The 243,793-nt window shown below is 48.3% G+C and overlaps 1 protein-coding gene across 4 annotated transcripts; it reads right to left on the reverse strand.

The window, feature by feature from the left end:
* Positions 1 to 117,020: 117,020 nt before the first annotated feature.
* On the reverse strand, positions 117,021 to 224,324 carry TAFA3 (TAFA chemokine like family member 3). Of its 4 annotated transcripts, none has more exons than XM_075121850.1 (6): positions 224,130 to 224,229; positions 192,815 to 192,903; positions 191,784 to 191,899; positions 166,260 to 166,409; positions 159,888 to 160,012; positions 117,021 to 117,165 (listed from the first exon to the last, which is right to left on the reverse strand). In XM_075121850.1, exons 2-6 carry the CDS (start codon positions 192,847 to 192,849, stop codon positions 117,025 to 117,027), a joined length of 567 nt encoding a protein of 188 aa, XP_074977951.1. In that variant the 5' UTR covers positions 192,850 to 192,903; positions 224,130 to 224,229; the 3' UTR covers positions 117,021 to 117,024. The 4 variants fall into 4 exon arrangements, with proteins under 4 accessions (XP_074977951.1, XP_074977953.1, XP_074977952.1 ...); XM_048826825.2 differs by lacking the exon at positions 117,021 to 117,165 and adding an exon at positions 153,433 to 155,455 and having other exon boundaries at positions 224,130 to 224,228; XM_075121852.1 differs by lacking the exon at positions 166,260 to 166,409 and having other exon boundaries at positions 224,130 to 224,324.
* Between the last annotated feature and the right edge of the window lie 19,469 nt (positions 224,325 to 243,793).

A 243,793-nucleotide genomic window follows, 5' to 3' on the forward strand; every position in this document is an offset into this window, starting at 1 on the left:
GTTTAGAGCTGTGTTAATGGTTTCCAGTGGGAGCCACATCCAAACTGTCTCAGCCAAAATGTGGTTCAGAAACCAGGTTTAAACATGTCATTTTAAATAGAGAAATGGTAGTTTCAGCTGAGCCACGGAGCAGCTGGTTGGTCAGGCCTGCTGACCGAATGAGCATCTGGATCTGTGCAGCTAATCCAGTGTCAGAGCTTGGCCCTGCAAGGTGCTGCTGAGTGCAGTTATGTCCCTTTACCTGTACTTACAGACCCACTGGTGCCTCCTGAAAACCCGTTCAGTGGAAACGCCTCTAGGAGCAGGACAGGTCTGCTTTGCATGGCTGAGCAAGCTCCCCTATTGTGAAAAACCACATCCCAGGTGCCACGCTCAACATGCGGGGCGCAGCTTTCTTGGCCTGAGTGGGACTGTCTGGAAGACACTTGGAACACCCTGGGGAACAAGGCAGGATGATCCCCATCAATGTAAGACATCCCAGGCTGAGCTGGCAGCTGAGGCCAGGAGGAAAGGAGGGTGTCACACACAAATCCATAGCCCCTGGCCTGGCAGGAAGCTGCCTGCCTGCTGATTGCAAAAGGTGAAGCCAAAGTATAAGGGCACTTTCCAGGCAAATTGACTCTTGCTTCCCTACATCCTTTCAAAGTGCTCATCACTGAGGAGTGGTGATTTATGTGTTGTGCAGAGCACGAGCACATCTAATGCCGGGCTGGCCATGCAATAGCAGGAAAGCGTATCCTCACACTGGTGTCTTTCGTAAATCAAGTGCCAAGCTGGAACTGCCAGGGTATAACCCTAAAAGTCTGGAATGTTGTGTGTGCTTCAGAGCCTGTTTGCAGGGAGGCAGGAGATGTCTACTCTAAACTTTATAAAGGGCTGGGAGACTGTCGCTTTCTAAGGGTACATGCATTACTCATGGACAGATATTTTGGGGAGTAACTCCATCACTGATCTCAGGACATGCCGAAGAAAATGACCAAGTTGTATAAAAGATGGGAAGACAATTGGTGCCTAGATTGAGGGTCTAAATGACACCTCCTCAAAGACGCATACTGCGCATGCAGCTCACCTTCTGGGGAAACACTGCCATAGCCCACAGGAAGTGAAGACGGGACAATGGTACTACTTACTCCAGGATAACCACAAACAATAAGCAGTTTTTGATGTAAAATGGGAATGATACTTCCTTTCTCCAACCCTTTGTCTGTCCTGTCTACTTAGTCTATAGGCTCTTTTAGGCAGGGACTGTCTCTCATTATGTATGTATATATACAGCACCTAGCGTTTAGTCCTGATGTAATGAGCTACACAAAAGAAGCTGTTTACAGTGCATAACATTCAACAAACCTTATTGATCCTACAAAGCCCAGGAATTAGGCTAAATATTCTTGAGCACCATCTGCTGGCACTTTATCTATTGGGAAATGACTTATCTATTGGGAAATGACTGCGTAGGAAGGAGTACTGCGGAAAGGATCTGGGGGTCATAGTGGACCACAAGCTAAATATGAGTCAACAGTGTAACACTGTTGCAAAAAAACGAACATCTTTCTGGGACGTATTAGCAGGAGTGTTGTAAGCAAGACACGAGACACAATTCTTTTGCTCTACTCCACGCCGATTAGGCCTCAACTGGAGTATTGTGTCCAGTTCTGGGCGCCACATTTCAGGAAGGATGAGTCCAGAGAGAGTCCAGAGAAGAGCGACAAAAATGATTAAAGGTCTAGAAAACATGACCTATGAGGGAAGATTGATAAAATTGGGTTTGTTTAGTCTGAAAAAGAGAAGACTGAGAGGGGACATGATAACAGTTTTCAAGTACATAAAAGGTTGTTACAAGGAGGAGGAAGAAAAATTGTTTTTCTTAGCCTCCGAGAATAGGACAAGGAGCAATGGGCTTAAATTGCAGTAACGGAGGTTTAAGTTTGGACATTTAGGAAAAACTTCCTAACTTTCAGGGTGGTTAAGCACTGGAATAAATTGCCTAGGGAGGTGGTGGAGTCTCCATCATTGGGGATGTTTAAGAACAGGTTAGACAAACACCTGTCAGGGATGGTCTAGATAATACCTAGTCCTGCCATGGGTGCAGGGGATTGGACTAGATGACCTCTCGAGGTCCCTTCCAGCCCTATGATTCTATGATTTCTATGATTAACTATTTACAGCCCTGCAGACAACTTGCATTCAGACAGCACTCCTGTAACACCAAGTATAACAGAGTTCTGATTCTATTTGTCCTATCTGTGGTGGGCCTGGCTTATAATCACAATAATAGCCAGTGTGCTGTTAATTTTGAATTGTGTATTTGACACAATCTGCACTGTTTCAACTAGTGACCCATCAGGGAACCATATGACTTGAGGTAACTAGCCAACACAGTATGAATTACAAATTGCAAACACAAGTTACAGAATCCACTTGGAGGAAATATTATACGGTTCATTATAAATGTGGTTTTTGTGAGTATTTGCACCGGCAAAGCTTGGGAGTTACAAGTTTATGGAAAGCAAATAGGAAAGGACCATAAAGATAGTTGACTCAAAATACCCTTACAAATTCATGGAATATTAGTGGAAATGTTTCCTTCACTCTTTGCTCTTCTCCACCTATCTCTAGGATGGAAACACTTTCTTTTTGACCTGTTTCCCATTTAATTTGCAGGACGTTTGTTTTATTATTGATTTGCCTCATGTCTTGCTTACCTGCAGTCCATTCTGTGCATTAATGTTGGTGAGAGGAGCTATACATATAAATTTTACAATAATAATAATAATAATAATTAATAAACGTGTTTCCTGTTGAGTTGGTAGTTCATCTAATGGGCCTGCTTTTTCATGCTGGCAGTGGGTCCATCTCTTCTGTGTGATACTTCACTCTGAGCTTGCCTTTTAAATGCACCTGTGTACCCACCCTGCCAGAATTGCTCTGAAGGAGGGCTGGGAATGGGATACAGTGGCTATCTACAAGCTATCTGTCCTGGCACTTCTCTGGCCCTCCTCACCACAGCATCTGAGCAGTTCATGGGCACCCCTGGCTTTATCCTCACTACAACCCTGCGAGTGCTATTATGCCCATTTTACAGAGGGGGAACTGAGGCCCAGAGAGACTAAGCTATTTAGGTACTGCTGTGCTCAGGGTCACAACACCTAGCTGAGTTAGGAGCCTGAATATCATTTTCAAAAGGAATTTAGGCCCTTAGGAATCTAAATTCTATTGCTAACCAATGGGACTAAACTCCTAACTGGCTAAATCCCTTTAGAAAATTAGATTTAGGCTCCTAAATCAGTTAGGAATTGTAATGCTGGTCACAGCAACGCCTGAATGCCTTTAAAAATCTGGGCCTAAATGACTTGGCCAAGGTACCCAGGGAGTTAAACATAAGCCCCCGCGTGCCAGTGCGGTGCCCAATTAATTCACTAGACCCGTCTGCTCACACTCGCTCAAGGGAAACGGGATAGCATCTCAGTCCATTTCTGAGTGGGCAGGTGACCACAGCACAGAGATCACTGTTGGGCTGGGAAAGCCAGCTGATGTCCAGGACTGAATGGGCCATGGAGACTGCCCTTCAGTTTCACTCATCCTGGAGGGACCCCTCTGGTACAGAGCTGAGGTACGTTGGCAGAGGGATGGATGTAGGTCACGACTCCTTTGCAAGTTGCATTTCTTACATGGTTAAAGAGAGGACAGGACGTCAGTGTCCAGGGCTCTCAATCCAATGCCATTCAGCAGCAGTGAATCCATTTAAAAAAAAAAAATCTAAACCACCCCACTTTACAGCAGCTCTGCTATGCAGATTATCTTCTTCCTGCCAAACAGTCCTGCCAAGTAGAAAGGAGCCAGCAGAGCAGGCATTATTCAAAGAGACAAAGGAACGCAAAAAGAGGATAATAAAAACTCTCAAAGTCCATGCTCAAAGGAAAAACACAACTCTAAGGCTGCATCAGTTAACGTTGCTTAGAGCCCAGAACATTTGAGTCACATAAAATGCTGTCGGAAGAGAGATTGTTTGGTGAAGGACATTGTGGGTGTAAGGTTTAAGGATATATTTCATGCACATGATTGGTGGGATTGCTGTCTGGGTTTGAGGGTCAAGAATAGAACAGAGCTGCCAGACCTCACCGCAGCAGGGCAGTGCAAAAATGTAGCTTCACATCACAAAAAGAACTTGTTTCAGGTAGAAGCCTAGAATGAAAGAGGCTGGATTTCATTCAAAGTGGTTCAGGATCCCATGAGCATTGCTTGTGAACCTCACCCTAAAACATTGCTATTTTAGGACAGCAATGTGTTCATCAAGACTGAGATCCAGCTGAGATTTAAACACCTAAATCTCCTGGAGGATTTGGGCCTGAAAGCTTGTCTATACATAGCCTTGTGTTGGTTCAGTTAAACCAGTGGGAGCGTACGTGAGACACTCCTATTTTGGATGAAGAGGTTATTTGTTTTATTCCTAATCCTGTTAAAATCAGACTGTGAGCCATATTCTCTCTGCAGTCGCAGACATTTAATGTGAAGCGGGTGCAGAATGCTGCTAGGTTAGAATGCCACTGTTCTTGCACATGCTGAAAGTTCTTCAGAAATCCTTTCTTACACTACATGATTCAGGGCCAGTTTCTGAACTGGACACACTATTCACTCATATATATACAAGACTAATCCTTTTCTACCGCTAGGGTCAGTCACTCCCTCTGAATGCCAAAATGTTCCTGTGCATTGCTGTCGATTTTACAGGGGCTGCTCAGTTCAAAAGCAAGCCTAAGGTAGCAACTAGTAATCGTGCCAGAAAGGAAGATTAGACCCCTCTGAAGGCTCTAATGCCAGACCTGCTCTTGGTTAATTATATGTCTGAGGACTACATAACAAAGACATGTTATTCACAGCTTAGCGAGGGATTTAAAAAAATGCAAAAGAGAGAAGAACCAATGTAAAAGCCGGAAAGAGAATGAAATAGAAATACAAAAGATTTAATTACAAATGACATTATTTGCATTCTCAGCAGCTTAATTCAGCTTTATTTTCTTATTGCTTTAATCTTTGGGCATAATTCAGTGGAACGTAGTAAAAAAAACAGCTTATGAAATCCCTGCAAGGTTTATTAGGATGCGAGGAGGCACAAAGGACCCTGTGGGGACTGCCATGGTGGGCGATGGATGCTTTTGAATTAAGCCCTAAGCATTGTTTTCAAATGGGGTGAATATGTTTTTTCTTGATCCTGGAGGTTTAAATCTGAAAGGAAGATGATACAAATCCAAAATTCCCCCTTTGTGCTAATGTGAAATGTGACCTGAACAGCTCTGATTTTGATGATAGACCCCAGTGTTTTTTGACATTTAATCAAGGAAGGGAAAACAGAGATATTTTAAATTATCAGGAAAAAAATTGACATCGTGCTTGCATTGAAAAAAAATCTCACTTACGTATTACACAGCCCTAGCAGTTCAGAGCTGTGCTAATGATGCTAGGAGAGACATGAGCTCAGTGTTCCAGAGGGGGCTTGCAATGCAGTTGAGGTTTGCCTGGATTTTAATTAAATTATTAAGCAAAATGATGGTGCAAATCTCCAGGAGAATAATGCATGTAACATACTCCCTCCCAAAAAAATAGTTGAAATTGTGCTCACAGAGGGCTTACCCCTACAATGAGGTATTAATTAGTCTGAAACAAATTAAGTGATCCAAATAGCGAAAGCGACAAAATACGGGTAATGTTTCTAGCGGGAAATAATACACGTGACAACTAAAATAGTTTTTGCAATTCCACCTATTTTCTATGTAGGGAGAGTGCATCCCCCGCCAGGCAGAGGACTTGCCTTGAAGGCTGATTGCAGCATGGCATGGAAACCGGAAAAAGAATGGTCATAGTAATGGTGATGGTAACAGTTTATGTTTCTATGGCATGTGTCAGTCCTAAAGAAACCACACCATATAACAAGCCGTTGCTGTCAAGAAGCAAACATGGCAGTTGCTTCCAGGAGTGAGTCTGCAGATAGTGGAAGAAGGAAGGCTTGCGGTTAAGACATTGGACTGGGATTCAATTTCTGTCTGTGCCACAGACGGCCTGCAGGATCTTGGAGAAATCACATAATCTTGCCATGCCTCAGTTTCCCATTGTGATAACAACTCTTTCCTATTTCACCAGGGTGCTGAGAGGATCGGTCCATTGCTTGAGAGGCCCAGATATTATAGCCATGAAAGCAGGTGGAGGGAGAGACATATTTATTTTGTCCTTTTCCTCTTCCTTATCACACTCCACGTGCCAGACGCACTTCTCCAACCTTCCTTCTCTGATAGAAACCTAGAGTAGAGTGTACATTTAAACAAAACCAAACCAAATCCCACACAGCGGGCACAGTTCTCCTCCTGGGGAGAGGATGTGAGAAAGAATGACCCACACGTGATAACAACTGTTAGTCACGGTGCTGACTGCACTACTGGATGGCACTCAGATGCTATGATGATGAAGGGGGTATAGGAACCTAGACAAAACAGAACTGAGTTTTGTGTCATCATTAAACCCATGCATTCTCTTTATGGGACGAAGAACTGCATCAGAATAATATCACCCACCGATACAGCAACTCTTTACGCCATATCACTAGTCACTTTGTTATTTGTAAATCTGGTCTTCCTATGATGTGAAATTTGTATCCTGTTCTTTGCAAATGCCGAGCCAGTAACAACGGAGTTATGCACAACTGAGACCTCATTAACGTAATTGCATGCCAACATTACCCAGGCATATTAGAGCTAGAAGGTGGGTTAATAAAATACTGGAAGTCTGATGCTTTTCAGAGTCACTAGAGTTTAGGAGGGCCGCCTGTTATTCTTAATGCTTGGATTCCTTGCAAGAAGAAACTGGAAGGAAGTGGCTGTCTTTAAAGAATGAATGTAATATCAACAGTAGCTAATGAAACGTACCAGTTCCTCCATCCTCCAGATTAGGTGAGCAATACAGCTAACCAAGGAAGGAGGCCTCATGGCTGGAGAGATTCACTTGCTTATTACGTGACCACAGAATGTCAGCAGTGTATGGAAAACAGCATTTTTTAACAAGGCGGGTGATAGCACCGAGCCAACAGGGCCCTGGTCCGTGACTGGGACTCCTAGCGCTACTGCAATACAAATCAACGCTAAGAATAAGAATAGGTGCCTGTATTATCATTTGCCTACATTTTGGATTAAATGTGCCCCTGTGCAGAGGACCAGCGCCAGCTGATCCCCTTCAGCCCTCCAACAGAGGGTAAGTGGTAACTAAGCCTGGGGCGGGCCCTCTGGCCCTCCCATAGCCCTCGGTCTGTTGTCTGTTCCTCTTCACGCCTCATGGGATCCGCCAGGACTAAACCTGTGCAAAAAGGCCTCCTTGCTTGTGAACCAAGGGGAAAAGCCATCCTTCACCTCTGGTGGGTTTGCATTTCATGGCAATGGGGTGGGGCCTAGAAAACTGAAAGTGAGACACCAGGGACAAGCAGAAAGGCAAGAGGGTCCCCTCCACTGATCTAACTGGACCAACACGTCCCTGTCACAGGGGTGAGGCATAAGAGTGGGCTCCCCACCTGGAAACAAGCTGCACTAGCATGGGCCCTGCTGCTGAGAATTTGCCTTGGTGGTTTATTTCCACGCAGGCTCTGAGCTCGGGATTCTCTTTGCTCTCTGCCTGCATGTTCCAGTCTGTGGGCAGTAACTAAGCTCCAACGGGCTCTGCAGCCTGCACAAACTGTGATGCGATTTGGGGTGCAATCCTGACCAGCGAGGGGTTGTGTCACCACTTGCCCTGCAACCCTAGGTGCCTTACAGTTCTTTGCTACCGTAGCTCCCAGCCTGGGATGGTCCCAGCCTGCCTGCCAGCTCCCTGGCCACACCCTGAAATGTCAGTGTGCTCGACAGTCCTGGGTTAGCCGCTCTGACCCCAGTAGCCTGTCCACAGCCCCACAGCTCGACTCAGCCTGAGTTTCAACCAGCAAGGTGATCCCAACACAATCCCCCTCCTGAATTGTCTTGTAATGTGCAGCCTTCTCTTGGACAGTTCAGAGAAAAAAAAAGATTTGTTTGTTCTTCTAAGTACACAAAAGCACACCACAGCCTATGAACTTAACCGGGGTAAACACACCCTTTCAGGTAACACAACACTGAGTTGGCCTATAGTAAAAATAAAACAAATGTATTAACAATAGGACATACGTTAAGCCATGCCAAGTGACAGGAATAAAGTTACAAAGGGTTACAAGAAAATAAAAGTGAAAACATGCATCTTAAAGTCTAAAACTCAATCTAGCAAGGTACAGGCTTTGTTCAGGAAGGTTTCTCACCTATATTCAGTTTCCAAAGACTTCAACCCCCCTTGGTTGAAGGGCCCATCTTTCTCAGCTTTCAAGAACTCCGGTCCCTTGTGTCTGCCTAGTGATGGAAGACACCCTGTCTTTATAGACCAGTAAACCTAGGAAATGGATTCTTCCGAGGGTTACCCCTCAAAGTAAAGTTTACACGAGGAAAACGACCTGGAGTCTGGTGGTGAAGGAAGTTCCTTGTTCATTGTTCTCCCACTTGTTAGCTTAATATATAAAACAGGGCCTTCATTGTCTGGTCAGAGAATCAAATACACATTCCTTGTCACATCCCCCTGACAAGCCTGGTTTAAACACACTTTAGTCATAATTCTAGCATATATCTATGACTCTTAATACCCACCGTTTATGTACATCACTCAAGAGCATTAACCATCAGGGAGTTGTTAGTTTTCACATGATACCTCACAAGGTACATTCTATACAAAGATTATTACAATAGTGTGTAGGGTGTGAATACAGGGGTGCTTAGTGTCTCACAACCACAACCGCTCGGCAAATATCAGTTGCTTTGAGCCAGCAGTAAACAAACCTGAGCAGCGAGCCTGATCCTGTGAGGACCTGAGTACGCCAGCACCCCCTGCTACAGCTTGCCAAGAGGGGGCCGCTCCGTATGTTAGGCTTCCCGCTCTGGTTCTCATGTATCTTAAACTCCCTTTTTACATGGAGACTCCCACAGTCCCAATGGCTAGTTGGAATGAGGACACCCCTAGGACACCTCACCCTTTTCCCTTGGTTTGGCAGGGAGAGCTCCTACCTCTGAGGGTCTGATGGTAGTAAGTGCCATTAAAGTGGCTGTACATGTCATTTATGCCCACTGTAAGGCCTTTTAACTGAAGGTTTTCTGCTGCCCATCACTGTAGTGGAGCTGCCAGAGTAGCGAAAAGGGGCCTCGTTATGAATGAAACCCACCCATAGGTTCTGGTGTCCAGGCCAAGTATTTCCTCTACAGCCCAGGCACAGATACCATCTGGGAGAGTAACCAGCGGCAGAGAGCCCTCGGCCTTTGGTTTGCTAGGAGCTGCCTTTCTTTAAAAACAGGATTTTAAGACTGTTGAAAAATGTTTGTAAAACTATTTCAGTGCCTGACTTAAACAGAGCTTTAAAGCATTTATAAGGGGAAGGAAACAACCTACTGGCCATGGTGGGGGGAAATGTCTGATCTTCTTCCCTTGTTTGTCTTTTTCCATTCTGAGAATGAGGAGGGGAGTTTACGGTATGTGATTCCCAGGTCTTGTCCACTGCAAGAGGTGGATTGAATTCTGAATGTGGAATGTCTTTATATGCAAGGTAGGGTACTTGGAAACCTCACATAAAATCTTAGCATCTTACATATATGACAAATGGTTCAGAAAAGTTCAGGAGCCCTTGGGCAGTTTAGGTTGCAGTGTGTTAAGTTACACTGTGCAGTCTAATGCCACAAAATATGAGTCAATCAGCTGTGATGGATCACCTGGGGAATGGGTCATGTGGGTGAGAGAAACAGCAACTCTCCATGAAAAGACAATTAATCTTTGTGGGTGGAGAGGTGGGGGGGGTGGTAGTTTGCAGTCATCTAGTTCCAATGTTTGCATGCTGAGTCTTTTCACCAATCGTTCCCAGCTGGGCTGTCTAGGACAAAGACAGGGTTTTTGTGTGACAGGGAAGAATAAATGGAAAGGGTGTTTTAGGTGCGTAGGAAAGTAGTTACCAAAACTGTTTGCTGCCCTGGTCAAGTTCCAAAGAGAAAACCAGAACTGCTCCTTGGGGTCTCTGCAATTTGTCTTCCAAAATTAGCTTTAAGTAAGGGAGGCTCCACTTAGATTATCCTCCAAGCTCGTATTTGCCTGGAACCTGAGCATTTATTTATTTATTTCACTGAGAAAGCTGCTTGCTTAGCTTTCAGCATCCTGTTTTAAATCCTGCCAGGGTGCTTTTTATCACTGTAAGAACATTGCTCACATTTACTCATACCTGGATGACCCTGCTGCAACTAGTGTTCCGTGAGTCACACTTCTGCTTTCCCTAAATTGGATTATTACAATTCAGTGCTTCCTGGGCTGCCCAGCAACGATTATATCCTGAGTGCCAGCAGTACAGCATGCTGCAGTATCGGTGTTAACACGCACTCAGAACTGTAATCTCTATAATCCCTGTTCTGGTTAATCTTCATTAGCTTCCTGTTTGCCAGTGAACTGAACTAATACCCCCAAAGTTGTTTCACATTGTTTTCCTGGTATGATTCTTTCTTGTTTACAAGAGAAACTTGAAATCCACAAGCTCGGTGTGTGCTTCTTTCTATCGCTTGTCCCATCTTGGTTCAAAATCAGCGTTGCAGAGCCTGAGTATTTCCAGTTTATGCTCCTAGGGCCAAATTCTATTCTTATTTACAATGAAAAAACTGGCTGATGGAAGTGGGCACTTCGTTCCTGATGTGCAGCAACACTTCCTGTGCCAGTCTGGGCTCTGCTCCTGCCCGGGACCCTGGGCCACCCCACTTGTAGCCATGTCCCTATTCTTATTCCCCCACCCAGCTGTGCGGTGGCTCTGGAGTCCTGCACTGCTTCCGGGTCTCCCCAGAGCAGAGCGTGAACAAAGAAGAGAGCCAGGGGAAAACGGATTCACCACCAAAAACCCCAAGGAAAATCCCATTTTAAAAGCTATATCTGCAAAAATTTCATCATGCTTAGTGCGTAATGGGAGGCAATTTCTGTAGAACCAAAAATCCCATTTGGTGAGTATTAAGAGCAGTTTTATATTCTAGAGGGGGGGGGAAAGGCAAATGTACACCCAGAGAAGATCCAAAATAGCCCACTTCAGCTGGGGGATCCTGATGGCGGGTCTCTATTTCCACCACCGGACTAGTACGTGACTGGTGTAAATAGTGCAGCTTAGGAGTGGGGCCTATAAACTTCTATTTCAACAACTCCACTTGCCTCTGCTGTACCTGTTGCTCTGAGGACAGATCTAAGATTTGCAGCACACTGCTGCTTAGCTGACTCCTTCCAAAGGCATTAAATAATATCCTGGGTTTTGTGAGAGCCAGCCAGACCCTGGAATGTTATTTGAATGGTGTGCATGTCTGTGTGTTTGTTGGAGTAAATAGGCCATACGTGTTTCATTTGGGGGAATAAGAACCATGTTTTCCTTCCCTTCCCATTTTTAGGTAGTTGATTACCACTCCATCACTGGTAATTAACAGCAAAAATTACTGTGTATAATTCCTCAGTTTTATCACCCTCCTAAGCAGAGCAATTCCTGCAGGACCTGTGTCATGCTCTCCCATCAGCGAAAGGCTACATGGTATTCACTCAGTGAAGAACCATTAAAAGGGACACTTGAAGAGTCAATAAACTAATAGCTCCACTTCACTTGCTTTATCAGTATTGATTCCATTAATAATTATTTATCTGAATGCTGGGCTCTGGGAAGCTGCCCATTTAACCCTTGAAATAAACATCTTGCCCAGTGTTCTACCAGTCAGCTCACCTCTCAAACCCAGCGGGCTGAGAGGTTCTCTCCCAAATGATGTTGCTTAGCAATTTTATGCTTGTGCTAGCAGAGGTGGCTTCACCCGATGATCAATAGGGAGCAAAGATAAACGTCCGAGTAAGCAGCCTGTCGCTAGAACGGGGAGAGGATGGACTGCAGAGAGTTTTAAATGGGGAAAGAATATATTCTGTGTTTGTAATGATGCCTGTGGTAAAATCTAGTCACACACAGCGATCGTGTTCATAGACATCAAGGCTAGAAGTCATGTCAAGGGTCATCATTTCCAACCCACTCACCTCCTCGGGCACGTTCCCCCCACACCGTTCTTCTGAGTCGTGTGACTGAAGGCCTCCCTGCTGCCTCCTCTGAGCTCTGAGGGGATTTTCCCTTCCTCTCCAAGCTCCACGTTCCAGGCTGGAAGGGAGGCCAGGGCTGCATGGAACACAACCCTGCGCAGCTGCAAACCTTTCCCCCTCTTCATATCCTTTCCAGTGCCAAGCATGACGGTGGTGGCACAAAACATGCAGGCCAGAGCTCAATCCTTCTCATGCCATGATTGGCCCATTCCACAAACCAAGACTCTTGGGCTGGGAATCTGCCTGATGCAGAACTGGAAACCATGTATCAGCCTGATTGCAAGCCAACTGAAGTCAATGGGCAGACTGCCATTGGCTCCAATGGGCTTTGGCTCAGGCCCTAGAAATGAAGAGGCTGTATCATCCCTTATCCAGGTTGCTCACCCACAGGTATGGGAAACACTCACAAACTTTCCTTACCATTGGCTCCCTCAGCCCCTGGGGCTGCCCCTCAGGATGGAAGTAGCAGGCATTTCCACTATCCCAAAGCGGGACCCCCCAGTAACCATCTGGATATGCCAGGGATCTGCAGAGGCATAAGGACAATCGGCGCAATGTTCCCCCGTGGCTCTACTCTGGCCGTTAGTTCTCCTGGCACTGCAGGAGCATGACCCTGCAGGCTGCAGTGCTGGCAGGGAGCAGTGTCTGTGTTCCCTTTCCCAACAGGGCCCCTGCAACGGGGTTAGCACCGCTCCACCCGACATCTGCACGTGCACCTGTACAGGGCTGGGCACAATCTGGTGCGAAAGCTCTGAAAAGTAGAGAGAAATATGCAGTGTGGGAAGAATGATGCCCATGCCTCATCGTTATCTAGCATTTAATAAGGCAACCAGGAGGCTGGAGTGGAGCAAAAGTTGCATTATCCAATTACAGCCATTATTAAACAGGCAAAGTTAATGAGCCCCTGGGCCGTCTCAGAAACCCCACTGTCTGCCGAGACCAATTTATTGCTGGGCCAAAAGAAGCGGCTTGTAAGACAAAGGTTGAACTCGTCCTCTGGGGGTGTGTGTGTAGTGGGCAGGGGGAACCGGAGACTGGGCCCAGCACTTTAGAGTCACCCTCCACAGCTAGAAACCAGGGGCGAGCAAACTGCATATTGGTGACCGCAGGCACAAACAGACACCCCAGTGATGCTCCAGAGCCCACTCCATGCACGTCATAGCAACTTCCCAGAAGTCATGACTCCGCTCCGGTGGCTGAACCCACTGACAGTTCTCCTATCACCGTCATAGGTCTCCACACAACTAGCTGGAGTCCAGACGGCTACACGGTAGTCAGAGACAACATCCTGCACATGGAGAAACGTGACCAGAGGCAGCTGAAAACAGCTGTTCTTTGATTAAATAAAATGACTCTGCTAAATGTGCTGACTTGTCAGCCGAAGTCAAATGTTGTTGGTTTATTGGCAGACAGTCCCTAGCACACGTTGTCGGGTGTGGCCCAGTCTAAAATATGAATAGAGTCCTTAGCACAGTTCACTCATCAGCAAAATTCAAATGCAGGAGAGATTCAGGAAACCCCATGAGGAAACAGGGGAAAGGTAAGTGAGAAATGGGAACTGAACAGTGTCCGCAGCAAACGGGCTACCGGCTGCATCCTGATCCCACTGACTTCCACAGAAATTTTGCCAATGACTTGAGAGCAGCTTGGGGATTTTTTTTTCCTTCTGAAAAAAACATCAATGAAAACAATTTCGTTTTCTTCATTTTTTGTCAAACAAATGTGTTGCAGAAGCAAACGTCCAGAAATGGGCCAGTTTGCAGAAATGGGGGAAAAAGCTGCTTCTTTTTTTTTAAACAAAAACACAAAAATTTTAAGTACAAAATGGTGGAAAATGGCAACAATTTCTCTTTCGTCAAAAAGTCATTTTCCAATGAAAAATTGTTTTCACTTTTTTTTTTAACCAGATCTAACTGACCTCCATGGCAGCAGGGTCAGACCATTACAGAACGAACGAGTGAGATGTTTCCTTGACCCTCTTGCATTTTCCTGAATGAAAAAGCCAGTCGCAGAGCTGCTCAAAGCTCTCTGTACACGACACACTCAACACTGATGTCTGCTGAAAGTGCAGGTGATTCAGCTCCGTGGAGAAACATTCCCACTGGGAAAACGTAGATCTGAGATTAGATCTTTTCAAAAACTCAGACTGTTTTGGGAAACATTGTAGCAGTTTCAGGACTTTTTCCATGCCTGTAGCAATGCATTTACAATAAAACAACACAAGTTTGCTCCAGATAGTTGACACATATTACATATATATTATTTTACTATTATTGTAGTGCCTCTGGATCCAACCCATTGTACTAGGTACTGAGTGGGCAAATAACACAAAGGGGGTTCCTGCCCTAGGAAGCTTACAGCCTCTTTGCAGATTGTGTTTTAACAATGAAAAATGTCTTTAAAGCAGGAGGAGACAGAGACAATCCTGTGCAGCATGTGAAACAATATTCCTAGATATCGCCGTCCAAAACCAGAGACTCCTGCTGCGAGGCAGGGACTGGTCAAAGGGGACCTTTGGTTCTTTCAATCCAGAATATAACACAGACTGGCAGTAATCAGACTCCTCACAACAGACTGACATATGCCAGGCAGCTTCCTCTTCTCACTTACCAGCCTCCACCTTTCACTGCTGCAGATCAAAGAGCTCAGGGGAAACCTTCTCTGGCAAGGCTGTGCTAACTGCAAAGGGCTTCACTGGGTCAGTGCTCTGTCTCCTCTGGCCATTTCCCAGAAGCAGAGCAAAACCACAAGAATGAGGAGAAGGGAAATCCAAACTGCCACAGCATTCTCCTCCTTTACAGCTTGGGATACTGCGCTCACCATGCAGTTCTCTACGTTCACCTTCAGCCCAGGGTGAACTCCTGGCCCCACAGAAGCAAAAGTGAGTTTTACCATTGACTTCAGGGGGCTGGCCAGGAATTCTCCCCAGCTGTGCCATGGGTGGATCATGATCATCATCAAGACTCCTGCATTTCAGGACAAGCGAGACAGGAAGGGCCAGAACTCTTAGTGCAAAGAGCAGCAAGATGCTGAGGCCCGACTAGGGAAAGAAAAGAAAAGACTCTTAGCAGTGCCCATCCTCCATTCTCTGACTTGCAGCTGCAGCTGCGCACCGGCACTCAGCGTTAAGGTGCTGATGTGTGGTGCACACAGGGGCACAGTGGTTTTCTGTGCCTGCTGCTGCTCAGGTTGCTCTGATGGGAAAGAGCAGAGGAGCCTGGGCACCTCCGCAGTTGGACTTTCGGCGCTTCAGTTGGATTTCTCCACTGACTGAGTGGAGAAGGGAAAGGTCCTACCAGTGTGAGCTATTAGATGTTTCAGCGTCTATCCTTGACACACTTTTCCTCCTGCTCTTTTTCCTCCCCCCCACCCCTCCCTTTTTAAAATGTCAGACAAAACACAAAGCAGGTCTCGAAAGCAAAGCTGGCAAATGGGTTTCAAAAGCCCAGCTGAGGCCACTCAGAGACCGTGACAATGGGCCATTGAGAGTAGTGGCACGGGAATTATCTTAGTGGGTGAGAAAGGAGAAAGAGGCAGAGACAGGCTGAGAGTTTGCATTCCTCTGCCTCTGTAGCTGCTGGATCAGGTGCCCCAGTGACATCCCTGCACGCTGCTCCCATGCTGGGGAAGGCAGACATCTGGCATCAAGCAGAGTGGGGGTTATTTTTTTAATGGAGCATTAGACCCAAAGTGAGAATGTTTTCTAACCATTTTTATTGTGCAAATCTCTAATAAAGTCATTGGGGTGACCCAGTTCTGAAAGGCAGAACTCCCTGTGAAATGTGGCAGTTTTAACCCCTGAGACAGCAGGAACTTGTGGCAGGGAGGATTACAGCTCTCCTCAAATCTCTCCTCCTCCTGGCCCCGGGGCCTTTGTCCCCACCTCCCCCCACTATATTTCTCTCCTCATCGCAACGGATGTGTTTTCACTAGGAAGGCACCCACTGCACTCCATATGGGGAATTCTTACCCTGCTCTCTTTGAGCACTGTCAATCTTTCTGAAGACTTCATTTCTCTACGGGGTGGAACAAATTCATCCCATTGTAACTCTGGCCAGTGTGTCCAGATGCCAGCACTGTCTAATGGTTAAACACCCACTTGGTGACTGGAGTTCTTCACCCACAGTGCAGGTACTTTGTGGGCACTGACGGTGTAAGGGAACCATTGTGCTTTAAATATGGCCCAGGGAGATCAAGTCTCGACTTGAGAAGTTAGTCAGAGCTTAGACTGCCAGCAAGGTGGCTGTTTAGTTCCACTTCTAATGCACCATGACAGCTCTAACTGAGGGTAGCATTTCCAAAAGCTCCTCTGTCACTGAGGAGCCTAAGTCCTATTGACTGTCAATGAAAAAGTTGCCCTGGGAGCCACATGCTCATTTCACCCAGGCCATCCACCGGCCGTGACTCTGCACATGCAAAAATCCTTCCTCTTGTGACCTTCCAGTTGTTGTTATACTAACACCTCCTATTCCTCCCCATATTGCCACCAAAATGCCCTTCTGTTTTAACTCCTAATGGCTTTCCTAAAGCCATAACCTGCTTTGTCTGTTGTTTAATAGGAAATCAATATTGTTGTAATACAATGAAATTAACATTGATTTATCTCCTTGAAACCGGCAGCTAAACCAATAAGGTATTAGTCAATCCGTTCACTCTGGGAGGTCCAGCCTGCTTCTTCAAGCCTGATGTATTTCTCTTTGCTAATAATTAATTACAAAATCTGGCATGAGGTTTGCAGAAGAGATTAGACAGAATTACTGCTGCAGCAGTTTTCTGAATTAATACAAAAATAGAACCCATCAAACTGAGATGCATTTAAATGTATGCAGACGATATGTGCTGGCTTAACGGTTTCTGCACCAGGCAGAGTGAGTGTGCACACGTGAGAATGCACGCCGGAGTGCGGCGGGGTGGGGGGGGGGGCAAAGAGAACATGGATAACAAAAGAAATGCTGTTTAAGCACTTTCAAAATTTGTTGCCAAGAGGCCCACATTCAGTAGCACAGAACGCTGCATGGTGTAACATAACCTCGATTTGAGGGGCACTGAAGAAGCCACTGACTGAATCCAGACACTAGGATAAGGTAGCTCCATGTGCAGTCCAAGACAGCAGTGCAACTCACTGTGCTCGACACACAGTTCAGAACCATCCACAAGCTGAGGAACTCCAGATTTTTATTGCTGGGCGGAAGATACCAGCCCAAGCCAATGATGCAGTTATGCCCCTTTATTTTTTATTTATATACAGATTAAATCTGGCACTCAGTCCCATAGTGACTTATTATTATTTTATTATTTATATCGCACCGTGCAGGGCACTTTTTGCTTTTGCCTGTAAAGACGGGCTCCTGGTGTAAGGGGTTCACAGGGTAAAGACTTCAGGTTGCCAGTCTGGGATCTGGTAGGGGTAATGCTGGTGATCCCACCCTAGAGACAGGGGCTGCAACTCAGGCACCATATGAAACACTCACCTGCCATGTGGGTGTCCAGGCTGTCACTTACAAAACTTGTTTCATATTGAGATGATTCACAGAAGCAGGCAGAAACAAAGATGAAACCAGGGCCAGGTAGCTGTGGTCAGATCTGGCGGGCAGCTTGTACATTCCCTCCATACAGAATTTCAGTGAGCCTGTTTTTCAGGAGATGAACAAACCCAGCTCTCCTAATCCTGTCTCCAGTGCACTGGCCTTTCCCCTCACCAAAGCCCACACTGCAATGCAATGCGTAGGGAGCCCCAACGGTATGGGATTCTTATTATGTGCCCTTGTCAAAAGTTTCCCCAAAAGTGACCTACTTTGTACATGGTCAGATCTCATGCGTGGAAACTAGGGATGGTCATAATTCTCCCAGCAAAAGATGAGAAACTAATTGCCTGCAGCTCAGAAGGAAGGAAGATATTGATATGACTTGTGTATACCTGGTCAGTTATTAAAACAAACCCAGCCCTGGAGTCAAAAGACTGATAAGAGGGAAGAACTGGTGATTCCCATTTGACTCCCACAGCATGAGTAACAGTAGAGAAGATTAACTGACCCATCCGGACATTGCAAGGGTCAGTTAGGATTAGAGACCCAGAGTGTTCAATTTCTTTGACACTACAAGAATAAAATGAACAGGTGATGCACAACTCACGTTCACATGCACCCAGCCCAGGGAAGGGCCAGGCTTCGTGGGCCAACATGAGAGCACAATGCACGGATGATTTTGAGCAGTTCCATCCTCTTTGGTTTATCGACTGGCATTGGCAATCCTTTACCATAAACTAGACTGAGAAGTGGCAGATATAGAAAGCTACAAGATTGTAATCAGGGACTTCTACTAGAAATAGTTCCTGGGAGATCTACCCTGATAACATTGTTAATAAATTAAAAATAACCTAATCATCCAGGCCAAGGAAGGAGAACGTGATTAAAACTGAATCATTTGATGTATCTGAGAAATCAGAGCTGATTGCCAGCAGGGGATAATAGATGATTTCATTTCAGCCAATTTTTAAAAGCAGCAGAAGGAGAGAGTCAGAAATGTCAATGATTCAGTGCAGGTCACTCAGCAGGAATTGCCTAACTGAAAGTCTGGAGTTGTTGATGGCCTTTGACTAAAGGCATTTGAAGATTCTGTAGTGACATATGCCATTTAAGGCCCTGGTCCTGAGATTGGATCCATGGGGGCGGAACTTTGAACCTGCGTGGAGCTCCCTTGATGTCAATGGGTCTGATTGCAGGATCAGGCTATACATTTGGTTTCAGGGGCTGCATGCCCTCACACTATGAAAGGCTTGTCTCTAACCACTACTCCCAGCTAGCTTGCAGACCTAGCTTAACTTTCCCTCATCATGTACCAGTGGCATATTCCTCTGGGTTTGCTCTAGGTCCCTTTTCACTCTTTGTATTTCATTATATGCTCAGCCATTTGCCACACTATTCAGCTCTTATGGTCATAACTATCATTTATAGGCAGATGATGTACAGGTAGGTGAATTATATTCAGAGGCTCTTCATCTTCATGTCTCTCATTGTTTGAGTAATATCTCCAAATGGATCTGTGCTAATCTTTTAGTATTAAACAGACATGACGGTCAAATCATTTGGGACCCAATAGCTTATCTTTCTGTTGTTTGAATCTCTAACTTTTGAGATGAACTCACTTCACATTGCTTCTTTTTCTCTGATTTGTGAGTTACCTTTCACCCATTTATTGTTGCATTTACATATTGTATCTTGGGATATAACAATTCTAGATGAGGACTAGAATTCGAATGTGGGAACGCTGTACAGTATATTTTCCTTTAATACCTACCTACCTACCTATCTGAAGTGAGGGCAGAAAACACCCCACAAGAGTGGTATAAACCTGGAATAAAGCCATCGATTTAATTGAAGTTGCACTGATTCAAATCCAGATTACACTGATTCAAAATCCAAAAAGCAGAATTTGTCCTCCTTGGATATACACACATGCACACACTCATGTGTCCTTTGTGTTATATATCGACTTTGTTGAATCACTGCAGCAAGGGTTAAATGATGCATGAAAAGGAGACTTGCTGTCATAGCACAGAGAGAGAATATGGACAATAGTGATGCTGTGCTGCTTGATGTACTGTTCATCTCAGACACCTCCAGAAAAGCACACCCACCTGAGACGGCTCAGAAAGTAACACCTAACAAAAACCACTCCACAACAACAGACCAGATGGGGCAGCAAACAGCTAATTGTGTGGGAAAGACAGTAAGAAAAAAAGAGCTCCCCGAAAAAAGAAAGAAGCTCCCCGAGAGCCAATATGGGGGATTTCACACCAGCTACCAAGCATATTTGGCAAATGTCATGGTTGTTATAAGCTACTACAAGTAAATTAATTCAGAGCCCAAATATGAGAATACTAACCCTTATATTCAGGTTCTTTGACAATCACACACAGCAGGGATGCTAATGAGATAATGTGTAATAAAGTGTAATAAACTATGTGATCCAATGTTAACTCTCTAACCTCCTAGAGGTTGTATTTCTCTGATCATAATAAATATGCACCTTCAGGTTGCCTGTGCTTCCACCAGGAAATTTTGCTTGGGAGAAGGAAAGAAAGAATGAAAGATTACAATAGCGTGTAGGTGTAAATACAGGGGTGCTTAGTGTCACACAGTTATGCCAGTAAAAAATTACACTACTCCTCACTATCCTCTTCCTTTGGGGCATATGCTGATCACCAGTTAAGGTGGGCAATGACTTCTCTGCCACCCCACGGTCTTGTATGGAACAACTAAATGCTTTACACCTGGAATCATAAAGTACCAGATATCATTGCTACTCTCATAGAGCATTTCCTATGATCACTAACCACAGGTGACTCAAAAAACAAATCAAAGAGTAAAAAACATGGATTTATGACCAAGGGACAGGACATTTTGTCTTTCACTTGAAGTGCTAGGGAAGCAATTTCTCATGAAATTTTAATAATAACATGGTTAACTTTGAAACAGGAGGGAATACTCCTCCGAGAGAGGAATGCTCTTGACTGCCGCTTACACAAGATCTACAATAATTCTGTTGTATTAATATAATTACCAGGCAATCCATTTCAATAACATAATCACGGACCCATATTTCATTCCTCAATTACTGCACTGATTAGAGTAATTTCTAAATCATGACCTCCTCAAAAAACCCATTGCTAAAATGATTTTTAAAAAGAGAACAATCCAATAATTACTCATGCCATGTTAAGCTAATTAGCCCAGTGCTAACAGAGCAGAAAGGCTTTTGGCTTGTTGGACATTCACCAGTGGTAAGATGGTCCTATTTATTTTATTCTTTATCTAAAACTTTCATTGTCTTTAACATGGTAAAAGTGAAAGTACAAAGCCTTCTCAAACAAATTGCTAGTAAAAAGTAACATATTTCCACCGATTTTCATTGAAACAAGTTTATGGTATTTATTCAAAAACCTGTGTCCAGAAAGTTGGTTTCAGAGGAGCAGCTGTGTTAGTCTGTATTCGCAAAAAGAAAAGGAGGACTTGTGGCACCTTAGTCTCTAAGGTGCCACAAGTACTCCCTTTCTTTTTGTCCAGAAAGTGTCTCCATAAAAGCAAGACTTTGGTGCTTCCCTCAGTCTCTGTACTGAACGTCTCTCCTGTGGTATTTGTTTAATGTTTGTCTGATGCTAATGACATCGGTTGTAAGGGAAACAAAGATTGGAAAAAATTAGGTAATAATAAATAGGTACTAATATTCATCTTTGAACAGCACAGATATATTTTCAGGCCCCAATTCCGCAAACATATGCATGATTCAGCATGAGCACTGTCTCACTGACTTCAGTAGAATTACTGAAGTGAGTTATGTGTTTGCAGGACTGAGGATTATTTAGCCTTCTGTGCAGCTAAACAATCTGCAACCAAAAAAACGTTACAAGCGGAGCATTAACAGATCCAAAATGACCAGTACTGTTCATGCAATTTGTGACATGCTTACAAAACTTCATGGAAATATTTTTATGGACATTATTGGTTCCATAAACTTGCTTTTAATTTTCCCCTCATAAATTTAACTGAAATATTTTTGCTTTAGCAATGGCCATTTCTTCAATATCTTTCTTGGTGCTGTGGGAAAAAGACATCAACCTGCAACCTTTGCTGGACGTTCAAACTGTTATTTTTTCAGCCTGTAAACTTATTATTACAATTTAATGCTCCTTTGCTCTACCAGGTTCCATTGGTAGGTAGAGAGAGAAAAGACAGGTACTTAAATATCCCCGAAAAGGATATTTTTCCATACCTTTATTTATCTGTATGTCTGTCTGCTTTCATGGAAGACTCTCTGACATCACAATGCTGTGCTTTAAAAAATGTAGAAATGGCACTGTGCTCATCACTGCAGAGTCTGACTGGTTGTCTCAGAGTTCCAGCTTGGGTTACACCAGGGCATAGCAGAAATCTTGTTGCAAAGGCTGATATCTGAAGTTTTCTAGACAAAAATTTGGAAAATCACTCAGATTTTTTGTTTCTTATCAAAACTAAATCAATCTACCAATCTTTTGAGCCTGACCTCTCACTGTGTATTCTCTTTGTTATCCAGCCAGTGAGGAAGGAGTTAACAGTGCTGTAACCTGCAGGTCTTAGCATTGTCACAGCTCAGATCTCTGTGAGCCTTCAAAATACTCCATTCTCTAGAGCTGCACCAGAGACAGTCCTTTGAAATGTTCTAAATTCGAACAAATTACATTTCTGACTGTCCAGGAGATCTTGGCAATACACAATGAATGAATTCCACTCACTTCAGCGCTGAAATTAAATAGCAGAAATATGATTGTTTGTTATAAGAAAGCAGTTCAGAAATAGTTACATATTATACATTATCATGTTATACATGATGGTTTTGCACTGCAGTCCTCTGAGATTGTAATGAATAAAATCTTGACAACATTCTTTCCTGCATTAATCATTTTAAGCTGATCCTACAGGATACAAGGGCAAATTAAATTCTATTTGCAATTTCATGCATGACGCACAGGAGCGGACGATTCCTGAGCTAGCAGTTTTTCAGTAAGACAAGCGTGTAAGTTGCAATTATGCAGTTAGTTACTTTCTCCCATGTGCCAGCACTCTTATTACTGACAAATTTGTAAATGAAAATGTATGAATGGTATTAAATTCACCTTCAAGGATGTAGCAAATTCAAATGAATAACTCTTAAGACTGTATTTGAAGAAAAACACCACTTTTAATGTTTAAAATGACAAATGGAAACCCCATGCTACCCCACAGTTGCTTTCATAGACTGATTTCCCGGTGTGACCTTACTTACCCTGCAAAAAAAAACCTGACTTCATGTTTCACAGTACCTGCCACAAGCAGAGAATCTGCAGATGCAGTCACAATACAGCACGGTCTTTGGGCAGCCATTCTGCATGACTGACCATGATCCCCTGCTGTAGATGCCTTCCATTCACAGGCATGAACAGTGCAAACTTTCTCCAGTCCATAGTGAGGTGCAGTGCATGGCCACCTACCTGCACAATTTACAAAGGAAGTTTGCTCGACATCTGATTTCTTTCAGTAGCAGAGCTCCTGGCCCTGTTTATTCAGATGCAAGTTGTCAGGTAAGAAAGGAGAAGTAGCAAAAGCAGCAACATTAGGAACGAGTAGATTTTGTTTTGTTGGGATTGGATGGCTCGGAGGATTGGGTTTTGGGGGGAACGGATGCTCTAGGGATCAGTAATAGCTTAAAATGCTGTGGGATCCGTTCCCTAGAGACTTTCACAGCTAGGAGGTGCAATCAGAAGTCTATGGGCAGACCTCTTGGGCAAAAACTCATCCCCATTGAAGTCAGTGGGAGTTTTGCTATTGACCTCAGTGGAGCCAGGATTTTCCCCCCGGTGCTGATTGGGCTGAGCACAGACAGTGGGGTGCACCACTTCGATCCCATTGCAGGATTGGGGCCATGGGTAGTAGTACTTCTGGGCTTTTAAAAACATCACATACAATTAAACTGAGACTCATTAATGCAACTTAGACTAAACAGAAGAGCTCGGTCAGATTGTCAGTGCCCCACAGCTCATCAACTGCCAACAGCGTCCTACACAAAAGAAAACAAGAGCTCCCCCTCCGCTCCCCCAAAACACTTCTCAGAAAACACTTTTCTGACAGATTAACGGAAAGCACATGGTTCCTGGCCCCCAACTTCTCCCCCCCACACCTCTCCAGTAACCAGGGGACACTCCTGACATACAGTGAGAAGCAACATGAGACAGACAGACAGTGGCTTAGTCATCTTATTCAGATTTCCAGCAGATGAGGTTTGATTGTCTCTCAAAGCAAACTTTGTAGCCAGCCTAATTCACAGTAGCCTGAGTTGCCTTTTAGCTAGGCCCCAGAGTGTCTAGCCATGCCACACAGAAAGTCTGCTTTCCTGCAGAGATTTACAGTTACCATCTGACCTGTTAAGGCAACAATCTGTCACTTCTGCAAGATTAACTATATCTGTCTAGGCTGACAGAGGCTCATGCTGCTAATTTTGTGTGATCTACAGCCCTAATGGCTCTTTTCATTTTTGGAGAGATGTGAGAAGGATGGTGTATGTAAGCCGTGGTATTACAAAAAGGGTCTCTCTGAGCTGCATAATACAGATGTTTATTAAAGGTTTATCTGTGCTACACATCTCATAATATACCCTTGCTCTGGATCTGCCATATTTCCCACCCTGCATTTTTGAATTCTGTGCGGTCTTCTCCTGAGTGAAGGCATCTGGGTATTTTTCACAGAGAGAACAATACTGACTGAACAAACCGCTCATTTCTGGACTCTCTCTGCACTAATCAAACACATGAGCTTTCTTACAAGTAGCTAATCCCCAGTGGACTGGGCCACCTCCAATAGGGGAGGTCCTGAAAGGCACCAGCAATAAATGTGACTACAGTTGGGAAATGCGATGGCGGAGGAGAGTTAGGATTGTGATTTCTAGCCTCGTGCAATGGCAGACAGCCTGGTCTTCCTGAGGAAGAAAGCCTCAGGAACACTGGCTGCTCTCAACGGACTCTGAACATTGTCCTTCTGGTAGTTCAATGAGATCTGCAAAGGGGAAAACAATGGAGTTTGTGCCTTTTTTTGATCAATAAGTCTATATAATTAACTGGGGTTTTATTTGATTGTTTTATCCCCTTAAAAGTATAAAGAAATGTCAAGTCTGCTCTTCCCTTATTCTTCCAGGTGTCACTTGTTAGGCCTCTGGATTTTCAGACCCAGCCGGGACTATCCATAGGATGGGATACGCTCATGTCACTGGACATGAGGAGCGGCTGAGAGATAGCTGTTGTACAGTCTGAGATCTCTCGTCCTTTAAAGGAGGAGTGCTGAGAGCCTTTAACAAACAGCGCTTTTCTTCCAATGCCCCAAATACATGTTTGAGCCCTGCAGTGAGCCCTCATGAACACAGGGCTGCCCTGCCTTGACATTCCTGAAACAGCAAAAGCAAAAAAGCCAAACCCAGCCCCTTTTAAAATATACACAGGCCTTTTAAATATATATTAAAGCACCAATAATAACAACAAAAGGGGGAAGGCACAATCTCGGTTTTCCTCTTTAAAGAGCCGGCTTGAGGCGGAGAGTGCAGTCCCTGTGTTGAAGTCAGGTCTTGCTAAGGAAGGGATCCTCCAGCTGAAACATGGATACTTTTGTTTCCCTTTCTCTCCTGACCCTCCTGAAAGCTACAGATGAAGCAGAGACAGAACAGCTGCCTTTGAGCCAATTAAAGATGCCTTGGCAAGCTTCAGATACCAGCCCCTGCAGTCTGATATTGATTCATGGTTCTAAACAGAAGAGCTGTACTAGGGAATATCTGCTAAAAATAATAATAACAGCCATAATAACCCAAGAGTGCAGCTGGTTCGCCGGGTGTTTGTAGGGTCTGGAGTGCCCGGGATGTGCCAACAGCGTTGTGTTCAAATGAGATCTGATTAATCTCACAAATTCTCCAGCTCCTCTGCTGCGTGGGCTAATTTTTCAGGGGCTTCCCGACACCTTGCAATGTGGAAACCAGACACACTGCTAATGAATCGTCTAATTCTTTTTAGCATCGGTATCTCCAGTTCTCTGAGACGTGTGACACATTTTATGTCAGCCAGTTTTTCATTTCCAAATGGCTTTTTGACTTCCACTGCATAGCTTCTGCGGGATGCTTTCTCTGGGGTGGAAGAGAGCGTCAATAGAGCCCCTGAAGATCTGTCCATCACGTCACAACAAGGTTATCTCCTCTGGGACTCTGCAGTGTGGCCAACTCTCACAATTTTATCACAGTATCTGGTGTTCTTCTTAAAGCCCCAGTTCCTTGAGCACCCCCCCGGTAAACTTCTAGCCTTCTTGGTTGTGGAGAAAAGGTGGAAAATATAACCTGAAGGACCCTCCGGGGTCAAATCTTGGAAGGTAAAGAAGAAGAACCCAAATTGTATTACTCAGTTTGGAATCTCATCATTTTTTAGCTGGTCTCATGATTTTGGGGGGCCTGACTCATGATTTCTGAGTGCTTGGGGTTAGCAACGCTCTCTTTGTGTGAGCGATGGGATGAATCAGGGTGCTTTCCTGAAAGCTGCTTTAGTCAAGCACAAATTACTAGGCTCAATCCAGGAGTAACTGGCTGAAATATAATGGCCTGTGCACACAGGAGGCCAGAGGAGATGTTCTAACAGTCCCTTCTGGCCTCGAATTCATTCCTAGATTCATGGAGTCTAACAAGCAGTAGTTGTAGAAATAAGAGGCCAGATTTTCAGAAAATTCTGAGCACCCAGCGGCTACATATGGCCACATTTTACAGAAAAATCTCAGCCCCTGCAGTCAGAAAGTGCAGGGCCCCCTGCGTCTAGAACCTGGGTCTGCAGAGCTGCCCTGTAGGGAGCAGCTTTAGGCTCTCACCCCAGCTAACCTTGCACGCCACTGTCCATGACAATGGACGCAGACCATGTGAAGTCCCACCTCAAGGAGTCTGACGGGCAGCAGCCCCATGGCTCCCCACTCTGTATAAAGCCAAGGAGCATTCCATGAAGTGGCCTGGCACCAGTATGGCTGTCTTGTAGCTGCTGTGGCCATTCCTGCTCCTGGCTTTGACCTTGGCTTGATTTGGTCTTTCCCTCCTGACCTGGACCCTGAAATCTGACTGGGACTCTGGCTCTTGGTATTGACGTTGGCCTTGAACCTGACAATGAGCTTCTCTGCTGCTCCCTGCCTCGGGTTTGACCCGGTTCTGATCCTTGTCCTGACAGATCCTGACAGAAATGCATCCAGGCTAATGATTTAGGGTGTGCTCAAAAATCCGGGAAGAATGAAAGAATGCCAGGACTTCAGTGGCCTTTGGATTTGAGCCTTAAATGTTCCAGGTACAGTAGGAGGAGGAGAATGCTGCCTCTCCTGAAATGTGCATGGAAAACCAGGGAACAAGAGGCTGGGCTGGGTAAGAGAAGAGTTGTCCTGGAGCTTAGAAAGAGTTTGGGATGGCTGTGAGTTTCAGACTGAGCCGGGGTTGGTGACCCTTACTCTCAGTAAGCAGCACCTTCCTCTGCAACTAGCCCCTTTGAAATTGACAGGGGAAGATGCATCTCACCGTGGCACAACCAGGCTTGCTGAGGATACCCAGTGTCCCCTGCCTCTGTATGTATGGGTGAGATCCAGGACTGAACATCAAATGACAGTGAGAAAGGCTCCTCTCCTGGCCCAGGTGACAGCAGGCAATGCCAGCGTGATTCTGTTTGTCCTGGCGTTTGCTGTAGCCTCTGGGCACCAGGCACAGGAATAAGTCATTCCAGTCTTTCTGGAACAGGGCCTGGGCTCCCTTGCACACAAGGCTGCCCACTGTGCCTGTACCCTGCTCAGTGGACACAAGCCAGGGCAGAAAAAGTCTCCTTGCCTCCTCTCCTTCCCTTACCCCTGGGTGCAGTGATGGGGAAGGACCCTTTCTTTCCCACTTGTGCAAGCTGCCACGTGTCCGAGAGAAGCGCAGTTACTCACTGAGAGTGCCAGAGGGCCCAAAGGCGGTGGGCAGTGTGGGTGAGCACAGGAGCTTCTCACAGCACCAACAGAGCTAGCCAACTGCAAGGAGGATGGGACATGGGGAAGAAAGGTGCAACCCACAAAGTGATGTCATTTGTAGCCTCTGCGCACCTATGAGTGCGGCTCCTCTGTGCAGCCCTGCACCACCCCTAATCCAAGCCTGTGCCTGCATGGTACTAAGGGGTCCTGGAGACAGTCCGGTGGGAGAGACTCAGGTTTACAAACTCATGTCTTGGAGAAATGCTTTACACTTCCCTTTGGGGGAATTACATTATTTTTATATACTCACCAGCTTGAAATCTCAGTGACCTCATGTCCCTGAGTTGCGGCATGTGTGCAGATCAAGCTTCATGCAAAAGTTCAAAGCCATTTTCAAATGCATTTGTAAGGAGCCTCTGTGTTTCCCAGGTTATAACGTAATGTTCTTCTGAAACCTCGGGGGAGGAAATGTGCACTTTTCTTCAAAGCAGTTTTTCTCTGATCACTCATCGCCTCTTTTCTCCTTCTGTGCATTATTTCCCCACTGGGAGGAAGTGAGTTTTGTGGTGGCATCACGTACAATATCAGGCGCCATTCCCCTCCCCTTTCGTTAAGCCTTGACAGCTTTCTTTTTTCACTTGTGCAGTTTATTAGGTGAGACCCAGAGACACACCCAGACTAAAGCAATGGAGCAGGTGAAATGCATATGCCCCAATTTCTTATGAGTTCCAGCTCTCATGGCGTACCATTGCCTAAGTTCATACCTCGAGGGAAGAATATGCTGATATTGTTAGGGAAATGCTTTTTCACATAATGCAAAAATAAACTGTGGCTCACCTCTCTGCAAAGGTGCAAACAGAGACCTGTTGATCCTGTGTGCGTGGGAGCTAGTGCAGGCTGCTGTCCCTTTCGGAACTGCTGGCAGCCTTCATTCCTTGTCCTGTGCGAACACACCAGCAGTGAAATGGACGCAGTAGTAGCTAAGGTACAGCACCATTCCCCCAGAGCTGGAGTATTCTGTGCTGCTGAGGTTCTTCTCCCATGCCGATCACCTTGGTATCTGAGAAGAGGACTCTAACATTGTGGGGTCTTCTTAATGGTGCCCATTAAATGGTGCTTGCCTATGCACAGTAAGGGCTGGAGAACATTTCCAAGGTATTAACCACTCTCCTGCCAGTCATATCTTTATCTCATCAGGTTGATGAGAATTTAGAGGCATCCCTATGATGCTCATTTGCAATCTTTACATTTTTTTCCAGGAGATGTGGGTCTATTTAGGTAGCTCTGTTTTTCTGTGTAACCGTTCATTACCTTGACTGAAGTTGCCAGTGTTTACTGTCTGCACCATCACAACCCGGTCTGGGCTGTGAACAGGGAGGCAGAGACACTGAAAGGTTGCAGGATAGAGGCCATTACCGCCAGCAGCTTTTACATGGCTGTTTATCACACTATTAGCTCTGGCTGAATAAAGACAGATTACAAATTAAACATGGTCTAAAATGTGAAAAAGCGGGGTGTGGCTGCACTGAGATGCTCCTTTAAAGCTGCAGAGTTGGGTTTCACATTGGAAACAAGAACCGGGATGCTCACCAAGCATTCCGGGAACGGCGTTTCCTGGGATTCCCCTCGCTAATGTCACAGATGCGTGACCATGAAGCCTCTCCCTCCCCAAACCACTTTCTACTGCCCGATCCTGCAGGAAAGCAGGAATTAGGGAAGGGAGGAGCCTCCTAGAACCCAAGGGATTGTGACTCGCTCAGACTATTGTTGGGTTCACAAACTCACTTCCCCACTTTTCCCCTGGGGATATAAACTCAGGGTTTTCTTTCAAGGGAGATTCAATACTTTTAAAACTGTGTCTTTATAGCCAATGGGCTGTCTCTGCTCTGCATTAGGCACAGGGGAAACTGCTCCCCTGGCAGCAGGCCCAGGCCCTGGCCATGGTATAGGCTCCATCCTGTCTCTATTTTGGTTAGCAGAATTTTTCTGGCTTCCTCTCTGCTCCATCACTCACCCTCTCTGGGTTTGATTTTCATCCTGTCTCTATACTTACTCTTCCCCTCTGCCTTCACTCCCTTCCCTCCCCACCACCCACAAGTGGAAGAATAAACCCAGTCAGCGGGAGCTGAACTTCCAGAGGTCTGGATTCAAAACTAGGCAAGACTAGTTCACCTACCACTGATCTCAGACTTGTATCTATGACCTCACTGCTCTCATGACATACGCGATACAACTTTATGGAGGATGCAGAGGGTAGAGAGGCTGGGCTGGGCGTGAAGGGGTGAAAGCCCGTGTCTAACAGAACTAGCAGAGCCATAGCAGGGCAATTGCATGGATGAAAACAATATGAAAGAGCCACTGGCTCTCTGTACCTGCAGCCCCAAAAGTCACACTGGCCTTTTTTGCCCTCTTACATTGCAAACGCCTCTCTAATTTGCTCACCCCAGGAAATGTGTGTGTTTGTCTCTTACTCTCTCATTGGCTGTCTGTTTTAGATCCACTGTCTGACTTTAGCACATTTGTAATGCTTCCCTCCAGGAGTCTGTAGCTCTGATAAATGCCTTGTGGAGATAGAACCCCTATGTCTCAGATACTCCTTCTCAGTTTGCTATTGAAACAGGTGGTAATTAGCAAGCAACTAACTCTAAGGGGGAAAAAATAACCATGTTAATAGTTTGCAGAAGGCATTTGGCTCATTTCTGTGAGATAATGGTTTATTGCTATTACAGAAAGGGGATTTGATTAACATAGATGACAAAACAGCAGCAGGAAAAGGACATAGAAAGAGCCAGAAGACAATAACTACATGCAGAATATCACTTAACAGATTCACCCCTTGGAAATACAGCTGGCAGGTAATACAATGTGTCAGGTACTCAGCAGTGCTCAGACTGTTCACGAACATGGGCTAAGTACCTCGACAGACAGATGCACACACTGGTAACTGAATTACTACACTCATCACAGTGCTAGGGAGGGTTCTCAATGCAGTCTGGATTCTCGCTGGATGCCTTTCAGCCTGTCTATAGTCTGCAGTAGCTTTAAACCAGAGGAGAAAATGAAAAAAAAAAATGGCTCGCCAGTGGCAATAAGGGTTAACGCACTAACCTCTCCAGCTTCCATGCTTATAGCTATAAGGGGTTCAAATGTGGCTTGGTTCAAAAGCAAAATGATTTTGGAGTCTGTTTACTCCCTGGTTGTCCTGTGTGCACATCACTGTTCAAATTTCTACCTCCACAGCGCAAAGCAAGACAGTTAGGGCCTCTGCTCAGCACAAGGGCTTATGGCAGTCATGCCTGGCTGGCACTAAGGTGCATGGGAGAAAGTGCCCATGTTATACTAGATCTGGCCTGAGCTCTGTCTCGGGCCCACCAGCAGATTAACCTGATGGGTGGTGGGTGGGCCACAGGTTGCCCCGCACTGAGTTAGACCAACACCTATCAGGAATGGTCTAGTGATCATGTAGTCCTGCCTTGAGTGGAGGGGACTGAACTAGATGACCTGTTGAGGTCCCTTCCAGTCCTACACTTCTGCTTCCATTAAAAGGGCCCTAAACTGAGCTGTAGGAGCTGAAGTAGAAGTAACAGCCTGCACATTAAACCCTTATGTACAGACCCCCTGACAAGAACTTAGCAGCGCAGCAATCAGGCATGCAGGAAGAGTGACAATGACAGAGCTGAAGTTCACAGATTCCTGGGAGGCATGGAGAATCTGTGGACTCCAGTTCTGAGAGCAGGAAGGATGAGGCTGGCCGCACAAGAGGTGGTATTTAATTATTCACTGCCTTCCTCAGGAGGATTGGTCAATCAGATATTCATCTGGTGTGCCAGAGAGATGGAGTTTTCTCTAGGAATGGTTAGCTCAAGTACAGAGAGGGGTGGCCCTCAGAGAATCAGCTATCCCTCTTGGTGTTTAAAGTCTGTCTGAAGTGGCTATTTATCTATCCTGTTTGTAGGGCACCTCTTGCTAGTCATCGATGCCTCCTTCAATAAACATGGAAGTACAAAACAAATTAAATCAGTGAGACCCAACCAGGCAAATACTCAGCCCAAGTCACTTGTGTGTGCAAAGCGGGTTAGAGCTGCTTTGCTCACTGTATTTTGAGTGGGAGTAGAGTTGTCCACGCTTTTAAGAACCCAATAAAAGTTCCACTCTAGTTTGGTTGGAGTTTAGGGCTGAAGGTTTTGGGGCATTCTTATTTCTTCCTAAATAGATGCCCCATACCCTGAGGCATAGTTTTTACCCTAAGCATGATGAAGAGGGTTTGCCAACCCAGGAAGCTGGGTTTGGTCTAGGAGCTCTCTAAACTGAGCATATCTATCTGGAAGCGAGCATCGCAGCCCGGACAGACACTGAGCCTGTAGAAGGGAGCATGTTTGCGCCAGCCCCTCTGATACATGCCAGCTGGAGTGGTTGCAATGGGAGATGAGAGAGGCAAGGGATAACATGATAGGGCTGGATCAAATGGGTTGATTTCAATTCTATGCTTTGCTACAACTCTTTACCGCCCCATAATAATGTGATTCAGTTTATGCTCTCTTCCTTTATCAATGTCATTGGGATGAGTGTAAAATAAGTAATTCAATGATAACGTTAACTGGTTCAGTTTTCACTAATGGAGTCTCTAACTGGAGTCAGTAACTGAACATCTGTGGAAAGGAGAACCTTGAACAGGACTTGCTGTAAGAATATTGTTAGCAGCCGATCAACTCAGCCCCTGCATCAGAAACCGTTTGCTCTGCTGCTATCAAATGTAAGAGAAATATTACAGGAAGCATCAAAGGGATCTGGAAAGTATTGTTAACCCACATCAAAGATGGAGACCTTAGCAAGTAGGTTGGCAGTGGTAGTGAGATCAGTGTAATAAGATCAAAAGGAATAAAATAGAAAGATGTGCAATATTCCTTCGCCAGCTGTGGAGATAAATAAGAGAACTTCAAAGAACTTTCTATATTCATGACTGTCTAATAAATAAATAAATAAATAAATAAGACAGTTGGCTCCTTGAGAGTTTAGCATTAAGGGGATGGGGAGCAATGAAGTGGAGTCTGGCTGCCGGATTCTGCTCAGCTAGAATAATAAATCGGTGGGTTCCCTCCTCAGCATCCTTCTCCGAGTGATGGGGAGAGCGTGTGTTTGTGAGGGTAGGATGGGCAACTGCGTCTCGAAAATGTAAGCTGAGAAAATATAAATTGTCAGATGCCTCCAGAGTTCTTAAGGGATGCAGCAATAAGCCAGTAATGGACTGCAGAGAATTCACATATTAAAGTAATAAAGCTGAGCATCTTTTCATTATTCCCAGTAAGCTTCAGTGTGCGCCTGCCCATGCACATTGGGGCTGGGAAGTCATCGATCACGCTGAAATTCTCTGTTCCCTGCAAAGATTGAGAGTGCTTATCACCCATCACTTGTCAATGGAAGCTGCAGTGAGCTAGAAATGGGCCACAGAATGTGTGTTGGCTTGAAAATACTGAACAAGAACTATGCCTTTTTCATTGCCAGTGGTGGGGGGAGAGAGGAAGAAACTTAGAACCGGTGGCCAACCGGAATCCAACCAGAAACTGCCCTCCGCCCTGTCTGGGTGATCTCCCCCCGTGTGGGGAATGTGCAAGGTCTTTGTGATGCCTACGCATTCCAAGTAAGTCTTCAGTGAGACTTAGCTGGCACGTGGCCTGTACTAGTCCTGCTTAATGCAGATAGAATCATAGAATCATAGAATCATAGAATATCAGGGTTGGAAGGGACCCCAGAAGGTCATCTAGTCCAACCCCCTGCTCGAAGCAGGACCAATTCCCAGTTAAATCATCCCAGCCAGGGCTTTGTCAAGCCTGACCTTAAAAACCTCTAAGGAAGGAGATTCTACCACCTCCCTAGGTAACGCATTCCAGTGTTTCACCACCCTCATAGTGAAAAAGTTTTTCCTAATATCCAATCTAAACCTCCCCCACTGCAACTTGATGTCTGGGCTGTATCTGATAGCGTTCCTGGTGTGATGGGAGCATCCAGAAGAAAACACAATAGGACCAGTTGGCCCCTAGTTGGCAAAGAAGCCAAGGACTGGATGGGCCATGAAGATGGAACACCCCTCTCAGCTGTGCAGCTGGTGCCTCATGGGCACGGGTCAGTGTGCGGGGGCGGGAGAGCTGGGGGTCTGGCCATGGCCTGTACCTAGGCCACGATAATGGCATCTGTTAAAGTGTCTTCTCCCACTCTTACATCCTCTTGGAACAAATGCCTTGTCCCAACGCCCTCTGCCTCTCCTGTGCACTCAACCCTCCCCCAGACAGTACCTGGGAACCCTTCAGTGTCACCTGAGCGTTACCAAATCTAGATTCTGGCAGTTGCAAATACCCCATCCCATTTCAATCAAGGCCCCCAATACAGCTGATGCCTTCCGAGCTTTCAGACACAAATGCTGACACCCCTGAAGGGAAAGTTTCTCCTACGTCCATGCAGTTCTGCTCCCATCAACACCAAAAGCAATTCATCCTTTGTTTGCACTGGGAGAAGGTCAAACCTGCTGTCACCCTTCATGACCATGCTCCTCTGCCATGACAGGCCCCCAGTTCAGCAAGCTGCCAACACACACACCTAACTTTAAGCAGGTGGGTGGGTCCTGCTAACTTCAGTGGGGCTATTCATGAGCTTAAAAGTTCCAGACGTACCTTAGCACCTCACTGAGTCGGGGCCACAGTTGTTAGGGCTCTTCTAGCTCTCATTTCAGAGAGATTTTTCTTTTGCAAAGTTCGCTTCCTGTGGACCCATCTATTTATATTTTTCAGTAGATTCTCTTTGAAATCGCTGTGACGACTTGTCTAAATCCTTCTCCCAGGTGTCATATTAAAGGGACTATTAAAAGACTTTTTGAAAGTGTAAGTTTTCACACTTGTTACAGCTGACATCCATCTCTAACAGCACCTGGAGCTAATTAACAGGTGCTGTTATCAAAATATGAAATTCATTATTTGGAGAGTAACTTCTTTTTCTGTCCCCAAAACATTTCAGATGAAGTATCTGGCAAGTATGTTTCCACTCCATGAAATAGCCTTTTTTTTATGATTATTTTTGCACAGCAACCTGATTTGGAGCAGGATTGTCTCTCTGCAGCAGGTCCCTGTAAATCCCTGCAGGATTTACAGCACTGGCAAGCCCAAGAGCTACTCTACAAGCACTGTATTGAAGAATGACAGACACTCATTTTTATTTTCTTAACAGAAGTCCTGATTCTGCTCCCAGTGAAATCAACCGTCAAACTCCCACTGAGATCAATGGAAGCAAGTTCAGGCCCCCAATTATCAGCTTTTATTTAACAAATAAAAGGTCTTTGATGGCTGCCAGAGATCAGACCACCTGTCTTGCAATTTTGCAGGAAGCACTCTGCTTAGCAGCTCTTAGACTGTCCTGGTTATGTGAACCCAGGCTGAGGCTAACACATTTAGCTGCAACAAGGTATCATCTTTTGTCTGTTCCCATTCTCTTTTGGCCAGCAGATAATCAGCTGCTCACCTGGACTACAATTTAGCCCATGTACATGTGTTGTCATCTGTCTTCACTTGCGTGGGTCTACAGCAGGTGCTCCATTGAAGCCTGTGGAATCACTGGTGTAAACCTAGCACAACTCAGAAGAGAATCAGGTGGGGTAGTATACGTGCCTCTGTGCATGCTATGTGTTGTTCTTTCTTTCCATTATTTTCAAACTTCTTCTGTAGTATTTGCCTGGCATATGGCAACAGACAAGCAAACCTGACTGCAAGCCAGGGAGAGAACAGAAAGCCCAAAGCTGGACTTTTTAATAGGAAAGTCTCCATTGTTTTAACGTTACTTTTTCCATTTGTTATTTGTTTGTCTTTTGCAGCTGTCAGAAATGTAACCCAACCCCAGAAGCCCACAAATGCTGTTTGAACAAAGCAATCAGTTCTACTATCTAAATGGCACATTCCGGTAATAAGTAGGGAAACAGTGTGGCTTAAAATGTGAACAAACCCAAAATTATTCTCTGTGAAAGAAATTCGCTCGTTCTGAACTTTAAATTGGAAGGTTCAGTTTTGGCTCAGAGGATCAAAAGAGGTATTCCCTTAAAAGGCTGAAAGCCTGTAAACAGCAGAAGGAAGCAATTTCTAACCCTCACTGTCAACTCTCTAGCTCTGTCTCTGCTCATCCATCTGCAATACAGAATGGCGTGAGAGCAGGTAGCGCTGTGGTCCTTATTTGACTGGTGGTTTTAACGAGAGCTCACTGAGGTTTACCCTTGATCATTGGGTCTTTAAACTAGTAATATTTTAAAATAAAATAACACCACAGCAGAAAATGCACTAAACTCTCTCAACTCCAGCAAGCAAACCAAATGGCACTCTCTCAGCTGGGAGAGGAAAAGGCAGTTTATTAAACTAAACCAAACAGGAAGGAATCTATTATTGCATTCTGCAGCTTTTATTTGGGGACCTTCAGAGGAATCTTCATGTCAGCCATTCTGGCTATGCTTCTTATTCCTTTTTTATGAATAACAGGACAAGAGGCAGCTGAGATTCAGGCATGCAATAGGGTTCTGTTTACTAGAAAGTTTACCACCTGTAGAGAGCACAAATTACAGCAATTAGCCAGTACAATCTTCCAGCAAAAGAAGGCACATGTGCACATTCCAAAAATTCTATTTGATCCATGGAAAGGTTACACAGAGTTACTAGAGACCAAAAAGACCTAGGGGTTTTCTGGGACCATATACTCTTCAGTCATTACTTCCCACAGTCCTTTTACATCCTGATCCTGCAAACACTTGTACATGTGCTTAACTATAGACATAGATGTTGTTCCCAAAGGGAGCACTTTCCCGAGGAGCCTGTTGGACTCTCTGCCAGTTCTTACTGCTGGGAATTTTTTTCTTTTATCCATTTCCTCCCTCCTCCCACCCCAGCTGCTCCTAGTTACCCATAAGACTACTCAGGCATGTAAAATTAGACACATGCATAAGTGGTTGCGGAATCAGGCTCTTAGGTTGCAAGCCCTATGGGGCAAAGAGCACCTCTTTATCCAGGCTTGTACAGTGCCCATTGTAATGGGCCCCCCTTCCTGAATGGGGCTTTGGGCTTTACAGCGAGAATACTTTCTCCTAGTGCTTGACCCAGTTTGAAAGGACTCAAGTGATGCCACTTCTATCGCTTCACTGAGGAGCCCAGCTGTTCTCAGCGTTAGGAACTGGTCTCATGGGCGGCTAGTTACCACCTTGGAGGGCTTGTTTAGAAGGCTGCAGCCAGAAGCACATAATTCAAATAAGGCAAGAAGTGATTCATTCCCCATGGCTGCCATTTTTGTAGTGTTTCTAAAGAGACAGACAATCCTTCCCAACCGCCCATCTCCCTGGGGTTACATGCTATGTACGACAAGGAGCAGGTGAGGATTTTGAGAAGTTTTTTTTCTCATTCTGTCTCTCCCACACTCCCTCCTAGCCACAGAGAAATATGACAGTAGAACAATTCAGAGATGGCTTCTCTCTTACCTTTCTGCTTCTGTTTGAAATTTCAAGTGGCTTTTGTACAATTCAGTGTGGGGGGAAATTATCTACTGCCCCAGAATTCCACAAAAAAGGTGGGAATTTGGTCTCCCTGATATTTCAGGCTGGAGAAGATTTTTCAAAAGGGCCTAAGATAACTGGGAGACCAGTTCTCAGTGGCTTTCATTAGAGCTGGGTGTCCAACAGCTTAGCCTCATTTGAAATTCTCCACCTATTATTTCTAATAATAATTTCTAAATTATTTTATTACTGGATTTGATGTTACGGGAGGACTGGAGTTTTATTGTCACCTGAGTTACTTCACATCCTATTTTGGAACTAGCACCTGGTTCGTGATGTATAACTATCTCCTCCAGCAAAAGCTCAACATAGAAACTGGAGATATAGCAGGGATTTAAACAGTCAAAGAGGAGAAGGTTAAGGTGATGACCATAATAAGGAAGGACAGGGAGGCCAGAAAAGGTGGGGGAGGTGCACTGTATGTAAGGGAGCAGTATGACTGCTCAGAGCTCCGGTATGAAACTGCAGAAAAACCATGCGTGTCTCTGGATTAAGTTTAGAAGCATGAGCAACAAGGGTGATGTCGTGGTGGGAGTCTGCTATAGACCACCAGATCAGGGGGATGAGGTGGATGGGGCTTCCTTCCGGCAACTAACGGAAGTTACTAGATTGCAGGCCCTGGTTCTCATGGGAGACTTCAATCACTCTGATATCTGCTGGGAGAGCAATACAGCGGTACACAGACAATCCAGGAAGTTTTTGGAAAGTGTAGGGGACAATTTCCTGGTGCAAGTGCTGGAGGAACCAACTAGGGGCAGAGCTTTTCTTGACCTGCTGCTCACAAACTGGGAAGAATTAGCAGGGGAAGCAAGAGTGGATGGGAACCTGGGAGCAGTGACCGACCATGAGATGGTCGAGTTCAGGATCCTGACACAAGGAAGAAAGGAGAGCAGCAGAATACGGACCCTGGACTTCAGAAAAGCAGACTTTGACTCCCGCAGGGAACTGATGGGCAGGATCCCCTGGGATAATAACATGAGGGGGAAAGGAGTCCAGGAGAGCTGGCTGTATTTTAAAGAATCCTTATTGAGGTTACAGGGGCAAACCATCCCGATGTATAGAAAGAATAGTAAATATGGCAGGCGACCAGCTTGGCTTAACAGTGAAATCCTTGCTGATCTTAGACACAAAAAAGAAGCTTACAAGAAGTGGAAGATTGGACAAATGACCAGGGAGGAGTATAAAAATATTGCTCGGGAATGCAGGAGTGAAATCAGGAAGGCCAAATCACACCTGGAGTTGCAGCTAGCAAGAGATGTTAAGAGTAACAAGAAGGGTTTCTTCAGGTATGTTAGCAACAAGAAGAAAGTCAAGGAAAGTATGGGCCTCTTATTGAATGAGGGAGGCAAACTAGTGACAGAGGATGTGGAAAAAGCTAATGTACTCAGTGCTTTTTTGGCTCTGTCTTCACGAACAAGGTCAGCTCCCAGACTGCTGCACTGGGCAGCACAGCATGGGGAGGAGGTGACCAGCCCTCTGTGAAGAAAGAAGTGGTTCGGGACTATTTAGAAAAGCTGGACAAGCACAAGTCCATAGGGCCGGATGCGCTGCATCTGAGAGTGCTAAAGGAGTTGGCGGCTGTGATTGCAGAGCCATTGGCCATTATCTTTGAAAACTCATGGTGATCGGGGGAGGTCCCGGACGACTGGAAAAAGGCTAATGTAGTGCCCATCTTTAAAAAAGGGAAGTAAGAGGCCAGTTAGGAACAGTCCCTGGAACAGGCCAGTTAGCCTCACCTCAGTCCCTGGAAAAATCATGGAGCAGGTCCTCAAGGAATCAATTCTGAAGCACTTAGAGGAGAGGAAAGTGATCAGGAACGGTCAGCATGGATTCACCAAGGGCAAGTCGTGCCTGACTAATCTAATTGCCTTCTATGACGAGATAACTGGCTCTGTGGATGAGGGGAAAGCAGTAGACGTGTTGTTCCTTGACTTTAGCAAAGCTTTTGACATGGTCTCCCACAGTATTCTTGCCAGTAAGTTAAAGAAGTATGGGCTGGATGAATGGACGATAAGGTGGATAGAAAGCTGGCTAGATTGTCGGGCTCAACGGGTAGTGATCAATGGCTCCATGTCTAGTTGGCAGCCGGTATCAAGCGGAGTGCCCCAAGGTCGGTCCTTGGGCCGGTTTTGTTCAATATCTTCATTAATGATCTGGAGGATGGCGTGGATTGTACCTTCAGCAAGTTTGCATATGACACTAAACTGGGAGGAGAGGTAGATACGCTGGAGGGTAGGGATAGGATACAGAGGGCCCTAGACAAATTAGAGGATTGGGCCAAAAGAAATCTGATGAGGTTCAACAAGGACAAGTGCAGAGTCCTGCACTTAGGACGGAAGAATCCCATGCACCGCTACAGACTAGAGACCAAATGGCTAGGCAGCAGTTATCATAGAATCATAGAATCATAGAATATCAGGGTTGGAAGGGACCCCAGAAGGTCATCTAGTCCAACCCCTGCTCGAAGCAGGACCAATTCCCAGTTAAATCATCCCAGCCAGGGCTTTGTCAAGCCTGACCTTAAAAACCTCTAAGGAAGGAGATTCTACCACCTCCCTAAGTAACGCATTCCAGTGTTTCACCACCCTCTTAGTGAAAAAGTTTTTCCTAATATCCAATCTAAACCTCCCACACTGCAAATTGAGACCATTACTCCTCGTTCTGTCATCTGCTACCATTGAGAACAGTCTAGAGCCATCCTCTTTGGAACCCCCTTTCAGGTAGTTGAAAGCAGCTATCAAATCCCCCCTCATTCTTCTCTTCTGCAGGCTAAACAATCCCAGCTCCCTCAGCCTCTCCTCATAACTCATGTGTTCCAGACCCCTAATCATTTTTGTTGCCCTTCGCTGGACTCTCTCCAATTTATCCACATCCTTCTTGTAGTGTGGGGCCCAAAACTGGACACAGTACTCCAGATGAGGCCTCACCAATGTCGAATAGAGGGGAACGATCACGTCCCTCGATCTGCTCGCTATGCCCCTACTTATACATCCCAAAATGCCATTGGCCTTCTTGGCAACAAGGGCACACTGCTGACTCATATCCAGCTTCTCGTCCACTGTCACCCCTAGGTCCTTTTCCGCAGAACTGCTGCCTAGCCATTCGGTCCCTAGTCTGTAGCTGTGCATTGGGTTCTTCCGTCCTAAGTGCAGGACCCTGCACTTATCCTTATTGAACCTCATCAGATTTCTTTTGGCCCAATCCTCCAATTTGTCTAGGTCCTTTTGTATCCTATCCCTCCCCTCCAGCGTATCTACCACTCCTCCCAGTTTAGTATCATCTGCAAAACTGCTGAGAGTGCAATCCATACCATCCTCCAGATCATTTATGAAGATATTGAACAAAACCGGCCCCAGGACCGACCCTTGGGGCACTCCACTTGATACCGGCTGCCAACTAGACATGGAGCCATTGATCACTACCCGTTGAGCCCGACAATCTAGCCAGCTTTCTACCCACCTTATAGTGCATTCATCCAGCCCATACTTCCTTAACTTGCTGACAAGAATACTGTGGGAGACCGTGTCAAAAGCTTTGCTAAAGTCAAGAAACAATACATCCACTGCTTTCCCTTCATCCACAGAACCAGTAATCTCATCATAAAAGGCGATTAGATTAGTCAGGCATGACCTTCCCTTGGTGAATCCATGCTGGCTGTTCCTGATCACTTTCCTCTCATGCAAGTGCTTCAGGATTGATTCTTTGAGGACCTGCTCCATGATTTTTCCAGGGACTGAGGTGAGGCTGACTGGCCTGTAGTTCCCAGGATCCTCCTTCTTCCCTTTTTTAAAGATGGGCACTACATTAGCCTTTTTCCAGTCGTCCGGGACTTCCCCCGTTCACCACGAGTTTTCAAAGATAATGGCCAATGGCTCTGCAATCACAGCCGCCAATTCCTTCAGCACTCTCGGATGCAACTCGTCCGGCCCCATGGACTTGTGCACGTCCAGCTTTTCTAAATAGTCCCTAACCACCTCTATCTCCACAGAGGGCTGGCCATCTCTTCCCCATTTTGTGATGCCCAGCGCAGCAGTCTGGGAGCTGACCTTGTTAGTGAAAACAGAGGCAAAAAAAGCATTGAGTACATTAGCTTATGTTATGCAGAAAAGGACCTAGGGGTTACAGTGGATGAGAAGCTGGATATGAGTCAACAGTGTGCTGTGGTTGCCAAGAAGGCCAATGGCATTTTGGGCTGTATAAGTAGGGGCATTGCCAGCAGATCGAGGGACGTGATCGTTCCCCTCTATTCGACATTGGTGAGGCCTCATCTGGAATACTGTATCCAGTTTTGGGCCCTACACTACAAGAAGGATGTGAAAAAATTGGAAAACGTCCAGTGGAGGGCAACAAAAATGATTAGGGGTCTGGAACACATGACTCATGAGGAGAGGCTGAGGGAACTGGGGATGTTTAGTATGCGGAAGAGAAGAATGGGGGGGATTTGATAGCTGCTTTCAACTACCTGAAAGGGGGTTCCAAAGAGGATGGATCTAGACAGTTCTCAGTGGTAGCGGATAACAGAACGAGGAGTAATGGTCTCAAGTTGCAGTGGGGGAAGTTTAGGTTGGATATTAGGAAAAACTTTTTCACTAGGAGGGTGGTGAAACACTGGAATGGGTTACCTAGGGAGGTGGTGGAATCTCCTTCCTTAGAAGTTTTTAAAGTCAGGCTTGACAAAGCCCTGGCTGGGGTGATTTAGTTGGGGATTGGTCCTGCTTTGAGCAGGGGGTTGGACTAGATGACCTCCTGAGGTCCCTTCCAACCCTGATATTATATGATTCTATGATTCTAAGAGAACATGTCTGACAAGCATCCTATTCAGAGCACTGTAGGAACAAGCAAACTGCTGCTCACAGAGGCTGGAACGGGAACTGTAAGTGTTACCAAAACTACTAGGCTCTATGAAAGGAACTTTGGGTGAAGATTTCACTTCCAGGATTGGATCAAAAGAAACCACGTTACTAGGAGAGCCAGGCAGTTTTTGAAGTACTGTACATTTGCATTGCAAAGGCAGAGATCCAGGTTTAAATTATATATTTTGTTTCAAGAGAATCTTTAAAGATAAGTAAAAATTGTCCTTTGAAGATCTGATATCTGGGATAAAAGATCCATATTATATTTGCAAGAGATCCTAACCTTCTCTGGGCGGCCTGGAGCTCTGAAACTGCACAGCATTTAACCAGGATTCCGTTACTCATGGAAGCTGGTGGAGGATTGTCTAATGTTACCCAATACCCTAAATCAAAACTTCCACTATGACTTAAGGAGCAACTTACTTTCAGTGTCTTTGAGTATTCATCTGTTAGAAATCAGGGGATGTTTACTTTTCTCATGCAAACTTTGTGGTATAATAATATGCATAGATTCACACAGCCATACTGATTGTTGTGAGCGTATTTCTACTAAAGTCAGTGTAGCTACTCCAAATCTAAACTGGCCTAAGAACTACAAGGGGACTTTTCCACAAAACTTTGCCTTAGGTAGGTTTGTGAAATGAAAAGCACAAAAATATGTTCTTTTTTTTTTTATTCCCTTCCTCTACCAGTTCAGCTAAAGGTGAAGTCGATTCCTATACACAGGGGTGACACAATCTCATAAGCACTGCTGAAGACCTCAAACTAGCTTGTTGCTAATGCAACACTTCACATGGGTGAAAATTTCACTGTGACAGAAATCTGGGTTACGCAGATAATGAAGTGAAGGGAGTAGTGCCCAAATTTCCATGGTCTGGAGTTTGGGAGAAAAATCCCTGGAAATCTGTGCAGCAGTGAACTCACTGAATCTCAAATCTCTTCTTTTCCCACTGTGGGGAAAAAAAATCTTTGCTGTCACTGTCAGCCCAGGGAGTGCGTATTCAAGGCCAGAGCCGTGAACACTCAGTAAAATTCTCCTTTAATGAGATTGCCTAGTAATTTATCCATTACATCATTTTATTGACCTTATTTATGTCTCTTATACTTTACTGTTGCTCTCAGTGCCAGTAGAATTGCCAGTAAAATCAGACTCTGCCTTTCTGCAGGGCACCTTCACTCACTGCAGCCCTACGTAGTTGGGAGGAGACTGAAAACACGCAGGCCTGAGGTGACTGCATCTTCCATGGGGCACAGACAGCTCCAGCCAAACCCGCTGGAGACCTTCGTTAGAGGAGTACAAACTGAGTACATTTAGCCACATCCACGTGCTGAGTCTCACTCACTCTGCTCTTAAGTTATTCTCCCAGAGTAATCCTCTCTGCCGTTTAATTATTTCCCTGGTTTTAGCCCATGACAGGCAGGGGGATGATTCACTGTTGGCCTGTCACTATCAGAACAAAACAGGCTGTAGCCCTTTCTGCTTGTTAGGGGAGTAGATGTAAGGAGCCTGCATCTAAACATAGACGGTATGAATAAGAAATGGTAGGGCCTGATCGTCCCCCTTTAGCAGCACGTGCCCATGTGAGCCATTCCCATGGATTTGGATTGCCGAGGACGGTTCACACAGCCGTCACTGAGTACGCTCCGCCCCCTCCTGACTTGCAGGGGCCAGCTGTGCGGGAGACCGTGTCCACGGACCACTCAGTCAGCAGCCACTTTGCTGCTGCTGCCAACAGGGCTCCAAGCAAGGCAAGTTGGGATGGTGCTTTGGTGATGTGGATCCCCGTCCATTGGGAACTAGAAATTCTCCCCCTCATTCCACACAGGCTACCAAAGAGGGCCAGGCTGTGAGTGGCTCCAACAGGGGTGTAGGGGAAGGGTGGGGGCAGCATCTCTTCCTTTGCACAGCCTGTCTGGGGTCCTGAATGGTGCAGACCTGGGCTCAGGAAAGGCGCCAGAAGGTGCTCCCAAGAGATCGTGCTGCCCCTGCTGTGCAGCTGCACAGGCCCGGTGCTAGATGCCACAACGTGGCCCTGGCTCTCCAATGTTAGCAACAGGAAGAAGCTTTTCCTGTCAATCTCTGGGGCTTGGCAAGTGCCATCCGGAGGGGGGCGTTTTACAAACTGGCGAACACTCTGTGCCCAGCTCCACTGCAGGTGGGTCAGTGAGATCAAAGTGCAGGACAACACAGGGCATTGCTAACTGGTGATCAGGGGAAGGGCCTGCAGTTCAGCAAGGCATCTTGCCGGACCAGGACACACAGGTGACGACTCACTGAAATGGGGAGGCTGCTTCACTGGTTCAGTGAGGCCTTTTCTTATCTCGCAGTAAGAACCGTGTGCCCCCCCGGCAGCAGAGTGGCCCGCAGCGGCTGTCACGTCCCCCGGCTGGCAGGGGTGGTGTGTGTGCGATAGACGCAGCACGCTCGGGGGCAGGAGCGCTAGACACCCCTGAACTGGCTTGAGAGCACCATTCGGGCAGTGCACCCTGTGCACTACAGAGCAGGTACTGCGTCCTCCCACGCTCCATTGATATCAATGGCAGTGGAAGGTGCTCAGCATCTCCTGGGATTGGGCTCCTAGTGGGATGCAGCATCTTGCATTCTTCTGAACCGAGCTCCTCTGGCTAACGCCTGCAGGGGGCATTGATGGGCTCCAGGGGAAACCGCATCCAGCCTTTCCTAATGAGAGGGAAGTGTGTAGGGGAGGGCGAGGAATCCCACGTCAATCCCAGAGGTCCCTGGCCAAAACCAAGAGGAAATTCTGCATCATGAGTCAAGGGATGTGACTGGTGAGTTGGGCTGCTGAGCTCTGTCTTCCAGGGGATCATGTGGTGCCCTGCAGAGAGACTAGAAAGTGCTCTTGGCTTGGCTGTGCAGAAGCGCACCGAGACATTCATTCAGCCAACAAGCAGCTGCTTCTGCTGCAACAGGGGAAAAAACTGAATAAAGGATGTTCTGCACCAATATTACATTTGCAAACAGCATTTTTTGTGCCTGTGTGGATGGGGAAATGACGGGGTAGGTTACATATTAGGAGCTATCATCCGCTGTGTAACATAAGGATGTGTCTTGACTCCTGCAAATGTATTTAGCGAATAAGAGAAAGCTGGCATCATACAAATACAAATGCTATCAAGGGGGAAATGCATTTTTCAGTCTGGGCTGGCTGGAAACATGCAACCAAATGTGTATTAAAATCCTAGCTCAGTCCTTCATACAAAATGCCTTTCTTCTTGTTTTCCTGTAAGTGTAGCCATTATTTAGCCTTGTAATTATAATAAAAGGTTGCTAGAAGCTGCTGAATCAAGCTGACACAGTAAGTTACAGACAGTTAACCCACACCAATTGTCTTAGGAAATTTCACATTGGACCCCTTAATACATTCACTTCAAAATTATTCAGATAAGTCGGTGCATAGGCCATTGCTGCAGGGAAAAGACTGAACCTGGAACAAAGTGAAATGAGATTTGAAATAATAAAAATAAAGAAACACCCACAAGTTTCAGGTACACCTCAAAAATTCAAATGAGCTCATTTGCAGAGCTAAAAATTTCCCAGGGACTCACGCTGATTCAAAGAGAAATGTATTTAATTTAAAACAACTCACTTCAGGGAGCTCTGAACCAGGATGAAATGCATTGAATAATTGATCAACCAGGGACTAGAGAAGAAAGAAATCTGTATAGTGTAACTAGCTTAAGAGAAAACACACACATTTTAACATTCAGCACATAACATGTCATGCTATTCTGGAGTCACTTGCCTCAGGCAGGGGTTAATTAAATAATTAATTAGTGAGTGGCAAGGTAGAAGTCCCAGAGTGATTAGCTTTCCAGAATGTCCTACCAATAACCCGTCAAATTAGGCTAGGCTCAACAACAAGAAAAACTCAACACGAGCCCCCTGTCCTCTTCCCAGAACCCCCTCAGGCTTTGTGTTCTGGTACCTAGTTCTCTCTGCTTGTTTTTTATTTTATTCCTGTTTTCTATAAAAAAAGAACAGTGCATCTAGGAGCCAAGCAGGTTGCCACTGCTGGAAAAGCCTGTGTACTAAGGAAGAGATTTTTGCAGTAGACTTGTGAGTAAAAGCCATGCAAGACTGTACATTCTTTGGGAAGGAACCATTTTTCGTTTTGTGTTTGTACAGCCCCTAGCACAGTGGGGTCCTGGGCCATGATTGGGATTCCTAGACATTACTGACAGGTTTCAGAGGAACAGCCGTGTTAGTCTGTATTCGCAAAAAGAAAAGGAGTACTTGTGGCACCTTAGAGACTAACCAATTTATTTGAGCATGAGCTTTCGTGAGCCACAGCTCACCCTGTAGTGTTTCTCAGCAAAAAACTGTCTGAGAGGGAAAGCAACTGGTCAGTCACTGAAAAAGAATGTTATGCCATTGTCTACGCTCTGGAAAAGCTACGCCCATATGTTTGGGGACGGCTCACGAAAGCTCATGCTCAAATAAATTGGTTAGTCTCTAAGGTGCCACAAGTACTCCTTTTCTAGACATTACTGCAATCGAAGTCATAATAATACATTTCCTCCTGTTGCTTGCAAGCCTTACTTCTAAAGTAAGCCTTACTTCCAAAGTAAGTGCAGCAGCAGCAGAGTTCTTGGCAAGTTTCCCCTTTCCAAACAGCTCTGATCCCAAGGTCTCAGAGCACTTTACAAAGGATCATTAACCAACCTGCACAGCAGCTGCACCAGTCCAAATGAAAACAACCAGGTGAATTAACAATTGGTGACTAAAGTGGTGGCCCAAGCAGATACCCATGAGCAGGGCCCTACCAAATTCATGGCCATCATGGACCGTGAAATCTGGTCTCCTCCATGAAATCTGGTCTTTTGTGTGCTTTTACCCTGCACTACGCTGATTTCTCAGGGGAGACCAACGTTTCTCAGATTGGGAGTCCTGACCCAAAAGGGAGTTGCGGGAAAGGTTGCAAGGGTATTTTAGGCGGGTCACGGTATTGTCACCCTGACTTCTACGCTGCTGCCTTCGGAGCTGGGTGGCCGGAGCGCGGTGGCTGCTGGCCGGGAGCCCGGCACTGAAGGCAGAGCCCTGCCAGCAGCAGCGCAGAAGGAAGGGTGGCCTGGGATGGTAATCGCCATCCTTCCTTCTGTGCTGCTGCCTGCGGAGCTGGGCCCTCAGTCAGCAGCTGCCGCTCTCCAACTGCCCAGCTCTGCAGGCAGCAGCGCAGAAGGAAGGGTGGCCGTACCGCAACCCCCCGACAATAACCTTGTCCCCCCCACACCCCACAACTCCTTTATGGGTCAGGACCCCTCCTATTACACCACCGTGACATTGCAGATTTAAATAGCTGAAATCATGAGATTTACGATTTTTAAAATCCTATGACGGTGAAATTGACTAAAATGGACCATGAATTTGGCAGGGCCCTACCCATGAGGCCAAACTGTGTTTAGCCAGGTTTAAAAAAGCCCTGGTAGTGATCAGGAGAAGCACAGCCATAACGGGTTTGTGCACAGCTGTGTTTACCTGTTGTGCAACTCGCTTGTTTTGGTCATGTAGTAGGGTCTCAGGAAGGGAAGTAACGTTATCCCCATTTTACTGACCGGAAAGCCAGGACACAAAAGGTCAAGTGGCTTGGCTCTGGTCACAAAGAGTTCAAGAACCATGACTCCTGCGCCTATGTTGTTGCCACTAGATATCTCTGGCTCCAGAGGTGTAAAATTCATTTTGCAACCCTGGGAAAATGAACAGTTGCGAGGAGTTCAGGTACAGGCAGGAGTTAGAGCTGGATTCTGTGAGATGTACACAGAGAGCTAATGGCTCACTGGTGTTCTGTGGGTCCCAGTTTGGGATCTATGGGCTGGAAGCTTACCAGAGGTCACCGCAGCTCCAACATGGGGCTTTGGTAGGGGTCAATCCTTCAAACCCCACACCTAGGTTTTCCCCCTGGTTACACGTTCAGAATGGTCTCTGCTTCAGAACCATACCCGGACTGGGTTGATCAGCCTGTGTCTTCACACAGCTCAGGGCTTTGATCACCAACCTCCAGCATCAGGTAATCAGCAGACGATTACCCTCTCCTCCGGGTGCAGCTTCAAAAGGCTGAGTTTGTGCATAACTGGAGGTGGGGAATTTGCATTAACCTCTCCCTAGGTATTCCCAGGAAATCCTCTTCACTTATTGACCCAAAAGTCTATCCTTGTCTGGCACAATTTCAATATAGTTCTTTGAATGCCTCTCTCTCCCCCACAAAGAGGTTACATTCAATCCCGGCCCACAATAATACATAAACTTTGCATTTAATACACGCAACTTTTTCAAGGATATTTGAGGAAACTGCCTCAGCTGTCACATCGAAAACGGAGGCAAGTGTTTCATCCACATTTTTTCTTCTTTTTCGTAACAATTCAAAAAGCTGATGAAAGTTTTCAAAACTCAAATATTTTCAGCCAGCCTAGAACGTGAAGGCAAAGGGCACTGGGGTGAAGTGGCAGTGAGTTGGTGTGAAAATCCCAAAGCGTGTTCACAGACAACATCTCCCAGCTCTGCTTCCTGCACAGCGTCTGGCAGCTTCCCGGCGCAATTGTTTCTCTCGGGATAGTGGGAGGTGTGGATCCAGCACAGCCGTTGACCACAATAGCGTCAGAACAGCTTGTTAGAGACGATAGTGCCAGCTATCTAGTCTGCTTTTCCTCTGATAAAGTGTGTCTCTGGCTGCAGATTGCACTGAGTCACCTTACCCATGCCGGTGACTGGCAACCTATTTCATCCCCCTGACACAGACTGTGGAAAGAACAGAAAGTGGAATAAACTAACTCTTTGTAGCACCAGACACAGTGATAACAACCCGGACTTGCTTCCTTTCACAGCTTATCCTCAGCAAGCACCATGTTCCCCTTTGTGCGGTGGACCAAGGTCAACAGACATCGAGATGTTCTATGATAGCCAATTAAAAGAGGCAGGGATAAGATGAAACCCCTGTTGCCCACAATGGGATGATGTCTTTTAAGGATGGTGTAACGTAGCCACCCAACTGGCTCAGGAGAATCTCTTAGGGACTGTCCCCATCACAGCCCTGTGCATCACTATAGCTACAGAGGGGATTTTTTCACCTAACTGAGGTGAGAACCAGCCACTTGCAGCATAGAAATAAGCCAGACTATTGCATTCAACTGGCCCCACTTCCTCTGCTGACTCTGCACATTCACCCTGTGTCTGACATGTGCAGGGTGATGGGGAGAGAGTGCAGCCGACAGCTGGCTCTGTATGGCGGAGCCTAGGAATCATGACGTGAAAGGTAACCGATGGGATCATGGGACCCAATTAGATGCCAAAGCTAGATCCACTGAAACCTGACCCAGTGCTGAGGAAATGCTCTTCGGTCTGCCCCTCTAGTGGGTGTTTTTCCCAGCTGTCCTCCTTTGGCAATGGACCCAGCATGACTCCAGAAGCCTCCTGCTACCAGAATCCAGAGGAGGAGGAGACCCCTCAGCAAGGCGACTCTGCAAACCAAGTGTTGTGCATCAAGCAATTGGCTTGATTTACAGCAAACCCAGGAGAAGCCAATCAGTGTCATGCTTGGGAATTCAATGACCAGATCTTGACACTGGCAACAGTTTCCAGCCCTGGATGCCGACATATGGACTACACAAGTGTCTGATACCCAGGTGAATGCACCGGAACGTAGGATTGTCATTGCTGATTAGCCTGGGGCCTGTCTAGTCCAGTCTCCTGTCTCTGACAATGGTAAGCACCACCTGCTTCAGTGGAAGGTGGAAGAAAGTTGTAATGGAATAATTTGTCCCCAGGGAAGTTTCTTCCTGACCTCCATCAGAACTTGGGTTATGCCCTGATGCCTGAGGGTTTCTAGCCCTTATAAATGTTTTATCCTCTGAAGTGACTCGGGATTTTCTCATTAGCTATATGAATCCTTTCATAAATCCTAAACTTTGGCTTCAGCAATATCTCATGGCAGCGAGTTCCAACGGGCATTGTGTAAAAAAGTATTTTCCTATTTATTGATGCTCATTTACATTCTTGGTCTTGTATTGTGAAAGAGGAGAGATCTTCTCCAGAGCATTTATTATTTGGGGTACTTGAGTCATATCCCATCTTATTTGTCCCCATACTAAACCAAAAAGTCCCAATCTTTTCATTCTTTCCTCATCTGGAAGTCTTTCCAGGCCTCTGATTGCATATGACAGTTGGGGTGGGAGGTTATATATATCGTCAAGGGAGCATTTGTGACAATCTGCAGATAAGTTGAACGCACAGCTATTAAAGGTATTTATTTTAAATGACTAGATTTGGTTTATTAAGAACTAGAACATGTGCAAGATTGAATCAAAGGGGTTTTTTTAACAAAATTAAAACTGCATCTGAATCCCGGTTAGCACAATAGAAGACAACTCTAGTCCAACCAGCTAAGAGTTGAGGATTGGAATTTATCAGCACCATTTTTGGGTAATGAAGGAGAATTTATCACATCACGGTGTAATAATTATTTCCTTACATTCACTTCCACCCTTAGAGTCAAACAAAGCCCCTGTTACTTGTCTATCCTCAGATAGAAGCATTTTACATTTTGGTTCGCTTCTTGTATTGCTATATATTTTACAAAGTGTTTAAAGTAAAACAAATGTCTTTAGTTCCTTCTCTTCACTAACTCTAAATGCAGATTAAGATGTAGTTGGTATCAAACGCACATGGCAATAATTTTTCTGCAGAGGTTTAGATTTGGAAGTAAAATGGAAATGCATTTTTACTGCCTGGAAATAACACTGCTGTGTATGCAAACAGCAATTAATACCTGCAGCCAATATACATAAATCCACTGGTGACAGAATAACGGCAGATAAAGAGGGGGAAATGAAAAGAAACTACAGTTCATTTGCATCTTTTTGGTGTAATTTTATTCGGGCACAGCAGTTCTGAATGAAATGTAACTTCTAAGTACTGTTTGCCTGTATTGAGGCCACATTGTGAATACAGGAGGCTCTGAGTTGCAGCTGAGAGGTTCTGAAATGGTGATTAGCACAACACAGCATACATTAAGAGACTGATCTGAGTCAATTTCAGCCACAGCAAATCAAACATTCTTCCCCCTGGCAAACAGCACTGAAATCCTGAGTGTCCAACCGTCTCTCTCTAATCCCGCACGGACCATCTCTCAAACAATTGTGCATTTCACATTTTCGAAATATTATTTTTATTGAGTTTTATTTGAAACAATTCAAACATAGTAACCAAGCTGGGAGATTTCCCTAACTTTCCAGGCACTATTCTTGCTTCCAACAGAAATAGAGCGATTAGTAAATAATTCTCTCCTTTCTCTGGCTTGTTTTCTGAGTCAGACACAAGTTATTGGCTCAATACAGGGGTAACTGGGTGAACTCCTAGGGGTCCTGCATTATACAGGGGGTCAGGCAGATGACCACACCACACGATCCATCGTCTACAGCCAAGCTCTACGATACAACCGCATTTGCTCCAACCCCTCAGACAGAGACAAACACCTACAAGATCTCTACCAAGCATTCTTACAACTACAGTACCCACCTGTGGAAGTGAAGAAACAGATTGACAGAGCCAGAAGAGTTCCCAGAAGTCACCTACTACAGGACAGGCCCAACAAAGGAAATAACAGAACGCCACTAGCCATCACCTTCAGCCCCCAACTAAAACCTCTCCAATGCATCAACAAGGATCTACAACCTATCCTGAAGGACGACCCATCACTCTCACAGATCTTGGGAGACAGGCCAGCCCTTGCCTACAGACAGCCCCCCAACCTGAAGCGAATACTCACCCGCAACCACACACCACACAACAGAACCATTAACTCAGGAACCTATCCTTGCAACAAAGCCCGTTGCCAACTGTGCCCACATATCTATTCAGGGGACACCATCATAGGGCCTAATCACATCAGCCACACTATCAGAGGCTCGTTCACCTGCACATCTACCAATGTGATATATGCCATCATGTGCCAGCAATGCCCCTCTGCCATGTACATTGGCCAAACTGGACCGTCTCTAGGTAAAAGAATAAATGGACACAAATCAGATGTCAAGAATTATAACATTCATAAACCAGTCGGAGAACACTTCAGTCTCTCTGGTCACTCGATTACAGACCTAAAAGTCGCAATATTACAACAAAAAGACTTCAAAAACAGACTCCAACGAGAGACTGCTGAATTGGAATTAATTTGCAAACTGGATACAATTAACTTAGGCTTGAATAGAGACTGGGAGTGGATGGGTCCTTACACAAAGTAAAACTATTTCCCCATTGTTTATTTCCCCACCCCCACCCCCCACCGTTCCTCAGACGTTCTTGTTAACTGCTGGAAATGGCTCATCTTGATTATCAGTACAAAAGGTTTTCTCCCCCGCCCCCCCCACCGCCCCCGCTCTCCTGCTAGTAATAGCTCACCTTAAGTGATCACTCTCCTTACAGTGTGTATGGTAACACCCATTTTTTCTGTGTTCTGTGTGTATATAAATCTCCTCACTGTATTTTCCACTGAATGCATCCGATGAAGTGAGCTGTAGCTCATGAAATCTTATGCTCAAATAAACTGGTTAGTCTCTAAGGTGCCACAAGTACTCCTTTTCTTTTTTCTGGACTTGGACTCTCTGACAGTATGACTCTTTACGTCTGTTCTGTAGCGTACTGGCGATCATTGGTTTGGGCAATTGATTAAAGATTACTGTAGGGGCTGGATTATCTATTCTGCCCCACTTGCTGTACCTCTGGTGTAATTCTGTGATTTATCTGGCCCATCGCAGCCAGAGCACACAGCTGAAATCTCAGCTCTCAGGAATTGGCTATCGGTAGAGATCTGTTCATACACACTCCACAGATGTTAAAAGGCAACAGAAAAATTCTGCAGAGGAAAGTGAAACTAAATGCACCTGGAGAATGACTTGTGGTGATGCACTCACTCACCTCTTTAAAACTCGGTTTCTTTTCTAGTCACTTCTCAGTTACCATTTCTTGGGGTTTTTTTGCTAATACTGCGCAACACTTGTGAGTCTTATTTACCCAATATTTGGCTAGGTCTAGAGAAGCAATAACCCAGTAAACTCCCCCTGGTCTCTGATTGGGGCTGCTGGGAACTACTGCTGTACAATTAATAATAATAAGACCCCCCCCAGTCCTGCACACACTGATCCATGTGGGTAGCTGTACCCACCTAGGAGTCACATAGGACTATGCATACAAACCAAGTCACCTGATGCGTATGTATTGCTATTATTATTTACACTGAAGTGTCATACAGGAGCCCTAGGCAAGTACCTTTCCTCCAAGGTGCTAGGCGCTGTACAATCACAGCACAAAAAGATGGTCTCTGCCCCAAAGAGCATACAAACTAATTGTTTGTAGGATTGGGGTCTAAATCATGACTTCAGTGATCAGCATCTGCCGCCCACCACAGGTTAGTGCACAGATCTCTAAATACAGGCAAAACTGAGGAATTAAAAATACTTTGCCAAATAATCATGGCTTTTTAAAACATTTTAATTACTCACCAGCTCTAATGAACTATGTGATTATGATAATGGTCTCCAGAATAATTGACTGGCTTTTCACACTTTGGCATATCAGATCTCCAGTGTTCCAGTTTTAACACAGATGTTGCCATCACTGCAGAGAAATGTCTGAAGACATTCAGAGAACAGAAGGAGGCAATGAAGATACTGAGTTAGTGATGAGCGTGTATGTGCAACAGCCACTTTCATCACCTGTTGGGTAACAAAGCCATTTATTTCAATAGAATGTATTGTCTTTATAAGCCAGGATACCTGGCAGCGCCGGCATGGTGATATCAATGATCCTCCCTAGAGACAATGCAAAGAGGTCTAGGTAATGTCAGAGGATGTCTCTGGATGTGAGGAAAGGCAAAGCAAAGTCAATGCAGGCTGAGGGAGACAAAAGGACCCACAAGTCCTTTTCAGAGTCATGGCCTCCCAGGATAGTCCCCCATACTGCAAGCATGAGCTGCATGCTTTGTTCCTAGCTGTATGCATTTGCCTTTGGCCGTATTATCACAAGCTGCAGTAAGGATGGGTGAGCAGGAAGAAGAAGAGAGCAGGAGAATACCTTTTCCTGAGATCCTGCCCCTTCACCTTGTTACTGATACCTTGAGGGGCAGAATCATTTGAAAGCCAGTCTAAGGGCATTGCATGGTCTACCTCAGCCACAGTGTCTCCCAGGCACACTGCACAGGGCTAAGAGAGAGTGCCTTGGGTTGTGTGGATGGTTTGAAATGGGCAGGCAAGTGCCTTCCGCCTCCTGTTCCCAGATGGGCTGAAAGGAAGGGGTCAAAAATACAAGACCCTGCTGTTCATGGGCACCTTCCAGCAAGGACTATGGACCAGACCAAGAGCCCAGTGACGACAGGGGAGGGCCTTCCGTTGAGTTTGGTGGGCTTTGGATCTGGGCTGGGAAGCAGAGGTGCCAGGCATCTGAGGAGAGAGCCTGTTTGCACCAGAATTCCAGCCCGGCTTTGCAGATGCCAAGAGCTTTGGGGCGTTGAGGGATCCTGGGACATTACCTCAACTGAGCCTGTATGCAGTTGGTCTGTCTGCATTCACAATAACTCCCAGTGCCCCAGCTGGGGAGCAGCCCAAGCGGCTCTTGGGAGGTGTGGGGGGTAATCTGGATGTGCGTTTCACAACTCAGCATTGTTGGCGCATGATTCACTCAGGGGAAAAGATTCAGTTCTTTGACCAAGGGCTTAAATGGCACTCACTCTCCGTCTCACCACAGGCCCCTGCAGGTTCTCACGGGTATTGTCAGTAATTAGCACATGCCTGCACCTGTGAACAGTTAGGGTTTCTCAGCCGCGGGAGAGGAGAGGCAGCTCTTTGCCCTTATTAGCTGATAATTTAGTATGTGCTTTGGAAAAGTTAATTCTATCCCGAAAAGTGTAACTGCAACTGCACGGGTGACAGGGCTCCCTGTCACTTCTCAACGCCTTCACAATGCCCCGGGGTGGGGGGATTTTAATGAGCAGAGTATTTACACCATTCGAAATCTCCATGACTTGTGGTAAAACTTCTCCCCAAGGTGCGTGAATCCTGCCCCTCAGATCCCCGCATGCTGGCTGTAGGGTTAACCCTTTCCTCTCGGCAGGATGCTGAGTAAGGAAGCCTGAATCTTTGAAAACCACACCTCCTGAGGACATCTCCCCGGAGTGGGGCAGAGGAAGGTACGTAGCACTTTCTGAAATTCAGGCCCATTTTAAGGTGTCTCAGACTGGACTCCTAATCTGAGTGCTGGGGTAGTGTAGGGGGCTGACAATAGCCCCCTCTGGTGAGGAGGAAGACCGACACAACCCACAGACCCGATCTGGAAATCTGGTACTGATACTGAGCTGAATGAACTCCCAGGAGGCTGGGAGAGAACCTGCCAACTCTATCACCGGAAGCTGAGCTTGGAGGATCAAGTCCATGTGGTGATGATGGCTGATAGCAGCTGTGCTGATTTCATTCTAGCCGTGAGCTCCCCTCCAGGTTAAAATAACCAGCAAGAGCAGCCAGCCTGCTTTGTATTCTTGCACTCGGGGGTGTTTCTCAGCTTACATCTGGGGTTTGGCTCTGTGTGGTTCAGGCTATAGAAATGTCTACATTGGTTTCCTTTATCTCCTCCCTGCACTAGTCTAACTCCTTTCCTAGGCCAGACATTGGTTTCCTAGCTTGAGAGGCTGCCAGCAATTACTGCGGTCATCCTCCTGTTCCATTATTACTCAGATTCCTTTCTTTTTCATTGAATCCGATTCCAAGGCCAGAAGGGACCACTTTGATCCTCTAGTCTGACCTCCTTTGTCACAGACACTCTAGGGTTCCCCCAAATAATCCCTGTTTGAACTAGGGCAGATCTTTTAGAAAACAACCAAACTTGAGTGGAAAATTGCCAGTGAAGGCAAATTGTTCCAGTGGTTAATTACCCTTACTGATAAAAATTTGCATCTTATTTCCATGTTGAATTTGTCTAGCTTCAAGTTCCAGCCATTGGATTGTGTTACACCTTTGGCTGCTAGACTGAAGAGCCCATTATTAAATTTTTGTTCCCCATGTACGTACCTATAGGCTGTGATCAAGTCACCTCTTAACCTCCTCTTCGGTAAGATAGCTCCTTGAGTCTACACTATAAGGTAGGTTTAATCATTCTTGTGGCTCTTCCCTGAACCTTCTCCAATTTATCAGCTCCTCCTTGAACTGTGACCAGCAGAACCAGATGCGATATTCCAGCAGCGGTCCGAATAGTGCCAAACACAGAGGTAATATCTCCCTACTTCTACTTGCAATTCCCCTGCTTATGCTTCCAAGAGCTGCATTTGGCCTTTGGCCACATCATCGCACTCGGAGCTCATCTTCAGTTGATTATCCCCCATGACCCACAAGTCCTTTTCAGAGTCATGGCCTCCCAGGATAGTCCCCCATACTGCAAGCATGAGCTGCATGCTTTGTTCCTAGCTGTATGCATTTGCCTTTGGCCGTATTATCACAAGCTGCAGTAAGGATGGGTGAGCAGGAAGAAGAAGAGAGCAGGAGAATACCTTTTTCTGAGATCCTGCCCCTTCACCTTGTCAGTAATTGGGAAAATACAAAGCCCCTTGTTTCCCTGCTATCCTGCTGTCCCTAACATGAGCCTTCTGGGTTTATTGCTTTATAGACAAGATTGTAAAGGTTGAAACTTGTTTTAAATCTAATAACAGAACCAGTTTCAGGACAGGCACGCGTGCAGAATGATCGCAGGGAGTTCAGCAGGGAGAAGCAGCTAATAAGTATTCCAGGAAGCTGCCCTACGCCAACCTTCCATTTACTTTCTGTTAAATATGATGTAGAAGGTGAGAATATACCTGCAGGCTCTGTAAACGATTCTGCTGCAGCTGCCTTCACTAATCTCATGACACCCACTGTGAGGGGTAACAGGGGATGGAGCGGGGGAGCTGATATGGATTGATTGTAATTACACCCACAACACAACTCTATGGCACAGTATGATGGCTAACATTTCACGTTAGCAGAGAGGCTTCTTTGCACACAAATGCTGTACTAACCTGTGTTTATACAAGCCACCGGGCCGCAAAGGTTATTGAAGCTGCAGGGAGACAGTGTGGGCTGGTGGAGAGGGCACTGAGTCAGGAGACCAGCCAAGTACCTGGGTGACCTGGGGCAAATCACCTCACTTCACCTCTGTGTGCGCCCCAGTCAGGGACAGAATGGGGATAATGAGCCATAACCCCTTTTGCAAGACTCTTTGTGATCCTGAGATAGAAAGACACCTACGGGCACTAGTGCATCGATAGGTATTCGCTGGTCACATAAACATTACTTGACTCACACTAAGTAAGCCAAGCTCACTCCTGGCGTAACTCTGCTGAGGCCACTGGACTTGTGCTGCAAGTGAGTCTGCGCCTCCCTTCTCTCCTCCTTCGGAGGGGTGCCTGGCTTCCACCCTGCCCCACTCCAAAACCCCCACTCCAGGTTCCTCTCATGCGGGCAGCTGTGAATTTTTCATCTCAGAAATGCTGACTCATGGAGCTGGGCTCAGAGTGATTATTTATGCTAGAGACGTGAGTCCCATCTTGTTTGATGTCTCCGGCACTGTTAATTTTTTTTTCTTTGCGCATGGTAGGTTCCTTGCAGCCTGAGGTATGGCTTATCCATGAGGTAAAGTAAAAATAACGAGGCCTAGGACAATTATTGTCCCAAGATGCCCTGGGTATGCTCTGCATTCTGGTTTATTGCTCATGTCTATAGATCGCCTGTGATGTCTGGGTGCATATTTCACCGTTGAAAATGGGGTCCATAAACTTTCCTAGTAACAGCGAGAAATGCAGTTAAAGGGGCCTAGCCTCCTGTTTCCACACAATGCACACAGGTGAGGGGGGACCCTCCGTGTGCTGGCAGCTCCAAGAACTACAGCTCATTGTGAGCCCCCTAACCCTGCCAGCAGGGCAGAGGATGCAGTTAAGCCACAGCAGGTGTGGGGCAGACCTTGAGGATAATCATTGGCTGGCGGGAGAGGGCGGTGCAAGCAACAGCCTAGAGCACAGGGCTTGGGAAGTGCCATGTGCCAAGCTCATTATTTCTGCTATGAGATGAACATGTGAACAACCAAACTCATTGCTTTCTGCTGGCTCATCCCCTCTCTGCCTGCTCCCAGTACTGACCTTTCCCCATTGCCAACCAACACCCCTTAATCCCACAGCTGATTCTTATTCTGGAGTTGTTGTGCTGACCCCCCATTCCCCTCGCTCCCCCTGCCTTCAATCCGGTCCCTGCCCTTAAACTGTAACAAAGGCAACCTCAAAATGTGTCTGTACCAATGAGTGTCTCCTGCAATCTCGCCTCTGCTTGTTGCCATCCCTCGTGGTGCCGTGTCTCATGTAGGCCAAGCGTGGTATGGCCTTGTTCACCCAAGGAATGACAGTGCAAGGACTAACTAGATCCCAGGGCTGGGGGTGGAGCAGCTGGCATGGGGAGAGCCCCCTCTTCTTCCTGCACAGCTGCATGGAGCTTTGCCTCTGCCCTTCCAGCTCTGCTCTGCTGGCAGGGGTAGTAATATGCTGCTGGCCAGGAGCAATAGCGAATTCCAGCCCCCTGGAGCCAGGGAATGAGCTGTGATTCTCAGAGCCGCGGTTCGTTCTCTGGCACAGCTACACACCATCCCTCACTCAGGGCAGGTTGTAAGCCTGCAGTCTCACTCGAAGGCTGTGCAATCCACAGGTGAGAACTGACCTTTCTACTGCCGCCATTACTGATCAAGTACTTTGGTGGGGGCACTTTGGCCTTTGCCAGCCGTGTAAGGCCACATTGCCAACGTCCGTCTGTGTCAGTTCCCTAGGGTAGGACTCTCCACACAGGGGCATTTGTGTGGCCTGGTGGACGTGCATTTCTGACCCATCTGCTCTCAGAAAGGAACGAGGCCGATTTTCTAGAGCGTGTAGCTGCGTGAGGGAAGGGGTTCGGATGAAAAGCGTTAATGCATCAGCAGAGCTGCTGAGGTGCTGGCCGAGGGCACTATGTTTGGATGGAGAGAGGAAGCAGTTCCTCTTTTAGAGATGAGCGTATGTGTCTGTGTGTGGTGCATGAGAGCACGGGCTGTGTCAGTGTACCTGTGACAGTGTGTGTGTCCGTTGCGCGCTCAGGGAGGGAGGAAAGGCCCCCATGGCTAAGGAGCTAGGTTTTCCCCACAGTCTATGGAGAAGATGCATGCACAGCTGAATGCTGCAGGGCAGCGGGAAGTACTGCAGCTCCCTTGAGACGTGAGTATTTTTTCTATTTGAAGGTGTCAGGGTGGTAGCTGGGTCAGTATCACCATGGACACATGATATAAATAGCCCAAATGTCTGGCTCCCCTCCATAGAATTCAGGTCTGCACGATGCTCACAACGCCTGGAAAAATACCAGCCTCACAAGAGCACCTGCCTTCTTCGGTTTGCCAGATATTGAAGCTGGGATAGACACTCTATGGAAACCACCTTGTCTACAAATGTACCTCACAGCTGTAGCGTTATCACACCCGGCAGACTTGGAATCACACTGTGTTTTGTGAACCACTTAATTCCTCATCAGATAGTCTTACAACCAATCCATGCAACATGGTGGCTGCTGTATTGTCTGACCTTGACACGGCTACACAGACGGGAGACAGTGAACAAGCAGTTGAACCAGCCAGCCCATTTGCTGCCCATGACTAGCCAGTCCTGTGACTAGAGTCCTGCTCTCTGGAAGTTCTGCTAAGGCAAGGTCTGAACTGATCCGAGTGGCAAGTCTCATACAGCTATGCCCTTGTCTGACAACAGCAATTGCATCTATTGTAATGCGCTCTCCTGAGAAACTCTAACAAAGGGATATTATTTGATCACCACAGAGCAGGAAAAGTGCCTCTCCAAGGCACCGCTGAGAAAACAGCCAGGTGACTTTGGCACCTTCCAACAGCCAAACAAAGAGCACGTGGGAAGCACTGCGAAGGCCTTGTCGCAATGTGCACGTGTAAAACAGGTGCAACAGTAGAGATGGAGGCTGGAGCGTAACAAGGGCTCTCCCCGGCCTCATGTACCTCCAAGAGTAAGGAGAGGATGTGAGGGGCCCAATCCTCCCAGCTATGGAGCATCACTTGCAAGGAGCCGAGAACTCTATTTAGCTCTCCATACCACAGTTGGCATCTCCAAGGATCAGGCCCAAACCACCACCAGTATAAAATCCCCCTCAGTGTAAAGCCAGCATCTCTCTTCACTGCAGTGAAGGCCACACATCTCGCTCAGTTCAGGTACACTTTAGTGACGGGACAAGCTGGACGAGTGTCACAGAGACAGAGCCCTCAGGTCTCTACCAGAAGCAGGGGTGGGTGCAGTCTGTATTTATATTACAATAGGGCACAGAGGCTCCAGTTAGGGTCAGTGGCCCATTGTGCCAGGTGCTGTACAGACCCATAAGAATACAAAGCACCTCACTCAAAGAGCTCATCATCTGAGAAGATGAGCAACATGTGGAAATGGCAAAAGAGATACAATCTAATCTGCCTCTGCCCAATCAGAACTATCTATACAGTTGGTAAAGGTACAGGGAGAATTCTATTGTAGTGATACACAATTATATAAATGTAACAGAATGACATAATTAAAATCAGATGGAGTTATAATAAGTGCCATCTAATCCCATCTGCCCTGGGAGCCCTTAATTCTTGGTCCATTTCTTTGAGCCATTACAACAGCTGGGTCTTGATAGAAAGAGGAAATATAGAATCCTTCGGATATAATCTCATTTTTAGTTTCTAGATTGTAGCTCTCACTTCCCAGAAACAGGACTTTCCATATCGTGGGCAACATGACATCATTCATGACACAGGCCTAAATGTCTCTTGTGTACTGCCCTCTAACGGATTTTACCAGAGTTATTAACAATTACCTTTTAAAACAGGCTTCTGAGAACCATTTCAAAGTATTCTCTCTCTCTCTCTTTATCCCCTAGGAGAGTTTTGACTTCAAGGCAGCCCCAAACACACACCAACATTTGAGGAATGGATTCGCTGAACTGACAAGTGCCAAAAAATGCAGGTGACCAGAATTTAAAATGCTGAGAAAGCATCTATTTCACTGAGTTGAAACCGCATTTGAGTATGATGTGTAAGTATCAGTAAAGGTCTCCCAAGGAATTCATATTAGGAGCTGTCTGTCAAGGGCAAAGTGTGCTCATTATTTTCATATGTTTATTTTAGCATCTTCCTCTACACTGTCTGTCTGGCTCACTGTGCGAACAATAGACTGGGTCCTTTGTTCTATCCCTTCCTGAGCCATATACATGGAAGGAAACACAATGGCTGGTATATTGACAACCATCACAGTGCTGGAGATGCAGTATGACTCCCTTCCAGTCCTTTCTGGCATGTCAGATCTCCTCCTCCAGAATGAGGAACGGAGGCAGATTCCATCAACCGTGGCGGGCAGCCCCAGCCATGGGACACACCAGAAAGGGTGGGATGCACCCATACATGGTCATGTTCCAATGTGCCTCATTTTTCTTCCACTCTGGGGTGCAGGAGGACAATGGGAAACTATGCACAGCTCCCCCCATCACCCGGTTCTCAAAATATCGCCATCAGAATGACTGAGGAAGACGGCTATAAAAAGCTGCAGCATTGTTAAGAAAGTGACAGGAGGGTTTGGCGGGTATGACAAACATCACCAGGCGCTTCGCTGATCCTTACATCCGCTGTTAGCAGCACCTGTCTCAGAGTCTCATTAGAAGGCCATTGCAAGAGGAGAGACTGAGAATCTTATCTCAGAAGCATTGTAATCATTGGGGTCATCCCCCTCCCAGAAGGTTAAGCACACAGATTTCAGGCTGACAAGATTCCTAATTGATTATGTTCTTCCATAATTACACCCTGGGAGTATCTTTAAGAACAGCTTGCCTGTATGCAGCTGAAATGGAAATTGAGTGGAGCAAGCTAACATTTTTTCATCGGACAGACTAAAATCAGTCTGTTAGAGCAACAAAGGGCACCAAAACTATACCCTTCTCACGACTCTCTGTAGGATAATAAAACCCCACTCGTACACCAGCTTCCTGGTCCCCAGCAGCATTCAGGGCACTTGGCTCTGCTTCTGAAGGTACCGGTTAAATGGGTTTGTTAAATACGACCTAAGCAAGGCAGGGAGAAGAGAAACACTTTTTTCCGCTTTGTCATCTTGCCAGCATGTCACTGACCTTGTTCCAGATCCTTCGGGCCTAATAGGGCTGCAGAGCATTTCTCCTGCCACAGCCCAGGGCTACTGTCAGTTTGCTCAAGGCTCTCACTGCTCAGCCCCAGGTTCAGATGCCTGTGAACTCAGCCAGATCTGAATCAAGCGAAAATGGTGGCATTCCCCCAGAGAGCCCATTGAGCAATTACAAACAAATTCTACTCACGGTAGAAGAAGAGCATAAATTGTAGCTCGTCGTGATACCAACAGGCGGAGGAGGGGTTGGGGAGGAGCCAGAGACAGAAGGGGATATAGAATTGTATCAGTTTTGAGTCCAGATGGAGGAGGAGGTTTGTGCTCTAAACTAATCCTCTTTGTACATAGGGTTAAAAATGAGCTTGTAAAGGAACTGATAAGGCGACGGAATAGTTACTTTCCTTAAGTGAGATCCACGCCTGTGGACAAAACCAGCACAGGGCCCACTTTGAGGACCGCTGGTCATGGATGACTACGACCCTTCGAGAGAGTCCGGCAGCATTCTGACTGAAGAGTAATCAATGGTCATTAATGATGCCAAGCATCACTCGAAACTGACAGATAGAGACTGCTCAGACTGGCCAAAGAGAAACAGAAAGATGTTCCCTGCTGTTGGCAAAGTGTTGTGCATATGCAAGCCTGCATTACAACAGGCAGCAATGCTCTGGGGGCTCTTTTCGGAATGAAGTTTTTCTAAGTCAGGCTTAATGTAATTGCTGTTTAACTGGGTCAGAGTTAAACCAATAAACGCCCTGAATCCAAACAGGTGAGAAAATGTTATTCGGTCCTGGAAAGAAAAACAGCTGAGGACTGTAGTGACAGTATAAGGATGAATCACAGCCTCTTAGGGATCTGAGATCAGTCTCATAGTTTGGTCTTCATTGAGTCTACACCCTGTACAATATACATAGCTATGGACTGGCCAGAGAGCCTGTTCATATAACTTCCTTCTTTCCATCTCCAACTGGGGAAATGAACATCCTGCATCTACCCTTGCTCTGTGTAACGGGCTGAGAAGCCTCATGGATACTTTAAGGGCAGATTATCAGCAGGTTGGGTGCTGAGCATTTGAAAAGTTGGCCCTAGGTTTGGGAGTATTTTTCACGACATAGATTAGTTGGGGCTGGGTGACTCCATTCAGATAAAATCAACATTGGCACAAATCTTCTCCAGCACCACCCAAACGTCAATCCTTAAACCAAGCCTAACATCAAAAACATTGGGTTCCTTTTTAAAGTGTTTGTGTTTCTGTCCTTACCAGTTTCCTTTGGGATTGGAAAGATAGCGCAAGAAGGGCAATTTGTGCAATATCCAGAGCCCAGGTAAAGCCAGAAGCTCTGAGCAAATTTCCACCTCAGCCTTATCAGAGTGCATGGTCTGTGGATGCCATTTGACACTCACCCATCACTTCCCATCACACGCTGCAAAAGCTGTGGGTTTTTTTTTTAAAACCCAAAATATTTAATAATTCAACAGCTTTTGTTGTTTTAGTTACTATCTGCTAGGCACAAATTGTGGGATGGAGAGGAAACTGGCAAAGAAGTGGGCATTAGAGATGCTGTTCACAAGACAGATGAGAACAAAACAGACACGTGTCTAATAGTGACACTAAATATTTTATTTTGCTGGCAATGTGCTTTGTGTCTTTGAACTATACATCAAGCCTTGGCATGAAAACTGCAATGTTAGAAGTTTCCCATACTTATATTTGGAGTTGTGATAGCAAACAAGGAGTTTCCTGCTTTCAGTAAGTGATCAAGGACCTGTGTTTATAACTCTTTCTCCCTGTAATTGTGAGTCTGAAATGCAAAAAAGGGCCCTGATCCTGCCCCTTGAACCAAATGGGTGTTTGGTCACTAATTTTAATTCGATATCAAGCGCTATAATGCTGATCTCAGATGGTAGAATTAGGGGCTCTTGGAATATATCCACTTCTCTCTGTCTAGGTACATCCTCCATCATGGTAGTACCTAAACATCTCCCAGTATTTACAGATTTATCACAACACACCTATGAGCTAATTTGATAGCTGGGGAGCTGAGGTACACAGAGATATAGGGCACATCTACATTATACAATGAGCCTAGGCGCTGAGTCAGGATCGAGCCAGAGCCCCACTTCCACCTACACACAAATCAGTCTGGCTTGGGTCAGCAAGCACACCGGACCCGAGTCCTAGGACCCCTGCTGTGGGCAGGGAGAGTCAGAGCCTGAGTCCCCTGTCATTTTGCAGTGTGGATGCAGCTCAATCCACAGACCAGGGTCAGAGGTCTGCGTAATGTAGTAGGGATGTGTTAGCACAGCTGGGGCCAGTGACTGCAAACCCAGGTTTACAAGGCAGTGTGGACACTCAAACATGGGCTTGGAAACACTGAGTCCACAAACCTGAATCCCACAGACCTGGGTTTCCTATGCAGTCTGGACATAGTAGGACAAGTGATTTGCCTAAAGTCACACAAGGAGTCTGTGGCAAAACAGGGACTAAGCCCAGCTCTCCTGCCTATCAGTCCAGTGCCTTAACCTTAACCACCCTTCCTTCCTTGTGTGCGCATGCATGGAACAGGGTCCTCCATGGGAGTATGCTGAAACTCCTTGCTCGAATAGTTCCTTCTCTTCAGTGTGCTGAGAGACATGCTCACGGAGCCACCCATGCAGGGCCCAGAGTCGGAAGCTACTTAATGTTGTGCTGAGCACAGCACCCACAGACAGGGCTGCTGACTTCACTGGGAGGTTTGGGAGTTCATTAGCTTTGAAGATCTGACATGAGTGTGTGCAGAGCCAGAGAGCTTTGCTGGCTTCACTGTGGGGAAACAGCAGTGTTTGGTGACAGAAACGATCAAAGAAAGCTGACAGAGCTGGTGACACCCAGAAAAAGCAGAGACACCAATCACTGAAGAGGGAAGAAGCTGAAGCATTCTCATTTTGCACCACACACAGAAATCTTGATGGCCAGCTCTCTCTGAGGCCTCAAAAACCACCACAGAGGGATCTTGTATGAGGCAAGGGGAAATAGCAGATTGCAGAAGAGGACTAGAAGGGTAGCCACAGAAGTGCAGAGATGAACCAGAGGCAGGTGCTTAAAAGTGAACCTCTAGTTTCAGAACAACATGGTCATGGCTCTTGCAGTGGAACTGGGAACCTGTTTGTTCAGTGATCACAGCAGCAGAGAAATCCACAGCTTTCATTCATTCATTTAGTTATTTATTTTACAACAAGTGCCATCATGTCAGATTAAAGGGAAAGAAAATCGGAGAGGGAGGTGGGGAGATGAAAGAGTTGCAAAAAACAAAGCTGAACACTTATCTCACTTGAGCGTGTGTATGTGGGGGGGGGGGGGGGGGAACCTAGGGGAAATGATTTGTAAAACAGCAAAGTGAGATGCAGTGTCTGACACTTATACATTGTGAAAAAGCGATACAGTATACTAGAAGGAAGCAACTCTGCATCGCTAAAGCAAAGCAGCCAGAAAAAATATCCTGTAACAGAAAATCACAAACAATTATTTATAGGCAGCAAAGCCAGGAAAGTTATGCAGGATAATATAATCCAGCAGGGAAGAGATATATTTCTATCAGTGGACCAAAGACAGTTTCTATAGATTTAATTTGCAACAAATACCATTTATTTGATACTTTGTGTGACTGGACAGCTTTTCATGATCATCTGTTTAAAAGCACAGACAAGTTACACAGACATTGATCAGTGCTTATGATGACTCTACGTATTGTAAAACGGACTTCTCCAAAGGCCATTGGATCAGCCCCTAAATCTGTACCTCACATTTGCTTTCCTCTGTGGGAGGAATATCATCATCATCATCTGCAGGTTTCCATAATGGAGACATCTGGCACCTCTAAGGTTCCAGCACCTGGCACTGTCTTGGTAAATATCTCCTCGGGGTCTTGCAAAGCTCTGTTCACTGGGGAGAAGCATTGCAAGAAACTCTGTCTTTTTAAGAACAGCCAAATGCAGCTGTAACACATTCTGCACCCAGCCCACGCTGCAAGTGTGTGAAGCACCTCGCTGCCAAGGGGTGTTATTCTATAGCAGTTTCTGTTAGTTCTGCTGCTCAGAATAAATCCACGGCCGCCCAGGATACTCATGCTCTGCTACAGTGGAACCTGCTGGTCCGGAAACCTGCTGGGAAACTACTGCCAAGTACAGCTTCTCCAGCAGTGTGTTGGGTGATCATTAGCAACAAGTTACAGCCAGTACAGATCTGCTACCAAATGTGGCTAGGACCTTGCTGGCTGAGAGACTGCACCACCCTGATTGAAATGGAAATGGAGCCTCCAGCCGCCTGCCATGGTTATCAGTTCAGCAAACCTCTAACATAAACCCTCCTGTTACCTGTGTCTATTTGTACGACTGTAGTGCCTAGAGGCTCCCACTACCACTGAGTGCGTTGTGCTCAGTACTGCACAAATACATAGAGAGACTGTCCCTGCCTCAGCTTATAATCACGTCAGACAAAGGGTGCGAGGAGCAATAGAGATCCAGAGAGGGGAAATGACTCCCCAAGGCTACACAGCAAATCAGTGACAGAGCTGAAAACAGAACTCAGGTCTCCACCTACTAGGCCATGCTGCCTTCCCTCTCTCTGTATTTATATGATGCTCTTGACCACAGGATCTGAGCACCTGATACTATAATTCTCTCTCTCTCTTTTTATTCTTGTTTTCACCAAATAATATGTTGTGACCAATTGACTATAATGTGACTTATAGCTGCATAATTTGTAACCAATTTCCTGCATAGCACTGCATTTCAAACATGCATGTTATCAGATTAAAACAAACATAACAGGTACACTGTTTTCCTCACCTTGGGGTTTTGATCCCTGTATGTTATTATCAAACACTGATATAGATTTGTGCTAGTTGTATTCTGGAGTCTAAATAGGGGTTTCCGGGGTTCAGAATCACTCGAGCTGTCTTGTAGCTTAATTGGCAGTCTCTAAGTCAGTGAGAACTGGTCTTCATCTCTTCCTTTCTCCTCCTCTTTCCAAAGCACCTATCCCCGTGACATGGAAGCCCCTAGTTCTGTCTCAGCAAGAGACCTGCATCTCTGCCACAAAGAGAACCACAGCCAGAACCTTTCCACAACCCTCGACCTCCTGCCTGCAACCTGGAACAACCTGCTCCCCTCCCACTACCAGCCTGCAGTCCAGCACAGCGGGCAATGCCAGAGATCCTACCTCCCTGTTTGGAGACAGACTGGGCTCCAGGCCATTTCTGTCTTCTTTTGGCCTCAAGTCCCAATGTTATCTAGTTCCCCGTGCTGCTTTCTGGCTTGATGGAGGAGTCAGGAACCAACACACCACACAGACACTGTCAATACTTACTAGTGAATTGTGGATGGATGGAGATCAATTCCCTAGGAATCAGTCTTCCCTGCAGAGTGCTTAGCCCGATGCTAAAGTACCAGCCAGCCAGGCATTAGTGAATTTCCTAAGGGCTAAGAGCATCACTTAAACATTTTCTATTTATAAATGGTGACATTAAAAAGAGTTTAGGATTTAAACAGCCAATAAAGGCCAATATTTGCTAGGATAGCTGCTTTCTTCTTCGCTCTCACGTAGCCCTGTTCTAACTACCTCTCCCTTCATAATTATTACACTCCAATAGATTACTTTGGCATTTTTCTGTACTTTATTAAAATTAATAAAATATGTAACATTGTGAAGAGAGCAAATAATGGCTTTTCCTGCCAAGCTAATGACTTCTGGAGTTGAACTTGGAGTTTCCGGAAACATTTGTTTTTGTCTTATCCAACACAAACTGTGAACAGCACTGATTTTGGAGTTTTCACTATTTTCCTCCAAGCTATAAGAGTTTTCTAGCTCAGAAATGCTAGGGTTGGGGGACAAGGGAAGAAGGCTTTGGGCTTCTCCCTTGATTAAAAAAATCATATTCTCTTTAATTTCCATAAATATTTCTGCTGCCTTCAGTGGTTTCTTTATTTTCCAAGAGCTCTGAGGATTTTGCACTGAAAAAGTTAAAAGGATTTGCTAAAAAGTTAGAAAAATCAATAGTAAAAATTTAATGCTTTTTTTTTAATATATTTTCTGTAGCTCTCTAGTGGTTTAAAAATGATCAGATCAATAATTGTGCAGATTAAAATGTAAAGCCTCCATCCAGCTAATGTTTAAAGTTAAGCATGTGAAGAGCCTCAATAAGTGTCCATAAAGTGCAGGATCCTGGCCAAAGTTATGATGGCAGGGAGTTAATTCCTGTAATCATGATTGATTTTTTTTCTTTTTCTTTCCAAGAATGTTTGCATCTCCCTGCACACACATAATTCTCATAACAAACTAATTGTTATAATTACGGCCAATTGTTTCCATGTAAATTGTATTAAAAAAAACATTTTCAGTTGATTGTCAGTGTTTAATCAGATCATGAGACGTGTTAATCTTCAAGAACAATTGGCAATTATGAAGCATAGAAGTTATTTGCTGTGCATTGATTAATCTGAGCAGGAGGGCCCATATTTCAGACCCATATGTCAAGGAGAGGCAGACACAAATGCCTTAGAAACTTTCCTGCCATTGTTGCAGTGACACCCCAAGGCTCAGCGGAGATCAGCCCCGAGTTGTGCTAGGTGCTGGCAGAAACACACAGAGGGACAATACCAGACTGCTAAGAACTAGCCAGACCAAGAACAGATGAATTCCTCAATGGAGTATATGTAGGGAGACCCTCATGAAGAGGAGCAGTTATTAAGTGGGGACCAGGCATAGCCCATCATGGAAAAGCCAACCAGAGAGGGGAGGAAAGGCAGAAGAGCCAGTGGCTGGAAGCTGAGTCCAGACAAATGTGAATTAGACACATGTCCTCCAAAGGCAATGGTGGAGTCTCCAGCTTTTGAGGTCTTCAACTCAAGACTGGCTGTCTTTGTGGAGTGTGCTTGAGCCAACCCCAGGTTCTGGGGTGTAATTTAATGAGTGTAACGGCCTATGCTGTGCAGGAGGTCAGGCCTTACACTCTGTGAATCCATGACATCTGCGAGGAGACCGCATGGACATCCCCTCCCCCCCCAACAGAAAAATACCCCCCCGCAGTGTCTGCCCCAAACATGGTAACACCCCCTCCCCCACTTCCTGAAATAATTTGGGCCTCATTTTTGTATCTCTATAAGCAGTTTCCCCCTGAAATGCACTAGGTAGAATGATTCCAGGGTATCTGCACAGTGGTATTTAAGGGGGCCATAGAACACAAGACACAAATGAAGATATTTTCTTTTTAGCTGCACATTCCTGATGTAACGTACACTGACCTGTCTGCTGTCTGCTAGGAGAGATTTCCAGCTCCGAGCAATGGCCCAGCTTTATATGTATGTCTGAAAGGAAAATTTACTCTGGCCAAGGCATGAATATGAGCCCCAAAGAAAGGAGCCAATACAGACTAACACGGCAGCTACTCTGAAACCTCTCATTGTGCCCTTGGTAATTGTCATGCACCAGGATTCATAGTGAGAAGGAAACACAAAACTGAGAATTTAAGCTGCTTAACTCTATTAGGAGCCAGCACTTTTAGCATTGCTGTGGACTAGAGGTGTGTCCCATTGCTTTGGAAATCAAGTGCAAAGGGCCTGATCCAAAGCCAATTGAAATCAATGGGGATTTTCCCACGTTTTGAATCAGACCCTAACTGCAGAAATGAAAGGATCCAGAGAAAGTGATGATGAAAGATGAAAACTTTCCCCTGCTTTGTAGAATTGTGTTTCCTGTACCCAAAGCCTGCCGAAGTCAACTCCGTAAAAAATAAATCAAAAAACAAACTACCCAGCCACAAAGGACAAAACAGGGGCAGCCTCCTTCACTGTCCCCCCGCCCTCCTGGGAACATTAGCATGTGCTATCCTGGACTTTGCAGGCCTTGTGCCCTCTTACAGCTTCCTGCAACAAATATATTCCTGGGGGAAAGTATTGATTAAATGCATACAGACTCACGAGGTGCAAGCAGTAGTGATGAGAGCAGTTAATTGCTTATTGTGTTTTCCTTTGGCTGGTCCCAGGTGATTTTTTCACCAATGAATAATTCATCCTTCACTGGCACATAAATAATGTCTCCTTATTTGCATTTAAGCATCTTTCATTAGGAAAAAGCTAGAAAACAGCATCTATCCATTGGCTAATAGCAGGTCTATTCATACTCTCCAGGGCCAGGTTAGTCAATAAGAGGACCGCGGGCCAAATCCAGACTGCCAGACACTTTTGAACGGACCTGAAATCTTTTTGTTTACTTATTGTTATTATTTTTTGTTATTTTCTCTGGAGTCTGGACCTTGACAATCCCTTGACCAAGAAATTGAGACCGTAACAAATAATAATTGACTAACCCTGCTCCAGGGTTAGCTTCTCCCGATGACAGTGCGAGGCCTGAAAATGCGCTGATGGCATTTCACAAATTCTGTGGCAGCAGAGAAGAGAAGACTATCCTTCATCTTCCAGCTAAGCTTGGGGTGTATTGGCCTTGTGCCTTCAATTCCCTTTGTTGTTAGCTTGCAGGATGCTGAATCATCACATCTTACCCCTTTCATCACTGCTTGGAAGGTGATTTCTGACACGGTTTGCTCCTTGTACAAGGGGGCTTTAGCAGGCAGCCCTGCGGTAGTGGACTTAGCTATTATTATTACGTACATGACAGTAACACCCAATTTGTGCTAGGTTGTCTTAGACTTACAAGAAGACACAGTTGGTGTCCCAAAGAGCTTGCCACTGAAAAGAAGTCAGAAAGCAGATGAAAGGTAGGGGAAAGGGATACAATACACAGGCAAAGTGAGTGAAGGTTGGCACTAGACTTATTAGTTGCCTTTTAAAATATATATTTGTCTCTTTCTATTTTGCCTATGGCTGTGTCAATGACCAACTGATGTAAGTGAACAGTATGGCCCTGTGTGCCAACATCCCCAAACCCTCTTCAGAGGACATTTTGGTTGCCAAGTGATGCACTCGAAGGCCCAGAAATATCAACGTGAAGTTTGCCTTGGTGCTAGCCTGCTGCATGGGGAGTGTTGCCCAGAGAGTCTGGCTTCATTATCACATGTGGAGCAGAAACTGGGGGGGGAGAGGTCTCAGTCCAGTTCCTCCCATAGTTCGACACCAACATCCACAACAGCAATAAAATCCCTACACCGCCATTTGCACTAACTGACCCACTTATTGGCCGTCTCTACAGGTAGGCTGAGGGCTGAACGAGCCAGGGGATGCAGTGAAGGCTCCCTGCTCAGGCCTAGAAGTGCCTTCCCACGCAGCTCTCAACTGACGCCCATTCACAGCGTGCAGCAAGAGGAAACCTCCATCTCCAGGGCTGTCAGTGAAGCTCCTTCCTCCAGCAGGAGATTCACACTCAACTTGGTTCAAACTTGTTTTTAAAAAGCACCATTCTCGTATGTCAGCAAGTACAGTGCAAAGTTGGTCGAGCTGGGCCCTGCCATGCCCGCTTAGGGGGTGGAGTGACGCATGTGACGCCCATTCACATGAATGGAGGTGGACGCTTTATCCCGGCACACTGCTGCTGGGAATGCCACCCTGCATACACAGGCTTTCACCTGTACCTCTGCGGGGAAACCCGTGTACAGGTTTTATAGTCTTCTCCTTAGAATTACCCCGGCCAGCTCCAGGGAATCTGCAGCTTATGGAGACTTGGAGGGAGAGGGGGGCCTGACACTGTTTGTAATGCAGTGATTGTGAAATTGCAGCGCCTAATGATGCATGTTTGGAGTGGTAACCTGGGGTTTACATCTTGATTTACTTTGTGATAGAGACCACTTGCTTACCATGGCCTTTGCTTTGAATCCAAACGAATCACTGCTCTCTGAAATGTCACCTTCCCCTCTTTCATCTTGTGGAGATTTTCTTTTCTTCTTTAACTCTCTGTTTGGTAACTCACTCGTTGCTGCAGGGTCTGGCTTGGACTGATGTAAAGAGCATCTCAGCCACTCTGCCACAAAAGAGGGCAGATGAAGTTTACTCCCTGTGGCGTCTAGTCCTGCCGTGTTCTGGGCTCTGTACAGCCACTGACGTGGCTAGAAACGTGCCTCTTGTCCTAATGAAAGGTGCTGTTGCAACGGGGGCGCTGTATCAATACCAAGACAGAGAAGCATGGCAGCAGGCCATCCTCTTCCCCAGGAAACCAGTGCCTGCCCTGCAGGTTTCATGATTTGTCAGGATAGAACAGGAAGATGCCGTGCTCCCTAGCTCCGTCCAGGCCCAGCTGTCTGTGTTCCTGTCCATCAGGGCAATAGGAATCCATTCCACTCCGAATGGACCAGTGGTGCAGCGTGGCTGGCAGGCATGTTTGTTCGGTCTGATTGCACCAAAAACCAGAAGTAGGAGTTACTAAGATTAGCGATGCCCTTGGAGAGCAAACTACGAAGTAAGAGGAAGGAAGCAGGTGACTAGCAGAGTGGGGCAAGCTCAGGTAGTCGTGCCCACTTACACCATACGTACTAGCATTGGCTTCAGAATCTTCATTGCTTCAACGGGCAAAGGAGGCAAAAAGAAACTTCAGCGGAGGATTGTGATCAAGCCCTGCGTGGCATTTCCCCCTTTCCTGCCTGCATCAGAACAGCCGCGCCTGTTAGTCTTGACGGCTTGTCGCCACAACCGGCTCTCCAAGGGAAACTCCCCTGAAATTCGAGTTTTAAGCTGCTTCCTATTAACGGCCTCTTATGAGACGATGGAGCAGATGCACCGATAGAAACCACCAGTGGCATTTCCCTGTGTCTATCAAGAGCCCAACGACCCTTAGCTAAGAGTTCTGCATGGCTGAACTGTCTGTCAGCAACATGTTAGACAGGGGTCGGACATCACACCCTTGTCTAACACGATTTGTTCCTGACAGGGAATGGGCGGCAAGTCAGTCCTCAAGGCTCCCTGTAACTGACAGCATCTGGGGAAGAGGCGAGGGCCTCACCACTCTGAAATTAGGCTTATTATTGACATCGCTGCATGCTCCACGGTGCTGATAATCAGATCTCCTGGTGGAGCGGCTCTGTCTCAGAGACCCAACAAATCCTTCCTAATCCATTTCTTAAACTCTATTTTACAAGTGCCTACAACAGAGCTGGGACAGGGTTTATCATTTCACTTTGGTCTAATTTTGGTTTCCAAATGCATTTTCTTTCCAAATGAGGTGGTGTTATTAATATTAATAAAGCACTTTGGTGGAACATTTTGTCTAGATTCCCAAGTACCTGCTATAATGGGGGCAGGTGATGATTAATCCCAGTTTTGCAGATGCAGAAATTGAAACACAAAGAGTTTGAACAACACTTGAATGCTGTCACACCCACACCTAGAGTCCAAGTCTCCTGACTCCCAGCTATACACTAACTAATGAACCACACTGTCTGATTCCTTTCTCTAAAACACAGAAGAGTCCAGAAAGAAAATGCAGGTGGTGAGTTGGCCCAACGAACAACAGAGTTTCTTTTGTCCTGGAGAAAATTCTCCAGGACAAAAATAACAAAGTAACACCAAAAAGCTATAACTAATTAAAAGAAAATCTGCATTAATAGTAGAGCTGGTTGGAAAATGCGGGTTAGAGGAGCATGAGTTTCTGCTGAAAATTTCAACAAATATGAAAAACAGGGTTTGTTTGGTTTTCTTCATTAAAATTTTCCATGGAAAATTTTGAGTTTTCATCAGAACACCCCAAACCAAAAAAGGTTTTGTCTAAAAATTTTTCAGTTTTCAGCTTTGATGAAAAGTTGAAGTTGTCCATGTAAAGCAGACACTTTGTGTGCACATTTTTGTGTTGCGGAAAATCCAATTTTCTGTTTCAGAGTAGCAGTCATGTTAGTCTGTATTCGCAAAAAGAAAAGGAGTAATCCGATGAAGTGAGCTGTAGCTCACGAAAGCTGATGCTCAAATAAATTGGTTAGTCTCTAAGGTGCCACAGTACTCCTTTTCTTTTTGCCATTTTCTGTTGAAACACAGTTTAGACCCTAATTAACAAGATCTAAATGTAACAGTAGCAGCAGCAACAACAAACCACAAAGCAGAAGCGTTACCAGTGAAACCAGACCAGAAAATGAAACCATTTATTTGAAGTTCTCCAAATGCCATTTTTTGCCCATGTTCTGAATTGCCACTTTTTGACATTAGGTATTACAGTGCCTGAAAGGCATGCCTTGTGGTTGACAGGGGTTCTGGCACCTGATCATGACACCTCTTGGAAGCAGATTAAACTAATTCAGAATAAGGCACTCTTATTCCAGAATAAAAGCATCCACACATGGCATTAATTAGAAATAGTTAATCCACTTTAAATCCTGCATTATTCCAGATTAATTTTCATGTGCAGACAAGTCTTTAATCAGGAGCCCAACTCTAATGGAAAGTCACTTACATGCTTTTGAAACTCTCAGCTGAAGTATATTAAGAATATGGGCCAGATCCAAATCCCACAGAAGTGAACAGAAAGATTCTGATTGACTTTGATGGGCTTTGGAGCAGACCCAACGGGATTAACAATAATTGTGCCAAAAGTACAAATTGATCTGGCTCCCACATTACGCTGTTAGCCAAATCCACCCCTGAGATAAGGCCAGGTTCAGTGGAGTTACAGCAGGGATGAGTTTAGCCTTGTGTGTTCATAATATAACATCTCAGCTTCATCTTTAGAGCTAGATATTTACACAGTGAAGGGAGATATGCTGTCGGAATGGTCAGTGTTACCAGGCAAATGGCCTGAGGTGAATTGCATTGCAGAAGGCCATCGGAAAAAAGTCTCTTTGTAAAATATAATGAGTTTATTTTATTTGTGAACATCTGTGGATTCTGCAGCTTCTCCATCAATATCTGAGTGTGTGTAGTAAAATATTAAACATGAAAATCTATATGAGCAGGCACATTCAGTCATGTCATCTGGAGAAATAAATGGATGTCCCTCCCTTTGCGTTTGCTTTATTTTAGGCACACATCGCCCATCCATGTGCCTTCAAGCCCGAATGAACCTCATACCTGAAGCTATCCGGTTACACTTCCACCCCCAACGCATTCACTGGGGAAGTCTCAAGTTCCCAATCAATGGAGGAGTTCACAGAAATCAAACACAAACCTAGTCTGGAACTTCCCTCTCTGCTATAAAGCAACACCTCTTAGGATCTCCTAAGGCTTCTGTCCTCAGCACACACTTCTCACTCCCACATCACCCGCAGTGTGTGCCACTTCCCAGCAGATACCACCGTGACCCAACAACGCAGCAGCCCAGCACACGGCTTGATTCTTAAATATGCATGGGAAAAAACCTAAAAATAAGATAGAAAATGGGATTGGAACGGCAGGAGCAAATGCATTAACAATTTAGGTCACTTTCACCTCTGTCTTGCTCTGATGATCCTGAAATTAAAAAAAAAAATTGCTTTCAGAGCTTCTATGTCTCCTTTGTAGTTGTGCTGGGAGTTCTGCCTTTGAATATCAGAGCTCACCACTCTGTCAAGAGAGGAAATGTGCGAGTGGTAACTTTAAAATGGCAAAAAGAAAAGGAGTACTAGTGGCACCTTAGAGACTAACCAATTTATTTGAGCATAAGCTTTTGTGAGCTACAGCTCACTTCATCACTTCACTGTAGCTCAAGAAAGCTCTTGCTCAAATAAATTGGTTAGTCTCTAAGGTGCTACAAGTACTCCTTTTCTTTTTGCGAATACAGACTAACACGGCTGCTACTCTGAAACCTTTAAAATGGCAGGTTCCCTCATTAGAATACATGTATTCCAGTTCTTTAAATGATGCTTGGCTCCTCTTTTAACAGTGAGCTCTTGCTTGCAAAGAATAAATTGAATTTATTCTAAAATTTTCACAGCATTTCAATTAACAGCTCTCACAAATAGAAATAATATTGATTGACTCCCTTTTATGGGCGCTAAGCAGTGAGTGCAAGCTGTGACTGGAGCATGTGTTGTGTACACCTGTTTGCTGTCTGCTCTTGGTCATGCCCCTTTTGGCCATTACACAGGCCAAGAACAGTCAGAGCACAGAGCACTGGGCACCCCAAAGCATCCTGCTGTCGGGGCTGCACGGGAGAGGCATAGGAGCTAACTATGCCAGCTCTGCTCCAGCTGGGGAGAGCTGCAGGCTTTTTGTCCCACTTCTCCAGTGGAGTGGTGAAAAAGAGTAGGTGTGCAAAAGAGACTCTGGCCTTGAGGCTAATGAAAGTGACCTGTTCCACAGTGGGTAATGTCTAACTGCCCTGCCGGGTGTTGGAAAGGAGAATTTCTTTTGCTTAGAAATATAACCACAGGGGATTTCTCACAGCCCAGACTGTGACACTTCTGTGGGGGGAGAGGAAGTCCAGCCTTTGCTGAAAACACTGCATGGCTAACAGCTACCTGGTGTCTGCTTCAGGACTCAGCGTGCGGCCGTCCCTACACCAGGTTCTCACTGGAAGAAGTTACATCGCACATTTCATCACCACTGTGCAGTAGCAGCAACACTCAGCAGCTGCTGGATTTCACTCTCCAGGGGACTGGTTCAGCAGGTCCTCTTGGAGCCCGTCCGATGGTGATGGAGGTGGTAGGCTGATCCTAGCAATGGGGGAGGTGAGCTCTGTACGCACAATCTGCAGAAGCACTTAAGTATCCTGTGCTACAAGCAATGTTGCAGATTGACTGTCATCATTGCTTCCACTAGAGTTACCCTGCAGCCCGCTGCCACCGGGATTCCCATCCGCACCGCTCCAGACTCCTCACCACCCCGGCCAGTTCCCAGCGCCAGTCCTGCAAGCGGCAGGCTGCTGCTTCCACTGTGCTCAGACAGCCAGGGGAATTCGTCATCACCAAAACAGTGCACAAATCAGTGACTATTTTAAAATGGATTATCAGTAAATGAATAGACAAAGGCCTGGAGGCAAAGCACACCGGCGTTCACTGCTCTTCCCCCCATGACACTGAAACGGAGATGGCGTTTGGAGCAGTTGTATTAGTTCTGAGAGAGAGCAGGGGCCTCCTATCCGTCACCAATGCCTGATTTCTTTAGAAAAAAGAACAGCAGAACTTGTAGCACCTTAGAGACTAACCAATTTATTTGAGCATCAGCTTTTGTGAGCTACAGCTCACTTCATCGGATGCATCTGATGAAGTGAGCTGTAGACCACGAAAGCTCATGCTCAAATAAATTGGTTAGTCTCTGAGGTGCCACAAGTCCTCCTGTTCTTTTTGCGAATACAGACCAACCCGGCTGCTACTCTGAAACCTGATTTCTTTAGGAATTTTTTCAGAAATGTTGTTCTTAAATAGATAATTGTGAAGTGAAGTGTCTCGAGAACAGCCCTCATCCTCACCTTGCTGGAGATTTGCCACCAGCACCGGAGCTGAGCACAGCTTTGTGGCAACTAACACTAACCCAAGCCCTACCTCTGATTTAAGCAAAAACATGCAAGTGACATGGACAGATTTCTCCTAATTCCTTGGCTCAGTTTGATTGGATTGGCTCAGACCCCAAAATCCTCTGGCCTGCCAAGAGAAATACTTGCTGAGGGTGAAACAAACTCTCACGAGGCCCGGCTGTAAGTGTGCATGTCTGGGCTCCAGACTCAATAAGCTCACTGCGTTCCACCACACAGGGCTTAGAAATAGACTCATTCAGCTGTAGCTGAGAGGGAAGAATGGCCTACTGGTCAGGGTGGTTGCCTGTGACGGAGGAGAACCAAGCTCAGCTCCCTGTGTGAGTCATTTAGTCTCTATGCCTCTGCTCCCCCTCTGCAGGACAGCAGAACTTCCCCCTCCTTCCCCCAGGGGTGTGGTGAGGTTAAATACGATACCGTGAGTGAGGTGCTCAGGTACCAGGATAATGGGATCTAGGAAAGTACCTAAGATAGAGACAATTGATGTTCTGGCTAATGAAGCAGAGAGGGGATTTGGGGAGCACTTTCCCAACTTGGGAGGGGCTGGGGGATTCTGGCCCCACTGAAGTCAATGACAAGATTCCCAGGATATTTCGCCCTTGGACTCTCTCTCCAAGCTGTTACGGGATGTCTCTCCTGTGCAGCAATGAATCCTCTCAACAAGGTAGGTGGTTTTTCCAGGAAACACTTGGCTTTTTCTTACCTTTGTGGACCAATTTGTTGTCAGTGGTTTTGGTTCTTAATACACGTCTTCGTTGATTGTACAAAAGTGATCATTTTGCCCACAAAGGCAGTGGGTTCATAAGCGATGAAAACACAGCCCTGCCTCCACCTCTGCCCAGGCCGAAGCCCTGGAGTGCCAAAATCCACTCACCCGCAGAGGGCCAGCAGCCAGCCCATGCACCACCTCCAGTAAGTCCGGCTCAAGCCCCAGCTCAAGCTACCTGCACCAACCTGAAACCTAATCTCTCCTTTTGAACAAGTGCTTGTCATTGGCAGCCGGCATTAGGGCAGGAGTTTAATCACCTTCCTTACCCAGAATTCCTTGCCAGACTCATTGACTTAAACTGGGTTTGAATAAAACGACTCGATCAAGAAATAAACTCACTGGCTATGTCAGCTCCTCCTTGAGCCAGGTCAACAGTTACTTCTTCTGGGTACAGAGACTAGCTGAGGGGTCGTCATTTGGAAACAGTTTTTAACCCCAATAACACATTTTCCTACAATAGAAGAGCCAGTTGAATGTGGCCAAAGGCTTCCTGGGCATTGGCAAATGCCTGGTGAATGGCTTCTTTACCACTGGCATGGCTCCTAAACAGTTTGAGTGACTGCCACTAGGGCTCTGGAAGGCTTTTTCACCGTGTAAAGTTACTCAGGGATCCCCCCAGCTCGCCTCCTCATTCCCCCCGTCTGCCACCGACTCCCCACTGGTATTCTCACACACCCCCGTGTCCCACCGGGGGGGGGGGGGGAACGGTTAGGAGAGACACAGCCAGCAGCTGCGGGGACCTCCAAGGGGGGAGGGCATGGGGTGGAGGGGAGGGGAGGAGAGGAGAAAGATTCACTCCAGGCAGCAGCAGCAAGCCCTGGGAGCTGAGTCAGGGAAGGGTCAGAGCAGGAAGGGGAAGAGGTCGGGGGTGGGGGGGGGCACCACGGCCCAAGTGTCGGGTGGCAGGGATGGTTGTGTTGCCTCCCCTAGCCTATTGCACCTGCCGCCCATGCTGTCACCCCATGTGGGGTCCCAAGGGTGTCACAACCAGCCAACTGAACTGAGAATTTTAAAAACAACAACCTGGTCCTTTGGGTTTTAGCTGACTGTCTGTGGGCTCCTCCAGCAGGCTGCTCCTGGAGTGAGTTTGTTTCTGCTCTGTAGGTCTCCTCCTCACCTTACAGGGCAAGTTATCACTTCTCTACATACAGCAGTGCATGTCATTCTCTTAGCTGGTCACCTGGCTAACTGGGGACCTCTACCAGCTCCCGCTGAGTCCCAGTGACCACCCCGGATGCAGTGGGATCAGACTTTAACAGTACCAGCAACAACAGCTCCAGCTCATTTCAACCAACTTCTCTTCCTCCCAAAAGGACAGTTATTACCATCTATGATACCATCTGAGAGACTGGTGGTGATGGTCGGGGATTTCCTGAAGAAAACTCTCTCCAGCTAAAGGGCAAGGGAAAAAGGGATGCTGTTAGAATGAAAGGCTCACTTCTAGGGTGCCCAGACAGCCAGTGTGAAAAATCAGGACAGAGGATGGGGGGTAATAGGCACCTATATAAGACAAGCCCCAAATGTCGGGACTGTCCCTATAAAATCAGAACATCTGGTCACCCCTACTTACTTCATACTTTACATTTCAAATGCTTTCACTGTTTTTCTTTCTTTTCTTTATCTTTAGTAAAAGGGATTTTTCATGGTGTGTTTGCCATGGTGCTAAATCGGCTGAGGACTCTGAATACCAAACCACAGACCTTGTTTAATACTGTTTAATGTTGGACAGTGACTGGGTTATGTTAATACCTTTGGCCCACATATCTAAATTAAAACAGGGCTTAACTCATAGCTAGGCCTTTTTGTTGGCCTCATCAGGGATGAATTTCACCTTAAAGGAATGAAATCCCAGACATTTACTTGGTGTTGTGAGGGCACATTCTCCAAACACTAGGTGCAAACACGTACATACATACCTGGGCATGTCTCCATATTCATACATCTATCAGTTCAGCCTCATGAGATTTGGAAGCCATCATACGCCAAGAATGTTATGAATTTTCTTTACACATTTGCCTGACAGTGTTGAACAGTGGGCTGTTTTGCTTTGTTTGGTGGGTTATTTATAGGCCAATTACACTACCGCTAGACAGCACAGTGTGCTAAATTTCTCTGACATTTCAGTCAATACCAGCCAAGCATGACTGGCCAAGAACAGCCCCTTCTGAATAGCCGGGAAGGGCCCTTTGTTGTTTGTGCCGACACCCAGGCCTGTTTTTCAGAAACAATGCAAGCAGGTTGGTTTTCAGAGCGCTGGCTTCCCACAGCAAAGTCCTGCGCTGGCTCTAACTCATGTTGTGAATCCCGCTCTCTTGAGAAAAAACTGGTGGATTAAGGCAGTGCCCGAACCGCCTCTAGCTCATTAATTCTAATCAAATAAAACCACACAAAGGGCCAAGTTCAGCCCTAGGGTAACTACTGAAGTCCTTACGGTTACACCAAATATTAATCTGTCCCAAAGCATTCAGGAGATGCTCCTGCAAAGGAGCCGAGCACTTTCTGAGTGATGCTGAGCAGCCTCAGGTCTCAGAGATTTCTCCTGGGAGTTGAGAGTGCTCTGCAGCCCATTCGATCAAGCCCTTAGTTCCCCCAGCTGATTCAGCCTATTTAATAATACATGAATCCTGTGCTGCAATGTATTAACTCTGCAGGGCTATGCCGGAGGAGCAAAGTAATGGAGCCGAGTCTCAGGGCTGTAGTTTACTAGATGCTGATTAGAAAAAGGTCTGTTCCAAGAAGCAGTGATGTTCATGTACAGAGCAGCCCAGCAATAACCAGCCAGAGTGGGGAAAACACTGCACAGACAGACCTGTGAACATTCTCTGGAAGTTGTAGGAAAACCTGCTGTACTTGTGTCCCAGGAAAGCACCTGTCGACGAGCTCGCTGGCAGGAATACTGGGTGAGCTGGAGAATTGTAAACAACTACTGGAGAATATTCACAGAAAGCGAATTCTGAACTGGTTTCTGACACCTTGCACCAGAAGCTATGTTCATCCCATCAACGAACAGAAATAATCTGTGTGATTCTTCGTGCAACATTTTCAGGCCATGGTGCTGGATCTGGCTGAGCTGTGCTCGGTGCAGAGCCCGAGAGATGACAAAGGCAGCTTTATCCTTCATTTGTGGCTCCCCAATTCTGGGCCAGCCAGAAGCTGGTTTGTGTTCAGTGAAAGCAGCCTTGGTCTGCTCTCACCATGACAGGCTGCCCACAACCCCAAGAGGCCATGCTTGCAGCTGGAACAGCCAGAGCATAGAAGCACTCCGGGCACAAAGCCTTTCCCTCAGTTACCCCACCCCCATGCCAGAGCCGGTAGAACCCCTGCTTTCTGGTTCTGTAACGCTCAGGGACTCCCCGGGCAGAAATGTTGGTCTGGGCTCAGGATATCGAAAAGATCCTGATGCTTTTTTGGCTAGGGCTGTGCATTCAGATGTCTCCAACTGGACACACAAAATCACTAGTAGTCACTTCTGAAAATCTCAGGCCTCCTTGTCAGTGACAGTGACAAGGTCACCAGGGGCTATTCTAAGCAGTGAGAAAGAAAATTATTTTTAGGAATGCCGAAATACAAAGCTGGCAGCGCCTTTTTGAAATGTCTGCTTATTTTGCTAGTTTTGTTGCTAAAAGACAGAAAAACACATGATTTCTGCCCCAGTGATTCATGTATGCTTTTTAAACTTGCTATGACCTAATCCATGCAGCGTATTGTCACCCCTTTTCAGACGGAGGCTGTAAGCTGGCAATGGCTAACTGCACACTGACTGAAGCACTGTGTCCTGTAAATGTCACCACATGACAACTGTCCTGTTAAGGCACAGAGCCAGCTTTGCACAGCCTTCCCTGAACTGCAAAAACAATCCTTATTCTGCCAGCAAGTTTATGATCTCACACTCTATCCAAGGGAAGGGCTGGCAAATTAATTCATAGAATATCAGGGTTGGAAGGGACCTCAGGAGGTCATCTAGTCCAAACCCTGCTCAAAGCAGGACCAATTCCCAGTTTTTGCCCCAAATCCCTAAATGGCCCCCTCAGAGATTGAACTCACAACCCTGGGTTTAGCAGGCCAATGCTCAAACCACCCTCCCCCCTTGATTGAGTGACTTCACAGTCGAGAGAGCAGACCTCTCTGTGAAAGCCCCGGGATAATAACAAGGACTTGTTCCCTGATTTGATAATCCCAGGAGTTTAAGATGTGAAGTAGCGGCTAATGAGAATATAAGAGGAAAGGGGGGAAAGAGAAAGTTTGTGGCTGGTAAATTGTGCAACCTTGAGCTGTAGATCCTGAATGAGGAACATGAAACAGCAAAGCATAAAGATGGTCCTGACAGCTACTCAATGTACACAAATGAGACGAGCAGTGTGGGCTCAGCACTGCTGACATGCAGAGCATCTTAGCCCAAGACAGGATTAAGCCTTCAGGATGGGCACAGGAGCCATCAACATCCAAAGAAACTGCAGCTGGAGGATTGGGATTCAATGTGACAATCTCACGGAAATACACACTAAAGAACAAACAAAAACCCCATAGAAACAGAGTCAAAGGGGACTTGAAATACACGGCTACATGAGAGCAGTTCAGACGCTGTGGCAACGGGGGCAGATAGACAGACAGATCTATCAGACTGAGATCCCAATTCAACAAAGCATTTAAGTACCGGCCTAACCTTAAGAATGTGCTTAAATTCATTCCCCTTCAGTATAGGTCTTGAGTATGTGTTCTGGGCACGTGCCCTATTAGTGAGCATGTACCCCATCTGGGGCAGGAAAAGTGCCTGACTCCATGTAAATTCACAGCACTGCATGGTATTTGCTAACAAGAATGAGAAAGGCACATGGGCAAGGATTCTATCGCAGGTACCCCTGTCCCCTAACAACGAGAACTGGTCAGGAATTGTCAAAAGTGCCAATTTGTCAAACTGAAACTTTTCACAACCAAAGGTCACTTTGAGTGAATATCACTTCTGGTGATAACCAAAAATTCCAGTTTTCCAGTTCAAGATTTCCTTTCATTTGGAAACTTAAGCTAATTAGAGTAAAATAAAATAAAATAAGTAACAGTTTCAATTGAAATAAAACATTTTGATTGATCCAAACCAAAAATTTTCAAGATTTCAACTTTTTGTCCCAAATCATGACAGGAAATTTTTTTAAAAGTCCTGACAATGTTCACAGGAGAGAAAAGCTGCATCCCGCCTCCTCTACTAACAGCTCAATGGATCTGTTGAATTTGATATTGTTCAGAAAATGAAAGGGTGGCATTTCTTGGAGCCAAGAGGAACAGCTACACAGATCAAATGCCTCCTTGTTGTTATTAAGGCTGGAGAAATGAGTGGAAACGTTTTGTTTATTTGAAACAGTTATGAAGTTTGTTGAATAAATTATTGACCAAATATGCAGCCAGTTTCAGCTGTTCATAGGGTTCCTGTATATAACAGAGAAGTACAATTTCCTCTGCTACAGGTATCAATGGGTTAAATTCAATGGCCTGGGCAACACAGGAGGTCAGAGGAGGTGACCACAGCGGTCCCGTCTGATCTTTGAATCTATAATAATCTCTGTCATTCTAACCATCACAAAGTGCTTTACATGTGTACTACAATCCTCTGGGGCTGGAATGCACCCAGGGGCTGCATATGCTCGCAGAACAATGCCTGCAGGATTTGCAGGTATTATTTCAGGGGCTAGCTAAAAGGGTGCTCCTGTTTTCAGGGGTTGCCCAGTGTTTGGTTTGTCAGGACATTCCAAGCACCAGCTGGTGGGCCAGGCTACACAAGAAGGTCCAGCCCAATGGCCACTGGAGTTGGATCAGGTCTACATAGAATCATAGAATCATAGAATATCAGGGTTGGAAGGGACCCCTGAAGGTCATCTAGTCCAACCCCCCGCTCGAAGCAGGACCAATTCCCAGTTAAATCATCCCAGCCAGGGCTTTGTCAAGCCTGACCTTAAAAACCTCTAAGGAAGGAGATTCTACCACCTCCCTAGGTAAAGCATTCCAGTGTTTCACCACCCTCTTAGTGAAAAAGTTTTTCCTAATATCCAATCTAAACCTCCCCCACTGCAGCTTGAGACCATTACTCCTCGTTCTGTCATCTGCTACCATTGAGAACAGTCTAGAGCCATCCTCTTTGGAACCCCCTTTCAGGTAGTTGAAAGCAGCTATCAAATCCCCCCTCATTCTTCTCTTCTGCAGGCTAAACAATCCCAGCTCCCTCAGCCTCTCCTCATAACTCATGTGTTCTAGACCCCTAATCATTTTTGTTGCCCTTCGCTGGACTCTCTCCAATTTATCCACATCCTTCTTGTAGTGTGGGGCCCAAAACTGGACACAGTACTCCAGATGAGGCCTCACCAATGTCGAATAGAGGGGAACGATCACATCCCTCGATCTGCTCGCTATGCCCCTACTTATACATCCCAAAATGCCATTGGCCTTCTTGGCAACAAGGGCACACTGCTGACTCATATCCAGCTTATCGTCCACTGTCACCCCTAGGTCCTTTTCCGCAGAACTGCTGCCTAGCCATTCGGTCCCTAGTCTGTAGCGGTGCATTGGATTCTTCCATCCTAAGTGCAGGACTCTGCACTTATCCTTATTGAACCTCATCATCATTGAACCTACATGGCTGAGCTTTGAGCCCAGGGAGCAAGGGACCAATCTTAGGGCTTCAAGACCATTGCCTGCATGGTGATGCGTGGTAGGATACACATTCTGCATGCCTCTCCAGCATCCTTGCTGATCCCTGCCAGTGGAAATGGGTGGCATTTCCATGGCCTTATGCACCTGTGCTGCAGAGGTGTCCCTTACCTCAGTCCACAGAGAAAGAAAATGCCAGAGAGAACAGAAAGGAGAGAAAAATGAAACTGTCCTGTGCAATGACTGCTGAACTATGGAATAAGGCCAAACTTTGATATCCAGCAGGGGCAGATTCTGACCTTTACAACAGGGAACATGGCTGGAATTTCAACGGCCATTTTAAACAGATAAGTTATATAATCTCTATTGCTTTTATATTCCTCAGCCCAATAGATGGCTCTCAAATCCATTGCCTACCAAAAATGACATTTACCTAAATAAAGAAGGTCTTTTAATTGCACAGTATTTCAATGCAAAGGTTAGAGAAATGAGCATTTCCAGAGCATGATGACACCTCTGGCTATAAATGAAGTGATGTTTACACATACAGGTGTCTACACCAATCATTAGACCTATACTTTGTAACCCAGCCAAACAACAAACCCCAAACCCATCACCCTGCTGTCTAATGGGTAGAATTTCACTTTTTAATCCTAATATTTAAAATATTTTGGGCCTGACCCTCCCCTGCCTGCACATGGCAAAGTCATTTATGCCTGTGCAAATTTTATGGGCAGGATGCTTCCAAATCAGAATTCTCCGCACTCACTCCACTAACTTTGCACAGGAAGGCAAAGACTCAGCCCCTTCTATCACCAGTACAAAAATAAAGCCACCCAATAAATAGTATTGGGAGCATTCCCAAAGGTCAAGTTTTCATGCTTTGTTTTGAATTGCAGAAGAGTTTTAATGGAGAAACAAATCCTCCAAGAACATTGCCATTGAAATGGGCTCCCAGGATTCGGCTTGGCTCTTTGAATAACGTTTATATAGAAAATGGGCTCAATGCAGTTTATGTCTGCAGTTTCTTATCGTCATCTGCTAAGGGTGGACAAAGCGGGGACAGCCCTGAACTGCAGCAGAAACCAGGGGTTGGTCCAAGAAATTGGATAATTTGATTTTAGTTTCTATTTTTCATTGTCATACCTGTCTTTGGAACTGGAAACCCCCAGCAAAGGCTGCTTTTGCAACGTCTTTGTCCTAGCCAGAGCCAGGAAGTACTAAGCATCTCCTGCAAGGTTCTGAGTCTGTTACAGACTCAGAAAATGCCTGAGTTGTCTTCAGAGAAGCATATTTATTAGTAGTAATATTGTTAATATTTCTTAGCTCCTATATAAGAGCTCTAGGATAAATATCATGTGGCAATCCATGATCATTTCATGCCAATTGCAAGAAGCCATGAAAGGTCATTGGATCTCCTATTTCCCGTGGCTTCCAGCCAGGATAATACTACTGTGGGTTCCTGATTACATTCCCCTCTTTGTCCAGGAGCAAGGAGTTTTGTGCATGCAGTGTACAATGGAACACAGTCATTCCATGATACGGCATGTTGCCTTCACATGACCGGAGACTGTCTGAAGTGAGGGCCAACCCATGTAATCTGGAACAAAGAAAAGAGCTTCCCATTGCTCACACAAGTTTGTGGGTGCTCCCCAAGATGCCCTGAGTGCTGCCAGAGAGTCAGTCTGGCCAGCTTCAGATCACAGAGAGAGTGAAATTGTAGGTGACTTGAAAAACCAGCTGACAAAGCGAATCTATTCAGACTCTTTCCCCCACACACATACATAAGAAGGAGCCACAACGGTTGCAACAAGTGACAGTATTATTCTCCTTGTGAGCATCTCTTGCCCATTACACCCCATTTCAGGCATATAGACAGCATTAGGGATGGCTGCAAATGATATAGAAACCAAGCCTGATTCATACCAATTAATCTCTACTTCAGCAGCACCATTCAGTGCTTTCCCTCCCTCGCCTCCACTTAGTTTCTAATCAACCAGCTCAACCTGTTCCCATAGAAACCAACCGCATATCACTGTAGTGTCATGGCTTCCATTTGATTAAAGAGTATGATCAGATCTTTATTCTAGAGCCCTTGGAAAGCCAAGTTGACAGCTGCCTGATGCTGGCATGAATGGTCATGCTGTCCCATCCACTCCCAGAAAACCAGGGTCAGGCATGGGCTCTTTATTGTAACATGCCTGGTGCTCATTGAGCTAGGTGAATTGCGCAAAAGGTTTGCTGTGAATGTTAGTTTGAATGTTTCACAGGTATGCTCCAGCTGCATTGTGCTCTCCTTGAGCCTGGTCCCCACAAACATCCGTTACCAGCTCTGACTTGCTTGTACAAAGCACATTTTATTTGCATCCTAAATCTAATTCCAAGACTTGCATTCATCCAATCAGGGAACAGAACCAATATCAAGTGACTTGCCCAATGAACCCACATTCACAATAAGCATCACAACTCAAATTCCCGCCAGACTGCCCTGCATCACACCACCCTCTCGTGATGACTGGTAAGGAGTGATGCTTCATATCTCTAAGTAGTCTTCATTTTTTGCAGTACACATGAACAACTGAGGGCCAGGTTGTGTCTGGGTTTAATGTGACCATGTGGGGGACGTGAGGTAGGTGAGCCCCCTTCTGCTTCCCCGGTCATCTGAGAGCTGTCTGGCATGTGGGGAGACCAGAGATGAGTCCCTAAGGCCCCTCCCTGTGTGCCAGCATTTGGGGAGTGTGCAGAACCTTGGATCTACCTGCGCTGTGTGCCATTCTAGGGCATTCTAGGCCCTGCTAGTGAATGCCAGCCACTGTGCACAAGGGAGCCACTGTGCCATGGGCACCTCTCCTCACCAACTGACCAGCCATTTTCTGCACCAGCCAGAGGGCCATGTCCATTGTCAGGGACAGGCCATCTTCTCAGTGTAGTTAGGGCCCCAAAATCTTTATGGCAACTGCAGACCTTGTAACCGAATTCCCCATTGCTAAAGCCTTCTCAAAGTGTCCTGAAGTCCCTTGTGCTAGGTGTGGCATGACTTAGCTGATGAAGGTGGTTGCCTTGGACGGAGGATCTCGTCGCAATGACTCAAGCAACTTGGGTTCAATTCCTGGCTCTGCCACAGAAGCTCTAGGTGGCCTTGGGTAAATCATTTAATCTACACTAAGTTTCAGTTCCCCAGCTGTAAAAATGGTGATATTTCCCTACCTCACCAGAGGATTGCGAGGTGCTCGGATATGGCCACGGACGTACCTAGACAGATGGAAATCCAGAGATGCCAGAGGAGAAAGGCAGGGAAACATGCTTTATGGATGGTTTCAGAGTAGCAGCCGCGTTAGTCTGTATTTGCAAAAAGAAAAGGAGGACTAGTGGCACCTTAGAGACTAACAAATTAGAGACTAACAAATAAAAAGGAGAGAAAAGTACTCCTTTTCTTTATGCTGTATGGAGCAAATACTGTCTAATTTTAGCCGCACTCTCTCTCTCAGTTGAATAGCCATGGTGACCTACCCCATTGCATGTCTCTTCAGCTGATTGGGACCACTCATGCTGAGGTGAGCGACAGACACGCGTATTGAGTAATCTACTCCTCTGGCTGTGATCATGTAATATTTTCCAGTGATGCCGAGAGAAAAGTTCTTTGTGGCTGAGTGAACACAATGGGGAAAGGCAACAGTTTACTGACAGTGCAGTCAGTCAAGAGACATGTAAACAAAGTTCTAGCGGAAAGACTGTTTCCTTAGCACAAGACAGATTATTTAATAATTTACCGTCACTGCTGATTATTTGGGTGTAACAGAGCCCCTTAGCCGGCAAACATATCACTGCCCAACAGCATTCTGAGGACGTGCATTTTGATGCCAATGGTAGAAGACTTTGCCGTGTGACAATGTCTTTCATCCAAGCACTTCAAAGGGCTTCAGAGACCGCTGATACTTAACCTTTGCCACTTCCTTGTGAGGCAGAGTGGGATTATTGTGCCCATGGCACAGAAGGAGAACATGGAGGCAGAGAGAGGTTAAGACCCACATTCTGAAGTGGCCTCTAATTTTGGGCGCCTCCATTTTTGAATGCTAGGCATTAGACACCTTAAAAAGAAGCCTGGTTTTCAGAGGTTGGGTGCTCTGCCTTTTCAGAAAATCAGGCTCCTTTAAAGTGTCTCAAATTGGGCATCAAAAATGGAGGCGCCCACAGTATTGGTCACTTTTGAAAATGTAGGCCCAGGGCCTTATGCTGAGCACTCCCATGATCCCACCGACTCCAGCTGAAGTTGTAAGGGCTCAGCACAAACCAGGCCAAAGGTTTCTCAGGTTCGTTACTAACAACTCGAAGCACCCCAAATTATTGGACACTCTTGAGAATTTATGGCCTAAATGACTGTTGTGTCACCCAACAGGCTAGCGCATCAAATAAAATCCAGGAGTTCTGGTTTCCATTGCCCTAATACAGCTGCTGTCCCATGCTTCCTAACAGGACATTTGGGTTATTCATTTACCACCCAGAAATGGTGTTCTGTGCATTGCTGTCTGCACATGATGCTAGTTTGGAGTTCTCTTCACTTTCAGGAACACAGTCTATGAATCAAAGAATCAGGATAGGAATAACCCGCCCACACATGCATTGTGTGATCCAGTGACTTTGAAAAAAACCATTGATCACTTGATCAGAAAACTCATCCATAACTGTTAAGGCATCATTCTTGTGTGGGGTAGGAATAGGATTGGTCTATATATTATAATATTACACCTGAGGCACCTTAATAGGTCATTCAGTCCATATCAATGGGACACCCACCACAGAGCACGGATGTGCTATGGCTAAGGAGCTCAGACGTGTTCTGAAGGAAGCAATTGGGAGTGTTGCCATTGACTTCAATAGGAGGAGGAGCAGGTACCATTTGAGAGAACTGTAATAATAATATAGGCCTGATTTGCATTTCCAATAAATTATGCCACTTAAGTGACATATGCCATTGAGTATAAATAAAGAGTGGTGATGGGGCCCTGTATAACTGAGAATTCAGCCTGATCCATTTTTTTAAGACATGTCACCGTAGCTTCGTCCCCTGCTGTCTATGAGGAGAGTGCAAAGATCGCCGCAGATCATCAGTTCACAAGGAAGGGTCCTGGAACTCAGGGCCTCATCCAAAGCCCATTGAAGCTGACAGAAAGATTTTGGACCAGGAGCCAAAATGAGCACTGCCAATGTCTCACAACAATACGAAACACTGTTGTAAAATCACAGGAGTTGTCAGCAAAGTTGAAGCCAGAGCTCTCCTTTCAGGCAAAATTTCTCTGTGTTAGGTAGAGTGTTATCTCCACGATCTTTCTCCCACGGGGAAGAGCAGCGAGAGAAGAAAAAGAATGTCGGAGATGAGACTGACGAGACATCTAAGATGGTTTGCCTTGAGTTATGTTTTTCCATCTAACGCTATCAATGTAAATATTTACTGGCAAGGATTCCCATTCTATTAGTGACACCGCTTTGTGCAGCCAGTGTTTCTTAGGGAAGCACTTCAAAAATTGGCTTAATGTATTCAAATAATCTTCAATGTATTAATTTAATTTGTTTATTTCCACTTTCAGCTCCTGCACATATGGCTTTGCTTGTGTTCCTACTTGATTAGTTTTTACATTTCCATGTGTAATTTATGGTAAACTGGCCTCAGATTCATAAAAACCATGGCAAACACTTCTAAAATAAGTCCTAAATGCACTCTTCTGTTCATTCCATATAGAATGAAAACAGGGTGATTCAGTATGCTAAATGAAACCCTATTGATAAGAATACACTGTACTTGTGGTGGTTTAAATACTGCATATAAAAGACGGCTATCCTACATGTGATTATAAAACCTTCCTACAGTGTATTTCAAGGAATCAATCAGTATGGAATCAATATGCAAGAACTGCTTTAATAAATCCAAATAGATGCATTGGGCTGTAACTGAATTGCGCATTAAATAAAATCCAATTGATCATTGAATTTATTGATTATCCTCATTAAGTACATACTCGTTACACTTTTATAGCAGGGCTTGGATGGCTACACATAGCACTGGGAGGCTCTGAATCTGCAAAGAGCTCCATAGGCTGAGCCCATGTGCCTGGCTCAAGCCCCATTTAAGTCAGCTCAGGTGTTTGCCCTTGTGGGTGTCGTTGAGGCCCTGACCCTGCAATGTGGAACGCTCAGTGTACAGATTTTCCATTCCTAAGGGGATGGAACTGCCGTCTCCTGTTAGTTCGGTTCTGCCCACTAACTGACAAGCATCTCTCCTTTTCCCCAGTGCACCACTGGAAAGGGCCCTCTTTCCACACAGTGAAGTGGCATTTCCCTCTTTTCGTCCCAGCAGTGCTGCTGCCCCACAGGAAGAAGAGCAGTGGTCTTGAACAGCGCACTCTCTGCGCAGACCGAAGTTTGGCGAGGAGCCCACAGAAGCGTATTTCTGGGACACAGCCTGCCGTGTTTGGTGGAAATAGAGTAGATAAAGCGTCTGTAGCTTTGTTTGTTCTATTTTTTCCTCTTGAAGTATGAAAGAATCTAATTCCCCCATTCACCGTCCCCTCCAAGAGGACAGTTTGTGCACTGCAGAGAGCTGTGTTAGGAGAATGTTGTCAGAGCTCCAACCCTGCCGTTTCTTGTTTGACGTTATAAAACCCCGAGGGCACTCGACGTCTCTGCCCAGGAGGGGGGATGCTATGAATCCCTACAGCTCCCCCACTCTCCCTTGTAAGGCCTGACTTCTGCCAGCCCCTTCCGAAGGCTCGCACCTTGACACCACATCTCCATCTTCCTCCAGGGAGGAAGGCGGGATGGAGCTCCCTACTTCCTCCATAGTATTTTCCATTAGAGGCTCAAAAGATTGATAAAGTAGGGTGCTGTCTCTGCAGCACTCCCAGTTCCTGGTGACCCAGACAGGTGTTTCCTTGCACCCTGCTTCCACCACACCCCCTACTCCCACCAGGTACCAGCAGCATCAGGCCTAGCTCTTATATAGCACTTGCCATCCATGGGTCTCAAGGCAACACTTTACAAAGTATCAGTACCTCCATTTGACATATGGGGAAACTGAGGCACAGAGTGGGGATGTGATTTGTCCACAGTCACCCAGCAGGCTAGTAGAACACAGATCAGTGCTCTGTCCACTGCTGACTGTGGCTGAGCCGACTACATCTGCAGCCCATCCAGACCCAACAGACCAAACGCATAGTAAGTTTGAGACTGAGCTGGACACTCAGGTAAATAAAACAACACACCAGATTCAGGTCAGCAACAACCTCTTTCTTTTAGTAAGTATTTTCTCTATGAAGAGACAGACTTAAAATGGCCACTGCCATCCTATACTGTCTAAGATTGATTGCGCAAAGCCTCACAGAATAACTGCACATGGACCATTCCTGCCCCAGCCATAGGAATGTGGTATCAAATGGAAAGGGAGGGCAAACTGCACTGTGTTCTGTCTTAGCTCGAGGATCATTCTGCCTCAGAACCAGGCCCTTGCCATTATTATTATTGTTCATAATAATCATTAGTTATTTATTTTTATTGGCACTGCTGTAATACCCAGGTGCCCCAGTCATGGACAGGCTCTCATTGTGTGAGGCCCTGTACGGACACAGAATCGCCAGAGACAATAGGCAGCAGTACCAGCCTAATGTTGTGAAGGTGTCGGCCTCACAGCGATAATTATTAATTATAAGCTCTAATAACTACAAATGTAGACGAGTGCGAGATCTTCTGAATCAAGTGGCACATGGCTTGCGTTGGGGTTGTGGAACTGGCCCTGGCATCATGGTGCGGCGTATGCCACTGAGACACGGGAGCAGAACCAGTTACAGGTGCGGAGATAAAATGTCAGCTCAGGATACCCTGCTTCTGCCCATAAGGGAGATCAGCTGCTGGATTTGTAATGGCCCTAGTTTGGTCTGGCCTTTAGAACCATCAACCCTCATATTTGTGTTTTGGAAATTCAGGGTGTAGGTGGGATGGGGGCTCCTCTGTCATTGCATTTGCGTTCAGGTCTGAGTACCATGCATAACTCTCCTCACTGATACTCAGCCCTCCAGCCATCATCAAATCTCGTCAGGCTACGGTTCATGTATAATCCTGACATGTTATAAACCTGCCACTGATATATACATGCATCTTGCCTGTTCTGGAGAAGGATGACAAACTAAGGACCAACCAATTTATTTGAGCATGAGCTTTCGTGAGCTACAGCTCACTTCATCGGATGCATACCGTGGAAACTGCAGCAGACTTTATATATACACAGAGAATATGAAACAATACCTCCTCTCACCCCACTGTCCTGCTGGTAATAGCTTATCTAAAGTGATCATCAGGTGGGCCATTTCCAGCACAAATCCAGGTTTTCTCACCCTCCACCCCCCCACACAAATTCACTCTCCTGCTGGTGATAGCCCATCCAAAGTGACAACTCTTTACACAATGTGCATGATAATCAATATTGTTAACCTATCCAACTATACTCTCAGCCCAGCAGAAGCAGCTGTTCTATCTCGGGGCCTCTCCTTCTGCCCCTCCACCCCCACGAACATGATACAGTTCTGTGGTGACCTAGAATCCTATTTTCGACGTCTCCGACTCAAGGAATATTTCCAAAATACCTCTGAACAACATACTAATCCACAGAGGTCTCCCTACCAACACTACAGAAAGAGGGATTCTTGGTGGACTCCTCCTGAAGGTCGAAACAGCAGACTGGACTTCTACATAGAGTGCTTCCGCCGACGTGCACGGGCTGAAATTGTGGAAAAGCAGCATCACTTGCCCCATAACCTCAGCCATGCGGAACGCAATGCCATCCACAGCCTCAGAAACAACTCTGACATCATAATCAAAAAGGCTGACAAAGGAGGTGCTGTTGTCATCATGAATAGGTCGGAATATGAACAAGAGGCTGCTCGGCAGCTCTCCAACACAAGTTTCTACAAGCCATTACCCTATGATCCCACTGAGAGTTACCAAAAGCAACTACAGCATTTGCTCAAGAAACTTCCTGAAAAAGCACAAGATCAAATCCGCACAGACACACCCCTGGAACCCCGACCTGGGATATTCTATCTACTACCCAAGATCCATAAACCTGGAAATCCTGGGCGCCCCATCATCTCAGGCATTGGCACCCTGACAGCAGGATTGTCTGGCTATGTAGACTCCCTCCTCAGGCCCTACGCTACCAGCACTCCCAGCTACCTTCGAGACACCACTGACTTCCTGAGGAAACTTCAATCCATTGGTGATCTTCCTGATAACACCATCCTGGCCACTATGGATGTAGAAGCCCTCTACACCAACATTCCACACAAAGATGGACTACAAGCCGTCAAGAACACTATCCCCGATAATGTCACGGCTAACCTGGTGGCTGAACTTTGTGACTTTGTCCTTACCCATAACTATTTCACATTTGGGGACAAGGTATACCTTCAGATCAGCGGCACTGCTATGGGTACCCGCACGGCCCCACAGTATGCCAACATTTTTATGGCTGATTTAGAACAACGCTTCCTCAGCTCTCGTCCCCTAAAGCCCCTACTCTACTTGCGCTATATTGATGACATCTTCATCATCTGGACCCATGGAAAAGAAGCCCGACTTGATTATGTAAAGAGTTGTCACTTTGGATGGGCTAGCACCAGCAGGAGAGTGAATTTGTGCAGGGGGGTGGAGGGTGAGAAAACCTGGATTTGTGCTGGAAATGGCCCACCTGTTGATCACTTTAGATAAGCTATTACCAGCAGGACAGTGGGGTGGGAGGAGGTATTGTTTCATATTCTCTGTGTGTATATAAAGTCTGCTGCAGTTTCCACGGTATGCATCTGATGAAGTGAGCTGTAGCTCACGAAAGCTCATGCTCAAATAAATTGGTTAGTCTCTAAGGTGCCACAAGTACTCCTTTTCTTTTTGCGAATACAGACTAACACGGCTGTTCCTCTGAAACCTGTCAACATTCATAAACCAGTCGGAGAACACTTCAATCTCTCTGGTCACGCAATCACAGACATGAAGGTCGCTATCTTAAAACAAAAAAACTTCAAATCCAGACTCCAGCGAGAAACTGCTGAATTGGAATTCATTTGCAAATTGGATACTATTAATTTAGGCTTAAATAGAGACTGGGAGTGGCTAAGTCATTATGCAAGGTAGCCTATTTCCTCTTGTTTTTTCCTACCCCCCCCCCCCCCCCGATGTTCTGGTTTAACTTGGATTTAAACTTGGAGAGTGGTCAGTTTGGATGAGCTATTACCAGCAGGAGAGTGAGTTTGTGTGTGTATGGGGGTGGGGGGGATGTGAGAAAACCTGGATTTGTGCAGGAAATGTCCCAACTTGATTATTATGCACATTGTGTAAAGAGTTGTCACTTTGGATGGGCTATCACCAGCAGGAGAGTGAATTTGTGTGGGGGGGTGGAGGGTGAGAAAACCTGGATTTGTGCTGGAAATGGCCCAACCTGATGATCACTTTAGATAAGCTATTACCAGCAGGACAGTGGGGTGAGAGGAGGTATTGTTTCATATTCTCTGTGTATATATAAAGTCTGCTGCAGTTTCCACGGTATGCATCCGATGAAGTGAGCTGTAGCTCACGAAAGCTCATGCTCAAATAAATTGGTTAGTCTCTAAGGTACCACAAGTACTCCTTTTCTTTTTGCGAATACAGACTAACACGGCTGTTACTCTGAAAACTAAGGACCTGATCCAAAGTTCACTGAAGTGAATAGAAACACTCCCACTGACTCCAGGGGGTTTTGGATCACGCCCCAGAAACACAGATGACATGAGAAAGCACGGATGAGATTTTGAGAAGTTAGGCAGTTGAATGGGTGAGGAGGCAGTGAAGACAACTTAGAACGCATATGAAATGTGACAGGGAAAAGAAAGCAGCAGAATTGGAAGATGCAGACAGATGAGCTGACAACAGTAAAGTGGTTGGGCTCGAGAATGGGCCTTATGGAAAGAGAAGCCAAAACATTATTCGATTTAGATGAGAGAATGACAAAAAAGGGAAATGAAACCAGGAGAAGAAAGCCAGCTGCCTTTTACCCCAGTGAGAGAGAACAGCCTCCTGCTGATACTGCAAGATCATAGCCATGACTTACACCAGCGTAAGCCCACTGGCTTCACAGGTGCTACTTCTGATTTACATCAGGGCTAGCGAGAGGGGAATCAGGCCCCGTTATGTGCACTGGGGCTATGGAGAGACACCGACAGACAAAGAGGTGACTTGATGGCTAGCAAAGTTAGCAAGGTACAAGGGGGCAAAGATCGAAAGGATGTATTTAAGGAAATGAAACAGGTGGAGAGAAGAGAAAACTCAGGCCTTCAGGGAACACATTTGCTGGGAAGCTTTAGCACTTTGCTTGGAGAGATGGGGCAGAGGGAGTGGTCAGTGCACATCACTGTTTATTACTTGCTGACATCTATGCAAAGAGAACAGGGGCATTGGTCACACAAGAGGAGGCTTCCTCACCATTCGAGCCATCATGACAGAATGGGAGCTTCGTCAGGAGAGACTGGAGGAACCTAAAACAATGACTAAGGAGAATTCTCTGGGGTAGGGTGTAGATGGAAATGGGAGGGAAGGTGCACAAGCACTGAAGCATCTCTCCCCTTAATCCTTTGCTGGGTCCTAGAACCAAAGTCAAATCAAAACTGTTTTGAGATTCTAAAATGTTGTGCCTTTTTCATTCTGCGGTCTGCATTTGCACTTTTGAGGGCAGGACTTGCTGTGCTGACTCGGGATTGGAAAAGCATCTCTCTTGGTACTTTTGTCTGGGAACAGAAGCAGAAATGCAGGGAAACATTCCCAAAACCCCAAAGCCTGATCAGAGACATTTTAACATTCAAATTCTTGGGTGCTTACTACCTGCACTCTGAGCCTTTTGAAGTTTGTTTATTGCTGGGGATAGGTAGTCATTAAGTCCACAACACATGCTGGTGCTTGTCTGGCAGAAAAAGAAACACAAAAACTGTTGCAGATCCAGATACTTCACTGAGATCTAAGAATATGCTGCTCCAGCAAATAGAAAAGGCTTATTGAACCAGCGTCCTCTGGGCCTCTCACCTGAACATAGTCTGTGATCCTGCACTTATTAGAACTGCTCAGAATTTTCATGATGTGAATTATAGCTCATGGGCTGCCCTGTGATAACTATTATAAAAGTTCAACAGCTCAAAGACTTCACTTGCGTTTCCATGGTGTAGTCTGTTAAATGTTCCTTACTCAACTTCTTTGCTGGGGAAAGCACTTGGCTCTCAACAACGTGGAACAGTATACTGCAGGTTGAGGAAGTTTAATCTTGTGTGTCAGACACTGCCCCTAATTGGAATATAATGCTGCTTCAGTCTAGCAAAATGATACATACCAATCTCCTATCCCATTAGGAGGCCGCAGCCACTTCAATGTTACTGACGTTATAGCATGAACAGATGGCATGCTCCTATCGAATACTGGCGAATGGGAGCATGTGTTCTTAGTACTCACACATCCATTCACAAAGTCAATGCACAAGAATTGCAGGGAGAGTCTAAGCTCCATAAATTGGAACATGGCATTATGGACAATCTTGCATGCACAATTAATGCAAACGCCTATGTCATATGTATGCACACAAGAGAAAGAGAGAGAGAGCGCATGCGAGAGAGAAAGAAGGAATGTCTGATAATGCAGTGAGGAATACCAAAGTATTGTCCTCCCGAGTTTGCACTGGCCATACAACTCACAGGTGGCAAAGGCACCAATGCATTATTCAGGTCCTTCCGAACAAGAGCCGCTGGAATCTTTACACCTGACGTCCCCCATCGTGTTCTAGATTTGCTGCTTATTCACCAGACATAGCATGTTAGAGAGCTGAGTTTTAAAGTGTGGTTGGCACTTGGTAGCATGAGTCACACGGCACTCACGAGGAGAGAACAGATTGTAACTATAGTGTTGCAGAAACCTCTAAATGTGATCTAAGATAAATTATTAATACACAATAGCATTATGATTGGGAAATTAAATCCCCTGGAACTAGAACTGGCAAATTGTGAGGAAAACTATTCCTTGCAATTTTTGCAAATTCTGACTCACTTTTCAATTCCACCATGTTCTTGCCCCTTCTGGCTCATTTTTACCCAAAAGCTTCTGTGCCAATAGGCTTTTGTTTGCTTGAATATCAGAATGATCTCTGTGCCAATGTGAGCCCTTGCATGCCAGTATAGTAGTCAGTAGTCCTCACAGTCCTCATGGAAGCTAAGTGAATAATACTCTTAGCCTCACTTTACAATGGGCCCAATATTCTGTCGAAGACAATAGATACGTGTCTTGTTACAGCAGCACAGAATCCAACCCATTGTAACGAAGGCAGAAAAGTTAAGTGACTGATTTGTCCGAGGCCCAATGGTGTCAGTATTTGAGCTGAGAATAAAACCCAGGTGCTCTTGAACTAAGACAGCATAAGCGCCTTATGCAGCCATATGTTACTCAGACACTGCACCCACTGCTCTCAGATCTTATCTGGAATTGTATCTATTTTCTTCAGCATGTTTCTCTCCATCTGCTCTTATGTTTTCTTTAACCCTGCTGAACCCTGCTTTTGTGGTGGATATATGGTGAATATACATTCCCCCCACAACAGTTGTTTTCAAAGTGCAGGTTAGACATACAAATAATGTACTGTTCAAATGCTTGATTTATAAGGACCATCAAGTTTCTGACTGAAAAAAAAAATGATGGATTTCTCAGGTTTCTCACTGATTTATTGACCATACAGCAATTTATAAGTCATGTCAGTAACTTTATAAGTAACACAATTAATTCTGAAGTTATTCCTGAGTTATCCAAGTTCCGTGTCACTGATGAATAAGTGATGGGACTAAATTATCGGGTGTCTCAGAACTATACGTCACGAAGCTGAGTAATAAATCAGGAGAGAGATGCATTTGGCTACACCACTGAATTGCAAGTCATGTAACTGTATCACATACATTGAACTGATTGGTCAGGTGCTAGAACACCATTTCCTACATTTGTTTGGAAAATGGTGGATGGATTTAGCTGTGACACACAAATCATGGCTCCGCTTTGCAAGCCGTACTGAGTGAAAATCTGCATTTATCAAACCTGCACTAACAATAAATCCTTGATTGAATACAAAAGTCCCAGCTGTGTGGCGAGCCCCCTCGCTGAGACTGGTCAGGTAAAGGTGGGTTTGTTCTTCTCCAGGCCTTTTGGCAGGCACTGGCAGGACAACACTTAGTGACTGATGAGCTAGAGAGATGGCATCTGTATTATCCCATGCTTTGTAAATACTGTGATGGCGTGTGTAAGTAAAGTGCAAGTGGAAAGGAAAGGAAAGTGTGTAAGTGGACTCGCCCGGTGTTCACAGCAAGCAGAACCAGAATGCCTTGCTAGCAGCACTCCTGGCCACCACACACCTGTGCACTTCAGCCCCACCTCTTCTAACAGCTGACAGGGCACACGTGGGAATAACGCAGAAGCCTTAGCGACGCAGCTCACACTCAAGGCTGTGTAGAGGAGCCAGACACCCCATGTCTACCTGATGGCTTAACCTGCTACCGTCACTCAGCCTTTGGGCCCCAAGCTCATTCATTGATATGGTATAGGGCTGAAAATTCAAGCTCATTTCATTGATACGGTATAGAGCTGAAAATTATGTGACTGTGACCTTAATTTTAAGCAAGCAAGCAAGCAAGCATTATTCACCCATTTTTTGAACCTCAAAGGGTTTGGGGTTGAGTTTTGGGGGAAGGCTGTCAGGTCTCTCATTACCTGACTCATTCAGTTCACCTACACCTGGTTCCAATACATACTGTATCTCACTGCCACCTGGTTACAGTATCAGGAAGAAAACAGAAGGGCAGCACTCAGCTCCTGATAGTACATTACATGTGCTAATCCTCTCACATTGATATTTCCACACTCCCCTCATTTGCTGGTCTCTGATTTTCTCTATGGTGCATGTAGAAAGTATGGTCCCAAGATCTGTGGAGATCATTACACCTCTGGGACATGAGCATGTTTGTATAAGGTCTCCCCTAAGTGGCTGTACGTATAGATACTTGTCTGATCACGATACTTCTAGAAACTGGCAGTAGCTATATATATACACACGTTTGTTGGAACATGCACATGTGTCTTTCCTCTGCTGACTAATAACTGCAGGTGTCTATATCCTCTCTAGTCTCTCTCTCTCCCTCCTCTTTGGGCATTGCCTCTGTAGCAGGACTGGCTGGCAGAGGCAGAGATCTTAGGCTATTAATTAAGATGTCATTCACAGGCCCCCTGGGTGACCTTAATTAAATGGTATGATGGCAAAGACTAATAAGAAAGATGATATCCCTGAAGGTGGTGAATCAAATGTATTAACCTCTCGGTAAGGAACCTTTCCTTCGTTTGATGGAGGATCTGAGAAACTCCCAAAGCAAAGTAAAGGTCCCGGCCACCAAGGAATCCCCTCCTCATGAGGAAGGGAACGAATGGCTTTCTCCTGGAACAGTGGTGTGTCCGTGTTCCCGGGTGTGTGTGTTCGTGTTCCCAAACAAAAGCGAAGTTAAGATGTGGTTAAACTTGAGAGTACATATCAGTAATTGAATGTAAAATACATTACAGGGGTGTTTGTAATTATCCCTAAACCAAACGTTATCAACCCAGGAAATTCAGATCTAAGGTTACACTTAAAAGAAATTCAAATATGCTGAGGGTTGGAAATGCACAGTTAGGGCCCAGAGGCAACCTTAACGCTGCCCTGTAGTGAAACCATGCGTGTGATACCATGTGAGCAGGATTAAGGAATTTCAGTATTTATGATCCCAGATGAGATTAAACTTTTTTTTTCTTCATTTTCCTCCCCTCATTTTGTTCCTACAGGGCAGAGTTAAGGTTGCTTGGTTCCCTAACTGTGCATGGAGGGAGACTTTCTAACTGACCTATAGGCCATCTTGTAAACTTGCCCAACTCTGGAAGCCAAATGATTGTCTCACCAAATTGCCAGCTACTGCCCACAGAATTCAAAGAAACAAATGCAAGATGACAAAAACCTGGTAGGACACCTCCCTAGCCCACCCTGCCCAGAGCAGGACTCAGTCACGTCCAGAAAAGAAGGCTAGCCATCGTGGGGCCAGCTACAATTTGGGAGATTGGGAATGGAATATGGAACCATTCACTGTCAAGCCAATGGCTCCAAATCTGTCCCCCACATGGAGTGGCCAATTTTACTAGCTGGCAGCTCTTTAGAGTCCTAAAAGCAGAAGATCAGTGGTCTGGGTTCAGTTCCTGGTGGACAGGTGTCTCTCTCACAATGGCCATTAAGTGGCAACCTTTGTTGGCAGCTTCAGAGGGGAAGGCAAAGAGCTGCATGGGTCTGCAGAGAGCTACCCTCTCCACCCCTGCACCAGGGGCTGCATCCTGGTGGTTGGGGGAAAGGAACAATGGTAGGTGGCAGGAAAGGGGCTACTTGCATTGCCACAGCCCTTGCTGTGCCTGCTGTGTGAATACTTCACTCACCAGGGCTGTAAGGAGCCTGCTAGACTCGAGTGCAGGGCCTCCTGGGCTTGGTAAAAACCAGTCAGATCATGGGATGCCAGGGGAATGTGTATCGTGGGGCAGGTCTTTGCAAAGTGCCTATTTACTGCTTAGCTGTGTGCATGGCAGGCTTTCACTCCTGCCCAAATGTATGAGTTCTACTGAGAAGCAGTATGGTCCAGTGCTAGGCTCTGCTCTGGGAGACCTGGCTTTCACGCTGCCCTGCTGGGTGACCTTGGGTGAGTCATTTCCCCTCCCACTGTTCATCTGTCTTGTCCGTTTAGATTGTAAGCTCTCGGGGCAGGGACTGTGTCTGAGTAGTGCCTGGCACAATGGGCTCCTTACCTCAGCCAGGGTCTCTAAGCACTCCTGTAATAAAAACAATAAAGGAGAAACGCTGCATTTTCTGCTGTGGCACAAATGCCGTTCTTACAGCGAAGGAGTCAGTAGCTCTGGGAAGCTCTCAGCGTGATTAATCATATTCACAGTTTGATCAAGGTATCCCAAGTGCTCCAGGGCATGAACGGAGGAACCGATGGCAGCAAATCTTCCTTTATTGAGATTTTTCTTTTTTGGAGATGTGTCGGGGCTGAGGGGCAGGCCTTTAGCATCATCAAGAGACAGAATATTCAGCATGAAATGATTCCTCCTGCCACGCATAAGGTCCTGCATGATGGGGCAGCCAATAACTCCTGCACACCTCACAGCGGCTGAAGAGTTGATCCTGTTCCTGGAGTACCAGACACTTGAAGGAACACGGAGATTGATTTCTCTTCTCTTTTCAAGGCTCTCCTCCCCTTTTAATTTATTTGGAGCTCATCAGAGACTCTTTCAGACAAATGCAGCCATGTTTCATATTTGTGTTTCCTTTTGTATTTTAACTAAGACTGTTGTGCCAGATTCACCTCTGGTGTAAACTCCTCACTTCTTACGGACTTACACTGGGATGACTTTCACTGGTTAGTCTGAGACACTACGAGTGGAGGAAATTGAACATGCAGCTACATTGCAACTTTTTCACATCTGGCCTTTGCTATTTTATTTTTAAGTGAAGCCTCATTAATTTCACCATCCTCAAAAACCACTTTCCTCACATTTAATGATGAGCCACTATGGAGCAGGGAGGTGAAGGGGAAATTGAAAACGATTTCACACATTTAGCAAACTCTATTTCCTTCACTTGTTTGACGGTAAATGCAGTCCAGGCAAAAGATGCTGGCCCTGAGGGACTGAGGCCCTTTCTATGGACAATCCTGCATTTGCAGGGACACAGCTGGATTACCTCATCAATCTTAAAAAGAAAAGGAGTACTGTGGCACCTTAGAGACTAACCAATTTATTTGAGCATAAGCTTTCGTGAGCTACAGCTCACTGCATCCGATGAAGTGAGCTGTAGCTCACAAAAGCTTATGCTCTAATAAATTGGTTAGTCTCTAAGATACCACAAGTACTCCTTTTCTTTTTGTGAATAAAGACTAACACGGCTGCTACTCTGAAACCTCTCATCAATCTTGTTCATCTCCATCTTCTGAGGTGATAGCGAATCATAGAACGGGTTTGCAAACTTCTGCATGTACTGCCCCATCTATCAATGTACCTTCTAGGAACTGGTGGTCCAGGGTAGCTTAGTCTGCATGACCCATTCAGTCGTTAGCCTCTCTGCTGTGTCTACCAAGAGGGGGTGTGTGTGCTTGCTGGCAGTTGTGATGGTGGTTTGCATGCACTGGGATTCTCTCTGTTTGTTTTGCTTACTGTGCATGATTCTGTTGCTCTAAACACTCATTTCAGATTTCCAGGAGGTGAGGAGGATGTCATGGGAGATGCATTTACATTTGGAAATGCAATCAAAACTAATTAAAAACAGCACAAATACTGACTAATAGAGGAGGAAACCTGATTCCCAGTCCCCTGGTCCCTTCCAATTCTTGACATTGGGGGATGTTGCTTGTATCCCCAATACTGAAGAGGCACCAGTGGCCAGAGCGGTCATGCTAAGTGGCATATCCATGAGAAAGGGAACCTGCCTCCATTCTGCTTAGCCCTGCAACAAAGTTCTCCTGACTGTCATGAGCAAATTTCAAAAGCACCTTCCCCCTTGGAGATTGGGGCCGGCTCTTCCTCAGTACTTTGGAACATGCCAACACGCGTGATATTCTGGACAGGGCCCTTGGAAACCTAGTGTTAAAATTCCAGCCCCAGTGAAATGAAGCTTGCTGTGATTCCTCCATCTCTCTGGAGGCTGCTAAATCCCAGAAGTCAAAGAAGTTCTCGCTCTAGGAAGAGAAGGGGTTTTGGCTTTAGAGTGGACCAGACTGCACCCAATAGGGATATTTTCAAAAGATTTCCCAGAGGAGGAGAATCTCAGCTCTGCCTGCAAGATCCACAAAGACCCTTACCCTGCAAACATGTCACCACACCACCCACTCCCACAAACACACGAGGATTTCCAGTTATACAGGCTGAACTCGTTACTGCCATGAATAGACAATATATTTTCCAGGAGACAACGTTTCCCTGTGAAGTGCAGCCTCTGAGCAATGATGCTTCCTTCCTTGCTTATGGCTGTGCAGAAGCAGTTGTGTTTAAATCCTCTGTCCTGCTGTCTGTGCTCGTATACACTTCAGCTACACCACACTTACTATCCTTCTTATTATTCCTTCTTACTATCCTTAACCCTCCTTCCTGGATCCCTTGTCACGTCCTGCTCCAGTAAATCCGGGTAAAGGGCTAGTCAGTGGAAGCAAACGCAGCAGAAGCCGGGCCTGCCTGTTAATGGTAAGACATCATTGCCACAGCCTCCTTTACCCGCCCTGCACTAGCTCTTGCTGGATTGCCAGAGGAGCTGAGCATCCACACCTCACTGATTTCAGTGGGAACTGCTAGTGTTCAGCCCTTCTGAAAGCCAAGCCATCACCGAGCGAACAGAGGAACTTTTCACCATGCTCTGATGTCAGACTCATGCTCCAGCAGAATAATGGGCAGAGTGAATAGAAGAGTCCAAGACCTCCACCAAAAATGTCCTCTCCCCTGCTTTCAGATAGTAAAGACTTGGGACAGCTGGGAAATGCATCTCAGCTGATCTCAATGGTTGGGTCACAAATGCATACGCACACACACACACACCCCTTTTCCATTTTAAAGCTTTGACCAATGTGTACAGAAAAGCCTATTCTGCAAAGGATGTTTTTCCCCCAAAAAATTAATATTTGCAGAGCAAATAAAGCAACAAATGGTGTCAGCTTGACATATGGTAACTGTTAGGGTGAGACAACCTGAAGGCCATAATTTATTGCTACCTGAAATGTGTTGGTTCTTTAAATATTCATCGTTGGAACTTTGCGTACCCCCCATCAATTGTCTCATGCCGGGCTCTGTCACTTGTTTTCATTTGGCACAAGGCCATTGTTTTAGGTTTGTTTCATTAAAGCTGAATTTATTCCAGCAAAGCAGTTAAAATATTCATTACTAGTCTTGTCACCTTTAAAATTCCCCTTTCCCTGTGTACTGTCAATAATTGTTCACTCCAGGCAGAGAACTTCAGAATGTCAATACTCCAGTCAAAGTCTCAAGTGAAAAAGGTGCTAACAAAAGTCAATCAAACTTGCAGAAATAGCTTGCATTGGAATGAATTTCCACTCAACTGCATTTTTAGCAGTCAAATTATTAACGCTTGCAGTTGGAGCAAGAGCATTAAATAGAACTCCACACACAGAACAAATGTGAAAATTAAAAATATGTAGTTTATTAAACACATGAAATTGTAAATGCCACACTGAGCAGCGGGAGAGACAGGATTCCAATTAGAATGTAGAGCCAAATGTTTTTAAAATAAATTATTAAGCCAACAGAGGAGTGAGAAGAAAAACCCTCAAAATCACTGAATGGGATTTGTATAGTTGACATTATTGGCAATCTAGTTGACAAAACTGGAAAAATTATAAATATGGCATTTATCATCAGATCTGTTCTGAAAAATCTGTATCCATCTACTAGGTGTCCTTATCTGTCTGATCCAACCATCTGATAACACTGAAGACCAAGGGAATTGCATGCCAGCCTAACTTTTGACAAAATAATAAGATGCAAAGTAGTAGAGTAGCAAATTTATAGTAAAAAAGGCGAGTGAAGGCAATGAGAAGAGAGGGCTGGCTATAGGCCCAGGAAGAGGGTATGTTTGTTTGAACTTTGTCAGAGTAACCAAAACAGGAGAGTAAACATTTTCTTCTGTTTCTCCTCTATTTTGCACTAAGCTATTTGGTCCCAACGGAGCTCCGAGTGACAGACTTGTAATGGCTGGCTGAAATTACGGTGAGGAATTTCCGCAGTAGCACCCACAGTCCCTGAGCACAATCAGGCCCATTGCGCTGCATGCAGTACATGAACATGGGAAAAGACCGGTCCTGACCCGAAGAGCTAACGGTCTAAGGAGATGAGACAGAAAAGGGTGGGAGAAAGGCAGGATTATTAGCCCCAGCTGGGGAGCTGAGGCACAGAGTGATTAAGTGATCAGCCCAAGGTCACCCAGAGTCTGTGGCAGGGACAGGACTTGAATTTAGCTCTCCTGAGTCCCAGTCCTGTGCCATAGCTACCAGGCTCTTTCCTCTCTTGGCGTGCAGGTTACCTGAGGATTTTGTGAAGAAATGGACACTTCAGGCTCACTGCTGAAGACCCGGGGCACAGAGCCAGAGTGAATTTGAGGCCAGGGGATGTCCAGCTGTCCATGGCAAGGCGCGGCATAGAGGCTTGATTCTTGTTTTACCTTATACCCGTCTGAATCAGTGTGGATGTTAGTGGAGTGACACACGTGTGAAACAAAATGAATGTAGGCGAGATCCAAATCACCCATGTGACACACGGGAATGAGAGGTGACTCAGGAGGAGATATTTGGAGGCAGGAAGAAAATACATGGCACCTAGAGAGCAGATCTGGATTTCCCAGTGGAGAGTAGGAGTGTGGCCTGGGATGGCGCCCTCCATCGCTTCACTCTGCATTACAGATCACCTCACTCAACACAGCCCCTCCCTCTCCTTCCTTTGCACCTCCAGCCCCCGACTCACACTTCCCAGCTACCCAATTAACATGTCCCCGTCATGCCAGCCAGGGCTCTCCCATCTCAGCACTGCTCTCCTGCGCCTAATGCTGAGACCGGGGGACTCCAAGCATTGATAGCAGGCTAGAGGACACATGCAACAAGGAGTTTTGTTACTGCGGTCCACTTCCTGGGGCCAGCTGGGTTCTAAAGGACATATAAGTACGGAGGCACTGAATACATGTATCAGAGGAACAGCCGTGTTAGTCTGTATTCGCAAAAAGAAAAGGAGTACTTGTGGCACCTTAGAGACTAACCAATTTATTTGAGCATGAGCTTTCGTGAGCTACAGCTCACTTCATCAGATGTTTACCGTGGAAACTGCAGCAGACTTTATATACACACAGAAAATATGAAACAATACCTCCTCCCACCCCACTGTCCTGCTGGTAATAGCTTATCTAAAGTGATCAACAGGTGGGCCATTTCCAGCACAAATCCAGGTTTTCTCACCCTCCACCCCCCCACACAAATTCACTCTCCTGCTGGTGCTAGCCCATCCAAAGTGACAACTCTTTACATAATCAAGTCGGGCTATTTCCTGCATAGATCCAGGTTTTCTCACATCCCCCCCACTCCCATACACACACAAACTCACTCTCCTGCTGGTAATAGCTCATCTAAACTGACCACTCTCCAAGTTTAAATCCAAGTTAAACCAGAACATCGGGAGGGGGGGGTAGGAAAAAACAAGAGGAAACTTGTTTTTTGAGCCTGTTTCCTCTTGTTTTTCCCTCCCCCCCCCCCCCCCCCGATGTTCTGGTTTAACTTGGATTTAAACTTGGAGAGTGGTCAGTTTAGATGAGCTATTACCAGCAGGAGAGTGAGTTTGTGTGTGTATGGGGGTGGGGGGGATGTGAGAAAACCTGGATCTATGCAGGAAATAGCCCGACTTGATTATGTAAAGAGTTGTCACTTTGGATGGGCTAGCACCAGCAGGAGAGTGAATTTGTGTGGGGGGATGGAGGGTGAGAAAACCTGGATTTGTGCTGGAAATGGCCCACCTGTTGATCACTTTAGATAAGCTATTACCAGCAGGACAGTGGGGTGGGAGGAGGTATTGTTTCATATTCTCTGTGTGTATATAAAGTCTGCTGCAGTTTCCACGGTAAACATCTGATGAAGTGAGCTGTAGCTCACGAAAGCTCATGCTCAAATAAATTGGTTAGTCTCTAAGGTGCCACAAGTACTCCTTTTCTTTTTGTGAATACATGTAGTGAACAAGGCTAGTTGTTTCCTAATTGCTACTTCACATGGCTCTTCCCTTTACTCTAAGCATGGACTGAGACAGGGCATCTCAGACATTCCTCATTTTCAATTAGTTTTCATGGTAAAGGGTTTTTTTTCCCAAAGAGGTAGAAAAGCAACAGTGTCCCTGTAGCTATTACCAGAACACGGAGTCATACAGGTCAGCCAGCAGGGACTTGTTTAAATAGTGTGAAATTGTTCTTTATGAGGCCACTCACCTTCTGGTCTCCAGGAATGGCCTTTTGCAGTGTCTAATGTTCTCTGTTATCCCAGAGGTTATTTGTTAGACTCTGTCAGTCCAGCTGGGGGGCAGTTGTCCTGCGCTCAGATTGCTAACAGCTGCGGATGGAAAGATAAACTGGCCAGCACTGAGAGTGAAGGACTAGCAGATACAGCAACCACAGCTGGTTCATCTTTCGATGTCCTGCAAAGGATTGTAAGAGTGTTTCCTTTTTGAAACTGCAGTTTGGTTCCTGTGTCTAGTGCCTAGTGGCAGGGAAGGGTGAGTTGAAGAACAAGACTTCATCACAGATGCATGGGGCATGAAGCCTCAACATGCAGAGATTCAGAGTACTGCTCCGGAGAGGGCCACAGGCACAGGGGGTGAGATCCTGGCTGCACTGAACTCAATGGCAAAACTCCCTTTGATTTCAGTGGGTTCACAATTTCACCCAGAAGGTTCACCACAGCTTCAAAGGGCAGGTGCAGGTTTGCATTCGGCATTGATGGATGCAGGATCATAGAATCATAGAATACCAGGGTTGGAAGGGACCTCAGGAGGTCATCTAGTCCAACCCCCTGCTCAAAGCAGGACCAACACCAACTAAATCATCCCAGCCAGGACTTTGTCAAGCTGGGTCTTAAAAACCTCTAAAGAAGGAGATTCCTCCACCTCCCTAGGTAACCCATTCCAGTGCTTCACCACCCTCCTAGTGAAATAGTGTTTCCTAATATCCAATCTAGACCTCCCCCACTTCAACTTGAGACCATTGCTTCTTGTTCTGTCATCTGTCACCACTGAGAACAGCTGAGCTCCATCCTCTTTGGAACCCCCCTTCAAGTAGTTGAAGGCTGCTATCAAATCCCACCTCACTCTTCTCTTCTGCAGACTAAATAATCCCAGTTCTCTCAGCCTCTTCTCATAAATCATGTGCCCTAGCCCCCTAATAATTTTTGTTGCCCTTTGCTAGATTCTTTCCAATTTGTCCACATCCTTCGTGTAGCGGGGGGCCCAAAACTGGACACAATACTCCAGATGTGGCTTCACCAGTGCTGAATAGAGGGGAATAATTACTTCCCTCAATCTGCTGGCAATGCTCCTTCTAATGCAGCCCAGTATGCTGTGAGCCTTCTTGGCAACAAGGGCACACTGCTGACTCATATCCAACTTCTTGTCCACTGTAATCCCCAGGTCCTTTTCTGCAGAACTGCCGCTTAGCCAGTCGGTCCTCAGCCTGTCGCGGTGCCTGGGATTCTTCTGTCTTAAGTGCAGGACTCTGCACTTGTCCTTGTTGAATCTCATCAGATTTCTTTTGGCCCAATCCTCTAACTTGTCTAGGTCACTCTGGACCCTATCTCTACCCTCCAGCGTATCTACCTCTCCTCCCAGTTTAGTGTCATCTGCAAACTTGCTGAGGGTGCAATCCACACCATCCTCCAGATCATTAATAAAGATGTTGAACAAAACCGGACCCAGGACAGACCCTTAGGGCACTCTGCTTGATACCGGCTGCCAACTAGACATCGAGCTGTTGGTCACTACCCATTGAGCCTGACAATCTAGCCAGCTTTCTATCCACCTTATAGTGCATTCATCCAATCCATACTTCGTTAACTTGCTGGCAAGAATACTGTGGGAGACCGTAACAAAAGCTTTGCTAAAGTCAAGGTCTATCACATCCACCACTTTCCCCATATCCACAGAGCCAGTTATCTCATCATAGAAGGCAATTAGGTTAGTCAGGCATGACTTGCTCTTGGTGAATCCATGTTGACTGTTCCTGATCACTTTCCTCTCCTCCAAGTGATTCAAAATGGATTCCTTGAGGACCTGTTCCATGATTTTTCCAGAGACTGAGGTGAGGCTGACCAGTCTGTAGTTCCCTGGATTCTCCTTCTTCACTTTTTTAAAGATGGGCACTATATTTGTCTTTTTCTAATTATCCAGGACCTCCCCCAATCGCCACGAGTTTTCAAAGATAATGGCCAATGGCTCTGCAACCACATCACCCAACTCCCTCAGCACCCTCGGATGCAGCACATCTGGCCCCATGGACTTATGCATGTCCAGCTTTTCTAAATAGTCCTTAATCTGTTCTTTCACCACTCAAGGCTGCTCACCTCCTCCCCATACTGCCAAGGCAGCAGTCTGGAAGCTGACCTTGTCTGTGAACACTGAGGCAAAAAAAGCATTGAGCACTTCAGCTTTTCCCACATCATCTGTCACTAGGTTGCCTCCCGCATTCTGTAAGGGTCCCACACTTCCCCTGACCTTCTTCTTGTTGCTAATGTATCTGTAGAAACCCTTCACATCCCTTGCTAGCTGAAACGCCAATTGTGCTTTGGCCTTCCTGATTACATCCCTGAATGCTTGAGCAATATTTTTATACTCCTCCCTAGTCATCTGTCCAAGTTTCCACTTCTTGTAAGCTTCCTTTTTGTGTTTAAGCCCACCGAAGATTTCTCTGTTAAGCCAAGCTGGTCGCCTGCCATATTTGCTATTCTTTCCGAACATCGGGATGGTTTGTTTCTGCGCCCTCAATAAGGCTTCTTTAAAATACAGCCAGCTCTCCTGGACTCCTTTCCCCCTCATGTTATTCTCCCAGGGCATCCTGCCTTTTTTAGTTCCCTGAGGGCATCAAAGTCTGCTTTTCTGAAGTCCAGGGTCCATATTCTGCTCCTCTCCTTTCTTCCTTGTGTCAGGATCCTGAACTCGACCATCTCATGGTCACTGCTGCCCAGATTGCCACCCACTTCTACATCCCCTACCAATTCTTCCCGGTTTGTGAGCTGCAGGTCAAGAGAAGCACAGCCCCTAGTCGGTTCCTCCAGCGCTTGCACCAGGAAGTTGTTCCCAACACTCTCCAAAAATGTCCTGGATTGTCTGTGCACCGCTGGATCAGGCACATATTGCTTCCACTATCCCTAGTGCTCTTCCCTGCCGTGACAGTGACCAGGGCTGAGGGGAATACCCTGGCTGGCGGTTTGGAGACGGGAGGATCCTGTGTTGCTCACACCCAATGCAGTACTAGTTTGATACGAATGGAATGTCACCCCAACTCTGCAAAGCATTGGGAGATGAGGGCGCCCAGCACCCCACAGACCAGGGCATGAGCCCTATGGGCTCTTCCCATCTCTAATGGTCATGATCCTATGGAAACTCAGGTTTCTTTCAGCCTTTGTTATTATAGCCCAAGTGGTTAAATTGATGGAAAGGTCCTGAATTTAAACCCTGAAGAGTGAATAACAGCCAGGTTAGACATTGAAGTAAATATAATGTTTGTACACCCTGAACATCCTAACAGAGGGGAGCGTCTGTTTTATCCATTCTGGCTGCAGCCCGATCTGATCCCCCGCCCCGCACTCAGTGATATAATGGCACTGCAGATGGAGCCTATCTTTGCAGAACAGACTGCAGTTTTCACTCTTCTTCGTATTTATTTCGTCTGGAGCCCTGACAAGTCTGGCACTCTTCTGTGCCCTCTAAATCACTTAGCTTCCCTCCCTGGCCCCTCATTTGATTCCTTTCTGATGAAACTGTCCTGAGGAAAAGGAAGCCCTCAAAGAGCCAGGGAGAGCTGGCCTCAGGAATCTCTCTCTCTCTCACACACACACACTGGGCACAATACTTCATATGTCCTAAAGCAGCACCCAGGGCTTGTCAGCCCCGTCTGAGTACGAATGGCACCACACTGGATGGTAAGTGTGAGCTGAAGGGTTAAAAATAATTAGACTTACTGCTACAGAGCCAGCGAGTCAGGACAGTTTAACTAAGGGCCTGGCTACACTTGCAGATGCCGAGCGCTTTGAGTTAAACCCGCCTTCAGAGAGCGCAGTAGGGAAAGCGCTGCAGTCTGTCCACACAGACAGGAACAAGCGCACCGGCATGGCCACATTTGCAGCACTTGCAGCGGCATTGGGAGCGGTGCATTACGGGCAGCCCTCCCCCAGAGCACCTCTTCTCAGGCTGGCGCTGTGGCTTGTGGGAAAGGGGTGGGAGGGGCGGGGCATTCTGGGTCCTGTCCCAACACCCCGTGAGACATTGGTTCGCATCCCAGCAATCCCTTTGCTTCCGTCCACGTTTGGCTCCATCTTTCAACGTTTTTTGTACTGCGCACTCTGCGGGAATGAATCCCTAAGTGCTGAGGAGTACGCTGATGAGTCTCGCCGGCACGTCACGTTTGGCAGTTGAGTTATTCCTTATGATCCAAAGTGACAGCGAGGGCTCCGACGATACCGACTTGAGAAATGCATATGACATGAGTTTGCCTGTGGCATTCATGGACCTGCTCACCACCGTGGAACGCCGCTTCCGGACTCGGGAAACAAGCACTGAGTGGTGGGATCACATCGTCGTGCAAGTCTGGGATGACGAGCAGCAGCTGCAGAACTTTCGGATGAGAAAAGCCACTGTCATGGGACTGTGTGCCGAGCTCGCCCCCACCCTGCGGCGCAAGGACACGAGATTGAGAGCTGCCTTGACAGTGGAGAAGCGGGTGGCTATTGGAATCTGGAAGCTGGCAACTCCAGACAGCTACCGATTGGTCGCTAACCAGTCTGGAGTGGGGAAGTCGACCGTTGGAATCGTGTTGATGCAAGTTTGCAGGGCCATTAATCGCATCCTGCTCAGAAGAACCAAGACTCCAGGTAACATGCATGACATTGTGGATGGCTTTGCACAAATCAGTTTCCCTAGCTGTGGAGGGGCGATAGATGGCACACATATTCCAATTCTAGCCTCCGAGTACGTTAATCGGATGGGGTATTTCTCTATGGGTCTCCAGGCGCTTGTGGATCACCGTGGGCATTTCATTGACATTAACGTAGGCTAGCCCGGAAAGGTGCATGACGCACGCATCTTTTGGGACACTGGTCTGTTCAGGAAGCTGCAAGCCGGGACTTTTTTCCCAGACCAGAAGATCACTGTAGGGGAAGTCAAAATGCCCATTGTGATCCTTGGAGACCCCGCTTACCCGTTAATGCCATGGCTCATGAAATCCTACACAGGGAGCCTTGACAGCAGCAAGGAGCAGTTCAACAACAGGCTGAGCTGGTGCAGAATGACTGTGGAGTGTGCTTTTGGCTGTTTAAAGGGCTTTTTTCTCTCTCACCGAAGTAGCAAGTAGCAGAGTAGGTAACAGTATAATTTGAAGTGCTCAGAGACTCTGTAGGACTAAGTCAGTACATGATGAGCTACCCAATATTGTTAGCATCACTTGTCTTCCCCTTTACTTACTTCTCAAGAGCTGAGTTTAGGATTCTGCAATCCCTTTGCAGCCCCTGATAACTTCCCCAGCAGCTTGAGGCAGCTGGCTCGGCTTTCGGAATCTGAGATGGAGAAATGGAGGCCCAAATCCTCAAAAATATTTAGGAACCTGACTCCCACTGAAATCAAAAATGGAAATCAGACCCCAAGTCCCTTCTGCTTGGGAAGGTGGTGTTCTGCACTGCAAGGATCCAGCAGGCTGGAGTCACCACCAGTCCTGTTTGCTGTTATGTTAGAGTTGGGTAAACAGGCATTTAAAATAATCAAAGCATTAAAATACATGCTCTCCCCTGCCTTAATAAGAACAACAGATGAGCCTCCCCATCAAGATGATGCCTTAACACACAACACAGTGATTATCCACTCTTATTACCATGGCAGCCCACATTCCTCCCCAGTGGAAACTCCTTAGTTTGATTAGTGAACCAGCCAGTGGAATCTGGCATGTGATGACAAATCGAAGAGAAGCCAAAGCAAGGGTTCAGGCAAAGCCTGCATCACATCCGGCCTGCATGGGATTCCGTTGTTTTTAAGAACAAGCAAAGTTATTTCTGGCTGGGAGATTTTTTTCCCTGTTTCATTTTCCTAAATATTTAGCAGTGGGCCATTAGACAGTTGAAAACTCTCCCAGGACTCCTCTGCCAAAGAGACCACTGGCCAGGAGAGCTACCAAGGTCTATTTAAAACATGCTCAGGCATTTTCAAGGCTTATGACCTACTTCCTCTCTAGAATAGTTTAAAGAGGCAGCCTGTCATGCACAAGGATGATGCAGAATACTTCGAGAGTCTGAGTTTCAGCTTACATTTGCTTCCAGAGTTAAAAAGCAGGACAGAGGGGAATCCACCTCCCACTCCTGTAGTTATGTTGGCTCTGTAGGGCTGAGCATGGTCACTTCTCAGAGCAGCCCTGTATGTTAAAGGGAACTATACACCACGGGGATGTTCTGGCAGGAATAAACTTCCTTCAGCATCCCATGTAATCAGAAGTGAAAGACTTCCTGAGCTCCCCTTTGAAAGAAGAACAGGAGGACTTGTGGCATCTTAGAGACTAACAAATTTATTTGAGCATAAGCTTTCGTGAGCTACGGCTCCACTTCATTGGAAGCATGCAGTGGAAAATACAGTGGGGAGATTTTATATACACAGAGAACATGAAACAATGGGTGTTACCATACACACTGTAATGAGAGCGATCAGGTAAGGTGAGCTATGCTCAGATAAATTTGTTAGTCTCTAAGGTGCCACAAAGTACTCCTTTTCTTTTTGCGGATACAGACTAACACAGCTGCTACTCCGAAACCTTTGTAAGAAGTGGTAGGTAATGGGCTTCAGCATGTACTTTGACCTATGCTGTTTGCTATGAGTGTGAGATCAGCTATTCATCTCCTGAGGTGCTGGGGATAAAAATGGTTATTTACTGAGTGAGACAGTATTTAATGAAAGGTCTTGGGGCTCTTGGTTGCAACTTCTATTTCAGCTCCTTCTCCCAGCTTAGACTTTCTGACACTCACAGCAGATGCCTCTACGCTTGCTGACCCTAAATGTTACCTGATCTGCAAGAGGATTCAAAGGCTGATACCTGCTTTCTGATCACACCTAGAAATTCAGCAAGTTCCATGTTATAACATCAAGGTCCAGGCATCCCAAGGAGAGAGGTTTTCTCTCCCCTTTTGTAGTGATGTGAGCTGTAGCTCACGAAAGCTCATGCTCAAATAAATTGGTTAGTCTCTAAGGTGCCACAAGTACTCCTTTTATTTTTTTCATGGTTTGTGTGTATAAAAACATCTTCTGTATTTTCCACAGTATGCAGCCGATGAAGTGAGCTGTAGCTCGCGAAAGCTTATGCTCAAATAAATTGGTTTGTCTCTAAGGTGCCACAAGTCCTCCTTTCCTTTTTTTGCGAATACAGACTAACACGGCTGTTACTCTGAAACCTGTCATTATGAAATATGTATACAGAAAATGATTATGTATCTGTGTATTTGTGTGTATAGAAAACTGTGTTTATAATCTGTACTATGACTTCAACACCACCTCCCAACAGGTGGTGAAGCAATCAAGCAGGGAGGGTACCTCCCAAGCCAGGTGTTTACACAAAGCCAGCTTCAAGTACCCCTCCATTGTCCAACCCAGGAAAAGACAATGGTGGACCATTAAAGTTAATGGAAAGCCATTGAGACAAGTGGGAATTTCCCACTTTGAAGATCTATAATGTCTGAAGAAAAAATCTGCCAACCCTTTTAAAATGGAAGAGGTTCCACGTGAAATGAAATCCATCCATCCAGAAACTGAGAGACAGCTTCCTGCCAGAGGCTGTCTGAAAACGCTGGATTCCCCCCGCCCCCGTAGCGAAGGGGTATGCTGGGAAACTGTTCACAGGCAATAGGAAACTCGTGTTAGAAATGAAAATTTTATCTAATACAGAAATGTAGCCCCTGAGGGTGCGGCTTTATGTTATTTTTTGTGCACTTTGTCTAGGTTTGCTTTCCCTGGCTATTCCACCTTGGAATCCCTGGTTTTCTACGAAATAACTTGTCTGTTGATATTTATCCCCAGCTAGTGCCTGGTCTGCAGATTGTGTGGGTGCCAGAGTGAACTGATAACTGGGGGGCTGGTTTTGTGTTTTTGAGGGTGAGGAACCAGAGGGGAATGGTCCCAGTGTCTGGTACTTCAGAACTCGGGGAGGACGGATTTGGGGAGCCTTGGGACTGGAAGGGCTGTTGGTGTCACCCTGCCAGGAGTAACTAGGCTGCTGGCAGCCAGGGTGAGACCTTAGGCTTGTAGGTGAGGCCCTGCTTTCAGGGATCTCAGCCATAGCGCCACGGCAGCAAGGCACCTCGAAGATACAGGGCAAGTGGTGACAGAGCCCCGAACTGGTTTGGGTGCCCCCCCATGTATGTGTTTCACTGTGGATGTGAGCATGCACATGTGGGTGCATGTTTGCATGGAGATGCGGTGTGTGTGTGTGAATGAGGGCAGTCAGGCAAAAGTGTGTTTGTGTAGGTCTAGGGCAGCAGGTGTTTGTGAGTGGAACATGAGATAAACTGGTGTCAGTAGGTTCAGGAATGCAGCCGATGAAGTGAGCTGTAGCTCACGAAAGCTCATGCTCAAATAAATTGGTTAGTCTCTAAGGTGCCACAAGTCCTCCTGTTCTTTCTGCGAATACAGATTAACCCGGCTGCTTCTCTGAAACCTGTCAGTAGGTTCAGGCTATCACTAGTCTTTGCAGAGCAGTGGCCTAAGACTTTCTTGTTAAATGTGGCTATAACAGAAAGTTGATGTTTCACTTTCAGCTCAACTAATGAATCCAATGGTCCTTTCAAAGAAAATATCACAGTGTTTAATTATTTTTTAGCTAACCATTTGCAAATATCATCAATTACCTACACATGACACCGCTGTCTTATGCAAGACACTAGAATCATATTCCGTGTCACACTCTGATAGGAGCCTAGTAAAACGGCATGATTCAAATTGCATATCAGTCACAAAAATTGAGAAGTAATTTGTCAAAGTCACAGCTGTGCTCAATAACCATTTGGAGATGACTAAGTAATTAATCAATAATGCATTCTCACCTTTTCATTTCCCCAGATTCCAGCAACTCGCAGGCTGGGGCGCCTTAGAATAACAGAATGAGATGTTTGGTGTCTGCAGAGATGGCAGCTGATGCCTCCAGACGGGATTTATACAGCTTGGTTTGCCCACAGGGCTGGAACGCTCCTGTTGGGAGGGACATGTGATCAGCAATTTCTTCTCCATTCAGACTTCATGCACCTCACCCAGAGCTGAAGCTTTCAGGGGTCTCTTTCCTGCCTATCTAGAACATTTCCAAAGGGCCCCTCACCCAGGTACTGATGAAGGGGAAGCAGCCTTTGATTTTTAGTCAGTCAGGTCTATCCACAAATTACAAACCCACTGGCATTTTTAACAGATTCCTTTTAGTCAGCACAAGCGTGAAGTTCAGCCCTGTACAGAGGGCCAGCCTACGAACACCCTCAAACGATGGGTTTAGTAGCTGGTTTCACCCTTACAGGGTAAGCTAAACTTTGCCCACAAACAGGAGCATGAGCCCATCAATCAACTGTCTTCTGTCTTTAACCTTGCTGGAGTTCAGATTTCTGGAGGGTGGCAGGTGAGTGTGCCCGGGGTGGGGGCCTGACACGTCTCTGACGTGTTCAGAAGCCTGCAGGAATTGGATACTTTCACCAGTGGCAAGAATTTTTTCCGCCCAGCTCCTTGACTTACACTAGGCAAAACGCAGGCGGCTACAATCACACTAGGGCCAGTGGCAAAAATACCGCGAGCGAGGCACTGTGCTCCAGTGAATAGAGCACTGGGCCACGACTCGATGCCTGGGTTCAGTCCTGACCCGCTGAGAGGCCTTGGGCAAGTCTCTCTGCCTCTTCTCCTCCCATCCCTTCTCTATTCAGAGTGTAAGTTCTGCAGATCCTGTCCCTTACTGTGCGTTTGTACAGCTTCAAGCACAACCGAGTCCCCCATCTCCACTGGGACCATTAGATGCTACTCCAGTACAAATCATCACCACATGGGAGTATTTCGAAGGCTGGCTCAGGCTGGATGGCATAAAATAAACCATGGGCGTGGCAGAGGAATTGCACCCAAGCAGATGTGCCTGCACTGGGCTGGTAGGGACAGAAAACATTGTTGGTTGCTTGTTCTCCTCTGCGGCAGGTATCTGGCTAAGTGACGGCAGACTACTCCAGATGAAGCGGGCCTCCAACAAGCTAGACAAAGGCTCAGCCAGTAACTTAAATAACTCTTTATACGGGAGACTGTTAATTTAGTCTAAATTCTTCATTTTTTTTATGTCCCCTAAATCACACACTCTGTAATTCAATCTCAGCATAGCCCACTAGTGTAATAAAATGATTTCCCTTTGAGACTGAGCAGTTCCAGCTCAAATGCCCTAAAAGTGATAATTTGATTAATAAAATGGTAAAATTTGCAGTACTGAAGGGTGTTTCAACTCAAAATCAATCACACTATATCTATTACTCAGAGCTGGGTTCACTGAATGCATTGTTGAACTCATTGAAAACTGTGTTAGTAAAATTAAATAATTAGTAAGATTAATGCTGTTCCAGAGCTATAATCTGGGCAGAAACCAGATTGATTAGAGTTAATTATCTTCTGCCCGCTTAAATAATTTGTGCACTGTTTTCCCCACTATCTATGAACAGAAAACATGCAAAACAGGATCTCTCCCTCCTCGGTTTATAAGAGGGAGCAAAGATGGTCTTGTGGTGGACTGGAGAGGGACTCCAGAGAGCTGGAGTTTTTCTGTGTGAGCTAGGGCTAGTCACTTAATTTATCCGTGCCTCAGTTTCCCCATCCCAAAATCAGGGGTAATGATACTTCCCCACCTCACAGGAGTGTTATATGAATAAATAAACTGCTCAGATACTAGAGTAATAGGGCCCCGGAGGTATCTAGGATAGATCAATTTGAAATGCTACACTAGAATTTCTGAGTATGCTCCCTCTTCTTCTCTTAAGCGTATGTTTGTTACAAATATTATAGCAGTATGTTTTTTAACAGCGTTTTAATGATCCTGGGATCATCTGGGACAAACCTAGGCCATATGACGCAAAATACAATGTTCCAGCTAGTTCTCCTCTCTCCTCCAATCTCTAATACACCCTCATGGTTCTATCAATTTTTTCGTCTCTCGTTTGCACCAATCACTGTTCTGTTCAGTGTCTCATTGTTCTCTACAGTAATTGGAGGGGTGGTGGTGGCGCGGGGAGGAGATATTGCAGATACCAGAGTAATACAAGGACCTCTTCCAAAATATTAAAACCTTTCTGAACAAAATTCAGAAAGACTGAAAAAGGGGGAGGTTTAGGGAAACCAATGAAGCTACAGGAGCTGCCCCCCAAAACACAACAGAGTAAAGGTCCTGGAAGGCTAATACAGGGATCAGAAACTTTGGGGTAAGCTATAATAGCCACCTTTTCATCCTGAGACCACTTTCCTGCACCCAGACACTCCACTCCATTCCCTTTCAGCGCTGCCCTGTGGACTAGCTGGTAGGAGGTACTGGAGAACACAGTACCAGCATAGAGAAATGGTGGTCGTGCGTTTGCTCCTGAACTCAAGTTCTGCACCTTCTGTGGAGCCTTGGTTATACTGTGCGAATGAATAAATAAGCAAACACTAGTCACACTGCCTGTTATTTTTCAGCTATGTACAGAAGTCAGAGAGCAAATTCCACCAGTGATTCATGAAGGAGAAACTACAGATTTATGCAAAAACATCTAGCCATCTGGGCCAGGTGTAGGGAAGCACTTAGTCAGGATACTGTCCCCCAAGGAGCTCATCCGTGCATTCAGCCCTCAATCATTCAGAGCAGCCTCCCAGGCTGAGCCCTGTAATGGCTCTGGGTTGGTTCAATGAAGATTCATGCCTCATGCAAGGCCCCTCGGATGCTGCCTGTTTTGGCTCCTTCAGCCTCTTCAGGAACTGAGCAGTCTTGTATGACTAGCCTGTTCTGGATCAGAGCACAGAGGGGGCAGTGTGGGGAAAGCAGGCTGACCCATGACAAATGAGTGGAATAGTTGAAGGAACACTGGGTGTAAAAAACAGCAACAGTCCACCCCACTCTCTTCCACATAAACAGCACACAAATCTAGTAGAGGCAAGCCCAGGCTCTTGTTGGCTGATGTTAATGAGGCTCTGTAACTGCTTTTCTTTCTCGGGAGCTGGGTTTGCAGTTTGCCGGGGGATGGAGGTAAAGATCTGCGCCTGTTCTTGGACAATATTGACTGGGCATCTTTAGTCATTGAATTGCTACTTTATGTCCAGAAGATTCTCTGCTCAGCACCCCACAGCTCAGGGTGAGATGCACCTTGCCCTCTAAGAGACATGGGCAAGTTAAATTACTTTTGTGGCCACAGGGATCATGGAAGTTAGAGGTGGGAAAGCTCAGCTAGAGCTCAGCTAAGCTCAGTTAGAGGTGGGAAATCCATCCTCCTGGGGGGAATGGAGGATTGTTCCCTGTGGTATTTGCAAGGCACAGGTGATGGGTCTCCTGTGGGAAGGCTTCCCTGCAACGCTCCATTGATTTGTTTGTTCAGTAGAACCCAGCCCTAGATCATCCTGGAGAAAGGATGAAGACATCCCAACTTTATAGGAAACACTATTTGTAACAAGTTTCAGAGTAGCAGCTGTGTTAGTCTGTATCCGCAAAAAGAAAAGGAGGACTTGTGGCACCTTAGAGACTAACACATTTATTTGAGCATAAGCTTTTGTGATGCATCCGATGAAGTGAGCTGTAGCTCACGAAAGCTTATGCTCAAATAAATATGTTAGTCTCTAAGGTGCCACAAGTACTCCTTTTCTTCATTTGTAACAAGTGTGTGTTGTACCATGAATGAGGAGAGGCTAAAATGAACCTCCAAAGCTGACTGCATTTCTCCTGCCCTTCGAGGTCAATTTGGAAGGGAGAATGAACCTGTGACCAAATCTAAAACAGCACTGTGACCACTGAGACCTGTGAGTGCTAACACGCAAACATTCCAGGATTTACAGTCACCTCGTGCTCCGCACTCCTATGGTGGTGTACTTCCCTGTTGCATATCTCCATAATCCTAGATTGTAAGATCTCTGGGGCAGGGACTGTCTGTACAGAGATAAGCTGAGATCCCTTGGTGCTACCGCAACAGGAATAATAACTCTGAATAAGAACGGCAGGAACCTGTGGTTCAGATTCTTCCTCCTTTGGCTGCATATGAACCAAAAACAAACAAACAAAAAGTCAAGAAAAATATTCCACTTTCTGGAAGCTTCTGGAGGAGATGCCAAGGCAGAGCAAGAGGGGTTGAGGGGAGAGATTCAGTCCCTCACTGCTCTCAGACATAAATCAGCTTTGTGGTTCAGGAGTTACTGCCGGCATGCAGCTTCTTACAACAATATTTATACTCACTAGAGAGCAAAACATGACTCCTTTGACTTTCAGCTTCAAAGGAAAGACTGAAAGGTTTAGGGCTGCATTAACCTCTACAATGCTAACTACTTCAACCTCACACAACCTGGTTCAGGTTTATGCTCTTGGTTGCACTTCATTTCCTTTTTACTCCTTAAGTTGGCCTTTGTCTGCATCTCCTCTGACTGAGCTTTAATGCAGTGTCTTTCCAGCCAACAGGATGCCCTGTTCACCACAGATTTTCCCTATGCTTGCACCAGGGAATCATCTCATAAGGCAGCCAGTGACATTTTTAATCTGTATTTTAGCAAATATTTTTCATTTACTTGTAATTTGCTGGCTAGTGCAGAATATTTTGATACTTGCAACTAGTTTCTAATAGCGATAGCAGAGGACTTCAGTTACCAGATTTACTCTGAGATCGGGATAGGGATTGATTGGGCTGGGAATTTGACATCTGTTTGTTTTGTAAAATGACCGGTGTGTTAAAATTTCTAATCAGAATTTTCCCACCCAGGATCCACTCCAGGTGGGGAAACTTGTACTCTTCTCAGTTAGCACTACAGCATTCGAAGGATTTGATAGTTATTTTCCACCGGAGCATGATTCATTATTGTTAATATTATTATTTTTATTGTCTATTTGTATTACAGAAGTATGTAGAGAGTATATTTGAGTGCAGGGCATCTTTAATGGTTCCATGCCAAAAAAGGTCCAGGCATTAACACTACTGATGTATCAACATTTCTCAGATTCCCATGAATAAACCCTCCACCAGGTCTTGAGGAGCAGTACATAAAACAAAAGAGAAGCTTCCTCTTTTCTCTCTCCCTCTCTCTCTCTCCCCCTGCCCCAGCCTCAAATAATCACAGCTTTGCCCTGGAAGCTGCTTAGAACTAAGCCTCTCACAAACACAGCAAAGTCCCATCCGGATGCTGATTTAAAATAAGTCACAAGCAGCGGTGTGTCCCCAAAGGAAATGAGCTGCTACAAGAAGTGTGGAAGGACCTAAGAAGCTGTCTGTCTGCTCCCCTTGCAGAGTGAAGAGGGAGAGGTGAGAAGCATGGCAGTGTCCCTCACTGTCTGATAGGAACATGGAAGACAACGGAAAAGATTCTCCCCCCTACATTCCCCATCACACGCCGAATGGCAGCCCAGCCTGCAGAGGCTAGTTTGGGGGGCAGCGAATGAGCGTGGGGGATGCAGAGAAGGCTCATGGAGCACGTTAGGAACTTCAGACCACACGACAGAAATGGATGAATGGGCAGAAGTTGCTGCTCTTCATTCTCCAGTTGGGAATCTGCTCTAAACAGGCCAGCGGCAGGGAAACCCTCTCATTTAGTGCTTTTAAACAAAGCGGCAGCATGAAACAGCTTGACTGGCAACTGGGTGACAGAAAAGCAGGGGCAAGGACAGCCGGGTTTGTAGGCCCACCTGTGTTGGGCTCCCTGACCCAGATGCTATTTGAAGCCACAAGTGCCACTCATGGTATCAGACAGGGAGCGTGTAACAATGTGTTCTGTGAGTCCAGGTTCAGCCTTGGGGTAGGTAGTGTAAAAACATCCCTAGGTAACCTAACCCCATTGATTTCAGCAGGAGCCACGCAGGTGACCCAATTCTGGGAACAGCAAAGGAATGGGGTAAATCAGGACTGGCTGCTTCATCCGACTCTCCTCCTAGCGTTTCCCCTTCTGCCTCCCCACTGTGTCAGTTACATTTATCCACCGAATACCAGAACAGGTGCAATCACTCTGCTCTGTCACTTCCTTCCACTTCTCAACCAGCTTTTATGCACCTGCATTTGTCTCTGCTGAATTTAGCCAGTGCAATTCCACTGCTCCCACTTATTCCAGCTTGTTACTTGGCCCTGAAGATCTGTGCAATAATTTATACATGATCCAGATATGCCATAGCTCCGTAATGGAAATGTCATTATTATAAATGGATTGCCAATGCCTTCATATTCTATCTTTGGTCTTTGCAAAGATTTTTAAACACTCGGATTTTGTCCCACTGTGATGGAACAGTCCTACTGAGCCATCGTCAACTTCTCAGACTCCCAACTCCTGCTAAGAGTTCAGAACTCCTGGAATCATTTTTAGAACTGAGCATCCTCAATATTTATTATTGTTATTAATGGAACATGAGTTCATCCCCTTTAGTAACAAGAGGGGTGACAGTGGACAAGAAGCTGGATATAAGTCAGCAGTGTCCCCTTGTTGCCAAGAAGGCCAATGGCATTTTGGGATGTATAAGTAGGGGCATAGCGAGCAGATCGAGGGACATGATCGTTCCCCTCTATGCGACATTGGTGAGGCCTCATCTGGAGTACTGTGTCCAGTTTTGGGCCCCACACTACAAGAAGGATGTGGATAAATTGGAGAGAGTCCAGCGAAGGGCAACAAAAATGATTAGGGGTCTGGAACACATGAGTTATGAGGAGAGGCTGAGGGAACTGGGATTGTTTAGTCTGCAGAAGAGAAGAATGAGGGGGGATTTGATAGCTGCTTTCAACTACCTGAGAGGTGGTTCCAGAGAGGATGGTTCTAGACTATTCTCAGTGGTAGAAGAGGACAGGACAAGGAGTAATGGTCTCAAGTTGCAGTGGGGGAGGTTTAGGTTGGATATTAGGAAAAACTTTTTCACTAGGAGGGTGGTGAAACACTGGAATGCGTTACCTAGGGAGGTGGTAGAATCTCCTTCCTTAGAAGTTTTTAAGGTCAGGCTTGACAAAGCCCTGGCTGGGATGATTTAATTGGGGATTGGTCCTGCTGTGAGCAGGGGGTTGGACTAGATGACCTCCTGAGGTCCCTTCCAACCCTGATATTCTATGATTCTATGATTCTATGACATGATTCCCAGTGCATTTAAATAATTGATTGACTTAGAGGTTACACACTAATACAAATGCATCAACAAGAATTTAATTGGATCGCTACTGGATCCCAGCACCATGCAATGTCTCATGTTACCTGTAAATCAATTTTACATCTTTCTCTCTCTCTGCAGTGAAGTGTCTATCCTAGTGGCTCAGCAGGAAGCCAGAGATTACCAAAACTGGCTCTTTCACTGCTACATCATGTTCCCTTTTCCTCTGAGATCACGAGATACGAGAAGCACAAGCCAAGGTGGGTTTCAGCCTCAGTGCCCTGGAAGCTAGGGCTACTTTGCAGGTGGACTGAAAAGTATTTAAACAAACAAATGGGCTAAAATTTTTCCCTTGTTTAAAATCCCATATTGAGACTTAAATCTTAGTCCTATTGAAGGCTCTGGAAGTGTTGCCATTCTTCTGTGAGATGGAGAGTTGGCCTAGCACAAGCTACTGAACAAATAAGTAAATCTGAAAACTTCAATTATTTCCTCTCTACTCACCTTCCAAGTGGTGAGTGGAGGATTCCGTGTTCCCCTGTAATCTTTGACCTCCGTCCTCATTAACAGCTGATCTGGGAACTGCTGCACAAGATGGTCCTCAGGGAAACGCAGAGTTCTGATCGCAGGGCTTAGCAAGTATTGAACACGCTCAGCTTGACCACAGTGGGGCCAATTCAATGCTGGGCTCTGCCCCTGTTGCCCCAGTATCCTTAGGACAGTTCTGAGAGTGGCAGTGGTTTAATTTTTAAGGGCTGCCCTGATGGCTTGGCACAGTCCTATGCTCTGTTTTATAGCCAGCTGTTCCTCTGGGTTTCCCAAAGCTTTGGCTTTCATGGGTCTCTATTTCTGCTAGTCGCCTTTTGCACCTGCCTCCCTTTGCCCCGGTTTTCTAATATCAAAGTGGTTATTTATATTACAGCAGCATCTGTTGGCCCCATTGTGCTGGGCTCTGAACACACGGTGAGAGACAAACCCTGCTCCACAGAGCTTACAATCTAAACGGACAAGGAAAACCCAGGTGGAAAGAGCATCAGGTGAAAGGACTTTCCCAAGGTTTCCCAGCAGGTCAGTGGCAGAGCTGGTAGTTTAAACCCAATCTCCTAAATTCCAGTGCAGAACCCTCACCACTGGGCCGTGCAGTCATGAAAACTCTTCCCCAGTATTTCTAACCTTTACCATCCACCTCCCCATAGGGCTTCAAGGTTTCCTTGCCTTAACAAGGGATACAGAGGTGTGCAGAGAGGCTGGCTGGGCCCTGGCCCTTGTAACAGGAGAGTGCTATCCTCCCCATCACCTGCAGAGTCAAATCTCATCTGTGATTTCAGCCACTGGAGTCCTGGGGACTCACTGAATGCCCCAGGCCAAGGTGTTCTCCAGCCTTTCCAGCCGGAGAAGCTGTCTCATGGACCCACCTCACCAGCACCTACTACTTGGTTCACGCTGTTTTGCTCCACAGGCCATGGCGTTGAGAGCCACTGCTCTAGAACATGTGTCCCATATTATGACTAGTCTGATTTTGATTGGACCATTCGGGATCCCCTTTAATCTCTCCAGTCTAGAAGCTCGGAGGTGCATCCCCATCCCTAGCTGAATCAAGTGGACAGATCTTGTAGGGAGGGAGAGTGGGGACTTAAATATGTATTTAATGTATTGCAGAATAGGGATGGACTAGATCCAAATTTAAGGGTTGCGATGATCCTAGCAAAGTGGGAAGAGATGTCAGAGGAGACAGCAGGTAGAAATGAGCTTGATTCTAAAAGTCTGATATTTTGTTTGCTCAAGTTTAGAATAAACATTTAAGAAAAAACCTTAAACCAAATAGTGTGTGTGTAGCATTTGGCACTGCTGCACGCCTTGCTGCCTACCAGCTGTGCCCCTAATTTGAGCTATTATTTATGTGTCCCCTCATCAGCATGGAGACAAAGTCGTCAGCAGTTTCATCTGGAGCTTGTCGTGGGATTATTGTGCAATTGTTTATAAATGAGAATGGCTCCCGTCTCCAGTGCCTTATACAGCCACCTGTCCTTTCCTTTCCTTTTGCAGCAGAGTGGGGGCCTGCAACTTTGTCAAAGGGGATCAATGGCAAGGAGGCGGGTCGAACACATCCCAGCTTTGGGGGTTCAGTGTAGCCGAAGGAACAAACCTCATCACTGGTTTAGCAGAGCAAAGGTGGCATCATCGGGGACTGAAGTCCGCCATGCACCCATAGAAAGAACCCATGCAAGCTTCCTCCCGCCTTGCATCTGTTTCCACCTCGCTCCACAGGTGGTGAGGGACCCAGGAGCGCAGTCCCTGGCCTAGTCATTCCTTGGTGCTCCCAGCAAACAGGCCAGCACAGACAAATGAGTGCGGGGGGTGGGGTGGGAGGGTGATGCTGCAGTGTGGATACCTGTCCGCTGGGAACTCGAGTGGCGAGCTGCTAGGCTCATTTCTCCAACGCTACTGAAGAGCCCTCAAAGGGTGACCCCTAAGTCACTACCACACTGGGCTGGATTTGCACTGACGTGCTAGAGGTAAAAGGCTTTCTATACTTACCCACCCTGCTTCCTCCCTGTTCCTTGGCAGTTGGCGGCCAGCTGGACTGACTGCCAGGGTCACCATACATTGCCATAGTAGCAACCTACAAGTACCAGAAATGTATCCCCTAGGAAACAAAGGTGTTGGAGGCACTGGTGTGACAGGTATGAACATGGACACTTCACAGGGTATTACATTGAGACATGCCAGAGACTATGGGCACATGGGATGTTCACAGACCATTGTACCCATCAGCAGGGTAAGTATTTTGTGTTCCTGGCTCACAGTGGAATCTGAAATCGCAGGAGAGGAGTAATGAATGCAAATGCCTAATGCTGGCATTTAGATACTCGGTCCTTTGAAGCTTTGCCCCTGTGGGGAATTAGGATGAACTGGTTCTACCTGGTTCAGGAGACCTGGAAGACAAAGGCCCCCAACAGTATTAAAGAGCCAGCCTGATCTGACATAGGAGAGACTCATTCTGGAATAGAGAACAGACAAACTAGTGTCTCAAGCTCCCAGGAGCCCCTGTGCAGATGATGAGTGACTCCTGATAAGCTGAGCACGTGGGCAGATTGTCTATTGTTTTCTCCGCAGTGGCTTTGTCCTCCATAAACATGCCATGCTTCCTGGAAGTTGGCTGGTCACTGGTTAACTCTGTCATTGTCCCTGGGAGAAAGCAGAACTGCAGGTGCTGAACTAAAGTCAGACCTGCTGGGATTAGCACAGTGAATTGCCAGGGGAGCCCTGGAGCCCTAAATACTCTGGTCTGGAGAGTGAGGAACCTGGGTCTCATCCTGAGTACTGTGCTGTCTGGAGGTTTGAAACCTAAGGGAATACCCAGGACGGGGCAGTTTCCCCTAGAACTGTGACAACTGGTTGGGGGAGCAGAGCCCAGGGATACCAGCTCTGCCATGGGGAGGCATGGAAGGGACTGAGAAGCACAGTGACATTGCGGCACCGAGGGAATAAGGGCTGGGGCACCGTGTGGAGTGAAGAGTCAGAACAGTGCAACATTTCCAGGCCATGCACACTCCGGGATGCGGGAACCATTTTTATAGTGGGGTTGCTGCTGATGGAAACCACGTATTTGGTGTCTGTTATTACTACTTCAAGCCTGGGGGTGCACCAGCACCCCCAGCACCCGTACTTCTAGCACCACTGGGCACACATGAAGGTGGCGGGGGCAGAGGAAGAACCTAGTCCCACCAAACAAGAGTTAAAACCTCAGCCTGCCCTGGGGAGGATGAGCTTTCCCTCAGGTACGGAAGCTGAGACAGGAAGGCAGGATGGTATTGAAAGGCAATGGAGCATGTGCTAATTTGTCTGTGTTTCCAGTTAGCAGGCGTTTATAAAGATGTCTGACTTCATTCATATGCAGGGCAACCTAATAATATTATATTAGCCTCTGATTCTACTGATGTGAACAATCCAAGTCTAACCATTGGTACAGGGGTTTTCCAGGAGAAGACTGTATCAGCCGACACACTCTCCACAAGGAGCCTGCCACAGAGGGCGCTGGGTAGCACCCACCCACCTGTGCCAAGCCCCACTTCAGGGCTTAAACAATGCAACCACTTCTGTTAGCATGCAGAGTACTGCTGCTCAGTGCCCCAGGGGCCGGATAGCTTGAGCCCCTTTATTACCATGGCTAGACAGACGAAGGAAATGAGGCGCACAGAAGGAAAACGGTATTTATGGGAAGACGGTCAATAGCAGATCTTGATTTCTTGGAGAAAGCTGAGCGTTAGCTAGACAGGCTGTAATTAGGGAGCCAAAGTTTGCTGCCTCCTTTTAAACAGCATTCAGCTATTTATAAAGCTTTTGTAGAGCTTAACCTGCACCCTGGCACCATGGTGATAGAAAGCAACATTTCCTGCTTAGCCCCTTTTGAAGGCTAGCGGTGCTGTGCTCCCTTAGGTCCATTTCTGGCCCCCCTCAGCATTAATGTATTTATCCTCACACACCCCGGCAGGCAGGGCAGTGCTAGTAGCCCCATTGTGCAGGCAGGGAAGAGGGGCACAGAGAACTGGTAACCAGTTCCCCCCAGCCAGCCCTGCACCTCCTGCAAAACTCCAGCCCTTGTACTCCAGCAGCCCGAGTACATGGGAGAGAGAACGGAGGGCAGACGGAGCTATTCTTTATCTCTGGGGGGAAGATGATGAGAGAGAAATCACCTAGGCAAGGAGATATTATGACTGAGTGACTACTGCCCGGAGGGCAGCCGTTAGCAAAACCGCCAGCCAGGCCTTCTCAGTGTGCTGCTGAGAGGAAGGGAAATGAAGGAGAAACAGGAGTTTTGTCACTGACCTGGATTACACTGGAAAAATTCACTTTCTGCCTGAGAGCACAAGCCTCTTTATGGGCAGGGAGAGCTACCCAGAGGGGCAGCAGAGTCCAGCCTACAGTCCATATCGACAATAGAGACTGCCTCCGCATGAGGCGTGGAGTAGAAGAGGGTGCCCTTCCTGCTCTGGATATCATTCGGCACTGGTGGCTCCATGGGGAGCCACTGAACACAGGCCAAAAGTCAATCTTGGCACCGGCAGGCATTACTCCCACTGAGTTCACTGGGAGCTGCTTTTGCTGACGCCAGGGCGGGCTGCAGGGCACTCTCCGTTCTCCTGAGCAAAGTGTGCCAGGGTCACGGCTGCACAAAAGAGAACCAGATTCTGGGCTCAGTTCGACTAGTGTTACTCCAGAGTCATGCCACTGAAGTCTGCAGAGTGACCCTGGCTGTACACCAGTGTAAACGGTCAGAACCTGACCCAAAGGCCTTCGAGCTGACACCCATCCCCCTCTGCTGCAATTGCTTTCTGCAATTGCAAGAGCATCTTTAACAAGTGTGGGCCCACACATCGAGATGGGCTATCCTAGTAGGCATCAAATTCAGTTGAGGCGGTTGCAAAGTGAAGCCCACTCCTCTTGGCCCAGCTACCTCTCACCAATGCAACGGCTTTGGTGTGTATGTCTACAAGGCGATTTTGGACTGAGCCTCTCAGCCCAGGCAGCGCTGAGAAGTTGTGGCTTGGGCTGGAACTCGGGCTCCGTAACCCAGCCCCCGGCCTAGAGTTCAGAGCAAAAGCTCTAGCTTGAGTCACAATTCCCAGCACTGCTGATACAGCTGTTTTTAGAGCACTAACATGAGCCACATTTGCTCCCTCGCTGTGTAGACATTCCTTGCATGGTCCCTGTGCCTTTGACCTCTGGTGATAAAAGGATTTAAAGGGCTCTGAGCAAACAGAAGACTAAAGGACTCAGATAGGCATTTCGTTGACCAAGCATATGAGCAAGTATTCCTGGACTTCAAAGATGTGTGTTCTCCCAAATGTGGGGCACAGTGCTACTCAGATTTTCATTTTTACCTCTCTGACCCATTAATTAACCACAAAATTTAGGTGTAATCCCCAGCAGATGAGAGTCAGACAAGAGACCTATGGCTCTGGCTAATCCCCTTATTACAAAGTAAAGCTGCAGAAATCAAATGCCCACAATAAGTCAGGAGATTAACAACACACTGGGAAATGTACAAATTAAATTGTAGTTTCTCTTGTTGCATTGCACAAGCCAATGGCATTGTTCCTAGCTCCATCCAAAGCAGCCTTTCTGGGCAGGAAAACAAGGTTAGAAATCACTTTATAAAAATGAAAATCTATTTTTAATCCTTGATCCAATCAGTAAATAGAACCTGCCCAGAACATAACTAATGGTGTGCTGCCTTTCCCAGTTGTGTTTAGCCACTGAAATTAGCCCAGAAAAGGGCCCTTCTCTCCAGTTGAGAATCCAATGCATTGGAATCCAAAACTGCACACAGCCCAGTGAAGAAGGGAACTGGTGGGGGATGAGGGCTCTGCGGCGGGAGCTATGGACAGGGGCCAGAAATAAACCCTTTCATTGCCAAGTAGATGGGAGGCACCTGTTATAGAGCAGAGGCTGGTGGAGACAAGAGCTGGCTAAAGCAGGTATGAGAAATAAGGTTCCGGGCCCTAAATCTTCATCAATCCTTAGAGCCCATCTGAAACGGAGGCATATTTTAGTCCCTGAAATAATGGCTGGATTTCAGTGTACTTATGGTTTAAGACTCCCCACCCCATGAGGCATTAAATTTGAGGGCTTCTAAGCTATAACACAGAGTGCTAACAAAGGAACTCCATTAGCTGGCAGTAGTAGTAGGCTGTTAACCCTTTGTGAAATCGCCATCATTTGAGTCTGCAACATGTGCTTTGCCAGTGTGTTACAGTGGCATGTCCAGTTTCTGGTCCAAATGGGCAAGCCCTGCTCTCGTCACATTTTTGCCACAAGACTCCAAAAGTTCAGACCGTATGGTGGCTGCTACTCCAAACCTTGATTCCAAACACTTAATATTCTCCCCTCCCTAACTTGCAGGACTCTTTTTGGCCTGAAGTGCCCATGACGAGAGAGACCAAGCCCTTGTTCATCTCAGAATTGGGATCTGTCTTCCAGGAGGTGGACACATGCAGCCCCTCAGAAAAGGCATTTCCATTTTTCTGTGACTTGGGGAGTGATGGAGATGGAAGCTCTCCTAGACCTCTTGCAATGAGTGAGTTTGAGAAGGCTATGTGCCGCTGACATTCGGGGACTGGTTGCTGATAAAGCCAGTTCTGTTTGTGTAGCCAGCTCAGTGCTGACAGAGAAATATTAGTCCCCAGCGGCATAAGGCTATGACAGGATTCAGAGTCCTTTTGAAAAATGACGTGAATTTCAGTTTGTGGGTGTAGGGAGAAAATGCATCCAGATGTAGGGGAGAAATAAAAGAAAACCTAAATAAACAATATGAGCCCCTGAGCAAATAGGGTGATGTTCTATGTATGAACCATAGCAGACTAATATAATAGTTTCCCTATTCCTTCTAGAAAATTAATGAGTTTGGAGTTTTAGAGCAGAGGCCTGGAGGGCGGGGGGAGAGGATATTCCTAGGGTTCGTTTCAGCTCTGGGCAGGGTGTGGGGTGCAGCAGTTGGGAGCAGGAGCTGGGAGTGAGAGCTACTGGGTTCCATTCCCAGCTCTGGGCGTGGTCTAGTGGATCACAGCTCCGGGGGTCTATTCCACTTCTACTACTGTGGGATGATGGGCAAGTCATTTAGGCTAAAACTTGGGTAACTGGTTAGGCAGCCAAACCCACCTTCAGGCACTAATAAAATTGGCTAGATTTTTCCGAGGTGCTTGGCACCCTCAGCTGCCACTGCCTTCAGAGGCAGAAGTACAGAATCTGGTTACTCAGACACAAAGGCAGTTGAAATCCCCGCTGACTCCACAGGGAATTGTGGGCGCTGGAAAAGAAGGCAAGTTTATTTCCATCCCTAAACACAGATTTCGGTGCCCCACTTTTCCAAGTTTGGAAATTGCTGTTCTCACCTCCCCAAGCCTTAGCTTCTCTATCTGTAAAAGGAAGTTAATACAAACTTCTGTTCCATGCAGAGTTATCTCTCCCCTTCCACACGGCAGTATTGGAGCACCTTCCGGTCATGCACCAAGTGAAATGACCGGTGTATTACACACGGTTCATCCTCTCCCTGCGGGGAAAATTGTGTGTGCTGCAGAGCGTTTGTTTGGGATTTAAAAAAACCTCTATTATATGTTGATGGTGCTCTGGATTGCTATCAGAGAAGGACAGTCAGAGCAGCACGTCCAGCACTTGGAGTAGAAGGTGGGGAGGTTGGGGATGGATGGGCCTTAGTTCCTGAGGGAGATTATTCCACAGTATTGGACTGGCCCCCAAGGCAGCTCTGTCCCCTGCTCAGAGCTCTCTCCTGCCAACAAATGGCAGCTACTCTGCGCGCCTTTTAGCGGCTCGGTTGTAGCGGCCCAGCTGTGTCGCTAAAAGCCGCGCCATGTACACAGAGCCCAACTATCAGGAGGTGTCCTGCAGCCTCTTTCAGCACCTGCAGCTTATTGCACATAGTCACACTTTCGATTTCACTTTCCTGGACTGAGCACCGTGCCCCGAATTGCCTCTATTCCTGGAGGGAGAGAAGTGGAGATGCTGCCACTTCCCTGGGACTTGGCCCATTTCCTTGTGGCACAGCAACCTTCAATGTGATAACAAACTGAACCATTTCCTTTCTCCAGGCAGTTTGTGCCTGAGCAGAGGCAGGCGCTACCAGCCCATGGGCAAGGCGACAGAGTGGCTTTCCGGGTGATGGCTTCTAATTTCTGGGGATTGGGGGGAGGAGGAAAAGGGGGGGGGGGTTCCAGACAAAGAAAAAACTAACCAGAAAAAGAAAATTGTCCTTGAGCAAATAGCACTCCACCTAGGAGAGGCAGCATGATCCACAGGGAGCCATTGGTGCTGGAACTGGGGGGGCTGCCGCACCCCCTGGCTTGAAGTAGTAGCAACCCAAATCCATGGTTTCCATCATAAGCACCCCCCCTATAAAAATGGTTCCAGTCCCCTGCAGGGAGCTGAGCTGGGATGCAGGCGACCTGGCTTCTATTCCTACCTCTGCCACGGACCTGATGAGTGACTTCTCTGCTGCCCTCTCACCCTTTGTCTGTCGTATCGATGGAGACTGTCAGCTCCTCGGGGCAGGCGCTGTCTTTTGCTACGTGTACGTATAGCGCCTACCACAATCAGCCCCTAATTGTTGTTGAGTGCTACTGTAACAGAAAGAAGAATACAATGTCCTTTGCACTATGCAGTGTAAATTTGCTGTTCCTCGGCTTAGCTTCTTCCTGTGAGCCGTTATGTTTAACAAAGAGCTGGTCTAGTTTATCTCTGATTTTGTTTCCTTTATAGACATAACCAGCTAATTGAATCTGCCAGCTGGCACCTGCTGCATAAGTCCTTGTCCACCCCTAGGTGCCTGAGCAGTGTAGTAGAAGGCACCGGGCCAGCAATAATCTTCTGTCGCTGAGCCCTCTCGTTTCACTTAGCTAGGTATTGATCCGCATGGCCAGGGACAGCTTCGCATTTATGCTCTCCTCCCAGCTGTCAGGAGGGATCCAGGAAGTGCTGAAGCATCCGAGGGAGATGTGGGGAGGAGTGGGGAGGGAAGGCAATATGTAATACAAACTATCGGCAGCGTTCCCTAGCAGCCGAGGATATTTAGTGTCCCCACGCTGGAGCATTTTACACACAGCCCAGTAGCTGTACCCCCGGTGCCCTGTGTTCAACGGTGGGTATTTCATAGGGTGCTGCAATCATCGAAGCCCATTTGGATTTCGTTGATTGACAACATAAAGAACCGTCTACTGGAACCCTTCACTGAACAAGAGGCCAAATGCCAAGAAAAGGCCAGCAACTGTGGGGAGCCATGTGGATGGCATCCAGCACAAAATCACGTGCGTTGTTTTCATCTGCCTCACTCGCGCTGAAGATACAGATCTCGTTATTCATCCTTCCCCAGTGCCTTCCACCCAAGGATCTCAAAGCACACTGCATGCACTAATGAATTAACCCCCGTCCTCGGGGGGCCAGTACTGTCTCCATGTCAGAGACGGGAATGGAGGCACGGGGGGAGGGCGGGAGCAGCTTTTCTCAGTCGATGACAAGAGCTACAAATCGAACCCAGAAGTCCTACCTCCTGTGTCTTAAACAGGAAGCTTAAATGCCAGCAGCTATGCGTATTGCCTCCTCCTCCAGGAATGTATTATGTGCAATGCCCAGAAAAAACATCTGGAAGACACGGGCCTGTCCAGGGCTGGCCCCCAGTGCCAGGAAGACCAGTCAGAGGCTGCCTTACAAGAGCTGAGGTCACCAAATGGGTTTAGTGGAAGGTGGTGGAGCGGGAGGACACTGGAGGCCTCATGGGAGGGAAAGGAGAGCAGGACGAGGAGCACAAAGACAGCACAGCAGTAGGGAAGCCAGTCTCCTGAGGGGCCCAGACCAGAGTGTGAATTCCACTGGGGACACTGTCAAATCCTTGGATCTGATTCTGCCCCTGCAGCTTGAGGCAACTTGTCTCTAGGTCCAATTCAGAGCCAAGATGGTGGAAAGCTCGTGTAACATGATCTCAGCCCCACTGAAAGAGGCAAACCCTAACCCCAGCCCTGATTCACCCCTGTGCTTTCACCATTTGCTTCTCTCCCAAAGCTTGCCCTCACTCGGATGCACAGTTCACATTATGGGCAAGTGCAAAGCAGTTTGGGGCCTTTGGACAACAACTTTAAGATCACCGCCAGGAGAAAGGGTGAATTTTGCACCAGTCTTCCGATGTCTGCTCTGAATGGGCAGTGACATGAGGTGGCAGCATCCTCGCGAGGTGCGCTCTCAGTCTCGGAAGGGCTCTCTATTATTCTTGACAGGTAGCTGTGATTTACAAAGCAGAAATAAACTGGAGCCGACTGAACAATTTCACCTAATTTTGTCTCCCATTTCAAATTTTACATCTTTCAGCATAATGCTGGATGGTTAATTATGTTTCCATCTTATTTCTTGGATAATACCCCTCTTGTTCTGGGTGTTGCGTCTGCTCAAAGAGTTTTCATTTTACCTTTCATTTCACCTCCTGGCAGAGCTCTAAATTTAGTCAGCTGTAATTTTTGGATATTTTATACATTATGCCTGTATTATTGTGAAGTCAAATGGAATCCTTGTCTTTTAATTCATTCTCTAATAACCCTCCATACAAAAGGCTTTTTCCGAGGACTAATTGAATGGGGTATAATTACAACACCCTAGGAGATGATATTGAAAGCATCTTAACTGTGACAGTTCCCTGTGACTAAAAGCTCCTCCAGTGACACATAAATCTTGGCTGTGCAAGTTCCCACATCAGTTAATGCCCAAATGTGTTAAGACCAAGGCTTAGCAGTGCTTTGGTCACATTGTAACCTAGCGGCTGTGAGCTCAAGTCTTTAAAATGCTGCTGTAACTGTTAGTGAGCGGGGAAGTTCTGCCTATCAGGAGAGCCTGGGGAATGGGGCTCTGTGTGTGGCTTACAGGAAAGGAGAAGAGAAAAAACACATTTTTATTATTGCTGCAGTAGTTTGGCCAAGGGTCAAGGAGCAAACTGCACATGTTGGGCAGACACTGGGGTAACCTCCGTCCTACCAGTGGATTCTGCCCGGCTGGGGACTGAACTTGTGTGCACTTTGAAACATGCCAGGACCATCACTGCTCTGCAGCAAGTCTGTTCATTAGATGAGCCATAAAGGTGACTGATGAGGCAGAAACCGCGTGCGGCTTTGCTGAACTGGATGCCACCCTGAAGTTCTTATATGAACACGTTATCACCTGATTGTTCCCTGCAAGATCACCTGTGAGGCTTGCAGCCTTGGGGCATGCTTGGCTTTGAGAGGAGAATGCAGTGGGTATGCTGGCAGTCGATTACGGATTGGATGGATGATGCCAAACTCAAGGGGAAAATCACAGAATCATAGGGTTGGCAGGGACCTCAGGAGGTCATCTAGTCCAATCCCCTGCTCAAAGCAGGGCCCAATCCTTCCAGGAATGACTTCAAAAGTTTCCTAAGAAGTGGTGAAAAATCACAGAGTCAAGCACAGGAATCAGAGATGGAAAAGATTGGTTCCCACAGGACATACAGGCTATAATTCCTTGCCGTTAGAGAATTGGACACTGAACAATGCAGAATTCACTTGGCTGTTCTTTTTCTATTTAATTTTGCTGTTAAAAATAAACCTATTCTCTGTGTTTTGCCAAAGGAAAAGAGCTCAGGTTTTAATGTGTGCCTCCTGAAAACACTGAAAAGAGTGGAGAGGAGAGGGGGCACGAAACCCTGGTGGGTTCCACTTGTAAGAGAGAAGCAGCTATTGGAGCGGTTTCATTTGAAATCGGTTACACTCCAAGGAGAGAGTCAGTGATTTTCTATATTTATATGTATTACCTTGATGGGTGTACAGATTAGAGACCTGGCAAGGTCGGCGCTCAGCAGAGATACTAAGGGGCCATTTCTTTACTAAACATCAGATTGCAGTAAGTGAAAAATAAGCATTAAGGGCGGTTATTATGTAGACAACACCATGTTTTTATATCCTTCTGCATGTTGAGCTTAACACTGCTGTAGAGTGGCTCACTGGAATTATTAGTTTAGCCAAGCTGCGATACTTGCAGCCAGGGAAGGATGAGAATGTGAGTGTTGTTTATTAATCATCGTAATTAATAAACGTACACTGAAGTAGCACCCAGAAGCCATAATCAGGAGCCGCGTCCCAACGTGCTAGGAGCCGCACAAACACACAGTCACTGACCTGAATAGGTCACAATCTAAACTGACAGGTACTGTACAAAGGAGGAAGGGAGAGGTATGCAATCAGATCTATACAGCTTGTTCCTAGCATATCTATAATCACCAAAGACAAGTCAACAGGGATGTGAAATGATCGTCTTGCAGGAAAATGTATCCTGGAGACAGTAATACACAAAAAGCAACAGCTCAGTGTTCTGAAATACCAAATCGAATTAGCCTTTGCTGTCCTGAACAAAGCCCAAAGAAAAGCTTCACTATGCAGGCATGACGCTTTCCTTGCTGCATAAAGAGGGTTTTTTTTAAAGTAACCCCCACATTTATTTTAATTCTTTTTTAAATAGTGAGGGAATCAGTATTAAGAAACAGTCTGTTAACTAGCTGATCATTGTAATGGTACAGCAAAGTGGTTGCAAGCAATCCTGGCTGGAGGGGCATATGCTCTGTACGCTGGTTGAAACAGGTTCATTCTGGTGAAAGTTCTGACAAACAGAAAATGGAAGGAATGAGTTGTATAGGCCCCTCCCTATGTCCGCGAAAAACTAAAGCCTTTCACAGCTTACAAACACACACAGTTATTGTCCACAAGCATGCACACGTCTACATGCACCAGTATGTGTGATCTACTGGTCACAGGGGGTAGGGCTCAAGGGAAAGGGACCACCCAGGACCTCAGGGCAGAGCAGCGTCTGGGTTTCGCATAGGATATGACTGCGGGCAAGGCAGCCTTGACAAGTCTTTTCCATGCCACTTCCCATTGCTGCATCCCCCATTTCCCAGCTCCAGCCATTTCTAGCTCGTCTCTAGCTGAACTGCTCTGCGCAGAGTTCGTCAGCACCCAGGCTGCCTTGACATTGGCAGCTGCAGCTGAGAATAATAATGCCAGGGAAGCGGTGGGAGCGGATCTGAGGGCACTATCCATGCTCGTGCAGATGAGAACATCAGTGCCTGGCCCAGTGAGGAGAATCAATTAAAGCTCCCAACTCCATTAGCAGTGTCAAAGGGCAGAATAGGCAGCAAATGGAAAAGGGGTTTTCTTTCACCCCTCCAAGCAGCCATCAAGGACAGAGTATGAAGAGCTGCAGAGTTTCATTTTTTAAGCCTTCTGTATCAAGTCTAAAAGTATCGAGCACTGAAACAGACAAAACACAAAGCACTGCGGGATGCCATGAGCCACTTCCTCTGTCTGTCCTCTCCAGAGCAGCAGAACCACGTAGTCTAGGGGTGTGCCGTGTTTGCCCTTTCCCCGAAAGCAGGCACCACATCCAGCAGGATGCAGCACAGGGTGCCAGTGGTTGGGGATTTCCTTTGAGTAGGATGGACACATCCACCGGCTGACCTGGCCTGATGTGTTGGCTGACATGCTGCCTGCCGGGAGCCACATCTGAAACATCACGGCAAGGTTGCTGAGGCGCCTGTGTCCCTCTGATCGCTACCCCCACACTGCTCATCCACCTGGGTGCGAATGATGCTAGCCAGGCATACCCCTGATCGGCTCAGCAGTGCTTAAAGGGCTCTGGGAGCAAGGGTGAAGGAGTCAGGGCACAGGTTGTGTGCTTGTGCATCCTCCCATTGAGGGTAAAGGCCCAGGCAGGGGGACATGCATCCTAGCTAGAATCCCCATTCACGTCAGCAGCTGAGGCCTCTGGAAAAGTTGCTGAAATCAGAGGCAGAGCTTCCCTGCACTTTTTTTGCTTCTGGGACATCAGAGAAGCTGAAGACATTTGCACAATTATAGCAATGAATAATCAATCCTTCCCCACATGAAAGAAGCTGCTTGCTTGCATTTGGAGATAACTGAACAAAAGCAGAAATAGTGACAGACAGCAGCTCAGTGAGCATGTGGCAGGCACCCCCATGCAGCAGGAACCTATAATTCCCGAAAAGACTCTCTGAGCTTGCTCGGTGCCTAATCTGCAAACAACGCTATGTTTTACTGTATTAAAAATTCATTAAACAAAAAACCTCCTGAATCATCTCAACCCACTCACTGCAGGAGACCTGCACACTCTCATCTGCTTCCCGAGATGAAACAGCCAAGCTGGAAGCAGCTGCCTGGGCAGCCCAGTCTGCTGAATCGAGTGTTTGTCAGAGACTTTGGGGTTTTTTTGAACAGGGGGGGAAACGAAGAATTGGAAGAGCAGTTTGTTGTGTTTGATAAAGCACGCAGTCCCCTCGAGGGCACTAGCCTGCTGGGTGACCATAGGCAAGTCACTTCCCCACTCTGGGCCTCAGTTTTCCCATCTGTAAAATGGGGGTGATGATCCTGACCAGTTCATAAACTTGTTCAAGATCTACAGCTGAAAAGCACTGTGTAAGGAATAGATATTACAGATGAGCTAGGTGGTCACAGTTTTTATTGGACCAACTTCTGTTGGTGAGAGAGACAAGCTTTCAAGCCACACAGAGCTCTGCTTCCGGTCTGAGAAAAGTACTGCCAGCATCACGGCTAAACGCAAGGTGGAGCAGATGGGTTAGCGTATGTAGTTAGCACATGTTTCCTGTTATTTACAAAGGAGGCGCAATATCACAGGGTTGGGGCCTGAAGCTGGAGGTCTGAGATAAGCAATTGTGCCTGCCATTGTTCCCTCCCTCACCCCCGGGGTGGGAATTTCCACCAGGCACCCACTGATTGTGTTCATTCCCTGGTTTCCAGGGAAGTGGTTTGCAGCCCTCTCAGGAGATCAAGGGGCATTAGCTCAGAGGATTTAGCAATACCTCTGCAGGAGGATGTGGTCAGACCAGCCACTATCACAGTGCTCAGATTGTGGCTTTAGCAGGTTTCCAGAGCAGGAGCCCGGTGCCTGACACATGGAAGCAGAGGTGACGGCCGCGTCTCTCAGACAGAATGTGGTGCGAAGGGTGGTGGCAGCAGAAACAATGCCTTCAGAGCAGCGGAGACAGCTCCCCACTCTACAGCTTGGCTGTCACAGAGCATGCAATTATCTCCCTCAGACACGTTGGACTTGTCCCCAGGGCCGCCCCGATAGACTTGAGATGATCGTATTTGGCACCTGTCAGCTCTTTCACTCCTGGGAAGTATGCCGAGCCAGCTGATTACAATGACTCAAAAACGTTGTCTTCCAAATAAAGCTTTATTTATTAATTCCCCAAAAGGTACAAACTGCAGTGAGTAAAGGGTAAAATCAGGCACCAGGCTCTACGCTTTGGTCTGTCTTACACCTTCTTCCTTGCAGGCTTTCGTCAGTTCCCCTCAACCCAGCTAATCCCCCTCTTCAGCTGGGCGTAGCAGACTGTCCTGCTCACAGCCTGCTTGGTCCCTGGCCAGCCTATTGGCTTCCACTGGCGCGCCTAGACAGCTGCTGGCCACGCACTCGAGCTCTAGCCTTGGCTAGGCCTGGGAGTTCTCGAATGATTTAGTGTTCCCTGGGATCTCTCTCTTCTTTGCCTTGGCACAGTAACTATAGCAGCAAGATTAGGGCCAAAGAATCCCCACTTCACTGCTCTAAACCTGGCTGCAGGCTGTTCATTGGGATGCTCCTTATCTAGGCCCTTGTTTTCTCCTTCCTCCTTGGTTCCTCAAACACTCCCTGTCAATCTCACTCCAGAGCAGGTAACCCCAAATGAACACACACAGAGAGGCATGCACCCCATGTACTGCTGGGACCCTCCTTGTCCCAGCCTGCTTTCCCATCCATGGGGCAAGCTCTGAAGGAAAGAGCTGAAATAACACTCTTTGGTGTGTGTCATTTTATAATTGCCAACTCCACAGCAAACTGAGTTGGAAATAGAAAAGGAGTACTTGTGGCACCTTAGAGACTAACCAATTTATTTGAGCATGAGCTTTCGTGAGCTACAGCTCACTTCATCGGATGCATACCGTGGAAACTGCAGCAGACTTTATATATACACAGAGAATATGAAACAATACCTCCTCCCACCCCACTGTCCTGCTGGTAATAGCTTATCTAAAGTGATCATCAGGTGGGCCATTTCCAGCACAAATCCAGGTTTTCTCACCCTCCACCCCCCACACAAATTCACTCTCCTGCTGGTGATAGCCCATCCAAAGTGACCACTCTCCCTACAATGTGTATGATAATCAAGGTGGGCCATTTCCAGCACAAATCCAGGTTTTCTCACCCTCCACCCCCCCACACAAATTCACTCTCCTGCTGGTGATAGCCCATCCAAAGTGACAACTCTTTACATAATCAAGTCGGGCTATTTCCTGCATAGATCCAGGTTTTCTCACATCCCCCCCACCCCCATACACACACAAACTCACTCTCCTGCTGGTAATAGCTCATCTAAACTGACCACTCTCCAAGTTTAAATCCAAGTTAAACCAGAATATCTGGGGGGGGGGGGGGGGGAGGGTAGGAAAAAACAAGAGGAAACAGGCTACCTTGCATAATGACTTAGCCACTCCCAGTCTCTATTTAAGCCTAAATTAATAGTATCCAATTTGCAAATGAATTCCAATTCAGCAGTTTCTCGCTGGAGTCTGGATTTGAAGTTTTTTTGTTTTAAGATAGCGACCTTCATGTCTGTGATTGCGTGACCAGAGAGATTGAAGTGTTCTCCGACTGGTTTATGAATGTTATAATTCTTGACATCTGATTTGTGTCCATTTATTCTTTTACGTAGAGACTGTCCAGTTTGACCAATGTACATGGCAGAGGGGCATTGCTGGCACATGATGGCATATATCACATTGGTGGATGTGCAGGTGAACGAGCCTCTGATAGTGTGGCTGATGTTATTAGGCCCTGTGATGGTGTCCCCTGAATAGATATGTGGGCACAATTGGCAACGGGCTTTGTTGCAACGATAAGTTCCTGGGTTAGTGGTTCTGTTGTGTGGTATGTGGTTGTTGGTGAGTATTTGCTTCAGGTTGCGGGGCTGTCTGTAGGCAAGGACTGGCCTGTCTCCCAAGACTTGTGAGAGTGTTGGGTCATCCTTTAGGATAGGTTGTAGATCCTTCATAATGCGTTGGGAGGGGTTTTAGTTGGGGGCTGAAGGTGACCGCTAGTGGCGTTCTGTTATTTTCCTTGTTAGGCCTGTCCTGTAGTAGGTAACTTCTGGGAACTCTTCTGGCTCTATCAATCTGTTTCTTTACTTCTGCAGGTGGGTATTGTAGTTGTAAGAAAGCTTGACAGAGATCTTGTAGGTGTTTGTCTCTGTCTGAGGGGTTGGAGCAAATGCGGTTGTATCGCAGAGCTTGGCTGTAGACGATGGATCGTGTGGTGTGGTCAGGGTGAAAGCTGGAGGCATGCACGTAGGAATAGCGGTCAGTAGGTTTCCGGTATAGGGTGGTGTTTATGTGGCCATTGTTTATTAGCACTGTAGTGTCCAGGAAGTGGATCTCTTGTGTGGACTGGACCAGGCTGAGGTTGGTGGTGGGATGGAAATTGTTGAAATCATGGTGTATGGGGGTGGGGGGGATGTGAGAAAACCTGGATTTGTGCAGGAAATAGCCCGACTTGATTATGTAAAGAGTTGTCACTTTGGATGGGCTATCACCAGCAGGAGAGTGAATTTGTGTGGGGGGGTGGAGGGTGAGAAAACCTGGATTTGTGCTGGAAATGGCCCACCTGATGATCACTTTAGATAAGCTATTACCAGCAGGACAGTGGGGTGGGAGGAGGTATTGTTTCATATTCTCTGTGTATATATAAAGTCTGCTGCAGTTTCCACGGTATGCATCTGATGAAGTGAGCTGTAGCTCACGAAAGCTCATGCTCAAATAAATTGGTTAGTCTCTAAGGTGCCACAAGTACTCCTTTTCTTTTTGCGAATACAGACTAACATGGCTGTTACTCTGAAACCTGAGTTGGAAATTGATTTTGTACTGCATTATTGGGCCGATCCCATCCTGTGCATGGGGAAACTAGCCTCAGCTTCCTGACAGGACAGCAGAGAGCTGTAGCTCCCACTAAACACAGCTGTGTGTATCACTGCAAAAACGATACAGGCAACTCCCCCAAAACCCCTCAACGCTTTGAAAATTCTGTTCCCCCTTTGGAAAATCGAGTGTTATTAAAGATTCGGGGGAGGGGGGGGTCCATCAAAAATTGAATCTGACAAAACATGGAGTCAAAGTTCAGAAGGCTGCATCCAGCTGCTGTGATTCATGTGATCAGGGGCACAAGAGAACATCACTAGAGAACAGTCCACAACTGCTCCCATCAGGTACTCTCAGGGGAGCTGCTGAGCTCTTTTGAATGTCTGGCCATGTCAGCTATGGGCCTAACCAGGAGCCAAGTCAGAACCCTGGACCTCCCCCAAACATGCCCCCCTACTTCCCTGCCAGATTGGAAGAACTAAACTGACATTTGGGTTTGAGCTCGTACTTGGTCTAGACTTGAGGATCCTCCAGAGTCCTACGACAGGCAGCCTGTGTGTATGAACGGGCAGCAGAATGAGGACAGGAAGAGGTGTAAAGAGGGTAGGGCAAAAATAGCTCCTTAGATGCCCGGGAGCCCCAGGGGAACAGAGGGGCTCTGGAGAGATGCTGGGGAAATTCTGTACCCTGGAACCGTTCACACAGCAGAGAGAAGGGAAAGCACCTTTACAGGGAAGATTGGGGGCCAGTGAAGGGCAAATGCATCTCCCCCTCCTGTTGCATTTGTGCCCAGCCCATCAAACAGCCCCCACATAACCCTCCTTCCTCAGAGCTGTGAGCAAACACCCAGCAAAGCAAACCCACTCTGAGCCTCCCCTTGAGTGTGACGATCAACAGCCCAGTCACCAAAACCCTCCTTCTTTCCCCCGGCACAATAACCGCCCAGAGAAACACCCCAACCCCTTTCAGAGAGACATCAGGGCCCCTTGTGACGTGACAGGCCAGGCCACCCTCTAGCATGACCTCTCCCCTCCCACAATGTAGGGAGACAGCCTGCCATCCTCCTCCTTTTATAAAGGGCCCAGATAGGCTATTGGGACCAGCTGTGTGCGTGCCACGCCCTTTAACCCTTTCCTGCCTGATGCTGTGCCCATGGAGATCACAGCCTGTCACAGCTGCTTCCCTGCCCCTGCTGATCATCGTACAGATAGTGCAGGGGCTGGTCCACGCCTGCTGGGCAGGGCACGTGTTCCCGGTCCCGTGGATGGCTGCACACAGGGAGAGACACAGATTCTGATGCCTCCCTGATTTAAGATGCCACAAACTCCCCAGAACAGGGGCTGTGATTGTTCAGATCTGGGAACTTCCCTGTGGCCCCCTTTCACTGCTCTTGGGGCGCTGCTGAACCTTGAACCTTTTCACATCACACACAGAGTGGGTGCAATCCTGGTTCTGTTAGAAATGTTGCCACTGACTTCAGTGGGGCCAGGATTTCCCCTGTTTATTTCAGTGGCAGTGAGCCAGGAGGCCCACAGGAAGCATTTCTATGCTCAATCCACTCCCTGCCTGCCCTCCCCGTCCAGCACCACTCTCTTCCCCCATGAAAGTCTGTCTGAAAAGCATCCAGATAAATTATGTATACTTGTAAACAAGCTATCAATAGGCAAGCCAGACTAGATCGCGCCCACAGCTGTTTGTTTCAGCCAGCCAGCCCCCGGCGCATGCTCATTTCCGTGCCTGGGTGCACGACGGAGGGGCTTGCGTCCCGTCTCCACTGCTCCCCCACCTGGTTCCACGTTGCCCAGAGCGGTGACTGTTGAGGCCCGTCTTTAAGAGGTGAGGCAGCCCAGCTTTGGGATACATCTGCAGGGTGGCAGCAATGCCATTCAGGAGCCATGGAGGTCTTGGCCGTTCCATGCCGGAATGAATCAGGGACTCAGCAATACCTGGGGCTTCAAACAGTAAAATACCCAGGGGACTGGAGCAAAGTGACGGCTCCTGCTTCCTCAGACAAGATTAAAGGGGAATTTATTTAAACGTTAAATCCTCGTAAGCTGTTCTACGTAATTCCCACCATCCTCAGGCCCTTCCTCTGGGGCAGTGGGGCATCTGGGTCGTTCTGACACATCAAACGAGACAGGCACACGTAGGTGGAACAAGGAGTAAAAGGAACTGTTATCCTGAGCCTTGTAAGAGCTGTCCCGCTTCAACTGCACACACCATCCAAATGGCCAACTCGGGCTCTGGTCCCCGTGGTTCCAGGGATAGGCTCTACCCCGCCAACACGGGCTTTGCTCTAACAGTGAGTCATCCTAAGGAAACCAATGGGCTGCTCAGCTATGCAGGAATTATGGCTGCAGCACTGGGGTCGCAAGGGGCACATTTTGTTTTCAGCTGTGAGGCCTAGTGGAGAGTGCCCTGGTCTGGGACTCAGGACACCTGGGTTCTATTCCTGGCTCTGCCACTGACCTGCTCACTGACCTTGGACAAGTCACTTCACTTCCCCTTGCCTCAGTTTCCTTATTTGTCAAATGGGGATAAAGATAGTGACCTCCTTCATAATGTACTTTAAAGTCAACCTCCTGACGAGCGCTAGATGAGAACTAGGGATTAGAACTGTTCATTAATGTTTTTATTGGCACAGTGGCAGTAGAAGCCCTTCCCCCCTTTCATACATACTAAGGCCAGAAATGAGAGACGTGGCTAATGGGCTCAGGTGCCTCTGTTCAGGGGTGTTCAGTCTGAGACTCCTGGGCTTTGATTTTCCAGAGGCACTGTGCACTCACTGTGCCCACTGCCCTCAGCTAGAGGCCGGCGTCTCAGCAAGGTGTCTCACGGTGGGCCCCCAAAATTGGCAGCTCCTGCTGTGCTCAGCATGTGTGAATGTGTCACGTTGACCGGCTCCTGTCCCAATGTGCTGTTCTACAATGCTTCTGCCAGAACAGAGCACTCTGCTGCCCTTCCTTTGCAACCTAATTGCCAAGCCCAAGTTGGTCCAATAACAGATAGCTTTCCCCCACCCTGGGGCTGTCTGGCCTATGAAACTGTTTGGGGCACAGACCAGCTACAATTCTGAGTTCGTAGGGCACCTAGCGCAGTGGGGCCCCATTCTTGGATGGCCTGAGGCACTGCTGTAATAAACCTGATTCATAACAAGGCTGACTGAAGGCAAGACAATGCTGTTGGATACTACGGTGATGAGCTTGGAAGAAGGACCTTTAAGTAGAACAAATACTGTTATAATGTGAGCAGCCTATGTCCATAAATTATATAATGTATTGGCAGGGTCCTTAATTTTGTTTGTTTTTTTTGTTTCAGTATTACAAAGTGTTAAAAGCGGTGGGTGGGTCTTGAAAATCACCCAAAAAAGCGTTATAGAGAGCCCCTAATATGCAGCGACCTATCAACCAAACCGGAATAGGACATTGTCTCTGTCGAATCTTAACATCCCAAAGCTGGAAAACAGAGAGACTGGGACAACTTCATCCTTGGTGTTACTTCAGTGAAATCAAGATTAGGTTCAGCCTGCTGTATGTAACATTGGGTGAACCCAACACTGTGCAGTTCTGGTTTGCTTACATGAAAGAATATGCCTTTTAAATGAAACATTAGCCTGTGTAACTGACTGCCACAAGATTTTATTGAGAGCTTCCGCAGTTGCATTAGCTAGTTTAGAATGTATCATGGATGGACATTCTCATGCTTCAGGATGCACACAAACCACTAACTGCTAGGGGTCAGGAAGCAACTTCTCCATCGCTATGTTCTTACCTAATTGTCCACTTGGGAGTTTTACGCTTTCCTTTGAGACATCTAGGACTGGCTTCTCCAGAGAGGGGATTCTGGAGCAGGTGGGACAGTGGTTTGACAGGGAAGGACAATTCTCATTTCCCTATGTTCCGAAGCATTGTTTTCATCTAAAGTCTATCTGAACTATCAAAACTTCTGCACTCTGCAGAACTGGGTTAGAAATGTCACAAAACAAGCTTTGGTATGTGAATTCCCATGTTCTGCTTCCTGTTCAGAGCACAAACACTCTTTGTGGGGTCTAAATTATTCAGTGTCACAAGTGAGTCAGTGAAAACCCTACTCCACAAGGGGCTCCTCACAGAAGGGAACAACCCAGTAGCCATGTGGGGCTTAACAGGGCTCCCTCTGAACCCAGGGGGGCATTTTGTCATTGACACCCTGGGAGCCGGGTCACGCCTCGGGTCAAGATAGGAATGCGTGAAAGGTGCAGCTGGACTGGGAGAGGTGAAGGAGCCAGGGCCATGGAGAGGTGTGCGTGTGGCAGGGAGAGTGAACGTTTCTTTTGGAAGGGGAAACCTGGGCAGATCCAAAGCCTCTGGAATCTGTCACCTGGTAATGTGGGATAGTGAACTAAAATAGCCACCTCCTGGTGAAGGCTGTGTTCATGCTGATGTCAGCGCACTGGCTGGCTTGCTGGGAGATCCTGGCTCCATTAGAGACATGAAAGAAGGAAGGGCTGATCCACAGCCCATTTAGGTCAAGAGGAGTCTGTCTGCTGACTTCAGCGTGCTTCGGACCGGGCGCTATATCCTGGGTATTGCAGTGATTACTGCCTGCTCTCCCCCTCTCCAACTGTCCTGATTCATTTGGCCCTTCTTTCTCTGCTTGGAGCTTATCAGCCAGCCACCCTTGTTTGCTTCCATCAGAGATTCACAAAGACCCGGCTCGCTTTGTAGTTGTCGGGCGATGGGGGGGAGGGAGTAGGGAAGGGGGGTTGGTGATGTGGGGTGCAAAGGGAAGACCACTTGGGAAGCAAAAGGAAAAGCGCCAATTACAGTAGCTTCTGCCTAATGACTGCAAGTACGCTGGTGTAAAAACTCCTTGTCCTTGTGCATACAGCAGAGAGAGCTGCAGGATAGTTACTGCTTTCCCCACATGTACAACTAGGGGGATTAGCTTTGTTTGGAACTGGCCTGGGACTGTTTGATTTTAGTTATGGCATAGTAGCAGGACGTTTTCACTGGCCATGGGCTGTGCCTCTCCCTTGTCTGGTTTCACCACAGGAAGATCACTGGGGACCTTTATTAGTCTCTTCCCAAGTTCCATGTCCGTGCATGCGACCTCAGCTGTCTCAAGGGCCTCGGCTGTTTTTACTTATGGCCTGATGGTGAGTTTGTGCCATATGCTGAGGCTGGCGTGAGTCTTGGTGCTCCAGAGGGGAAACTCCCTCAGCTATAAAGGGCTCTATGAGCAATTCTTACTGGAGTTTAGTTTGTGTTTTTGGGCCGCTGAATTACAAATGCTAGAACTAGTACAGTGAGGTTCTATTAAGCAAAACTGGCTCTTTCTCATGACACCTGCTCCCAGTGTAGGTTTGGAGTCTGCTAGATTTTTTTACAGCTACTTACTTCTGCTAGCCCCGCAGAGCCAGTACAGCTGCAGGGGACTGGAGTCTGTTCCTGCTTGTGCAGCACAGAACTGCGGACTAAATTCAAGTCCATGACACGCCCACTGAAGACAACTGGTTGCACAGCCTTTATTACTAGTCATAATGCATGAGAAGGCAAGAATCCAGCTTCATTTTCCATTTGCAGGGCTGGCAGCTAAAGAAAAATACCTTTTTACTTGTTACACTGACTATATTTGATCTGGAATCATAGACAGACAATAAACGAGGACCCCCACAATGCCATTTTTACAGTCCCATCTTGTAGAACCCCTGATGACAAGGCAGAATTGTGCTGTATTGTATATTCTCCAGGGCTTTGTCCAGCCTAATTGAAAACGCCTCAGGCAATGCGTCTCCCACCACTTCCCTTGAGAGACTATTTCAAAGGCTAATGGAGCCCATTGCTGGGGAGCCCCCCTGACGTTCAGCCTGTCCCTGTTTGCAAGTACAGTGCCACCGGAGGAGAGTTTAGTGCAGGATGGAGAGAAGCGTCTGCTGAATACGTGTATTAAACGCGAACAAGGGAATTGTATAAATCCTGCCATCCTCTGTAGCTCCTAAAGCCGATGGACAGAAATCAACTCCCTAGGTTCATTCACAACATATTCTTCCCTCTCAACCACTCACTTAAAGAGCTAAAGAAACCCTAAGTCCCATGCGGGAAGCTCAAAGGACTAAAAAGCCAGCCACGTATTTGAATACCATGGGAAAATGGTTATAAATCCTCGTTCTCTGATGACACTACAATTCATTTTTATGCATTGCAACCACTAATAATGGCTTCAGGGTTTCTCTTTCACCAAACAGCCATGTCTCTGTATACAAAGAAGTTTCTGCCATCCACGGGCAATGCAAGCATAACTCAGGGATGCCAGAGAGCCGGAGGGGCGGGGTGTGTGTGTGTATGTGCGTGCACAGGATGTGTGGAGCTAGAGAATTAGCAACGGCTCTTTTGACTGCATTCATCAGAGTGAAACGCGAATGAATACATCAGAGGCGTCTTAGGCAAATAAATGGCAGAAAGCTTATCAGCATGACAATAAACAGCTCTATTTTATGGAGCAGCTTTCTTGTTAAACGTATCTCATAACCTGTCATAGAATTAATAATCTGGTTACAGAATGATAGAAAGGGGTAAATTATCTTTTTTTTAAAATGAACATTGTAAACAATTCCTTCTGTTAAAGAGAAGCTCTACCAAAACAGATGATCGTTCTGTCCCAGCGTTCACCCCAAAGGACCCCGAACTGCATGCAGGGCATGGCACAGAAATGCAGCCACCTCTAGGAAGGAGGGAGGGCCATGACGGGGGAATAGGACGGGAAACTGGATCAAAGACACTGAGGCAAAACCTACAAAAAGCAACTGGTGTCCGTACAGCACAGACAGGTTTCAAAGTCCCATCTCAAAGAGGCGCTTGTAGTTAACTACACAGCACTGCTTAGAGCTGAGGGACAGTATCATTAGCTGTCTGCCTATCTATTTGTCTATCATCTTAGTAGTATCTAGGGGCTACTCACGAAAGAGGAAACTTCAGGCTTTGGGCAGGCTGAGAAGGTCCAAATAACAGAGGAGCTACATAGCATGGTATCTGTCCATCGGTCCAGCCAGGTACTTATGCGTCCCTCATTATCACTGTGACTGAGCCCCTCCCATGACTTAGCAGAATGGGGACACTTCATCTAAGAGCAGAATGAATAACTACTAAGGATGCATTGTCAGAGACTGGAGTTAGCAGCAGGCAGTGGGAAAGAGGGGGCTAGTTGGTCATGGACACATCTGGACGAGATAGGTGACCAGGGAGGTCACAGTCCAGCTGTCAGCCACATCTGCTTGAAAGTGATGAAGCACATTCGGTGCTTCCTTGCTTTTCCTATTCAGCAAGAAATACAAATCTGACCAACAGCTTGTGATTACACTGTCAGACTCATAGCTGGATGTCAGCTTGCAGGAAGCGTTTAATGCTTCCCTTTGGCCAGTGCAATTGATAACAGCCACAGGACCCTAAGTCTGCACCGGAGTTTCTGCATACTTCACTCCAAAATGTTCGCGAGGCTTGGCAGAAATCCAGTTTCCAGCTCAGGCATCAAACATGGCAGGCGCTGTTAGTTTTGGATCAATGTAACTGAACAATCTTGACCTCTGCCTTACAGGCAGGAACCTTTACTGGCCATGTGACCACAGCAATTGCATTAATCACCTGACCGGAGTGGTATATCACTGACAGCGGTGCATCTCCCCCAGCCCTGGCTGCTTTCTCTCTCAGCAGTTGTGTGACAGCAGGTCCCATTCATGCCAAATGGGCCCCTGTCTAGGGGGGCAATCTTTTCAATCTTTTTTTAATTTTGAACCAAGTATCTATTGTTTTCACCACTCGCTTCTTCCAACATTCTCTCCTGCTCCAGCGGAGCTTAGAAATGTGTCCTCCTTTTTCCTCCCTATTTAGAGCTCTCAGTTGGCAGGGCTGGGATGTGCTGTTTGCATTAATTTTGTGATATTCTTTCAGAACATAAGAGAGGTCATGGTTGGAGGGAAATGCTTAGACCTCAGCTCAACACTGAGGCTAAATGACCAAGGCTGTCACTCACCACCCATCTCTCAGCATCCACAACACATAATTAGACAATAAGGAAAGCAGTACAATCTAATGCCTATCAAACCACAGCCATGAAGTGCCATCATTATTTCCAGCCCTAAAGAAGGGAGAGGCAATGACCCAATCTGATGAGACCTACATGAGAGGGTCAGCTCCAAACCCTGAATGGAGATGAACAAAGGCACCACAGTGCTGCAAACAGAATAGAATTACACAGGTAAAATGACCGCTGACTAAAATTGATAAGAAATATCAAAAAGATCAGGTATTGTTCGGTGAAAAAGGCAACTCGCCTTTCATTTTATATCCCTCACATGCCACTCCGCACAGCAAACCAACCAGACTACCCCCCATTCGCCCACCAAACACTTAATGGCCAAACCCCACCTAGGGAACAATGATATGTAGCATTTATATGGTGCTTGACATCCACAGGAGCTTTACCAAAGTTATGTGATTACGTACTGAGAGCCCCAATTCTCATTGACGATAAGACACCTTTGCATCACTCTGGCAGTGTTAAGGGGCTTAACATGAGTGTAACTGTAGCTTACATCTACTTCAAGGTCCTTTCACCCTGGCAGAGGGACTTCAGTGTAAATGAGAATCAGGCTCATTATTTATAGATTGGGAAACTGAGGCAGATGAAGGGCCCTAGCCAAGATCACACAGTAAGTCAACGGTAGAGCTGGGAATATAAGCAAGGACTCTCTGTTTGCAATATTGTGACTAATTCACTGCCTCCATTCACATATCAGACCTATGCAAAAACGTATGCATGCCTGTGAATAGAAATCAGACCAATAGAACCCTCTATGTGCATCTTCACATACCAGCCATTTGCAAAACCTCATATTGTTCAATAGGCCATTAACTCACTTAAGAAGCATCCTTAAATATTAATGAAATTATATACAAGCCCAACTTTTTCACTGCATCTCCCTCAGGCAATAAAGTATTTGCAAAGTGTTTCAGCAAGACACTGGAATCTCATTCTCGTAAGTGGTCCCAATTTTCCAGCATTCTGAATGCAGGCCAATTCCTTCCCTCACTTACACCGTGCAATCCTAGGACAAAGTCAAAATAAGTGCAATGGGGTAAGCAGGCAAAGGCAGGATTTGTCCCACGGGAACCATCATCCTTCTCACGGTTATTTTCTATTATTATCCTCTAGCATCTCAGAAGTGTGACTCTTGGAGGACACTGACTTATCAATGGCCAGCACTGTGCCTAATGAAAGTGCAGAAGAGAATCACATGCAACCCCTGGTTTCTTGGGGCTTTTCAGAGATCATTCAACAATCACTTTCTCGTATGCAGAATCAGATGGCACCTTCCAAAACCGCCCAGAAGTGGTCGTTAACTAGCTGAACAGAAGGATCACCAGAATCTCATGCAAAATATGGAAAACACTTGTAACTGTGTAAAAAGGCTCCTGAGAGTTACTGCAGGTTAGGTGCTGTTTCCGTTCTCGCTATCTACTCGTTTTCATTCTGAACCATAGTTTACTATTGATATAATTGCTGCTGCCATATCACATAATATTTCTGCTCCCCAGAGCATCCTCAGCCTTGGCACGTAACCCCTTCCTGAATATGCCACATTTATCTTTACCCATTGCAGATGCAATCAAGCACTTTTGATGCTTTAATATCACAATGTTTAAATCCACACTGAATGCTTTTGCCTCTCAGCTTCCCATTTACGTAGCTATCTACTCTGAGTCTCGCAAACAAAAGTTTTCATGCTCCCAGGGAGGCGTAAAGATAAATTGGTTAGTCTCTAAGGTGCCACAAGTACTCCTTTTCTTTTTGCGAATACAGACTAACACGGCTGTTCCTCTGAAACCTGTAAAGATCCCAGTGTCTCTGCAGCTAAACCTTCTTTCTGTGACCGTTTCCTTCTCCCCTGCTGCTGCTGCTGCTGCTTGGAACAAATTCTACCGCAAAAGTATTATCTAGGTAGGGAGCATCCAGCCAGTCCTTCCTTCAGCAAATAGAAAGTTTTCTCTGTTCATAGAAAGGTCTGTTCTGGCATCCAGTCTTGGTGCAACACCCCTTCCTGATAGCAGGAGTTAGGTGCAAGTATCTAAAGCAGACAGGACCAGAGAGAGAGTTCAGTGTGTCTCGTGACAACCTCTGGTCCTGTCCGATGAAGTGAGCTGTAGCTCACGAAAGCTCATGCTCAAATAAATGGGTTAGTCTCTAAGGTGCCACAAGTCCTCCTGTTCTTTCTGCGAAGACAGACTAACACGGCTGTTCCTCTGAAACCTCTGGTCCTGCATTTCACACACAGCAGGGAGCAGGCACTTTTCCTCTCTGTACACTTTACCAAGCTCCTATGGAATTTACTCGTCGGTTTTTCAGGGGAGCTGCTGCCTGTCATTTGAATATGCCAGCAATGAAAATGCCTGTGAGCTTCATCACCTGCTCCATGAAGAAAGAGTTTCGAGCTGGCCCTGGGCAAGCTTCAGCGGCTTATCTGCTTATTACCCCAATGCCAGGAAGCCACCTCCACTACAAATTGGCCAGCCCTCCACGCACGCACTCCAACAGCAGTAGGGCCTGCCCCAGAATAAAGGCCTCACAAACCTTCTGCCCTTTAGTAGATTGATTTGAAAAACACTCCTCCGCCTCCACCTTTTCTTTTCAAAAATGAAACGATCCTTTGCAGAGATTAAAATGAATTTAATATTTCACAGTCTGGTGTTTACATCGCATCTGAGGCAGGGATTACACACCCCGCTACAAAAACGGTCCAATAACAACTCCAGCAGGCTGTACAGTTGTAGCATAGACACCAGGCTGCTGCAAAACAGAACAGAGCCAGGCTGCATTTGAAATATGCTGCTGTTTTCTCTTTGCCTGGAACTTCCCACACCACTCCCTCCTGTTATTCCTGGAATCCATGTAATAATCTCCGCACCAGGCTTTCGCATCAGTCATATGTCCCCTTTGGGTTACACTTTGCACTGTAGGCAACCAATGATCATACAAGTATTTTTACTTGCAAGGGTTAAATCCATGGGCCTTCCTGAGTCAAGAGAAACATAACGGTACCAACATCTAGGGGTGTAACACAGCAAGGGTTGGATCTGAAAGACTTTTTAGGGAAGAGTAGCAAGGTTTCCATTGAGGAGGCATCTGTTACTTTCACTACTACTGTCCTGTGCATTCAGTATGGATTAAGTTGGTTCTAACTATTCCCTTCCCCAGCAAACCAATGTGTATAGTTCTGTGACTATCAGAGCTGGAACTCCCAAAGGAGCAAAAGGGGGGGTTAAGTACCTCTGCAATTCTCCTTTGGGAGCCCAAAGCCCAGTCTTACTCCACTGACTTCAATGGCAATTTCCACACTGACTTCTGGGTGGGGAGGGAGATTAGTCCCCCAGACCAAAGAGTTTTTCCTTGTGATGTTTGCAGCTGGGATAAAGGGGTTACATAGGGCTCTCACCCCCACCAATATATTGTAGCAAATTTGGAACAATAGTTTGCCCTGGGAAGGGATTTGAGCTCATTGCAGGGGTTTTTCTCTCTTTTGAATTAACGGAGCTAAACCATTTCAATCTCTCTCTGGATAACAATGGAAACTGCACCAGGCACAACAGACCAAAGAGAGAGAAATTTGCCCCCCTGCATTCCTCTGAAATGCTATTGCAAACATGAGCAGTAATTTGGCTCCAATGACTTGGATCACAGAGCTCAGATTTGGAACTAACAGCCTATCAGTGCAATTAATGAGCAAGGAAAAACCAGCCTCGCTTTGCTCAGCGAGTCTACTGTCTCATGTCAGGTGTCTCCAGCAAAGCGTCAGATGTTTCAGTCTGCACTGTCATTTCTGTTATACAGTAGGCCAGATTCTGATCTCAATCACCCTGTGACAAAGACAGAGCATCTCCATTGACTTCAGTGGAGTTACTCCAGTTTTATGCCAATGGAAGATAGATCAGAATCTGGCCCGAGGCTGCAGGAACTCTTCCTGGAAACCAGTCTTCATTAAAAAAACAATGAAACAAAGATGGGGAAGACTTAGACATTGATTTCTAAAACCCTGACAATGACACCTATTCAAGACCTTGGGGGCAAATATGATTCTCCTGGCAATTATTTTATCCTATCTGAATATGCGGCAGGAAAGGAAGGAAGCCATTTTTTCTCTTTTTAATTGTCAACAGATTCTACGTGACTCAAGAATTTCTTGGCATGTGCATCCCTGATGCAGAGGGAAAACATGGAGTGAAAGGGAGTCTTGCAACTGCATTCAGAACCCATTACTATCGCCTCAATAGCAATCGCTGCTTCAGTACCTCAGAGGTGGCATTAAACCAGGAGCTGGCACGGCTTTTCACTTCCAGAAGGGAGGTTTCCCAGTATTCCAGGCCAGAGGGGTGCATCCGTCCCCTTCTCTGTAACTCTCGGTGCTGCTCCAAGAAGGAGTGAGCACGAATCCGCTGTCAGATGCAGTGTAGTCAGAACAATAAAGTGCTCAGAGGGACAGCCACCCTATCCCAACACTGCTGCGTCGCTGCCAACGCCGGGAAGTCCTGTTCACGGCTCCGCAGAACGCGACAGGACCTTCCCGCAGCTGAATGAACATGATATTGTACCATTTCGCAATGCTGGCCGCCGCAACGCAGACGCCTGTCAGAGAAACCCTCAGGAAAGAGTTCCGCAGCAACTACCGGGTGACCTGCGAACAAAGGAGAAGAACACGTCACTCCAAAGCCTGGCAACCTATCTACTGGCGAGGCAGGACTGGATTTGGGTTTTCTCCTAAAACTGAGGCGAACTCGTATAGTTTTCCAGACCTACTTTTAATTGCTTCCTGCATTCCCTAGTGTAGAACACTGAGAAGGGACTTGGAAGAAGGCAAGATTTTGTTTCCTTGTGTTTCCCTGCCTGTCTGTATCTGCCTGAGGTCTCTGATACACAGATGTAAGCTCTTTGCAGCTTATTGTTCTGGGTTTGTACAGAACCTAGCATAAGGTGGTCCCAGTCCTTGATTCACCTCACTATCGATAATAATAATAAAGTCTCAGGGCCATGGTGTTGGGAGAAGGAGGCAAAACTTAAAACCTAAACTGCGAAGGGCTAGGGTCATTGCCTGTGGTAAAAACAGCAGCAGGGGATTTTCCAAGGGCGGTTTCCCCCATATTTTCCACAGGACCTGATTCTCCATTGTAGCCACTGACCCCAGGGCAGAAGGGTGTCAAACACCATCATTCTGATTTGGAAGCACCACACACTGGTGCCAGTGACTACACAGTGTTGGGACAGGCCCAGGCTGTTTTCGTTCGCAGGGTGCAAGGTGTGGTCATAGTGGGAGGTGTGAGGGGCTCCTGCCTTCAGCCCTGTAGCCCTCCTGGAGCTGGTAGGACCATGTGGGTGTAGCTCAGGGAACCATTCGACCCAGGTGTCGTATCTGAATCTCCCCGAGTTCACACTAGCAGGGTTTCAGTCCCCCTCTGCACTCACTTTGCAAAGATTTCATTGACAACACAAGGTGCAGGGGAATGGGTCGCTCCTGATTTACATTGGCGTGCACTGGGGGTACCTTCACTAGAGATGACACTTACACTGGTGTAAAGACAGTTTAAGAGCAGAATCAGGCACTGCACTGCACTGAAATGGCAACTCCTAAAGGTCACTCTGTAGCGGGAGTGCTGTCTAGTGGTCATAGCAGGACCTGGGGCTCAAGATTCCTGAGCTCTATTTCCAGCTCTAACTCACTGCATGGCCTCAGGTGAGTCACTTCTCCGCTGCGTGCCTCAGTTCCCCAACTGTAACCAAGGGGTAACAACCCCACTCCATAGGAACGGCACGCGGTCTATTCAGTTCCTGTTGGTGACAATGGAATAAAAATCTATCTTGCACCATGCAATCTGGAAAAGAAGATGCAGCCTGCACAAGCCCCTTAGACAGGCTGCAGGGACGTGGGTGTGAGTGAGCGCATGTCAGCATGTCTGTATATTCAGAGAGACAAAAAAAAATTTTTTTAAATGGTCTCCCAGCCTTTTAAACGTTGGGTTGTACTAGCGACCGTGGATAATTTTACAGCCTTCAGATGTTTATATCCTATTTACCATCACAATGTCCTTTCTTACTGATTTCATAGCAGGGCTAGAGCTTTCTCTCCAGGCACCCATGAGAGGTGTAGCTGCATTTGAAATATTGCTATTTAAATTCCATTCCTGGCCACTTGTGCATGCCAAGTACCAGGCACGTTCAGCTGGAACAATTCAGCAAATCCATGCACAATGGCAGGAAGATCAAACTGGAAGCATTAAAAAAACCCTAAACAGAACAGGATAATTTGTGCTCAGCACAGACCCACAGTTAAGGGGACGAAATGTGCTTATTACTCAACTAGCCAGCTGCGAATACAGCACCAGTTAAACCTAAGCATTCAAAGAGGACTGGAGAGAAGACAAAGGAGCAGAGGAGCTGGTGTAAACGACGCAGAGAGAGGAAGGAAGAGGGAATGAGTTTACCAGTAGAACTGTTCAGACATTTTTCATCAAAACAGTTTTTGATTAAAACAGCCCTTTTTGTCTAAATCAAAATGTTTCTAAAAATGTGTTTAAGGAGGAGCAGGAAAAGGAAAGGAAAGGTGGAGACTAAGAACAGGAAGTCAGGCTCAGAGGGAGTAGGAGCCTCCTAGCCTGTGGTAGGCCAAGCAGTTCTAAAGCCTGTATATAGTTGAAAACTGGTGGTGGGAAACTGATCACGAATAAAGAACACAGGTGTTGTACCAGACCGAAGTGTCCCTGATTCTCGGAGGAGAGGTGCCAAGGGGCCAAATCCAGAGTGGAGCAGCTTGGGTACCCCATTACAGGGTGGCAGCATACTTTCAGTGTTGCCAACTCCAGCAATTTTTTTCATGAGTCTGGTGATATTTAATGTTTTCCTTAATGCCCCAGGTCCTGGAGTCATGTGATTATGAGAAAATCTTAGCTTTCATTTATTTAAAAAAGAAAAACAAGTTTCTAGCTTTCCTGGTTGCAGAGAAAAGCTTGAAAATGTGTCCGTATAAATATTCCGAAACCAGATGGCAAATAAAAATAACCCAGCATTTACTATTTTTTCATTCTGATGATTTTTAAATCAATGCCATGATTTTTTCATGAGCTTTGACCACTCAGTGTTAATGATATTGTATTTCGCAGGGGTCAATTGTAGAGTTTTAACAGGCAAATCCCCTCCCTGCTGAAAAATAATTTGTGACAAAGTTCTTCAGAGGAATGAGTTCTCCCTCTTCGCACTCGGGGATGAACTGTGACAACATCACACTCGCCTCTCATTTATCTGTAGTTTGAAATTATTTCCCAAATGAGTTCCCTGAAGAATACTTGCTCTGGAGATTGTTTGCTAATGGAAATGGTCAAACTGCTGTGAGCAAGCAATCCAACACATCCAGCTGATTTTCCTGCTCGTGAACAGTGACTGAACAGACTTGAATAGATGCAAACGTATTCAATAGTTGCAATTATTTAACAGGATGTTTGATGCATATTTCCCCCTGCGGATTGTTTATGCACACTCTGCTTTGGGTGCTGCTTCCAGTCTCAACGCATTGTAATCTGCCAGTCATGTGGAGTGGCGGGGGCGTGCCCAGAACTTTCTGAAGACCAGGCCTCTTTAAGCAGTCTCAAGTTGAGCACCAAAAAACACTGGGTGCTTTGGAAAATGTCAGACTCCATCTTCAGGTTGCAGCTAGTCCAGAGGGAAGGGCAGATGAAAGCAAAGTGCATCTTCGGAGGAGTACCGTAAATGGCTTTGTCCCCTGGCAGAGCATCAACAGTGCTCCTGGGGGAGACACCTGGACTGCAGCAGCTCCAGCACCCTTCACAACTGAACTGTCCCTTACAAGAACTTGGAGTCATCACGCTGACGTCCAATTAAGATCGCGATTGAGGGGAGAGGGGAGGGGAATTAAATTAGCAATATAAACGGGGTGGAAATGAGAATGGTCTGGAAATACAGCCGCAAGTGCTCATCAGTATTTGATGCCTGTGCCAGGGGAGGCAGCTCTGACATTCATAAAAACAGTTTAGCACGAACACGCAATTTGTGGAGGAAAATAATAATAATAAATAAATCCCTGCATCACTTTTTTGAAGGATAATTTTACAGCGGGGGGGTGCAGGGTGAGCAAAGCTAAAGCATAAAGAATAATTATACTCAACTGTATGAACAATGATTACAAAATTATGCAACTGATTAACCATGACATACATGTAATTACTAATGAGTTTGATAAAATTTTAATTATACCTTGTTCTCCGGGGCATTCAGCAAGCCATGAAAATAATAATCATGTAGCTCTCTGTCACAGATGATTGCTCCAGCCAGGGGAGCACTGACATCCAAGAAAGCCCTTGCCTGAATCACACTGCTCTGGCAGAAGGCAGGCGATGAGGAATCTGCTGCTCCAGAGAACAGCTTGGGGAGTCTAGCACCTCACTGCAATGCCAGGACAGACTGCAAACCAGTCCTTTGTCAGCGAAGGACTAGCCTAGGAGACACTCTGATATCTTCCCCAGGAAAATCCCTCCACCGCTTCTACTTGGTGGCATCAGGTAATCACCTAACAAAACCCACCAAAGGGGTTAAACTCAGAACAAAACCCAGGGCACTAAAATGATGTTTGCCACCATCACATTGTTCACTCTGCTTGTGTGTCGCAGCCCTGGCCGTACCCTGTGTCCGGCAGATCTATTTAGATGGTAAGCTCTCACGCCAGGCACTGTCAGCTATGCTGGGTTGGCGTGTGGCACAACAGGGCCGCATTCTTGGTTGGTGCTCGGGCACTACCATAATCAGTACAAAAGACAGAGAGATGTAAAAACTCTGGGCAAGGCGCCTCACTTCTCTTCCTGCACCAGAGCGCTATGGAGGGACATTCCTGGGCTGTGAAAAGAAGGGACTAAACGCACTGACGTAAGGGAAGGGTGGAAGCTCCTCACACCAGCTCAGCCAAAGCCCTTCAGTTCTGCTCTGTAAATCCTGCCAGCTCCTCCCATCCTGAGCCCCTGCCCAGCTCTGCCAATGCCCTGTGCTCCAGATGGCTCACTCCATTTTCTGTGGCAAACGTATGGCTCCAAACAGCACTGCACACATACCTTGGTCGTCTTGACTTTGTTGCCAGTACTGCAGCTCCATCCAGACAAGTCTGGCAGCACCTTACACTCCTCCCTTTCTAGACACGGCTCCATCTGACACCACCACTTCTGGAGGACTATGGAGGCTGAAAGGAGAGAGGGCCAGTGAGAAACAGAGCAGATACGGGCAGTGTGCATACAGATGGGTTGGATGAGGGGAGAGATGGAGACAGGGTGGGGAGTTAGTATTTGCTATGAGAGACGGCCGGCATTTCATCAGCAAGGAGCTAGTTTATGGAGCGGATAATGGCTTTTTGCACCCGATGAAAAGTTTTTAAATTGTTTGTCAACACTGAATCAAAAATTGGAGGATTTGTTTTCTTCCTCCTCCCACTCCCTGTCCCCACCTTCTCCAGTGGCGAAAAAGGGGAGAGAAGGGAGAAAAATGAAACCAAAGAAAGGAAAGCTGGTACTGCTTCTTTCAATTCAAGTCAAACTGAAACACAGGTTTTCATTTTGCTTTGATGAAAAATCAAAAATTTCTGTGAAAATTTAAAAAAAAAATATTTTTTATATTTTCTGTACCATTTTCTGGCATCCCTATTTATTTATATTCCATCTAAATTAAACCACTTTATGAAATTGGGTCAGTTTCACCAGACTTTTGTTTAGAAATGGAAAAAAGTTCCAACAATGTTGGAATGTCCCATTTTGACATTTTCTGAACAAAACATTTCCACTTTTTATTTTGAAATGACTTTTTGTTTTGATTTTTTAAAATGTATTATATATTATGTTTGCATAATTACGTACTATGATCTATTATTTTGTGTGATATAATATATAATTATACAAACACTATGTATATAAATATAAAATACGATCGTGGGGCATGGCTTCCCCATAGCACGCCCTAGTGGCCAAGCGTGGCACCACCAGCACTTTCTGCCTCAGTTTCCTTCCCCGGGGTGGGTCTCTTTGGCTCTCCACACGCTGGTCTGTGCTGGAGATGTGGCTTAGTCCCCTGCCAAGTCACAAACAAATGTAACCCCTTCTAAGGCAGCAAATGTCCAAACTAAAAAGTCCCAACTAACAAAAAGATTCTTCTGCCCTTCAACCCTCACCCTGGGCCCTGTTCCCAGCTCCTTTCTGGATCTGGGATAGAGCACTCGCCCCCAGGCTGGTTCTCCTTATGGTTCCAAGCCAAACTGATCTTTCTCAGTCCTTTTTTAAGGCCCACCTGTCCATTAAGTTTGGCTCACACCCTCAGCTGGGACGCAGCGAATTAATGATGGCACAGCTGTGGCTGGCCCTGTCTTGCCTTACAGAGGCCAGTCACCCTGTGATGAATATATTATAATGCAACGCAAAACATTCTGAGACTCTAAATTGAGATGAAACATTTAGCACGAAGAGAAATGGACACAAAGTTTGGAATTTACCCTTATGGGGAATTTGGGGGTTTTCACTCCCATTGGAATGAAGCCCGATTTTGGAATCTCAAAATGTTTCACAAAATGGCACGTTCCCCCCCCCCCCCCCCCGCCCCAGGTCTAGTCCCAAGCGCTCCCAGGGCGTGAGGCTCCGTGGTCACTGTGTGCTGGGGTGTTCTGGCAGCCGCAACCACATTGGGGTGAGTGTCGCGTGGCCGATTCTCTCCTGAGGTAGCAGAGTTCAGGGCTATGCCACAGAGCCCCTCCCAAGGCACCATGAGAGCAGGGACAAGCAACTGAACAGAGACAGGGCCTGCAGGTGCATTTTACTTGCACGGGAATTATTAGGCACAGAGCAGCCATCGTCAACTGTCCCAGCCCACGGCAAGCCGGCATCACCGAAGGACAGAAGACATGCAAAAGCCCGTCACCATAGCAACCTAAAGTTCAGCAACAACGTGGTCTAAGTTGAGGAATATTCATAATTTGAATCCTTAGAGGCCAGAGAGGAGGCGCCCAATGAAACGGTGCCTGAATCCCATTAACCGGGAGGTCATTAGGAATCAGGGACTCGACAGGAAACACCAGGCTGGCGGGAGGCATACGGAGAGGCATTTAACCGTGCTGAGCCACTGCTAGATCTTTTCCAGTTTGCTTTTGAAGACGAAAGGCTTGTTAGTGGTGGCAAACAAAGAGCAAACTTGATCCTCCTTGCAAATCTAACGGCACCAGGGAGGGTGTCCTGCCTCGCTGCTCTTCCGCCAAGACCCCTCAGCGTCTTTCATCCCCACAGCTCACCCCTCTTATGTGCATTCTGTCCCCGGCAGCCTGGCTGTTCCTGGTCACTGTCCACGGGCCACATTTTAATGACAAGCAGAAGATGACTCACTTCCTTTTTAATCTGCTTGTCTTTCTTCTGGTGCAGTGGGGGGTTCCCAGCACCAGGTGTGTGTGTTGGGGGGGGGGTCCCCCACTCACATTCTGTCCTTCTATTCTTGCCTCTGGGTAAGCTGTGCCGAAGTGAGAGCTTGGAGAGAAAAGCACTTGGGAGGCCTAGAGGCAGGCCCCGGGGAACTGCGCAAAGTTGCATTATCTTCTGTGATGCCAGCTGCTGGCAGCAGGGTGCGATGGGAGGGGCTGGTGGTGGATTGGATGAGTCACACTCAGAAGGCTGTGAGAGTTTAGGCACCTGAGACCGTCTTGCAGGTGAGCCGAGCAGGGACTGGCATCCATCTCCAGGCGCTGAGTGCAAACGGAGCCAGAGCCCTGGCCAAGGTGATCCATGGTGGGTTAGTGGTGTCAGGGGCCTAGAGTGCCTGATCTGTGAAATCAGGCCCCTTTATGGAGTCTCAGTTTGGGCTCCCCAAATGGGCTCCTAAATCACTCGTCACTTTGGAGAATCTCGGTCCCACTTCCCTAGGCTAGTTCTGAAACGGCTTTGCTCAGAGCTCTGCTTTGCCCAGCGAGTTCAGTGTCTCAATACAGGGACTGTTCCTAATTGGCCCTGTCTGGCTGAAAGCTGCTGCCAGACACAGTCCCAGCAGGCCCCCTCGTGAGGAGCCAGCCTGGTGCATGGCTTTAAAAACAGTCGTGAACATGGAACAGTGTCTGGAAACAGCTTTCAAACACGTCCCTCCCTGTAGTGCTGGCAGGGCCTTCGCAGTCAGTGTGACACAGGACGGATAGGTCCCTGGTGCTCTTATCAGGCTGGGCAAACACCTCCAAAGCAGGGATGGGGAGGCAGGGCTAGGTTCTATTTCCAGACATACCACTGAGACCTCGGGCAAAGAATTCCTCTGCCCCTCAGCTCCCCGTTCTGATACAGGGAGATGATGACACTCACCTCCTCCTAGCTGGAGGCATCGTGAATGAAAGCGAAAGCACCTGGGACAGATGGCACTAGACCAGTGCCAACTAGTTCTGTCTAGACTGCTGCACTTTGGGGAGGTTCAGGGTTATTTTAATTGTATTTTTAGGCAACCTCAGGAGTACCTAGAGTGTATGTATGGAGGGGTGCCCTGCTCAGTGTTTGTAGAAGTTCTAATAAAATAAATCAGGGATAACTACATTCTCCTGCTCATGTGGCAGAAGACTGGCATACCCAGGGGCACGAAAGCCGTATCTGACACTTCTGCTTAACAGGCACTTGGCAGAGACTGATCACGGTGGGAGAACCTGCCAGTTTAGCATGTTTGGATTGGGAATATTTTTTTAAAAACATTCAGTGTTACAGATGTATGGAAAAATCCCCACTGCTGGCAAAACGGGGGCGAATAGCCCCATCCTCAGAGGTTAGAAGGGACATTTCCTCTTCTGGCTCATCTTTCCCAGCAAGCAATCACTGCAGGAGGAAGTAATTTCATCACAAAGAGCTTCCTTTCCTGCGAAACCAGTATCATTTCTTTGCCAGCCAAGTCCTGGCATGTGTCAGTGGGGAGGCCCCGCATTCGGTCAGAAGCACCACGTATTTCACAAATCTGCAGAGAGCAGGAATTTCTGCTGATGTCGCCAGAGGGAGATGGCTGCCCAGCTCTGCACACCTTTCACTTCCTCTTCCCCCCCAGGCTGCGCTCTGCACTGCACAGGCCTGCTGTTGGCTGAGTTCCCCGGTATGTCCACACTGCAGCTGGGAGTGCGCTGTCTAGCCAGGCAGACAAACTCGCACTGACTCGGCTCGAACTAGCCTGCTAAAACTAATGGTGTGGACACTGTGCACCGGTAGAGGCTTGTGCTAGCTACCACAGCTCAGACTCACACAACCCCATGTCCGAGCTCAGCTGGCTAGCCCACACCTCTGCCAGTGCGGCAATGTCTAGCTCACTGGCACCAGCCGAGCTAGCACGGGTCTGTTTATCCCAGCTAGGAGGTCGCTCCCAGCTGCAACCTCCATATACCCCAAGGGACCCGGTTTGACCTGTTTGCTCTGTCTGCTTCTGCAGAATCCCTAGTTTCTCCCACTAGGGCTGGGTAAAAGCTACTCATCCACTGAGCCTCTCCTTCATAACTACAGCAGGGAAACCATTGCAGTCACTAGCCTACTTCAGGGTATACTAGCCTCAGTAAAGTGACATTCACTACTCAGCTTTGTTCCTCCTGTGCATCTGATGCCTGCTTCGTGAGTAATTACTGGGGACCACTCTGCAGGGAAAAGGCAGCACAGAAAAGCCACTCGGGACAAAGAGAACCTGCCCAGAAACATGAAGCTTGTGCCTCTTGGCGTTGTTCACAGACACATTTACCCCACATCTGCTGCCCAGCAAATCAATAATGCACTGGGAAAGGCTCCTGCCACTTCTGATGGATCCAGTGGGACACCATGTGACACCATTCAATAAAATATAGATGGGCTGGGTTTGTCTTAGTGCTTTTCGTAGATGATTATGTGGCATGACTCTAGTCACATGTCTCACAGTCCATAGCACTAAGTCCGGGCAACAAGTGAGATCCTGGAGGGTGTTGTTACAGAGCCTAGTTCCTTCCGCTGCCCCAGATCTGCACAGTCAAAGCCAGTACCATGTACGGTGCTGGAGACCCAGCCACACGTTAAGATGCATGCACGGAAGAGCCCATCACAGCTTTTCAGCTGCAGGGTTAAAAGCACACGCAGTTCCTTTGTTGTGCTGTAACGGAGCAGGGTTGGCTCAGCTCAGCCCCAAGGAAAGGGATTTCCCGAGCACTCTCATTCGGGGACTCTATTATCTTTCTGGGACCCATCACTTCCAAGAACAAAGGTGAAGAGTGGCAGGGACTCCGGTCTAACTGCCTGGGCTGGACGCATTTAGAACCTTTCTCGTCCCTACTCAGCTTTGTCACCTCTATAGTGCTGAGACCGTTTTCTTCCCTAGCCCCATTTCTGAGTGCTCAGCACCCACAATTGCAGCCAGATTTTCAAAAGAGACCAGCCCCCAGTGTGGACACAACGTGCTGAGCTCATTTGAAAATCTGGCCCCATGACACTTCAGACACATCTCTTGGCATTCAATCCCTCCCGTAGGGCCACGTTGCATGGGGTCACACAGCCCACGGCAACACAAGACACTGACTAGAGGGGAAAAACGCCTCAGAGACAGGGCACCTGTAACAAGGGGGGACAATGGGGCTGACTAGAGCTGCTGACACCCATCCCCATGTGCAATTGCCTTCAGAGTCCATTGTTCTATCTCCTTTGCTGGGTGCCCTACTTCTAAGTCAGCCTGGGCTGGCTCTGCAGCATGAAGGCAAAGCAGGACTCCCCATGGGGACACCCGAGTGCTGTATGATACAGAAGAGGATGCTCTGCTGAGGGGCAGCAAGCGCAGAGCTCTGCTATTATCTGCATCAGGCCCAAAGCAAAACAGAAAGGAACCCAGGGCAGGGACAGTCCTCATCTTCCTGGCTGCACACCAGCGCCCTCCCTGCCCCCAACAGAACACACAGGCCATTTCTAGGTCCTTCTGTGGTGCAATGGCTGGGTAATTTGCCCACCATGGGTCACTGGCCCGCATAGAACCGGGGACTTTCTGCAGCCAGGGGATGAGGCCCAGCCCACTAAAGTCAAAGGGCGTTTTCCCATTGATCTCACGGGGCTTTGCAACAAGCACCCAACGCACACGCTCCTGCCACTTGAGCAAAGGGAGCAACTCCTAGCTGTAAGTTGTCACCTGGCCCCAGGTTACCGCTGGCGCCCACCGCCACGCTGCCCGAGCATCCGTACCTGGACCAGTTACGCGAGGGAGCCAGCACCAGACACACCAGCCAGCGCGTTGCATTTGAAAAGGTGCTTTTCCCCTTCCTGGGGTGGGACTGGGACTGGGGACGCTGCAGCACAGCAAGAGAAGCTGCTTTCGCTGGAGTGGAAGTGCCTGGACTCTAGGAGGAAAATCTGTCCTGGTTGGACCCCTGGCCCCCAGTTGCAGACCCCAGAGGGTGGCCTGGGCACTCTGCTAGGCATGCGCACAGGCTTCACGCGCCGTGTACTCACCATCCACGCAGGAGGGAGCCGCACGAGTCGTCCCTGCCACCTGCCCTGGGAAGCAGGAGCATTTCACTGTCTGGGAGCGCTCTTCAATCTTGTTCTTATTGCAGCATCTGTGGGCAGCGATGACTTCGCACGTGCCAGGCTCTATGTGCACTGTGGGGAGGCAAACAACCGCACCTGACCCGGAGCTGCGTGGCCGGAGCCCAGTCCCAGGCTCTAGCTTAGCAGTTACCCCAAGCAGGCTCCAGCGAACTCCTTACACCAGCAGAGCAATGAGAAAGGCCTCTCCGCTAGAAACAGACTGAGAAACCCCAGGAGTTGCACCAACACCAGACAGGAGACAGGCTTGGGGGATCCTTCCTAATAGGCGTGGTCACAGACCCTCCGCCATCTTGCCCTCAGTCCACTGCATAACAGGGCAACGTTCCTCCTCATCGCAGAGCGCATGGCATGAAGTCGTGCAAGGAACTGGCATGAGCTCCAGATGTCTCAGCCAGAGGAGGGGACCCCGTTAGCTCAGCGGGGCAGCCTGGCACTCTGTAAGTCAGGTTCTTACGCCCCGTCCAACAGGGCGGTGGCTGAGTGCTGACAGTTTGGGACTGTCAGCTAGAACTGCAGGACCCCGTTATGTTCCGCCATCATGTTCTCACACTCATCAGGGTTTGCACTTTGGCTCCAGTAAGCTGCTGGGGGACACTGGCGCACACAGAGCCAATCCAGCCACTGGCTCTCAGACTGCACCAGTGCATTGAGTCCACAACATTGTCCCAACAGCAGTGAGCAGGTGCAGTGGGAAGCTCAGGGAAAAACAGCACGTAGGGTAGCCTGCCCCTCTGCCAGCCCACTCCTGCGGCTGCTCAGTAAAAACCAGCAGCACACAGGCCAATGGGAGTTTCCCCATCTCCCCAGCAGGAGAGCCCCACTCCATGGCTGCAAGTGATCAACGCAACGTTTCCAAGGCCAGGTGCCTGCTGGAAGATTGGACATCTAGCCAGGTGCTGCTGCTGAAGGAGTCTAAACCAGGCCTCAAGGCTGCTAAGCACACCCCTATGGCTGTGTCCAGTGGCTCCCCAGCCCATCTTTAAGTAGGAAGAGTGCTGGCCCTGGCTTGGGCTCATCAGACTGCTTGAGTTCTATTTACTCCTAATCACCCGCCCTGCTGAGCAGAATGAATAGCCTTTCCTCATGGCAGAGGGAAGGGCTTTACTGAAATCAGCTAGTTGGTTAGTTAATTGGAACTGAAAATGAGATGCAAACTTGATACGAGACCACAGAGAGAGGACGATGCCTCGCAATGCCTGTGGCTTCAGTCAAAACACCATCAGCTCCAGCCCCGAATGTTACAACCAAAGGGACGTTCATTCCTGGCACCCTATCCACGTGCAATCTGAGCCCCAGCCCTGGGCGTGTCTTAACTTTACAGCAACGCTGCAATGTCTTCCTGCTCAGCAGAAAGGGAGGGTGTTGTTCTGCTGCTCTTTGCCCCTCCCCCTTAAAATATTAAGGAAGAAGGGAAACGAATGCACTGGCTTATCACCTCTGGGATCCCAGCTCAGAATCTAGTTAGCATCACAAATCAATGCATTTCACTGGGTAATGGCCCATACAGCCACCATACAAATTAGCCAAACAGGTCTGGATAGACTTTGATCCCATGACCTGGGAGTGAGTGATCCCTGAAGGTCTTATTTAATGAGGACTGAAAGAAGTGAATGGAGCACCACACACTATGACAACACCCCACTGTGTTACCAGGAATACACTGCCTTTGATGGATGCAGTGATCAGGAGTCAGGCTTTTCCCATGCACCAGCACCATTATGCAGAGATGTATATGGCACATTTTCAAACCCCGCTGCCTAGCTGGACCCCCAAACCTTCCTCACACAATACAGATGCAGTTCTTGTTCCTGTTCCGAATGAACAAAGACTGCTTGACCCTGCAAGGGGCAAAGAGACACAGTAAAGGAGAAAATCTTAAACTGAGGGCTCTAAATTCTGGGAGAGACCAAGCACCTTTCCATCCAGGGCTCTTTCTAATGACAGCTCAGCAATCCTGACAGGAAAGCCGGTCTGCTCTGCAATGTCCTTTGTACCCAGCTGATTTAATACTGATTTAGTAATTGGGCGAAAAAACAGTCTTGTTTTTAAGGCAAATTACTCATTTTGAAACATGAAAGACATTTAATGGATGAAACTTCTTCTGCTGTCTCTCCCACAGGGCCCCCTATGCTGCAACATCTTCAAAAGCAGCTATGGGATTTAGGTTTCAGAGTAACAGCCGTGTTAGTCTGTATTCGCAAAAAGAAAAGGAGTATTTGTGGCACCTTAGAGACTAACCAATTTATTTGAGCATGAGCTTTCGTGAGCTACAGCTCACTTCATCGGATGCGATGGGATTTAGGAGACTAAGGCCCACTTTCAGAAGTGATTTGCACAGTTAGGAGCCTGCCTTTCAATGACACGTGGACTCCTAAGTGCCTCAGACGTTTCTGAAAACGGGACTTACCTAGAGTCTCATTTTTTTTGCTGCCATTAATAATAAAAAATGGATAAAAGCCCATTCAAGTTTACCTGGATTTTCGCCTTGTAAATGTCCAGACTCCCATAAAAATGGTTGAGCAGCCAGCCAGGCAGCCAGATCTCTGATGCAGGTCTCACCCTGCTCTCTCTACAGCAGCAACCACCTTGGCAGAGGCGCTGAGACCCTTCCGCTGTAACACTGCGAGCAAGTCATCAACACATGTCTCAGCCAACGAGCTGCCCTCAAAACCCTGCGGCAGCCCCGGGGCCACCACCGCCACACCACTTGCAAACCAAGTGCAACGTAAACGGCACAATGTGGGAAATGCACATTAGCTGGACCCTCTCTAGCGAGTGGCCATGCACTAAACGGCCAGGGAGCCTGCTCCTGTCAGAACTGGGCTTTGCTCCAGAGGCTTGGTACTTTTTGCAGTTCAGCATCCACAGTCGGACGCTGTCCCTTCACTCTCTTCTATGTCGTGCCCCCAGTGAATTGAGGCAAGTCTAAGACTGGCTGCTGGTCCTAAATTAATCTCTTACATCTACTGAACAGCCTGCGCACATCTTTCATCTTATGGTGCTAGAAGCTGATGAACACCGGTGTAAAGAAACCCCCGGCCCAAAGACAGAAGCGTGTGTCTTAGCAATCACAACAGTCCCGGATCAGCACTGCGCCCGCCAGGCAATGCTTTCGCTGGAGAGTTCATCAGGAAGATATATGAGTGAGAGCCATTTGATTTCAAAGGAGACACAGAAACTGAGAGGACTGTGAATACTGACCCCGTGCTCACCACTAAATCACCTGCAAGATCTCAAGCTTCAAAACTGATCTAGGATGTATAGAGCGGTAATTTACAACCCCCAGAAGTACTGCTGTATGAAGCCTGTAAACACAGTAATGGCAAGTTAAGTGCAAAAATACTCTGGGTTCCCCAAGCCAGGATCTATGGGCTGCTCAGTGCTCTGCACACTGCAAGAGCTGACAAAGATACTCAGCTCCACTTCCCTTCCGGGCTCTTAGAGGACATTGATTACTGAGTGGGGCATTATGGAGAAGTCCTACAGCATTTAATAGAGAATACCACCCTTGCTGAAGGTTATCAGTCTGTAGACTGTGTAGACTCATAACATGGCTCCCACTCACTATTAACCCCCACAGATTGAGTGAGTACGTTCAGAGGAATTCTACTGCTTTTATTTCTATTTGATTCTGTAAGAGTTCTCCCTAAAGATGGACACAGAAGCTGAGGAATTGGTCTGAAACTTTGATCCAATTTGAATCCAAGTCAGAATTATTTTTAAGGTCTAAAAAAGATGGTATTTTTATATGGAACATCCATGTCCAGGAAGCCTCGAGAGACCCCAAGCAAGCACATTCTCACTGGGGGTTGGGCTAAGATCAGGTAAGCACAGAAACGGGAGGGTGCACATCTAAAGAAACCCTCTTTAGTGGCCAGTCCATCAAAGCCACAGCAGGAGGATGGCACTGAGTTCATACCAAACACACTCTGGCTTGGAGGGTGGGAAGTTACCATGGAATCCCTGGTTCCAATCCCTCTCTGAAGGATTTGGTGCCACAGGAGGCCAGGAGTCAGGCCCAGGCTGCTCTGTGGGCATCCTTTGCATTTCTCTCTCTTGTTAACACAGATTTTGGTTGCTCTCTATGTTGAAGTTCCCTTTACTGAAGGGTTATAAAGTTATGAAGTTCCCTTTACTGACGGGTTACCTACAGGACTGGTACCAGTGACGGGCATGTTACAGACATGAGCACAGGTGTTCACGGACCAATAAGGACGTCCGTAGAAGGAGATGCAGATGGTTATAAGCCGACAAAGCGCTAGGCCCCCTGTCCAGTTTAGCAGGCAGTAGCAGAAGCACACGGGCTTCAAAGAGCTGCAGCACAGTGGCTGGCCTCTGCCCCCACTGGGTTCAAAGCTAAATTAGCTTGAATTATCCTGCTTCCATGAGCAAGCCGGCTGCCCGGTGTGCTCCAGCCTCTGTTGGACACCATGGAGAATTGTGCAGTGCACCAACCTGCTCTCTACCGCACACCAGGCGAACTCAGCTGTGAAAGGTCTCTAGTGCTCAGCACCCCTCGTCCCAACTCATAAGCCGTAAAAAGAAATTCAAATACAATTTTTCTTTGCACTGCTACTAGCCCAAGCCTTCTTTCATAGCTGCTCCTCAGACCCTCCCATCAGCCTGTGCTCTGTGTTAGGGTTTGTCTATGCTGCAGTCACGGGCCCACCAACCCAATGCTGCTAACAGCACTGAACAGTACCACTGTCATTGGTATTGTAGAAACGATGGGAATGGCTAAGCACCTGCAATCTCTGGGCCTTGCTCAGTGCTTCAGTGGAGATTTTGTTTGAACAGAGTGTAAGAGAAGACAGCAGCATCTGGCCTATTGTCTCTAGAGTCTTGTCCACATTGTCCTGCTGTTGGGAGCCCACTGCTGGCATTTGATGCATCAGGTCCGTTAGAGCCATTAGAGCAAGGTTAGATGACACAATGCTCAGCACACCAACAGGCCATCTAAACCAGGGCTCCCAATGGTGCTAAAACTGGGGGAGCTGACCTGGGGCTGCCAATCGTGGGAAACTTTTGCAAAATTCCTTTAGCACGGATAAGGTAAGGCTTTGCTGTAGGCAGACTGGTCTCTCCCACAGTCATTATCAAACTGCCTCTGGATGGGAATTCTAATTCAATGGGATTAGAAAGTTACAGACAACCAACACTTCTTATCAACAGTAGGGGAAAAAAAGAAAGAAATCCCTGGGTGTTCCTGCTTCTAATAGATCCTTGCAAATCATTCACATACCCCAGCAAGGAGATTTCTGCTGGCCACAGGCTGAAAGGAGAAACTAGCTGTCTTCCATTTCCAGTCTGATAAATACCCACTAGCAAGGTGCAGCCTTCCCTGGGGCAGCCCGGACTCCTGTGCTACCATTGTCTCATCCCTATGGGTGCTGGGGGTGGGGGGGTGGTAAGTGACTGGGCACTCACCTGAGGATAGAACAAACCTCTGTTTCTCCCCAAATTCAAGCCACCCTGAGGTGATAATAGCTTGCATTCCTTAGATGCAGCATTAGATTAGGCCAAGTGACCATCCTGTGCTGTTTCTGAACTAAGCATTTGCAGGACATCTTACAACCAGGGTAAGAATTTGCTTTCCTACCAACCTGAATTTTGCCGCAGACAGGAGTTAGATAAAGGTAGAAGTTCAGCACAAGTGCAAGTCTCTGAGTGCAAGTTTCTCAGCTGTGTGCTCCTTCCAGAACCCAGCATTTCCAGGCTTTCCACTTCATTTGCGCGGCGATTTTTTTGTCATGGCAAAAGCCCCTCACGGGCCTCTGAGCTGTGTTATCGAACAGGAAGAGTCATTGGGAAATGTCTCTGGCTTTTCAGGCACATTCAAGTGAAGTTGACTTAGAAGCAGTAACACCCCCTGCCTTCCCCAGGGTGGCATTTCCATGATTCTGAAGGGGAATTTCCTCTGCTTTACAACGTTTTCAACTCCCTGCTGGGAAATAACAACAAAACACAAACTACTGGGCTACAACAGTGAACCCTCTCTGGTTATGTTGCTGCTACATCTGGGTCCCTGATTTTAAACTCAGCGTGGCCATGTTCTGAATCGTTAATTTATGCCCCAGATTAAAAGCCTGTTCATTACAGTCTCGAGTGGTGGGTTGAGTGATTGGGGCCAGAGTTTGTTCACATTGCATTTGCATTGTCTCAAAACCAAAACCACCATGAAGCAAACACAAAAGTGTCCATCGTCGCAGTCAGGCCGTGAGTCCCCCAAGCAGAACCGGCCCAGATTGTTCAGACAGGTAGAACTTCAACATGAGTGACCAAAGGAGAGGGCGAACCAGACAACACGTGGGTGAAGTGCTCGGGGCTCCCCGGTGCAGGGTGAAATAGAATCTTACTACTGATGTGTTGCAAAGGAGCATGGCAGAGCTAGTAAAGACAGGCAGGACACCTGGGCACGGCTAGCCCAGCAACGCTGCACCCCAGCCAGTAGAGCACATTGTGTTCTAGCATTTTAGGGTAGCTGGAACAAACTGTTATGGTCCCTTGAGAGAAGTCACAGCTGTGTTTGGATAGCTGCTTTGGTGGTTTGTGCAATTCACCTGGCTCATTTCTCATGGAGCCCTGTTGTGCCATGGCCCTCTGTGTTCTGGGAAGTGCATCGTCAGTTGGGGAAAGAGTGCAGCATGGACAGAAGCTGCTTCCGGGTACCCTAGTTCTCATAATCCTGCAGGGATTATTGCAGGGACTAGTAAATTCATTCTCAGTGCACTCACAAAGTGCCTCCTCAATGCAGTGCGCATGCCACAGCCCCTTGCAAGAACGCTGCAGCTAGTGCCCAGGTGTGACGTTCACACAGGTCACTGCTGTGGGGCATGCAGCTCACACACGACTCAGTGTGAGCTCTCTTGGGCTGTCCCTCTCCCACACCCTGCCAGAGACACATGTCCTGTGTTACAGTTCAGCTCAGGTGAAATTCATCCCGAGGCAACAGGCCAGAACGCGGCCTGTGCACCAGTGACGTCCCATCCGAGTCCTGTTCCGAGGCCATCTGTGACAGTTACACGTGGGGCTTGCACAGCACAGGGGTGAATTCCACCCTCTAGCAAGAAAAGCAGCAATACCATTAGGGGTCGATAAGTGAATTAGGGGCAGAGTCTTATCCCCCTTGGCTACAGGGCTGCCGTTTCTCCCCTGCACAGGGAATTCCGGCAGACCCTGCAAGCTGTGTCTTTCATCGAACACTCTCCTATTCCCTGCTCTGAGCTGGTTTTATTGCAGCATTGGTAAGTAGCATTCCTGCCACTCTGGAGGGAGCAGCCATCACGTTTAATAGCCAATTTACCAGCCCCGACACCGCACTCCTCCTTCTTCACCAGCTTGTAGGCAAATAATTACCACGACAGGAAGGCATCAAATATTTATATCCCCTTAACCCAGGAATTTGTCTGGGCCGAGCTGCCGCTGATCTGAGCAAATAGTGCGTTAGAGCTGGTGGCTCACCAGAGGCATCGCCACGTCACTGGGTAATTTCTTCCCAGACAAGATGTTGCGGCTGCCTATATTAATCAATTACTCCTAAGCGCTGCACCTTTTATGCTAACACCTATCTGGCAGCAAGAGGCAAGGGAGCTGAGAGGGTCTGGGGCCAGTCTAGCTAACCAGGGAGTTATTCATCCTCTCCCCGCCCACACAAATCAGGGCACCTGCCCAGCATTTGAAAAGATGTAACAGGCCTCTAGGGGCTGACCCCCACCCACTTGCCAGTGACATCAATGGGATACGGATCAGGAGCACAGGGGGGCATCCACTCTATGCAGAGGGCTCCTACAAAGGTTATGCACTGCTAGGCCTGGTCTACACTAGGGAAGTAGGTTGGTATAACTGCGTCACTCAGGGGTGTGAGAAATCCACCCCCTAGAGGGACACAGTTACACTAACCTAACCCCCAGTGTAGACAGCACTAGGTCAACAGGAGAACTCTCCTGTCAGCCTTGCGGCTGCCTCTCAGGGAGGTGGAGTACCATCCTGTCGGCGAGGCAGTGTCTGACCCAAAGCGGTGCAGCTAGGCACTGTAGCAGGTTATGTGTAGACGTACTCGTCGCAAGTGAGCCCATGCTCTGTATGTATGGGGCCCCAGATTCCATACCTACACTCTCCAGCCTCTTCCGGAAGCCGGAAGCATAGTCTAGGGTGCTGGGAGCGGCACGTCCCCTCTGGGAGGGAGGTGAGGGTTAGGAGCTCATGCTCTACATTGGGAAGGAAGTTTAATGATTTCTCGGTCATGTAGCAAGTGTGTGGCAGAGCAGAAAACTGAACCCTGGAGTCCTGACTGCCAATTCTCTGCTCTAACCACAAGATCAGGCTCCACCCTCTTGTCATGAAGTTGGGAGCTCAGTTCGCCTCCCACTCTCCAGCCCTTCTCAGTGCAAAACACGCTGCCCACTATTTTCACACCTGGGTGTCTAAAACTACAGTGCCAGCATCAACAATTACGCATCTCAATGAAAGTGACCCGGTTTTCAGAGGCATTAAGCACCTGGAGCTCCCGTTCAATCACCAGGAGCTTGGGCGAGAGCGGGAGAGGGAACCTCTGAAAGGTCAGGCCACATTTATTGGTATGCCTCACTATGGACATAGGTTCCTCACTTGGGGTGCCCAGCTATGAAAATACTGGCCATGCTCCCACAGGCAGCGGTGGCAATAACAACGGGCAAAGCCACTTTCGGTGTCATATTAGGAACCAGAAGACAATAATGCAAATCTCTGAAAGTAGGAACAGTGCCTAGGACTGAAAAGTACCCCACTGACTGAACCAAAGCCACCAGCCATTCCAGGGTTAAAGTCTTTACACCAGTACACCCCCCACGGCCTGCCTTGCAGGCAGTATAGGTTTTGCAATTTCCATCAGTTCTATTTGGCTTTATTAATTGTTATTTCATGGTCATTTTCTGCTAATGAACCATCACTTCCATTCCTGTCCATAATAATTACACAATTACCTATCCTGGAAGTATTTTGTAATAACGTCTCCGGCCGTAAATTTTATTCTCCCTTTTCAATTCCATCATAATTCAGTTTTAATGAAGGTTTGAACCTCTTCTGAATGTGGAAATGACAGACTTTGGTGAAACTGAAAAGAAAAGTAACTTCTTGTGGAACAGATGTGTCATATTCTGCCGCAGTTTTAATAGTTAATGGGATTGGCCACATAATCTGAGGAATAAGCAGTGATCCTGGAGCTTGGTTTATTGTGAACATAAATCCAGATCTATGCAGGCCCCTCCTGCGGTTGTGCCCCTGGACATTAAAGATACTGTTACTGGGAGCTGCTAAAAATGTACTTAGATCCTTGCTCCCCTTCACAATGAAGTGTACTATGTGCATGTCTCAGGGATAGAGGCTGTTACAGCTCCATCCCTTCCTTAAGAACAGCACTTGGTACCTGCCTAACACCTTCCAGCTGAAGACCTCAAACGGCTTTCAATCCTGCAGGAATTCATTAAAGAATGGGGATTTGTCACACTCCCTCTGAAGTCAGTTTTACCTCCCTGTCCATCTGTCCACTCACCATGCTGTCCAGCTGCTTGCCTGTCACTAACACAAAGCCAGATGGAACAGACAAGAACTGACTAAAAGGGCAAGACCCATATTAGATTCATCCGTGTTCATGCAGTGTTGCGCTCCCAGATGTCTTCACTATCTTCTTCCTTTTGGGTAGGAAGCAAACATGCTTAAGGGGAACACGTATGGCGTGTATCATTCCTGACTGCTTAGGAGTGGAGTTCCTGCCTGTCTATCACTAAGTAATTTCACTAGTCTGAATATTTTAAAAGGAGGTGGAAAGGCAAACAAAACTAAAACACCAGTATCCCTGCTTGCAGCCCAATGGCCTCACATTGGCCCCAAGAACACGTTAATGTAGGCCCTGACTCAGGAGAGCATCCCTGTTGAAATCAATGTGACTTAAGCACAGGTTTAAGATTAAGCACATGTTAATGTGACCCTGAATCTGAGCTCTATGGAGCAGGCTGGATGTCTGATGGCCATTAGCAAGATTTCTGGACAACCTAGCACAGAGCAGAGCAAAAACTTCCCTCTACAGTCAAGTAGCTTAATGCAAATGAGAAGGCCGGGGCTGAAGGGAAGGGGACACAGCCAGGCAGCCCTGGGAATGTTCACAATATGCAGAAGTGGGAGGGAACGTGTTCGGCAGGGAAGAGCTCAGGGCAATCCCACAGAACCCACTGAAACACGTTCACTCTCTCCTCTCACCTCACAAACAGGCCTGGTAAGTGCTGCTCGTCTGGGCGCCTTTGGCTTGCGTAGCCGATCTGTTCAGAAGACTTGGCAAGCAGGCAGGCAAACAGAGCGCAGAAGCGAACCCTCAGAGCTCAGAGGCATGCAAAGCTCTGAGGAGACCTAGGTGTTCGACGAACCATAGGCAGCTTCCCCTGTCCCAGCTCCAGGCCTGCCGCAGCTCAGCAACAGATAACAGGAACCCAGCCAGGGAAGAGGGGACTGAGGACAGAGCCGGGCCTTTAGCCTTTAGCGAGCAAAGTGGACTGAGCGTGCCCAGAGAAAGGCTGGAGGCTGAGGTGCAGCTCGAAGCAGAGAAGCTGCGACACGGGCTACCCTTGGAGCTAGGGGAGTGACTCCCCGCTCGCAGAGGCGTGCCCATGCCAGCGCGGCTCGAGTGAGTGCACTGACAGGGCAGTGTCGCCAGTCGCAGGGACAGCACCAGCATCTGGGCAGTCGGTCCTGGGGACAGCGACGGCTCCGGCTACACTAGCATGCTAGCTCTGCACACGCTGGGAATCCCCCCAGCGCCTCCCGCAGTAGTCCCAGAGAGACCGGGGAGGTGGGAGTCGCAGCACTAGCTCCTCTGCTGGCTCATCGTGCTGGAAAGGCAAAGCAATCATCTTCTGTGCTTCTGCAGTGGGCTCCTTTCCCGCAGGCCCCAGGGCGCAGCCTGACCCACCTTCACGACTTGTGCTGCCCAGCCACCCGGTGAAGAGCAAAGCGAGGCTCAGAAAGCTTAAAGGCCAGATGGATCAACCTGGGTGCTGGGCAGACAGACACGTCTATATGTGGGCACCTAAAGAAGTGACCTGACTTTCAGAGGTGCTGAGCCCCCTCCGCACCCAGGGATTTCAGTGAGAGCTGTGAGTGCTCATCTGGCCTGAAATTCAGGTGACGCATTTATCTGCCTCACTACGGATCTGGCTTTATCACCCTATTTGGCAAATGCTGCCTTAAGTGACTTGCCTTGGGTGGGGGCAGAGCCAGGAACCCAGGAGTCCTGACCCACCCACAAGCTTTCCTCCCCCTTCTACAAAACCCCGTACAGCACCTACACAACGCTGTGATACTTCACACAAAGCAAAGCTATGTCCTGCTGGATCCTAGGACAACGACACGTCACTATTTAGCCCTTTCCCTCTGCACCTACTGTGGGTCACACCCAAGATTTAACACTCTCTATCCCTCAGCATTCACACACACAAACATACACTAACTAACACACCTGCGTGCGCCCATGATCGAACACATGCCATGCACATGTACACACATGCTCTCACACTCACGCGGTCACACACACACACAAACTCCCAGGTGCTCACACACACGCATGCACTTTGGGGAGTTTTTACACAGCTGACCTACAACATTCCAGTAGCAGAGGTATTCCTGTGAGGGTCCCCGTGGGGGTGGAAGGGCACAGACCTCAAACTCCCCTCCAGGCCCTTTGACTTCAAAACTCTGTCTCTTTTCATTTTCAGCATGTTGGAAGGTGCAGCAGAGAGGGCAAAGGGGACAGAATGGGGGAAACGGCTCCTTGGGGCCATTCAGCACGCGGGCTCTGCCACGCACACTAATGCTCCAAAGCCTTTTGAATTTCCTCACCAAAGTGCAGCAGGGAGATAAAGAGAAACTCGATTCCCAGAGTTACTGTCACTGGCTTATCCCAGCAACAGCAAAAATGAGCGAAGAGACTCTAGGGAGCCCAACTGCCCCTCCTCCACTGCCAAAAAGAACTCCCATTCATCTCAACAGGGATGCTGCTTTACAGGCTTTGGCTGTTATTCCACCAGGGGTGGGCCGCATGGGGCTGTAAGCGTGGCAGGTGTGTGCCTCGGACTTGCTGTCTTGAATAGAAACACGGAGCAATGAGGACACAGCGAAATAACAGTTAAACACCCCTACCAAACCAACCCCCCACTGTGCACACAGCTCTCCCCAGGGGGCAGGATGAGAGGGTGAACCAACAGTCATGAGGCTGTGTACAAATCTGCCCAGAACAGTATCAAATCACAGACTCCTAGAAATGCAGGGCTGGAAGGGACCTCGAGAGGTCGGCTAGTCCAGCCCCCTGTGCTTAGGCAGGACCAGGTGAACCTAGACCAGCCCTGACAGGTTTGTCCAACTTGTTCTTAAACATCCCCAATGACGGGGATTCTACAGCCTCCCTTGGAAGCCTGGTCCAGAGCTGAACTCTCTTGATAATTAGGAAGTTTTTCCCTATCTCCCTTGCTGCAGATTAAGCCCGTTACTTCTTGCCCTATCTTCAGTGGACATAGTTTTCATCCTCTTTATAACAGCCCTTAACATATCTGAAGACTGTTCTCAGGTCCTCTCCCGCCCCAGGTTCATCTACAGAGTATTCTGGAGTGAGCAGAGGATGCCTCCAACCTGGGTCGATAGATGGGCTATCACGGCTCGTGCTAATGATCTGCAAATGGCAGTAGAGACAGCACTATGAAGCCACGGCTTGGGCTCTGAAGCCCATCCTGACCACAGGCTTCAGAGCCTGAGCTCCAACCCAAGCCACGACTTCCGTGTGCTGTCTGTACAGCTGGTTTTAGAATGCTAGCGTGAGCCCTACTACTTCCCCAGGCTACTGACCTGGGCTGGGAGGCTCATTCCCATGCGTCCCTAAATGCTGTATAGAAATTCCCACTGGCTTCTTGAACCTTTGATCTTTTTCTTGTTGTCCTCTGGACTCTCTCCAGTGTATCCCCATCTTTCCTACAGCGTGACACCCAGAGCTGGACACGCTACTCCAGCTAGGGCTCCACCAGTGCCGAGCAGAGCGGGACAGTTACCTCTTGTGATGACCTACACAGAACAGAGCAGAACTGAATTGGATGGAATAGGGCCCTGATCTAAGACCTTCTCTGCAAAGCACTTGGGCTGGGATTTTCCAAGGCTCTTAAGGTGCCCAAATCTCACTGAAATTCAAAAGGAGTAGTGCTTCTAACTCCTGTACCCGTCCCATGCTCCAGTGCGTGCTGGTGATTCATTCCCAGTGACTCCAGCGCAGGGAGTTGGTGATTGCTTTAGACAGCAGTGCTTGGAGAGACAGCAGGGTCCTAGTCTGCCCCACTAACTTTACATGTGCTAATCCACGCTGAAGTGCCTTGCTGGGCGGAGCCCTCATGGGGATGTCACTCCAGTTCTAATGTGTCCATCATTCCTGTGTCCTCCCTTCCCCACAGCCTGCTGGAGACCTCCCCTCATTTTCATTCCCATTTGCTCTTCATCCCACGGACATTTTTTGCAGCTTTGAGTCTCCGATTCCTTGTCCCTCTGCTCTCACGACAGCCAAACTCGCAGCATAGAGTTGGTGCAAGGGAGAAGGAAGATCCATTCCTGTCCCGGTCCCAATGGGGCTGCTCCTGCAGCTATGACACACTACAGTTTGATGCATGCTGCTGCATGAGGCTGTACCAGGTCCATAGCACACAGCAGCGATGAGGAGAGGAGAGGACGCAGCCTAAAGCCATGGGGGAGTAATGCCGGGACTAAGCAAGGAGAGGAGCAAACAGGGCCATCCTCAGCATGAAGGACTGGGAGAGAGCAGGCCCCTGCCGCTTTCTGCAGCAGTCACCAGCTTGGCTATGCTTCCAGTGCAGTTATCTCTGTGGCCTGATCAGACCCGATCATTTCCCCGCCGCCCCCTCCCCGCACCGGCGCTCTGGAATGAATCCCAGGTGAGCTGCAGCTCAGAGCTCTCTGCACAGGAGGCCAACACCTGTGGGAAGGGAGGCAAATTACCACATGCTGCTGCTGGAGGCATGACTTCAGTGTAGGCAGGAGCCAGCCCAGGTGCAGCTCTGGAAACAGAACCCAGGCATCAGGATGCCTAATCCATTCCTCTAATGCCCAGCCCTCACTCAACCCACGCTCTTATGTGTATGCCCCACCGTCCTCTGCTGGGTGGTGACATCCGACATGCCCATGTGTTTATCACTGAGCCTTTGTACCTACTCCTACGGAGAGCTACAGCACATTGATTAGAGGCCTGCCTTTTGGAGCCACAGCCATGAGTTGCACTGCAGAGGCACCTGGCTGGGGTCTGCGCGTGTGCCGCTGAAACCTCTCACAGACATTGCCTGTGCTCAGAAGGAAGAGACGAGTGCCTCATTTGGGGGACTGGTAAAAATCCAGCCTCTGGTCAGCCAGCAGCTTCTCAGAGGTTCCTAGATTCCAAGGCCGGGGGGGACCCCGGAGATCTGATCCCCTGTAGACCACAGGCCAAGAAACTTCCCCACTGTCATTCCTAGAGCACCTGTCTATGGCCAGTGTCTAGACGTCAGCATGCAGTCGTGCGTGGGCATCGATCCAGATGCCCTGGGCCCCATGGGGCAAGGATAAAACCCAGCCCAGCCTGGAGAGGCTGTTGGTGAGCCCGTGCCTCCTGCCCAGCTCCCGGACAGTGCTACCAGCTGCCCTCAGCCATGATGTTCTGCGGTCGCCTGAGGCCTAACTGGCAACACCTGCTTGTCAAACAAGTCAGCCCCTGTCCTGACAGCAGGCGGGCACCTTCCAGCCATAATTCTCAGCAGAGCAACGGAGCAGCCCAGTGCGTCATCTGAATGGCATGAACACTCCCGCGGAGCCAGTCGGCGGTGAGCACCTGATGGTAATGGCCTCAGGCAGCTAGCTCTGTGTCTGTGCCCCAGGACACAGCACGGCGCACAGAGCACGTGGTTGCTGCCCAGCATATGGTAACTGTGCCCCTCGCCTGCTGCCGCATGGAGCCAGAGTCACACGCAGGCTTTGTGCTGCTCCAGAATTCAGGCCCTGGACGGCTAATCTGCACAAGAAAGGCAGGTGTTGCCAGGGAATCAACACGGCATCCCTAGAGACCGGCCCGTTGGCGCTAGCCCCGGAGGCTCTGCCCACAGCCCCCACCCCTGCCGTCCATGTGTGTGCGCCCCACGGCACGAACCCAGCAGGCTGCACTTGGCTGGCTGCGAAAGCGCCGTGCAGGACAGCGCTGATGGCAGCGCGGGTTTCCACTGCGGCCTGGCCTCCTGCTCTCAAGCTGGGGAAGGCTCTTGTGTGATGGTGTGGCCTCTCGCCACCAGCTCCCCTGTCCTGGGATAGACTGGAGTTGGAGATTTGCCCTGCGTAGATCGGGCCCTCTGGGCCCAGGCTATCCACCTCCCTGGGGCAGACGCACAGCATTAGCTGCCCAGATGTAATTGCTCCCAATAAAACTGCAGGTGATGCAGAAAGTGCTGGGTAGCCTTTCCCTCTGCAGTCTCATAACACCAGCCCGGGGGGTGTAGCTGCACCCGGCACAGTCTGCTGGAGACGTTAGGCAGCCCTGTGGGTTAGCTGCCCTTGTAACAGCTCATTACTGTTCCTCTCCAGACTCAGGCAGCCCCGCTCCTCTCCTGCTGTCCATGGGGAAATCGCATGCAGCCTGCCCAGACCTCACAGTGAGGTGTACAAACCTGCCCGCACTGTCTGCAGGTTGGGGTTTGAACCATCGCCATCTGGGGAAGGGAGGATCTGAGTGGAGATGGTGGGGTGTGTGTGTGTTGTGAGGGGGTGCTAGAGAACTGGATGGAAATTAAATAAAATCTTTGTGTCTGATGTAAATAACAGGCTGCCTCTGCCAGCACTCTGTCTTTCTGGGCACAAGTCCAGCTCTGACTTTAGCAGGGCAGCAGAGACGCTTCTGTGAATCTGTTTAGGGGCCACCAATTATCCCAGACGACCCAACTGGGCTTCCGTATTTTTCAGGCAGCGGCTAACTTGCTGCTCGAGTGCCGTCTGTATCACGTGTTACCTGCTGTCAGAGCGTGAGCAGGAAAGCCAGGCAAGCTGCTGCCCACCCTCTGTTCAGCTGTGGGCCGGATCTGGGTCCTGCTGTTTGGCTTCAGCCTGGCTGGAAATACCACAAACAAACATCTTTCCCTTAGGCTTCGCCTTCGTCCCAGCACAGGCAAAAATAAGAGCTAACAAGAGATGAGGAAACATGGCAGGACTGCAACAAGTAACAACTTTTTCAAACCTCCAAAAGTGCAAGTGATTTAAGTTCCCTTTCAGCAAGGGGCTTGGGGGCGAGATTTGGAGCAGTTCTTATTTCATCTGGACCAGGTTTGCCTTCTGCTAACCATGGGCAACATGGTCTGGGTATTGTAGGAGGACAAAGCTCTGAACCAGCCAATTCCCAGCATATGACTAGGGAGACATCTGGGCTTTTTTTACTCTATGCAAATGAATCATTTGGCATCAAATATTTTGATTCACAGGATTGGAACACATGACTTTGCCGTTCCCTCATTCCAGGATTTCAGCTCAATGAACAGCAGCTCGTCGGGGCAGATGCTGGACGGCGACTGACAGCTTTGGAGGGATTAAAGCAAGTTACGGGTTATCCAGGTGGAGGCAGCTGTTGCTTGCACACTGCTCCACTGATCAGCTCCACACTTGGTCCCCCTTTGATGTCATTCAGCTGTGCAGAAAGAGGCCTGAGTTTGGGAACAAGAGCAGTCAGAGACATAGGGGGTCTCTGAGCTGGCCGGCAGGTGCTTCTTTTTTCTGCTGAACTGTGGGAAACCTCCTATTGGTTCTGTCTGAAAATGCAGATCGGATCCTGTGGGAAAGGTGGGAAACCCTCAGAGAGCCCATGACCATTTCCTGGCTGCTTGCATGCCTTTCATTCCAACCTCACTGTTACTTCCCCCCGGAGCCCTTTCAACAAACCGTATCTCCTAGAAGCATAAAGGCACTGTAAATGCACCCGGCTTTGGAAACCTGCATGTAAAAAGAAAACAAAAGCGGTGTCCTAGTCCGGTTGACCATTAAGTGAGCAGCCGAACGTGGTTTGTACAGCATCACCTGAAATGGCACAAGTTGTCTAGCCCCGGAGAGATGCAGCCTCTTCCCAGCTCATTTGATGTACATATCACTCCATTTACAGGTGAGGAGTGCTGCAAAGTGAAGAGAAGCTGAGAACAAGACTATTCCTGGGTGGGCTCCCTCCTCCCGTGTGGCTGAAATGCATCGGAGCCTGCCCACAACCAGCTCTGAAGAGCTGCTCTGAACCACCATGGAGCGCACACAAGCCCCAACCCACAGCACATGGGTTCAGTCTCCATACTGAGGGCCCTCGCTAGGAAACCAAAGCCCACATAGGGCTGCTCAGGTAAGCCCTTCATTGCCCAAACACTCCTTTGGGAGGCAACATGGTCTAATGGCCAGGGCAGTGGAGTAAGCATCAGGAAGCCGGGGTCCTGTTCCCAGCATGGGGCTGGGTGACCTTGGGCAAGTCACTTCCCTTCTCTGTGCCCACATTCTCCCTTTGTCTGGCCTGTCCAGTTAAAATTCATCTCTCTTTATCTGCATTTCTACAGCACTTGTACAATGGGGAGCTGGTCTCTGGTGGTCTTTCGAGGTGTTACCACAATGCAAAGGATAATCACTTTAAGGATCTCAGTATTACCAGCAGTAGCTTGGTGCGGGATGCGTAACCACCTGTGTGGTGTAATCTCCCCCAGCAAACCTTTTTACTTCTCTATCATAGCAAGACAACAGAGCACACTGTGTTTCCTTTGCTAAAGTCACACACGCAAAGGCAAACGCGTTCACTCCCACAAAATGTGCACATACAGACTCTCTCAACACAGAAAAACAAACGCACGGACATACATGAAGTGTTGCGAGGATTAATTAGTCTGCATTTGTACAGAGAGAAATCTGCACAGAAATACTGAGTGCCTCCTACTCATAATGCTATTAAGGCTGAGATTCTCAAAGCCACGTAATGGGAGACAGTGTGGCCTAGTGGATAACGCACTGGACTGGGGTTTGGGAGACTTGAATTCTAGTCCCCTCCCTCTGCCATTAACCTGCTGGGTGACTTTGGTCAAGTCACTTCCCTCCTGGTGCCTCAGTTTCCCCATGTGTAAAATGATACCTTTCTTTGTAAAGCACTTTGAGATCCACTGATGAAAACTGTGACATAAGGGCTAGGTGTTAGTATTACTATAGTTAATGATTAGGACAGACAATTCCCATTAATGTTAAATAGGAATTTGGCATCAAAATCCCGTAAACAGATTTGCAAATTTCTTCCAAATGTCCAGTGAGGAATGATCCTGCACTGGCAGGGAGATGGATAAGATGACCTACTAGATCCTTCCCTTTGCCGTATGCCAGGGCCTGACTCTCCATTGTCCTGCCCCTTGGGTTGTCATTTGCACCCGTGCAACTGGGTGTGAAAAGCTACTAAACCAGAATGGAAGCACTTCACCCCTGCTGTGCACCTGGTGCCAATGACTGCGCCAGGTGCAGGGCACCGGAGAACCTGGTTTTGTAGTTCATCCACACACAGCTGTGCAAACACACACAGGCGTGGATTTCTACAACGCCGGGAATGGAAGGACTTGGAAGAGGTGCAAGTTTCATCAGCAAAGAGAATTGTTTCTATTCCTTTTCTCCTAGGTCGCTAGCAGGGTGTACTTGTCCCATCAGGCAGGGCTCTGCATGCCAGCCTTTCCAAATGACACTCGATCCTTTTGCTCCTGTCCTATCTGAAGCAGTTTTCCAGCTGAAAACTGTGATGTTTCCTGCTCAGCTGAAGCTCCTGAATTATAGGGGTCTGTTTGATGTTTAATGGGAGTGCAGTGATGCAACTAATTAAATCGGCAGCCTAGAATCCAGGGTTCCTATCCAGGCGGATGCCTTACCACTTCCATCCAGCAACAACTACCCACCATCAGGCTTCTGAAACAAGTAATCAGCCAGGGTACCAGGCACCAGGATAAAGAGAGTCACAGAGCTGAAGGCCAGACGAGATCATTACGATTGTCTAGTCTGACCTCCTGCATAGCACAGGCTAGAGAGCCTCACCCAGTGATTCCTGCATCATGTCTATTACTTGGATGAGCTAGCGCAGGTCTTTCAGAGAGACATCCAATCTCGATGTAATGCGTTCAAGTGCTGGGACACGCACCATTTCCCTAGGCAAGAGGCAACGGATCAGCAACATAAAAACCGAAAATATCAAGCTGCTGCTGTCAGTCCACACGATGACACACCCACTAGTAATTCTTTCAGCAAGTTAACCACAAAGCTGGGGACTACCCACACACAAAGGTCTCAGGTGACTACACATGCTTGCCCACGCAGGCGTTCAACAATGAGCTTGTATCCACATGAGGATGGCGCTCTGATGATCAGCGCTAACAACTTCAATCTGGCAATGCCGATAATAACGTCTTACTAAGAGCATTATATGGACCAACAAACCCAGCTTGCCAATTAGAGGCCACCAACCTGTGCAGGGGATTAATTTCCCGGTGAGCCATTCTTCACCAAAGTGCTTCCCTATTCCATTTAGAAATGTCTTAATTTTAGCACTTGATTTATGTGGCTATTTAAATCCAACCTCGTAATCAAGGAAGCGGTGCTAGATCCTGACAGGTTAGCATTCTCCGTGCGCTAGGTGGATGTTAGTGATTAGATCATCTTTCAAAAGCCAGATGTTTAAAATTCATTGTTTTCTTGAATTTGCACAGGCTAATCTGAAAATCTGAAGTGGGGGTGGGAGGAGAGACTGCAAATCCAAGAGGCTGGAGGACTATGGTATTCATTCCAACCCATGGCAGTTGACATCACAAACCACCACTGCTGTGGTTTAGAATACCTCCAAAACCTGGCCGATCATGGCAATCCATCCACGATCCTACATTTAGTGATGACTTCGAGCTCTTCTGTGTGTGTGTATGGGGACATTACTGAGGGTTTTATTCCAGTCTTCCCCTTGCTAAGAAGTAGTGTGGCCTGGTGAATAGGGCATGGGGCTAGGAGTTCCATTTCATCGCTGATCTACTATGATACCCTGGGCAAGGCACATAGCCCGCAAGCTCTGTGGCCCCAGGACTGTCTCTCAGTTTGTGTCTGTACAGCACCCAGCACAAGGAGGCCCTGATCTTGGCTGAGGTCTCTAGGAGATGCTGAGTTTCCTGTTTGCTCACCGTGTTGCCAGCTATCGCGAGTCTCACAGTAATTGGTGCTTTTCTCAAAGCCTTGGCTCCTAGAGTTATGTTATTACACAAGGATCTCAGCTTTCATTTAAAGAAACAGTGAGTTTCTAGCTCTCCTGGTTGCAGAGAAAAGCTGGAGAATATGACCCCTAAAGTTTCAAAAAACAGAAGACAAATAAACAGAACGCAGGCACATCTTACTTTAAAAAAAAGTCACATGGTTTTTAAGCCAACATTCTGATGGTGGGGGGGGTCCCAATCTCTCCTTTATAGAATTTGCAACTGCACATGAATCGTGTGGGCAAATCACTTGTGCCTCTAACGCCCTGATCTGCTCCCACAAACAGGTGTTAGCGACGCAAGTGCCCATTTCTGCCTCTGCAGTTCAATTCCAGATGCAAAAATGTGAGGGCAGATTTTCAGGGTCAAACTGCACCCACAATTGGGAGCCCGACCTTTAGAAAATTTGGCACAAAATATAACCCCTGTTAACTGCCTCCCCAAATGAACCAGGGGGAGGCAGCTGGAGAAGAAAACCCATCAGCAGATTGAAACTCATTGTACAAGCTGAAGGAGACTCAAGCCACACCCGGAAGAAATGAGAATCACGCACCAAAAGTGAGAACTTCTTTCAATATCATGAAAATCAGGGAGTACGGAAAGAAATTTATAGAGAGACACAGATTGGGCCAAACCCAATAGTTCTAGCTCAGTCGTTAGCCAGATTGCATTCCCTCTGTCCGCATTTGGAATTCTGCCTGAGTAAGAACTTCAAGATTTAGCCCATTACGGATAGCTCTTTACCTGGGTGTAACATATCCATACACAAAAATACACAGATGTACACACACGCACATCACAGACATGAACACATAGCATGTTTCTTCACAAACATATGTACAAAGCAGTGTAGAATCTGGATTTAAGTCACACCACACAAATAGAGCTAAGAATTTGCTCTGTTTCGAGTCTGTGGTTTATTCATTTCAGGCCTGATTTTCACACCCTGGCAGTTCTAGACGACTTTTTTTGGAGTAGCTGGGGTGCTCACCACACCTTTGAAAATGGGACCACTTATTTCAATGCCTAAACTGGAATATAGGCACCTAATTTTAGGCACCAGTGTGTGCGCCATTGTCCCCGGGTTGTATATTCTCTTATCCTCTTGGAAGGAACAAAGACCTGTTTAAAGTATCTGCTAGCATGTTCCTGATCACTCCAGCTGCTCATGTCTGGATCTCAAGACATGTCATGACTTTCAACTCTGTGGTATGTGATTTGGACAGAAGTGAAGGTTTGCTACCCGTGGTCTATCTGTCAGTCTCCGTCCAGATTAACACTGGGGATGTGCAGTGATAACAAACAGAGCATTATGTTAAAATTAAAACCTCTATGGATTTATCTAACTGAATAAACACATCTGCAAACACTGCAAATCCTGCAAATCCAGCAAGCTCCAGCCAAAGTATGTCTGATAGGAATATTTCCCTAGCCAGGGCTGCATTTTCAGTTTCAGACTTCACAACCAACAATCAAAGATCACATCTGGGACATCACTCAAGTAGATATCCTGGGAAGCCCTGAGCTCTTGCTAAAGATAATTCCAGAGATGATTATGGAAGTTTATCATCATATGCACCTGTTATACGTTACAAAGTGAGTAAAGCAGGTAAGTGCTGACTAGCTGGTTGAGACAGTCACATTGGGAGACATGTTGGTTTTAAGGATGGGGATTACGGGATTAGAACTGTTTTAACTGTCAGGGAAAATGTCAGAAATGGGGAAAGGGTTAGGTGTAGGGTCATGCAAGAGCATATTCAGTTTAATCCTTAAATATCGTCTCTCCCAAACACAGATCGTATTACAGTGTCTGGTCTCCAGCCACAGTACCATCTCTAGCCAGGGTTAATGGTTCTGTCTGGATTTCAGTTATAAGCCCCTATTCTGGATCTCTTTACTTTGTGACCATCGCTCCTTTCTTGGCTCACACTGAGGCAGTTGTGCATATCACAGAATATAATGCAGCTCAAAACTGGTCTGAAGTTTTATGCTGGCAGCTGGGTGCAGGGGAAGGCTGGGCTGACTGGCACAGAGCAGCACGGGCAGGAGAAAAAGAAGCCTCTCATTTTCTGGAACCACGATGGGCTGCCAGTTAAAAAGCCTGAAGTCTGTGGCAGAATGGAGAAGAACAGGGGGAACAAACATGAAGACAAGGGAGACCAAGTGGGACACATTAGCTGAATCTTAAAATTTCCAGGGCGAGTTTGATTGCTCAGAGTCAAGTCAGGCTTCCCCCCTGCCAAACCAGTTGATCCAAACCACTCAAGGGGTTTCCTTTCAAAGGAGACACGGAAAATAAACTGCAGGGCAGAATGAACAAACTGCATTTACAGCCCAGCATCTCCAGGTTCCCCAGACAGGCTCAGCTGAGATTGGAGCTGTGGCTGCCTACGTTCCCTCTCCCCAGACAGTTGCTTATTATTCATTTCCTTGATCTCCCTCTCTCTGTAATTCCTACACTGTAAGAGAGACACCACGCAACAAAGTAACAGGGTTCAGGCCCCTGTACCAGGCTGAAGAGGTGCTGTCCAGGCTGTACACCATGATGGCTGTGGATCTGCAGTGAGCAGCCACTCAGCTCTAGCTGGGGCAATCAGGGATCGTGCCAACGATGCAAACTCAACCCGGAATCCTGTGAAGTTGTAACGGTCTGTGTTTCCTCTGCCCAGCACTCCAAACCACTTGCTTCGGAGATGGCGTAGGAAGTGGGACACATCTGTGTCTGCTGGATTCTGATGTGTGTGTAATTAGACAGACCCACCCAAAAATCTGTGCGAACGTAAACTTATGGCTGTGGCAGTGTATTTCCGCCCAGCAACGCAAACACTAGAGAGCAAGGAAGCCATGAGGGCAGCATTTTCACCTAACCCAGCACCAGTCTCCAAGCATTAGTCCTTTGCCATCCCGCTACAGAGCCCCACCATTACATTACTGACTCTCCCATGCAGTCGCTTTGGCCCAGACCCTCAAAAAATTCTGATCAGTCATACACAATACATACTCTTAACATTCGGATACACACAGAGATGATATTGAGGTTCACAGATAGGGGATGGTTCGTAGGTATACTCAGGATATGATGTATAAGGAAATCACAACATGTCAGAGCGAGGTATACTGCCATGTGATTTGAGTTCTACATCAGTCCACGCTCCGTTCATATTTTAAGATTACCTTCACAACCGGAGGGATAACATTTTATATCTTTAATGAAAGCTTAAAGTCTAGAGTGTCTATCTGATGACAAATGTACTTCATGACAATCACTCTGACCTAGATAGAAATGGTTATGACTAACAGTATTCAGCAATCAAAAATTAACACATTAATAGACTTGAAACATAGATGCCTTAGATTTTGCTATAGTCAAGAAGTGAACCAGTTTTCAAATCCAAACATTCAGAGCCAAAAAATGGTTAGACTCACCAAACAATAATTCCGAAAGGGCCCGTTTTAAAATAATTACAACTCAGAGCCCAGTTAACACATTTACTGGCAAACTGCTCAGAAAAGTCGAGTGTCTAAGGCGAAGTGCCGTAAGTTTTCTGAGGCTACACAACCCTATCCACACAAAGAGCTGCAGTCCCTGCTGTACGTGAAAATCCCAACACAGCCTTACCTACGGTGTCTCCTCTATTGGAGAGAACACACACATCCCACTGACCTATTTTTATTGGCTTCTGCAGGGGGCTATGAGGAAGCCCCATGTTACTGCAGTGAGTCCATGAGGCTCTCGATTCACTGAGCCCAACCCTTGTGTTGGGCAGGACATTACTCCCGCTAGCATGGTTTCAGCCAGTCTCTTCCTGAGCCCAGTGACAGGACTTTGTCCTCAGCCCCTGATTATCTAAGATCGTAAGAATGGCCATACTGGGTCAGACCAAAGGTCCATCCAGCCCAGTATCCTGTCTGCCGAGAGTGGCCAATGCCAGGTGCCCCAGAGGAAGTGAACCTAACAGGTAATGATCTAGTGATCTCTCTCCTGCCATCCATCTCCACCCTCTGACAAACAGACACTAGGGACACCATTCCTTACCCATCCTAGCTAATAGCCATTAATGGACTTAACCTCCATGAATTTATCTAGTTCTCTTTTAAACCCCATTATTGTCCTAGCCTTCACAACCTCCTCAGGCAAGGAGTTCCACAGGTTGACTGTGCGCTGAGTGAAGAAGAACTTCCTTTTATTTGTTTTACATCTGCTGCCCATTAATTTCATTTGGTGGCGCCTTGTTCTTATATTATGGGAACAAGTAAATATTTTTTCCTTATTCACTTTCTCCACACCACGCATGATTTTATAGACCTCTATCATATCCCCCCTTAGTCTCCTCTTTTCCAAGCTGAAAAGTCCTAGCCTCTTTAATCTCTCCTCATATGGGACCCGTTCCAAACCCCTAATCATTTTAGTTGCCCTTCTCTGAACCTTTTCTAATGCCAGCATATCTTTTTTGAGATGAGGAGACCACATCTGTACGCAGTATTCAAGATGTGGGCATACCATGGATTTATATGAGGGCAATAAGATATTCTCCGTCTTATTCTCTACCCCTTTTTTAATGATTCCTAACATCCCGTTTGCTTTTTTGACTGCCGCTGCACACTGCGTGGACTTCTTCACAGAACTACCCACGATGACACCAAGATCTTTCTCCTGATTAGTTGTAGCTAAATTAGCCCCCATCATATTGTACGTATAGTTGGGGTTATTTTTTCCAATGTGCGTTATTTTACATTTATCCACATGAAATTTCATTTGCCATTTTGTTGCCCAATCACTTAGTTCTGTGAGATCTTTTTGAAGTTCTTCACAGTCTGCTTTGGTCTTAACTATCTTGAGCAGTTCAGTATCATCTGCAAACTTTGCAACTCTATTGCATCCTGGCTGAGCACTACCAAGGTGCTGCAGTGCAGTTGACGGGGTCTGGTGGCAAGCTGGGTTAATAAAGCAATGGCAACTTCATAGCCAAGAATGAAGCCAGTAAGACTGTAAATAATCACTTTGTCCCATCCCCAAACCACTCATTGGAACCCCCCCATTCAAGACACTCAGATGCTGTAGACTTGGGTTAGCATGCAGGGGTGTTATGAATGAAATAAGATATACAACTCGCCCTACCTGAATGGCTTCTGTGATGTGATGAGGCCAGTGTCAATCTTCCCCATAGCGTGATAAGGCAGAGAGTGAGCACCAATACCCATTTGCTCAAACTTTGTATGTCTCTTTCACTCATTCTACCAAAAACAAAAAGAAAGAGAGAGATGCAAAAAGAGAGAACTCCAGCAATGTGCAGCAGGCCAGGGGACGGGACTGAGGAGGGAGGTGGGTTAGAGGCAGCAGCATGCTGCTAGAACGAAATCTCGGCGAGGTGGCACTTGCTGTCCCAGAACGCAGCGGAGACACACAGGATTAAAGACGGAATTGCTGCAGAAGACCAAGCCCTGCCCACGCTTTGTTCACAGAGCGCACACACACAATGCACACAGAGCTTGGGAGGTATCATTATTCCCCTTTCACTAAACCCTCTCATCCACTTGGGTGCCTTCCACCAGCAACGCAGCCTCTGCCCTTCTACCCTGGGAGCTGCCCTTGCTAGGGACAGAGATGGGAGTCCTAGAACTGCTCACTTGGGAGAGATGCCTGAATCTGACCACATGCTTCTTTTTCACTCCTGCACAGTGAGACAAGGGGCTCATTCTCCTGTTCAAGGGGGGATGCCTCTTCTCGGGCCTTCCCAGCTGCCGCATTACCTCGGTCTCTCTTCTCTCTTTAAAGGCAGCAGCAGCATGGAGGCGGTGAGAGGGAACCTACCTTCTGGGGTGGTGTTTAAAAGGACAGATTCTGCTTCTCGTTATACCGGCCTAAACCCCCCCGCCCCCCGACTCCAGCGGAGCTACTCTGGATTTACACCTGGGCAACTGGCACCACATTTGGCCCAAAGTATTTTCATGCTTAGAAAACAGAGGGCAAAAACGCACCTTGTCATTTCAGGTGAACACCCCTGGAGGGAACCCACCCACCCACCAGCATGCGCCATTCAGAACTCACCCTTGTCGCAGAGATCTGTTCAGATTTCTGAAAGCAATATTGTCTGTTCAAGCAAGAAGAGGCCGTGCCATTGACCCAGTCGCATTGGCAGAGATATTTACCTCTTACTGGGGTTTCGCAGCCACTGCCTCTGCATTCGCCAGTCTCCGACAGATCTGCTCCTTACAGAAAAGGGCGAACATCAGGGCATCTGAAAGCAGAGAGAGAAACAGCCACTTGAATAATGACATTGTCTATGAGCGCTCCACCTGAGCAAATCAGAAAGGATCACAGCTCCTTGGGAGCAAGCTGACTTGGAATGACCCACAGCTGCAATTATCCAGGCATCGCAATCAGCTTGTCTCCTCTGTGCCACCAGGAGGGCCCAGCATTCCCACCCTGTGGCTCTGAAAATACAGGTTTCCTACTCAGCACGGCAATGGAGCAGGGCCCCTAGGTCACGCGGGGGGAGGAGACAGTATGTGCCTGCGCAGAGCACTCATCGTCCATTAGTAGGAGGCCATGCACACACCCACTCACACCCTGCACACCCACATCCTCTCTCACACCCACATCTCTCTGGTTCTGACCAGAAATCCCACGCTGCACCTGAGAAACCTTTCCCGATGAAAGCTTCATTGAAGCTGATACGTTTACGCAAAAAGTTTTGCTTTCAACAAATTGACATTTTTCCAACCAAAAAAAAGTGTCATTGAAAAATTCCTGACCAGCTGTTCTCATGACATAATACACTGAACAAATTTCAGCCAAAGACCAAACCAGCCACCCAATCGAGAAACCAATCCTTTAAATGATTCAAGGAAACGCTTAAAAATCCCTTAAATACTCCAGTGGTCCTAATTCTGAGCTTATTTGTCCCAGTTTTAAACTCCGTTGATTTCAGCGGCGCTATTCTTGATTTCACTGGTGTCACTGTTATCAGAACCAGACCCAATATACACCCACGCTACGCACGTAGCGCAGACATGCTGAACAGATTCAGAGTATAAGTAAAATGAGAGAGTAAACTAACAGTGAGATATTTTCACAGCATCTGCCTCCACTGGACAGGGGCTGACCCCAACATTATCATTATGGGAGCACTGTGGATCAGAGCCACGCTGCACGAGACACTGTACATACACCGATTGGTAGACAGCTGCTGCTTTGAAGAGTTTGCATTCTAGGTAGAAAAGAGAGACAAATGCTTGCAGAAGGGGCCATCATTCTCCCTGTTTTACATATGGGGAAACTGAGGCACAATGCAATGACATGACTTGCCCAAGGTTACATAAGCAGACTGTGGAAGAGCTGGGAACCGACCTCTGACCTGCTGAGTCCCAGTCCAGCATCTCAACCACATGACCGACTTTCCTTAGGAACAGCTGCAGCATTTGGTTTGTAAGACTGCCACAAATAATACATGATCCATACATACAGACTTACATTGGTTCCCCCAACGGTAAGACATAGCACTTACTTACCACCTGCCCTGATTACACAGTGAAACGAGGGACACAGGAAAACCGCACTGTGCTGGCAGAGACAAAACTTTTATGGGCAGGTCTCCTGGGAATCTCAGCAGTGGCCTGGCAACACGAGGCACCTGCAGAGGGCAGACACTGCACCTGGACATCGCTGCCCAACCACAGCCAGAACTCCGTCACAGGACCACGCGGGTTTGGAAGAGACCTCCGGAGCCGGCTCTCCGCTCAGCAGCTGCGCTCCAGCCCTGCCTCTCCTCAGCCCGCTGGGGACACCCTGTTGTGCTCCTCCGGCACCCAGCCCAGGCGAGAGCTGTGCCTGCCCTAGGGCAACGACTTGAGAGGAGATAAATGCAGCTGCTTTGCTCCGAACTGTGTGTCAAAAACAGAGGGACCAAGCAAGGGCCACAGCCCGCTGGGGGACCCCGGCCACCTCCCAGGCAGGTGGGGGTTTCCCTGAGCATGACTCGGCTCCTCCATCAGTCAGCATGCCCTGGAGCAGCCCTGGCCCCCTCTAGCGAATCTGGGGCTGGTGACAGACTGACGCCTCTGGAGAGCCAGTCCTCTAGCGGGCCGAAGAACAGCTACCTCTCAGGCGGCAGCAGGGCCGCCTTCCCCCGCACCCGGCTCCCTGCCCTGGAGAAACCAGCTCGACAGGGAAGTGGGGAGCTCAGTCTCAGCCCTGGCACCGCAGCTGAGGCCTCCAATGGGGGTAATTAGCGCTCACAGGGAGGAGAGGGGGTGGCTGTGTGATGCTGACACCTGTCGCTAGGGACTACTGTAATCATTTCTACGTTGGGAGAAGCACCAACGGAGGTCAGGGCCCGGCTCTATGCAGAAATCTAGGGAGAGGCATCCCTTGCCCCACGGGTCCTGACAAGACAGACAAGGGATCCAGGGACTGGCCCACGGTCACCGGTGCAGCCTGTGAGCAGCAGGAACTGAGCACACAGCTCCTGCGTGCCACTCCAGAGGCCCCCAGGTAATTCGGGGCTGATTTTTCAAACAATTTCAAGGTTGTAGAATCTGGATTTTGGGGGGTCTTTTTAATGTTTGTGCAGGAAAAAATATCACAGCATGCACCCAGGGACTGATCCAGCCCTCAGCCCTGTGGTACCTGAGCACCCTCCCGGGACTAGCTGAGAGCCGGCAATAACAACCCCTAAGGCCTACTGAAAGGCCCAGGTCACTGACAGCAGCCCTCACACACAGATGACCAGAACCCGAGTCCCCTGCTCCTAGCTCAGGGCCCTAGTTAGGGGGACGCCCTGTCTCCCAGCCCCTAGCTCCACAGCAACGGTGCTACAGCCCGCCCCAATGTGCAGCACATGAAGGGGAAGTGTGCAAACATCGATGCACCCACTGCATGGAGCCTTCCGCACGCTGCAGGCTGTGCCCACAGAGCGGGGCAGGATGCACTGGCAGGTGCAGAGCAGTCATGTCACCTCCGTTCCTTGCGTGAAATTAAAAAAATAAATCAACATTTTACTTTCTGCCGCTTTAAATAGATCCCTCTTAATATTTATGGCCGTGGGGTGGGGATGGCTCAGAGCGCCGGAGCGAGGAGAAAGCAGCAATCAAGGTAACAGCCTCGATAGCAGAAAGTCCATTCTGCATCTGAAAGGTAAAATGACAACTTCATGGCCCTGTTTATTGCCTGCTGGGACCTGACAGGGTCCAGGGCAAATAACCACGTCCCCTGTAAAGCTTCGGTGCCAAGCCAGGATTTATTACAGACAAGCTGGAGTCAGTAAATACTATCTGTGCTGATGCAGATGCTCATGAGCAGCTCTGGCTGACCTGACGCAGGGCCAGGCAGCAACCTGCCTCCATCAGAAGAGGCTGACGTGTCCCAGGGCAGCCAGCAACCAGCCCCTTCAGAACAGGCTGATGTGTCCCAGGGCCAGCAGGGAGCTGTGTGCACCGAGTGAGAGGCAGTCCCTGCCCCAAGAAGCTTACATCTAAATAGACAAGACAGGCACAGATGGGAAAAGACTTGCCCAAAGTCACCAGCAGAGCTGGGAAGAAAACTCAGGTCTCCTAAGCTCCAGTCCCGTGTCCTAAACGCGAGACCAGCTACTACCTCTCTCCTGACAGCTAGGCAGGAGCCAGCTGCATAGAAGGAGAACAGTGCCAGCTGTAGGGGCACAAGGCTGGAGGCTTTTAAAGCCAGACTGAGCAATTCATTGGAAAGCAGCAATACTCTGTAAGGAACATGCTTTTACCAGATGAATTAAATGGCCCTAAAAGACCTTTCCCACTCGCATTTCTACGATTGACAATCACTAAGCTGGGCCCAGTCTCTCCTTATCCAGACAGGACCTGCCCTTCTACACCCAGCTCTCCGCTGCTTGCCCCATGTGCCAGCCACGTTTGCTCTGGCAGGACCCTGTGATAGGACAGCGGGGCTTTGTTAAAACCCCACCACCCCATCGCAGGGAAGCTGGAATAATGCCTGCCTGTGACAGAGTCACTCTCGTTCCATCAACCCCAGCCAGAGATGGCTCATCCCTTTGTCCCAGTACAATACGCCTGAAGGGGAAGTCAGAGGCCTTCGGAATAGACTGGATTGCACCCTGTGCCAGGCATCTGCAGAAAATGTAGGGGGGGGAGCACTGAGATGGAGGAGGGGAGAGACCATCCTAGGAATCTACCGATAGGTCCCCTCTTCCCCAGCCTCGATGTTAAATTGCACACCTGGCCAGTTCACACATCCAGGTATTGTTCAGGAGCAAAGTCTCAAAATTTCCAGCAGAGGCACATGGTTGCCAGCTGGTGGGATTTACCCACCGCTTGCCCTCCTGTCTCCAAACACGTGTGCCCCTGGTTCGCGGGGCATCGCCGCCTCAGGGGGGAAGTTCTTATGGAGCCCCTGCGCTCGGCACTGAAAATACAGGAGCAGGAGAGTGCCAGGGAGCTGAGCCTCTCTCCAGGAAAGAACATCCACCTCCTCACTTTAACCGTGCTGTCTGCAGGCCATACGCAGGGACCAACCACCACTGACCCATGGCACGCCATCCTAATCAGCTTGAAATTAATGTCGGTTGCTAAGGAATGTCTGCTCCTTCCCCACTTTACAGAGAAGCATGGTCACAAGACCAAGTGGCTGTAATCCCACACAGATGCACGAAGCAAATCACCACGATGAGCCAGCGGACAGGCAAGGAAATCTGTTGCTGCTGCAGCTCCTGGCTGCTGAGGACCCCGGGAAATGACACCGACTCCAGAGGAAGGAATTTACGAGCCATGCTTGGCCGACTCTACTCTGGGCTGCTGGCTGCCTGCCCGTGTGGAATCCTGCCTGGCGGTGCCTTGTCAAGCCCCTTCCTGTCTTTGCTGCCATTTCATTACCTCACACATTTGTACTGGCCCTCAGCACCGCACCTCTGTGATTGCAAAGGGGAATCGCACGGCCTAGGGACTGGAGCAGGGGCTAGGGGTCAGGATTCCTGGGCACTATCCCTGGCTCTGCCACTGAGTTGGACAAGTCACCTAAGTGCTCTGTGCCTCAGTTTCCCCAGCTGTAAGATGAGGTGGTAGTTTGTGAGGCTCAGCTGGCTAGTGCCAATAGAGTTTTTTCCCTACTGGAGCACCAAATGCTGGCATGATGTCCCATGAGCATGAAGCAGCGTGGCACCATCCCCGTATGGCACGGCGGGTCTGCCTGGCAGTGTAAGTGATCCTGTGAACGCTAACCCCTCCAGGAGTGCAGTGACAGGGAGGGAGCGTGCTGCCCTGGCGCCATCGCCCCATTGCTTTGGGAAGTCGATCTAAAGGGTAACCCTTCTTCCTCCCCTCCTCCCCAGATTCCAAGCCCCGGGATATTTCTTCCCTTCTATCATGGGTCCCCCTCCCCACCCTCCGCTCGGAGATCGTTCGCTGACACCGTAGGACCTCAGCCAGCTGCAACACACTGGCACTGCCAAGCAAGGGCCATGCTCCCAGGGTCCAAACAGCAGGGTACACTGTGCCCATGGGCAGGCTGCAGGGTACAGAATGGCAGGTGGCCCCTCCAGCACCATGCGGGGAACGTGCCAGGGATGGATCCAAGCCGGCAGAGCAGTGGGCAGCTGTCCTTGTTCAGGCAGCTCTGTGCCTGGCCTGGCTGCTCCATTCTCCCCCGTTTTATTCCCCCCCGTCTCCGGTTGCAGATGCGATTCCTAGCAGCAGCTGGTTCTCTGATGCCACATGCCCATCCCACCAGGCTGGCTGGCACTGGCTGGGTTTTTCGTAACCCAGGACATAGCTGTCCTGGAGCTGAGCACGCATTGCACATGACGCACATCCTCACAGCGCTCCCTGAACAGCAATGAGGGAAGGTGTTGGCTGGCGCCATGCAGCAGGGGCAGCATCTTGGAGCCAGTGCTCAATCTGCTGTCACTGTCAACACCTGCCTCCCTCCTTTTCACTGGAGTGCCCTTGGAAGCGGCACTGGGAGTCAATATGCCTGAGTTCTGTGACCAGCTCTGCCACTGAGTCTCTTAAGTGCTCCGTGCCTCTGTTTCCCTGTTGTAAAATGAAGGGGGGGGCTGCTGAGGCTCAGATGGTTAGTATCTACAGACTGCCTGGCCTGCCAAATGCCCACGTCCCCGCACACAGCAACAAGTATTGCCACTCTCACCTCAACCTAATGCAGGCGCGCTCGCCGGCGTTTCACGGGGCAGATGGTGGGCGCTGAGGTAGAATAACTGAGCAGGCCGAGCTCGCTTTATGGCCATCTGAACTGGGGAACTGTGCCAAGGACCAGGTGCTGTGGCTTCAGAGATTAATGAGGCTGGTGATCAATTGTCTCCTCTCCCTGCCCCTCTCAGTGCCACCCCATGGGCTCTCCCTCTAGGTCTGACCTGGCCCCCCAGGCTGTACTATCTGAGCACCTCACAATCTTCAGGGCATTTATCCTCCTGGGAGGCAGGGCAGGGCTGCTATCCCCACTGGGCAGAGAGCAGCTAAGTCACTGCCCCAAGGTCACACGGGGGAGGGGGCTACGGCTGAAGCAGGAACTGAACCCATGACCCTTCAGGCCCCTATGCAACAAACCTGCCTCCCTGCTCTGAGCCACTCTGCTGGCGGACAGCCCAGCACAGCCATCCCACGCCACCTGAGCACCCCGGACCAGGCACCACGGAGGCAGAAGTTACCCAGTGTCCATTTTCTTGCCCCACAATAAAACGGGCCAGTGGGTTAGCTGCGAAGTGTGGCTAGCAGAGGCTAGAACTGCCTTGGAACGGGACTGTCCCTGCATGGTGTGGCGTCACACACAGGAGAAAGAAAGTAAAACCCAGCCCGTCCTGGGGCCCCACAGCGGGCTACTGGGCTGCAGTTCTGCCCTTGCCTGGCTCTCCAGGCACAAACAGAGCCGCTCGCCTTTCCCTTTATTTCCGGCAATCTCCACTCCTCCACCCCCCTTGTTCTGGCTCAACTTCAACAGGACCCTGCGGGGCACTTTGGAGGACAGCATCTGGCCCCTAGCTTGTAAGCCCCATAGCAAGGGGCCTTGCCTTCTTCACTGTCTGTATAGCACCCTGCCCTGCGACGGCACGTACCGAGACAACAAAAGCGAATACATTAATTACAGGAGCCAGCAGTGAGGAGAGGGAAACTGAGGCAGGGCATTCAAGGGACATGCCCAAGGTCACACAGCGAGCCAGCATTAGCAGTCAGGAGTTCTCACTGCCACTCGCCTGCTCTAACCAGCTTCGCAGGAAGCGGCACGTCACACACAGCTGAGAAAGAGACAATGCCACCTCCCGCCATCCCCGTCTCTGCATGCGTTATCCTTCTGGACTGCCTGCGGGGAGAAATGACCGTTTGCACGTCTCTCGCCGGCTGGCGCCGACAATACAAACATGAGCTCATCGGACGGATTACCATAGCACACAACACTGAACTGCTCAGAAGGGCTGGGCATTGCACACTGACAGCAGCTGCTTCCACTCAGCGTCACAGCCAGCTTCTCTCCCCCACAAAGATTTTATTTACTTCTCGCCGGTGAAAGATGGTCCGACTGCAAGACAGAACCCGTCAAACATTTATGGTGCTAATTCAGCAAGGGGGAGGGGGGGGGGCTGCCCGTGCACTCTCTACTCATATGAGGGAAAATCCTGGGGAACGTCTCAGGCCTGACACAAACATTCCCGGAGCTCCTCTCTCGCGCGCTTTTCTATGTCATGGTGAAAGAAAAGAAATGGTCTCCAAACCCAAATGTGACAAAACGCTGCCACTCAGTCCCTTGGGGATCCTTCCTATTGGGAAAGGGAGAGCAACTTCCTACCCAGGGTGCAGTTAATCTATCCATGTGTAATGGGGCTCCAGCCCTGCGAGTGAAACACCCTTTGGAGGGCCAGGATGGAAGCTCGGTTGCTGCAATGTGCAGATCCCAATGGGTATTATTAAGAGTATTACCGGAGCTCTTCGAGGCTCCAGCTGAGACTGGGGACTCCTTGCGTGGGACGCTGCCCAAAACGACAGTCCATGCCCTGGTGAGTTTACAGTCTAATCACACCAGACATACAAAGGGAGGGAAGACAGGAAGGAATATTAGCCCCATTTTACAAGTGGGAAACTGAGGCATCAAAACAAGGGGGCAGGTTTTCACAGGAGCTCAGCACAGCGGGTGCCAACCAGGAAAATCTGGCCGTGTCACAAGGGGGGCTCTTTGGACAATCTGGCCTCATGCAACTTGCCCAGGGTCACACAGGGAATGTGGGGCAGAGCTGGGACCTGATCACAGATCTCCTGAATCCCAGCCCAGCACCCTAAATGCAGACTCATCCCTCCTTTCTGGAATCCTGGTGAGGATGAAACCTACAGCTAGGGGGCCAGACCCAGGGCTGGCCCCACATACAGTCATGCTGTGAAAAAATTGTCTCCGCAGGAAGAGGATATTCCTCTGTTGAGTGAAAATCCATCAATACCTAGAACCCGCACAGCAAACGCAAGGTGAACGCAGAGCAGGTCCAGAATTCACATAGCGCATTTCCAGCGGGCCTCGGGTAACGGGCAGAGATGAAGCAGAGCAGTGTACCTGTGCGACACTGATCACAGGACTGCAGCCCTGTCCCTCGGCTACCCACGCAGCCCAGCCTCGCTGCCTACCCAGCCCCATGCCACACTGCTGCCCACCATTCTTGGAGTGAAATACTCCGTTGTCTTGGCCAGGTCTCCGGTCACTTGTGCTCCTGAGAACAGCACCAGAAGGGGCCCATTAGATTACCTACTCCGAGGCCCTGCATTATAATCTCTCTCTGCCAAGGGCCTTCTCCAGGAGGGGCTTTTCTAGCCAGGATGCGGAAATGCCAATCACCAAACACCTCCCTGTGGATACAAAGCAGGAGGCAGCAGCAGAGGGCTGGAGGTATCAGAGGGAGCAGACACAACCCCCACCCCGATCATTAGCAAGTTTGTACTGACTGTCCCGAGCACAGAACCCAGCCATGTGGCTGTTCATTACGGAGACTCCCAGTTCCGAGATCACGGTCTCCCTCCTCTGCCTCGTGTACCCGAGGAGAAGACACCTGCAGAGCTCCTGAATTTAGCAGGTTTCTAAACGGATTTGGCATTTCTACTGCTAATAGGAATATTCACTGTTATGCTAAATAGGACAAAACCGTAGCTGGAATGGGCCTCGTATTGCATTGTTATCCATTAGAGTTCAATCAACTTCAGAGGTAGCTGGGACCAGTCACCATTGGAGACAGGATAACGGGCTAGAGGGGCCTCTGCTCTATTGCAGGAAAACACATCATGTGTCTCTACATCTCGTTAGAGAATACCCGCCCCGCCCATGAAGGTGGAACATACCGGAGCTAGGGTGAGCTAGCTAGCACGGGTAAGCGATAGCTGTGTAGACGGGTGGCACAGCTTCCAGCACGGGTTAGTTCCCGGAGTATGTACCCAGGGGCTGAGCGGCCTTGCACTCATGCGGCTAGCCCAGGCAGCCACATATTCACGGCTATTGTTCCCCATGCTAGCCCAATCAAAGCTAGCATGGGCGTGCCTGACCACGAAAATGGAAATGTTTTGTCAGAATCAGTATTTTCCCAGAGAAAATTTGGATTTTGACAAACCCGTGTTTTCAGATGAGAAATTTTTTCAGGCAAAATATTTCACCCAGCTCTAATGATAACCCTTGGGGACAGTGAGCCCTGCCATTTACACCCCATAACAATGAAGTATAGCCCAGTGGATAGTGCACTGGACTGGGAGTCAGGAGACCTGTTTACTTCCAGCTCCACCACTGCCTTGGGGGTTATCTTGGGCAAATCTCTTCCCCTCTCACCTTTAGACTGTGAGTTCTCTGAGCCAGGGGCTGCCTCTTACCAGGTATACTTATGGCACCTAGCACAAAGGGGCTCAGTTGCAGTGGGGGCCTTCAGGGGCGACCATAATACAATTAATAACATAATTTACATGGCAAGACAGGCCAGGACTGAACCCCTTCTTGTCCAAAAGCACAGAAACTTGAGTGCCTGTCTGAGTCTCTGCCCTTCCCAAGAGCCCTGCGCAGTTCCCCTGGTTATTACGCTTCCTGCAACACACAGCGATTCATATGCAGCACCCTCTGTTCAATAAATGATTCAGCCGGAGCTCAAAGCTGCTCTCAGTAATGCGAGGCAGGGACTGTAACGTACACCTCAAAACACTCCCCACCATCACTGGTGAGCCAGCCACTGATTATTTCATTACAGCGCTGTGCACACAGGCAGAGTAAATATTTATGAGTGAGGCCGAAGCTGCCAGAGGAAAGGGTGAAATGAAAGACGTCTGGACGTCGTGCACAGGGAATAATTCATGGGGTGGAAAGTGAACTCAACTGGGCCGGAGAAACAACAGGGTTAAATGATAAATAAGCAGTGGGAATTTCACAGGCATTTGCACATGGGGAGGCTCCAGTGGGACCTGGCAGCAGGGGTCAGGGATGCAACAAGCTGTGTGGTCTATAAACTCAGGCTGAGCACAAATTATAGATCTGGAGGCCTAAAGGACAGTTATGATCACCTCTTCTGTTAGCACCTCCTGGCTCCCAAGTAGGAAAGATGAGCCAGCCCAGGACAGCGGGGTGTAACCCAAGACAAACTGGGACAGCAAGGCATGACACAGGATAGCTTCTCTTGGCAGAACTCAGGACATGGGGTTGTTAGCGAGGAGGGTCGTTAACCACACGAGCCATTTCCCAAGGGATGCAGCAGGTTGCAGTTTTTAAATCAAGACCAGATTCTCTGTCTAGCTCAGACACTCAGAGCTCTGTCTAGCTCTGTCTAGCTCACTCAGAAGCTACTGGACGCCCCGAAGAGATTATTGTGCAGAATCATCTGGTGCAGGTTAGGAAGGAGGTCAGATCAGATAACCAGAATGGTCTCTTCTGGCCTTAAGTCTACAAGACTAAGCCAGCCTGGAATGGCCCAGGGTGACATGGGAGAATGGCACTGCACAGGACGGGACAGCACAGAATGGCAGGGCATGGCCCAGGTGGAATGGAACGGCACGGGACAGCATGGCATGGCATCGCTAGTGTGCAACAAATCCCTGGGGGAGGAGGTTAGACCTGTCACTCCTGTTACAATAACAGACTCAACCCCCGCCTTCTTTAAGCTTCCTTTGAAGAGTGCTCTCCAGGCGCTTGTACTAATGGGATTACCCTGCTTCCTGTATCTATGCCTGGCAGTCACCCCCGGCTAATGAGTGGCACTTGGACCACAGATGAGAATTTAGGAGACCGGCCTTCTGAGCACTGAGTATTCTGAGCTGGTGGAGGGGGCTGTGGGGGGCAATGGGGAAGGGGCTAGTTTCTTTCCTTTCCTTCTGCTTGACTCACACATCGAGGCTCTGCCCCTCTCAGCACCCGACTGGATGGGATGCCGGTGGGTTAACTTGCCAGGAGAGCAGCATTCCTCTGCTTTCCCAGGTCCAGCACCCCATCCTCCCACACACAGATCTCAGGGAGCTCTATTCACAGCACACCTCTCACCATTCCCACGTGCACTGGACGGACACTGAATATTAACTAACTGCCCTGGTACAGAGCCTGCAGGGTATCAGCGGGCAGCTACTAGACACACAGCTATTAACAGGCCCCAATAAGTGCCATCTGTGAGAGGGTGGGAGACACCCGCTAACTCAAAAGAGAGGAGCCGCTGCAACAGTCTCCCTCCCAGCCTTGGCCAGGGTCCTCAGCCTGCCACTGGCCACGGGGAACTGGACTGAGGACGTGCCCTTCAGGGTCGGTGATGGAACCACAGGAAATGTAGAACCATTTCCTCTATCAAGAGTGAAATTACAGCCAGGGGCAGGGAGTGTTGCACAGACCATGGGAAGCAAAGCCAGCTCTGGTTCCCGTCTGGTAGGGTGCACCAGGCTGGGCTGCCGCTATCCTGCTCAGGGTCTCTGGGCTGTCCTGAGCTGCTCTCTCTGAAGACGGCACCCGCCCAGTGCAGCGGGGGAGGATCCCAGCAGTGCTGTGTGCCTGGATCCACACCAGCCTGCAGCCTGGAAACCGCTTGGTTCTCCCAGCAAGCAGCAGCTTCTCCGCTCCTGAAATGCACCTGGCTGGAGCCTTCCCTCTGGACTGCTTCCAAGAGGCAAGTGCCAACAGGTCAGGCATCAGAGAGGAGAGAAACGTGCTGGCTGCTGGAAACGAGAGCCGCAGCCACCAACACAGAACGAAGCAAGGGGACACAGGCCCCTAGAGACCTGGGCCAGACGCAGTGGGTGATCCCAGAGATGGCTCCAGCGTCCCCACCTGAAACAGGGGCTAACAGCACGCCCCTGCCCCTGCGTGGGGCTGAGGCACCGTCAGCATTCGCAGAGCCCTTCGCCCCGGCTCAGCGGCCGAGTGGGCGGAAGCTGCGACCACGTCAGACCGCGGGCACGTGGCAGCCCGAGGACGCAGGGATGATGGTGCTCGGTGCAGCTTGCCAGAGGAGCTGACATTCCCTTAGACATCTCTTAGCCCTGCTCCACACTGGGGCGGGGGGTCGACAGGAATAACGTAGCTGCAGTCGACGTCCTTAGCCCCACTCACCGCCGGGAGTCGACGGCTGCCGCACCCCCGGCGACTGCCTGCACCGCTCCACGGGAGTCCACGGGAGAGCGCTCAGGGGTCGATTATCGCATCTAGACTAGACGCAATAAATCGACCCCCGCTGGCTCGATCGCCGCAGGTCGTGTAGACGCCCTTAGTTAAACTGCTCCTACCCAGAGTGACCTCACCAGGATGCGTTTCAGGGGCATCTCTCGTTCTCAGGAGGAAGCTGCACACACAGATAACTGTCCATGCCCCTCTCTTCTCCTTACCCGACAGGACAGGGAGAGGGGCTCACACCCCTCTCTAGACCCCAAGTGATCACCGCTCCAGGTTACCTGGCTTGGAAGACTGCCTTGCTTTCGTGGCTTGCTACTCCGGGGCGTCAGAAAATCTACGGGAGCCAGTTTGTTCCCTTTGTCACCAAGATGCGTCCCACGGCAGGCAGAGCAGCCACCCACAGCAACCTGCCAACCACCCCCACTTTGCCCACACAATTCAGCAAAGCACTCAAAGCCCATGCTTCACTTTCGGTATGTGAATAGCCCTGAGCATCCCATCTGACTCCCTGGCAAGCTCAGGTTCAAACCCAACTGGCTCTAACCTTGCCTTGTATCGGTCTGTGGCAGAGAAATTAAGCTGTGTGCAGTTTATTTCACGGGGAGTCATTTGGCCAGTTCCTTAAGAACAGAAGTTCTGTGTGATCGGGGAGAAGCCAAAGATCCGGCATACCCTCTGTATCAGAATGAGGGCTTGCCCCTGCCTTCTCGCCAAAAGCCCCCACCCTCCCCTTACTCCAGTCCTGCCATTAACTATAGAACTACTGACATCCTCCACCCCAGAAATGGCTGCATTTCAGTGATGGGAGAACTGAATCCTGTGTATCCGGTGTGAAAACTCTTTACTGAGTGAAAGCTGCTGTGGCCGTAGTGGTTACTGCATGGATACAGAGCACCGGTGAGCAGTGCTTGTTACACCCCATTCCCGCCCCCCTACACGGATCTTCCTTGCTATTGCTGATTCTGGGGGACACTGAATCTTCTCCCTCCTCCACAAGGCTCTGTGGGGTTCCTTTGGTTTTATCCCCTACACACTGCCTTAATTAAGGTTTGGATCGGTGAAGCCTTGGGCCACCAAACTCTTTCCTACACAAAACAGGCATCCCAGCCTTGCAGATCACCAGAATGGCTTGAGATCCTGCTGTGGACTATCTCCGCTAAACTGGCAGCGCTCTTAACACGTATCCTAGCAGAAGGTGCTGGACTAGCAGTCAGGGAACCTGGGTTCTCTTTCAACTCTGCCACTGACCGGCTGTGCTATCTTTGGCCAGTCACCTCCCCACTCTGGGCCCTGGTTTCCCCTCTCTCCCGGTGTCTATTTAGAGTGTAAGCTCCCAGGGGAGTCTCTCTCTCTCTCTCTCTCTCTCTCGGGGCATGTACAGAACCTAGCACAACACAGCCTCCCTGAGCCAGTGGGATCCCTGCACTCGGGGCAGGGACTGCATCCTGGGCCGCCAGCGGCTGGTGGGAGGTCCCGCGGGCAGGGAGGAAGAGGGTTTTTTCCCCTAATAACGCCCCCTGAGCCTGTCCTGCGGTAGGCATAGGGACACAGCCGCGCTGGGAGGAATGCTGGAAAGGAGCAGTAGTGAAATGCCCCAGCGTCGAGGCAACAGTTCAGAGGCAATGCACATTTCTGCTCTGTCCCAGGCTGGATCGAATTACCCACAAGAGGGAGAGGAAAGCTCATCCCAGGGAAGCTGCCTCCGCTCCACGTACCCCATTGTGAGGGCTCAGGCTGTCTTCGTGTGGCATCCTGGAGTCAAGCTCCCACCTTGACCAGGAGAGGAGCGGCTCCAAAACCTTCGCCAATCAAAGGCAGCTCTGCCTACCCCGCAGTCTCTGCCAGAGCCCCTGCTCCAAGGGGTAACCACACAGCCCGAGAGGGACAATCTTCACACAGTCTCTGCTCTAGAGGGCCCCTCCCAGGTGTCACAGCTCCTCTCTCCATAAAAGCTGGCATGGGCCAGGCCTCCCTGCTTCAGCTTCTGGCCAAGAGGGTCAGGAAGAATCGCCCTCCCCTCCACACACCACCACGGTCTCTGCATTCTGGGGGTTCCTGTACCTCCCTTTGCAGCAGCTGGTGCTATGACATCAGAGTCTGCGCTCGGGTCAGACCCAGGGTCTGCCTGTCTGGCTGTTCCTGTTATTGGGTATTTCTATTTCAGTATCTCCTAAGGTCCCTGTTGGGGAGCAGAGGACCCTGGACTGGCTGCTGTAGAAGCAAGCAGCACAGCACCTAGGTGCGGATCTCCATTCTCCCCGGGGTGGTTTGCATTTCCCCTGCTCACCGCCGTGTTTGCCAGCTGCATTAGATCCCAGCCAAAGCTGCACAGTTCGATAATGAGCCTGGCTCCGAGATGCACCCCCAGTGCTCTCCTGTCTCTCCCACACTTGTGCCTGCCTCCCGTTCGACCTTCGCTCACTTGTCTCTCCTTTGCCGGGCTTGTGATCTCTGAGTGCAAGTCATCTTCCTCCCAGCGGCTCTTCACATCCTCAGCTTGCAGACGCCCCACACTCCAGCTCTCCAGCCCTGCCACTGCTGCTTGGCTGAGCAACGTGGCGGAGATTCAGTGTGTGGAGCCAGCCCTCAGGATGGCCTCAGGCCTGCTCAGCACAGGGATCCGATTATCCCCACAGGAGCACTGGGCAGGTGCCTGGTCTGTGTCTCTGAGATCGGCTGGAAAAGGTTTGTGAAATCTGTAGGGGGGTTGTCTCTCTCTGGCTGGATTTTTGTACAGCTCCCCCCCACCACCCACTTTATCTCCCTCCCTCAGGCCTAACCTGACTATTTGCATGCTAGAAAAATACTCATACAAATAGGATTTTACAGCTGGCATAGCGGGAAAGTGACCAGAGGAAAGAACAGAAGCAGAAGGGGTGGAGAAAGGTGTAACTCATGGGGAAATATATCAGCACAGAGATGATCTGGAAAAGCACCGAGGAGATGGCACATCACAACGCGGGAGATGGGCCACAGGGCAAGAGAGGCCCAGCAAGGCAGGATCACCTGTAACAAGCTGCCCTTTGCTCTGTTTTTTTCGAGTGAATCTGCAGAATATGCCAGGTGCTGGGCACCTTCTCCACCCATTCTGCAAGTGCCCTTCTAACCTGATATATAGCACCTCCTTCTATCTGAGCCCTACCACCTTGCTCCGCCAATGCTCCTTGAACCCGACCCACAGCCCCCCGCTACTCCTGGGATCTCCCTACCCCACACACAGTTCTGCCAATGCCCCTCAGTCTCAGCCTACAGTGCCCCCCACATTATCCCAGTTCTGTGCTCCCCACCCAGCTTTGCAAAGGCATTTGTGTCCTGGGCAGAGCCCCTCCAGAGCTGTGCTGACGCCCCCCGTCAGGATGGACATAGTCCCATGCCCATGGCCACACCCAGCATTGCTGATGCAGCAAGGAGGCTGGGTAGACCCTGTGATATACTATACCTTGGGGGAGGGTCTTGTAACCCCCATATTCCTCATCTGTCTAAAACTGTGACATTGCATAAAAAGCATGCCTTGTGAGGCATCAGGGGAAAGGTTATCAGCTAAAAGTCACTGTTCTATCTAAATATGTATATCTTTACTGCATACGAAGTTATGAGAATTGTGTTGTATGTTTGGCACTGAAACATGCTGTAAGTTGGGGAACCAGCCAGATATTCGCTCCCCAGAGACAACAGCAAGGAAAGTAACCAACGCCTGGGCGGTGTCAAACAACCCATCAACAGCCATTGTCCAGCAAGGGAGCTACAATGCCTGAGGCCACACCAGTGCAATTGCTGAACCTTGCCTGGGGACTCAGCAATGCCCCCAGATATGCCTGGACTTGTGTTCTCCAAGCACATGGGACTGAGGGTATAAAACAGAACACAGGGGCCCCGTGCCTGGCCTTTCTCCTGCCCCCACCTATGCTGCAAGCAAGAAGGACACTCAGAAGACTGAAGACTCCAACAGAAGAGACGGGCCCAGGTTTAAGGACAAACCTGTATATTAAGGACTGCAATATCCATTAGGGTGAGAAAAACTGCTTAATCTAGGTGTTGCCCAGTCTAATAGGGTTGAGAGTTTAGACTGCGTGATTAGACTTTCTTTTGGTAACTAACTCTGACTTTTTGCCTATCACTTATAATCTTTTGTAGTCAATAAGTGTGTTTAACAGTTTATCTTTACCAGTGGGTTTGCTGGAAACGTTTGGTCAGGGTGCTTGCTCAAGTTTACAAAGGCTGATGTATGTCCACTTTCCACTGATGAAGTGGTGAACCAATTAATAAATTTCCACTGCTCACCTTGAGCAGTGCAAGACGGTATATTCCTGAGGTGCAAGGCTGGGAGCTGGGGGGGATTTGGCTGGTGCCTTTCCCTGTGTGATTCATGAGTGGCTCTGGGAGCTTCATGCAACCTAGCTGGGTGTGGGGCCCCACGTGCGGTTGTGCTGAGTGATCACAGCGCCTGGAGGGGGTTGCTGCTGGTCACTAGCAAGGCATTGTGAGAGACAGCCCAGGCTGGAGAGTTGAGGGGGCACAGCGGTCCCACAGTCCCAGACTGCACCCCAGGGATCCCGTCCCAGACCCCATCGCTGAGAGGGGACTTCCCGGTTCTGTCGCTGAATCAATTAAATGAATTATTACGCAAGCCAATGCTCTCCGCTTGAAGTGGGCATGAGCTGATGGGATACAACTGGGTGACTCCCTTGTGTAAAGACACATCTAGGCAATTTCAAAAGCTCCAGTCGGTCTGTCGGCTAAATCTGTGCTCCGATTTTCACACAATGGCCTGCGTTGTCCTGGCCCCTTCAGAGATGGCACAGCCTAGCGTGGAGATACTGAGACCCTTTTAAAAATGTGAACTATTTCCTCGATAAAAAAGGAACCAGCCCTCTCTGCACCACTAGGGCCGATTGTGTACATCCAGCCAGAGGTGCCCATGCAGCACGCTCGGCCTGCAGCACCACGGCCGGCGCACGAGGGAGCAGGAGCCAGGAGCAGAAATGAAAGGAGGGCGAGGATGCTGTGTATTGTGGTCTCACCCTCCCTCCTCCCTGAACTGACGGAGCAGCAGAGGTGAGCAGTGCACCCAGCAGCACACACCGGGCCTGCCTGCCCTGAGACACCCACCCACAGAACGAGAGCAAGAGGCTTCCTCACCCTCTGCATTTCTCAAAGGGAAGAGCCTCGATCTCGCTGTCTTCCCCCCCCACCCAATGCACACCCAATACCTCCCAGCCCAGCCGGGGGGGTGGGGAGTGGGAGGGATAGCTCAGTGCGGTTTGAGCATTGGCCTGCTAAACCCAGGGTTGTGAGTTCAATCCTTGAGGGGGCCATTTCGGGATCTGGGGCAAAATTGGAGATTGGTGCGGCTTGGACTAGATGATCTCCTGAGGTCCTTTCCAACCGTGATATTCTATGATTCACGCACACCCCAGCAGGGCAGGATCCTAATTCTTTGTTACGCATTTCCAATTACTTTTTAGAGAAGCAGTAGGGGCACGGCTGGAGGCCAGGAGCCCAGGCTTCCCCACCCAAAGGCTGGTGGTCAGACCCCCTGGGAAAAGGCCATGCTGCTTGTCACTAGCACGTAGGGGCTCAGGGGCTGGTCACAGGGGCTGTTTGCAGCACCAGGGTCCCTTCCAGCAAAGCATCCTCTAGCAGGGGAATGGCCCAGGGTCGCAGCCCATGACCGCAGGACAGTGAAATGCGGGGGACAGCGGGACTCCTGCCCACTAATGGGCATTGGGGCTTTCCCCTTTGCTGGGAGGATTTAGCCATTCCAAATAAGGCCAAAACTGCTGTTCAGCGCAGCCACACGGTGAGAATGCAGGCAGGGGAGCCAAGAGGCCTGGCACTGCCACTGACTCACCTTGTGTCCTTGGGCAAGTCACTTCTACTTTCCGTGCCTCAGTTTCTCCCGCCCCATAATTGGGCTAGTAACACAACTGGGTGTGCATGCCTGGCAGTTTGCTTGCATTCCCAGGGGGTTGGAGAAGAGTAATTATTTTGCATTAGCCTGAGAGTAGAGGCAAACGGCGGCAAACAGCAACCTCCTGGTGCAGCCATTTTGCAGACCCTGCTCCCCAGCGGGTGATGAGGGCGAAGGAGATCAGGGTGCAGGAGAGCCGCTCTGAGCAGAGATCTGATCCTATTGCAAAACAGCACTAGACAATTTCAGCGTACAACTCCCCTGGAGGGGAATTGCTCTTGCTGAGCAGGAAGAGCTATCCTGTGTCCCCTCCTTCCTGTCAAGTCCGCAGGGTTAAACACCTTGTCAGCCGTGCTTACCAACCTGCCCTCAGCTGCCAGAGCAGGCTGGCTCCATCAGATGTCAGGAAGAGTTCAGCATTATGCAGGGAGGTTACAGTGCATTAATCAGCCTTTTCTCAGGGCTGGACTGCTCCTGGCTCACCCACCCTACGTTTAGAGCCACGACTGAAATCCATTCCTTCGTCAGGCCTTCCTCTGAAAATGGGGTGCAGGAGAAGCCCGATCTCCCGGTGCCTGCTGCTACAGGGCGCGGGAGCCTTTCCCATACCATACTATGGCCTCTTTCCCACAGCAAGAAGATGCGCAGGAAACCATAGCTCTGCTGTCCTGAGGGCAGCTAGGATTTGCTCCCCGTGATGGTGAGGGGCCCGTGGGAAGGGGACATGAAGGAACACATCTCAGATGTGCAGGGGGAACCGAGGGGCAATAAATGGCTGAGCCCCTGCCATCACCATTCAGGCCAGCAGCAGGCTTTGACCCAGTAGCCAGACCACGTTGCCCCTCCCAGGCAGCTGCTGTTATCCACGGTTTGTGGAGGCACGGAAAGGTTCAGGCCCTGATTTCCACCCACACATGCCACTGACTCCCCAGGGAGAGCAGGTGCTTGGTGTACTGATTCGCGGTGGAGGAGACCTGCCAAAGGCCGTCATGAGAACATCTGTGGTCATGAGGAGACCAGGCCCTGCCCCTGCACAAGTGGATTTGCCTACGTGGGGCGTGCAGGGGAAGAGAGCAGTGAGGCAGACTCCTGGGTGTGCACCAACCTGCAAAGCGCCCGGGGGCCAGCTGCCTACTCCGTGAGGGAGGGAGCGCTCTCTGAACTGCTCTCTGGGGAAGCGCAACATGGCACGTTCACACGTGGAACGCTCACTAGTGCTAGGCAGAGCTGGCCAGTGCTGCCTCCGAGAGCAAGCTAGGCCAAAACCATTGCACAGAGCCCGGGAACCTCCTCTGATCCGCATCCCCCATCCATCTGCTGAAGGTCAGTCAATAGCAGCCAGATGTTTTCAGATCCTCCAAGGCAATTTAAATGCCAGTCTCTGTCCTTGTGGAAGTCAGGGAAATGTAGAAAATGAATGAATTACTTTAGCAACACCGTCTGCATATAGAGCAGCATTGCTCACCTCGCTGGCAGGGACGGCGGGATGGGGGGGGAAGAACCAGGCTGCAGCAAGCATCCTGCCTGGCAGCTCTGATGCAAGTGTCCTACTCTCCACGTGACCCGAAAATGCTTGACAAACAGGCATTTTCCATCATTAACTGGTGTCACTCGAGCCTCCTTTTCAATCTTCAACAACTCTGGTTCTTTGTGCAGGTGGAAACCGTGTCCTGAAACTCCCCCCAGCTCCACTGACTGATCTCCATGTGACAGAACGTGTCCTGAAACCAAACCCAGCACACTGCTTCCCTGAGCCGGGGCCTGACGCCCAGGAGAGACATGTCCCCACCACAAGCAGAGCCTGAGCACTTAATTGCTACGCTGTGAGGGGTCTGCTGCAACACGGAGGGGAGTTTACAGGAGCTGCCAGGACCATCAGACTATCAACTCCAGGCCTGTAACAACATTAGGCTATGGAAAAAGATAAAGGAGCAATGCTGAGACAGCAGTGCCTGGTGACTGAGGACAGACAGAGGGTGTATAAGGGGACAGAAAGAGAGAGAGATTTGCTCACCACTTACTTCAGACTCCCCAGTGCCTCACTGCTGGTCTGTCCCATTGGTTTGGCCAATGCACACTGATGAAAGGCAGATATCGGGGAGTCGTCTTGTCTTTGCCCCAGGCCTGGTGATTCTCCAGACCTCAGGCTCCTGCATCACACCCCACAGTCATCTCTCATGTCTCTGACCTTCCAGAGCCAGTGCCCCACGCTCTCTAGGGCACTGGTTTTCAACTTTTTTTCATTTGCAGACCTCTATAAAAATTAGAATGGAGGTGCAGACCCCTCTGGAAATCTTAACCATAGTCTGCGGACCCCCAGGGGTTGAGAACCACTGCTCTAGCATCAGCAGGGCCTGGGGCCCCGTCCCTGTGGGAGGAGCTGTGACCCCAATGGAGCAGCACTTGGAGGGCACTGGCAGCTTTCACTGGGAGCTGCCTAAAGCCCTCCTCGTGGCTGCCAGGGGGCTTGGAGGGACAACAGGGGATCCCTTCAGATCTCAGTTGCTTGGAAATCAGAGCAGTAATGCTTCCGGACTCAACCTGGGCTGGAAGACGCACAGTCAGGACGAGCCTCAGCGAGTCTCTTTCAGATCCACGCCAGCATTCAGTCTGTATCCCCACCTCCTTCCACTGGCACCCCAGCTCAGCAGGCAGGGATGGAGCGAAGGGACCACCTGCCCCCTTTCCTCCCCCCGGAAGGAGATGAGCACAATCTGACACGATCCAGATGAGACCAGTGACACCCAGTGAGCAGAAAATGCCTTGGGAGTGGATCTGAATGGGTGTGAACCCTCAGGTACAAGGCAGAGGGGTACTGGGATTAGGGGCAGGGTACATTGCCCCTGCATACACTGCACAGAGTCGGCTCCAGATGCTACCCATGCGAGCGGGGGAAGAACTGCTTTGTGGTCACAGTACTGGGCTGGGACTCCAAAGACGTGGATCCAATTGCTCCGCCACAGACTCCCTGTGTGACACCTGGCAATTCATTTATCCTGCTGGGCCTCGGGTCCCCATCTAAGCCACGGCGATGAATCTGTGCCACACAGGTTCAGCGTCCACCCTCGTCACCGGAGCACAGAAGCACAGTCCAGCAGGGCATTAAGTGGTGTCGCTAGCATCCTTCACATGCAATAATACAGCAACCTCCCACTCTCTCTGTGCCTCGTCTATTCAGATTGTGAGCTTCTCCGGGCAGGGAACTTCTGCTACTTGGCCCGGCACAGCGCCCAGCACCACGGGCTCGGAGCTCAGCTCAGGCCTCCAGGTGCTGCTCCGATACGAACAACAGTGACCAAGCAAGGCGAGACAACGTGGGGTTTCTGGGGGAATCTCTTCCTGGAACGGACTCTTGCACTGGTTTTCATTCTGATTTGGAACAGAAAGTAATTTGGAAACATCTGACTCTCCCACGGTGTGAAAATGCCATTTCCCATCCTGCTCTACATCTAGGCACACCCAATGGTCATGGGAATGCACTCACCAAACGCTGATGGGTTTGCTTCCTGAGACAACAAAGCAAACACACAACTGTGCTAGAGAGGAGATCATAGGAGCAGAGATTGCCTCTGCGAACAACTTCCAGTTACAGGCGCCTACTCCCAGGACTAGACCCCGTTCCTCTTTCTGTCCTCCAGAAAGCTCCCCTAGTTCAGCACAAAACCGTGTGCTCCAGAACCAAAGGCACTGACCTGGGAGTCAGGAGCCTTGAGCTTTATTCCAAGGGGCTCAGGCACCCAAATCTCCCCAGAAGCCAATGGGAGCTAAGCACCAATGCCCCCTGGCTCTGAAGTGCTGGGCTGGGACCCAGGAGATCTCAGTTCAATTCCTGGCTCTGCCACAGATTTCCTGAGTGACCTTAGATGGGTCATTTAATCTCCCTGTGTCTCAGCTCCTCATCTGTAAACTGGGGATAACGATGCTGACAAGCTTTATCAAGTGCTTTGGGATCTGTGGCTGAGAAACACTGCACATTGGGGTTCTGGTCCACCATGTGGTTCCGAGGCACTTGGATCATAAAAACAACAAATCCTAACAGCAGCTGAGAGAGCTGGCAAGTATTGCCATGACATCCCTATGTAGAGATCTCAAACCTGGGCCAGGAGGAGCACCCCTTCCCCCATACACCACAGAGAAAGCCCTTTTCACCCCATACCTGGAGCTTTCTTGCTAAGGTAACCCCCAGCTCTGTCTCTTTAATGGCGCAAGGGGAATTCATGGCGCTGGTCCTGCGGGGCATGGGTGGGTGAGTGACTTCAATCCTCTCTAGGGTGGTGCTGCCTAGAGGGCAGGCAATAAGGGCCAATGCACCTGTGAATAAACACACAGTAACACCGGAGGGCCTGACGCCAGCCACGAGGAAGAGCAAGGAATCCTCTCGACCAGTTCCTCCCTTTGTTGTCTGCGTTAGAGCCTCTCAAAGCCCAGCCAATACCATCTCTCTCTCTCACACACACACACAGCGAGTGGGAACACAGACAACGGGAAATGTGCTGCAAGCTGCTCTGCACCTCTGGTGGGAATATCTCGCTCAAGGCTCTGTCGCAGGGCCAGGTGAAAATGATTCCCCCGCCCTGCCTGGAGGGTTTTATGCACGGCACCCCCGTGCTGTGCGCCGTCAGAGGGAACTGGGGCCCAAGCGCAGGGAGGTTTGCTCCGCTCCAAGAGGGAGGTGGCTGGGACACTTTCATTCACCAGTCAGTTTCCCCACTTGGTGGAGGCGGCTTCCATTGCTTTCCTTGCTGATGGGTTTGGTGTGACAGGCAGTGATGACAATGGAGAGGGAGAGCAAAGCAGGCATGAGAGGCTGAGCAGAGAGGAGATGGAAACCTGCCACCCCCCAGAGTAGGGTGACCAGACAGCAAATGTGAAAAACTGGGACAGGGGGTGGGGGACAATAGGAGCCTGTATAAGAAAAAGACCCCAAAACTGGGACAGCTGGTCATCCTACCCCAGAGACAGGGGCAGATATCCCAGAGCTTTCTCCAGGACTCACTGGCAATGGCCAGCACCTCAGCCAACAGCCTGTCAGAGTCAAGCCAGCTGCACAGGGAGCTAACAGTGACATCCACTGGGAGGCTCCAGGGTAGGGGCTCTCAGCCTTCTCTGTACCACAAGCCCATGCCACAAACCTTGGGGACACGAGGGAAGGCCCCATGGGTCATGGCCCCAGACTGAGAGCCTGCGCTTCGGAGCCAGTGAGCATGGGGCTCATTTCCCAATGCCAGAGGCTGAGCGTGCAGGGCCATGGAGCCTGGGTTCCCTTCTCCGCACCTCCAGCCAGCCCCTGCAGATATCTCCACTGCTGTCTGCATTCCAAGAGCACCTGGAGACTGCACTAGAAACCGCGAGGTGCGAGGGACCCACACCGAGCCGGTGCCCACCCCAAAGAGCTTGCACAGACCAGACAGAGCAAGGCGGCAGAAAGGAACTAATCTCCACTGACAGGTGGGGAACTGAGGCATAGAGAGGCTAAGTGACTTGCCCAAGGTCACACAGGGAGTCTCTGACAGAGCTCGGAATTGAACCAGCGCCACCTGAGTCTCCCTCAACTGCCATAATCACAAGACCCACCTTGCTCCTGGGCAGCACGGGCAGATGCTGCCCATGCTCTGCCTGCTCAGTGGGCAGAGTCCCCCAGGGTCACCAATGCTGCCTTGTTCACCAGAGCTAAGCCCGCTTTCCAAGGAGTGAAAAGCTGAGCTGGGGAACACCTGCTCCGGTTACCTGCTCACTAGCTTATCAGGACTGGGGGGAGCGGGGGAGGGTTTGGCATCTTTGGTTTCTGTGTCCCAGTGGCAGACATACCCATCCTATCCCTGCCTGCCCAGGGAAAGACAACAGCCACCATGGGAACCAGCTGGCCAGCGTTCCTGCCCAAGCCCACGCTGACGCAGAGGAAATGCTGCACCATCACCTGCAAGTGAGGTGGCCAGACATGGATCCCTGACTACAAATGGCACAATGCATTTCATGACAATGCCAGTGAAGACACCATGGGCTGCTGTCAGGACCGTTGCCAAAAGGCAGGCTGACAGGAATGCTAATGAGCGTGTCAGAGTGTCCAGGGCCTATTCCTCCCTTTTGTCTCTGGGGTCACTTTTCACCATTTCATGTTCCTCCCCACCAACAATCTGATGCCCCAGAAGAGCTGTTGACAAACTGGGCAAGACTACATGATCAAGCTTAAAGAGATGCTGCATTTGGTGCCTCCTCTTCAGCTCTGGGTAATAACTGCCATGCTCTCCAAATGGAAGAGAGCATTTTTAACATGGGCCATTTTCTGGGCCTGCTGCAGTCAGCCTCTATTGTGCTAGCATCATTGCAGCAGTTGTGTTTAATTTTGTAACGCATTCATTAAGTATGGTACAGAGCTGTGAGTGATGAAGCGCTAAAGAGAGTTAGCGGAGGCTAATCACCAACAGCCATGGAAATTATGATCTCAGCACTAAGGTGTTGATTTCATTTTTACCAAATTATATGGTCTGAAATCTAAAGCCTTGTTTTGTTGTTGTTGTTGAAGCAGCATTTACAATGCTGAACCTCCAGCTGTACCGCCGTTTGGAATACAGTCTGATGCCCAACAGCGTTAATGAGGGACTTTCTGTCACAATCAATTATGCTCCGAGTTTTGGAAGTCTGGCACATTATGTGCACAGGCTTGTGAGAGAGGATAATTATACTCAGCAATATTCCATGGGAAAAAAAAAGAGGAGATAGGGGAATAGGAATTAGGCGCAAGGTTTTCAATGCAAAATAATACAGCACTCGTCTCTAAAGGGATACCACATCACACCCCTCTCAGGCCCAGCGGCTTTGCCAGCTTTTGGAAAGCTATTCTAATAGTCCAGCTACTTCAGGACAGCTATGAGTTTGCAGCATTTTTGGTTGGTCAGAAAGGACCAACAGTGCCCGCAACCTTCTAGGGACAACGTATCAGGTAGTTTATCAAACAAATGTGTGTGTGTGTGGGGGGGGGGGGGGGGTTGTAGATGAGATGGGGAGAAATTGAATCAAAACAGTCTCATGATTGTGTTACTAAATGCCAGTACAAGATATGGGTTGGTTGTCTGCTGAATTTAAACACTCCCCTGCAATGTTTGCAGCTCAAAGAATAACAGCATTGGGCTAATGCATGAAAAGCAGGATTTGGAGCAGACTGTAATCTACGGTGAAAGTGATTAGTCCATGTCAATTTTCCAAAAGGAGTGAAATATAAAGGGTAAACCAACCCAATAAATAAAAGTAAATTAAGGTTGTACAGTTCTGGACATTGCACTCACCCCTGGTTTGGTTAGTAACACAGACAGTCACGGGTATGATGTATATCTACCAATATGGAATATTCTCATGCAGCCTCCCTGTAACACTAGGAAGTCTCTCTGTGATCCAGTGTACACAACTGGAACACCCAGTGCAGAGCAGCACCTGGCAAGCAGGATCACAGTAAGTGCACCTCAGCCATCCCCGTCTTCATCTTAGGGCCGAGCTCTGCAAAGTACTGAGCCCCATCACAATCCCACTTGCTCTCAAACGGCTGAGTAAGGCAGCAGTTTTAACTTCCGGCCAGCACCTCTCAGAACCAGCCCTGAGCTAAGATGGCCATTTTCAGACAGGAGAGAAGATTAATGCTCCAGTCCTTCACTCTCCGAGCACTCTGGGTACCGCCACTGCCTCCCTGAAAGCTAAGCAAGACCTCTGTGCTGGCGAGGGTTTCTGCCCGTTCAGTCCACGCAGGGCGCAATGGGCAAAGCTGCGTCTGTCAGCTCGCCCTACTGTAGTGCCCAGCTGGATGCAATGGCTGCAGATGTGAGCTACAGCAGTAGCCAAGCAAAAGTTCCCTGGTATTACAGGGGGAATTAGTCTCACCAGTCACTATCCTTCATGCCACGTCCCACAAGGCAGAGAAATTGAGAGAGAGCGCGAGAGCGTGCGCGCATTGTCCTCTCCCAAGGCAAACCCCGTGGTGGGTGCACAGCCTCCGGCTGCAGCAAAAGGCTGTTCAACGGGGTGCCTCTTGGTGCAATGGCTAGTAGAGAAATGGGCCCATTGCAGAAGCACTCCTGTCGCTGGCACTAACTGGCATCCTTTGTGGGGGCCTCAGAAGGGAAGCTGGGGATCAGCCAGACCACAGGGAATGAACTCCTTCCGAAGCGTTGCTCCAGGTGAGGGGCGAGGCACAGTGTGGGAGATGGGTACCCTGCCGCTTGTAGCTCAGGTGTCCAAGGCCTGGTTTGGAAGGAAACGGCAAAAGCAGTGGGTGGGCTGTAGCGAGAAAGGATGAAAACCAGCTGGCGCATTGCACTACAAGTCTCAGCACCTCCAATACCCACGGCAGCCCTGGCAGGCTGAGGAGTTGGGCCCCATCACCTGGACCGGACAAGACCGTGGTTGCTTTCCGACAAATCCTGCTGCTCTCCTCAACAGTAAGAATTACGCGGTCTGAAGAGAATCGGAGGATTCCTAGGGAAGTCGGCTCAGGAAAATGTTACTGTCCTTTGAACATAAGCTGATCGTGACAAGGCTGGAAACTCAATACAAATGGGCTCAGTGTTTACAGCGGAACCCACAGGTCACACTGACTGGTTAACTTTTTCTGTAGTGCCCTCTAGGGGATGAATCAAGCTTAAGAAGCAAATTCACCTGTTCAAATTACACAAGGCAGAGCTCTAGCAGGGTGGGGGAGTTGCTGATGCTGCTTTGGGCATGCATCCCATGAAGCTAGCTTGCCTTCCCACTCATAGGCTGATTGCCTGAAATTACTGTGCAGAAATTGAAACATTCAGCTTCCGCCCTCTGACACACTGTACTCCCGTTGTCCCTCCAGCTTCTGGGCACTTCTCCACCGCTTGCTTTTAGACTCTTGATTCCTTTTTCTTGGTACTCAAAGTGACACACATTAGAAAAGCCTCTGTGACATGACAATGCAGGGCAGGGCTGAGACACAGTGTGGGAGAAGGTTACCCGGCTGCTGAATCTTGGGGGGCCAGGGAGCACAGCACCGTTGGAAATGGGAAAGCAGAGAACGCAGGACTTGCCAGAATTGACCAGCCCCAAAGTCCGCTAGTCTAGTATCCTATCTCCAACAGTGACACCAGCTACTTCAAAGGAAGGTGCAAGAACCTGAGCAGCCCCAGGATAATCTGCCCCAGGGGAGTTTCATCCTAACTCCCAACATTTAGGCTCTGGCATAAGCCCTGAGGCAGTAGGTTTTATGCCCCTTTTCATTTTAAAATTAGCTGTTAGAGCTCTGGATATTCCTGTTATCAGATGTCCACTCCATCTGTGAATCTTGCCAAGTTGGTGGCCTCCATGACATCCTGTGGCAATGAGTTCCACAGGCTAATTACACGTTGTGCAAAACTGTGGAAGCTGCTGGGATTCTGCCAGGAAGGCCCAAAGGAGGCACAAACACTCTGTCCAGAATGACAAAGCAGCAGCAGCAAGCCCTGCAGGGCTGAACACATCTGCCCATTAAAGGGTCTCTCTCCTTCTCTCTTCCAGTCTGATTTCCTTTCACCTCCTTGCTCATTCCGTCAGCGTTTGCCGCATTCTCTTCTCCACCAAGGGTGAGCAAGGGAGGTTTTAACTTGAATTCAGCCCAAGTGCTGGGACTGACTCCTGCCCTTGCACTTCGTGACTCCCATCTCCTGATGCTGCTGGCATTTTGAAGGTCTGCTCTATTGACAGCTCTATCCTCAGATTCACCCAGGGCCAGGAGCTGCTGCTCTCAGATGGAGAGAGGCAGCTCAGCAGGGGGGTTGATACCCAAGGTTAACAGCAGCTAAATCAGTCTGGTCATTCCAGGAGAGTAGGACACTTGACAGCTAAAGTTGTTGTCCCAGTGACTGTCAAGTGCTGCCAGCACGGCTCTGTGCCCCGGGAGCACGCGTGTAGTGCTGCAGAGGAGAGCCTCTTGGATATCTCTGTGCCATGTCACCACTGATGGCCAATCAACTTGAATCATGCAAGAGAGATTATTCAGAGAGTAAGCCCTCCTATTCTCTCTGCCAGGCCAGTGCTAGGGCGTGGGACCCCCCTTTCCATCTCTTTGGGATGGCCAAGCCTCTGGCTGGCACATTCCTCCTTTCTAGATGCCAAGCCCCTGTTGGGAATCCTTCCCCGGACACAAAGGGGCCAATGAGAAGAGGGGAATGCTCGTGCCAGGCATAAGGACAGCTCTGTCCCCTTCTGCCCCTTACCTCATTCTACAAGTCAGCTCGACAGGACGTAGAATCTTTGGGCCCGATTCTGATCTAGTATAAATCAGGAGCAGCTCTGCTAAGCCAATAAAATTAAAGCAGGGGAAATGAGGTGAGATCAGAATCAGACCCATCTAGCATCTTAACTCCTGTCTGAACCCCTCTGCTGTCAGGAACAATTGGTGCCAAGTAGGGCCATTTCCTTCCCAGAAAGAAAACCAACTGTTGCTATAACTGAGCTTTTATGCACTCTCAGGCTGCTTTCCAAAGGAGGTCAGTATAATTTACTCCATTTTACAGATGGGGAAATTGAGGCACAAGAGGGGATGTGACTTGCCCAGCATCAGCCAGCAGGCCAGCGGCAAAGCCAGAAACCGAGCACTAGTTCAGCTCTCTATCCACTAAGCTGCCCTCTCCCCCTCCCAGGGTTTGGGCAATGGAGCAAGGGCAGCAGGAAATGTTTGCTCCTTTTTTGGTCCTGAGCCAGTCATTTTAGCCGATCAGTTTGCAAGTGCTGGCGCAGGGAAGCAGCCTGGCTGTGACTCTCCAGCCTCCACTGCTCCTGTGAGGCTGACGACAACAGAAGGCTCAGCTATTGCATACGCTGGGACAGAGGGAGTGGGAGCAGGAGTTCTCGGACTCATTTTGGAGATTTTACAATAGCCAGGTACAGTGCAGGAAAACATTACATCCCTTAAACGGTGACCAGATGGGAGGATTGACTTCGATCCCTGTTGGTGGGCTGGATGTCACTGTGTGTGCATCCTGCAGGCCACAGCAGCGGGAACAGGACCTGACACTTGCCAGGGTGTGTAGACAGCAGCAGTTCCAGGGGAGCCTCTGCCTCGCTGAGCCGGCAAGAGCCACCCCAAGTTGGTCCTAGCCGGGCTCTGCATTCCTCTGGCCAAGCAAGCCAAACTGCAAGTCACTCATCAAATCTCACAGTGCCAGCTGGCTGCTGCCCATCACCGTCACAGATGACTTCCACTGAGACGTGAAGGATCTGCCTCTGCCATGAGTCACTCTCCCAGCTCGGGTCTCTCTCTCGCCTACAAATTATGCAAGGTTTTGAGCTGGGTTTTTTAGATGCACGCTGCAAGCGGATAATTTAATTAGTTTCACTGTTGGTTCAGCCTTGCGCCTAGCAGGAGTTCACCGTTTCTTTAGAAACGGTCCTGTCTGGCATGGAGCCACAGACCTCCCTCCTCACATCTATGCCACCGCTGGCCCTGGTGTCTGCATTCCAACACCTAGGCCCTACCCTGGGCACGAACACAGAGCCGATCCGACAGAGAGGGCACAGGGAGGTGCAAGACAGCCCAGTCTGCTGAGTGAGGCAGCTAGGCGAGATGTAAATGCAGCTAATGGGAACCAGGTCTTGCTGATTTAACTGGCTTTACATCCAACGCAGGAAAGCACCTCCCGATGGCGGTGCCTCCGTGGAGAACTGCCCGCCTGGGGGAAACTCAAACAGAGACGAGGCTCCCACATACAGATGCACGCCAGCCAGGAGGTCACCCCCCCATACTTATGCTTCAGGAACGTTTCCTGCCCTTGAGTTCCCCACATTCCCCCAGCCATGACTCCTCATGCCACTGGGACGCTCTCCTGCTGAATCTGAGATCACAGCCCACCAGTGCGGCATCACTGGGTTATGACTTCACAGCAGGAAGAGAAACCCAGGGGGAAGGAGAAGAGATGCTGTTATTCAAACCCCAACAGCAACCGGAGAGCCAGGAAAACACTGCCTGGAGCCAGGCACCTGTGTTCCTATACATATTCCCCTCTCCCCCTGAGCCCCCTAGTCTGCCCCAGACAGCAGCCCATTAGTGCAGCCCCACTCCTGCCCTGATGCAAAGGGGTGGGAGGGGTGTTTAAACTCTCCCGCTGCTCCTCCCTGTGAGCAGACCCTGTCTCCATACTCCGCTAACCCAGCAGGGGAATGGGAGGCGGTGGGGAGGTTCCAAGAACGCCACGGAGGGACCTGTCTGCCCCGGGGGACTTACTCCAGATTAGGGCAGCGCGGAAATTTAAGCACAGCAGCTATTTGGGACTAATGCCCCGTGTGGACGCTCATATTCCAGAATAAGGGACCCTTTGCCGACTCCGCTGCCAAAGCGATTCTGGACTAAGCGTGTTCCCCCAGGGGGCTCACGGCAGGCAGTGTCCCCGGGGGGAGGGCTGCTGATCTGCATTTTCTGTCCTCCCGCGCCCCCTTTCCAAGAGGCTGACATCTCTGCGGAGAGCCAAGCCACCCCGTGACCCGCCGAGGGAGGCTGGAACATCCCCAGGAGTCCTGGAAGCCCGGCCAGGGCTGCTCCCCCCGCCACTGCCCCGGCACGCCTCGTGCTCCCCGGGGAGCGCCCCTCCAGCTCCCGGGACCCCGCCCGGGCAGCTTTCCGCCTCACCCCGGACCCTTCGCGCAGCGGCACCGGGAACCCGACCAGACGGGGAGGGGTCCCGGGGCGGCTCTCAGCCCCCAGAGCCCCGGCTCGCTCGGAACTTTGCGCGGAGGCAGCCAGAGAAAGTTGGCGGGTCCGGGCGCGCGGGGAGCTCCCTGGAGCTCGCCTCGCCCTTGCAGCAGGGGGGCGGCCGGGGGCCGCCCTCCGAGCCCCGCACCTGGCTGCAGCGTCCGGCCGCCGAGCCCCGGGGGGGCCGCGGAGAAGCGCTGGGTGCGACTGTGGCAAAGGGGGCGCCCCGGGCCCCCCCCCCGGCTCTGCCCGGCCCCCCCCCGCCCGCGGCGGGTCCCCGCGCACCTACCTGTTGGGTCCCGTCACAGGTGTCCCCGCCGCGCGCCCCGGCCGCTGCCCATCCCCGCCCTGCGCGCCGCCGCTGCGCGGCTCGGGCCGGCCGGGGCTCCCGGGCAGGGCTGCGCTCGGCTGGACGCGCAGCGTCTGGCGGCTCCGCTCGCTCCGCACCAGCCCGGCTCGCTCCTGCGCCGCCCGCCCGCTGCAGCCTCCTCGGGGGCCGCCGGGCAGAACCTGGGCGCCGGCGAAGGGGCGCAGCGACCCCTAGCGCCGGCGCGGCCCGGCCGGCGGCCCCGGGAGCCTCCCCGCCTGCGCTCGCTGCCCCGCCCCGCCCCGCCGGCCGGGGGCCCGCTCGGGAGCTGGGCCGCCAAAGGGGCCGTCAGGGCGGCTGGCCCCTCTCCCCCGGGTCTAGGGCGGCCAGAGGTCCCGATTGTATAGCGACAGTCCCGATTTTGGGGTCTTGTTCTTATAGAGGCTCCTATTACCCCCCGCCCCGCTTTTTGACACTTGCTGTCTGCTCACCCTACCTGGGCCCCACCCGCTGGCCCGGCCCCCAGGACACCGGGCGTAGGGGCTGCTGGAGGGGGGAGCTGGTGCCCTTCACCCTCTGCCTACCCCTGGGTCTTCAGCACCTGGCCCAGGGGCTCCCCCCCGGCTCTGCACCCCCCGGCTGCAGGAGTAAGGACAGGCCCCAGTCTGGTGGGGCCCCACTCTGCTGGACCCTGGACCCCCCTAAGGAAGAGGCAGCCCCTGCCCCACAGAGCCTGGGGCGAGGGCTGCCCCTCAGGACAGCACCCGCTCAACTTTAAGCCCTTGACTTCAATGGGACTTAAGCACAGGCTTAAAGTGGTTTTCTTGAATGGGGGCCTAAGTCATGCAAAGGTGATGGCCCCGGGGCTGGGGAAAGCATTTCAAACCCCTCCTGTGAGGAGGAACAGACTAGGGGCAGGCGACCACATGGGGTGCCAGGCTCCGGGGCTGCTTTTATTGTTAGCGACAAAAGGGAACATGGGATGTCTGAAGTGAAATGTTTCAGGTGTTCCCTATGTGGAGTCATTCTTCACGAACCTCCTAGAATGTTCTGGACCTTTGTAGAACCTCCTGGAACCTTCCAGGCTTTCTGAGAACTACCTCTTCCTCCAGCCCCCTAGAATGTTGTCAGCCATGCCCTGTACATTTCAGTTATTCTTAAAATGAAGACGTTTCTATAAGCTTAGAGGAAACAATTTGTTTTATTTGCTCATATATGGCATGAATAAATACAGATTCACAGATCCTAGTGTGCAAATTTATTGTTTTATATGATAGGGATAACTCAGGCATCCAAATCATGCATCAAAGTTGTGAAATGGGCTACAAATGCAATAAAATGTAAGGTATTCAAAAGTTTAACGATTGGGGGGGCAGAGAGTCTCCTCACCTGGGGCCCCATTTGGTCTAGGGTCTCCCCACCTTTCTCCCAGCGGGGGACGAGGAGCTGCAGCAGTGCGGGAGAGGGCAGGGCAGGGCTGCCATGAGTTTGTTTAGTCACCGGGGCATAGCGTCCGGCTTAGAGTAAAAAAGAGATCATTTTTGCTATATAGGAATTTAACACATTTTTTTAAAAAAAGAACCAAGTCAAAACTGCATTTTTTTTCTTTTAATATGTTAAATTAGACCTGGTTAGTCAATACAAAGGGAAAAGTCCTATAAACCCAGCCGCATTAATAAGCTGTTAAGTAAATACAAACATTTTACTTTTCAGATCACAGAGTTCTAAAAACAGCAACAAAATCAATAAGAAGCTAAATGAAATCTGCCATTTATATTCATCAGATCACTTGAAAGAAAAACTCACAAAATTAGGCATCTATTGATAGGATAATAAGTCAATACAAACATATTCCTTTCCAGATCACAAAGTTTTAACACAATCAATAGCAAACACTATCAAAACTACTTTTCATATCAGACAAATGCCAATTAAATTAGAATCATATTATTCAACAAGGAAATCTGCATAATTTAGACCCTTACTGACGTGATGATTTGTAAATACAAATAGATTACTTTCCAGATCACAGAGTTACAACATGGGGGTTGGGGGGAAAGGGGGAAGAGGGGGGAAAATCGGGTTTATGTAGAACTGAACCTGAATCGGGTAATTTATCTGATTTCATCAACAAATTCATGTTTTGTTTTGGTTCAGTTTGGGTTTTGTTTGTTTTTTCCCTTCTCCTTTCTGGGTATCTTCAAGGATCCCACCACTTCATTATAATCATGCAAAAGAGACTTTTTAGTATCCTTAAAAAGACAAAATTTGGCAGGGAAAAGAACTGATACAGCAAATCCTAATAAAGAAGATCCATCTCACAATACAACAAAGGATTTCCTCTTAGCCTTGGTTAGACCAGACATACCTGCTCAAATATCATTATCCTGAGTCTTTCTTTCAGCTCTCCAGATGTCTGATGTCAATCCTTCCGACTTTGCTTCAGCAAGATATCTAAGCACATGACTAGGCCCATTGATTTTAATCTCATCTGCTTAAAGTTTTACTCATCTGCTTTACTCATCTGTTTAAAGTTACACACATGCTTCAGCAATTAGCTGGAGCTTCACAGTCTAAAGAAGATGCAAAAGTTACAATGAAGGTTTCAGTCAGAGGGTTAGAACAGGATATACAAGCAGATGCTGGAGTTTTGTTGGCATCTCAGAAATATTTTAAATGGTTAATATGGGATCAACTTGTCTACAGATGTCAAATTTAAAAGTAAATAGAGAGAGATGCCTAAATTAGGGTTATCAAACCCCTGTGTTCTCAGTGATATGCTCTGGAAAGATTTGGGACACCTACATTTTTCAATGGGCTACTGATTTATCCTTGGGAGCTACTTATCTAATCCGTCTGCCTAGGGCTTTATACCCAACTCAATACCCTGGTAGCTGAGTGCCAGAGCTATGTGAATAAAGGTTTTTGGTTTGCTGGCTATTTTTGAAAAGTTATATATATATAAAAAGAAAAGGAGTACTTGTGGCACCTTAGAGACTAACCAATTTATTTGAGCATAAGCTTTCGTGAGCTACAGCTCACTTCATCAGATGCATACTGTGGAAAGTCTAGAAGATCTTTTTATACACACAAAGCATGTATAAGTTTGAACCAGAAACACAATTTTTCAAAAGTTTTGGTGAAATCAAAAAGTCAAAAAAAAGTTTGTTTGGGATCAACCAAAAAGTTTAATTTAAACAAGATTGAAATGTATCATTTAGATTTTGACCATTTTAAAATTCTTTTAATTTTTTAAAATAAAGTTAAAGGAAATTTTGAAATGAAATGTCGTTTCAAGCCAAAAGAATGAAGTTTCATTTTGAAACTGACATGAATTCACACAAAAATTTGGTGTCGCTGAATCTGCATTTTTCTATTAAAAAAGTTTCAGCCAAAACTTTTCACCCAGCTCTACTGAGCATGTGACATCCCCTCCTGAGGGCTTTGCTTTCTCTCTGTCTCTTCGGCTTTGTCTACATTAGGGAGCTTCTGCAAACATTTCCCACTGATGGTTCAGTTGTACCAGTGAGAACCCTAGTGGATCCGGAGCTATGAGAGGAAGGATGTTCCGGTGGTTAGAGCACCAGTCTAGAAGGTGGGAGACCTGGGTTCAGTTTTTCTGCTACAAATGTCCAATGTGCCCCATGCCAAGTCACTTAGCCTCTCTGTACTTCAGCGCCCCATCCATAAAATGGGGCTACATCACCAGGGTGTTGTGAAGATAACACATTAAAGACTTTGAGGTGCTCAGCTACACTGGTGATGTGGTACCTAAGGTAGATAGGCAAGGCCCCACCACAACCATAAAAGCGTCTCTGAACTGCTGAGAAACTTTGGGAGTCACCAGTTGCCCTGTCACATTTGCTAACTGGGGGAGAAATGGATTTACGAGCTGACTGCTCAGCCCAAATGCAGCAGTGTCCGACTGAGGGAACCCAGGAAGGAAGATATTCTCTTTTTGACATACGGTGCCCTAGAGCTGTCCCTGGGGTGCCCTTGCTAGAGTGGGCAGCAGCATGCTGCAGTCAGGAGACCCGGCTTCAGTTCCTAGGTCTGCCAGGCTCTCGCTGTGTGACCTGAGCATGTCCCGTAACCGCCTTCTTCCTCAGTTTCACAATCTAGCAAATGGGGATAGTCACATTCCCATTGTCTATGTGTTATTACATTGCGGCAACGCAGAGCAGGCCTCTGTATGCTGGGCACCATCCAGGCATGAAGTCAGAGGCTGCCCCTGCCGCAGAGACTTTAAACAGACAAAGGCAGGGCGATTATCCCCATTTGACAGGTGGGGAATCAAGGCCCAGAGAGACGAAGTGACTTGCCCAGGATCACACAGGGAGCCTGTGGCAGAGCCAGGAATCAATCCACATCTCCTGAGACTCAGTCAGCACCTGATCCACAAATCATCCTTCCTCTCTGGAGCTGCTTTCTGATTGACCTGATGAAAAAGGCTAAGACTTTCCAATGGGCCTCAAGGAGCTACATGCCTAACTCCCACTGGCTCTCGTTAGAGCTAAATATTCTTATGATTAAACATTTCTTCATTCAAGCCCTCCATTTGCTCCTCTCCTGTCTATTCAGCAACATCCTGTGAGAGTGAGAGACTGGGAGGAAAACGTCACTCCCAAATGCTACGAAGTGAAAAGGAAGGAGGGGGGGAAAGCCAATTCCAGTAAAAAGCAAGAGGGTATGGGGAGCAGCCAAACTACTCCAGCAGGGCTAAGCCTCTGGCACCAACCCTTTCTGTGGCAGCAGGAGAAGGCCTGGCCAAAGCTGCAGGAAGTCCCTGAGGCCACAAGGTCCCTTGGACTGCACAACATGGGCAGGGGGAAGCTGCAAATGGGGTCACGTAAAGTGCTCGCGAAACACTATGGTCTGGAGATTTCTCCTTCCCTGCACTGGAGTGGGAGCAGACACAAAATGAAGATGTGTAGCTGCAATCAAATTACCCCTTAAAAGAAATAACAATAAATTCTGGACTTCCCAATTACAGGGGACAGGAAAACCTTGGAAACCATTAAGAGCTGCTTCTTCCGTTGATGAATTAGCCAGAGTGCACAGTGCTATTTGCTGAGCTTTACTGTATTACACTAATTATAAATTAATATATTGCTCATTACACACTAAAGCTGTGTAGCCAACTAATGCAGTGCTGCAAAGAGGCCATTTTAAAACATCCTTTGGTATTCTTTATATCTAGATGTTTAATTTACTTTTGTATTGGTTTAAATGTCACCAAAGTGTCATTCTCCGAACTCTCTGGTGGGTTTGCCAGAAAGTGCATTACAACTCAGAAGGCAATATCCCCGACTTCATCCTACTTCCTCCGGGGCTTTGGAAACACGCTGAAATGATGAACCTTTCAAAGGATTTTTATGCTGAACTGTCATACAATAAATGGAGTAAAACGGCAGCCTTTAAAAGGCTAATTCCTTATGTATTTATTTTTAAACAGAGCCTTTCATACCGCTGGATTGGCAGTCCTGGCTCCAGACATTCCCTGTTTAGCCATTGAACTAGTACAGCACGGGCTGCAGAAGAGCAAGCATCCCTTCTTTACACACCCACACCCACACTTACGTACACACTGCACCGCCAGAGGCTTCAGTCCTGACCTCTAGGAACCCTGCCAGCATAAAATGGTAACTCAGTCCCTGTGGCACATTGGATCTTTAGCCTTTCAGTTCCAAGTGGAGGTAATTGTTTTTTGTTTCTTTGTTTGTTTGTTTTTAAATGGCCTTTTTGAAGGAAATTAAATGTTTCTCTTCCTTTGAAATGTCCCTGTCTTGCAATGAGACAAAAGGATTTGGAAAACGATGTTTTTTTCAGTTTGGGTTTTTTATGGCCTCTTTCCCATTTTCTTTTCTCTGTTTCCTTCTGCCCCCCACCCCCCACACCCCAACACACACACACACATTTTTCAAAAAGAAAATAAAGTAAGAAAATAAAAGGGAGAGGTAGGACACACAGAGAGAAGGGATTGAAAAAGATCTTTAAAAAAATGAACCAAAATGAACATTTTTGTTTAATTTTGTCAAAAATCCGAAAAGATCTTGGAGAGTTTTACCCCTGCTGTGCTCTGGAGTGAGTGACAGTGCAAGGAGCAGGACCGTGGTGAATCAGACTGTATCAGGTACTGGCCCTTGGAGGCTGGAAGAGGTATTTTAAGAGGGCAGTTACCCTGTTCCAGGGGTTCAGAATAACCAAAACGGGTGAGAGGAAGATGGTCCCGAGGAAGGGTGAGTGTCTGGGAGAGGGAAGATTTAGAACAACCCCAGGCTACCATTCCTTTAAGGGCTGGGATCAGGAGCATGGTGCAGTGGGCAGAACAAGCTTCCGGCAGCTGTTTTGGGGTTATTTGACCCTCCAGGGCAGGATTCAGGGTGTGGCCAGGTGCCTGGGTGGGTGAAGCAGAAAGGTGGCTCCAAGCCCAGTCAGGCAGAACCCGCAGAGAGGAGGAATCCAGCCAGCTTGGTCCCTAGACGGAGGGCTGTGAAACCTTGGACTTAAGGGGAGCGTCCGCAGGCTGGGGATAGCACTATTTGGAACACACCGTTCCGAGGCGGAGGAGTGTGGAGCCCTGAACATAAGGGGGGGGGGTTGCCTTGGGAGCTGGGTGCTGTTTGATAAATTAGACCCCCCGGGGAGGGGGACTATTGTCGTAAAGCCTCTGGGCGTGAGTGACTTATGCCCAGAGGGAAACCAAGGGTGGGATGCAAGCTGGGCCGCCCTGTGCGGGTGTCCCTGTTACACAGACCCTGCGGATTTAGTAAGGGAGGAAGGACACTAGGTGTGAAGTTTTCCATCTGTCCCTGGAGCTCTGACTCCCAGCTCTGAGGTCAGTCAGTCCACCAGGCCAGGCTGCTTCCTGCTGGTTTGTTTCCTTGGTTTTCGGATGTGCCCATCTCCGGTGCCTCTGGAGTGTAAATAGCTGCACAGGAGCACTGACCTGCTTGGGCCTCCCAAGACATACAGTGATGTCCTCGGACCCCAGACCAGTAAGCCAGGGGATGGTGGTCATCAGTGCAGCTTTTCTTTAATGACACGTTTCAGAGTAACAGCCGTGTTAGTCTGTATTCGCAAAAAGAAAAGGAGTACTTGTGGCACCTTAGAGACTAACCAATTTATCTGAGCATAAGCTGTAGCTCACGAAAGCTCATGCTCAAATAAATTGGTTAGTCTCTAAGGTGCCACAAGTACTCCTTTTCTTTTTCCTTTAATGGTGAGATGAGAACAGGGAACGGTGAATTAGAGCACTCCCTTCAGTGTCTCCTCCAGCTGAGGGCCTTTCACAGGCCTTTGATCTGGTATTTGGAAGCGTTCCAAAGGCAAAGGGCTGGAAGAGCCAGACCTAGACATGCAAGATTGCTTCCAGCATCACAGAAAGGAGTCTTAATTGCATTTCTGAGGAGGCTGCTAAGTTCAGCCCTTGCTGTATGGTGCCCCAGCAGTGAAAGCTTTCGATAGCAGATCAGAGAAAAGCCCAGGGACTGAAACAACCCTGTGAGGAGCCTAGGTTATTCATTTTCCCTGGCTCGTTTCTTCCAAGGACATTGCAGACCATCTCTCATTCCGCCAACTTTTTGTTCAAAGTGCCAGGCAATTTCATGTCTATTCAAGGGTAATCGTTGCAATTTCATGACACTGAAAGGAGGTCTGCGGTTGCCAAAATGTGTGGAGGATTCTCCACAGCCCGGTTGGAAAGCAGAGAGGAGCTGAGGAGGGGTTCAGACAGGGAAAAAGGGGCTGCAGATGATGATATTAAAGAATCAAACTACCTGCAGCCACAGCTCACGCTGCTGTGTGGTCCTGCCAGACTAAGCAGGGCCTATAACTGGGGGAAAGGCCTCTAAGGGTATGTCTACACTACGGAATAAGGTCGAATTTATAGAAGTCGGTTTTTTAGAAATCGGTTTTACATATTCGAGTGTGTGTGTCCCCACAGAAAATGCTCTAAGTGCATTAAGTGCAGTAACTCGGCGGAGTGCTTCCACAGTACCGAGGCTAGAGTCGACTTCTGGAGCGTTGCACTGAGGGTAGCTATCCCACAGTTCCCGCAGTCTCCGCTGCCCATTGGAATTCTGGGTTGAGATCCCAATGCCTGATGGGGCTAAAACATTGTCGCAGATGATTCTGGGTACATATCGTCAGGCCCCTCTTCCCTCTCTCCCTCCCTCCGTGAAAGCAAGGGCAGACAATCATTTCGCGCCTTTTTTCCTGAGTTACCTGTGCAGACGCCATACCACGGCAGGCATGGAGCCCGCTCAGGTAACCGTCACCGTATGTCTCCTGGGTGCTGGCAGACGCGGTACGGCTTTGCTACACAGTAGCAGCAACCCATTGCCTTCTGGCAGCAGACAGTGCAATACGACTGGTAGCCGTCATCGTCGTGTCCGAGGTGCTCCTGGCCACGTCGGCTGGGAGTGACTGGGCAGACATGGGCGCAGGGACTAAATTTGGAGTGACTTGACCAGGTCATTCTCTTTAGTCCTGCAGTCAGTCCTATTGAACCGTCTTATGGTGAGCAGGCAGGCGATACGGATTGCTAGCAGTCGTACTGTACCATCTTCTGCCGGGCAGGCAAGAGATGAGGATGGCTAGCAGTCGTACTGTACCATCTTCTGCTGGGCAGGCAAGAGATGAGGATGGCTAGCAGTCGTACTGTACCATCTTCTGCCAAGCAGCCATGAGATGTGGATGGCATGCAGTCCTTCTGCACCGTCTGCTGCCAGCCAAAGATGTAAAAGATAGATGGAGTGGATCAAAACAAGAAATAGACCAGATTTGTTTTGTACTCATTTGCTTCCCCCCCTCCCCTGTCTAGGGGACTCATTCCTCTAGGTCACACTGTAGTCACTCACAGAGAAGGTGCAGCGAGGTAAATCTAGCCATGTATCAATCAGAGGCCAGGCTAACCTCCTTGTTCCAATAAGAAAAATAACTTAGGTGCACCATTTCTTATTGGAACCCTCTGTGAAGTCCTGCCTGAAATACTCCTTGTTGTAAAGCCACCCCCTTTGTTGATTTTAATTCCCTGAAGCCAACCTTGTAAGCCGTGTCATCAGTCGCCCCTCCCTCCGCCAGAGCAACAGCAGACAATTGTTCCGGGCCTTTTTTCTGTGCGGACGCCATACCAAGGCAAGCATGGAGGCTGCTCAGCTCACTTTGGCAATTAGGAGCACATTAAACACCACACGCATTATCCAGCAGTATATGCAGCACCGGAACCTGGCAAAGCGATACCGGGCGAGGAGGCGACGTCAGCGCGGTCACGTGAGTGATCAGGACATGGACACAGATTTCTCTGAAAGCATGGACCCTGCCAATGCATGCATCATGGTGCTAATGGGGCAGGTTCATGCTGTGGAACGCCGATTCTGGGCTCGGGAAACAAGCACAGACTGGTGGGACCGCATAGTGTTGCAGGTCTGGGACGATTCCCAGTGGCTGCGAAACTTTCGCATGCGTAAGGGCACTTTCATGGATCTTTGTGACTTGCTTTCCCCTGCCCTGAAGCGCATGAACACGAAGATGAGAGCAGCCCTCACAGTCGAGAAGCGAGTGGTGATAGCCCTGTGGAAGCTTGCAACGCCAGACAGCTACCGGTCAGTTGGGAATCAATTTGGAGTGGGCAAATCTACTGTTGGGGCTGCTGTGATGCAAGTAGCCCACGCAATCAAAGATCTGCTGATATCAAGGGTAGTGACCCTGGGAAATGTGCAGGTCATAGTGGATGGCTTTGCTGCAATGGGATTCCCTAACTGTGGTGGGGCTATAGACGGAACCCATATCCCTATCTTGGCACCGGAGCACCAAGCCGCCGAGTACATAAACCGCAAGGGGTACTTTTCAATAGTGCTGCAAGCTCTGGTGGATCACAAGGGACGTTTCACCAACATCAACGTGGAATGGCTGGGAAAGGTACATGATACTCGCATCTTCAGGAACTCTGGTCTGTTTCAAAAGCTGCAGGAGAGGACTTTATTCCCAGACCAGAAAATAACTGTTGGGGATGTTGAAATGCCTGTAGTTCTCCTTGGGGACCCAGCCTACCCCTTAATGCCATGGCTCATGAAGCCGTACACAGGCAGCCTGGACAGCAGTCAGGAGCTGTTCAACTACAGGCTGAGCAAGTGCAGAATGGTGGTAGAATGTGCATTTGGACATTTAAAGGCGCGCTGGCGCAGTTTACTGACTCGCTTAGACCTCAGCGAAACCAATATTCCCACTGTTATTACTGCTTGCTGTGTGCTCCACAATATCTGTGAGAGTAAGGGGGAGACGTTTATGGCGGGGTGGGAGGTTGAGGCAAATCGCCTGGCTGCTGGTTACGCACAGCCAGACACCAGGGCGGTTAGAAGAGCACAGGAGGGCGCGGTACGCATCAGAGAAGCTTTGAAAACCAGTTTCATGACCGGCCAGGCTAAGGTTTGAAAGTTCTGTTTGTTTCTCCTTGATGAAACCCCCCGCCCCTTGGTTCACTCTACTTCCCTGTAAGCTAACCACCCTCCCCTCCTCCCTTCGATCACCGCTTGCAGAGGCAATAAAGTCATTGTTGCTTCACATTCATGCATTTTTTATTCATTCATCACACAAATAGGGGGATGACTACCAAGGTAGTCCAGGAGGGGTGGTGGAGGAGGGAAGGAAAATGCCACACAGCACTTTAAAAGTTTACAACTTTAAAATTTATTGAATGCCAGCCTTCTTTTTTTTGGGCAATCCTCTGTGGTGGAGTGGCTGGTTGGCCGGAGGCCCCCCCCCCCCGCGTTCTTGGGCGTCTGGGTGTGGAGGCTATGGAACTTGGGGAGGAGGGCGGTTGGTTACAGAGGGGCTGCAGTGGCAGTCTGTGCTCCAGCTGCCTTTGCTGCAGCTCAACCATACACTGGAGCATACTGGTTTGGTCCTCCAGCAGCCTCAGCATTGAATCCTGCCTCCTCTCATCACACTGCCGCCACATTTGAGCTTCAGCCCTGTCTTCAACCCGCCACTTACTCTCTTCAGCCCGCCACTTACTCTCTTCAGCCTGCCACCTCTCCTCCCAGTCATTTTGTGCTTTCCTGCACTCTGACATTATTTGCCTCCACGCATTCGTCTGTGCTCTGTCAGTGTGGGAGGACAGCATGAGCACGGAGAACATTTCATCTCGAGTGCTTTTTTTTTTTCTTTCTAATCTTCACTAGCCTCTGGGAAGGAGAATATCCTGTGATCATTGAAACACATGCAGCTGGTGGAGAAAAAAAAAGGGACAGCGGTATTTAAAAAGACACATTTTATAAAACAATGGCTACACTCTTTCAGGGTAAACCTTGCTGTTAACATTACATACATAGCACATGTGCTTTCGTTACAAGGTCGCATTTTGCCTCCCCCCACCGCGTGGCTACCCCCTCAACCCTCCCCTCTCCCGTGGCTAACAGCGGGGAACATTTCTGTTTAGCCACAGGCAAACAGCCCAGCAGGAACGGGCTCTTCTGAGTGTCCCCTGAAGAAAAGCACCCTATTTCAACCAGGTGACCATGAATTATATCTCACTCTCCTGAGGATAACACAGAGAGATAAAGAACGGATGTTGTTTGAACGCCAGCAAACATACACTGCAATGCTTTGTTGTACAATGATTCCCGAGTAAGTGTTACTGGCCTGGAGTGGTAAAGTGTCCTACCATGAAGGACGCAATAAGGCTGCCCTCCCCAGAAACCTTTTGCAAAGGCTTTGGGAGTACATCCAGGAGAGCCGCAAATGCCAGGGCAAAGTAATCCTTTCACATGCTTGCTTTTAAACCATGTATAGTATTTTAAAAGGTACACTCACCGGAGATCCCTTCTCCACCTGCCGGGTCCAGGAAGCAGCCTTGGGTGGGTTCAGGGGGTACTGGCTCCAGGTCCAGGGTGAGAAACAGTTCCTGCCTGTCGGGAAAACCGGTTTCTCCGCTTGCTTGCTGTGAGCTATCTACAACCTCCTCCTCATCATCATCTTCTTCGTCCCCAAAACCTGCTTCCGTGTTGCCTCCATCTCCATTGAAGGAGTCAAACAACACGGCTGGGGTAGTGGTAGCTGAACCCCCTAAAATGGCATGCAGCTCATCATAGAAGCGGCATGTTTGGGGCTCTGACCCGGAGCGGCCGTTCGCCTCTCTGGTTTTCTGGTAGGCTTGCCTCAGCTCCTTCAGTTTCACGTGGCACTGCTTCAGGTCCCTGTTATGGCCTCTGTCCTTCATGCCCTGGGAGATTCTGACAAAGGTTTTGGCATTTCGAAAACTGGAACGGAGTTCTGATAGCACGGATTCCTCTCCCCATACAGCAATCAGATCCTGTACCTCCCGTTCGGTCCATGCTGGAGCTCTTTTGCGATTCTGGGACTCCATCATGGTCACCTCTGCTGATGAGCTCTGCATGGTCACCTGCAGCTTGCCACGCTGGCCAAACAGGAAATGAGATTCAAAAGTTCGCGGTTCTTTTCCTGTCTACCTGGCCAGTGCATCTGAGTTGAGAGTGCTGTCCAGAGCGGTCACAATGGAGCACTCTGGGATAGCTCCCGGAGGCCAATACTGTCGAATTGTGTCCACAGTACCCCAAATTCGAGCCGGCAAGGCCGATTTAAGCGCTAATCCACTTGTCAGGGGTGGAGTAAGGAAATTGATTTTAAGAGCCCTTTAAGTCGAAATAAAGGGCTTCATCGTGTGGACGGGTGCAGGTTTACATCAATTTAATGCAGCTAAATTTGACCTAAAGTCCTAGTGTAGACCAGGGCTAAGGAAAACCCGCGTGGTTGCTAGAAATGGTTTGGGCAATTCAGTCCACAGCATTCCTAGTGACAACTATACGTGCCATGACGGTTCAGTGCAGATACAGCAGTGGGGCTTGCTAATTCCTGGCTGCTTATCACCAGCCACGGCGACTCCTCTACCCCCTTGTGGGCATATACGTGTGAAGGCGTGTGCAAAAAGCCTGCGTATGATTCCAGAGCCGAGAGCCCCACTGACGCCTTTCCAAGCCAGCCTTCCCCAGACAATCTGCCCACAGGCCTGCAGCTCCTGTCGTTCTGGCTGCGGCAGAGCTCACTAAGGGGGCTGCAGATTTGGCCACAGCCCCACGGTGCATTAATGCACCATGGAGGGAGAGTTCATGAGTGGGCTTAGAACGGCCACTTCCAAGCGCAGTAAAGACAGGCCCTGCTCTCTTCCTCCACGGCTGGAGCTCCATTGCTCAACCCCGTCAGAAGCAGCCCTGCCTAGGGTTAAAGGAGCAGGGATTTTCAGGAGCACTCACAGCTGGCCCAGCTCTTCTCCTGTTGGACTCAGTGGGAGGTTCCCCCCTGGTTTCAGTGTGGGCAGAGATAGACCAGCTTTGGAGAACCACATCGTGAGTGTCTAACTCGTGAAGTCGACTAGGGGCCCTGGGTGACCGACCAAAATAGTAACGAGCCTCTGTTCAGAACCTCTTTAACATCTGTGATGGGGTGGCTACTTCACACTTATCTTGCGGGGTCCAGTGCAGGCCAGATGGGCCAAAGTTAACCCATTGGGCAGCGTTTCGGGAGGCTCAGCTGGGCAGGAATAGGTGGAAAGCCCAGGAGCTGAAAGCAGAAGGGACTGCGGGAAAAGGCAGACGCTGGCAGAAGAAAGGGAGGAGTGGGCACTGTAGACTGCAGTCACTCCCAGGGAAGAGGGAGGAGGCTTTGGGAACTGCTAGGCCCCAGGAAGGAAAGGGGAACCAGTAGGAAGACACAGCCCAGGGATAGAGCAGTGAGGCCAGAGGGAGAAGGCCCAGACTGCTGAGCTGAGGGCTCCTCGTCTAGAACCCGGAGTAGAGGGCAGGCCCAGGTTCCCCTACCAGCCACTGGGCGAGTGGCACCAAGGCAGTGAGTGGGAGGACTGCCTAGGGCTATCGAGGAGCTAAACCCCCTGGAAGTGGGGCGCACAGACAGTGACCCGGTCAGAGGGCCGAGACGCAAAGAGGACACTGGGGTTCCTGAGGCTGTGGGAGGAGCTGCAGGCGGACAGAGTGACAGTGTACAAACTGCAGTTGGGGGGCATCGGCCTCGGGCTAATCCTTAGAGCACCAGGAGGAGGCGCCAGTCTGGCGGTGAGTGGTGCACCTCATGACACAGCCAAAAACCAGAGGTCTCCCTAATGGGACGCTCCAAGGGGATAAGTATTATAATGTTGGATATGTAGACAGGGGACCCTTGCATGGAAATGGAAGGAGACTGGGTTTTCTTTCTTTGTAAATGAGTATTAGCCTTGCATTGTGTTTGATTAGTGGGCCGTGCTTTCTGTACAACCGTTATTTCATGCCGAAATAACACAAATGCAAAACCCAGAAAAAGAGTCTATGTGGAATTTGTTTTGGAAACACCAATGTCCTCCTGTCGGAAGCACCACTTCAGGATGATGAAAGGTTTAAGCAAGCTCCAGAATAAATAAATAATGCAAATAGCATCAAGTCTGAGTACCGACAGCCCGCCCCACACACAAACGAATGAGAAAACTCTTGGGACTTAAATAAATCCTCCTAAAACTAGCAAGTGACAAGCAGAGCTGACAGGAACTTGCAGCCATTTCATGCCTTAGAAAACCACGTGTGTCTGATGATGAGAACTTTTCTCTGTGTTTACTTTTAAAAAAATTGCACAGGGCAGATTTGTGGCTGCATGAGAAAGTGTGTGCGTGCGTGTGTCTGTGTGTGTGTGTGTGAGAGAGAGAGAGAGAAAACATGACCCTTGGGTGGACCCATTCCTGCTCTCACATGTTGCCAAACCAGTTTTTCCCCCAGGTGAGAGCTAGTCTGTAGGGACATGGTCTTCCCTGAGCTGACAGTCCCATCCTGGGCTGAGCTCCTGACACTTGGGAGCCCCAGTGATGTTCTTTGATTTATATCCCTGCAATTTAACATTTTTATTTTTAAAAAAGGGAAGATTTTACAATGATACATGAAGAGTAATTTAGCACAAACTAGCGACTGGTTTGCACTTCCAACCTGTCATTGTCACCGCCCCATCGGCTCCCATCCAGCAACAATCCATGCAAATCTCCCCATTCCAGCTATTTGAAAACCTAATCTCCAGCCTCTCACATTTGCCTGGGAATTAAATAACCAGCATAATGGGTCAGTTCTTATGGTCCCCATCTCTTTAAATTGCAGTTTAATGGCAGTGGGAAAGTGAGGCCATCTGTGGCTGCAAACTACCTCATGAATTCATCTTGGGTTGGTGCTCGCAGAGACGGGGCCAGCGGCCCAGTGAAAATTAAAAGGCAAAACTACGGGCATTGCAAAGGAGCGGCAGCGAACAACAACAGGGCTAACAACACCCTGGGTGTGCGAAGCGAAGGCTCCAGGGGTTCTCTGGTGGCACCCAGTGCTGTTGGGAGCTTGTGGGCGTTCCAGGGTTATTTTTATTTGCTATTTTAGTAGTGCCCAGAGTCTCCACAGGAGGCCAGAGCCCCAGTGTGCTGAGTTCTGAGCAAACACACAGAGGCAGTCCCTGCCTCAGAAAGTGGAGAGTCTAAACAGCCAGGACAGGCCATGGAAGCATTCGCATCCCCACTGGGGGACAGAGCCACAGAGAGATGAAGTGACTGGCTCGAGGTCATGCAGAGAGTCTGTGGCCAAGTCAGCAATTGAATGTGGGTCCCCTGCACCCAGCCAGTGCCGTAACCACATGACCGGCCTTTCTCCCGTGCAACACTTCATTGTCCCGACCTGTGTGTAGGCGGCAGCAGAGCAGGACCTGCGTTCACCAGGCTCCGAAGGAGCCTAGAGCTGCACTCCTTCCCGCTCCCCTTCCTTAAAGAAAAGCCCTTCCTTTCCTTGCCGCCCAGCATGGGGGGAGCCGAGTGGCACTGCTGCCCCTCCCCCAGCCTGTTTGCAGGGCCATTTGGGATTACTGCACCTAAATAGCTCCCTGAAATGCTTCCCATCCCGCTCCCTGTCTCCAGGTGAGAAAGGCACCAAGGACCTCAGGCAAGACTCGCTGATCTCCATGGGAATTGGGGCTGCATCAAGGGCCTGACCCAAAGCTCACTGACGTCACTGGAACGATTTCAATGAGCTTTGGCTCAGGCCTCGAGATTGCAGGATTGGGGCCGCAATAAAAGCAGCCTGTCCTGTGTGAGATGGTGCTGTTCACCTCTCACCTCCAGGCCAGAGCCTCGGCTGGTGCAAGCTGCTGTAGCACCCCACATCAGGCCTGCTCTTTCCCCACCATCCAGTTTCCGCTTTGAAAGGTTTGCCCTCCCGCGCAGCCGGGCACTCCCATTCTTGGGGCAAGGGGCCGGCCTGCCCTACTGGAACAGGAGGAAAGCCCTGCACATCGACAGCTATTTCCCAGGCAGACCCCAGCCCTGCGAGCTTCAGCGCAGTTGACTGTTGCTTAGTGAGATGCCAAGCCTGCATCATTTCATTCCCATCAGTCCCCGGCTATCAATCATGTTTGCAGAGCGTGACCCTCCAGTGCCTGGGGAAGCTATCTAATTATCTTCTGCCAATAGAGAATAACCCACTTTGCAAGCTGGCACTCACCTTCCACCCAGGAGACCTCTGCAGCAGCCCGACCAAGACCCTGGCTCTGTAGCAGATTGCCTGTGAGTAATAAGTCACTACAGTCAGCCTAAATTGTTGTGGCCAGCCTGGGAGGGGGGAGGGTTGGCTGAGTGACAATAGACGCCAAGCCCAGGAAAGGGCAGAAAGCTGCATGACAAACCTCTCTCCTGAATGCAGGTCAGCTCAGTCAAGGGTAGCGAGGGAGGAGCAGCTGCTGAGGGGAGAGGGTGGCAGGAACTTCCCCAATCCTGGGGACATGCCTGGCCTGGTGAGGAGAGCAAATGTCAGACTAGGAACCTCCAGGAGCAAGGGGAGCTAGGTCAGAGTGCACGTGTGACATTAACCCTTTGCATCCTGGGGAGTAGTGCAAGCCAAGGGCAGAACATCCCATGTATGGCAAAAGGCCATAGGGAACTCAATGCAGCCAGTGTTTCTTATAGGGCCGTAGGGGAGATTCATTTCCATAGGATTATGAAGCAGATAAGGCGCATCAGGATCCATAGAGCTACTGCACCGTCAGAGGGGTTCAGCTCCAAGGTGTGTCTACGCTGCAATAAAAAGTCTTTGGCACTGAGTCTGAGCCAGGGTTAGCTGAGTCGGGCTCGTGAACTGCCGGGCTATAATATTCCGAACATGGATCACTGGACGATTCCCTGCACTGCTCATTCCCTCTGGGGCACCTGGCTCTGGCCACTGTCGGCAGACACAATACTGGGCTAGATGGACCTTTGGTCTGACCCAGTCTGGCCCTTCTTATGTTCTTATCCTGGGGTTCAGCATGTCAGCGAAGCTGGTCTGTCCAGCACATGGCTTGTTAGCTCCATATCTTTAGGTCTCATTTCATTTCATCTTTAAATTTCACTGTCGAGATTTTTTCCCCCTGATAATCCAGCCATTAAGATTTCCTTAATGCCACCCCATTGCTCCTGTGATAAACCCAATAGTCCAGTGCAAATCAGTGCTGATCAGTCGTATTGCCCATGGCCTTTCCAATCACGCACTATCGAGGTCCTTGATTCTTAGCAATCCAGAGCTGTGCTGTCTGTTTTTGCAGAGCAAATGCCAACAGCAAAATAAAATCTAACTCCCAAGTTCTTAACCTTGAGGGCTGCCAGGCAATAGAATTCAATTAACCAGAGACAAGAGGAGTCTGCACGTCTCAGGTGCAGGACAGGGAGCCATGGCTGGCTGCTTTCAGGTGGGAGCTGCCTATGCGGGCATGCAAGGAGAAGCTGTGTCAGGTCTGCCACAGCCACAGGTGAAGAGGAACAAGGAAGAACTGGAAATCTCTGAAGGAGGGCTCATCTCCCTTTCACACGGGCAGGGAGACCCTATTGCTGCTTGCTCCTAAGTACACTCACACACCCCTTGGGAGGATTTGACCCTCACGAATACAAGGCTTGGACGCTCTGAGTCTGGCCCACAGCACACCCAAAGTGTGCTCTTGTCTCTGCTTCAGCCCCTAAACTTTAAGTCAGCCCCTTGGTTTTTGAGACTCTCCCTGGAGGCAACTCAAACTGTGGCCCCTAGACTGGCAGCCTGTGTCAGCTCCCAGAGATACTAGACAATGCAAACCTGCAGACCACCCGATACCGTTCATTACCACTGGGACCTGCACTACTCTCACTGCGGGTGGGGTAATAGCTTTTATTGGACCAGCTCCTTTTCACCTGTAGCACCTCAAATGGTCCCTTACAACACGAGTCAGCCCCTTCGATTTTAGTTTAAACCAATTTTTACCCCAAAAATTCCTGGGCTTTACAAGAAGTATTATTCAGGTTTTTCTGATTTTCACCCTACTTTTGTATCATTCAAATATATAAAAAATAACTTATTTTATGAGGAAAACACAATACATTGGGTGAGAGCTAGGTATTACGATAATACATTAGTCTGTGTGTATATGCAAAGCTGCCTCGAAGTCAGGCTCTGTATTAGGCGAGAAGATACGCACTAAACAAACAGGCACGCATGCAAGCTCTGAAGTGCGTGCGCATCCGAACATATTGATGAATCTCACGCCCACCACGTACACATTTCAAGCTGTTAGCAGACAATGGTTTAAAGAGCTGACACACTAAAATGGGAAGAAAATGAAAATCTGTATCAGAATGCAAGGAAGTATTTGAAAGTTTTAAAAAAACAAAACCAGGAGAAAAGGATGAAGTTGTGTGTATGCACGGCAAATGGTGTAGCTCAATTATTAAATGTAAATATTTATAGTTCTAAGTCTTCAGCAGTAAACTGTTTATTCAAATAAAAAGTTTTATTTGGGGATTAGAGATGTATTGTTTTCTTAAACTCAGAGGTGGCGCTGTGCTTTGAGTTCTGCAGCAAACCACACTGATGAATGGAATTCAAAGCATTAATCTGCAGAATGCTTTTCCCCATCTTTCTGTCCACCAAAATAAACCCCAATATTTAGCCAGCAAAATTATTAATAGTTTCCTGGCACTGATTTTCACCTGGTTTTGTTGTGGTGGTAATAAACACTGATAAATTCCCAAGAAAAATTAAATAAAATAAAAACGGAAAACGAAGGGCCCTAAATATGTGCTAACTACTTACGCTGAACAATCTGTTCCCCCTTGCATTTAGCTGTGATGCTCGGAGTCCCTTTCCCAGCCCTGACGCAGAGCTCTGTGTGGCTCGAAAGCTTGTCTCTCTCCAGAGCAGAAGTTGGTACAATAAAAGATATGACCTCCCCCACCTTGTCTCTCTAATATCCTGGGACTGACACGGCTACAGTACTGCATACTATTATCACAGTGACAACCAGCTCAAGCTCAGCCTCTGAGCGGAAAACAATAGCAAGCAAATAAGTAGGGCCGGAGGCAGAGCCCAGACAGGGATGAGATGGACCCCTCGCCTGCAGCCATTGAAACACGGATTGTAACTCAGAGAGCTCTAAGCAGTTACAGCTCCCTCCTGCCTCAGGGAACCTTATTAACGAGTGTTTTGAAGCCCAGCAGCCATCCTGGCTCCCTCATCACATTCGCACCCATGCAGTGCTGTGAGAAACGCAATGCTGGGGAGACGTGCAGTTTGGCACCTTCTGCAGAACTGCATGTTTAGTGAGCGTCACGCACGGAGAGTCAGAAG

Source organism: Caretta caretta, chromosome 21 (genome assembly GCF_965140235.1).
Source record: "Caretta caretta isolate rCarCar2 chromosome 21, rCarCar1.hap1, whole genome shotgun sequence".
Classification (NCBI taxonomy): Eukaryota; Metazoa; Chordata; order Testudines; family Cheloniidae; genus Caretta; species Caretta caretta.

Excerpts from the sequence above, each read along its gene's own strand:
- TAFA3 (XM_075121850.1), bottom strand. The coding sequence starts at position 192,849 with ATGCAGAGGCAGTGGCTGCGAAACCCCAGTAAGAG. Across the intron at positions 191,900-192,814 it reads CTGCGAAACCCCAGTAAGAG|AATGAGTGAAAGAGACATAC; the intron begins GTAAATATCTCT and ends TGTTTTTGGTAG. Across the intron at positions 117,166-159,887 it reads ACAAAGTCAAGACGACCAAG|GAGCGTTCCAGCCCTGTGGG; the intron begins GTATGTGTGCAG and ends CCCTCCCAACAG.